This window comes from Ceratotherium simum, chromosome 23 (assembly GCF_057802395.1).
Source record: "Ceratotherium simum simum isolate JZ-2026a chromosome 23, ASM5780239v1, whole genome shotgun sequence".
Taxonomy (NCBI): Eukaryota; Metazoa; Chordata; class Mammalia; order Perissodactyla; family Rhinocerotidae; genus Ceratotherium; species Ceratotherium simum.
Genome location: NC_141922.1, coordinates 46,350,829 through 46,554,172, shown reverse-complemented (window position 1 = coordinate 46,554,172; position 203,344 = coordinate 46,350,829). Strand labels below are relative to the sequence as shown.

General features: G+C 37.6%; 1 protein-coding gene across 3 annotated transcripts; it reads left to right on the top strand.

Moving 5' to 3' along the window:
* The first annotated feature begins 8,627 nt into the window (after positions 1-8,627).
* Positions 8,628-147,997, top strand: SLC26A7 (solute carrier family 26 member 7). 3 transcript variants are annotated; one of them, XM_087447683.1, is made up of 19 exons: positions 8,628-8,771; positions 25,231-25,536; positions 53,570-53,680; positions 59,472-59,644; positions 76,844-77,008; positions 93,070-93,222; positions 96,620-96,702; positions 98,855-99,002; positions 101,539-101,652; positions 110,303-110,380; positions 111,410-111,505; positions 119,767-119,873; positions 120,896-120,962; positions 123,818-123,955; positions 128,408-128,456; positions 138,662-138,762; positions 143,418-143,472; positions 143,558-143,661; positions 144,686-147,997. In XM_087447683.1, the coding sequence occupies exons 2-19, from the start codon at positions 25,344-25,346 to the stop codon at positions 144,719-144,721; spliced, it is 1,971 nt and encodes a 656-aa protein (XP_087303809.1). In that variant the 5' UTR covers positions 8,628-8,771; positions 25,231-25,343; the 3' UTR covers positions 144,722-147,997. The 3 variants fall into 3 exon arrangements, with proteins under 3 accessions (XP_087303809.1, XP_087303810.1, XP_004431217.1); XM_004431160.3 differs by lacking the exon at positions 8,628-8,771 and adding an exon at positions 25,001-25,098; XM_087447684.1 differs by lacking the exon at positions 76,844-77,008.
* The last annotated feature ends 55,347 nt before the right edge of the window (positions 147,998-203,344 follow it).

Here is a 203,344-nt window from a genome sequence, read left to right as displayed (position 1 = left end):
TCGTTTCTTCTTCTTTCTTTTCTTTTCTTTTTTTCTGAAGGATTAAGATTCTGGCACTTTGGATCACTGTGTTCCAATTTGCAGCTTAGGGTGGATTATTTTAAAAGCGAAAACTGTGAGGAGAAAGATGGGGTCAGTAGGTAGGTGTTAGGTTCCTGATTTCAAGGCAAGAGGCAAGTACTGGATGATGCAGGGCAGTGTGTGTGTGTGTGTGTGGGGTGTGTGTGTGTGTGTGTCTGTGTGTGTGTGTGTGTGGTCTTTCTTCCTTGCTTTGATTCTTTTCCACTGCTAGGCAGGAACTGGAGATCAGAGAAGCCTCTGGCATGACTACTATGGCCTTCCTTTGATCTAATAAAAACTTCCCAGTCAGAGTGCTGGGGCAGCTTTGTGTCACTTTTTAGAAAATTAGGTGTATGTAATCTTCATCTATTATGCTGTATAGTTTTGTCAGACTTGGGTAACAAAAATTACCCAAGATTTTCATGCTGACCATTCCTTTTAGGATGGAATTACTTGTTAGGAAAACAGAAACTGATCTGAAGTTAAGTTTTTTCTGGGTGTATTTTGAAAGTACATGGGCGGGCTGGCCCTGTGGCTTAGCTGTTAAGTGCGCGCGCTCCGCTACTGGCGGCCCGGGTTCGGATCCCGGGCGGGCACCGACGCACCGCTTCTCCGGCCATGCTGAGGCCGCGTCCCACGGATGTGCGGCTATGACATACAACTATCTACTGGGGCTTTGGGGAAAAAAAGGAGGAGGATTGGCAATAGATGTTAGCTCAGAGCCGGTCTTCCTCAGCAAAAAGAGGAGGATAGGCATGGATGTTAGCTCAGGGCTGATCTTCCTCGCAAAAACAAAACAAAACAAAACAAAACAAAACAAAAAAAGTACATGGGCAATAAAGTGCTACCTTCCTGATAGAAATACTCATGGAATTAGGTTCTTCCAGTCTAAGCATCTTCAGAGGTTATTTCTCTAACCAAGTGAATCTGTTTGCAATACGTTATTTTGTTTTTGTTCAATGAGGGTCTGTATTATGAAACAGAATTCCAATACGTTATGTTTTTAGGGGGGTATTTAGCGAAACTGAGACAATCTTTCATGTAACAGACAGTAGGTATCTTACTGCTGATTCCAAACTTTTCATTTCATGAAGGGGACTATTTACTGTTAGATAAGTACTTTCCCACTGTACTGTGCTCCTTACAATGTGAAGGGGAATCCCATTTGCTTAGTGCTGACAGATTTTCCAGGGCACACATCCCGTAATCAGTTCTCTGGTTGAACATGTCCTGCTGAATTTCAGAAGCATCTAAGGAAATCACAGTGGCTTGGCATGGGGACAAGAATGCCAGAGTGCCAGGATGCTTGAGTAGGTGACAAGGAGGGGGGAAAACTAGTGAAGATGTTGCTAAGCATGCAAAATTGGCCTATTTCGTGGTGCTAGTGTTTGTTGACAGAACACCCACAGGACTCTAAGTATTGTATAAAAGAATCAGGCATTGCCTATGCCTAGGAGGCTTATAATATCTCTATGATGCCTCAATCTAAACATAGTGTTGATTTAGAGAATACCGATTATTGAACGAGGTGACCTCTTGAGGTTCCTTCTAGTCCTGTGATTCTGAGGAAGGCTATGCATTTCTGAAGCTGGTGATTACTGACAAATTAAGGTTTGACAATTCCAGCCAAGAACACTGCTCAATGTTCATTGGGAGACCTGAAGTATATTGGGAATATTTCCAAGTTGGTGGAGAATGCTTTGGATTTGCAAGATGTTTCCATGGTCTTGCCTGATTGTATTTAAATTGTGCTTTTTTGGTATCCTTTTGAGGCCCTAATGAAGAAGCAACCCTGAAGCAGAGGGTAATTTATTTCAGCCTAGTTAAGATGCATCAGGTTGACTGATGTAATAATGTAAAGCAGGGTGAGCCCAGAAGGGGAGAAGAGGAAATATGACGAGAAAAAGGAACGAAGAAGTAGGTCACTGAAGAGACAGTGTGGAAAGACCACAGGCAGCCTTCCCTCAGGAAATGTGAGAAAGGGGCATGTAATCTGACGTTGTCTCCCTTTTCAGACAGGTTTATTCCTGAAACCTGAAAAGGTAAAGTAAGGTGTCCAAAATGACATAGTGTGTCAGTGGAAAAGCCTAACTCTTAGCTCCCTGCTTAGCGCAATGTGTTTTATTTCAACTATGCCTGTGCCTTGCCTGTAGTCTTCCAGAGAACCAGACTTCCTACAATGTATCTTTTTAACTCCTTTATTGCTACACAAGTGCTATTCTCTGGACGCTTACATTTGTGCTGGTGTTGTCCTCCAGCCCCACCCCTTCCCTTCACTCTGTCCTTTATCTCTTCTCTTCTCCAGCACCCTTAAGGACGACATTCTAAATCTGAGTTTTCAGAAACATCTGCTTATTCCAAATAGATCAGATGGCAGATGTAGAAGACTGAGACAATAAGAAGAATGGTTTCAATACTTGTTTGCTGTGAATCTGAAATTCATTTTTGTATTTAACTTAGTTTAATTTCTTTTCTTTTTTTTTTTAATTTTTTGTTTATTGCAGTAACATTGGTTTATAACATTGTAAAAATTTCAGGTGTACATCATTATACTTCTATTTCTGCATGGATTACATCATGTTCACCACCAAAATACTAATTACAACCCATCACCACACACATGTACCGAATTATCCCTTTCACCCTGCTCCCTCCCCCCTTCCCCTCTGGTAACCACCAATCCAATCTCTGTCCCTATGTGTTTGTTTATTGTTGTTATTATCTACTACTTAATGAAGGAAATCATACGGTATTTGACCTTCTCCCTCTGACTTATTTCACTTTGCATTATACCCTCAATGTCTATCCATGTTGTCACAAATGGCTGGATTTCATCGTTTCTTATGGCTGAGTAGTATTCCATTGTGTATATATACCACAGCTTCTATATCCATTCGTCCCTTGATGGGCACTTAGGTTGCTTCCAAGTCTTGGCTATTGTGAATAATGCTGCAATGAACACAGGGGTGCATGTACCTTTGCAAATTGGTGTTTTCAAGTTCTTTGGATAAATACCCAACAGTGGAATAGCTGGATCATATGGTAGTTCTATCCTTGATTTTTTGAGGAATCTCCATACTGTTTTCCATAGTGGCTGCACCAGTTTGCACTCCCACCAGCAGTGTATGAGAGTTCCCTTCTCTCCACATCCTCTCCAACACATGTTGTTTCCTGTCTTGTTAATTATAGCCATTCTGACGGGCATGAGGTGATATCTCATTGTAGTTTTGATTTGCGTTTCCCTGATAGTTAATGATGTTGGACATCTTTTCATGTGCCTGTTGGCCATCTGTATATCTTCTTTGGAGAAATGTCTGTTCAGGTCTTTTGCCCATTTTTTAATTGGGTTGGTAGTTTTTTTGTTGTTGAGACACATGAGTTCTTTATATATTTTGGAGATTAAGCCTTTATCAGATGTGTGGTTTGCAAATATCTTCTCCCAATTGTTAGGTTGTCTTTTCGTTTTGTTGATGGTTTCCTTTGCTGTGCAGAAGCTTTTTAGTTGGATGTAGTCCCATTTGTTTATTTTTTCTATTGTTTCTCTTGCCCGGTCAGATGTGGTGTTTGAAAAGATGTTGCTAAGACCAATGTCAAAGAGCGTACTGCCTATGTTTTCTTCGAGAAGTTTCAGAGTTTCAGGTCTTACATTCAAGTCTTTAATCCATTTGGAGTTAATTTTTGTGCATGGTGTAAGGTAAGGGTCTACTTTCATTTTTTTGCATGTGGCTATCCAGTTTTCCCAACACCATTTGTTGAAGAGACTTTCTTTTCCCCATTGTATGTTCTTGGCTCCTTTGTCAAAGATTAGCTGTCCAGAGATGTGTGGGTTTATTTCTGGGCTTTCGATTCTATTCCATTGATCTGTGTGTCTGTTTTTGTGCCAGTACCATGCTGTTTTGGTTACTATAGCTTTGTAGTATAATTTGAAATCAGGGAGTGTGATACCTCCAGCTTTGTTCTTTTTTCTCAGGATTCCTTTAGCTATTCGGGGTCTTTTGTTGTTCCATATAAATTTTAGGATTCTTTGTTCTATTTCTGTGAAAAATGTTGTTGGAACTTTGATAGGGATTGCATTGAATCTATAGATTGCTTTAGGAAGTATGGACATCTTAACTATGTTAATTCTTTCAATCCAAGAGCACGGAATATCTTTCCATTTCTTTGTGTCTTCTTCAATTTCTTTCAGAAATGTTTTATAGTTTTCAGTGTACAGATATTTCACCTCTTTGGTTAAGTTTATTCCTAGGTATTTTATTCTTTTTGTTGCAGTTGTAAATGGGATGGTATTCTTAATTTCTCTTTCTGCTACTTCGTTGTTAGTGTACAGAAATGCAACTGGGTTTGTATGTTGATTTTGTATCCTGCAACTTTACCATATTCGTTTATTACTTCTAAAAGTTTTCTGGTGGATTCTTTAGGGTTTTCTATATATAAAATCATGTCATCTGCAAATAGTGACAGTTTCACTTCTTCCTGTCCAATTTGGATCCATTTTATTTCTTTCTCTTGCCTGATTGCTCTGGCTAGGTCTTCCAATACTATGTTAAATAGGAGTGGTGACAGTGGGCATCCTTGTCTGGTTCCTGTTCTTAGAGGGATAGCTTTCAGTTTTTCACCATTGAGGATGATATTAGCTGTGGGTTTCTCATATATGGTCTTTATTATGTTGAGGTACTTTCCTTCTATACCCATTTTATTCAGAGTTTTTATCATAAATGGATGCTGTATCTTGTCAAATGCTTTCTCTGCATCTATTGAGATGATCATGTGATTTTTGTTCTTCATTTTATTAATGTGGTGTATTACGTTAATTGATTTGCGAATGTTAAACCATCCCTGCATCCCTGGAATAAATCCCACTTGATCATGGTGTATAATCCTTTTAACGTATTGTTGTATACGATTTGCTAGTATTTTGTTGAGGATTTTCGCATCGATGTTCATCAGTGATATTGGCCTGTGATTTTCTTTTTTTGTGTTGTCCTTGTCTGGTTTTGGTATCAGGGTAATGTCAGCTTCATAGAATGAGTTAGGGAGCTTCCCCCCCTCCTCAATTTTTGGAAGAGTTTGAGAATGATAGGTATTAAGTCTTCTTTGAATGTTTGGTAGAATTCACCAGGGAAGCCGTCTGGTCCTGGACTTTTATTTTTGGGGAGGTTTGTGGTTACTGTTTCGATCTCCTTACTGGTGATTGGTCTATTCAAATTCTCTACTTCTTCCTGATCCAGTTTTGGAAGGTTGTATGATTCTAAGAATTTATCCATTTCTTCCAGATTGTCGAATTGGTTGGCATATAGCTTTTCATAGTATTCTCTTATAATCTTTTGTATTTCTGAGGTGTCTGTTGTAACCTCTCCTCTTTCATTTCTGATTTTACTTATTTATGCCTTCTCTCTTTTTTTCTTGGTGAGTCTAGCTAAAGGTTTGTCTATTTTGTTGATCTTTTCAAAAAACCAGCTCTTGGTTTTATTAATTTTTTCTATTTTTTTTTTGGTCTCTATTTCATTTATTTCTGCTCTGATTTTTATTATTTCCCTTCTTCTACTGATTTTGGGCTTGGTTTGTTCTTCTTTTTCCAGTTCCTTTAGGTGCATTGTTAGATTGTTTATTTGAGATTTTTCTTGTTTGTTGAGATAGGCCTGTATCGCTATAAACTTCCCTCTTAGAACCGCTTTTGCTGTATCCCATAAATTCTGGCATGTCGTATTTTCATTTTCATTTGTCTCCAGGTATTTTTTGATTTCTTCTTTGATTTCTTCGTTAACCCAGTCGTTGTTCAGTAGCATTTTGTTTAATCTCCATGTATTTGTGGCTTTTCTGATTTTCTTCCTATAGTTGATTTCTAGTTTCATACCGTTGTGGTCAGAAAAGATGCTTGGTATTATTTCAATCTTCTTAAATTTATGGAGACTTGTTTTGTGGCCTAACATGTGATCAATCCTGGAGAATGTTCCATGTGCATTTGAAAAGAACGTGTATTCTTCGGTTTTTGGATGGAATGCTCTGTATATATCTACTAGGTCCCTCTGTTGTAGTGTGTCGTTTAAGGCCAATGTTTCCTTATTGATCTTCTGTTTGGATGATCTATCCGTTGGTGTAAGTGGAGTGTTAAAGTCCCCTACTATTATTGTGTTACTGTCTATTTCTGTTTTATGTCTGTTAATAATTGCTTTATATATTTAGGTGCACCTACATTCGGTGCGTAGATATTTACAAGTGTTATATCCTCTTGTTGGATTGTTCCCTTGATCATTATGTAATGCCCTTCTTTGTCTCTTTTTACAGTTTTTGTTTTAAAGTCTATTTTGTCTGATATGAGTACTGCTACCCCAGCTTTCTTTTCATTGCCATTTGCGTGGAGTATCTTTTTCCATCCCTTCACTTTCAGTTTGTGAGTGTCTTTAGGTCTGAAGTGTGTCTCTTGTATGTAGCATATATATGGGTCTTGTTTTTTTATCCAGTCAGCCACCCTATGCCTTTTAATTGGAGCATTTAGTCCATTGACGTTTAAAGTAGCTATTGATAAGTATGTACTTACTGCCATTTTTTAACTTTTTTTTTTTTCTCAGTGTTTTAGTAGTCCTTCTCTGTTCCTTACTTCTTCTATACAGAATTGATGGTCACTTTAGTTTGACCTCTGTCTGAAAGCTGTACTCTTTAACTCCCCTCCTCCCTCCTTTTATGTTTTTGATATCATATCTAACCTCTTTTTTGTGCATTTGTATCCATTACGTTCTAATCATGGAAATAGATAATTTTTCCTATTTGTGCTCTTCTCTTTTCCCCTTAAATCAGTCCCTTTAACATTTCTTGTAGCACTGGTTTCTTGGTGACAAACTCCTTTAATTTTTGCTTATCTGTGAAAATTTTGATCTCTCCTTCCACTTTGAATGATAACCTTGCTGGGTAGAGTATTCTTGGCTGTAAGTTTTTTCCTTTTAGCACTTTAAATATATTGTGCCATTCTCTTCTAGCCTGTAAGGTTTCTGCTGAGAAGTCAGCTGATAGCCTTATGGGGTTTCCTTTGTATGTAACTTGACATTCTCTTGCGGCTTTTAGGATTCTCTCTTTATCTTTAATTCTGGACATTTTGATTATGATGTGTCTTGCTGTGGGCCTCTTTGGGTTTATCTTGTTTGGGGCTCTCTGTGATTCCTGTACCTGGATGTCTGTTTCCTTCCTTAGGTTAGGGAAGTTTTCATCTATTATTTCTTGAAATAGATTCTCTGCCCCCTTGTCTCGCTCTTCTCCTTCCGGGACACCTATAACACGGATGTTAGTGCGCTTGATGTTGTCCCAGAGGTCCCTTAGACTGTCCTCACTCTATTTAATTCTTTTCTCTTTTACCTGTTCAGCTTGGGTAATTTCTTCTAGTCTTTCGTCCAGCTCACAGATCCGTTCTTCTGTATCCTCTACTCTGCTTTTGAGTCCCTCTAATGAATTTTTCATTTCCAGTATTGTATTCGTCATTTCTGATTGGTTCTTTTTTATATCTTCCATTTCTTTGTTGACATTCTCACTGAGTTCATCTATTCTTCTCCCCAGATCAGTGAGCATCCTTAACACTCTTAGTTTGAACTCTCTGTTGGGTAGGTTGCTCATTTCTGTTTCACTTAGTTCCTTTTCTGGGGTTTTGTCCTGTTCCCTTACTTGGAATGTATTCTTTTGCCTCCTCATTTTGCCTCTTTCCCTGTGCTTGTGTCTATGTATTAGGTAGGTCAGCTACGTCTCCTGCTCTTGGATAGGTGACCTTATGTAAGTGATGCCTTAGGAGGCTTCCAGTGTGCTTCCCTCAGTTCTCAATGTTCCAGGGGTGGCCCCTATGTGGGCTACGTGTGTCCTTCTATTGTGGCCTATTAGCTCTCCCTGTAGGCGCCCAGGGAGGCTGAGTTATGCTCCTGGCCAGCTGTTGTAATGCTCAGCTGCTTGTAGTTGTTGTGGGCCTTTCAGTCTCTTTATCAGGTGTGGGGAGCCCCAGCACAGTTGGCTGTAAGTTCTAATACCACATTTGTGTTGCAGTATTTCTTTTAAGTGAGTAGGCCCCCAGTGTGGCAGGTTGTTAGGCTCAGGGCCTTACAATTGCTGTAAGCCTCTAGCCTATTAGGTCTCTTGTCAGCTCTCTGAGGATTGCAGCTGGGTGGGGCTGGCCTCAGGCACAGGAGCACCCAATTGTTTCAGGCTTTGGAAGGTGGGGCAAACCTCCTATGTGGGTCTTTGAGAAGCACAAGTCTTCTGCAGCTGACAAGCCCTGTTGCCCACAGGTCCACACACACACACAGTCAACACAGTCCTGCCCCGTGTGCGCGCCCCGACCTCCCCAAGTGGACCCAGTCTCTCCACAGCGGGAGCCCCACACACTCCGCCACCGCCCCACACTCTCCACCCGCTCCTTGTGCACACCCTGCCCGCTCAAGTCGGCTCAGTTGCCAGGCTGCAGAGAATCCAGTCACCAATCTATGCAGGCCCACACGTTGCCTGAGGGCTTGTTGTTGGGTGGGGCCAGTCTCTAGGGTGGGCTGCCTTCCCTGGCTGAGTTGGATTAAATCGGTGCTCTAGAGGGTGGGGCAGACCCTGGGCTAGCAGGCCTGAGGGAGAACTCCAATGGCGTCTGTGTCAGCACGCTCACACCAGGCCACAACAATGGCCGCCGCCAATGTCCCAGTCCCTGGAGAGGTCTCACCCCTCACTGAGATGCACTCAGGGCCTATTAGGTGAGTCTCTTGTCACCAAAGCACTGTGCACCTTTCTTTCTGGTGATTTTAGGATGCTTTCTGGAACGGGTGAGTTTGTGCGCGGGCCCTTTAAGAGCCAGTTTTAGTTTCTTTGTGAACCGGGTTTTCTGGGGGTGCTCCCCAATGCTTTAGTAGCAGGCAAAGTCAGATATTATGCCGCTGGTGTCGATTCTGCTGGGTCCACAAAATGCCCACAGCGGGGGCGCTCCCGGCTCAGGGCCCCGCGCCTCCAGGGAGGCTGCGTACCTGTGAGCTGCTCCCGGTGGCCGTGAAGCTGGCGGCTTGTGAAGGCGGCGTTTTTCCTCTCCAGAAGGGAGTCTCTGCCTCTTCCACCCCAGTTAGGATTGTCCGTTGTTGCAGAAGCTCCTCTTATCCAGTTTTCAGTTCTGTCTCAGGGGTAATTTTCCACGAATAGTTGTAAATTGGCTGTGTCCACGGGAGGAGGTGAGTTCAGAGTCTGCCTACGCCGCCATCTTGACTCCGCCTCTAATTTCTTTTCAACTAGTATAAATTCTCAATTGTCTGAAAGTTTTGGTATCTGTTTTCTCCTTGTTCTTCAAAGTGTGACCACTGTCCCCGTGGCTGGGATGCTGGTCATGAATATGTTTTGGAGATCACTAACTTTATAATTTAATTGTTTAAAGTCTGTTGCTTATATCACAAACTTTTTAATTCTTACTCAAAGTGTTAAACCCATTATTTTTCAGAGTGGGCCCCCAAATCTTCATTATTTGGTTTGTGTATTAGGAAACTCTTCTAAGTCTCTTAAAAAGTAGATTCCAAAGTAGAGTAGTTGCTTACCATTAAGTCATTATTAAAGCAGTTATACACACACACACACACACACACACACACACACACATCATTGTTCTTGAGTGGATTAAAAGTGGGTGGCTCTTCTGTTATGATTTATGAAAATGCTGCAGAGAGACTTGGCTTCACATATCTTTGCTTTCTTTTCATCTATGTAAAATACCTGGCCTTTTCTCAATTCTAATGAGGGAATTGAGAAATTAAACTTTGAAATATTTGATGCTCTTAAATAAGATAGCCAAACCTGAATGAGGACTCTGTATTTTTTTCAGATGGGAAATGATCATAATTAAAAACAATCTTCCTAGTCAATGAATGGACATGTTATAGCCAAACAATTTTTGTGTTGCTACTTGCTTTTCTCAGACATAGTCAGATAAGCAGGACACTCAAGAAAGAGCATGTCATTCTTTTCCTCTACTGACTCACATAAGTGAGTTCAAGGTGACTGTGGGATATCTCCTGTTACTTCAAATTTAGCTTTTCTTCTAATACCAGTCATTGATGCCCTGCAAATAGACATGACATGAATTAGGGAGCTGGTTTCCCAAGTGTGCAGGAGTTGGACGTCCTTAGAGAATTAACTGCTCCACCTCTGTTGCTATGCCTGGGATTTCTGCAGGTAGAATTGTGTCTAAGCTGTCTACCTCTGGTCATTGAGGGCTTAGTCCCTAAGTTCTAAAAATAAGCATCAAGAGGAGAAGGAGCAACTAGAGGAGATAGAAATATTACGAGTTATGTATTCTTGCTCATGATTAGGACTGACTTTATGGACTCTGGCATGCACTTTCTAATAAATTATCCATGTGCATGTTCTTACTCATTCCTACCAGGAGAAAAAGAGAAAATCAGAATTCCCACCAGTCTAGGAACATTGTGAAACAATGTCAGCCATGAAATATTTATGAAAGATTTTGGTTGAAGGAGACTCTGGGGGAGGAAAGAACTGTGAAAAGTCTGGGAGCCGTGGAAATATTTTGGTAATTGAGAATCATTGTCTGGGGATTTAAAAAATATATCTAAAAAAAGATCGGTTCTTTAAAAGAACTGATTCCTAATGGATGTTTAAAATATATATATTTCTCACAAACTCAGGAAATATTTCTAACAGCCATTGATTAATAGCTCTCAAGTCATATCTGAGTTGATATATTACCAGTTTTAATGCCAAGTTTACTTAATTTAACCATCTGCTGACCACTAGGCCATGGGATTCGGGTTTGGGACTTCTATAATATTCTCATGTAAGAAATAGATTAAATAGGGCCAGAGTGAAATCTCCCCCAAAAGCTACTTGTAATTCTTAATTTCTCTTGACATTTCTGGACGTGAACAAAACTGCACTATTCATTATTTTCTGAAAATTTTAGTTACATGCATAACACTATGAGCTATGAATCTCGTATCTCTTTGAGAAGCCCTTAGGATAGAGGCTATAGAATATATCTGGAGTAGACACTAGTCCCCAATTAATACACAAACAAAATTTGTAATAGAATATTTTTGTTTCAATTTGAGTTTCTGGAAAATACCTTTTCTTGTTCCAAATAAAAGCATAGATCCTCTTGACTGCATAAGAAAGAAAAGAGAAACCTCTAACCTAAATAGAAGGAAAAAAATTCGAAGCTGTTAATTGAGTAAGACTCAAACTTTGTATTTCCAACTCTCCTCACCTCTCCCTCCCCTTCTGCCATGGTTTTCAGAGAATGATAAGAGTTAGGAGAAGCTGTGAGAAGTCCAAAATCCATTTGAGTCATTTCATAATTAAAACATCCTGGGCGGCAGGAATTTGTTTAATGAAGTGTGTTAGCCTGTCAGGTGAAAGTAGGTAAAAGTAGGCAATACCCTCCTGTAGGTAGAGTGTACATCATTTTAATGAGACAAAGTGAGACAAGTTAATGGAATATAACACAAAAATATTGGTTACCATCAGTAGTCAACACTGATATAAATTCAGTAAGTTCTGTGCAGATATAAGCCCCAGCAATCCTTATCTAGGTGTTCTTAGTTGTTCGTTCTTGACTTGATAACCACTAGGTGACACTGTTGCTTCACAGAGTTAGTGCAGGACACCCTTTAACCATGTAAGTTACACAGGAAGCGCTGTTGTTTATATTTGTTATAAACATATTGTTTATGGTTTAAATATGCACGTTTGATTTACCAGCCTGAGACTGAGCTAATACTGACTGTCAATATTATGACAAATAGTTCTGACAGTACTATCTACTGTATAAATTCACACTTGCTTAGAGTGGTACAAACTTCCACTCCTGCTGCTGCTACTCCCGGTGCCATTCGCCGCCACACCAATGTCTAACATTTATCAACTGCTTACTTTGTGACGACCTGGTGCTTAGTCCATTAGGTAAATTATGTCATTTAATCCTTCTGTCAACCACACTTGCTAAAGATTACAGAGCTAAGAGGCGGCAGAGCTGGAACTCAAACCCTGTGTGACTGCTTGCTTGAGCTCCTTCACTGACCCATGTGATAGCTGGTCACACAACAAGCCCGTGGTAGGACACGACCTGAACACTGCAACATATTTCAGGTCCAGTTGCCTATATCAAAATAAGAGAGCCTAGGGAAAAATAGTGGAGTGGCTTTAACATAAACATATGATTTCCTTTCCATTACTGTTAAAAGATGTTTTGGAAACTCATATTTGTGAAAAAACTCTGTGTCTATTTGATTATACCTACTAATATTTTTATTCACAGCAGATAAACTTAAGATTGCTAGATAAAACACAGGTTGCCCGTTTAAATTTGTGTTTCAGCTAAATGACTTTTTAGCATTAGTATGTCCCATGCAAAAATCTGAATTTCGGATAAACAACAAATATATTTATTTTTGTGTAAGTATGTTCCAAATACTGCAAGTGGCATATCTATATTAAACAAATAAAAATTATTCCTTCTTTACCTGAAATTCAAATTTAACTATGTGTCCTGTATTTTAATTTGCTAAATCTAGCAACATGACCTTATCTTATTCCAGCTAATCTGGGGCAGTTTAACAAAAACTCACTTAATTCTCTTCCTCTCTATCTCAAACTCTCTCCCTTCTCTCTATATCTCCCCCTCCATTTCTGTCTGAGGGAATTATATTTCTTCTATTAGAGGAAGATCCTGTGATCTGTGCCCTTTATCCTTTTGGCTCCTGCATATTGCCAGACTTGCTGCATCTGGTATCATCATGCTTGTCTCATTTTCACTCTTTTCCTTTCTACCATGTCTTTTTCCCATCTATAAAAGTGATTAGAGATTTCTGTCTCAAGAAACCTCAAGCTTTCTCTGCATCCTGTTTGGTTCTACTTCTTGAAAGAATAGCCATTATTTCCTTATCACCCATTCCCTCTTCAAAGCATGACTGCAATCTGATTTCTGCACCAAAGACTATAATAAAACTCTCTCAAAAGTTATTCAACAACTTTCTAATTGCTAAATTCCATACTTTTCTAAGTCCTCATCTTACTTTTTTTCCTCTATGTGTGACAGTGTTCCATCTCTAATCCTTTATTTCAGTCTCTCTGTATTATTTTTCATGGTTGAATCATCATCTTCTTGTGATAGATTCTGAGATTCTCAGTCTCCTTCTGCATTCTAATAATGACATCACCATATACCCGGTTACATAAAAACGTTAGTCTTTGACCCCCATTTTTTTCCTTTTGATGTGGCTTCTACCTCCACTACATCCTTGCAATCTATCCCTTCCTTTTGATTTTTCAATCTGACTACCTTATTAACAAAGGAAGAGGATTCTTCAAAAGAATTTAAGATTAACAGGAAAGGAATTGTATTCTGTCTTTCCCACCTTAGTTTCCTTAGTGGATGATTATCTTGGGACTGATAAGAATAAAAGGCATATTCTTGTGGAGGGGTTCTTTATTTTTCTGGGCTTGTGGATAAGTTGATAAGCTCTTTGCTTTCAACTGGTCGCTATTTGACTGTGATCTCCTGGCCCATGAGAATGGAGGTGGGATATGAAAATACTTTTCTTGTCGTATACCTGAAGTGGGTCATCAGGTTCAGAAATTACTTTATTGATGAATGTGATATAGACACTTTCATTACATTCACTGTTTTGAGCATTATCTGCTCAAGATGTTGACTAGAATGTGGAATAGATCATATATATAACCTTCTTATTTATAATCTCAGGAATCAATTCCAGAAGGTCAGTTTAGACCTTGAACTCTTAAATCTTTTGTCTTTGGTTTTATAATCCTTAATTATATTAAATCTCCTAAAGTATAATGCTTCCTCATTCTTGAGACTTCCCTGTCTCAAGATGGGTAATCCATGGAGATGTATCAGAAAACATTCTGATCATCTTGCATAATTTTTAAAGCAACCCATTAAAACAGTGGCTTCAAATAATAAGAATGTTCATTGGATTGGAGATTCTGGGAGTGTATATTTAATTAGGTGGAGCTTTTCTTCTAAGTACAGGTTAGTAGAATGCCCATCAAAAATAATTCCTTCTCTATAGATAGCTAAAAGAATTGATAGGCAAAAATACTATGTGCTCCCAAACATATTCATCACTTCTTACTTTGCTCTAGTTTTAAGTTTCTTAGTTCAATAAAACCTGTTTTTATAGGTTGGGTTGAGACCCACAGTCAATTTGTTAAAAGTTATTTATAGATGAAAATATGAGAAAATATTTCTGCTAGCTCTCATAAAGAGTTGCCTTAGATTAAAAACTCTTAGAGCAATAATGGTAAGTTTACACTCCCACCAATCAATGCCCATGGCAGATATCACTAATAGATCTAGGCAAACTTTCTTGCTGAGCATGGATGCACTGCTTCAGAATTCTTCTCAATTCCACATTTCAGTAATTCAACTGAAGAACTAATTCATCTGTATTGACACAGGATATGGGTGGCCTTTTTGTTAACCATATTCAGAACATAGAGGATCAATACTAGAAGATAAAATAAAGTCAAGAGTTTCAGAATTTCAGGACCACCTTGAGGACATGACAAAGTTAAGAGTCTGAGCTGGGGGAATGGAGTTGGCATGCAGGTCACCAAACTAGACGGGAGACCATGAAACATGTGACCATGTTTTGAGGATACATAATGCTGAAGTCCAAATCAAAATTTTGGGTTCAAGCAAGGCAAATGGAAATAGATTTGGGTTGTTATTCAATTTGGAGGCTAAGTAGACTCATTTACAAACATTACAAACTGGATAAGATTTTCTATCCCAGGAGAAGAAGAAAACATTCCATTCTAGTTGAATAATGATGTGACATATATGGTATTATTCCTTTATGCTTTTAATGCATTAAGGCATATTGAAAACTCAATTCACAACTGTTGAAAGACTCACGCACATTATTCAAATCATCTTAGCAACTAAGGAAAGAAATTTATAGGCGATAACAATTAACATTTATCAGCACCTTTCCCATAGGGGAGGCATTGTCCTTGGTACTCTACTTATCTAAATCCTCTCCTCAGAGACCTTGAAAAGATGGAATTCAGCTTTGCTTGCCAATGTGCTGGCTGGTTGTCTGGCTCCATAGTACACTTTAAATATTTCTTTTTTGTTGTTCTCCGTTTGACATGAATAAAAAGTAATATTCCCTGGGGCTTGGGTTAGCTGCTCTAGTATATTTATTTTTTACTGCCAATAGTATAGTGAATATGGTGCAAAATATCATTGCAATCTATGTGCAGTGTAAACCTTGTAACTTCTGGTGTAAATTTTAGTTATGCCACTAATTAACTGGGAAAATGAGAACTCTGGTACTAGTCCTTGTATGTTACTTCTTGAAGTGAAAGAAATACTTTATGGAAGGCCTAAGAAGACCTTTAAATATTTAAATTTTTAATCAACTAAAATAGTTTGAGTATTTGTCTACATCTTCTAATAAATAATAAAGTTGTAATTATTCACTGTTTCTTTTTCTATTTGATGCCACTATCTCAGTTGTACTTAGCCACCCAATTTGACTTCCTAAGGACAAGTAAGCTTGAGCACTGAGAATTTCTGAATATTATTATGTGCTTTTTGGTAACAAGACATTTGTGGTAGCCCATATTTGACTTATGTTGTCAGATGTGGAATGTAAACCAACAAGTAAAAACTAGCTCAAAAGAAAAATATATTCCATGGCTTCAAGGTCCCAGGAGAGTCTAAGCATGAGTGCTCTAACTTTTTATTGGAAAGTCAATTGATCCAGAAAACTAGACATCATTAAGTGTTGTGGGAGTCAACATGTGACAGGTTGAAGAATGTCACAATGAGATCACTCAAAAGACGAATCTTTTATATTTCTGGGCTGTTGTAAGATGGCAGCACCAAAAAATTTTATTGGTGCATGGGAAAAATATCCACCAATAAAAATGACATCATTGATGATGATTCTTTGCCAGTTAGACCCTAATAATTCTGCTTCTAAGGAAATAATCAGAAATCTGGTTTATGGTTTATGCCCAAAGATGTGTATCCCACTGTTATCTGTAATAAAAAAAGGAAACAAACAAAAACTGGAAGAACTGAAGCATTTACTTCTAGGAAAAGGTTGTGTAAACGTTGGTATGTCTTTATGAAGGAATATTATACAGTCATTAAAAATTGGTGTTCTCTAAGAGTTTTCCATGATATGGCAAGGCTTATGATATAATGCTCAGTGAAATCAAAGTTATGTGTACAATGATGTCTCAACTATCTAAAGAAAAACATTTCATAGAAAAAAAAAGCTGGAGCAAACCATACCAAAATTTTAATCAATAGTGTAATTATGGAACATATTTTTCTTCTCCTTTTGTTAATACTTTTCTATACTTCGCAAAATTTTATATTTTATAATAGTAATTTGATTATTTAATAACCAGAAAAATGAAGACAAATATTGGGAAAAATAAATGGCTTCTGAATTTTTATCAAAGTGCAAATGATATGCGTTTTGCCCTATTGATCCTTGACACAAAGTGTACAAAACCATGAAGATTGACCATGGAAGATAACAGCAATTGAATGAGTAGGATCTTGGGTTTTAATTTTTGATATTTTAATGCATATGGATATATGAGAGCAGTTTGGTTATTTTTCATTTTGTAAGTTTACTTGTATTTCATGTATGTAATAATTGTATTTTGATAAAAACACTTCTTGTTGCAAGTAAGTAAGAAACCTAAAAGTAATTACCAGTTCTGCATTTTAGAATAGTCCCTTATTTCATGCATAAAAAGCTGAGTGACCATCTCTCAGGAATGCTACAAAAATAATTTTTACACTGCTTGAATTTTCTTCCTTAGGAGTCACCTCTAGGTACTATTTCAACTTTAAGACTTAATATTTAATAAGGCTAACACTACAAGATCCATTCTAGTATTGAATTTCCACTAAAAATAATTTCCAAAATCAAACACTGTTTGACAATGTTGGGGAAATTTGCTCTTTTGGACTGATCTCTATGAAGCAATATAGGCTTATGGGGTATTTTAGCCATTTTTCTACTTAGTAACAGAGCTGTTCCAAATAGTCCATTTTTTTCTCTACTATTATTATCCATTCTAGATGAAGACTCTGTATCCAGAGGGAAAGTTTAGTGAAGTTATTAAACAAACTCCATTATCGCTCTCTCTCTTTTTTTTTTTTTTGGTGAGGAAGATTGTCCCTGAGCTAAAATCTGTGCTAATCTTCCTTCATTTTGTATATGGGATGCCGCCACAGCATGGCTTGATGAGTGGCGTGTAGGTCCGTGCCTGGGATCTGAACCTGTGAACCCCAGGCTGTCAAAGCAGAGAGCGTGAACTTAACCACTATGCCACTGGGCCAGTCCCTGTTATCTCTTTTAATATAAGTACTAGATTGAAAAGTTACATGACTGCTAAAGACATAGTGTATTTGATTTCAGTAATAAGTTTGATATGAACTCTTAAGATACCTTTTTGGACAAAATGAAAAAAATTCTAATTGACTATTTTCAAATAATTCCTACTAAGGAATAAATTTCAATCTGAAGGACAGGGTCTAGAAGATGTGTGTGGTTTTTCTTATTTATTGATTTGAATAAGGACTTATATAGCATGCTTAATCCATTTTTGCATAATGCTATGGACTGAGTTATGTTCTACCAAAATTCATAAGTTAAAGCCCTAACCTCCAATATGATGGTATTTGGAGATGAGGCCTTTGGCAGATAATTAGGTTTAGATCAGATCATGAGGATTGGGCACTTATGATGAGATTAGTGCCCATATAAGAAGAGATATCAGAGAACTTGCTTCCTCTTTCCTTGTCTGCCAAGTGAGGGTACAACAAGAAGGCAGCAGTCTGCAAGCCAGGAAGAGGGCCCTCACCAGGTACCAAATTGGCCAGCATCTTGATCTTGAAGTTCCCAGCCTCCAGAACTGTGAGAAATAAATTCCTGCAGTTTAAGCTACCCAGTCTATGGTATTTTATTATGGCAGCCTGAGTTGACTAATACAGGTAACATAATGTTTGGAGGAAAAGCTAATACCTTGAAGTGAAGTACATAATTGTCAGTATTAGTAATGACTGGAACAGATTCAGAAAGATTTTGACACAATGACTTAATTGACCAGATTCAATATATCAGATAAGCTTTAATATAAAACTTGGTGCTTAGATTTTTATAAAAAGCTCCTACATAATAAAGGATGGAGAATATATCACTTAATAGAGTAGGTTTGGAAAAAGTTAGAATTTAATTGTATTACCATTACACTTTTCAAGTCAGAACACAGCTAAGCACTGTTAAATTTTGGTATCACATTCTAAAAGGAAAATTGGCAAGCTATAGCAAATCATGAGGAAGGCGATCATAATGATGGACTGTTTGAAAGCCATATTATATGATGAATAGTTTTCATTTCCAGCCAGAATGGAGTAGCAGGAACTAGATTTACTCTCTTGCTTGAAACAAATAAGAACCTGACAAATACAAGAAATAATACTGTCAAGATTTTGGACATCGTGCAACAAAGGACAGTAATCTTGGAGAGTTTGGAAACAAAGGAGATGAGTCCAAGGATTGTCTCAGCTAACTGCTAGAAGAGTTTCCAGGCCATGGTGCAGCAGAGCTTTGGGGTGGGGGAGAACCCAGGACGGGACTGGTAGTCTTCCTAAGTTGAAGAGAAGATGCTGGGAGTCTGGAGAGGCCAAAGCAGCTAGATTTCACATGGCAGAGTACCAGAAAGAAGAAAGCTGCATGGAGATAGAGCCCAGAAATCTGCACGTGTAGAGTGTTCAGCTAAGTAAAGATCAGCACATGAGTGTGAGGAATCTACAGACACTGGGGAAATGATTAGAAGGAGTAATCCTAGGGACTCACACAGGGTCAGAAATAGTTCACATTTCCGTCAGCCAGAGAGAAAATCTCACGATCCACAGAATGTCAGGTTTCGAATTGGGTTTTGCCTCAATAGTGGGAATAAATGTTGCTCTGGTCTCACCTATCAGCATAATCCTTTCAGGTCTTGCTTTTAATCTCTGAGATGAAAAATACGCTGGATGGAATTGATAGTAGAGTAGACATTGCAGAATAAAAGATTAGTGAACTTGAAGACATAGCTATAGAAACTACCCGAACGGAAACATTTAAAAAGCCTGAAAATAATATACACAAACAAAGCATCTGCAAACTGTGGACAATATCAAGTAGCCTAATATATATTTATGTGGAATCTCCAAAGGATATAGGACAGAAAAAATATTTGAATAGATAATTGCCAAACATTTTCCAAATGTGACGAAAACTGTAAATTCACAGATCTAAGAAGCTCAGCAAACACCAAGTACAAAAGAAAAAGAACAAAATATGTTGGAAGGAAGAAACAATTTTAAGAAATTGCTTAAAACTGATGGTAAAGAGAAAATCTTAAAAAGCCTCTAGAGAAGAAAGACACAACATGTACAGAAGAACAATAAAGATGACAAAAAATTTCTTGTTGGAAACAGTACAAGTTGTGATAACAGTGGAGCAACATCTTTAAAGTACTGAAATAAACACAAAGTAAACAATGACAACAAGAATGACAAAAAAACCCTGTCAACCTAGAGTTCTACACCCAAGAGAAATATCTTTTGAAAACAAATGCAAAATAAAACCTTTTTCACACACATAAAATCTGAAAGAATTCATGCAGCAAATCTGCACTAGAAGTGTTAAAGGAAGTCCTTCAGGCTGGAAAATAATACCAGATGAAAATCTGGAGCTATCCAAGGAAAAATGGAGACCAATGGAATTATAGCTGCCTGGGTAAATATAAAAGACTTTTTAAATTATTTAAATATTTTTAAAAGATAAGTGATTTTAAAGCAAAAAGTAATAATGTATTTTGGAGTTTATAACACATGTTGACATAAAATGTGTGACAACGATGGTACGAAAGAAAATGGAAGTATGCAGTTGTAAGGTCCTTATACTAAATGTGAAGTGGTATGATATCATTTGATGATAGACTTTGGTAAGTTAAAGATGTGCACTATAAACCCTAAAGCAATCACTAAAGTAAGAGTTATAGCTAATAAACCAACAAAGGAGATAAAATAGAATCATAAAAAATAATTAATCCAAAAGATGGCAATAAAAGAAGAAAAAGTAAAGAACTGATGGTATAAATATAAAATAAATAGCAAGATGGTAGATTTAAACTCAACTATATCAATAATCACATAAATGTAAATGGTCTAAGTACTGCAAATAAGGCACAGATTGTCATGTTGGATTAAGGAAGTAAGACCAACTGTATGCCACCAACCAGAAACCTCCTTAAATATAAAGATACAAATAGGTTAAAAGTAAAAAGATGAAAACGTATGGCAAATAATTGAAGTCCATAACACCTCCCTCCCTCCCTTCCTCCATTCCTTCCTCCCTCCCTCCTTCACTCCCTCCCTGCCTCTCTCTCTCTCTCTCTCTCTTTCTTTCTTTCCTGTCTTTGAAAATGCCTTGAATCATTGTAAAACATGCATTTGAATGTAAAGTGATTCTTTTCCCTAGGCATTTTTTTACTTCCCTAGAGCTATCTCCTTTTGGCCCCTATTATGGGTTAAAATAAGTCAGAATAAGAAAAAACATGGTAAAGAAACAGACTGGAAAGTGCTATTTAATTCAAAGAAAGCAAAGTAGGACACATTAGCAATCAGCACTGAGAGCATAGTATCTTCTTTAGTCTACTGTACTTGTTGGCCTGTTACGAGTGAAACATTAACTGCACTGTTCAGGGCTGTGATTGATTTATATATGTGCACCCACGTTTAAATGTAATAGTATTTCTGAAATGAACAGAACCATAAAAAATCAGAACTTTTTTTGGGTAGCACTAAATGAATCAGTCCAGAAACTGAAGGATTGTTATGTGTCACAGAGATTAGGATAAAGACTAAAGAGTGGACATTTTAAGTAGCAGATCTTGGGTCAGTAATTGGGAAAAAATGTTCTAACAATTAGAATGTCTGAAAATTGGAATGGGCTACTTTTCTAAGCCTGTTAATTTCAGTCATTAGAAGAATAAAAACAGAGCTTGGATTCAGGGGTGTGCCAGCCTATGTGAAATTTGGGGTAAATTAAGAAAAGTTAATTTCTTAACTTTTCTTAAAAGTTAGAAAGTTGCTCTTAAAAGTTGCTCCCTCTGTGTGGAGGTATCCCCATGCCGGTTACATGGCTCAGTGAGCAGAACATGGCCTTAATTTCACTGCCTCTACTTTTCCCCTCATATGGGAACCTTCTGCAGTGTCCTCTTGCTGGAAATGCTGTAGATTAACTTCCTGAAGTAGATGAGTTGGAAGTTGATGCCTCCTGAGGTTTATGAATCTATATTTCCAAGTGTAACCTGGATTTAAATCAGTGCTTTAGGTTTTCCAGTCTCTACATAGATCACATTCAAAGAGGCATAATACCACAATCAAAAGTAATATGAGAAGAATTTCAATCTTTACTAGTGTCTCTCAAAAACCATTAAATGTGATCCAATTTACAATGTTTGTCAAAGATTCTTTCTTCATTCGAGCCTGTCTCAATTCCCTCATACTTCATTTGCTCCAAAGGCTCTCACTTGCTAACCCTCTAAAACTCTCTGAAACCCCAGTCCATGAGGTTTTCTGTCTCTATTTTGCCTCCTACCTTTCTCCTGCATTTACTATCTAGTTTTTCCCCTCTCCATTCTCCAGATTCTATAGTATAAGAAAAAGGAATTGTGTTGAAAAAAGATAGAACTTTAGATTGTGAGAGAATGAGGAGAAGTTGAGCAAGACAAAATTTCTCCTTATTTTTCCCGCTACTGTCTCTAGCTCTTTTTCTCTCTCCATCTACTCTCCTGATTCTTTAACAGTGCAGCCTGGAAACCAGGCTGAGAGACTAAATGATTCTTGGGTGATTTCAGAAGTAGGGACATTCATATGTTAACACTTACTGGTTGGATCCTATGTCTGCAGGACCTTCTATTAGATCCTAAGAAAAGAGGCAAAGCAAGTTCTGTGAATAATCCCTACTCACAAGGAATTTACAATCTCATGAGCTAGATTGGATAAAATCACATGAAATAGATTTCAAGGAAGAAAACCAGTAGACAGTGAAAATGACTACCAGCTGTACACCCATAAATAGCCTGAGGGTTGCCTGGATGTTGGGTATACAGCATGAACAAAACTGTGGGGAAGCCAGCAAAAGTTTCATGGAAGAAGTAAGTATTGAGTAAATGTTTAGGTGAGGAAAAAGACCATGAACTAAGGAAATTAGTGTGGAGATATACTGAAGAATCAAAGCAATGTGCAGCACATAGTATGTATACTTATCTGCTGGAACAGAGGGTCTAGGCAGGGTAGGAAGCCTTTTTTCTCAGTGGGAATGCAACTCTCCCTTCTCTGAGCTCCTAGAACACTTGTTGTGTGACTTAATTATTAATTTATGCCATTTTGCCCTGAGTTAGTTAGTTATACATTTTTCTATTTCCTTCATCAAATGGTAACTCCAAGAAAGTTGAGACAATATTTCCCCCCTTTCTACAGCACTTCACACAGAGTCTAGAAAGAGTAGTTGTTCAATAGATACTTGCTGAATTAAACAGAGTTGACAGGAAGCTACTCAGAGGTGGGTAGGGAAGTAGAGAGGGTCGCATGCTAGTGCTAATGAGTTTACATTTGATATTGGAGATTTTTGGAAGTTTAAACATGTTAGGGATGTGATCAAAATGATATTTTAGGAAGAAGACTTTTTTTGTCATTCTACATGGGAAGTGGAAGATAATAAATTCAACTTTTTATTTGTGTAAGTGTTGCCTGGACATTTGGGAAGAGTTGTCTCATATAGATGATACCTAGTCCTGAACTTGAAGCTAATTTTAGTCATTGAAACTTTTTTTTCTGATTTGTTAGAGATCTTCTTTTTTTGAATTTTTTACCTTTTGACCCCCTTTTGAAATTTTTGAATAAATATATTTAGTCTTCTTGAATTTTATGGGATGGGTCAAAGTATGGTAGGAATCTCATGGGTGTAAATAAATTTCTTCATAAAGATTTTTTGGCATTGCTGATTATTAAGTAGGAGTGATACCATGCTCTGGAGTGAGATTTTGGTGTGTTTTAAATAATGTGTAACTACATGGAATTGGAAACAAATCTGGAATTGGAATTCCAGATTTATCCTTAAAAATCAAAGATACTTTTTGATTGAGAGACTACAGAACTGTTTTATCAAACTAATTTCTTGTCCCTCCTGGTCTTAGGATGTTTTAGAACAGTTACTGTCACTAATAAGTTTACATACTTCTATACCGATTCATCTTCAATTCTAAAACTCCTGTTCGTATGAAATCTTTGTTACTAACATGTGACACAAAAGTTTTTTTTAAATGGTTGAAATTACACAAATCCTAGCTGTTGATTTGTGATTTCAGTCAAGCAGTCAATTATTTTTCTTATCAGCATAAATTTGAATTTATGACCTAGATATGTTTTGAAAAAATATCCTTAGTGTTAATTTTGATTATAAAAGTAATACATACTCAGTATATGTATAGCTCCTGAATTTGTTTATATACTGAATGGAGTATATAAAACAAAGTTAAAGATTGCTGTTTGTGAAGGAAAAGCAACCCAGTGTCTCTATGAAAAGTGGATTTACTTATCTGGTGAGTCTACTTCTCATACCAAAAGAATAGGGTTAAAATGCTGCAACTCAGTCTCTAATGGGACTACAAATCTAAACTAATGAAGAGTTTATAAATTTAATGTAATGTAAACGATTGCAAAAATACAAAGCAAATTGTATCCTTTACATATGAATAAAGTGTACATATATTGCTACATATCTAGGATTCATTGGATTTTAAAAGAAAGGTAATTTTGCACAGATAGAAAGCCAGTGATGTCATATTTGGAAGACCGAGAGAGTAACTCTTCACCTTAATGTAACAACACTGGGAAAAGGTGCAGCAGGGACTTGGAAGCAGCCAAGGGATCCAAGCCCTTTGTTATTCTAAAGGATTCCAGAAACCAGATTTCTGCTCTCTGGACAAATAGGCATTAAAAGGGCTGCAGCAAACTATACACATGGTATTCTTTTTCTTGGCTTCACAATTTTCAGTGAATATATTGGGTTTTTGGGTTAATTCCAATGGCACAGCTCGTAAATGCAGGCTTTTTCTTCTGGTGGCTGGGGGGAAAAATCATAAAATAAAACTTTGACAGCCTGTCTGTTCTGTTATAAAATGTAACATCCTTTCTGAAAGAGAAAAATCCCCCAAAGTCATGTGAAAAGAGGGCAGCACCACACAGAAAGTTGGGGACACTTCAAACCGTAGTCTGAACCACATGCTATTCCTCAAGCAAATTCAGTTACAACAGCATGGGTGTGCGAATTATATGACTAGGAGAAATAGTCAGAGCAAGCTGAATGAACAATTTCAGAGACGGGGAAGAACTGTTGCCACAAATATTTGTTCGTTGTGATGCTTATTTTCTTAGCCCATGAGATGAAATTTCAGTTTGTTTATGAGAACTGGCTATTCTGTTCCCAGACTGGGCAGTGGCTATCTGAATGTTTCTATATGAATGAAAATCTCATCTCCCAAGGAATAAAAAAGATAAGGATATTTAGCAATGCCCTCTTATGTTTCTGAATTTTGTAGAACTGGCAGTCATTTGATATACTGAAAATATATACTTCCCAAAGAAATAAGGCTGGAGGCTCTGAATATATTTTGCACGACAGACCCCTCTGGCAGTTTTATGGTTTTGCATAGCTTGTAGGGAGACACTGAACTAGCTGAATGCCTCCTGGTTCATTAGCATAACCCAGCCCACTTCCAACACACGCCCATAACTACCTCATTAGCCGTTGGGATTGGAGCCAAAAACATAAGACTACAGTGAATATAAGAGGAATTACTGGCGAGGGAGCTCTAGACCAACTTAATACTGAACCCATTACTTTTCCAAGATCAGAAAAATATTACACTAACGAGAACCATTTCTCCATCTCATTCAGATAAGAATTCAAGGTTTTAATCTATATTTTTTACCTAGAATAATGAGCTGCACTGTAATAAGACATACAGTCTGGCCGCATATATTTAAGCGCTTCTGCTAATCCCTCTCCCTCTCTCTCTTCTGTTGATTTATTTTCTGGATAGCTTTGACATTGTAAACCACAGACGAATTGGAGCCTGGCATTGAAAAGAGGTGTTCTGCAACGATTTTTTTCCTTGTCTAAAGAAGTTTACTTCTACAAGAGGGAATCTGAAAAATGACAGGGGCAAAGAGGGAAAAGAAAAGCGTGCTCTGGAGCAAGATGCACGCCCCGCGTTGTGAGGACCTGAAACAGTGGTGTCGGAGGCGGCTACCTATTTTGGAATGGGCGCCACATTATAATCTGAAAGAAAACTTGCTTCCAGACACTGTGTCTGGGATAATGTTGGCAGTTCAACAGGTGACACAAGGTAATGTACTGCATTTGATTTTCCTGTTTTGTGCAGAATTGATGTCACATTGCTTTCTTGGAAGAGTACTGTGACCTAAGATCTACAATTTAGCTGATGAAATGGATATTTAATTAACTTTGGGGGAATAAACACATTGACTATCTGTATACAAAACTTATTCTAGTTGTCTTTTTTTTTGCTATTTTTTGATAGCTATTACGCATTGAACCAGTTTTTGAATGTCATTACATATTTGCAGTGTTAAAATTCATACTATATAAGAGTAAAAGATCAGTAATTGTGGGAGAATGAGTTTTTATATCTTGACTTTACTGATACAGTTTCCTACTTTCGCTGAATCAAGCTATAAAATATCTCCTGGCTTGAACACATCCTTTGTGAACCTAATTAACAGCACACAATTACCTGCTGTAGCTTTGAGAGTTGCTATAAGCAAGGAACAGAGCTTTCTGTACATAAAGGAGGCTCTTTGCCAAGATCATTATTTGCAAAGAGAATCCTGTTTGTCCTTAGAGCTTATGTTTTACTGTGCATGCCTATTTAATTCTGTATTGCATTAGGTACTGTATTTATTTCTCAATAAGAAATTTAAACTGGTGAGAAGTGTGATTTTAACTTTCCCAAAGCAGATTCTAAATGATATTCTGGATTTAGATAGGTGTTTCTCTTGGTGAAAGCTTTTAGTTAACCAGTGTGCATGTGTATGTGAGCATGTGTGTGTCTGTGTGTGTGTGTGTTTTCCTTAAAGGTTTATTCATTGTAGTTTTTTTTTTTTCTTTCTTTTTACTAATTCAGGTAATAATTTCCTACCTGTAGCAGGAAAGGAACTGATTTCTCAGCCTTGAAAATTTGGAACACTTCCCTTGGCATAGGCTCTGTAGATTTATCTTTCCTTGCAGTTTCACTACCTCCCTGGCTTCAACTATTATTCATACTGTTAAATTATAAGCACCCTTTTAATTGAATTATTCTGTAGCTGGAACAAACTGGTTGTGTATTTGTGTTTTTAGTATGATTAGGAACATCTGCACTGGTGGCCTTTCTTTAAGATCTGTAATACTATCATACTTTCTGAGATTCCATTTCCCTGAATACTCTTGTATTATATTTTTAATAACCATTTTGTCAGTAGCAAAGCATAGTAATCTTTCATAAAAATGCAAAGTAATAACAGGTTAGGGCATTTTCAGCCTTGTTTTTATTCAATTTTAAATTTAAAATGAGACACTTCTGTGTACTTTGAAACTGGTGAGGAACTATCTGTGCTTTTTCACGAGACAGTTTCAGGTTATTTTACAAATTTATTTTGCTTTAATGTAATGTAAAGTGAAAGAGAAATATATATATATATTTTTAAATTATTTATTTTTCCCCCAAAGCCCCAGTAGATAGTTGTATGTCATAGCTGCACATCCTTCTAGTTGCTGTATGTGGGATGCGGCCTCAGCATGGCAGGAGAAGCGGTGCGTTGGTGCGCGCCCGGGATCCGAACCCGGGCTGCCAGCATCGGAGCGCACGCACTTAACCGCTAAGCCACGGGGCCGACCCGTAAGAGAAATATATTTTAACAAGTAATTTGTTTTTTAATCTTTGTAAAATATCTGACTAATCAGGATATTTGGGGATATGATGAAGATACCTATGGTTCATCATTGGTGATGTCACTTGTGTGTAAGTCTTTGGAGTTGATTATATGGCTTTTATTTGGGTACAGATTTTGAGGGATTTTGTTTTATGAGTCATGTACTTCATTGGTTATGAAGAAACACATTGGCCAGTTCCCTACTGATGAGAAGCACAAAGCTTACTCTGCCCTTGTGTCTTGGAAAGTTATGGATCTGACTGCTGGTTCTCTTGGAAGGCTACCAGTGATTGGACATGGCTACACTGCTGGAAAGAACTTAAAAGTTTTTGTTGGTGAATGAAAAGACTAATCCTTCTAAAAGTACCTATTCTTTTAAAAACAATTCTTTCAGACTTTCTCATGCTTACCCACTATGGAGAGATGAAAAGTGAAATACCATAAGCTACCATTTGTTATAAGGGCACTGTGCTAAACCCCTTATATACATTATCTTCCCTTAGCCTAATAAAATCCCAAGTGACGGCAGTCTCTCCTCCCTTTTCTGAATGAGAAAATGGAGCCATAGAAAAGTAGGTAGTTTTCCCTGGACATCATACCTGATAAGTGGTAGAGTCAGGACTTGATTCCAAAGCCAACACTCTTAACATTTTATACTTTATACTCTACACTGCCAAAATAACTAGACTTTTTCGTAATACCAATGTTATTAGTAACAGAAGACATTGCTTTGGAAAAGTACAAATATTCTTCCTTTCAAATTACTTTTGCATTTAGGTTTCATCCCTGCAGTTTTTAGGCTCAAAGGCAAAGTGACAAGGAAAATAACTACAGTAGAATATAGAGTAAGGAAGGCATTTAGGTATCATTACCCTCTATTTGTGTGAGTACAGTATTGGCAATCATTATCAGCTCCATTTCTTTAGGAAAATTAGAATAAGGGGTAATTTTTACTCTTGCATCATAACACCAACAATAGAAACAAATGTCTGTTTTCACTCTACTGATCTTTGAAGCAGCTTTTCAGTTACTATGTGAAATTGTTGAATTCAACATTTTTTGACTTACAAATATGAAAAGTTATATGGTTCAATCTAGTAGTTGTTTTTCATTCTTCTCTCTCTAGAAATGCATTTAAAATTAAGAAAGATAATGGAAACTAACATTTGAGTGTTTTCTGTGTGTCAAATACCAAGGAGCCATTTTAAGGTACTTTATTAAAGAATTCCCAATTGTTAAATATAGGTGCTTGTCAGTTATCATCATACTTGACTCTACAGCATTTTCTGTATTGACTGTACTCTTTCTAAAATCCTTTCTTCTCTTGGTTTTTAGACACTGCTCTTTCGTTTTTCTCCTACCACCTCTTTGGCCTTCTCTTCTTATGAGCCTCCACATATTTTGCCTCCTACTTTATTTACTCATTAAACATCAGTGTCCTGGAGACTCAAACCCTGGCCGCCTTCTCCAAAAATGCCTAAGGCTATTTAATCTGCATAAGAGGCTTTAACCACCATCACTGTTCTAATGAAACTTTCTTCCCAATCAGAGATCCCCTTTATTCAACTATGCAAACCTAGAATCTTCTAAAAGCACTTCAAATGCAACATTTAGTCTTCTAAAACAAACAAACTGAATGGCACACCATCCTAACCAGAATTATAATAATCAATAATAATAACAGTAATCTTCAGGCACAGATATAAACACTGTTGTAAGAACACTTGGCACATATACAAAACTGAGGCTCAAAGAGGATAAATAACTTACTTAAAGTCACACAGCTAGTGAGTGGAAAAGTTAGGATTTGAACTCAAGTAGTCTGGCTCCAGGGACTGTGCTCTCAACTTTATACCTCTCATAGAGGATCTCGAGTCATTCTCAACTCTTCCCTCTCTCTTACCACTCTGCCCACTAACATACAATCAGCCACCAAGTTCTGTTGTTTCTGTTCCTTAAATATCTTTCCAACCAAGTAGTCTTACCTCATGCCCCACCGACCCCTGCTGCTGCCCTAGTTCACTGAAATATTGAAATCATCATCTTGTGGGTTTTCATTCTCTACTCTGTCTCCTCTTGTAGGCCATATTCCATACTGTAGCTGGAATGATCGTAAAAATCTGGACATACCACTTCCTTGTTCACAATTCTTCAATGACCCTCTATTTCCTCTAGGATAAAAGACCAGTTCTTCAGAATAATCTGTTATTCAATAACCCTCTATTTCCTCTAGGATAAAAGACCAGTTCTTCAGAATAATCTGTTAGATCATTAATAACCTGGGCCCCTTGATACAAAGGTCTACTCAAAGAGATCTCTGCTCTGAGAATCCCTTCCAATCTCCTGGGAAGACACATGTTTTCTTCCCTCCTACTCCCTTTGTGCTTCTGACATATCTCTAGGATAGGCCTTCACAGATTGTATAAAATCTTTTGGTACAGCTCTTTTCATACTGGTCTGTAATCTCTGGAAACAAAGACAGTGTCTTCGTCTTTTTATTCTTACCAACTTGTGTATTACCTGGCACATAGAAGTATGTTTTCAATAAATGTTTGTTGAAAGAATTAAAAATAGTTTAGCTCCTGAAACCTCTGATTGTTCTATGGTAGCAAGCTACCACTCTGGGAAGGAAATTAAGTTTAATTCTTAAGTTTCAAAATAAATGTAATAAAGATACTGATAGTAAACAAATACATTAAAAATATGAGTGATTAATTTCTTCCAATTCCTCTTTCCTGAAGTTACGAACTTGCAGCACTCCAGGCAAATCTGAGAAAAGGTACATTTCCTTCGTCCCAAACAGTCTTATTTTTTTTCTCCAGCCAACGTTAACAAATATGAATAGTTTGTATAAAAATCCAGATGCCTGGCTTCTCTTGAAAAAGTGGACTGCATGGCCATATGGTGCCCACATCCACATGTGGCAAAAATCTGGTGGACCTTAATAAAGGCTACCCCCTTAAGAGAGGGCATGCACTTTGCATTTTGCCACAGTCCCCACCACTCACACATGCACTTCCACCCTTCCTGCTAGTATTCCTGTTACCCGCCTAGCCCTAGTCTAAATCTGTCTCCCCTGCTTAGACACTTTCTAACATGTTTTGTTGAAATGCCTTGAACTCACTCTTGAATAAAACCTTTATAGAGAGATTGCATAAATTAGGTCCTTAACTTAGATCCACAGAACCTCAGGTCTGTGAACCTGCACTAATATATCCCAGTATACTTCATTTATCTATAATCCTATCTATTTACTGTTACTTATTTTAGAAAAGCATTCTGGGAAGGAGTCCATAGGCTGTATCAGACTGCTAAAGGGGTAATTGCCCCTCCCCAAAATAAATAAATATAAGCGTAGATGTGCTTATTTCAAAGAAAGAAAGAGAAATTTTAGATCATTCTTTCACTGTGTTCAAATATTTCTTAGAAACCATTTGTATTTTTAAAATATTAAAAAAATTGGGTGGTTCTCATTATTGACATCAGGTAAAAACCATTATAGTTAGCACCTACCACAATGTTCTTCAACTGACATCATAGAGGACCTTACTACAGAATGTGTTTTGAGGATGAGCAAACATTCTAGACAATGTCATTGACTTAAAACATGACACCAACATGGTTGGCAAGCTAAGCAGTATAAGACTTTGGTCTCTAGAGTATTTAGGTCATATTCTAGCCTGGATGACCACTTGGGGGAAATAGTTTCTTTGTTTCCAACCTGAAAACTCAAGCATTGAGACAGGGTGGAGACCTAAAATGCATGACTTGCCGTATAAGAACGTAATCCACTGAGGAGCAATATGAAAATGTTTTGCCTTGCATTCCAAGGGATCACCTAGAATTTTTGTTCCCAAACCATGAAAATTTTGTGCTACCATTAGGTTGCCTGATTTTCAAACCACAGTGTTTTGGGCCACAGACAAAAGATGGATGTTCCTTATAATTATGCAGAATGTGTGGCATTCCTGGCACCAAAACATATGTGTGGAGGCTGAGCTTCATTGCACTCCTGAGGGCAGCTTAGTGACATGTGGAACAATAAGTGGAAATTCCTGAAGCATACTGCATTGCAAAGATTAAAGGCTTGTCTGGGAATTTTTCCCTGCATGGTCTCGGCCTTGAGGATATAGAACCCTAGCATTAGCTACAGGTCTCTAACCTAACTCCCTTCATCACTCTGTCTTTCTGCTAGTAACTTTTCTCTTCTCTAGGAATAATGGCAGCTAAATATTGCTAAATAAGTCTAGAGTATACTTGCCCTGACCGGCATGAAAATATAGCCATGAGGTAGTAACACACTCTGCTGGCTTTTCCCTTCTCCATTTCGTCTCATCTCATGACCCATTATAGCTCAAGGCTTTATTCAGTACTTCTGATTTCCTTTTTATTTTTCTTAAATATAAAATAATGGTGATTTGTATATTAAAGGGCCATTTATATATTTCCACACTTAGAATAATGCTCTCTACAGTATTTAGACCTGTTCACCTAGAAGAACCATGACCTTCCTTTTTAGGGTGTTCAGAACTTGGCAAGGTTTGCAACAAAATAAGCAGCAAGTGTGAAGATAAGATGTGTGGTTTATATAGTAGGAGACTTCTGTTTTTGCCAGCTAGGATCCATCCCTGCTTCTTTCTTTTTTTGTGAGGAGGATCAGCCCTGTGCTAACATCTGCCAATCCTCCTCTTTTTTTGCTGAGGAAGACTGGCCCTGGGCTAACATCCATGCCCATCTTCCTCCACTTTATATGGGACGCCGCCACAGCATGGCTTGCCAAGCGGTGCGTTGGTGCGCGCCCGGGATCCGAACCACAAACCCCGGGCCGCCGTGGGGAGCACGCGCACTTAACCGCTTGCGCCACCGGCTGGCCCCCATCCCTGCTCCTTTTAGTAACTATGCCTTGGATTTGTTTTGGGGAACAACCCTTCTTCCTTTTAGTATACATAGTTTAGGTGAGGTTCTAATTTTGGCTCTAGTGGTGGAGTCCAGGGTGATCAGAGGACTGAGTCCCCCTACATCAGAATTCTCAACCTTGGGGACCCACTGGAACCACCATGGGGCTTAAAAGAACACAGGGACCTGGGTCCCATCTCAAGCATTAAATCAGATTTCCTGGGAGTAGTTCCCTGACATTGAGGCGTTGTGTTTCTTCTTCTTTTTTCAGTTGTCCCAGATTCTAATGTGTTGAGAGCTGGATCCAGACACAGTTCTTGGTCCAGGTGAAGGATTGGAGAGTCTTGATAATTAGCACAATTCCATACACCTGGCCAGTGACTGTTTCAGTGATGAGATCTGTCCCCTAGGCACAAGGGTATGGATTTACTACGCAACAAGTCAGTCATTTCTTACTTTAAAATAACGCCAATACAAATGACCTGAGTTATCCAATCAGTCTGGGTCCCAGGCATGTGTGAAACCTTTTAGGAAGAGACATCTTCCTTCATGCTGGGACTACTGACAGTAAGGCCGCTGCACCTCTATTGCTTCCCAGGGCCTCCAGAGCCTGAAAATGAAGCCGTCCCAGCAAAGGGCATAGCAGAGAGAAACCGAGTCCTGATAATAGCTAGTGCACCCCTGACTTTTCACTTGCCATGCAAACACCTTTTTTCTTTGCTTAAGTAGGTTTAAGGTGGGTTACTTCTAATCACTTTACACATTTGAGTGTACTACAATTTAAATGCGTTATGCAAATTGATTCTAATTCTACAAAACCCAGCAAGATAGCTATTATTGTACTTTATATTTTCAGAAGAAGAAGAATTGGAGGCTCAGAATATTAGGTGACTTGCTCCCAATTCTAGTACTGCTAAAAGGGATTTAAACCTAAATCTGCCAGGCTCCCTCCCTCATTGCTCCCGGCCTTCTGTTCTTCGGTTTGCTTAAATATAACAGACATAACCTGAGTGAGACTGGGGCTGACTCTGGGCAACAGAAAGCTGGAGGATCCCTTTACATCAACCACTCAGGCTGCCTCGTCCCATGAAGACATGGCACCTTCCTGATAAAACTTCCCAGAGCTTCTGCTTGAGAGCAGAAAAAGACTCTGCTCGTAGGGAGAAGTACCTCTACCAGAGATCCAGCTTTCCCTTGAAAGCCTCTAACTGCCCACTGCTAGACTAGCTTAGGATGAGAGAGAGAGAGGGAGATGTGCCTTCATACTGGCCTGAGCATCAACAAACAATAGTTTTTACCATACAGCAGAGGTGACACAAGGATAAAATGTTTGGATGAGACTTTGCTAAAGGCTAGGGGACAATAAAAGGGAAAAACAGAGTACCATGAATCTGTAATCAGGCTTCCTCATCTTCACTTGGTTTGTTCCCTTTCGTCTCAGCTGTGCTCTCCTCTGTTAGAGTAGATACCATCTCGAACCCTTACCACCCTCAGCCCAGAGCATGGTTGTAGATATTTACTCTTTCCCATTGTGAGTTCCAGAGAATAAGATCTGCCTTGAGCGCTCCTAACTTTTCTGACGCTAGAGTCTACCCACTGGGCAAGACTCTACATACACCTGTTCGTACCCATGAGCCTCAGCGGCATAGCTCCATCTCATCTTAGCACCATTTCTATAAGGAAAAAACTCTATAGCTTTGTTTCTCCAGTCTATATTCTTGATCATCTTTTCCTTTCTCTCTACACATTGTGTTTTTCATGAGTTAATCGATTTCCATGGCTTTAATTGCCACTTTGCTGCTGGTGAATTGTAAAAATATATTTTCAGCCCAATTTTCTCTTCCTAGTTCTAGATATAAGTGTCCAGCTGCCTGTTGGACACCATCTTGATGTCTCCCAGGGACTTATTTAAAACTGGACACATCATTCTCCCTCTTGAGATCAGTCCTTATCCTCTATTCTTCATTACACTGAGAGCCACCCCCATCTACACAGTTGTCTGTGCCAGAAATCTGGGAGTGATCTTTATTGCCTTTTCCCCCTAACAGGTATATTCAATTAATCAAATTCTATAAATTCTTTGTTCCTAATGTCTCTCAAATATATCTGATGCCCATTGTCCTTGTGGCAACTTCCTTGGTAATAGTAGACATTGTAATATTTGCTAAATGCTTAGAATGTGCCGTAAACTGTGCTCAACACTCATTGTGTATTATATCAATTAATCTTCATAATAACCTAAGAGTTTGATACTGTTATCATTGATATTTTACAGATGAAGGAAAGCTGATTAGTTTTCTTGTAGTGCAAGGTAATGTAGTTTCTATAAAGCAGAGGGAGGGTTTAAATGCGGGTCTGTCTGACCCCTGAGACCATGCTCCTATCTTAACTGAATCCCTATCACTCATTTCTTGCCAGTTTGAGTGTCTTCTTGTTTATTATTTTGTCTCTCTATTATCTATTTCAAGCTACAACATAAAAAATTTTAAGTTAGGTGGTGGGAATCTTTAAGTTCCTTCAGCTACACCATTGCAAATGGGTTTTTAGTCTGCTGTTTCACTATATAGCATCCTTGCTCCACACCATCTTGGTCTCTCTCACTTCCCCTTACTGTCTTTCTTCTTATCCCTTCCCTCATGGCTCCCTGGAACTCCAAATACTTCCCTGAACTGAAACCACAGGTGTGTTTTTATTGGCTTGTATAATGTTGGGAGCCAACATTTAAATATTAGAAGACTTCATTTTAAAATTGAGAAGGTTTTTTCCCTTCATTTAAATCTAATCGTCTAAAAACAAAGGGCTCATATTCCTAAATGGAAACAGTAGGCTGAGTTGCCTCGTGCCTGCGCCCTTTACGTAGGCATGGACTTTCCAATTCGTCACATGCCCCAACACTCCCTATCTTTTTATGGTAGTACCAACCACCTCAATGCTGTTATTCAGTCTCTTCAGATCTAGAGCAGGATGTTCGCAAATTCAGCTCAAGGACACTTTGATTGTCCAAACCCATAAAAGCATTCAGAAGAACAAGATATTTAATATAAAAGCAAACACTATTTAGAAGGCAGTTATGGCTATAAATAACCAACTGTCCTCTTGTTACACAGGATTAGACTTTTGAAAATGTTTTTCAAGGCCCTTGAATATCTGGATCTTACTTACCTTTCCAGCCACATATCTTCTTATATTTATCCTATGACCTGGCTACACTGAACTGCTCTTAGTGTTCTAAAGGATCATGCTTGTTTTGCCTCAGGACATTTGAACAGACTGCTTCCTCTTAAATGAATATTCCCTCTCCGCTAGTCCCCTTCACCTGATTATATCTTAGCATATTTCAGGGCTGGGTTTAGCTCAGTAGTTCTCAACCTTGGCTGCATATTAGAATCTCTTTTGGCACTTAAAAAAATACCCATGCCCAAACCCTAAACCAATTAAACAGAATCTCTGGGGAACTTAGGGCAAGTCATTTAAAGTTGTGGGCCTCAGCTTCCTCAACTAATGAAGAAAAATGAAGTAAAAGGAAAACTACAGGCTTTCAGAAAGTGCTTGATACCTCTATTTTGTTTTCCCATAGTACCCTCACTTATCCACTTAACTAAATCTATCACATTTGTTTTTGATTTTTCTCGTAAGCTATAAGTTCCTTGAGGGCAGTTTAGGGTGACCAACCATCCTGGTTTTAGCAATGAATGTCCTGAGTCCTAGGAAACCCTTTTAGCTTCTATCAAAGTATTTGGTGCAGAGTAAGGTACTCACATGTTTGTCGACAGGGAAAAGTCATAATTGAGGTAACAGAATGGAGCTCTCCTGTGCCCACTCTCTTTTTGGTGGCTACTCTCCCCATGGAAACTTTCAGTCTCTTACTGTTCTAATATCTAAGCTCGTAGGTCTATTGATCATGAAGCTTCTTGATCGCGGTAATTCTTTATTTTTACTCCTATGAGATCTCAGCTGTGTAACAAGCTACGGGATGAAAGCATGGTGCAATTTGCGTTAACCCCTCTAGTGATCAGAACCAATCATCTTTGATTAACGATACTTGTCTGTGAATCAAGGGAAAGTATGTATATAGGAACTTTGTTTTCATCAGTTGTGGTTCTCGAATATACGTAAATTTACCCTGGGAGACCCCCTTGTAGTATCACTTAACCCTGAGCCCACTCATGCTGTGAACCAGACAGCTGATTAAACTGTGGTTTGCTAATAATGCTAAGACTACCACAAACCAGTTACCAGAGGAAAATATTTTTCATCATTACCCACACAGTTTGGGTTTGATTTCTTATGTGTAATTCTTGGAAGTGCTTACTGCCAACTAATTATTTTGTTTTTAAGAATACTAATTTGTCCTCCTAGAGCCTTTATTCATTTCTATTTAAAAAATACTTGAAAGAATACACAGTCTTTTGCTATGTTCTTGGAAAGAGAAGTATAGGACAACAATTCAGCCCACAAGGGGCTTATTATTTTTTCCTGCCTCAGAAATTTGTGCAAAACTATATGAGAATATGATCTTGTTATTTCAGCCTTGAAGATATCATTCCGGTGTGGGTACATAAGGGTGGGAACATTTTCTTAATGAAAGTTTGTAGAACATTAGTTTCAGCCACTTTCTGCCTTGAGAAGGTTGTATAACCTAGGGATCTGCCAAAGAATTCTGTGTTTTTATTTGGGAACATGAGAGTAGGACAGTCCCATCTATATGACATAACATGAGAAGAACATTTGGTGGTAAAAATTAGATCAGTATAGAGAACAAAGTGGCAGTCAAAAAGCTGGCAAGACTTGAATAGCTACAGACATATGGTATTATATGAAATGGCATTTTAAGAAATCGAGTCCTGCTAATCACTCTTCCTCCGGAGAGGCTCTCAAGGGAACTATATACACAGGTAACGTTTAGGAAATGGCAACCAATGTTCCACTTTATTAGCTGAGTTAGTGTGGAAAGCATAGCTCTAGCAAAGCTGGAGTGAAGAAAAACAATTTAGACCTGAGATAGAAGAGGTGCTTCTTTCTTTCTTGTAAAGCTAAGGTTTAGATGTGCTTGTGGAAAGAGAAAAAGAGAGACATATTAGAGCTTACCTTGAGGCAGGCCCTTGTCTTTTTATCACATCCAGTACCGTCGAGGAAGACATAGTAGAAGAGAGAAAAACATACACACGTGGTCATGGCCTGTTCCCATCAAGAAACTAGATTAGTGGTTACTAGAGGGGAAGGAGGTTGAGGGGTGGGCATAAGGGGTAAAGGGACACATATATATGGTGACTGACAAATACTAATGTACAACCGAAATTTCACAATGTACTAAACTATTATGACCTCAATAAAATAATTTAAAAATAAAGAAAAAGAGACATGTTTTGTCTTTAGTGTTCAACTTTGACCTGTCTAATTAGCAGCCTTCCTCTTGGGTAAGGGAGGTGGAAGACGGTGGAGAGAAGGAGTCTGAGAACTTCTGCTCTGCTGCTTGAGCTGAGATTGTGGCACTATAATTGGAGAGAGGTGGATAGAATCAAGACATTTGAGAAGGTAGGACTGAGGTCAGGTCCTGGGAGGTTAGCTAAGACATACACACTCAGCCTGGTAAGTGTCAAGTTTAGCACCTGGGAGTCAACCAGTGGGACCAGGACACAAAAGGTAAAACTGGGGAATAAAGTGGGGGAGCAGGCAAAGTGTAGGAGCAACTCAGGATTAGAACCTAAGTCCAAGATTCTGGGTGAAAAGGGTTTGAGTTACAGTCTAGGGAGTCAGCAGCATGGATAGATCTCAGAGCCTTGTCTCATTTTCTACCCAGAGTATGAACAGGCCTCAAATTTTGGTGGGTGGTCGTGAGCCCATGGAAGGCAGTGAAAAGATGCATCTGGCTGGCAGTGAGAAGTAAAGGAAGAAGGTATTAGCCAGCAATTAACCTAAAGTGGGGAGGAAAGTTCTTGTCCTCTGCTGCTCCCAGGCCTAGGGTGTGGTCTAAAGGAGTGTTATGGAAAGTTAGTCCTCAGGAATACACTGAAATATGCCATGGAGCAATTCCTGTTCAACTTTACTCAGCTAGAGTGTTGAAGGGGAAAGAACGTCAGGACCTATGAGAAGCCTTGAAGCTCCCAGCCATGCTCTGCCATATGTGGTCAGCATCTCCTAAAAAACTGGACTGCAACACCCTTGGGTTGGTACTGGCCTCTGCAATGAACTGCTTATTAACTTCATTTCCTGACCTCTTTACAACCTTCTTGACTACTAGACCTTGCTTATGCTTCCATCCACCTGATAATCAAGACCTTTCTTTGCCTTTGACCTTCCCTTTCTCCCCTTATAGTCTTCTTTACCTGGGCAAATGTATCATTCCATTGCTGACCCTTTCTGTGTTTGACGGAGCCCCATGAGAGAGATCCCAATACTTTGCTTGACACATAATGGTTTACTTATAAATGGAAATAATTCTTATTATCTTCCTTAGCAATAGATCTCACAATCTAATTGGAGACCTGGACACAAAAGCAGATAATTATAATAATTTTGGTAGGTAGTACAAATGAAGAATATACAAGGTACAGTAACAGCATTGATAACATGATCAGCTCTTCCTGGAGTGGGGATGAGATTGGTAGTCAGGGAAGATTTCAAGAGGAAATTATACTGTAACTGGATCTTGAAGGCTAAATAAGTTTCCCAGGTAGTCCACAGATGAAGGACACTATAGACAGAAGAAAAATACATGCAATGATAAAAAGAATAAAAGAACACAGTTTGTTTAAATACTTGTCAGCGTGCTCTGTGTTGTGAGGGTGAAAAAGAGAGACATTTGATAACTTCTAGGTTTCTAAATTGGATGACTGGATGGGGGATGATGCCATTTTCTGAGATAGGCCATATATAAACAAGGAACACCAATATTTGTCTTGTTTTTTAATGCATGTTGTTTTGTCGTTATGGAGGGATTGGTGGTGAAAGGGACCAAAACAAACAATTTCCATTTTGGATTTGTTATGTGAATGCCTGTGGGATCTCTAGTTGATGTCCATTTGAGTCTGGAGTTTAAGAGAGATATCATTAAGATATATATATATATCTTATCTTAGATTATCTTATATATATCTTTGTCTTAGATATGTCTTATCTTAAGAATCTCTCTCTCTCTCATACGTCCAATCCCATGATGATAACCACTATATATATATACATATATGTATACATATGGGATTGGATGGAATAATTCATGGTTAATCTGTAGAATAAAAAGAGGAATCATAATGGAGGGAATCTTGGGGAACATTGACATTTAAATGGCTGAGGAGCTAGCAAAGGGGAATGAGAAGACGTAGTCTATGAACACCATGGTGCTCTGGGAGCAAATGGATAGGAGCTTTAAGAAAGGTGTGGTTGACAGGGTAAAATGTATATATGAAACATAGAGTTCTCAGGACAAAAGGAATAATGCTTAGAAACCAAAAATGTGACATTAAACAGGAAAGCCCTAGAAAATATTCTTAATGATAAAATCAGATGTACCAGAACAAAATGCTTCACAACTCTTCAGGAATGTGGGCAACTTGTGGAAAAAACTTGTAAAAATGGTGTCCATCCTTCAACCCCTACTTCAATTACAATCTTCCAATAAAATTTTCTGTGACTATGTCTTCCATAATTTCTCTGTCTTTTCTAAACTTTGACTACACTGATTGTTCTCTAAACTGCACTTATAATTGTTTAATGTTGGATAATGTTTGTTTCAGGCAAGCACCCTATAGTTCATATCTCATGTTCTTTATATCGCTCATGAAATTTCGTGTGGATTTAGGTACATAGTAAGAGCTTTATAAGTACTTGTAGAATAACAGTCAGAAAGACTCAGTTTTGAATTCCAGATACATCACTTGGACAAGTTTTCTACCTGCTCTAAGATTAACTCTTCCCCTACGTACAATGGGGATAGTAATACCTAGTACATAGGGTTGCTTTGGGGAGTAAATGGTAGGAAATAAAGTGTTCAGGGTAGAATCTAGTACAAAATAAATGTTCAATAAATGCGGTTATTTTAATGCTATTATTGTTATCATCTTCTATTTCCCACAAGAATGTAAACTTTACAAAGGTGGGGATTTTTATCTGGGCTGTTATTTGATGTATCTCAAGTGCCTAGCACGTGCTCAATTCTAGGCAGATGTTTTTCCACCTCTAGGTTTTAGCTCAGCTATTTGGAGGTAAGAGAAAGATAAGAAGATGGAGAAGATCAGTTTTGTAAGAAATCTTCCAAAACGCTTAAGTTAGAGAAAGTCTAGGCATCTTACAAAATGTTAGGGGCACCCTCCCAAATTTGCCAGCATGGGTACTTCAAGTCTTACTTCTAGCTCTTACTGATATCAGTTGCTAGACAGATGTCATTTAACATCTGCAGGTAGTGTATGCATGAATGTGCACACATCCTGTGTCTCTCCCACTTCCCTTTCATCCCCTGCCTACCCAGTTAAAAAACTGAAACAGAAATAAAAACAAACAAATCCAAAAAGGAACAGAAAGAGATGCCAAATAACCTAATTAGCATTTCAGGCTCATTGCATCATTCTATTTGGGTCTCTAGGCATATGAACCAGCACTTATATCCATGACTGGGTAAAAGCACACTTTGACGACTATTTGTGCCCCATGGGTCCATGATCATTCTCATTGAGCTTATTGTGTGTCAAGTTTTTGGAGGTGTTGCTGGAGGATGGCACTGTGCAGAGAGAAGCACCATTATTGCTTTGGTATGATCTGATGTGGCCAAGCTGCCTCCTCCTCTAAGGCTGCATCGTGTAAGAAGGGAGTGGCAGCCCGGAATGCAGCTCTCTGTGCTGGGCTGCACAGAAAAGGCTCTGCAGCTTTGTTCAGAGTCAGAGATTCGTGGTGTGTGCCTTTCCTCTGCTCAGTATTTCCTTATTTTCATGTGGGCCTTGGTGTTTGCTATTGCACACTTAGCCACTTGAAGCTAAAGAGCTGACGAATCCTCTCTGGAAGTAGCTGGATTATGTTTAAGTAGTAAATTAACCATGGCAGAGCATGATGTCTGTATGTAATCCATTTCTGAAATAATGTAAACCATCACAGTCTGAAAAGTGATATCATTTCACATGCATGGTTTGATATTCCCTTATATAATTCTGTCACTAAAGCTAAGGGATTACTTCTTTTTTTTTCTTCTGAAAGTTACAAAATTAACGAAAGTTAATTTTGAATATAGTTAAGTAACATCTCATTTATTTACAATATTAAAAGATGGAAAAGACAAGGAGAAAGTCCTTCAAATTGACCTACTTCAAGACTGGGAAAACCAGGGGCCACTGTTGCAGTCTCTTTCTCTTCCTACTCAGGGGGTCTCAGGGTCTGAAGTAAATTTGGTAAGAAGAAACAAAAAAATGCATGTGTCATGTATATTTGAGTTTATACCTGCACACATGCCTCTGGTTCCTGTCATCCTTGGCCACCACACGAAATCTGGCCCTTTCTCAATCATCTTTCCTCCCCTTCTCTTCCTCTATCACTGGGAGTATATGCCCTCCTCCCTGGCTTGCACTTCCAGTGAGAGCCTCACAGCCAGCCTTTACCAGTGCTCCCTCAGGGACCTCTCTTCCTCAGGAAACAGACGTGACACTTTCGAAATGTTCACGAGACATTCTGTCTGTCTGTCTTTCTTAAATGCTGGCTCTCCCACTCAAGGGCATTATATTCTGAACACCCCTCTCAAGTAGAGGCTAATCTTCTCCCACTGCCCTGATAATCCGTGTATAAAACACATCATGCTCGTATTTACATGCCCAATATCTGTCCTGTTCAGCAGTGCGTCTCCATTTGCATGTGCCCTTCCAAGGCCAGTTGTCTACAAGGTCATATATTTTTGTAAAATTTCCAAAGATATTTTAACAAACATTGATTAAGAACACTCTATCTTCCTAATCAACTTCCCTTGAGTCATATTTCTAATGTCGGGTGGCATTGGAGTGGTTGCAGATATTTTTGTGATCTGGCTAAGAGGAAGTTGCCACAAAAGGTTGACACTGACCGGGATTAAATAAAATGCATCAAATGGTACCATAACAAGGACATTGTCAAGAAACTCGTTAATTAATGTCTGCAATTCTCAAATAATATTTAAGTTTCTGCACAAGAAAATTTGAAATGCCTTGAGATCTTATAGCTATCAAGAATCTTAATAAAGATTTGACAATTTGAATTTAATATATTATTAACTAGTTGTAAAGCTAAAATAAAAATTTCTAACATCAATATTAAAAAACAAACAAATAAACAATACTACCTGAGTCTGAATCTCTAGAAATTACAGCCTGAGTCAGAAGGCTTATGTGCTACTTTATCATTAGAGAGTGCAAGCCCAGAGGGCGGGAGGGAGGGACAGGGAGGAAGCTGGCTACCTCTAAGGGGGGGCAGATGGCTCTGTCATTGGGGCCATGCCCCCAAGAAGGTATCAACTGCACCTCCAGACCATCTTTCAGTGGGGAGAAAAGGGGGAACACGTATTCACTAGCTCACTCTCTCATTGGTCAAAGGCTCACCCTCGAGTGCTCCTCTGAGTTGGCATGAGTGAGTCGGGGCATTGACGGAATCCCAGAGCAGGTGTCACCAGAGGAATCCTAGGATATGAGAGAAAGAGGCGCTGTCAGATTGAATGGCATGGAGTTAGAAAGCCCCAGCAGAGCTACCAGAGACAGGCCAGGCCAACCACACGTGAAATGTGTATTAGAAATGTCTGATATGCAAGAGGAAATCCAAAATTATCTTTCTATTCTTCTCTCAGTGGAATATCTTAAAAAATCATTGTGATATGAAGAAGTATCCAAAGAATATACAGCCTAAAATTATAAGGGGAAAAATTATATATATATGTTATATACATATATATATAATATATATAATTGTATATACAGTTATATATAGATATAAAGGTATATCAGGCAGTTAATAAAAATATTATGTTATTTTTTCTTCACATTTGATCATAGAATTTGTTAGCTTTTTAAAATTTATAATTTGGTGTGATTTCTTATTCTAAATAAATATTTGCCTTTGTAACTAATTTTATGTTGTAATTTTATCTTTGTTCTAGGAAGCCTCCAAAAATGTATAAGATTTAGGACTCAGGAAACCTGAATCTACCCCAGTGCTGAAGTTTGTCCTATCTGAAAACTAATAAGAAAATAAATAAACTCACTTTTCTTGATCCCACGTCCCCATTTGGCACCACTGCTTTCTCTCTCTTCTCTCCGCAAACAAGGTTTTTCAAAGATCAGTTCCTGTCTCCTGCTGCTTCTCCCTGCACTCAAATCCATTCATTCACCTGCTCCCAGTTGGCTCCTACACCCTCTGTTCCCCAGGAAGTGCTCTTCCTGAGGTCGCCAGTGGCCCCTCTGTTATCCAAGGACATTTCTGTTCCTTGTCGTGAGCGCCGTTTCTGTGGAATTGCCACAGCCTCTTGGTGCAGCTGCTTCGTACCCTTTTCTCTCAGTCATTTTCCCATGCGTCGGCAGTTCCTTCACTGCGTGAATGTGAGTGTTGCCCAGGCCTTCAGCCTTCTGCTTATCTTACTCTGATCTAACCAGTCTCTTTGGGTGACCTAATCCAGGATGTTAGCTGTCTTTTATGGGGTTCCTGCCATTTCACTCACATCCAGTCAGTCGCCTTTGGCCCTATGACATGTTCCAGGAAGAAAGTGTTCTGTGCTAAAGCCACGGGCCATGGAACTGATTTGTTTTTTAAATGTGTGTGTGTGTGTCTGACACTTCTTTATATATGATGGAACTGTATTTCCTTGGGAAATGCTGTCTTTTTCTCTACTGCCACTACCTGAATATCCGTAGTAGCTTCCTAATTGTACTTCTTCCTGCCAATCTTGTGTGTCTTCCATATAACTGTTGTAGTGATCACTTAAAAAGGAAACCTCGTCACCTTGCTTCCATTAGAAAAAAATCTCCTAGTGGTTTCTATAACATTCAGATTGCTTTAAAAAGTCTCTATCAAAAACCTATAAATTGTATAGATTTTATGAACTCTTTGTACAAGCTGAAAAAAGTTTCAAAGATGTGTAAAAAACACCAGTAGCCTCCTTCTTGGAATTTTATGTAAAGTATCATATAGAAAATATAAGCCTACAACTTGTTTGTCACATCTAACACTATATAATGGAACTTGTCTCCAGATTAATGGGTATGGTTTTAGTTCATTCTCTTTAACAGCTGCATAATATACCATAGTACCCTTGTACCAACATTTACCTAACCATCTCCATATTCTTGGGCATTCAGGCCATTTTGATATTTAATCACTACATAAGGTATTTTAATACAGTATTAGGTATAGACTCATGTAATTATGTATTCATCTAACAATTTCAATATAAGTGTAATGGAATTTCATTAAACATGTATGCATCCTGTGCTCTTCTCTAAGGGATGCTTAGATGAAGGGAATGCAAATTTCCAATTGGCCAGGTTGAGCCTTGTGTCCATACTGAGGCATGTGTCTACACCTAGAGTTTGGAGTAGGGGTCAACTCCCCTATTCTCAGCCCATTTACTTTAGGTGGAAGGAGAGACTTCCTGGAGGAATTGGGGGTGCTGCTGCCAAAAGAAGGGACAATGGAGTTGAGAGGCTAAAACACAGCAAATGTTTTGCTACAGGAGCTGATGACCTGTTCAACCACTGGCAGGTGGGTGACATTGCTCCCATGTTATAGACAGGGATTTCATCCTATGGGAGCAGAGGAGGAACAGAAACACTGAGGCTCTGAAGTTTTACATTTGTATATGTTTATTGGTGCAATCTGATTCAGGAAAAATTGTTAGCCTGAGGCTGTGGTGGATGGCTTTGATCAATTTGGAGCACTTGTCCACTTTGTTTATCCTATGAAGATTGTACACCCCACCTAGGATTGAGAAGTGAATATTCTCAGCAATGTGTAGAAATCAGTAGTAACTAATCAACTTGGATTTCTAAGGACCCAGGGTTTTTCCAAATAGAATCCACGTATGAGTGAGGATATGTCTCGGCTTTGCTTCTTCCAAGGAGCTAAAAGTCAGTGTTTTGTATGATGTACAGAATCCCCTTTGTTCAGCCTGATAGTCACCTGCCCAGAGATGTTCCACATGGTGTGTGAGTTCTGACTTTGTATTTGTATGTGCATGTGTGCCCAGATATCCGAAACTAGTTTTCATTATTAGATTTATAAATGTACCAATTTTGCCTCTATTCCTGGGACAAATGACTCTTCATTTGAAGAGGAAATGAAATGTGTGGCTGATAGGCCATTTGTAGAAACTAAAGATTCTTATCTTCCTACTGTCCCAATGTTAAGAGATTCCAGCTATTTCCACTACCTCCTTTTGAATCAGAGAAAATATGAGATTTGCTTAAAATTAGAGAAAGAGAGAGAGAGAAGGTCAGGAGGGAAGAGACGGAGGGAGAGGGAGAGATGGGAGGGGGGAGACAATGGAAGTTCTGCAAGGGAAGGGAGGAGAGAATTGCCCAACACCTTCATATTTCCTTAGATAGCAATCCCTGTTTTCTACTTGTTCACCTAGAAAGTGCCTCAGGTTCACCTGGCCTTCGCTTCCTTTGCTCATAAGCTGGCCTTTCATTCTCATTGAAAAGGCCACTCGTAAGAACCTTAAGTCAGTGATTAAGGAACGCAGCACAGAATTGAATCTTTTATTTCCTTTCTTTATTTCCTCTCCTTTTATTTCCTTTCTTTGGGTCTTATTGTCAGTATTTTTTCCAAATTCCAAACTCTTTCTCTTTCTCTCATGGAATTATTGTTACTGAGCCCTTGTTCGTTGGAATGAGGACTTTTAAGAGCTTCTTTTTTGTGTGTGTGTGTGAGGAAGATCAGCCCTGAGCTAACATCCATGCTAATCCTTCTCTTTTTGCTGAGGAAGACGGGCCCTGAGCTAACATCTATTGCCAATCCTCCTACTTTTTTTTCCCCCCAAAGCCCCAGTAGATAGTTGTATGTCATAGTTGCACATCCTTCTAGTTGCTGTATGTGGGACACCACCTCAGCATGGCCAGACAAGTGGTGTGTCAGTGCGCACCCGGGATCTGAATCCGGGCTGCCAGCAGCAGAGCGCGTGCACCCAACCGCTAAGCCACGGGGCCGGCCCCCCTAAGAGCCTCTATCTTTAGCAATTCTAGGCTCAAAATGAGTTCTGCAATGCATACAGAAGTCCCTCTGATGCTCAATGTTCAAGACGTCTCTCTGCCACCTCCACTCCCGACCCCCAGGGAGGTATAAGAAATAATTAAGCTTTTGTCATTGGCTAACTTTTACTCATATGAAGTATCTTTACTGAGCAGGTGTTATTTGGATAATGCTATGATTTATTAAGTGGTGTGACTTATTGGGTTAAGAATCTCAGTTTTGGTTTTAAAATAAATGTCTCAAATCTGAGAGTTCCTCTTTCGCCATAGCCAAATGCAGTAATTTATCTGTGAGCCCAACATTTAGAACTGAAATGAATTGTTTGGTTTCTGTTTGGCAACTTAAAAAAATTTGAATACAGTGCTTTCACATGATTTTGAGAAATGAATATATATATATGTATAGTTTTTTTTTAATTGGCCAAACTAAAAGCTTCCCATTTTTGCAGAAGGTAGTGGAAAACTATCAATGCTTCTCTGAATAACAGTTCCTCAGTCACTGGTCACAGATAAGGTGGGTAGATCCTCCAAGAGGGAGCCCCTTTTTCTAATTTGCACGAGGGTACTGAAAGATTCTAGCAACAGCTCTGTTTAGATGCAGGCTGGGAGAAGAGCCTGGGTTCAGCCTTTTTTGATATTTTTGCAAATATTTTCTTTCTTGTGTACTAGTATTGGAGACACTAATGAGACAATTAAATTGTATCTCTTCCTGTGGAAACTCAGTTCTACAGAGCTTTAAAAGATTGATCACAGTTCCAAATGTGGTTGACCCATCTTTACTCACATCTGCTTTAGACATTCAATAGGCTCCATTTCCTTAGAGTTATAGAAGCTGAGTCCTGAGAATATTTCCCTTGAGACTCCTGCAAACACAATTTCTAGAGATGGTACCATGTGTAATATATATTGGATGGGGCTTACACTTTTACATCTGAATTTTGAGTAAGGAGTCTTCAAAAGACTATTTCTTACATTTAGCAACTTAATCTCTAGACACATTATTTAGGAACTAAAATTGCTTGGATGCTATTTTTGATGACTCAAAATACCAAATTTAAATGATATTATATAGCTTTAGGGATTATGAATTAGTACAAAGCTTGTAATATTATTTAATATTTATTAAGGACAAGTATTTTCATCCTGTTCAGAATGTGAGTTTGAACTCCCCAGCATCAAATGACCTCTCACTTTCTGTCCTCCTCCCAAAATTGGCACTGGTATGTTTGCTAGAGCTGCTGTAACCAAGTATCACAAACTGGGTGACCTAAACTACAGAAATTTATTGTCTCATAGTTCTGGAGGCTAGAAGTCTGAAAAGGTATCAGCAGAGTTGATTCCTTCTGAGAGCTGTGTGGGAGAATGCCTTTCCCCTAGCTTCTGGTGGTTTTCTGGCATCTTTGTTGTTCCTTGGCATTAGAAGCATTACCCTGACTTCATCTTCACATGACGTTCTCCCTGTGTGCTTGTCTGTCTCTTCACATGGCATTCTTCTATAAGGGCAACAGTCCTATTGGATTAGGACCCCACCCTATTCCAGGATGTCCTTGTAGGGGAGGAATACTATCCTCTACCCACTCTGGGTCCTCTCTGGCTGGGCTACAAATTAAACTGACATAAGACAGAATAACAGGAGAAAATCAAACAAAACTTTATAACATGTATACATGGGAGAGACCCAGGAAAGACTGGGTAACTCCACAAAATGGCGGAGATTCTCATCTTAAATACTATCTTCAGCTAAAGACAAAGGAAGATATGGGGGTGGGATGAGTCAGCTATGGGAGATTACCAGAAAAGCACAGTAAACAAGAATAAGGTTTTGTTTAATATGCAGATTAAACATATTATTATGCAGATTTAAGTCCTTGCCTTCCACACTGATGAGTTTCTAGAGATAAGTTCATCCCCCCTTCTTCCTGATACAGAGAGGGAGACACCTTTACACATGGAGATTTCCCTTGCAAATGTAAATGTCTCTTACAAAGGATAACCTCTACTTTTACTTGGTTTCCAGAGCTTTGATAAGAATGGGCTTAGCAAGGACCCTCCTGGTCTATCCATACCCTGAGTGATCTATGGTGATGGCCTGTCCCCTGTCCCCACTTCTATCTTAAATTCTTTTAGGCAGTTAGTGGGGGATGAGGGAAGTCAAAGTTTCTTTCAGAGTCTTCTGAGCCTTTATTGTCTTCAGCTCGATATAATCCACATACCAGAGTGGCACATCTTTGGTCAGTCTGCCCTGAACCCCATCAACCTCATCTTGACTAGTTACATCCTCACTGACCCTATTTCCAAATAAAGTCACATTCTGAGATACTGTGGGTTAGGACTTCAACATATGAATTTGGAGGGGTCACAATTCAACCTATAACAAAACCCAAAGGTGTTTTATGAACAGGCTTGATATTCTGAGGGCAGTGAATTCTACTGGAATAGTTGTCCCATTGACTTCTGGTAGCTGTAGTTTTCTGGGTAGTATTAGAAGCTCCATAACCAAAAGCCTCAGTCTATAAAATACTGTTGTTCTTATAGTCAGGCCTGAAGGGAGTAAGACTAGTGCTTCTGAGTCTTAGTTGCCTGACCTCACAATCACAATAAAGATGAGGTCACTAAACCAAGAAAATATAAAAGTCCCCAACAGAGTGGCTCTCTATATGTAATTCCAGCACAATTCCCCACCTCAGATACATTACTCAATTTCTAGACAACCTTTTGCACTTCCAGGTTTCTTTGGTTTTCTGAATAATTGCTGTCATGCAAATCCACATAAAACTGGGCTGAAATAAATAAAAATCTTTATCTTAAAATATAAAACATCATCTTCTCTGTGATAAACAGTTCTCTTTCTCACCAGCCATGATGGAGTCACTTTCTAGTGATTTCAGCCAAGAAATTATATTAGGAACAGAAGCAAAGATTGAGCTACTTACCCGCTTTTGTGTTCTTCCTCGGCAGGGGTCAGGCACCGTGTCTAGGGAAGCCATTCTCACTGCAGCCTGGGTGGAAGGGCGGGGGGCTGGTGCTAAGTGTCCAGCTTCACACTCAGGACGCCTCGAAAGTTGGGTCGTGTTCACAGGCCCTGAAACTACTGATGATTTTGTTGTGGGAATATGGAGTCTCTTCTACTTCTCTACTATAATGACCATTACTACACCTATGAAACATATTTTCCTTAAGTCAGACAGAGGAAGACAAATACTATATGATTTCACTTATATGTGGAATCTAAAAAACAAAACGAATGAACAAACAAAACAGAAACAGACTTAATAGAGACAGGAAACAAACTAGTGGTTGGGGGGGGCAGTTTTGGGTGGTGAGTGAAATAGGTGAAGGGGAGTAAGAAGTACAAACTTCCAGTTATAACTAAGTCATGGGGATGTAATGTACAACATAGGAATATAGTGAATAATATTGTCATAACTTTGTATGGTGACAGATGGAAACTAGACTTATTGTGGTGATCCTTTCATAATGTATATAAATATCAAATCCCTATGATGTTCACCTGAAACTAATAGGATATTGTATGTCAATTATACTTCAATAAAAAAAAAAGTTTTCTTAAAAATTGCGTCTTTCAAAGTCTTCTAGTGACGGTTTTTTTTTGTGGATATATCAGACTTGCATTACCAAGACATGATTTTTGATCTTTAAGAATAATCAACCATCTAAAGATCTCAAGTTTTAAGTTTTCTCCTCCAATCAATCTCTGTGTCTCTCTGTCTCTCTATCTCTCTCTCTCCCTACTCTCTCTCTCCCTTCTCCCTTTCTCTCTCCTTCTCTCCCTCTCCCGCCCTCCCTCTCCCACTCCCCCCCTTCTATCTCGCTCTCCCTTTCTCTTTTTCTCATTCATCCCCATCCTCCTTTGGCCTAATACCCATTTTGTTTTTATTCTTTTATACTTTTGTTTGTTGTGCTGATTTTGCTCTTATCTCAGTTAGATTAGGTAATACAAATATCTGTTAGCATTTGCAGCAATTTTTTCCCCAAAATGATAGAGAGTTGTAATTCTGCTCTGATTGAATTGAATACCCTGTTTTATTAAACATGGAGAAGAGTGTAGATAATTCTGCTAATTTGTGACTCTAACTCATTAATATTTTCAGCATCTTTGGAGGATTTAACATATTTTAGCTTGTATGAATGTGTGTATTAAAATATGTACGTAGCTTATCCCGTGAACCAGAATAATAAATGAATCAGAAAAAGAAACCTTTATCCACTCCCCTCTCCTTTTTGGAGGTCTGTGTGGGAGGAAGGCTTGGGTTTTGTAGTTCTTATTTATGGAAGGGGTACTTGAAGTTTTAAAGCACTGCGCATTGTGAATTAGGCCGTTCTCCTTTATTGTGGCTGTTGTTCATTGCCATATTAGCATAGAAATAGTTTCTCACTGAGGGGGAAGGACACTTGCTTAAAGTGAAATCTCAGTACGAGTGTTGTATTAGATAAAAGAGGTGTCTACAAAATTTCTAGTCTTTGAGGTGGTTCTTGTAGAATCTACCGACGTGACATTTTGCATTTATAGGTCTAGAGATCTATTAAAGATTTGAGTTAAATGTGTTTTACATGACTATTCCCTTTTTGTGTGTATGTGTGAGGAAGATCAGCCCTGAGCTAACATCTGTTGCCAATCTTCCTCTTTTTTGCTGAGGAAGATTACCCCTGAGCTAACATCTGTGCCCATCTTCCTCTATTTTGTATATGGGATGCCACCACAGCGTGGCTTGGTGAGCGGTGTGTAGGTGTGCACCCAGGATCTGAAACTGCGAACCCCAGGCCGCTGAAGCAGAGCACATGATCTTAACCACTATGCCACCAGGCTGGCCCCATGACTATTCCCATTTTAATTTGATAGGAATATGGGATTCAAAGAAATTCAGTTTTTGAACTAATTCTTTTATAGATTTTATTTGGGTTAAATGGAGAGAGAGAGATGAGGATTACTGTAGTAAAGCAAACAGATAAACGGGGTAGCTGTTCACAAGGCAAGAGGAGAGAATCCAGCTTCTTCTAGCTTTGTATTCACATTTGTTGTTGCAGGTAGAGTAGAGATGTAGCCAGATGTCTACTCCAGCAAACTCGGTCCTGTCAGTATTTAGCACATTCATCAGAGTTGAGTGTCCCTACGATTCATCCACGGTGCTTTTGCTGAATACGCGGCATGCCTATTTCCCTACCCCCCATCATTGATTTAGTAGATCTGAGTGATCTGAAATGTGGGCCACAGTTTTTCTTACTTGGAAACACTCTGCATTTCTGTCTTTTGATAGGTAATTTTTATCAAGTGACTCATTCTGAAAATGGCTGAGAAAAAGTTGTTCTCCAGCTTTCCATATGACTGATGTAATGCACACAATACTCTTTACAAAGTTGCTTACACTGTAAATGTCAGGAGGTCCTTGTTGGTGGGGGTGGGGCAATATCTAGCCTTCCAGTGCTAACCTGGCTTCAGGACCTGTGCTGCAACACCACCCTTCCCAACAACCAGATTGCTGTCTCTCATCCTGCTTGTATGAAATTCTACAACAGCCTCTGCACTGAGTCTTCTACAATCACTTTTTATTTATTTTCACCAGACTTTTATGAATAAGTTACCCATAAACAGGCAACCCAGATGGGTTTTTATTTTTTTATTTCTTATTTTTTTTGTGAGGAAGATCAGCCCTGAGCTAACATCCATGCTAATCCTCCTCTTTTTGCTGAGGAAGACCGGCTCTGAGCTAACATCTACTGCCAATCCTCCTCCCCTTTTTCCCCAAAGCCCCAGTAGATAGTTGTATGTCATAGTTACACACCCTTCTAGTTGCTGTATGTGGGACACGGCCTCAGCATGGCCGGAGAAGCAGTGTGTCGGTGCGCGCCCGGGATCCGGACCCCGGGCCGCCAGTACTGGAGTGCGCGCACTTAACCGCTAAGCCACGGGGCTGGCCCCAGATGGGTTTTTAAAAATAAAGAAGGGAATGGTCATTGGTAGACCTTTCATGTATTTCAGTTATAGCCAAAATGTCTTGTACTGCTTGAAAAGATATTTGATGTACAACTAGAATTTACTTATTTAAATAAAATTAAACAACTTTAAAACAGTAGAAAGTATTGATATTGGAACCAGATTGCCAGGCTTCCTAGTGTGAATAAAGAACTGGCCTGTGGCCCTGTGGCCTGGTGGTTAGGTTCCACGCACTCAGTTTTGGCGGCCAGGGTCCATGGGTTTGGATCCTTGGGCATGGACCTACACTACGAGTCAGCCATGCTGTGGCAGCAACTCACATACAAAATAGAGGAAGACTGGCACAGATGTTAGCTCAGGGCTAATCTTCCTTAAGCAAAATAAAGAGGAAGATTGACAACAGATGTTGTTAGCTCAGGGCAAATTTTCTTCAGCAAAAAAAAACAAAGAAGAACTGGCCTCATATTTAGGTAATTTAGATTCTAATGCACCTCCTTCCTCAAGTTTCTTTGTGACTTGTAAAGTCCTTTATGCCCAATCAAACACCTATCATTAAGTTGTATAGACTTGAGAGATTTGTCAGAACCTAGCTTAACACACTGTTTAACGTCAAGGATCAGCCACAAACAAGATCACTTTAATGAAATCATACTCATGCATATTTTGGTCACGTTTAAACGACTAGTGGTCATTTATACATGTCTAGGAAAATTTTCTGTGTGCATATAACATACAAACTATGTAGGCAGTAGTATCTATAAGGAATAAAAATGAACATTTATGAGCTACTCCTTACTTACTCTTTGAATAAATAAAGTTGATTTTTTTTTCACTCTAAAAAATTGTACCTGAATATAGGCTGGGGTCCAGTTATGGGAAGTGCACGGGTTCACACATTGGCCCTGCCTCTGTGATACACACTCAGGCTGGCCAGCCAGCCAACCAGGCAACTTTGAATGTGGGTCTTTTTTTCCCCAACCTTAGTCACCTTCGTGTCAGGCTTCTCACCTGTCAGTGGTAATGCTACTAGTTCTGTCTATCTCACAGATGCTGTTGTGCGTATAAAACGATACATGTGAAAATGCTTCTCTAAGTGTGTGTGGAGATATTTTTTTCTATGATGTTATCACTTTTACCAGGAAGATGCTCTGAGCCAACATTTTCTTGTAGATATCTCTGTAATCAAGGGGAAAAGTAGTAGTCCAAAAATAATGGTTTTTAGAATTGAAATATAAATATGAACTAAGGAATGAATTTTATGTTATTTAGGACGATAATGCTAGGCTTTCATTGAGCAAGTAGAATAATTAAATTGTTGTTTCTTTTGTGTTAAGTAAACCAATTTCTGTTCTACTTTGTAATGGACTGTATCTTGGGGTTATAAGATGATCGTAATTACCTCCGTCTCCTTCTCAGGGTTGGCCTTTGCTATTCTCTCATCTGTGCACCCAGTCTTTGGTTTATATGGGTCTCTGTTTCCTGCCATCATTTACGCCATATTTGGAATGGGACGTCATGTTGCCACAGGTAATAATTTCTGTCTGTGTTTGTGCTTTTCATGTTACTAATGAAAGGGACTCAGAAGTGATCATTAGTTACTGATTACATTTCCAAAGCAATTCTAACTTTACTACTGAAAACCTCAGCAAATATTAGAGTAAGACATTTAACTTTCTGTGCTTTACTCAATATGTACTGTAATTTATTGCTATATTACTATGTAACCAAGGTTATTGTTAAAGACTCTTGGCATTTGTAAGTTGTAAAAAGACCATAAAATAAGGACAACTATTCTGAATTTACAGTGAAATGAGAGAAAGTAAGTACTTTGAGGAAAAGAAAAGACTATATAAAATTTAGTTGCTCAAATATTGAAAAATATTTTCTATGTAATCGATATTTGGACTAAATCATCTTTTAGATTTCTTCCAAATTGGAGTCTATAATGCCCTTTAATTACTATGTTTCTTACCTTGCCTAGCTCTGCATTACCAAATAAACTGTGAATTGTCACAAGCAGTCTGATAATAGAGCACGCTGGTTAAAAACATGGGTTTTGGAGTTAGACCTAGGTGTATCTGCATGACCTTAGGCAAAGTTTTAGAGCTGTGTTTACTGCTGTCTTGATAGTAAAATACCAAAAAAATTTCATGTGATTGTAGTGAGAATTAGATGAGATCATTGATGTAGAGTGTCTAATTTCGTACTTGCTACATAATAAGATTTAATAAAAGTTAGCTGTTATTACAAAAATAATCCCTTAACCTTAAATATTAAGGCAATAATAATAAAAATACTTTTAACTGGAAATATCCAGAGAGGCATTTCTGTCTATTTTGTGCATGTAAGATCTCAGCTCTCTGTAAGTAATACTGTTTTGTGTCTATTTCTTCAGTGGTCAGTTTGTGATATTGACTGTATTAGTTTCCTATTTCTGATGTAACAAATGACCATGAGCTTAGTGGTTTAAAACAAGAAAAATATGTTATCCTACAGTTTTAGAAGTCAGAAGTCTGAAATGAGCCTTACTGGGCTAAAATTGAGGTGTCAGTAGGGCTGCATTCTTTTTGGAGGCTGTAGGGGACAATTTGTTTTCTTGACTTTTCCAGCTTCTAGAGGCTTCCTGCATTCCTTGGCTCCTGGCACCTTCCTCCATCTTCAAAGCCAGCAGTGTGGCATCTTCAAATCTCTCTCTGATTCTGATCTTTTGCCTTCATCTTCCGTGTTTAAGGGACCCCTGTAATTACATTGGGCACAACTGGATAATCCAGGATAATCTCCTTATTTTAAGGTCAGCTGATTAGCAACCTTAATTCTATCTGCAATGTTAATTCCCCCTTGCCATATTTATGGTACCGGGGATTAGGACGTGGATGCATTTGGAAGGCCGTGATTCTGCCTACCACATTGATACATACATTTTCTCATGCAGAAATTAACCCATAAAATAATGTTTTTATTTATGTAAATTTGGCTCCTTATATCAATTAACTTTGTCATGGGGGATAGGATCAACAGTTATCCGTCATTTACAGCACTGCTACCTAAAGCACAGTCACGCACGAACCAGCAGGAACAGTGTTACGTGGGAGCTTGTTAGAAGTGCAAAATCTTGGTTTTCACTCCAGACCTACTGAATCAGAATAAACATTTTTACAAGATCTCCAGGTTATATATATATATAAATATAAAAATATTTAAAATATATAAATAGATAAATATATAGTATGTATGTGTATGTATATGTAGTTAAATTTGAGAACCATAGATGTACTATTTATTAGATGCTTTATTAAGAGCTTTATATGTGTTATTTTATTTTGTCCTAACACAACCCTTTTAAACAGACATTATTATGTGCATATTTATGTTGGAAAACAACCCCTGAAATTCAGAAAGCTTTCTGTGGAAGTACAGATTCAAGTTGCAGGTACATGGATCACAACCCAGGTGTGCCCAAACTTTTCTTCTTTACAACCAGTTGCTCAAGAATGCACTTTCCTTTGTGTTGAGGCAAAAGGAGAAAAGCAAAAAAATGAATTAGAAGTTCTTGAAGCCTATTTTTTCCAAATTATCCCGCTCCCTAATTTCATAACAATTTATTTTCATTGTCCAAAACATTTAAATACGTCATTAGCAAGAAAAAACAGGTTGTTTAAGAGCTGACGCCAAAACCTGTCCTCTGTCAAACAAAAGATAAAAGAAAACAGGTAAAAAAATTTGCCCAATAGACCATAACTACTTTAACAAGTCAAAAATACACAACCTGATACATACCTAAATGAACATTTACAAAAAGCACTTTATTTCCTAAAGAATCACTGTAGACATTTTACTGGTGGCATGGTTTTGAAATTACCATTTATATGAGACTCTGTATTTAACAAATATTAGTAATAGCTATTGGAACCTTCTAGTCTACTAGGTAAATAATACACATTTCAAAATACATTTAATTTACAGACTTAACTATAGTCACTATATCACACAATAAATGCTAAAGGCATTTTATTTCTGCATATGTACTTCTCCAAAGGACAGAGCCAGCTGGACCTTCTCATTTCTTTTTTACCCCAGTATATTTAGAATTCTTTAGAATCAGTAAAGAAGAAATGAATATAATATATATATCAGGGGAAGTATAGAAACTAATTATTTTTTTGACTTTCCTATGGTCTTAAACATAGGGACCAATTGAATCTCACCAAAAAGTTTCTGCAAACATTTAATATAGAGAAAATATTTATCTTTTAAATCATTTTATTGTATTTTATTTTGGTGTATATATGTGTGTGGGTTTTCCTACTTCCACTCTATTATTAAGAGATTGATGTTGCTTTCATAAAGAAAAATCAGTTTATCTGGGATTTTACCTCCAACTTAGGTGGTCAGAATGTAATACCAAATTGCTAAATGCAGTAATAAATTATGCTAGAGGTACCTTTAAAAGCAAATAAATCAAAAGCCAGAGTGTAAAGACACTGAATGTACTGTTTTACTCAACAATATGAATTTTTTTATTTTTATTTAAAAAATACGTAGATTTTGAAAAGGAGTAAATCACTGATTACTTCTTGTAACTGGCAAAGAACATGTCTTGGAATAAAAGGGAAAAGGACAGTATCCTGAATATGAATCCATTGGAAACAGAATTGTTGAAGATAACCCATATGTGACATTTTTTGGTATATACTCATCTTCTAAATTAGAGAAAATTTTTTAAAGAGCAAAATCTGTTCAGTAATTTAGAGAAAACGTTAGAGAGACTGTACAGGGAACTCTTCAGAAGAAAAGAAAATAAGAAAACAATTATTTACTGAAGGCTTACAATGAGGTAGGACTTGTGATCAACGTTTTTAATGTATGAAATCTCACGTAATCTTTATGAAAATTTTGTAACTAGATAGTTTACCATCATCTTACAAATAAGGAAGCTGAGAGAGGTTAGGTAACTTGACCAAGATCACAAGCTAATATTCAGCAGAACTGGAATTTGAACTTGGGTCTGCCTAACTCTGAGGCACATATGCAGGCACTTTCTATTGGGCCCTGCTATCCACATTACTGTTAAGCTGCTAGATACTAGAGCACCACTGGTAGGCTTAAAGCCTAACTGGGTAAAAAGTTGAGAATGTGAGGGAGAGAGCAGAGAGTAATAGGGAGGAGATCAAGACAAGGGAGAGACCTATAAGATAGAGACTAAGGTAGACTGTCATCCACAATATCCTCACATATTCACAGTGCCAGCATCCTCCATTGTTCTTAACTGTCTCAGAAACAGCAAAGCATCATCCTCGCTAAAGAGGCAGCACTCCCATATCCGTGTTGGCACAGTGGATATCACCACATCCATTGCTGGTAAGGTCTCTCTCTGGACACTTTCTTGAGATGTGACTCATTCGCAGGTGAGGCTCACTTTTCTTCCCCTAGCAAAAGCTTTTAGACAGTCCTTTCTCTCTTACCATTCAGTTCCCTCCTATCTCCTTCCAAATCCCAGAAAAGATAGGCCTAAACTCAAAAATGAACTCCAGAATATCTTTGTTTTCAATTCTGTAGTCATTTGTTCAGCGGCTTTTGTACAAATCATTTTAAGAGATTTAAAGACCAAAAGGCACACTTTACTCTCAGGAGAATGAGACTTTGAGAAATTCTGTTGCAACATATCTTGAAAAAATATGTTTTGTCAAGAGCAGATTCTATGGTGAATGTTCCTTACTTGGTGTTGCCCATCATGGATGCCAGAAGCTTGTCTCTAATCATTAATATATTTGTTCCTTGATGTGCTCTTAATTTAGTACTTAATGATAAGGACAGTGATCATGATGGTTAATATTTACTGATGATTTATTGAGAATGACACAGCTCCCTATGAGGACTATATTCAGTTTGCTCCATGTGTTTATGTACTATCGACTCAATGGGACAGCAAAGAACATAGAATAACAGACCATAACAGAGCATTCTGATCCTACTCTTAGTAAGAATTATGTTTTTTAGGTGCTAACTATATGCCATATACAGTGTTATTTTAGTTAAGTCTCATAACAACCCCACTGGGTGAGGAATGCTAGCTGTTTATAGATAAAGAGATTAAGATGACAGTGCTGGGATTGAAGGTGAGGTTTATTGGAGGCTACAACTATGCTGTTCTGAGCCACAACACATACTGCCTCTCTTATCCAGTAAGATCAGAGGGTTGTCTGTATTTGGTTTCCATTGAGACCTGTTTTTGTTTGACTCTCTTGCCCTGTGCAGCTGCATGTTTTATGTTGAGATATCTACATCTGGCCACAGGCTGTTTTTCAAAGTCTCTTGTATGACCTGGAGCAAAGTAAGGTCTTTAAGTAATGAGTCAGGTGGAATGTTTGTGCAGTACCACTGTTTGTTTCTTTAAATTTGCTGAACCCTCTCTGTGGGAACTGGCATTTCCCTGCCCATGTGGCTGCATTCTCAGACATGCTATGCCAAGATGAGAGGCATCAGAACTCTTGGCAGGGAGAGGAGAACACACTGAAAATGATTCTCCATTTGTGTGAGGCCAGCTCAATCCCTGGAAAATGCCTTTGAACCTTATCTAATTACAGTAGACGAAAACAGTAAGTTTAATCATTTTATAGGGCACAGCATGTTGTATTATGCTGTAATAAAGGTCTACTCTGCTTTGAGAGCACAGGGAGTAGAAAGATTAAACCTGGCCTGAAGGATCTGGAATGGATCCTTGTTGGGTATGGGATGTGAGCTAGACCTGGAAAGGCAAGAGTGTTTGCACAGGTAGATTGGAGGAGCAAGCATTTCAGGCAAAGAGCCTCAGATTCAGCAAAGAGCTCATATTTAGCCACTGACCCTGCTGAGGTCTTGATATATATCATCTCATTTATATTCCCCCCATTTCAACCCTGAAATATAGGTATTATTACCCCTATTTTATGGATGAAGCAATTTAGACTCAGAGTACTGTGCTTTTAAGTCATGTTAGTGATAAACGGAGGAGCTGGATTCAAATCCAGACCATGATCTTAATCGCTGCCCAGGGGACATTCTCTATGCAGGTCTGCAGAGAGTTGGGAAAATGTATGGCCTGGGAGGGAATAGCAGGTAGATGGTGACTGTGTGTTGGAGGAATATGTGTAATTGTAGGCAAGTGTCTGTTTATTCCATGGAGTGGAGTGAAGGGTGGAGGAGTAGGGGTGCAGAGGAGAGTGTTTTTGATAGATCTGTTTGGTTTTGCAATGTGGATTCAACTTTAATGGTGGAATCCAACAATTTTTATTGAGTCTGTTCCTAATAGAAGATTCCTCACCCCACCCTCTTCTTTTAGGCACCTTTGCCTTGACATCCTTAATATCAGCCAATGCAGTGGAACGGCTTGTCCCTCTGAGCAGCCAGAACCTCACCACACAGAGTAACACAAGTGTGCTGGGCTTGTCTGACTTTGAGATGCAGAGGATCGGTGTCGCTGCAGCCGTCTCCTTCTTGGGAGGTGTGATTCAGGTAAGTAGTACTGAGACTTGGGAGTATAGAAAGGACAAAGTGGCAAAGGAAAGGCAATTGGTACTTTATTTTTATTTGTGTTCATGGGTTTGTCTCTCTAGATAGATAAAGGGCAGATATGTTTTATCTTTATGGAAATACTGTCCACTACGTAGAAGAGTTACTCTGTAAATTCTGGTTGAATAAATAAATTCAAACCAATAAATCGAAGTTACAGGGAAGCAATTTTTGACTTTTCAAGAATGAGCTTTCTAACCAATGTTTTACAACAGAGAATGGGCTTCTTATAAGGCAATAAGTTAGTCCTGATGTTCACACAGTGACCAGATCATCACTGTATGGGGTGTTAGAGGAGAAATTTCTGCAATGAGAGGGACGTGACTAGATTTCTGGGATCCTTCCCAATTTCCAGATTTTATGATTTTACGGCCTACGTCAGTAACGAATAGTATGTCGTTTGTGCCACAGACTTGCTGGTGTGAGGTCTTGGGATCTGTACCAGTCTTTGCCCCTTTCAGCATTAGGCATGTGTGTTTATGCCAGGTCTGCTCTAGTCTGTCTATTTCTTCAAAATATTAGACTATGTAATTTGCTGTTTCTAATCAGTTGTCAAAATTAGATGACTCAGAAGTGAATATAAAATAAATGTAGACAAGTACTGACTATTAGACATGGATTGCCTTTTTGATAGCCATTTTGGCTTACTCCCTCATTTTAAACTGAATTATGTGTACATCAGCTTCCTGGGTGGCTGTTTTCTGGGTTGGTACAGGCTCTATTTTAACTGTAAATGACAAGAAGGGAGAAAAACAGTTGATGATTGCCAGGAATTGGAGGGTAGGAAGAAAATATGTGACCTGGAGGGAAGGAGACATTAAAAGTCTTCGAGTTACATTGCCCTGTAGCTATGTGAAGAAGAAGAGAAGAATTAGGGATGTAAGATGAATAAGAGCTCAAGTCTTCACTGTTCCTTAGCAAACAGACCATCTGAGTGGCAGCTTTGCTTAGGAGACTACCAAACTAGAAGGCCAATAGGTGTTTTCTGTGGCTCATGTCTGTGCTTTCGTGAAATACAGACCGGTTGATGGTACCCTGTAACCTTTGCTATATGTTTTTGAACATGGATGATGTCAGCCTGTTCTGAGACTTGCACAGGGCAGGCTTAGTGGCCTTTTCCTCCTCACTTGGCCTGTGTGAGGGCCCCTCATGGACCTGCCATCCGTGTCCATCTCAGAAACAGTCAGCCAAATGAACTTGTGATTCAGATGTGGATATGTTGCCGTAGATTTGGTATAGGTTTTCCTTAATTTCTGTTCTATTAAAATAAAAATCTCTGTGTTAACAAGGCAAAGATAATATCGCTGCTCCTTCTGGTCCCATTATTTTCCATTCAAATATCTCTTAGAATTTATGATTTTTCCCAGGTTTGGACTTTCTCTTATTCTATAAAGAATAGAACAAGTAGTTTTAGGTGTGTATTAGTATTTTAAAAATCTAAGAGAATATATAATTAGTGATAAGACCCGGCAACCTTTGCTTAGGTCTCATTTTAACTGTTTTCCATAAGTTTGAAACAGTCACCAGGTATTTTGTTATTATCTAGCAAATTTGGATTAAGAATTTAAATGATAATAAAATATAAAAGTAAAAGCCAGGATTCTAAAACATAAAAATAAATGTTTCATTTCCCAGAACGAAATTCCCTAGAATCACAAGAGTAAAACAGGATATTATTAAAGATAGTAAAAATAATTTGGTTTTCATGGCCTTTTATTACATGTAAAATCTGATCCTGAGAGTTGCATGTTTTGTCTTAAACTTCGTCAGACATCTGCTTTCCTTTGTTTTTAGCTCTGATCTTAGATATATGACCTGCATTTTAGCCAATTTTTAAGCAGATGGCTGCACTTTATTTAACCTCCAAATTCATCTGTCCATTGTCAACCAGAACACTTGGGTCTGTAGGATCTTTTGGATCCGGCTCCTCAGTCATTTTTCCTTTTCTCCTTCAGATTTGAAATCCACTGACTATGAGGGCAGTGCCAGGGTTTCCAGCTTCTATGAACACACAGATGTTTGCCTTGTTTTATTTATTTTTTGTTTTGCTTGTACATTATTCATTTTCAGATTTTTTTTTTTGTCCTCTGACAATGCAACTGATGGAATTATTTAAGTTAGTAAGATGATATTGTTAAGGTGTTTGAAACAATCACATTCCATCTAGTTCACGGAGTGTATATCAGTCGCAAATGCTCTCAGCTGCAAGTGACAGACTCGGCTATAGAGGCCCACACTACACAGACTTATTGCTTCTTGTGCTGCAACAGGTCATAGAAACAGGTCCTTGAGGGTTGTCAGTTTCCAACAGCCCATTCAATTGATGAACTGATCTGCTTTTTCATTAGATAATAAGGACTCTGACTTAGCACTTTTCCTTTTTTGCCATCTCTTCTGGTAATTTACAAATAAATTTTTTTCCTAAGTAGCTTTCATATTTGTCTAACTTTATTCCCCCACACAACTTTTTCTCCACTTCTTAACTTATATCACTTAACATTGTTTTAGTGATTCTAGTATGTCTATCTCTTAAATTTTAACTTGTTTTATATTATTTTTAGAAGAAACTGTGGCATAAAATGATAAAGATATAAGAATTAAATTAAGATGTATACTTTAGCAAACTGACTTCATAAAATTTCTGATTTTATTTTGCAAATTGCCTTTATTTTTGCCTTTCTTCCAACTTTCTGTACATCCATAATATTTTGGTTTGTTTTCTACATGAGGCATTATTTAGAACAGAAGTTTCTTGAGGTTATTTATAGTATCTAATCCATTTTAAAGTCTTCATTACACTTAGCCTACTACTCTGCATGTAGTATTTCTTTAAAAAGTTGTTTAATTAAAAAATTATTAATTCAGAAATCTGAAAACCAAGAAATAGCAGGCATCAATGCCAAGTAATAATTTTGTGGTTTTAAAAAAATTGAGCCTGACATTTGTTGATTTTAATTATTACTATAAGAAGAGGGGACTATCAAAAAGGACTCACTCAGAGGGGCCAGCCCGGTGGCGCAAGCGGTTAAGTGCGCACGTTCCGCTGCGGCGGCCCCGGGGTTCGCCGGTTCGGATCCCGGGTGTGCACCGACGCACCGCTTGTTAAGCCATGCTGTGGCGGCGTCCCATATAAAGTGGAGGAAGATGGGCATGGATGTTAGCCCAGGGCCAGTCTTCCTCAGCAAAAAAGAGGAGGATTGGCGTTGGACGTTAGCTCAGGGCTGGTCCTCCTCACAAAAAAAAAAAAAAAAGGACTCAGAGAACTGTCACTCTTCTCACCCCTCCCCCGCTATTTCCCCATCCTTTCCACCCTATTCTCACCCACGTCCTGGAGGTAACCTGTCTCCTTCATTTCTGCTTTATACTTCCTGTATTTATTTTTGCAAAATGAGAAGATACTTGTATATTTTTTTTATTTGCCCTTCTTTCTTACTTGAAAGGTAGTATTCTTTTGTATTTTTCTTTCTTCGCTTAACAGTATATCCTGGAAATCATTCCAAGTCAGCTCATAAAAATATCCCTTATGCTTTTTTATTGCTGCATAGTACTCAATTGTGTGGATATGCCATAGTTTATTCAACACATCTCTGATATTTGGGCATTTAGGTTGATTCCAATATTTTGTAATTGTAAACAGTGCTGCTGTGTATGTATGTATGTATGTATGTATTTTCATATTGTTAGTGGTGTCTGTTCAAGGTGAATTCCTAGAAGACGATTGCTGGATCAAAAGGTTAGTGCATATGTGGTTTTGTTAGAGATTGTCAAATTCCCTGCCAAAGCAGTTGTAGAAGTTTGCACTTCCACAGAAATGTATGAGAGTGCCCTCGGCCTCACCAACAGAATGTGTTGTCAGACTTTAGCCAATCAGGGAGGTGAGAAATCATATTCAAGGGTACTTTGCATTTCTTAAATTGAGTGAGGTTTGACATCATTTTATACGCTTAAGACCATTTTCTGTTAGTTTTATGAATTGTCTGTTCATATATCTTTCCCATTTTTCTATCAGAGTTTTGATTCTTGTCTCCTTAAATGTTACGAGTTCTTTATATATATTAGTCATTAGCCCTTTATCTGTGATATATGCCACAAATGTTTTCTTCTAATTTGGCAATTCTTCTTTGACTTTATTTTACTACGCAATTAAAAAAAATTCTATGGTCAAATTCATGAACTGTTTCTTTTATTGCCCTTGGATTTGAGTCATCATTAGAAAGCTTTTTGCTACACTGAGTTTACAGAGGAATTCACCACATTTTTTCTTGTTTAATTTATTCAATTATTTTCTATTTTATATACATGTGTGTATATATATTTTACATTTATATACATACTTACATTTATATAGGTATTTTAAATTTGGTCTCCTGATCAATGTGGAGTTTATTCTTATGTACAGTGTGAGCTATAGATCTAGTTTTATCATTTTCCAAGTGGCTGTGCAGTTGTGCCGGCAACATTTATTAAAACATTCATCTTTGCTTCCATGATTTAAGATGCTACCTTTATTAATTCCTTATTTATGTAGATGTAGCTCAGGACTTTCTATTCCATTCTACCGATCTGTACATCTATTCTTGTGACAGTAGCACTGTTTTAATTATGGAGACTTATAGCATGGTTTAATATCTGGTAGGACTAGTCCACCTGTGTAGTTTTTATTTTTTAGTGTGTTCCTGGCTATTCCTACATGTTTGTTTTGTTAATGAACTTTAGCTTCAACTTGTCTAGCTCCATCAAAAAAAGCATGTTGATATTTTTCTTGGGATTGTGTTAAATTGACATCTTTATGATGTCATAAAGATTGACATCTTTATGATGTTGAGTTGTCCTATCCAAGAAGAGAGATGCCTTTCCTTTTGTTTAAGTCTAGTTTTGTGTCTTTCAGGAGTGTTTCCTCTTACAGGTTTTGCACATTTTTGTCAAGTTTATTCCTAAGTATTTAATCATCTTTGTTGCTATTATAAATGGGGCTTCCTTTACCATCACGTCTTCTACCTGGTGATTGTTCGGGTCTCTGAAAGCTGTCAATTTTTGCATGTTAATTATATATCCTCTAGAGATTTTTACCTCTTTACAAATAAATATAACTTGTGATGTCTATTGTCCAATTGGTGATACCTCTATTATAATGTTAAATAATAGTGGAAACAGTGGTCATTCTTGTTTTTTCTTGCACTTACTCAAAATGCCGTTAGTGTCTCCATTAATGTGCTGGCCTTAAGAATAAAGTATATATTTTATCATGTTAAGAAATTATGCATTGCTGTCTATTTTGTGTTTTTAATTGAAATTAAGAAGAGTGTTGAATATTCCTATGGGCTTTTTCAGCATCTATAGAAATAATCATATGATTTTTTTTCTTTTAAATCTATTATACGGTATATTACATTAATGGATTTCCTAATATTAAGCCAACTTTAAATTGCTCAAAGAAATCCCACTTGGTCATGGTATATTTTATTCTTAATGTGGTTTAGATTCTGCTTATTAATTTTTTATTTGGTACTTTTGCATCATTTTCTTCAGTGGTATTGGGCTGTAGTTTTCTTTTATGTGCTATCTTTATCAGATCTAGTTAGCAATGTTTTACATTCTTGATGTTCTTTTCCAATGCTCTTAAGCAATGTATAGCAATTTTGGAGCATCTAGTCTTTGAAGGTTTTGTAGAATCCTCCTTTAAAGAATTTCCCATTGAAATCATGTTGCCTGGTGCTCTTTTTTGGGGTAATTTCTTGATAATGTTTTTTATTTTTCCTACAAAAATTAGTCGGCTTAATCATTCTATCTCTAATATGGTAAATTTGGCATTCTGAATTTCCCCAGAAAATTATCCTTTTTATCTGGCTTTTCCAATTTATTTGTATGTAGGTCTTTAAAGTAATCTATTATGATTTTTAAACAATTTCTTGTTTTAATATTTTTCCCCTTTGACATTTTCTATTTTTGTATTTGTGCTTTTTTCCTTTTTTCTTGATCAAGTTAGCTAGTGGTTTGTCTATTTTGTTAATTCTTTTTTTTAAAAAAAAAAGAATTTTGAAATAGTAGGTCTACTTTTTTTCTATTCATACTTCTGCTTCCTCCTTTTGCTATGTGAGTTTCTTTTTTTTTTTTTTAGTTTATTTGTTTTTTCTAGTTTTTGAGCTGGGAATTCAATTCATTTATTATAACTTTTTCATTTTTTATTGAAAAAAGCATTTAGTGCTATGAATTTTCCTATGCTCATTGCTTGAAATGTATTCTGTAGATTCTGATAGTGTTTTACTATCAAATAGAGTTTCACTATTTTTTAGAAATTCTGTGATTGCAGTGTGTATTTCTCCCTTTACCGAGTAATTGTTTAGGAAAAACGTTTAAATTTTCAAATGAATGGGCCTTTTTGCTTTTCGATTTTGTCAAAATTTCTAGTGTTATTGCACTGTGGTCAGAGAATGCTGTTTGTAATATTTCTGCATTATCTAATTTACTAACATTTTCATTGTGACCTAATATATGATCAATTTCTGTGAATGTTTCGTGAGCACTTGGGGAAAAAAAGATATACTCTCTTAATGTGTGGTTATAAGTACTACCTTATTGATTATGCTGTTAAGTCTTCAATATTCTTATTCATTTTTTTGTCTACTTGATCTTTCTTGCCCTGAAAATGGTGCATTCATTACTGTAGGCTGCCTTCACCAGAATAAACAGACTTTGCCTTGTAGTGATTTGATTACCTTTTTGGTAAGCTGTATATGTGTGCATCATAAACATAAATGCATTCAAATGTCTTTCATTCATTGTCATGCAGGCAAAATAAATTATTCCTGTCTCTCTTTTTCCTTACCATTTCTTTTATATTGCTAGTATGAAGTGCACTTATGCAGCCACAGTAATGTAATGTGATAGGTTTCTGTGTTGTAGATTAGATTATGGGCCCTTTAAAAACAGCTTTATTGAGGTATAATTGCCATACATAAATTCCACATATTTAGAGTACACAACTTTATAAGTTTTGACATATGCATATACCCATGAGGCCACCACCACAATCAAGACAGTGAAGACATCCATCACTCCCCCAACTTTCCCTGGACCATTTGTAGTCCCTCCTCTTGGTCCTTCAGGCACTCTCCACCCCCATCAACCACTAACCACTGTGGATTAGTTTGCATTTTCTAGAGTTTTATAAAAATGGATTCATTGTACTTTTTTTTTTTTTGTCTGGTTTCTTTCCCTCTGCATAACTTCACTGTTGTTGATTTTCTAGTTTTATTGTAATGATTTTATAACATAGTAGGAACCCCTGTGATTAGAACTCATGCAGTATCTGATTGTTACTGGAACGACTGGTCCAGGAATCTTTTTGTTTCTATTTTTTACCATCTATTTCTAAGGTATATTAAGTGTCTCATTTCTCTTTTCTGCCCTAGATGAAAGTCTTTTTGATGTAACTGATGCAATTTTGTGCTATTAGCTTCACTTTTCAAAAAAAAAGAAAAAAGGAAAGTTTTCTAGCCAAAAAACAGTAGCAGCCAAGAGAGGAATTGCTTGCTCACTCACAGCAATGAGGTGTTAATTCCAAGGCAAGGTGGAACCATTTAAAATGCCAGTATTAATAAGCATTTCTGTTAGGGAAACAAACACTCAATAAAAGTTAAGGCACTTTTAAAACTATTGTTCTCTTCTCCCTGTAGCTTTTATTATTCTCCATGGGCGCTTTGCCCTTTCCCTTTTCCAAGAACTGAGAGGGGTCTGGGTTGTCAGCTGCCCATTTACCTCTGGAAGTTTTCCCAAGCTCTACTTTTCTGAAGCAACCATAGGACAAGATTTCTGCCCTAGAGGACACGGTGATATACGGCTCCTTTGTTTGACAGTTGCACAAGTATGGGGTGACACAGGTGGAAGTGTGTAGTGACAGAGCCTAGTGTTATTGTACTGATGCATTCTAGAAACACACAGTCTTATGTCTTCAAGGATGATAAAAACCAACTGCAGACCTAAGTAGGAGATTCTCCATTTACTTTTGGTTTTGTACTAAACATTTTTTTGAGTATATTAAATAAGAGGATCATGAATATAGAAAGGATTTAAGATGTAAACTAGTTCAACCTGCCCATTCAACACATCATACTTACTCATTCCAGAAAAATCATTGACTTCATTCGTTTATAATGCAGGAGGAGGACAATCTAAATCTCTTTTGATGATATTTCGCTATTTCACAGCCATTATAGTCAGGAAGTCATTACTCTGTTTAATCTAAATCTTTCCAGCTGTGTTTGTACCTGGTGAAGCTAAGAAGTAATAAACAATAAAATTAACATTATAATATTCTTAAAATTATAAAAATGAAAATTTCTCAATAAAAACAATGATAATATTTATTATCCTACTATCTGCCAAGCTCTGTTCTAAGCTTACTGCATGTATTCACACATTCAATTTCCACCAACATTTTATGAAATAAGTAATATTATTCTTCCCATTATACAGATACTAAAAGGTAAAGTGACATTTTAAAAATCTCGTAATTTGGCTGAGTAGGAGTTGGACTTCAGTATATGTTCTCTTAGCTACCATGATACATAGCTTTCTAAAGTAATTCTGAGAAAGGAAGCAAGGAAACTCAATCCAGTAACTTCTAGGGCCAGGCATTGTGTTAGTTTTTTTCCACATTTTGCCTCCTTCACAGTAGTAGCAGCCTGTGCGAGGCATGACTTGTGTGGTAGGGAGATGACCTTGGCTGCACAACTGTGTGCCTGCCACTCTTGAGGACTTCAAGCCCTTTCCCATGCCACTTGTATGACTCCTCCTTGTCCTTCAAGGCTCAGCTCAAGTGTAATCATCTCAGAGAAACCTTCTCTGACATCTCTGGACATGGTCATAAGTGACTCCTCTCACGGCCTTCCATAAGACATTGCTCATGACTTACAGGACTTCTCAATCTACCAGGAGATATTTTTCACATTTTTACCTCCCTTTCTGGACTGTGAGTCTCTACAGAACAGAGACTGTTTATCTCTATAATTCCAAAAGGCCAGTAAAATGTTAGTGGTATCACTTTGTTAAATGACCAAAATTAAATTGAGGTGAGTTTTTTTTTACCTTTTCTAATTTACCATTTTTTCCCTCCATTTCCCACCAGAAGATAGAGAATGTGTCTATATCTGTTTAAACTGTAAGAGTTTTTAATGAAAAAGGAGTAAGAAAATTGTATTATAATTTTCTAATTTGGTCAGAGATTTTGTCGGATCCATCCAGCTCAAATGTGGAGACCTAGTCAATGAAATCTCCCACCTCTTTCCACAACTGTCCCCCAGCCCTACCTGATAAAAACTAAAAATACAACCACTCCTAAACTCGCCACTCCTGTGTGTCTTTTAATGGTTTCATGATCCAAACATCCCATTTTACAACTTTGTTGTTTTCTTTGGCTGGACGGGAAGGAAGGCAGAAGAGTCAAATCATTGTCCATCCCTAGCAGTTCTGATTCTCACTGCCTCTTGCCTTAGAGGCTATTTTCTTCTAGAATAGTCTGAAAACTTAAAATATTATAGTGCCCCCTTCAACCATGTAATTCCAAATAAAAGTAGTTCTTAAGCCCAGTGAATTTCTGATATATTCCACAATAAAAAAATCAAATAAAAAATAAACTGTGTTTGTTTCCTAAGCATGCGATTGGTTTGCCTCCTAGATAGTCCAACCCTTGGCTCAACTTTGTTCTCTGTTCCTGCTGTGTCCAGTTTAGGTGCTTCTGTCATTTTTCCTTGAGCTACTCCTCTTATACTAACCTTTTAAACTGCTGGTTGTTGCACAATCTATCATCAAATTAATTCTACCAAAGCACAGCTCTGATTTTTGAGCTGGTGTGCAGTATACTTCTTGGCAAAATTAGGTGTTCAATAAATGTATGGAAAAGTGATGTCACTCACTCCTGCAAAACTCCCTTGTCAGTACTTTCTAGGTGCCCCATATTCTGACTTCAGAATGTCTTGCTTTATTTTCTATTACCCCTTTTGGCTGGTTGTCCTCCTTCTAAACTAGCAACTCCGTACCCTCTGAACGTAACCCGTGCTGTCCTGCTTTATACTCGTATTCTTCCCTCTTTCTGCAATGCTTTCTAATAACTTCTGTCTCTTGGATTCCTCCTTAAGTGTCAACGCGCAATTTTCCTTCTATCGAGCAGTGGTCCCTTCTCCCTCTGAAATCTAGTGGCACATTTTCTATTCCTCTCTTTTATATGTGTGCATGTGTGCACACTTGTCTTGGTGTGGTTATTTGCACACAGGCCATACCTCTGAAACCAACTGTCTGTAGCTCTTGCCAGAATCCCTCTTTTCCCCTGTGCCATGTATGCAGAACTCAGGAATTCATCATGCACAACACACACAATAGGGAGAAAATAAGGCTTACCTGAAGATTCTATGGGAGAGGTGAAGGAGGTTTTCTTTTTCCTTTCCTTTTTTAACAAACTATGTGTTTTAGAATAATTTAGATTTGCAGTAAAGTTGCAATGATAGTACACAGAGTTGTCACATACCCCACTCGCCCATACTTTCCCTTATTATTAACAGCTTGCATTAATATGATGTATTAGTTACAATTAATGAACCAGATTGATACATTGCTATTAACTAAAGTCCAAATTTTATATTCAGATTTCCTTAATTTTTACCTAATGTCCTTTTTCTGTCCCAGGATTCCATCCAGTATGCCACACTACATTTAGTTGTCCTATCTCTCCTTAGGCTCCTCTTAACTGTGAAAATGTCTGAGACTTTCTTGATTTCGATGATCTTGAGACAGTTTTGAGGACTACTGGTCAGTATTTTGTAGAATGTTCCTCAATTGGGATTTGTCTGATGTTTTTCTCATGATTAGACTGGGGTTATTGGTTTTTAGGAGGAAGACAAGAGAGAGAGAGTGACATTGTTGTCACATCATATAAAGAGTATAGACTGTCAACATAACTTATCACTCTTGATGTTAACCTTGATGACCTGGCTGAACTAGTGTTTATCAGGTGTATCCAATGTAAAGTTACTCTATTTTCCCCCTTTTTATACTGTATTCTTTGGGAAGAAGTCAATATACACAGGCTACACTTAAAAGATGGGAGTTATGTTAAGTAAGAAGTTAAGATAAGGAGTGGGGGGTATCTACATAAATTGTTGGAATTCTTCTGCACAGGAGATTTTCCAACTCTCCCATTTTAAAAATTTAGTCAATCATTTATATCAGTATGGTCTCAGGATATTTATGTTATCATTTGGGTTATAATCCAATACTAATTTATTTATGTTGTTCCCCAAATTGTTCTAGCTTTGGGCATTGGGAGCTCTTTTAGCTGGCTCCTGTGTCCCTCCTTGACATATCCCCATTTATTTATTTATCTATTTCTTTGTTTATTTTTAGAGTACTTCCTTACTTTCTGGCACTACAAGATGATCCAGGCTCATAGTGTATATTTCCTGCCCTGGTCCTAGAATCAGCCATTTCTCTAAAGAACCCTGGTTCCTTTTATTGGAGAATGGTATTAGAGATCGATATCTGGGTGCTAGGTGCGCTGATTGCTACTGGGGTGTTGTTGCTTCTAGGCCATTTCAGTGGATAGAGCAAGGAAATATGTGTGTGTATATTAACCCATGTATGTAAACATATTTATATATATTTCTATATGTATCTATCTATATTAAACTAAATGTGAGTTCTTACTGATGTCTCCAACTCTAGTCCCTTACCACATTGATCATTCTAGCCTTTTCCCTTGCTTGTCTGTAACTTCTCTAATAGTGAGAAACCTGGCTCCCATTATCCGCCATCAATTTACTTAATTTTTCTTTTTTTTTTCTTTTTTTAATTTTTTTCCCCCAAAGCCCCAGTAGATAGTTGTATGTCATAGATGCACATCCTTCTAGTTGCTGTACATGGGACACGGCCTCAGCATGGCCGGAGAAGCGGTGCCTCGGTGCACGCCTGGGATCCGAACCCGGGCCGCCAGCAGCGGAGCGCGCGCACTTAACCGCTAAGCCACGGGGCCGGCCCTTCTTAGTTTTTCAATTCCAATATATACGTATAGTGGTTTTAGAATTGTTAAATCCTATCCCCATGGGAAATAATTTCATCAACTAGAGGACAGTGTTTCTTTTTTGCCTTTGGTTTTACAGACTTTACCTGTTTCCCAAGTTATTCACATGAGCGCATTTTTTTTGCCACCCCTTTCACTGAGGTTGTTTGGTACATTGAGCTCGTCTGAAAAGTCTGTATATTATATGATTCCATTTAAAGATTTTATTTTATTTATTTTTTCCCCCAAAGCCCCAGTAGATAGTTGTGTGTCATAGCTGCACATCCTTCTAGTTGCTGTATGTGGGACGCGGCCTCAGCATGGCCGGAGAAGCAGCGCGTCGGTGCACGCCCGGGATCCGCACCCGGGTCGCCAGCAGTGGAGCGCGCTCACTCAACCACCAAGCCACGGGGCCGGCCCCTATATGATTCCATTTAAATGACACTCTGGAAAAGGCAAAACTTGTAGAGATAGTAAGCACAGCAGTGATTGTCAGTTAGATTTCTTGTCACCTCTGCATTCCATTCTGGGATCTTCTGACCTCCAAATGATTTTTTTTTTTAAATTTGCATACATTAAGGTTCACTCTTGTGCTGTGAAATCTATGGGTGTTGACAGATGCTTAGTGTCCTATATCCACCATTATAGTATCATACAGAATAGTGTCACCATCATACAAAGTTCCCTATATTTCACCTATTAGACATTCTCCCACTCCAAAGCTTCTGGCAACTACTGATCTGCTTACTGTCTCTGTAGTTTTGCCTTTTCTAGAATGTCATATAAATGGAATCATGCAGTATGTAGCTTTTTCAGATTGTCTTCGTTCACTTACAGTATTCATTTAAGATTCATCCATGTCTTTGCATGACTTGATAGCTCATTCCTTTTTACCACTGAATAGTATGGAGCGGGGTTTTGTGTTCTGAATTCCACAGCACACAACTGCATAGATATCCATTTGACATTTTTTTCTCTCAAGTCCTCTGGTCACACAGAGGCTTTTTCTGCCGTATCCCTGTGCAGCACTCAGTTGTTCTCCTATAGTCATGAGCAGTTTAGCTCTTTTGCCTAAACCTGCATACCTGCTCAGGAAAGAACACAGGGCTCTTAGTGTTTTAGCTCCCACCCAAACAGCTTCTCAGACTTGACCTTCCTAGTAACACCTACGCTACAGTTCTTTATGCTCCTGGTTAACATGCCCCCCACCCCCCGGCCCCCGCCAACAACATCATTTCCCCTCTCTTTATATGGTCTTTTAAAGTATGAACTGTATCTTTATCTCTTTATTCTGCAGCAGTGCTGTGCCTGGCCCCTAGTAGGTATTCAGTAATTATTCATTGAACAGACAAATAAGTGATTTGGTACAAGGTGAGAGCCAGATTACAGACAAACTGATGAAACCCGAAATGCACGCTGCAGTCCATCCACTCAAGGAGTAGAGTTGTTTGCTGTGCCCTCTTTTCTTTGTTCACTATTTGAAGGCCACTTGCAAAAAATGGCCTGAAATCTGAGATACATTCAATTTATATAGAACACATGGTATTTACAGAAGCATTACCAAATTGTATCATGCTGTGAACCTTAATAATGTGTGTCAGAGGTTTTCAGCGTTAGCCCAGAACATCAGCATTTTACTACAAAAAGCTGAAATACCTTGTATGAAATTTCTCATAAAATGTTACATGGCCAAATTTTGGGAGTTGGCTAGGCAGATTAGAATTATTATCATCCACATTATTAGTAAAAGGAGCTGATGTGGCTGTTTATTAAGTCATTAGCTTCCAAAATCCTTAACATTGGTATATAATTTAAATACTGGGCCTCCAAGCAAAATATTCTAGAAGGACTTTCATTCCACATACTTTAGGTTCCAGGGTAAGCTTGGAAACCACAGTTCCATCTGTGGGCGCCTCTTCCAGAACCTGTGTTGCACAGGTACTTGCTGCCTCAGACTGTACATCAGCCTCTGTACACTAGGTCCCTAATTTCCACGTGAATAAACTATTGAGGTTTGAGTGGTAGGAAAAGGGGAGTTCTTAAATTTCTCCTTCTCTCTTTCTCTCTTCCTCCTCCCTCTCTCCTCCTCTTCTTCCTCTTTCTTTTTCTTAAAGTGTCTGCCATTGTCTTGGGTTATGGAGAATGTTGTCACCCAGAAAAGAGGAATTTTGCTTCAGTTAAATCTCACATGTTTGCAGTCATCCTTCACATACCCAGTGATTTGTATCAGAAATGATGTCTTAAGAGGCTTGTTGACCTTTCAGAGTCAAGAATTCTCCATTTTAGGGACTTATCCCTTGTTGGGAAGATTTTTTAAAAGCATAAAAATGTATACAAGTAGAATATTACAAAAATATCTTTGGATAAGTTTTAAAGGAAGATGTTCCATCTTTTCTGGTTTCTCTTGTAAGGGAGGTACACATATTTTCCACATTTGAAATGGCTGAACTCTTTTTATATCTTGTACTTTTTCTGAACCTTCCATTTGTAACATTCAAGTTGTGAAAATGACGAGGTAGCTGCTATTATACGACAGTGATTTAGCTGGAGTGGTTGGTGAATCACTCCAGGTTAGGTGACTTTTGTTTCTGAGGCATGACAAATCATTAACCTCTCTAAGTGGGTGCTGGAATTTAGGAAACAAATGAAAAACAGAAGGTAAAATGGATATGGTGTGAACAAGGCCTCCCACAAGAATTTGCTTCTCAAAATAAATGAAGATTGCTTGGCATACAGGTAAGAACTTTCCAGCATTCCACGTATGCATAAAATTCTGTATATGCAAAGTTTCACAATTTCAAAGACTTGGATTGCTTGTATGCTGCATTTAGTGGAAATGAAAATCCAACTCTCTAGTGTTCCTCTTACCCCAATAATATGCTAATTTCATCCTCATGGCCTATAAGAGTTAACGTCATAAATTGGAACTAACTTACTAGTAGAGAGATGCTTGGGAAAAATTGGTTCAATGTTTTTCTTAATTGTTTGTGTTTTCAGGATGAAAACCAAGATAGTGGGAATAAGAATTGCCAAGAAGAGCAGTGTGTTTCGCTTGTACCTACACTATTGATTGATTGGGTGTTTCCCTCAGGACATTCTATTTTGAAAAGCTGACACACAGCTTCTGAAACAATGTTAGCAGTAAAGGCTGCTACTTTGGCTTCCCATGTTAACAGAAACAGATTGCCCGATTTCTACGTTGGCAATCTGTATATTTTTCTGTATTGCATATTAGATAAAAGGGGGCTGCTAATTCACAAATCATTCAGATATATTTCTTTCTGCGCTGATAAATTCTTCCAAGTTTTCCAGAGTTGGAAAATGTGGTGTGGCCCTTTCTATATTTTCAAAACTGGTGACTGGTTTTCCATACTAGGTAAACATGTATAATTCCTCATGATATTCCTGTTGCATCACATGTTGCACATTTTACAGGTTTCATAGCTCTTTCATATATTATTTCACATTTACTTTACAGTAGTTCTACAAGATAGATAGCACAGACATCGCTCTAATGATTTATAGATGATGATGAGGCTTGGAAAATTTCAATAGGTTTTCTATAGTCACAAAGCTAGGATGTGGTGGAGCCAGGATCAGAACTTTGGTTTTCAGATTTGAGCCCAGGAAACTCCACAAGCTCAGAGCATTATTGCTTTTGGCCAAGAGTATTGCAATATAATAGAGATTATATATTTTGCAATTTATGCTCTGGTAGTACCAGATGGCACTTTATACTTCCCATTTTTATCACTGTGACCTCTTGATAGAAGGAGATCTCATTGCCATTCTTTCCTCTGATTTCTTTAAGAATTATTCTTATTTTCCAACAAGAATTTTAAGACCTGACCAAAATATTGTAATGAACATATTGAGAGTATATATCAACATGGCCTGCTTTATGTCCCTTTTCCAGTATGGATACTCATGAATGTAATTTCATGTTACTTTAAAAACAGTAAGTTTTATTTTTTGTGGTTTCTATGACTGAGTTTACACAGTTATAATTCTGTCAAAGAGTGGGCCATCTCCTAAAAGCTCTCTCTCTGGCAAGGGAAGAACACTAAACATTGCAGTGTTAATAGTGAGAGAGGAGAGTGTTGGTTCTTCCTGTCATCTTTTGCCCAGCAAAGCTCAATGCACGGCTTCTACTCAGAGTTGATTTTGTCTGGTCATGAAAAGATTTGGCAATGGAGCATGATGCTAGGAATAGGAAGGAAATGTTTAAGGAAAATGATTTTTCTAGTGATTCCTGGGTTTCTTTCTTTTTTTTTTTTTTAATAATTTTATTTATTTATTTATTTTTCCCCCCAAAGCCCCAGTAGATAGTTGTATGTCATAGCTGCACATCCTTCTAGTTGCTGTATGTGGGATGCGGCCTCAGCATGGCCAGAGAAGCGGTGCGTCGGTGCGCGCCCGGGATCCAAACCCGGGCCGCTAGCAGCGGAGCGCGCGCACTTAACTGCTAAGCCATGGGGCCGGCCCTGGGGTTCTTAAGATATATCTCTTTAACCTATCTCTGTCTTTTACTCTTCTCCATATACAAATAAGTCCTGATATCTTCTTATTAACATTGGCCCTTTAAAGCTACTTGATAGAGTATCTAGTCAAAACAGTATGTTTCCACTTCTGAGAACCTGGGAGAAACTCAAGAAATTTTTTTCCTCAGTGCTTTTGAGGTTTTAAGCCTACTGCATGTAAAGTAGTGAATCATGTTCTTTTGATTTTTTAAAAAATTACAGATATGATCATGAAGTTTGAATTTTCTCTACAGAACCCGATATATTAACTGATTTGAACATATTTCTCTTTTTTGTAACATATGTGATTAGGAAAAGAGAAAAAAGAAAAGTCAATATTCAGGAAAAAAATGTGTTAACTTTAATTGAAGCACTTACTCTGTACCCAATAACATTTGGAATGTCTCAGAACCTAGTAATGTTCTCAAGAAAACTCAAGATATTGAATACGTAAAATTTAAGAAACCCATTTCACATTAGTTCTCTATGTCCATGCAAAATGAAAATGAAAATGTGTCAGATATTAATCCCTCTAGGAACCTTGGGAAAGTTCATCTTCCTTTGTCCTCTTAGGTGGCCATGTTTGTGCTACAAATAGGCAGCGCCACATTCCTGCTCACAGAGCCTGTCATCAGTGCAATGACAACTGGGGCTGCCACCCACGTCGTGACTTCACAAGTCAAATATCTCTTGGGAATGAAAATGCCATATATATCTGGACCACTTGGATTCTTTTACGTGAGTTTTCCATATGTCTTTGTTCATATACTTTGGGTGTGTGTTTCACAAAGTAGAATTTGGTTAGTTACAATACTGAGAGTTTTTCTATATTAAAGCAACTTGGGTTTAAATACAATTTTTAGGATATTTTAAAGGTGTTTTAGGGTATGAAACTAGTTTAATGAATAATATCTGCAATTTTGGAAGAAATTCTTTATAATAAACAATTGAATATGATATAATCTGGGGGCTTGATTAGAAAAAAATAACTTGAATGTTTTTGTGAGCCAGATATGTTGCCAACTTCTAATGGAAGCCATCTACTAGGATTGTAGCCCAGTTTAACAACAGTACACTCTACCACATTCTTTCAATGTTGTGAACCCTGGTATGGATCAAATCAGAGGCCTGGTCACAATTGGTGGGTGGAGCCCCAATAGCAGACAATCAGTTATTAAAAGCAACTGTTACCGAACCAGGTTCGTTTTTGCCCGCTGCCCAGAAAGCCAAACACCGAGACAACCAGATTGCAGAGAGAGAGGGTTTAATCACAAGGCAGCCAAGTATGGAAATGGGAGAATGAATCTCAAATCTGCTTCCCTGAAAATAGGGACTCAGGGATATTTATGGGGTAGGGGCAAGCTGGTCTGAAATGTGGAGATAGATGATTGGAGGTGAGGAGAGGTGAGGTAATTGCACAAGTGTAGTCAGACTTCATGCCTCCTCATAGGATGCATGTTCACAAAATGGCGGTGTTGGCATGACCCGAGGGTGGAATTTTTAGCCTTTTGACATCAAAAGGTTGCTTATTGGACATCTGCGTGGGCCCAGTTGATGAGTGGGTGGTCCCAACCAGCCTGAAGTGGAGAAGGGGTTCTAATTCCTGAAAAATAGCTCAAACATCCGTTACCACAGTGACCCAGGCTTCAAGGAGATGTCATCTATAGGAACCTAGTGGGAGTCAGATAGCATATTGCCTAAAGAGCCCAGTTAACAATGCGTGGGGGAACAACTAAAAGCTACAATTGGTAATTGCAAAAAGGAAAAAATAACTTTAGTTCCTAGCTACTTAATTATCAATGGCTAACTCTTTGCTGGTTTCACAACTTGAACCTGAGAGGAACATGTGGCCAGTTTCAACATATTGTACTAAGAATACTCCATTGTTCTTGGTCTCTTTTTGAAGCTGGCCTAAAATCTATGACTGCTCAGGAAGTCACATTCTGTTGGAGCTTTATAAGAAAATGAATGTCTTGTTAATGAACTTGAGGGCCGCCAAACTTTATTTTAATTTTACGTTGTAGAGGAGGAAAAATATATTTTCCTTTTACTCTTCCAGGTTCTCAGCTGGGGCCTCTATAACAAAAGACAGATTAACAAGAGAAAAACAAACAGAAATTTATTGACGTGTATATCTCATACATACATGAGAGGAACTGAGGGATGAGTAACTCAAAAGAGGTAGTTAGAATTTGGGCTTAAATACCATCTTCACCTAAAACAAAGGAATAAGGGTGTGGGGGAGGCAAGTTATAGGAAAGTGACCAGGAAAAGTACAGAAAACAATGGTAAGGTTTGTTATGCAGATTTAAAGAGTCTCTTGTCATTTATAGTAATCCTTTCCTTCCTGGTACAGAGAGGGAGACACCTTACAAATGGAGCTTTCTTTTATAAATGTAAATTTCCCTTACAAAAGGGTAACTTGTTCTCTGTTTTCAGAGCTTCTCTGTGTCTGCTGTTTCTCAAAACAATAAACTCAAAATAATCCTTATGCCAAAGAGGCATAGTTTAGGGTGGCAAATTCTGGTCACCTACAATGTAATGCTGTATACTAAATAACATCAATGCTTTATAATAAGAGTATTCCTATCCTTATTTTCTTGATCTTAATGGCTGAAAAGTAGCTTAATATACAGAAGTACAGAATTTATTTATCTAATCCCTGTTATTGAGGTAGTTTGTGGTGTTTCACTATTATACATCGCCCCATGAGGATCTGCTTTATTTTATTTTTATTTATTTCTTTATTTATTTTTGTGAGGAAGATCAGCTCTGAGCTAACATCCATGCCAATCTTCCTCTTTTTGCTGAGGAAGACTGGCCCTGGGCTAACATCTGTGCCCATCTTCCTCTACTTTATATGGGACGCCACCACAGCGTGGCCTGACAAGCAGTGCATCGGTGTGCGCCCGGGATCTGAACCCTGGCCGCCAGCAGTGGAGCACGCGCACTTAACCACTATGCCACGGAGCCAGCCCCCAGGATCTGCTTTATTTGGATGTCATTGTCTGCGTCATTGATTATTTCATTAGAATAAATTCCTCTTACCGCCCAAGGGGGTCATCTGCCCCCTGTAAGACTTACCAATAGTCGAGGAGCAAGGTGGTAGGAGAGAGGGTTTTATTACAGCTTGCTAGCAAGGGGGAAGATGGCTGTCTAATGTCCAAAAGAACCATCTTAAAGAATAAAGACTACAGTCCGGTTATACAGGGGGCTGTTCTCTGGGTGGAGCAGACATCTTGTCTTCAGTTCCTGAAAATCTTTTGTTTTACTGGATGTCAGAGACAGGAGCAAGGCCCTCTACCCAGATCTTTCAGTGGCCATTGATGATGCTTCTCAGTACAGACTCTATGCCCAGGGGTCGTCACATTCCTAAGGAACTCAAAAGAACAAAGTTATCAACTTATAGCAGCTGGGAGGGACCATAAAATCTACAGAACATATATATCTCCTGGAGGGTGTCTATCCAGCTGGGTTAATCAGAAGTCCTTCAAAGTTAGAATATGGTGTCTCTTCTACAATATGGCTTCCCTTACATCAACCTTGTGCTGATGCAGTATCATTTTCAGTAATGAAATTACTGGATCAAATGGGTATAATATTTTTGCCAGATTTCAATCTGAAAAGTTATACCAATTAATATTTTACCTTCACCTTATCATTGTCAACTCTGATTATTACTGTTTTTAAAATTTGCCATTTTGATATGTGAAAAATAGTATCACTTGTCTGTTTAAATATGTTTCTCTGATTAAACTACTCTGGTAAAGTAGTTAATAAAGATAGTAATTTAGGCAACATGGAACTGGAAGCTGGTTCTGAATTTTTGTTACTTAGGTAATATCCTGCTCAATGATTCGTTCATTCTCAGAAAGCTTAAAACTAAAACTAAAACAAAAACACTGAGCCTGGGCCTGGAAGCAACATGACTCCAAGCTTCAGATCAAACAAAAGCCAAGACCAAAGCAACTGGAAGCTGTCAGGTGATTGGCCGAGTTACCACTTTCTGCGACACCGGGTCTACACAACAGAACCAAATCCGTGCTAGATTCTGCCTGGAGAGACTTGCTTGTTTGTGCACGCGCGGTCTAAGGAAACGCGGCCGAGTTACAAACTGACCTTTTTGCTCATATCACAAAAACAAATAGTCATCCCTCCTTTCATTGGGTGTGTTAAAAGAAGGAGGGTAGGCTGATATGGGAATGATGTTTATTCTTTCAGCTTGTTTCTCCAGTGGCAATGTGCATAAAATGCTACATTAAAGAGTTTTGTCTATGATTTCTTTTTTCATTGTGTTTTCTTGTGAGGTAAACTGTAAGCTACTTTACCTTTGCCTTGTAGGTCAAACACCAGGTGGCTTTTGGGGAAGGTGGTCTTTTGTAAATTCTCACAGTGAAATGAAATCAGATTTAGAAATATTTTTAGGTGGCTGACTTTAAATTCACATTACAGCCGGCCACTGGTATCCGCAGGGGATTGCTTCCAGGAGCCCACTGATACCAAAACCCGCGGATGCTTTAGTCCTTTAGTTGGCCCTCCTCATCCACAGGTTCTGTATCCGCAGATTCATCCAACTGTGGATTGGTTCAACGGAATCTGCAGATACGAAGGACAGACTGTACTCACTTGGTGGAAGCTGCTATGCTTTGTGCTGATAGAAAAAGAAGAAAAGTTGGTTTTGCTTTTCAATGGCACAGAGCCCTGTACTGTTAGGCTGCTAGATTAGAATGGTGCTTTGGTTCTTTGCCAGGGTTTCAATGTGAATGCTGATAATTCAATGTCAAAAATTGTGTGATCTGACCATTAGATTAAGAAATAAATTTTGCATCATGCATAGGTTACGCTGGGACATTTGGAAAGTGAGCTTTGGTGTAGTTAGGCTGAAGAATCTGATGATAAGGTAAATCTGAACTTGCCCCTGGATCATTTGGGTGGGCTGTGAAGGAGCAGAGCTGAGCTCAGCACGGAGATATAGAAGAGCAGACAAAACGGAGGCCTTGGTCATCAGGTCAAAGAACCTAGAGGAGAATGAATTTACACCTTTTGGGTATTTTTCACTCTTTGACTATGCTTCCTGCTTTTGAGTTTGCACAACTGTTATGTCCTTTTTGAAAGGTACTCAGGCTGATGAAAAAGAAAGGATGTTACTGACATTCCTTGGAACATAAATTCATTTCCAGAATATTTGAGACTCTTGCACACAATGAGCCAGTCACCACTCCTAATTGTCTCAGCTGGAACACTCATTTTTCATAAAAGAATTCAGATTTGGCCAACCAAAATGTCCATTAATTAATTTTGATAGTAGCAATGCTTCCTATCACCTTTGACAGAAAACAGCTCTGCCTTTATCCTGTTCTTAGATCACTGCAGGTTGGGGTCTCTCCCTTCTGCCGCTGTGATGATTTCTATAGTGTCTGCTTCCTGGGGGATGTCTGATTCTCTGCTCCTGAGAAAATCTAATTCTCTAGTTTGAATAGCTAAAATATCCATCACTTTGGTTGCTCTGGACTAGCAGGGGTTCTTGCCTCAGCAAAACATTTCTAGGGAGCCATTTGAATCGGGTACAGGTAGTGGTCTGTGCTCAGTTCCGCCTTGTCAGATTATAGAACAGACCCCCATTAGGTCTTAAGAAGTAGACATGGCATAATACTTTTCCTTTTTCTATATCTAGCAGGCAGAGCACGTGCCACCAATGCCAGCTAAACTTAGATGGTTAGGCCACTTTTTCTCTTCTAGCTGAAAACTGTTCACCAGCTTCTTCAGGTGAGGGGCTCTTCAGAAGTGTTAAACTGTGCTAAAGCTTTCCGCTGGTCCTTTGAGTGCCTCTCCCAGAATTTCTGGGGTCTGCATATGCAAAGGGAGCCACTGGAGCACTGTCATGACCCCTCCATATTCCTAAGGAAAGAGGATAGAATTGGGCCTAATTCATCTTTTTATTTAGCCTTCCTAAATCCCTTCACATGTAATGTTTTACTTTTCCTTCATTCTTCAAGTCTTATCTCTAAATTCACATACTTCTAATAAAACTTTCTTTTAAAATTATGGCCATTTCTTAATGAATTTGAAGTACTACACATTCTTCTTCAGTTATGTATTGGGTAAAAATTAGTTTTTTCTCTGAGTTAACCTTTATCTCTGGTGATTTCATTAGGGCCCATATAATCAGGTAGACACTAATTGATCTGTCTTTTCTTTTCCTTAGAAAGAGGCAACAGGGGAAAGAACTTTAGAATCCAGGAAGCTTAGATTCAGATCCTAGCTCTAGCCGTGACTACATGACCAAGGATCTCTGACTTCCAGTTGCCTTTCCATAAAGTGGTGATAACGATGCCTATTGGGGTTCATTCCTGAAATGAAATGCCTGGAACATAGTGGATGTTCATTAGATGGAAGCTGTTGTCTTTGGACTAGTAATGAATACTTGGATATAACAAATTAGAGATTTTTAAAAAGTGCTGTATAAGTGCTATATAGTAATGCTTTTCCCCTGTAGAGGACTCTTAATCAGATAAATAAATCTAAATAATAAAACAAAGTTATATCTCTTTTTTGCAACTTATAAATAAAGATGACTTCAAAATTTATAAAACTTTAAAAAATAAATACATCTGCTGTTAATGAGGGTTGGTCAACAGAATTAAAGAAATGTTACGTTTTTTAGTTTATTTTTATTTAAAAATATTTCCGTCTATTCAGCTCACCACCCCCCAGCAGTTATCAACCCATATAATAAATTATAAACAGTGTTGCAATATATTTAAACATAAGCAGAAGCAATAATATTACAAAAGTCACTTCTGTCTTGGGACCCTGGCTCACCAGTTAAATCATTTTATTCATGTTGTTCTTGAGATTCAAGTATTTGACTGATGATAGTTGATTCCCCACACAGATAAGAGGGAAAAGTTTAATTCTTCTCTAGAATAAAAATAAATTACTTTTTTAAATTGAGAAAAAATGACGTATCATTTTATTAGAAAGGATATTTTCCCCAAAAGGCATAATAAAAATTACAAAAAATCCTAATTCATATTAGCACAGATGGATTTCTTTGAGATGGCACCAGTGTCTCAGCCTGTAGCAGCCTATGATAAATTTGGCAGAGCTAGTTTCACTGGCATGGCTTTATATGAGTACTGTTCTAAATAATTATGTACTATTCTGTACATTAAACTCAAGACCACAAGGCAAGTTTGGCAATATAGTCAATTACCCTTTTTGGAAGTTTTAATTTCCTTCCTCAAAAATGAAGAGTTTCAGAACTGGAAAACAATTTCATTCCCACCCCCACCCCCGAAGTACAAGCAAAGCAGTTTTCTAGTTTGGACACCCCTGAAGGCTGCAAAACAGGAACTGAGAATGTTAACAAAATGGGATAGAAACGTCAGTAGGAAATCAGAGCCAATGAAACATTTTCTTTTATAGAGAATGAGATCAGAATTAAATATGTACAAATGAGGTTTATATGTGGAGAACAAATCTACTTTGAAGACGTAGGCCCTCTGGGATTTCTGAATCAAGAACACGCTTTGGTGGTTTATGAAAGCCCACATTTTCTCTGCAGTTATTTTGACATTTCTATTGTGAATTGCAGGGATGTTCAATACACCTTGAAAAATGGACAGAATAAATTGAAGGAAGAGAAAAGGAATGTTCATCTGCAGCTTGATTCAATCAGTGATGCAGGGGATAGAAAATGGGGCAGGTTTAATAAGGATACGCAACAATTATATGGGAATTTGTAACAAGGGTTACTTTAAAATTCTAAATCAGAAGGCAAATATTTTTGCAACTCAACCATCTTGGGCTAAGCTCTCACCATCCCCCACAATTCACTGAAAAATGCATCACCACAAAATCCAGTGCTCAAGTAATTCAAATTAAACTTATTTTTCTAAACAAGGGATGGCTGGGTGCCACCTGGGCTTTGGCACACTTGGTTGTGCGTTTGGTCCAAGTGGGTTTTGTGTACCCATGTTGTTTCTAACCGTTTAACATACCATACTTCCCCTAGATCACATTTTGGTCTGAGACTTAATTTATTCCTTAAAGCAATAGTGAATGAATTTATTCCCAGTGTGAGAAGCAGTTATTGACCAGAAATTTGCATATACTGTAAAAAATAATAGAACGTTGTGGTTTCTTTTTGGGGTTTTGTTTGTACTCACGGAAACACAGCCTTGGGTTGAGAGATCAGTTTAATAGTTCTCTTGTTTCTCTATTTGTTTATGCTACTTTAGGAAGTAGAGGGATTAGGGGGACTTGATCTTAACAATACACATTCTAAAATGTTTGATGATATAATGATAAGTAGACAAAGTTTCCAGGAGATGTCAAATTCTTAAGAACGAAGAGAACTTGTACCAGCATCAATTTTGGAAAGATCAAAGATGGCTTTAGAGGTTCCTGAGCGGGAATCTAGATCTGCTTAGAGGTGAGATTCAAATATAATCAAGTTGAAAGCAAGCTGGGGCAGGGAGAGGGAATGTCTGGGCAGTTGTAGCTCATGTTGAAATGCCCCAAGGATGTTAAAGCTGCCTTAAAGAACAAAAGCCAGGGCCCACTCTCCCAAAGTGGGAGAGTTGGACTAAATGGGAGGCTTCAAAACCAGAAATGTTCAACAGAATAATCTGGGAAGATTTTACAAGCTACACATGGATGAGAAGAGATTAGTATGCTTCCTTGATTTGGGAACCACTAGAATAGATTTACTCAGCAAATATTTATTGACCACCTTGTAGGCATTGAGGATGCAGTTGGGAAACATCCCTGGTTCCCATGGAGTTTTATTGAAATACTGAGGAGAGATGCCAATTAGGGTGGGAGAAGACAAATTTGTGAACAAGATAATCTCAGATAGTGGTAATGAAGGAGACCAGGTAGTGTAATTGAAGGTGGGTAATGTGATAGAGTGAAGAGGAAATGATAATGCTCACCTTGTATTAAGTGGGAAATTAAACGAGTCACTGCATATACGATGGCTAGCCTAGTGCCTGGAAATGTTAGTTTGCCCTCTTCTAGAAAGTGATGAAGTTTAAACAATCTCTCCCATTCTTTCTACTCCAATCTGCCCTCTGCCCATCTGCTTGTGGTAGAGAAAATATGAAAATTCCACTTTGTTCAGGGTGGAGAGAATGAATTATGGTGAATGCACTGTATAGATACAAGTAGTCTTTCACCAAATATGTATATGTTAGGAAAAATAGTCATGGTCCCTGTACTTACAGTTTATAGAATCAATTTGGAAGGCTTTATTGCTTCCCTTGTACCCATATGATTCTGCTGCTGATGTTGAAGGCACAAGGCTGGGGATGGGAAGAGTTTGTTTGCCTGAGAAGCAGCCAGGTGCCATTGAATCCCACCACTAAAGACCAAAATCAAAGACTCCATTCTTCATGGTAGTATCCCCTTCAAAGGGGTGGCATCTCCCCTCCATAGCTCAAGGAAAAAGGAAGCACCAGGAAGTTTAGAAAAATCATTTGATGGACTGAAAGAAAAGAATAATGAGTGAGGCATTGGTAAAATGGTGAAAATGTTGGTCTAGGGATTCAAGGAACCTGTGTAACAGTCTTGACTGTCACTCACAAGCTGAGTCACCTGGGGCAAGCCACTAATCTTTGGAGCCTTGGGTTGTACATCTATAGAATGAGTGCGTGCAGCCAGTTGATGTCTAAGTTCTTTCTGGCTCTGACAAGTATCTTCTTCTAAATATTGGCTTTGTTGAAATCCTTACCACAGCTATCCACCATGCCTGTTTATCTATCATAGATTCTTAAACAGTTGGCCATCCCTCTTAATGGTACTAATCGTTGATTAACTGTTACTAAAAGCTTTCTGTTTAGTTTAATTTTGTGTTTTAAAATACTTCCATCTTGTTTAACTTGAAGAGGAGGGAATTTACTGGGATATATATATATGATTCCAGAGGCAAAAACTCTGAGTCCCCTTTGCCCTATATCAGAGGGCTGCCATAATAAACTGCCATAGACTGGGTGGCTTAAACAACAGAAATTCATTTTCTCACAGTTCTGGAGGCTGGAAGTCAAAGACCAAGGTGCCAGCAGGGTTGGTTTCCTCTGAGGGCTCTCTCCTTGGCTTGCAGATGCCCACCTCTTGCTGCCTCTTCTCATGGTGGTCCCACTGTGCATGCACATCCCTGGTCCTAGTCTCCTCTTCTTATGAGGACACCAGTCGGATTGGACTAGGGCCCACCCTAATTGCCTCATTTTGACTTATCTCTTTAGAGGCCCTATCTCCAGAAATAGTCACATTATGAGGTACTAGGGATTAGGGCTTGAACATCTGAATTTTAGGGGAATACAATTGAGTCTGTAATACCCTCTTTGAGTTGTCTCAGAAGTGAGAAGGATTTGACTTAGTAACTGTGTTAGTGTCCTGTGGCTACTGTAACAAATTACCATAAACTTGGTGACTTAAGACATAGGAATTTTTTCTCACATTTTTGGAGACCAGAAGTCCAAAATCACGGTGTCATCAAAGCCATGCTCCCTCTGGAAGTTCTAGGGGAGAATCCTTTCTTGTCTCTTTGGGCTACTGGTGGCTCCAGGCATTCCCTGGCTTGTGACTGCATCACACCAAACTCGGCCTCGGTCTCTGCATGGACTTCCCCTCTGTTTTAGTGTCTTCTCCTGTTCTGTCTCTTATAAGGGCACTTGTCATTGGATTTGAGATGTATGTCTGTGTACAGATTATGTCAAATGTGTTTTCAGACCAAAGCCTGAACATGGGAGCAAGCAAGCAGAAATGTAACCATTTTTTCTGGAGCTAGTCCTGGTTTTGTGGTTGATGACTGACTCAAAGTCATTTATTTGGAATTAAAACTCATAGATTGCAGATTAGTACTTTATACCTTCTGTGAAGTAGCATGCTGACAGATTTATTAAAGTTTGCTGATAGCACTATCACTCTTGTTTCTCTAGTGAAACAAAAACCTCTTGTTACAGGTTCTTAATACAAAGATAGCACAGGAATGATAAATAATATTAAAGGGATTGCATGTTCTCTTTGGCATAGAAATATGTATTAGAATATTCTGTGTGGTCCCTTTATTGATAGTTCTTTAAAAATATGCTCATCATTGATACTGAAGAATTGTCAATGATATTGTACACTTAAAATATTAAAATCATTTTTTCTGTCATGGAGATTTCATTAAAGCAAAACCTAGAGCAACTAGAATGCTGGTGAAAGAGCTATTTTGGTTGATAGAATTTTCTGGTTAATTGAGTATTGAGCAGAAAGTCCATTTAGTTTTTAACACGTGTTAATATTTCTAAACATTTAAGATCTTTCTGTTTGCCTCCCAAAGTTTAGCAGAGTGGACATCATTTAGATTTTTCTCCGTGCACAGGTGTTTCTATGCAGGGCCCTGTTTAGAACTTCAGTAACAGTGGTTCAGTGAGAAACTACTGAATGGGTACGACCCCAGAGACTATTGAATGGGTATGACCTCCTTTGTTTTTTTTCTTAACTAAATCCTGAATATAAGTTTTTTTGGGGTTTGGATTTTGCTTCATTCTTATAAAAGGGAAGTTTTAAAAAGTCTGATTATTTGAATCAGATAGGATATATCAAAGATGGATTTCTTGAAATTTACTGCAAAAGTAGCTCTAATATTTAGCTCAGTGCCTTGCACATACTAGAACCTCAATAAACATGTTGAATAAATTAATAAATGATAACTACAAATCCTCTTAATATGATATAGCCCAAGCATTGATAGTGAGAAAAGAAGAGTCTGGGTCCTTCTTTTTCTTGTCCTTCTGCTTATTCAGGGTAAAAGCTACTCCTGTTTACCGATTTATTGTTACTATTACTGTGTGAGACCCAAGTATTCATTCATTCAACAATATCTGTTGACTGCCTATTATCTGCCAGACAGTGTTCTAGGAGTTGAGAATCCATCAGTGAAAAAAAAAATTATAAAGAATGGACAAATCAGATAAAAACACATTATATAAATGAATTGTGTGTGTAAATGTTCATTAAGTGCTTCAGAAGGCTCCCCTCCAAAGAAAACAACATGAAGCAAAATGTACTTTGGACAGGCTATTTTCATTCTTTGAAATATCTCAAAATGGGTTTGTTTACACATATTGATATTTTTAGTTTTGTATCGTTATAATAAACGGTCAATTTAAAGAACTAGTATTATAGTCTCAAAATGAGCTAAACTCCTGTTTTATTAAGCAGATCGCTCAGTTCTGATGAAATAGCTTACTTATTTATCCATACAAACATAAACTCTCTTTGCTTTTCTGAGATCTGGGAAGCGAATGATGATCCTCAATAGGAATTTTTATCTGCCGGAGCTTAGTGTGTGATAGCATCCTCAGATGACTGGATTTATACCAGAAATGAGAGACTTCCATGTGTGCTTAGGATGCCTGGACCTATATTAAATGAGCCAATGGAATTATGTGTGTGTGCACATTCCCATCCCCATCCCCATCTCTGTGTCCATGTGCCATCCATCTCCTTAGCTGCGACTGCTCTATGTGGGTCCACATGACAGTCATTAGGCTGACACTCCTCACCAGCCTACTTTTCCATTGTGTTCCTCATGCTGGTTGTAACAAGCCTCTGCCAACCCCCAGGTTCTTCTGGAGCATCTTGTGAGGTGTGCGTTACTCTACACCTTGTAGTTTAATCCAGGCAGACAATAAAAACCCTGGGGGATTTTCTCGTTCCTTTCATTCTGGGGTGGTCATTTCTATTACTGCAAACACATGTTCTCAAAATGCACAGTACAGCAAATTTGGTATGGCTTGGGAATTTTGCATATTTCCTCCCCTTCTTATACTGGCATACTTATAATACCATGGATAAAACAGAAGGAATAATTCTCTAAGTGCTCTAAAACGTTTGTATATTTGGTTTTTTTCCTGACAAGTCATCTGAATGATATTCTCAATTTTATCCTTGCAACATGACAAACCATCAGAAAGCTATGCATTTGGACAAAATTTTCTTGACATCCTTCTAACCCCATTCCCTATAAAATATATTTCGCTGAGTAGCGTTTTGGATTTTTGTCCTGGGTTTTGAGTAAGGAGTAACTGTAAGAAGTGGAATCTGTTGCTTCACTTCCTGTCGGAATTCTGTGAACAATTATCATCCACAACATAGAGAGACAGGAAGGAAAAATATTATCTGCATTTCAGATAACTATGATATTTTAGTACCTAATTTTCTTTTCAAGTAGTATGGCATAAAAATAGAATACTGTGAAAAAGATAACGAGTAAAGCTATCTGACTCTTAATTTATTCCTTAATGCATCTGATTACGCAAGAGGGGTTTTTTGTTGTTTTTTTTAACTGTGTGGACAAAGGGGATTCTGGATTACCTACATTACGCTGATCCCTTTCACCCAGCGAAGCTTCATTTCAACTGAGTACATTTTCTTTGTTTGAAAGAGTTACAGTGTTGACGATAATGTTCAATGTATAGAATTCGGGTTTGGATAGTCTGATCTCCAGGAAGAGATCAGATCCTTCCTGATCTCTGGAGGAGATGGGTTGAATCCTTTGATTGGGAAACCTACTGAGCAGAATGTTAAGAGATGCTAAGGAACATAGTCTATATAAGTTCTTTTGACCTAATACTTTTAGCTGTGGTCAAATTATATTTGAGATGCTAAAAAGAAAGGGTGAAGAACACCAATAAGTTGGGCTACTATAAGAATAGCCTGTGTACTGAAGTAAAAACTAGTTTTTATCCCCTGAAACTAGAGTTGAGACATCTGCAGTGGACAAATAGAAATGAGGCTCAGATTCAGCATGTTCCAAGAGAAAGAGGAGATAAGAGACATGTTGAAGATAAGCAGTTAAGGCCTATTTAAAACCTTTAAAATTATATAAATAATATACATTTATATGAGAGAATATGGAAAATACAGATAAGCACAAACATCTTACACAGAGCTATTAATGTCCCAAATATATCCATAGATATCTCTATTAGTTAGCTAGGACTGCCATAACTAATACCAATGACTGGGTGCCTTCAACAATACAAATTTATTTCTCACAGTCTTGGTGGCTAGAAGTCCAAGATCAAGGTGTTGGTAGGTTTGATTTCGTCCGAGGCCTCTCTTCTTGGCTTGCAGGTGGCAGCCTTCTCACTGTGTCTTTCTCGTCTGTGTCCTAATCTCTTTTTATATGGACACCAGTCTTAGTGGATTAGGGACCACCCAAATGACCACATTTAATCTTAATTACCTCTTTAAAGCCCTATCTCATTCTGAGGTACTGGGGGTTAGGACTTCAACATATGAATTTGGGAGGCACACAATTCAGCCCATAACAGTATCAAATCATATATGTTTGAAATCTGTTTTTCCCACTTAGTACCACAACAGGAATGCCTTTTCATGTCAATAAATATACATATTGTCTAAAATTGTGTTAACGGATGTGGACAATTCTATTGTGTATGTGACCTAGTGAAGTGAACCTAGTCCCTTGCTGCAGTACTTAAATGATTTCAATTTCTTTTTTGCTGTTTTAAACAATGCTTCAGTGAATATCCTATAGTGAGGTCTTGTCACTTGAGCTTAATTATGTTTATAGCTTAATTTTCCTAAAGTGTAGCTGCTGAGGCAAAGGATAGAACATTTCAAAGTTTGTGATATGTTTTAACAGATCACAAAAAGATTGTATCAAATTATACTCACATGGGCAGTATAGAAGAATTCCCATTTCTTCCCCCAAATTTCACCAACACTGAGTATTATCATTCAAAAATCATTAATAGTTTGATTAAAGGAAAATGCTGTTTTATTATTGTTTGAATTTACATTTCTTTGATTACTAGGGTGGTTGAGTCTTTATTAATATGTTTATTGACCATTTGTATTTCTTTTGTTAATAGTGTATTTGTGTCTCTGCCCATTTTAAAATAATGTCTACATTTTCTATGACTTCACTTTATTATATTTAACCCCTTTTCATCTAGAATTTATTTTATTTTGCTTGATTTTATTTCGAACATGGTATATTGGATAATCTTTTCTATAACACAACTGTTATATGATTCTGGGTTTTGTTTTACAATTTTTCTTATATATTTTTATACTAGTGTCATGTTATTTTAATTGGTATCATATGTATATATATATGTAGTATAAACCCATCAATATTCTTTTCTTTTAAAATTTTCTTAGCTATTCTTGTGCACTTAAATTATGTATGAATTTGAGTGTCACTGTGTTAATTTTCCAGACAATAAAATTACAGTTGGGTTTCTTTATATCAAACATTCATGGAGAAGAAGGATTGGATTTAGGCTAGTTATTTTTCCCCTTTGCCACTCAATTTAGGGTTCTTTAAAATCTCACCCTATTTTTTTTGTGAGTAGGTCAGATGCTGATGTAATTATCAACAAGATCCTAAGTTGTTGAGCAAAATGTTATTGACACTTAGTTGAATAAATACAGGCTTTCAGTTTTAGAAAGGGTTTTCATTTTATTCTTTTTTTTTGACATTACTCTGACATTTATCCTACTTCTGCCAAGTCAGATTTTCCCAAGTTACCAATATTGAGTGTCTGATATAAATGATTTATACTTTGTTCCTAGTTTCAAGCAAATTTTTTGATGTAGGCATAATTTCAAATAGACGCCTACTTTTTTTGTGTGTGTGAGGAAGATCAGCCCTGTGCTAACATCTGCCAATCCTCCTCTTTTTTTGCTGAGGAAGACTGGCCCGGGGCTAACATCCATGCCCATCTTCCTCCACTTTATATGGGACGCCGCCACAGCATGGCTTGCCAAGCGGTGCTTCAGCGTGCACCCGGGATCCGAACCGGTGAACCCTGAGCCTTCGCAGCGGAGCGCGTGCACTTAACAGCTTGTGCCACCGGGCCAGCCCCAAGACTTGCCTACTTTTAAAGAGTAGTTTTTCAGGAAGTCATACACTCTTTTCTTCACATTGTATGCTCTAAGTTTTACAAACATGCTCTTTAGGCAGAACATTTTCCCCAGACTCCTTCCCCTACTTCCTGCATGATTGATAACCTGGCTGATTCCTGTTTATCTTCTTTGGGAAGGGCTCCCCTGACCACTGACACCTCTAAGACACACAGACTTCAGGTGCCCCTTCCCTGTCCATAGCATCTTACTGCACTAATTTATTGCTTTAATTAGCAATTCCTGCACTAGACTATAAGCTCCATGAATACTGAGGCTTATCTAAATTGTTCACCATTGTAGACCTAGAACCGAGCATAGTGTTGGAGTAAAGTATGTGGCAATAAACAAATAAACGAAATACTGAATGACTGAGAACATAGTAATATTTTACATTAAGCCAAATATCTGATCTCAGTTAAATACCAGCTCTGAACTCCTTCGTGTGTGGCTTGTACATGTGTAGGTTTGATTTGGGGGTTTGAGGAAGAATGGTGAGGTACAAAGGAGCCTATAGTCTCCTCACTGCTCTTCATGATGAATCTGCACGTAACTAATGACTTTTAGCATCTCTGCCCATTGAGTGTCTGGGAAGGAGCTGGAAGAGTCATTCTCTGTAGTAGTGCCCTTATGTAGGAAGGAGTAAAGCTGAGTTAGATGGAAGAATCAAGGGAAAGCAATTTTATACATGCAAATGAATTAGAGCTTTGCTCTACGTCAGCACTGATGTAGACAGCCCCACCTTTCCTTTCCCTACCCCTTAAGGTATTTTTGCAAAACATCACTGAGTTCATTTGGGCCCAGATTTCGATGTTGTCATATTACAGGTGACCTGAATTTATGTGTGTCTCTCTTCCTCACTGTAGATCTATGCATATGTCTTTGAGAACATCAAGTCTGTCCAATTGGAGGCTCTGCTCCTATCCTTGCTGAGCATCGTGGTGCTTGTTCTGGTTAAAGAGCTGAATGAACAGTTTAAAAGGAAAATTAAAGTTGTTCTTCCTGTCGATTTAGTTTTGGTAAGTATGATATCAACATTTAGCATTCTGCCCTATGATGCTCTCCAGTTGTTGGAGGTAACCTGCAGAGGCTCACTATATTGTCTATAGTAACCCAAAGCTACTTCTGTCTCTCATTAGAGTAGGGCTAATTTGCGTGGCTATACATTAATGTAATAACAGGAAACATTTTGAGTCAATAATTTAGAAAAGGAGGCAGACATGTTTTCAATCTACACAGCATTTCTCATATGCTTGTAATTTTTTTACATAAATAAGAGAACATATAGCCTAAGATTTTCAATAAGGAGACATTTCTAAGGGTAAAACTCAAAAGATCTCTGGCTTGATTCTTCCTAAAACAATATAAAGTGATACCACGTCCTATTGATATGGCATCTGTATGATATGCATAGAAATATTATTAATTGACAAATTTCTCTTAATGATTGGTAGATTTGTTGACACTTGTGTTACTGACCTAAAATTGCTTTATTAAAAGGATACTCATGATTTTCATTGGCCAGGGCTGGTTCTCTAAGACATTTTTTTGTTGTACCTGGCAAAGTAATAAATTATACTTTGCTCCTAAGGCAAATAGAATTTAAAAAAATATGTTTTTAAATTTTCAGAGCCTCTAATGGGAACTCTTAACTAAACAGAGCGTTAAGTTGAAAATGAAATGTTAATGCAACCACAATCTGCTAACTTACTTATCATTAATTGGCTTTAGTTTTTTAATGGTTTTTGGGTTATAAATGTATACAACAAGTGGTGTCTAAATAATTTTACCTATTGAAATATCCTTTCATGCTGTTGAAATAGTGTAGATTTATATAAATATATAAGGCTAGCACATTGGAAAGTGTCTCTGAGGGATATGACTCATTTCTGTAGGACTAAGATGGGTGGCCTCTCTCCATAGCTAGGCCTTGTATGACTCTATACTCTTGATAATTTGTGGAGATACATGTAACACATATGATATATATAATATATGTGTGTGTGTGCATATTTCAAATAAGCCGTAAAAGGGGAGGATACCATGATTATTAGTTTTCACAGAAACATACCATTTATTCCAATGTCCTATAGGTATTAAGAAATGCTTATTATATCTTGCGAAGCTTTATTACATAAGTTTCATAAAACCAAATATTGAAAATAACCTTAGGGAAGAAGGTCCTTGAGCTAGTAATAAAACAGTTGCTTATTCCTTGCAAAAATAGTAAGAATTATCCCTACAGCAAAAGAAAAGGTAATCCTTATGCATTGTTGCCCCCTAATATTTGAAAGACCCAAGGCAAAAGTACTAATGCTGGCCCAAATACTTAAAAGTTATAGATCAAATGTTAAATAAAATAGCTTCTGTTTTGCTACCTTGACTAAAATACCTTAGTGATTACCTTGAAAGCCAGGTTAGAATAAAGAATTCTCCTACTCCTTTGAGTTCTTCCAGAATGTGGCAGCATGGGAAAAGCCAGGCCCTTGGCCTGCCCCTTCTCTTCCCACTCCAGCTGTATCCCACCCACCAGGGATTTAAACGTACATGTGTGGATACCCTGCCCCAGTGTCCAAGCTCCAAACACATCCCCACGCTTCCACCACAACTGTCCCTTGGCCTTCTCTTGGGCCGCACTGGGAGGATGGACCTGGGGCAGATACCCTGGAAGCTTGGGGCCATTTGGGCAGGAAATTATAGGTTCCTGAGAATCCAGAGTGTGGTCCAGAAAGAGGGGTACCGGTTTCATCCCCTTGCCCCTACAAAGCTCCCAAATTGTGGAGAGGGCTATAGTTGAGGAGGCCAGATTAGGACCCTAAAGCAGTGGGCCTGCCTGGGGCAGATCCCCTGTTGCCCAGGTCTAAGGGCAGTGCCAGCCTTATACACACATATGATATTGAAATAATACTGAAGAGGAACCAATGACTCGACTGATAAAGGGAGTTTAATTATGTTAAAGAAATACAGTGAGGAAGTAAGACACTGTCTGAAAGACTAATTCAGTAACTTAGGTTACTTAATTTTAATATTGGCTATGTGTATTGGACCTCATGGATTCTTCCATTTTCAATAAGGATCTAGTATGTTATGACCATGGTATATTTTCTTTCACAACTCACAATATTTTCTTACCTCATATAAATATTTCATGAAAATTATTAGCAATTAAAATTTATTAAGTGGCTTAGGAATTTTTGAATATATTAATACTTCCGATTCTAGCCTGAATTAACTACTATTATCTTCTTTAGAAAATACCATTGTATCACAATATTTATAAAGTTTAACAGTTTAATCTGTACTGTTTTGTTGCCTTTTTAAAAAATCCTCAAGAGTGTTTTGCTTTTTAAGTCCATTTTCTGTTTTAAAAATCTCTGCAAATTCGGTTAAATATCATTACAGAGAACAGAAATACACAGAAAGGGAAAAAAACTCTACAAAATGATATTATTGGGCATTAATTATTAGATATTCTTTATTTTGCTGGTGAGATGTCATTATACCATTTTTCTGTCCATGTATATGTTAAATTTGTACTTTAAATAGATAATTGGTATCTCTCTTGTAACAAGAAAGATGTAGTGTAAACAGTTCCAAACGGATACCTTACTGATACCATAACCACGTGAAATTTCCAGTACCTATTAAAATTAGCAGAAGAATTAAAGGAGAATACGAAAATAGTTGGAAAACATTGGAGTGGAATGGCTGGTAAAACAAAGGCTGAACTGGGTTCTGAACATGCATTTTAAAGGTGATTATGGCTACAGGCAGAGAACATATGACCTTGCTTGTCATGTATCTTATATAACAGGGTGGAGGGCACCGGAGACTCCATAGAGGTGTTTGAAAAGCATTGAGCCCAACATGTTATTAACTAGCATATTTTACTCCAAGAAATAGTAAAAGCTCAAAATTCAAAAACATTCAAGGAGATTGTAAATCATCAATAATAGGAATATTGATGCATAATCTCAAACTCTTGAGGAGTTGCTGTCATGGAGAGAAAATGTGCTGTGTTATAAAGCATCCCTTCATGTCACAAAAGACAAGTTTTAGGTTGGAATGTGGTATCTGCACACACACACACACACTCTCTCTCTCTCTCTCTCTTATATTTTATGTTCTGCTCCCCTTCAAAATCAATCATAATTGGGTTGACACAGGGTAGGATATTAGAAAAGCCATATTATTGGGATGCCATTTAATTTTTGAGACTATAAATTAAGTGCTCTCAAATCTCAAAGGGAGTTTTTGATTTTAAAATTTTCTTAATTTTTAAAAATCTGTGCAACTGCTATATTACTCCTGACAATCATGGGACACATGAATAATGTTTACTTTTAAAAATAGTCTTAAGGTGTTTGAGAGGCCAGTAATAATTTTGTTTTTCTTTTTTCAAATGGAACCACACAGATCATTGCTGCATCATTTGCTTGTTATTGTACCAATATGGAAAACACGTATGGATTAGAAGTAGTTGGTCATATTCCAAAAGGGTAATGTAGTCTTTTTTTTCTTTTGTATCTGCTTATTTGTTTGTTTTTGATGGAGGAAGAGACTAGAGTTAGGTGAGTATGGATTTCATTTCTTTCAAAGGCCCTGTATGGGACAAAATTCTAATTAGCTCCTATTTTAAAATGATAGACACGAACAATAAACATATAGAGAAACAGTAACTTCCTAGACTGTTTATTATTACTAGGGAAGTTGATAACTATTTTATCCAGCATTGCTTCAGGTAGAAGATTTGGATATTATTTGAAAAAAAATGGAGGGCACTGAATTTCTAAATTAGAGTCATGCTCTGGGATTTAGTCTGCTCTACTTCCCTCACATATTCTTATGACTATTTTTATTTCACTTAAAACGTAGTAAAAGTACACAAGCATCGTCTGAAATAGCAAACCCATAGGCCCGGGCAGTGTCTAATGATGAGAGAAAGGGTGGAAGTGGGGAAGAGGGTGTGTTCCCTACCTGGCTTGAAGCCTTCCTCTGGATACTAAGAGGAAGTTTAACAGAAGAGCAAGTGTTCCCCTAAAAGGGCAAAAGGTTGTTCCAAATATAGCCTGAAAGAAAATGAAGGCATCTTAGGAAAGAGAGGGGTGTCTTTTGGGTTATTCCCTTTTAATGGGCTGTTTATACAGCAATATTGATAAATTTGGGGCAAAGTTACAATTGTTGAGTCCTCTCTACTTTTATTTTCAATCACAAATTTTGGTTTCTAACTACATTAAAATAGAGGAAGAGTAGAAAAATTCTCAGAGATTAAAAAGATAATTTAAAAAAAATCCTTTGTCTTTAGCCTGTAGAGATACAGACTAGAGGTGATTATCTGACTCAATGTGGATTTTCTAAAGGGTTCTCTACTTTTCCACTCTCAAGTCAGTTTCTTGTTTCTTTCTAGGTCAGTTTATTGTTAATAATTAAGCAAGCTCAATTTTCATGAAACAAAAGTTCTTTTACTTTGAAATAGTAGCACTTTTGTATAGTATATATTTTAGGGCCTGTAACGGTACAAATCAATTTGTTTTGGCGGAAAACTTTAGTAAGTGGGCAGAAAAATCATGCTTCTTCTCCATCTCCTCTAATTCTGCTTTATTTTGAGTGACCTTTCCAGAGCTATTGTCTTCAAGAATCATAGAAAGAGCATGGCATTGAGATTAGATAGAGCTGAGATTGAATCCCAACTCTACCATTCACGTTGTGACTTCAGCTATATTACCTAACCTTTCTCAAAACGCTTGCTCCTCCATACAGGGCTCCAGTGGCACTTGGTCTGGGGGTTGTTGGGAGAATTAAATGAAACAGTTAATATAAAAGGCCCAAGCATTCTATTTATGTGCTAGGTATTAAATCAGCATGAATTATCTTCCCTTTTTCTTCTATTTTTGCCTCAGAGGGATTTTTTTATGTTTTGGAGGGGAGGTAAGTCTCCCAAAGCATCATCAAGGATAAATGAACCATAATACTTTAGCTCAAGTGGTTTTCAAAAGACAAAAAGACAATGGGTGGGTGTTAATTGAAAGAAATATTTTAAATAGATCTTTAAAACTGAGAACCAGTTAACTATGGTCCTTTATTTCTCAACAGGGGATAGATGGAGCCTTTATACATATTTTTATTAACATACGTGATACATAGTTAAGTGTACTGTGAAAGGATTGAGTTAAAAACATAATTAAGACTACGAACTCAATGGCAAATTTAGGGATTAATTCAAGAATTGGAGCTCACAGTAAACTAGTGTTTGTATACAACACTGTAGTATTCAAGGCAGGAAATATAGTCTCCAATGCCAGCCAAATAAATATTTGGACAGGTTCAAATGAAAGAATGCTCCAGATTCGCTTTTGTTTTGATACAGGAAATTTTTGTGGAGTCAGTTTCTGTGGTTTAACCTGAATTCCCTGGATTTAAATGCCAGTTAGATGCATGGAGCTGTCCCTGTGGTGTTCCTTGTGATTTTGCTTTTCTGCTAAATAATGTTGAAAACAAAAGTCTTCTCAGGGCAAGGCTGCTTGGTTTTCTTATGGGTATTTCACTTATTCAACGTAAACTTCAGAGCCATTACCACAGTTGAATTCATTGCAAGTTGTTACAGAAATTATGTGAAAGTTAATGACTTCAATATGGTCTTTCTTTACACAGAATCCCTCCACCTAGAGCTCCCCCAATGAACGTTCTCTCTGCAGTGATCACTGAAGCTTTCGGAGTGGCACTTGTAGGCTACGTGGCCTCACTGGCTCTTGCTCAAGGGTCTGCCAAAAAATTCAAATATTCAGTTGATGACAACCAGGTGGAGTATGCCCCAGCCCTTCTCCACAGCTATTGAATCATTGTACTGTGTTCGCTCACATCCTGAAAATGTTGAACTTAGGAAAATATAACTTTCCTAAGTATATAGCAAGAATGGGTAGAACAAAACAAAAGAAAAATCTCTAAATCATTTATAGAATGCTGAAAATCTGGCCATCATGGGTTTGTTTATAACATAACTTTTTTTTTTTAGAGAGAAGGACATCTTGATGTTCTTTTTGATTTGTTTTTAGGGGAGAATCCAAATATATTTATCACTGCATGCTGACTTTCGAAAGTTATGGATTTCAAAGTACAAATAATACTAGTATTGTTTATTCTTCTTAGTAAAAAACTAAAGGATGTGAGGGTCTATTCTTAGAATATCAAAGGATGAAGATTATATTGATCATATTTTTGGATCTACTCCTCCAGTGTCTTATTTCAAGCCGAGTGGCCTACACAGGTCTGCAGGGACAGCCGCAGGATAGTAGTTACAAACACCAAATTACCTGTGTCTGATTCTCATTCTGACGCTACATGGCCTTAATCATTTCTGTGCCCCAGCCTGCCCATTTGTAAAAAAGCAGATTTATTCATTGAACAGATGTGTGTTAAACCCTACTATGTACCAGGCACTGGTCTAGAAGCAAGGGATACAATGGTGCACAACACAGACCATGTCTTTCCTCATCTCAAAACCTCCCAGTGTCTTTCCATCATATTCAGATGAAAAGCCTCTTTACCACGACTTATGAGGCCCTATGTGACCTGTCACTGTCCCTTTTCCTCTCTGATCTTGTGTCCCTTTTATACTCTATTCTAGCCACACTTACCACCTTGCTTTTCCTTGAACCCTCCAGTCATGCTTCTGGCTCAGGACATTTGCACATGCTGCTCCCTTTTGCAGGAACTCTGTTCCCCCAGATATCTGCATGCCTCCGTTATTCAAATGTTGCATTCTCAGGGGAGCCTTCCTTGGTAACCTAAAATCCTAAACTCCAGATTTTTCCACTCCCTTCTCTGCTTTACTTTTCAGATTTATCTTGTTTATGGTTAGCATTCCCTCACTAGAACACCAGCTCGATGAGGGCAGGGATGTTTTGTCTGTATTGTCTGTATTGTTTACTGGCAGCAGCAGCAGAAGGAAAACATTAGAAGTCTTTTGCAATACTCCAGGTGACATTTAATGACTTGGACCAGGATGTAGCAAGGAGCTGAGAAGTGAACACATTCCAGATTGGATGTGGATGCCATCTGGGAAAAAAGGAAAGAGTCAAGAATATCTCTAAAGCTTTTGGCCCAAGTAATTGGAATTTGAGATGGGGAAAATGTGGGAGGACCAGGTTGTGGGTGGTAGAAAGCAATAGCCTAATTTAGTTAAGTTTGGGATTCCTCTTAGCCATCCAAGTAGAAATGCTGGTCATATGGTAGCAGGTTGGCTATATGAGTTTGAAGTTCAGAAGAGTGGTCTAGGCTGGACAAATTTGGGAGTTGTCAATGTATATTTGGGTAGGTAAGATGTAGATATGTTAATGAACCGAAGTGGGTTTGCCTCATGGTGAGTTAAAATCAGACTGTCCACCAGAAGTAGTTGTCACACAAAGTAGGGTTTATTTGCAGGAAATAGGAGACCACGCAGAATCATTTCCAAATTTGTGGTTCTCCCCAGCACAGGACAGCAGGGGCCTCTTATTTCGGATGGGGAATGAATGTTCAATAGGGAGAGGTGGGTATTCACTCGTGCAGGCTCAGTTGGGAAACATGCTTCCACATGTGCACTGGCACTGCTCTTGCTTTGGGGCTCCATGTGGCTCAAGGTGGTTGGTGATTGCATCCCTTAACATAACAAAAAAGAAAAAAAAGCAATTTGGAGAAACAGCTAAATGCTTCCAGAAATCTCCCTTGAGTTTCTAGGGGCAATCAGTTGGTGACATGTAGAGAAGAGAAGTGGTCTAATAATTGTGATTGGTTAGATGAGGAGGAACCACAAAGGAAATGGAGACCTGGCGGCCATGGAGGTAGGAGGAAACCAGGAGGGTGTGAGGTCCTAGAAGTGAAGTAAAGGAAGCTGCAGGGAGGACGACTGAGCAGCTGTGTCAGATGCCACTTGTAGGCCAGGCCAGGTAGAAATTAACCATTGGAGTTGGCGTTGTGCTCGTCATTGGTGGAGTGGTGGGAGCAAACCCTTAGTAAGCAGTGACTTAAAAGATAGAGAAATTGGCAAAAGAGACTATAAATACCTTGTGCTTCCCTCTAAGCTTGTGAGGGAAGCTGGTATACCTGCTGTATACCAGGTGTTATAATGGGTACTGGTAAGATGAGGGTGATGATAAGAAAGTGCTTAGAACAGTTTCCTGCCCACTGTAAGCACTCAATAAAGGTTAGCTATGTTTATTATAATGGTTAAATCACAACTAGTGGAGAGAACAGAGTTGAATATAAAGCAGACTCAGTCTTGGCCAAGTTTTACCTGTGGTGTCTAAATGTTGACTGTGATTAAGAAATGTTATATTCTCCTATGATCAATCTTGTAGGAGTTTTTGGCTCATGGGCTCAGCAATGTGATTCCTTCATTTTTCTTCTGCATACCAAGTGCTGCCGCCATGGGAAGGACCGCTGGCCTCTACAGCACCAAAGCCAAGACACAGGTATTGTCATTGTTCAAGGACCAAAGAATTCCTGGGCCTTTCCTCTCCTTGGGGAGTGGAATGGGTGAGCTTCTTTTTCAAGTTCTGAAAATATTTTTACTTCTTCAACTTTTTTTTAACTAGTTTCGAGGAAGTCTATCTTCTTTTTCTAGTGAATGATCCTTCCAGAAGCTGAATGATTCAGTGAGCAGACTAAAAAATCCTGTATTAATGGCAGCTTTATTGTTGGCAACGTTTGAACCAAAGCTCCCTCTAGTGGTGCCTCTGATTTTTTTTTTTGCTGATCTTAATTCGAAAATTTTCCATTTTTGTTCACTTCCTTTAAATAAAATGAAATCAATTATTTGAAAAATCAGTTCTTGACACTGAAATTCCTGTTAATAGAGACATACAAGTATGTAAATGAGTAATAAGATGTCTGTGCACATTTTAGTTTAAAGAAACAGTTATTATATATTTTTAGGAACTCAAATCAATTCGACATTTATTGAGAGCCTGCTGTATACCAGGTGTTATAATGGGTACTGGTAAGATGAGGGTGATGATAAGAAGATGTCGCTGAGATGATGGCTGTGGTGTTGGTGGAAGCATATATTGAGTTATGTGCCAGGCATTGTGTCACGCTTTTTATATAAATGAACTCATTTAACCCTTTAGGCAACTCTATGAAGGAAGTATAATTATTATCCTCAATTTCCACATGAGAAAATTGAGGAAAAGAGGATTGAAGTAATTTACCCAGGTCACAGAGCTAGTGAGTGAAAGAGCTGGGATTTGAACCCAGATAGATTTACTCCAAATCTTGCACTCTTACTCACTGCTCCATACAAGAAAATTCATGTATATGTTAATGTAAGAAATTAACAGTGACAGCTAACCATTATTGAAACAATTCATGTTTATTTCAAATTGGAATTGAATGAGAATTTATAAAACATTTTATGTGATAATTTAAACATTTATTAGGAGTCTACCTTATATTAAGTCTGCTTTGGGGGCTTATAGAAGAATAAATTTGTAAAAGATATGGTTCTTGACCTTGGGGGTAGTGGCAAGAGAAAGGTGTGTAAAACAGACATTAAAATATAGTATAAAAGTAATTAATAAAATTATTAATGAAGGTACCATGGAGCAGAGGGGAAGCAGCAACAAATTCTCAGTGTATTTGACAAACAGTTGCCACAACTTATCAGCTAAGATGTGAAATCCTCCTTCAACTTTGTTTTATGTGACAATTTGATTGATTTTCACACAGTTAGTGATTTCCAGCATAGGTTCATCATGTGTATCGGCATAAACATTTTTGCAAACTGTACTCCCAAATGTTTGTGATCTAAATTTGAATGTTTAGTATGTAGTGTACTCAAGTATCCTTTACTCTGAGGACTCTTCTATCTATATAATTGTAGGATTCTACAGTAGTTTCTTCCTGGTTTCTCATGAGGATGAGTATATTCAGATTTCCTCTCATCATGTTCAAGCTAGATAAATAGAGTGAGTGGGTGAGGGCATGGATTCCAGAGCCTGGGCTTGTGTTCTGGCTCCATCACTAGTGGTTGGATGACTTTCCACTAGTAACTTGACCTCTCTAGCCTAAGTGGACTCGGCTGTTAAAGTAGTTGTTATAAGGATTAAATGAGTTGATATGTGCTTATTTAGCACAACGCCCGAGCACCAAATAAATGCTCCTTCAATGTTAACAATAATCATTGATTTTATTATTTTTTTTATTATAATAAAATATTTTCAGAACCTTTCATTTAATATTTAATATTAAAACATCCTGATTTGGTAGGGATGCAGGAAGGCAGTTTCTAGTCCAAGTGTCCCCTCCAACTTGCTGGGGATCTTGAGTGAGTTAGCATCTTTATCCATCACTTGGACAAAGAAAGTTGGAAGAGAATCTGTGAGGTGTCCTCCAGCTTGAGCGTGTTCCACATCTGGGGTTTCCTTGGGCATTTACTGCTTTTCTAATTACTATTGTAGTAATAACAAAACCATCTGATTAATCTTTGTAACTTTCAATATCAAATGTCTAAAAGAGAGTATATTGAAAAATGTGTGTTTATTTTTATATCTGGGACTTTTTTCATTTGAGTTGGGCATAAATTTGTTCAACTAATAGGGTAGGGATGGAAGGGTGCCCTTCTCTGTTCTGGAGGCGACACATTTGAATGATTAGAACAACAGAACTTTTCTAAGGACTTTTCATTTAAGAGTTATATTCTACATGGTATTCTATTCATCAGACTTCAGAAGAAATGAAAGAAATCTAACAAAACACTAGTCAGGGAAACAAACCTCGACAGCAGAGTATTTTCATGCTGTTCTGCTTGTTGAGGTGGTTGCTAATCTGTTCAACAATTCCCACTGAATTGCTCAGAGAAGGAATCTGATTTAACATGCACACCCAAATCAAGGATGCTTTCCCATGGTAGTCATTTTAGACCTTTAACATTGCAACTGTTCAGTTTCTGTGGATATGACTGATAACTCTTGTGGTTTGAAGAAGGCACTGGGCAAGACAAGTCTGAAAAGTTTTGTTCTAAATAGGCTATTTGTGAAACCAGTTTTCTATGTGATGAGACTTCCTAAAACAACCCCTTAAATGACTCTCTCTCTCTTAGGGACTGGATTTGTACCCAGTAAATTAATCTAGAAGACTAATCTAAAAGCTCTTCGACTTTTAGGCTAATGACAACTAATCAAAGGAGCAGTGGAAACCACCTTACATTTATTAATTATTTTACCAACTGACTCTTTCTTATTCAGAAATGTTACCAGTATTTCCATAGAAAGTTATCTTTTTAAAATGCAAATATGATCTTATTACTTCCCCCTAAAGCCCATAAAAGGCTTTGTGTATAGGTTTTAGAACTCAGACCTTTATGTTACCTACAAAGCTCTGAGTGCTTCCCTCTACAGCCTTGTCTTGGACTGTTCTCTCTCTCATTCTCAGCGTTCAGGTCACATGGTCCTTCTTCCTTCCTTGTAGGCTCCCCGGTCTGTTTCCTTTGTCTCTGTGGCTGCCTCCCCCTCTCTCTGACGTAACTCCTCCCATCCTTCAGATCTCACTGACAGTTCTGGGTCAACCATGTTCTTTTTTTCAGAGACCTTAGCTTTGTTGGACATTAAAGGTTCATCAGCATAATTATATGATTGATATCTACCTTCAACTCTTGACTTAAGCTCCTAGAGAACAGGGCCTTGTATCTGCTTTCGTTCACTGTATCCTCAGTGTCTAGCCCAAGGACCCAGCACATATTAGGTGTTCAATAACTATGTGCAGAATGAATGAATGAGAAATGAAATATCCAATAATTATAAAACTAGTCAGTTTTGCTGACATTAGAAGGGACAGGTCAAGCCAGGCAGAGTTTTTATTGTGACTTAATATAATACATTTGAAGTCAGGAAAAATCCCACTTGAAATCAGGCTTGGGATTGTAGGGGAGGAAGAACTATTCTTCTACCCTCTAGGTCCTTCTGGCTGGTTTAAGAATTAAATTGACATGAGACAGAATAACAGGAGAAAATCAAGAATGTTTAATAACATGCATACGTGGGAGAAACTCAGGAAAACTGAGTAACTTGCCAAGATGGCTAAAGCCACCACCTTAAATACCATCTTCAGCTAAAGACAAAGGAGGATGTTGGGGTAGTGGTTTGAGACTTCGAAAGGGAGGAAGGCAATTCACATGGAGATGGAAAAGCAAATGTTTGATAAACAAATGTTTACTGGGCCATCCATAGACAATGTGACCTGAGAGGGAGAACTTTGATAAAAATAGGCTTAGCAAGGATCCTCCCAGTCTATCATATCCAGAGTTATCTATGGTGGTGGCCTGTCCTGGGACAGGCTTTTTATCTTAAATTCTTTTAGGCAGTTTGGGGGAAGGTCAAAGTTTCCTTCAGAGTCTTTTGTCCTTAAAAATTATCAAGTCAAAGAGACACATTTTGGGGTGGCCAATTCTGATCCCCTGCAGGATCATAGAATTTAGAGAAGCACTGTTCAGGAGAAACATAATATGAGCCTCATAGGTGGTTTAAATTTTCTAGTAGTCGTATTTTACAAAGTAGAAGAAACTGATAAATTAATTTTAATAATACATTTTGATTTACACAACATAGGATGTTATTTCAACAAAGAATCTATCTAAAAATTATTAATGATATATTTTACATTATTTTCTTTTTGTACTAAGGCTTCAAAATCTGATGTATATTTTACGTTTACAGCATATCTTAATATGGACTAGCTACATTTCAAATGCTCAAGAGCCACATGTGGCTATCTTAGCAGCACATTTAGGACCATTTACATAAAGTGAGTTGATGGTAAAGCCTTTCAATGCTTTAGAAATCAAATTAAAATGTTTGAATTGAAATAACAAAATATTTTTGCTGTTAGTGCCATTCAGTCGTTTAGCGACTCTGTGTACAGCAGAGCTAACCCTGCCCAGTCTTTTTGGCCATCCTCTCACCTTCTGGTGCTGTATCAGACAATGCTCTGCTGCTATTCATAGGGTTTTCATGGCCAATTTTTTCAGAACAGGATGGCCAGATCCTTCTTTCCACCATGGGTGACCCTGGTGGTATTTGAAATACCAGTGGCATAGCTTTCAGCATCACAGCAACCATAGAATGACAACCGACAGACGGGTAGTGTGGTTCCTCAACTGGGAAATGAACCCAGGCCTCAGCAGTGAGAGCACCGAATCTTAACCACTAGACCACCTGGGCTGGCTAACAGAAGATACTGATCACTTAATGCCAAGGTCTGTGGTCAAAGGCCCAAACACACTTCTATCCTCCACATGTGGAAACCTTTTTTACAGTGATTCCCTTTAGATGTGACGTGCAGAGCATGCTTCTCTAAGAATAAGAAAGTCTTGGTGCTGCCTAGACATACAGCACAAACAAGAGTTGCAGGTCCTCCTTCCATTCTTACCTCTAAAGGATGTCGATTATGGGAGGGAGCCCAGTATCCCCTGGCTCTCTCTCCTGCATGTTTCTGTTTGCTTCCAACAGAGTAGATACGCTGGTGCTCTTCAGGCAGTTTGGGAGGCATCACGGAACCATGAAGGATGAGAGGCAGCATCTGCTGCAGGCGAGGCTCAGCCACAGCTGAGAACGACAGCTGGCATGTTCTTCTGCAACACTGAGATTGCCTCTGGGTTCTAATTTGCCAAACTATATTCCTTTGTTCTTTCAGAATTTGGCTTATTGCTTCCAATTTCTTTAAAGCCTTCTTAATCTAGCCTTAGTTACCCAATATCCTGTCTCCTTTTCTCTTTCTGCCCTGTCCCAGCTCTTGCACCATTCTGTTGCATTCCACGAAGCTGTGCATATAGTGAGCTCTCAACCTTCTTTGCATTCTTTCATAACTGCTTAGGATGGAAATGACTGGCATCTCACTCTTCCTGCAGTCATATATATAGGTATGGGTAACACTAATGCTTGCAGAGTCGTCTTTGTAAGCAACTAACAACATATATAGTATTTGTTTGAAAATATGACCAGAAGAAAATATAGATTATTCATTATCCTGTATGCAAAACTATCTTAAATATGAGTAGTTATGATTCTAGAACAAAAAAATTATCTTTGGACATTTAGTTAGTATGAAATGGAGTTAAAAAAAATAAAATACCTCAAAAATATTGGCCCTATGGGTAATTAAGGGTGCAAACACTTTGCTAGTTACAACCTAAGCTAACCTGAAACTTATTAAGAAGGGGGCACTTAAGCTTTTTTTGTTTTCTGAGTTTAAAAAAGGGAATAAGTTTCTCTCTCTTGTTCTGGTTATAACTTGCCTTTAAAATTTTTCTCTTGGTAGATCAGAGATATATAGAGAGTAGTGCTTTATATGCAAGGGTATGAATATTCAGAAAGTGGATGATATTTGAAAATTTAGTGTAATTGAGTTGTTACCTGAAGTTGGAAAGTCTATGATAGCACTGCAAATATCTGGTCTTAGTTTTACCTCTTTGTACAATTTCTGGGTTGGCCATCTGTGGAATGATGGCTTGGAATGCATGATCTGAATGATTTTTTACAAATCCAAACTTCATCATCTGGGTTTCTTATTTATGGAGACAAAGAACATCAGTATTTGGAGAGCTTTGAGGGCAGAAACTATTATATTATTGATTGTTATGCTTGAGGAGTAGATACACTGGGCAGAACTGATAAGGATTTCTGTCCAATTAGATGCACTTGCCTTTTGACCTAGGGTATCAATAGTGATGAGGCAAGTACACTAAAGGAACTGACATAAGCCATTTGCTTATATGGTCTGTTTCTTTATATGACTTACCATGTAAGATTAACAAGTAGTCTTTTCACCCATCGTTTGTCACTCTTTGCAAATAAGATCCATGTAACTCTTGACTTATTTTGGCAATAAGACTGAAACTGTAGTTCAGTGGGTGCGTTATTATTGATGTACATACAAAGCATCATGTAAATAAAAGATAAGTTAAATATTATATAGAGAAAATCCCAGAGATAGTTGTAGTTTACTGTTCTAAAATAGAATTATTTAGTTGTTATAATTTCTATAACAGCTTTAGTGTATTATAAAATATCTAAGAACCTTAAAAGATATTTGGCATTTTGGATCCTAATTCAGTTCATAATCTGTATACCTTCTAACTCCCTAGGTCTATGACCTGGGGCAAGTCACTCTGCCTCTCTGTGCCTCAGATCCTTCCTAGGAGTTTAGACTCTAGTTGTCCCAAATTCATACCCCCAAATAAGATTAAGGGTTTTATTTTCGGGTATGTTGTAATTGTATGAGTGAAGAGTCCCACAGAAGGGGTACATGCCATTGTCTTTTGTCATGAAATAAACCTTAGCAGTTGGTGTCCTTTTCTTTCCATATAAACATGGATATACCGAGTCACTTACTGGGCTATCTAAATGAATCCTGTGATGTGCCTTCTGACACCTAGCTCTCTCCAGTCTAGTGGAATGACAGGCATCATATTTTGTTGTTTAAAAATTCTTATCATGTAAGATCACCAGTTAGTCCTAAATGGTCAGCATAGTGACAGTTTGGTGTACTATAACTTCTTTATGGGCAATCTTTAGTTCTCTAATGACTTATTTCCCACAGAAAGATTTTTTTCCCCTTTATATGCTGGGGAGTGCTGGAGATGAGTTCCACTAAAAATGCAAGGAACTTGTGTGTACCTTCTTAGTTTAGTAGTTTTGAGTTTCATCCATGCTGTTGCATGTGTCAATAGTCTGTGCTTTTTTTATTGCTGAGTAGTATTCTATTGTATGGATGTACCACAATTTGTTTATCTATTCACCAGTTGGCAGACATTTCAGTTATTTACAGTTTTTGGTGTTTATGAATAAAGCTGCTATAAATATTCACATATAGACATTCACATAGGCATATGTTTTCATTTCTTTTAGGTAGCTCTGGGACGTACAGTATGTAAATGCATAACTTCATAGGAAACTGCCAAACTGTTTTCAAAGTGGCTGTACCGTACTGCATTCCCACCAGCAATCTCTGAGAACTCCAGTTGCTCTAAGTCCTTGCCAGTCCTTGATATTGTTTATTTTGTCTATATATTTATTTTTAATTTTAGCCATTTTAATAGGTCCTGATTCCCTTTCATATCTCCATAATGATATTTGAGACATCTTTGTGGTCCTGTGAAAGCCCTCTTTTCTCTTGTTAGGCTGACAGTTTGACCAAATGTTTTTGTTGTCCTGAACACTTGCTTATGTGAAATCAGGTTCTCCATCAAGTGGAGCATAGCTAGGAGTAAGGTGTTTTTTTCTTTGTGAGGAAGATCAGCCCCTGAGCTAACATCCATGCCAATCCTCCTCTTTTTGCTGAGGAAGACTGGCCCTGGGCTAACATCTGTGCCCATCTTCCTCCACTTTATGTGGGATGCTGCCACAGCATGGCCTGACAAGCAGTGTGTTGGTGCACACCTAGGATGGAACCTGGGCCACCAGCAGCGGAGCGCGCACACTTAACTGCTACGCCACGGGGCCGGCCCCTAGCTAGGTGTTTTTAATTGCCTTTTGTCAGCAGGTTGAGATGTTTAGAACATGATACCAATGACTTTTCAGGGTTGATAAAATTAAGTCTGTTTCACTGCAGGGACTGCTCCCACAATCCTATGTACCTGCTTCATGCTAGAGCCCTTCCTAACAAAGAATTTCAAAGGGAGTAAATGCTTCTGTGGAATTTGTCATTAGCACAGAAAAACCCTAAGTGGCATATTCAGTTATTACCCGAACAACTCGCTAGGAAATGAGGAGGGGAGTCAGGTTGAGCAACAGGCTAAAAGACTTTTAATTGAAATGTCACTTTCACTATTAAACAAAAAAAGCCATTGCTGTGATGTGTGATAAGAGTTGATGGTGTCCTATTTCTTCGTGTGGAATTGCTTTTCTCTCATCACTGACTTAATTTGATTGCACCAGTTTGTCAGCTGTCTCATTTGGGTTCCCTCAGCTGCAAAATATAGATGATGACAGTCTACGCAATTTAACAATCGTGTGCCAACATTTTGTTTCTTCTAATCAAGAAGAACTAAGAATTATCTCTCCCCTCCCTATAACTTTGGGATAATGAGAAAGGTCAAAACTTTCTTTTTGTCTGTCTTGTATCTTACAGGTGGCTTGTCTAATATCTTGCATTTTTGTGCTGATAGTCATCTATGCAATAGGACCTTTGCTTTACTGGCTGCCCATGGTACAGTAGTGCTTTTTCATTGTCTACTCTTTAACTTTACTTTTAATGAGAATCATTGTATATTAAAATTTCTTCAAAGAGTAACCTCAATGATCCTAAATCTGAAAACCATGTGACATAAATAATAGTTGAATGGAGGAGAGGTGGAAAGAGACCACATTTGATGGGGGAGGAATGGGAGGGTACCATGACTGTTTTCTAATTCTTAGGCTCTCATATAAAATTGGCATTGTAGAATTAGATTTATTATGTGCTCATTTGCAAGGTGGAGCTAGGCAATCTCTGTTATAAGAAGTATACTTTGGAAGAATTTTATCAGAACTTGGACTGTTAGAAAATGCATGCTGGGCAAGAGAGTAGGGAACAAAATACACCTTGCCACTCTTGGTACATTTTTATGCAAAGTGACTCAGAACACTGGTACCAGTGTTTACCTTGCCTTTCATAAGCCTGGGGCACCAAAGTGGTGCAAGTAAGATCCCAGTCTTCAGAGAGCAGAGACTGTCTCAGTCCTTTCTTGTTCTAATTCTTCATTCATATAGTGAGATTAAATAATTTCCACAGGAGGATCTTCCAAATATTCAAGTTCACTTTTCTAGAGAGTTTTAACATCTTCAGGTGAAACCAGATAACTGATACTTGAGGTAATTATAAAGAAATATATGATATAAACATTTAATTTTTTGCAACAAAAAGATTTCAAACAAATGGCAGTGAATAATTATTATAAAGAGGACATTTAGCCTTGTAACATCCACTTTGATCACACTACCTTTCTTTTTCTTTCTGTATTGTTTTTTAGAATGGCATAAATTTTATCCTGTGATTTTTCTAGAATTGATATTATATTCCTAAAGGACAATAATAGGTTAGTGCTAAACAAAACAAATATTACTTTAGTCTTCTAAATGGTGTTTGCTTTTCTCTCGTAAATACTTTAAAAACAAAGAAACAAAAATACGTTGGTCCTTTTAAATTTAGATTAAAATCTTTGTCTTGCTTCTTCATTAACTTATTTCTTATTTGTAGTGTGTTCTTGCAAGTATTATTGTCGTGGGACTGAAGGGAATGCTAATACAGTTTCGTGATTTAAAAAAATATTGGAATGTGGATAAAATCGATTGGGTAAGTATAAATTTGACCTAAACTTTCCCTCTTTGTCTTAAGCATATGTTAGAAAATAAGCTTTAATATTTTCACTTGCAGAAAATAGTTTTAGCCATTTGAGACTTGTATACTTTATAAATTACCATTTATTTTTTTCATACTCTTACTAAAAGCATTAAAATGTAAAATATCTTAATAAGAAACAGAAATGAAATTTTGTCAAATTTTGATTGATGTATTGTTTGAGAACTTTTAAAGAAATGCTAGCTAACTTGAGTGGATTGGGGATTCCCAGTTTCCAATAAGAATTGATTCTGGAAGTGAAGCTCATCAAGGAAGTACATACTAATGGAAATATGATCATTTATAACATGTATGTAAAACCAGCATTACTTGCTAAGAAATATATGCTGCATTAATATAGGGTGAACATCGTAACAGTGACTGTATTCATTCTAAATACAAAAAGTCTCATGAATTGTCTTTTAAATGGGTCACATTAAGAGGAGCATTATGTTAACAGGGTGTTGCCAGGAACAGATTAAATTATACTGAACAATGATAAAGTGTGGTTTCTACGAACGGAAATATTTAACAACTTATTCTAGAGAAATGTATCTATGCAAGAGCATCCAAAATTCTTTCTCTCTCCCATACGGGTGAAGTATTTCATGAGTTCCCATTGTTTAGCTCTATTATGGTATTCACCATATTGAAATGCAATTATCTATGTATTCCCCCTCCTTCAGATTTTTTACTCTGAGAGACTTTGGGGAATTACTTATGCTTGAGCCTACTTTCATAGTACTTCTCCTAAGGCTCAATATTACTGAGGTTCTACCAAAGTAACATGCTGGGTGCCAGAGATGAATAAAAATCTATTTGTCCTCTCCAGACACTTACATTTGTGCAGGAAGCAGACATGGAAACACTCTTATTATGCAAGGCATGATACAACATGACCTAGAAGCAAAAGTACAAGCTTAGTGATGGGGAAAAATAGAGGCTGGAGCATTTAACTTGGGCTAGGCTAATAAGAAAGGCTCTTACAGCAGAGCTGAAATGTGAACTGAGACTTGAAGAACAGTATTTGGTAGACCGGCCAAGAGGCCAAAATTAGCCAGGCTGTTGGAATGTCATGACTTTTTTTTTATTGGTGTCATATAGTTTATAACCGTGAAATTTCAGTTGTACGTTATTATTTGTCAGTCACCATACATATGTGCCCCTTTACCCCTAGGCCCACCTCCAACCCCCTTCCCCTCTGGTAACCACTAATCTGTTCTCTTTGTCCACGAATTTGTTTATATCTTCTACATATGAGTGAAATCATACGGTGTTTGTCTTTCTCTGTCTGGCTTATCTCACTTAACATAATACCCTCAAGTTCCATCCATGTTGTCACAAATGGGACGATTTTGTCTTTTTTTATGGCTGAGTAGTATTCTATTGTATATATACCACATACTGTTTATCAATTCATCAGTCAATGGGCACTTGGGTTGCTTCCATATCTTGGCTATTGTGAATAATGCTGCTATGAACACAGGAGTTCATAAGTCTCTTTGAATTGTTAATTTCAGGTTTTTTGGATAAATACCCAGTAGTGGAATAGCGGGATCACATGGTATTTCAATTTTTAATTTTTTGAGAAATCTCCATACTGTTTTCCATAGTGGCTGCACCAGTTTGCATTCCCACCAGCAGTGTATGAGGGTTACCTTTTCTCCACATCCTCTCCAACATTTGTTGCTTTTTGTCCTGGTAATCACAGCCATTCTAACAGGTGTAAGGTGATAGCTCATTGTAGTTTTGATTTGCATTTCCCTGATGATTAATGATGTTGAACATCTTTTCATGTGTCTGTTGGCCACCTGTATATCTTCTTTGGAAAAATGTCTGTTCATATCCTCTGCCCATTTTTTGATCGGGTTGTTTGTTTTTTTGTTATTCAGTTGTATGAGTTCTTTATACATTTTGGAGATTAACCCCTTGTTGGATATATGATTTGCAAATATTTTCTCCCAGTTGGTCGGTTGTCTTTTTGTTTTGTTCATAGTTTGCTTTGCCTTGCAGAAGCTCGTTAGTCTAATGAAGTCTCATTAGTTTATTTTTTCTTTTGTTTCCCTTGCTCAAGTAGATATGGTATTTGAAAAGATCCTACTAAGACCGATGTCAAAGAGTGTACTGCCTATATTTTCTTCTAGGAGTTTTATGGTTTCACGTCTCACCTTCAAGTCTTTTAATCCATTTTGAGTTAATTCTTGTGTAAGATCATGACTTTTTTAAGGTGATATATGTGAGGTAGCACATGGAAATAGAGAAATGAGAAAATGCAAACTTAAGCTATTAGATACCCCTATGATAAAGATATTTCTAATGAACTCATAAATCACAGAAGAGGGAGGACATTACCATATTGGAAGGGGAGAGATATCAGGGAAGGCTTCTTCCAGGAAATGACGGGTAGAACATATAATGTGAGGGTAGGAGTAGTAACAGATGGGTTGGAAAAGTTAAGAATGGATTGGACTGGGAAAGGCTGCTCATGTCCTGCAAAGAAGATTAGACTTCATCCTGAAGGCAGTGAGGCATCACTGAGATGAGAAATAGGAGTAAGATTCATGTATTAGAAAGTTTACTTGAGTAATTTGAGTAAGACGGATCAAACTGATGAAGTATGCGTCAATTGGACCACTGCTTTAGTAATTTAGGAAATAAATGAGGAAGCCCTGGACCACAACTGAGACCATGAGGTTCAAGAGCAGACAACAGAGTTGAAAAATATTGAAGAGGTTGCATTAGTTAGCCCTCTCCACCAATTGCTCACATAAAGTGCATCAGTCTAGAATGACTTCTAAGTTTCTGGTTAGGAACATCACTGGAGGAATATGATGTGATTCATTGAGTTATAGAACATAGAAGATTGTTGAAATGCAAGTGATTACCTTTAGTCCTTTTTTTTTTTTTAAATACAGGTTCTCATTCCTGAGTTATTTATTTCAATTCATCTCTGTTTTCTGTATGTCATCACCAAGTAGTTTTCCAAGAAGAGCTTATGTGTTTTTAATTCCCTGAGCTATTGCATGGTGAAAATATCTGTTTTCTTTTTATACTAGAAGGAAGTTTTTGGCTGACTCTAAAGTGCTTTCTCTCAGCATTTGGACTTGGCATTATCTTCAGGCATTGAGGGATAAGGCAGGGAAATCACAGGTCAACACGACTTTTTTGTTATTTTATGTGTTTGTTTTCTAAATGGATGCTTAATGAGGTTCTTTCTTGCCCATGAAGTTTGGTAATATTATCAGAATATTTATTGTGGTTGAACACCCAGTATCAAGTTTCTATGAGAGTGACATATTCTTTTGATCTCAGAATCCAGAATTATATGCACAATTTTTCTTCTATCCTTGAATATTTTTAAAATCTATATATTCTGTTCTCTTAACAAATTAAGTATTTGTTAATTTTATTTTGTCTCTCATCATATCTATACATTTTCCCATGATTATTTTGGGAGTTGTGTGTGTGTGGTTTCTCTGGACACTGTATCTTTGATTACATATTTCTAGTTGTGGTTATTTGATTTTTTTAGCTTTAAATATGGGTTTTATCTCTGTAATGTTTTTATTTACATCTAATTCCTTTTCGAAATTTTACAGCTTGCTTTTTATCTCCTTCAGTTTTTCTTTTTTGGTTTTTTTTTTTTTTTGGTGAGAAAGATTAGCTCTGAGCTAACATCTGTTGCCAATCCTCCTCTTTTTTTGCTGAGGAAGATTGGCCCTGGGCTAACATCCGTGCCCATCTTCCTCTACTTTGTATGTGGGACACTCGCCACAGCATGGCTTGATAAGCATCGCGTAGGTCTGCAGCCAGGATCAGAACCTGCGATCTCCGGGCCACTGAAGTGGAGCGTGTGAACGTTAACCATTATGCCACCAGGCCAGCCCCATTTTTTCTTTTTTTAACATAGTTTTTCTTCTTTGATTATTCATGTCTACTTTTGAGGATTTTTTTCCTGAGATTTTATTGCCTATGACATGTCTAAACCTACCCTCTGTCTCTATTTCATTGTTTTCTTTCTTTCTTTTCCTTGTTTGTATGAATATGTCCCTTGCTGATTCCTTTATGATTATAATGCATTTTCAGTGGACCTAGCTGTTTGCTGAAAAATAATGTGAGGAGGACAGGAGGTAGGAAGTGAGGACAGGAGGTAGGAAGTGAGGGCAGGAGGTAAATCACCTCTCTGATTTAGGTACATCATCTGAAGATTTGTCCCTAGTTGAAACAAAGCCTTACAAATCACAAGCTCCCTGGTGATCTGACTCTTGCTATCTCTTCTCATTCTTCACCTTGTTCCTCCTCTGTCAGTTTTCTTTGGTTGGGAAGCTAGGTTGTAAGTGATACAAATGGCATTTTACCTTACTGCTCTTCTTTCTATGGTATCAAATGGATACCATATGGGTACATTTCCTTCTTCTCTGGTGCCCCACCATTGCCCCTAGAACTTAAAGCACTCATTAGAAGGTTATTGTCTAGAACTTTCAAAATTGTGACATTCATGGAGAAATCTATAATTGATTGAACTTTGAGGATAAATTTCTTGGTTTCCAGAGGCCTCCTTGGTATCTTCCAAGTTTCACAGTATTTGGCAAGTCTACACCATATTTTGTAGTTAGGGGTTGTGACCATGTTCTTGTTTCATTGTCTGGATTTTCTTCCCTGTCTATTCAGTTCTTATATTGTTTTTGGTGGACTTTAATAGAGGGAAGTAGAGTAAAAATGCCTTTAATATACCATCTAAAACTGATATCCAAATCTATACTTGGAAAGGTAATTCTGGCAGCAATACGGTAAATAGTTTACAGTGCTGATAACAAAAGCAGATAGTTAAGTAGGAGGCTGTCAGAATAGTCTAGGGGAGCAACAGTAAAGTGTGAATTAGGGCATTATCAGTGAATTGAATAGAGAGTATTATTTGAGATATTTTTTATTAATAATTGATAGGACTTAGGAAATGATTGGGCAAGTAGATGAAAAAGGAAAAATAGTAAAATATGATTCCAAGGTTTCTGATTGCAGTGTGTTGAAGAATATTAGTGTTATCATTGAAAGGGAATATTGGAGGAAGGGCAGATTTGGGGATGAAGTTAATGAGTTTACATTTGGACATATTGACTTTGAAGGTATTTAGTAGACAGTTTGAAAAATGGTTTAACAGCAGCTCGGAATTGGTAGTCTCCTGTGTAGGGGTGATAGTTGAAAACTTGGAGTAAGTAGACAGTATGGTATGGGCAAAAGTTAAGGTTGAGAAAGGTGACATGGGTATAGCAGATGCATGATGAGTAAATGGGACATTGGATTTAGCTTGACAGTGGTCTCCTGTGGTTGAAGTGGACAGGTATCACTTAGTTGATAAGAAATTCGACAGTGAGAAGCCATGGATTATTGGGATATGATCTGGGCATAGCATTTGGAGTAAGAACGTTGCAGACTTTTTTGAATATAGGCTATATTACACAATAGACAGAATATATCCAGATTACTCAATAGATAGAGTATACATAAAATATCATGGAGGGGCCGGCCTGGTGGCGCAAGCGGTTAAGTGCGCGTGCTCCGCTGCGGCGGCCTGGGGTTCGCCGGTTGGATCCCGGGCGTGCACCAATGCACCGCATGGCGGCCCATGCTATGGTGGTGTCCTACGTAAAGTAGAGGAGGATGGGCATGGATGTTGACCCAGGGCCAGTCTTCCTCAGCAAAAAAAAGAGGAGGATTGGCAGATGTTGGCTCAGGGCTGATCTTCCTCACAGGCACACACACACAAAAATATCATGCAAGTAAAGTTACCAATGATGTGTATATATATGAAATAATTCAAAGGTTGAAAGTTTAAAAAATCATGTAAGCATGAAAAATCAGAAATTTTTCTTTCTTTGAATTTTTTACACTATATTAATGATTCTACTTTGAGTTATAGGTCAAAACCCTCTTTGAGGTAATGAGGAAATGGTGATCCAAAATGGAGGCCTGACTTGTGGGCATAGAACTGAATTTGAGTAACAGAACAGTGTGGATAGAATTCAGACCTAAAGAAATTTAGTAATGTAGATCAATCACCAAAACAAATAGGATTACAGATGGATCAGGGAGAGGCAAAGTGATCGAGTAGCTGATAAACTGTGCTTTACACTGATGCATTTTATATAAGGAGCAAGAGTTTATATGTTTCCTACTTGAGGTCAGCTTTGGGGCTAGCTTGTGTTTAGGGCCTGTGAGTACCAAATAGAGAAGGGAACACATAATGAAAAAAAAATAAAGGCCCAAGAGCTAACCAATTCCTTATAACTGTAACAACCAAGCATTTGGATCTTTAATAGGAATTGTTACAGAATAGTGTTGGGACTTATTCTAACCAATGGAATTATTTACTGGTCCTTGTTATTAATTTTCATTTGATATTTTTTTCAAAGCTGTAAATGTAGCCCCAGGAAATAACTAAGTACTGTAAACCCAGCTAACAGTAGATAATTGTGGGAGAGTAAATATGCTTTAAAAATGGAACCAGATGGTACCAAAATTTTTGGTTGCTTTGGAGAATCATGGCCTCCAGGCTCTGGTTGTTTAAATGGCAGGGACCAGGATCCTCCGTTCACTATGCTATATTGAATCGTGGAGGTTGGCCAGAAGGAACTGGACTTATAAAGCGTTTGGTGAGGTCTTATTCTGCCACACCCAGACAGGTTCAGTCAGCATTGAGAGATGAGTGAGAAACAGAGCAAGCATGGCAAGTTGAAATAATGATCAAAAACTTGCAGCCTTATTTTATAGATGATCAAGTATAGTGTAATACATTAGGAAGGAAACAGTACACTGTGTACAAATAGAAGATTCAAATGGCTGTCTATTCAGCTGAATAGAGGAGGAGCATCTCAGTGTCTAACCTGTCAGATGATGGGCTGAGGATGATGTAACAGTAAGTGCTAACTTAGCATTACATTTGTAGGTGATGGATCTTAACATGAGAATACTCTCATGTTTTTTTCTTTTACTTTTACTCCAGAATGTTTGTTTCTTCTGTATCAAAAGGAATTTTGCAGATAAAAAATCCCTCCATTTACCTCCAAAGGCTTAGCTTTTCAAAATAGCCCCTCATTAAGAATGACTCAAACTCAATGTAGATAAATAATACAGACAAAGGAGAAGCATTTCAAGTAAAAAATGCCCTTTAGAAACATTTGTTTCACACTTGTCTGAAAAAAACATCTACACTCCCCTCCCAAGAACCTATGCTGTTTTCAGATTATAGAGAAGTTTCTAACTCTTTCATTTGCATATGGAATTGAATTCTGTTGTTGAAGATGTTTTAAAGTGATAATACAGCTATTGGGACAGAAAAATCAATTTAGAATTGTATGCATAGGAATTTGGAGGAAAAGGGAGTTCTAAAATTTTCTTGGTCTACAGGCAGGATTTTGTGTTTAGAAAATATAACCTTCTGGATTTCACAAATTATTTTGCTTTTAAAGATGTTTTTTGCCAGCAATAAACTTAGAAATGCCATTATAATACAATATCTTGTTGTAAATTGTAATGTGAAGTGGTGGACAAAACTGTGATAATGTTGGAATTCCAACTAAAGGAAAACTAGAATTTTCTTGCAATCTTTTGAAATATTCTGAAGAACTAAGTTGGCCCTAACTTTTTAGCTTTCACAGTTTCACAAGAAGTGGGCCATTGTAAATAAAATTATACTAATCTTTATAGTAGTTGACCTAAAAGTGGTTTTGGTCATGTTGTTGTAGTCAGTCATTCTAACATTAGGCTCTGAGAGTCTTATGTAGTAATAAACTACTTTAGTTCTTTTTATAGCAATGCTAAAAAACAACGTTGTTGGGAATGACCAAAAATCTGCAAACAATTGCTTGTAATATTATCGCATTAAATGAGAAAACAGTGGGAAATTATGGCCTACTTTTTAAATCAGCCATTCACAGATCTTAAATAAAGTGTTTGTTAGGGATTGAGGTAAGGATTGGCAGTGTCTAGAAATAAAAGAATGCACCTTTTCCCCACCTCTGCTGCTGAGAGAGTCTGATGGGGCCAGGATTTGTTTCTATGTTCCTGGGCCTCTGTTTAGCACTTCTTAAATAATATATTCTTGCTGAGAGATTTGGTCACAGGAATGTTGTAGAATAAGATTGTGAGGAGTTTAGCAATCATGAGAAAGATGAGAATACCTAAGGACTCACGTCTTTTGTTTCCTGTTTCTCTTTCAGGGCATATGGGTCAGTACATATATATTTACAATATGTTTTGCTGCCAATGTAGGGCTGCTGTTTGGTGTTGTCTGTACCATAGCTATCGTGATTGGTCGCTTCCCAAGGTAAGATCTTATTTAAATGCTTTGTTTATTCTGACACAGCAGCAAAGTATATGGCATTGCCAGTTTTATTTCTGTGGATAGTACTACAATCTCATGTTTTATTTGGTGTCGGAGAATTAGAGACAAAAAGAAAAGAAAAGGTTTTATCTATATATGATATGTAACAATATTGGTCTTAATGAAGAGAAATATTTTGTCATTACTATAAAATAGAATATACAAAATCTATTAAAGTAAATAAATTAACCCCATAGCCATACACTGCATCACAGAGATATTTTTTTTTTAATTAAGTGAAGGGATATAGTATCCAATGAGACACAAACCATATGACAGTGTAATCATTTGGAAAATTAAATAACTTCAGCAAATTTAATTTTTCAGAAGCAATATTAATCTATCTATCTATATACTTTTTCCTAGATAATTTATTGAAGAATACATTCTCTTTTGTCTTTTTACTGACCAGTTCTTTTTCTGTTTCCCCAGTGTCCATCATTTGGTAATGATTCTACTCTCTTCTCATCCTCCTTTGAAAGTCTATGTGAAATAATATATTAAAAGTTTTGAGTTTTACCTCTACAGATTCTATTTTTATAGAATCTATCTATGTAGATTCATCATAATATGGTCCTATCTTTCCATTGATTCCCTCTTTACTTTCTTTCCCCTAAAACAAGATTTTCTCAAAAACTATATACTCTCTAGCCTTCCCTCTTGTAACTCTTCAATCCACAAGGTGTCAATCCACCTCTTGTAGCTTGGAGATATGGTAGCTGGGAACCCAGATGAGGTAAATTACATTTTTTAATCTCTACTTAGATGTCTCTGTTGTTACTCTTCCTGAGGATCCCAGAGAAATACAGATTTACCAATGTTTTATGAACAAATGAGATATAGGATCTAAACCATTTTAGACATGTTCCAATTGTTAAGTTAAAATGATTTACTCTTTTTACTTCTTCATGGTTAATGTAGTGATTAAAAAATGACATTTTATTTTCTATCTGCCTTAATTCTAGAGCAAAGACTCTGCATATAAAAAACGTAAAAGAAATAGAATTTAAAGTGAAGACAGAAATGGATGGCGTAAGTTTAGTTTCCTTTTCCTTTGTGCAATTATTAACAATTTTTGTGGATCAGACAGTTTTAAGATATCGTAAGAAGCAGATAAATTATAACATTTAAAAATATGAGAATTCTATTTTTAATTAGTGTGAACTTACAATGGTATATGTGTGACCACCATACGTATGGCAATTGATATGCAACAAATCAATAGAACAACAACAACAACAAAAATCTTGTGTTAGCATTCAGATAAGATGATAGCTTGGTTCATGGAACTACAGTTCACAGTAGAATCATGGTCTGGAGTATTTCAGGCATTTGGAAACCTCTTTTCCATTACTAAGTTGCGTAAAACAGTCAAACTAAACTAATAGTCTATTCTGAATTAAATGGTGAAGGAAGATAGGGAATAGAGAAGGGAATAAGGCAAAGTTGGATCATGGTATTGGTGTGTTTTGTTTTTTGTTTTTAACAGAGTCAATGAGACTGTATTATTAGCAGAGAGAAATTAAGTCCAGTGGTTATAGAGTGCTGGTGGGATTGGTTTCTTGCACAGTGGACACCTTTTTAAGGAAACAACTTACATAAATTGTCTCACCCTGTCCATGCTTAGGCAAGCCAGCTGTGCTTGAGTTCTAGTTTCTTATTCTAAGGGATGACCAAAGCAAGTTTAAAGTGAGGGAAAGAAATGGTGACTTGAATTTTTTGCGACTTTTTAAAAATTGGCCTCACTTTCAATCTGCTTTGTAAATGTTTGGCTAACCTTTTTTTCTTTATTTTTCACATTTATTTGTTTCAGTATCTCATGATTGCCCTCAGAACAGAGAGAACTGGCCTCCCACCAGAGGGACCAATGTCAGGGTATTTCTGAGTACACTGGAAGTAGGAAGTAGCACCAGGAGTCCTGTGACATCCAGGAAAATGGCTTGTGTTTTTAATAAGTTTTTAGATTTGCTTTATAGAGAGCTATTTAAGTTCAGAGCCTTTGAGGGTGTCCCAGGCTCAAGTTTTCTACCAATGCTGCCTTTCGTTTCTTTCCTATCTCTTTCTTTAAATTTTCCATAGGAATTTAGTGCTTTTGCAAAGTCCCAGACTGATTTTCAGGCCCCAGAATTCCTCTGTGTATCTGCCCCACACATAGAGCTATGTACATTAACCTTGACATTCTTAACTTTGAAACAGAATTCAAGTTTGACTATTCTTTAGCTTAAAGATCACTGGTTAATAAACTCTATCTAATCCTTACCTTCTTCTCAGTCTAAACATGTGGGGAAGTGAATGAGGGGATTTGTAGGAAGATGAAAATGCTGAAATTTCTCCATGTCTTTAAACTTTAGTTCCAGTGTAGTCATCCACCTGAATAATAACTGTCACATGGAAATCTTAATTTTATTAGAATATTATACCTCACTAGTTATTTAGTGTTTTGTATCAAAAATAAGAGGGAAAAAAACTAAGATAAAGTAAGGTTTGACTATGAACTGGTAGGTGACATTTATAGCTAACTGAGAGTGTGGTGGTAACCTGTTGCTCCTCTCTTCCATTCATGCACTCTTGCAGCCCTTCGTCACGTGGAACACTCGTCCTCAATGTGAGAGATCTCTTCCCACTCAGTGAATTCACACCACTGAGAATTTCTTTTCTGGCACAATTTGAATCTCTAACAAATACCTCTCTTTCAAAACAAATATTATCTTAACTTAAAACAACATTTTGCACAGTCATGTGGTGTGATTAGTGGGTCAATCTACCATGTGGGGCTTTGTGAAAACTAAATATGACAGGCTGAAGAATTGTGTTACTTTGTTTTGTAAGAGATTTACTCTTGATTAAAAGTTAGTTTGGTAACTTAAGGACTTTTGTTTTCTTGAGTTGTTTATTTGTAGCAAATCTCCCTTTCTAGAGTATAATCAGTTTTGTAGCTGTAGAAACTTTTGAGACTATCTAATTTAAATATTTACTTAATTTTTAAAAATAGGAAACTGAGAGAGGTTAGATGAAGTGTCCAAATTCACGGACCTAGTATTTTCTTCTCTCTTTGTTTCTTGCCTGTGTGCTTCACTATTCTCTGCATCTCCTCTTCTATGTGAGTACTGAAGCCTGAAGGAATACTGCTTTATTTAGTTGGTAAGGACTTACCATTTCATAGAACTTACCATCCTCTCAATTTCTAGATCAGACGACTGCCCCAAAGGTAGTGGAGAAGACATTTTTAGTTGCATACCACCAATTGCTGTCAGGAAGACCTGGGCAAATGGCCAAAGCAGTCACCTTTTGTGTTGAAACTTTTCCTTCTGACTATCTTAATCCAATGTAACCTAGGCCCAAAGTGAAGTTACATTCCTGATACTACCTCTTGGTTTCCTTCTCCAGTTAGTACTATCAATCACTAGTAACGTTATATTCCAACTGAAAGAAGGCTAGGTTGTTATGAGGTAAATGACTAATGGTTGACTCTTCAGGACATTTTTTATTTTTTAAAAATACTGTAGGTTAAGTAAATGAATTTTTAATTTCTAGATTGAGTGGAAAGGTACTTTTGGGAGGATAGGTCTTCCTGGTACTCTTTGGATATTCTAGGCTGTCGCCCCACCAAAACCCAGTCAGTAGGAATAAGGGCAGTTTTCTGAAAAGCTGCAGACTCATCTCATGCTTGTTAGTGTTTCTTAGTAAAGAGGAAGTACATGTTTTCCCTAAGAAGCGTGATAGTATATTAAGTTCTCCAAGTACATTTTAATAATGAAAATGTTAGCTAAGAGATTGCTTCCATGATTGAGTAACATTTGGACTTGTAAGATGTAGACCATTGGATAGAGTTTTCCTCTTTTTATTTCATTCAGAACTCTGAATCTATTCCTTTTCTCCTCCAAAAGGAAACCCTGCAGCAGGTGAAAATTATCTCAATAAACAATCCACTTGTTTTCCTGAATGTGAAGAAGTTTCATACCGATCTAATAAATGTAATCCAAAAGGAAAATGCCAGCAACCAGTTACAGGATGATATCAGCAAGGTAGGATCAACCGTTTCATGATTACAGGGTCATGCTACAGGAAGCAGGTAACCTTATATCATGATACTAAAAATGTATCATGTAAATATAATACATTATAAAAGTGTTTGGAGACCTCTCTCCTCAGCAAAACCTTATATTATATTTTACTTTTTATTTGGTTCTTGTAGTTAGCTTTTAGGTAATCACTCTCACTCATTCATTTGTTCATTCATTTATTCATTCAGCATATATCTAATAGACATGTGTACTAGGTACTATAACCCTGAGAAGAATAAATAAGACAAATCACTTATCTTAAAGGACCTTTTTACCAGAAGAAAGAAGAGTCAGATCCAAATCTAAAAGAGATAGAATATGATAACTGATTTCACAGAAGCATAGACTTTTGCTATCATTATGATAACATTATTATGAAATGCTAGCATTCTTTCTCTCTATAAGTCATCTCAATTAACAGAGATATTGAATCAAATGTGCATCAGGATGGTTTCACATAAATGAGCTATCTGTGATTGTTTGAATCCTTAAGCCCTCTACAATTTTAAGAGCACGGATTTTGGAGCTAAGCTCCTGGGTTTGCCACTTACGAGCTGTGGGAACTTAACCTAGTAATTGAACCTTTTGTGATTCCGCTTCCTCATCTGTAATTGGGATGACAAAATGAGTTAATATATACAAAGCACTTAGAATAGTGCCTGTCCTACTCAAACTGTAAAGTCTTAGCTAATATTATTAGTTTGATTGAGTACAAATAGTACCCTCTCCATGAAGCTTTCCTTGACTACTCCAGATCACAAAGCTGTCTTTCTCTTGTATCCTTGAACATATATTATCTCCCAGTCACTCAGGTACATAGGAGATCTTGACCCTCTCATTTCTGGTGTCTCAGGAGCTGTCCAGTACCACATTCCTATCCTTTGCAGCTTCATGCTTCTGCCTCTGGGCCTCATACTGATCTGTACCATAGAGGCCCTAAATATAGGATCAGATATATAATTTGCTGGACACAATGCAAAATGAAAATGTGAGGTCCCTTGTTCCACAATTATTAAGAATTTCAAGATGGTGACAGCAGATGGGAAATCTTTCTAAGCATGGAGCCCTACGGGACTGTACAGGTCACAAGCCAAGGAAGCTGACCCTGCTTATATATCTCCAGACCAGTCTTTTCCCCTCACTGTGTTCTTTAGGATGTCACTTTCATAGATTATTAGGAACCACCAACTGTGATTTGGGGTTGAGAAGAACTTCCTCTCAAGCCAAAGGCAGAGAGACGTTCCTAGTTGTTCAGTTTGGATACTAGGAATATTTCTTTCACAAAGCCATGCTGTACCTTGTGGCAACATTCAGCTGTATCATGAGATAGGTGGGTTCTTGTGACCAACTTAAGCTCATAACCATGATGCATAACAGTAATGTGGAAAAATTTGTCCAGAGTTCCAAATAACCTAATTAACCCACAAGAAGTTTGTGGTCTTATTTTACCAAAATGTAAATTTACTCCTTGAAGTGGTATACTACTTTGTGGGCTTTATCATATCTAGTAGAGTACCTGACGTGAAGACTCTCATAACTATTTATTGATAGTCGATAGTGTTTTCCTTAGAACATTTTCCTGTAAGACTGAGGTTGTTCCAGTTTGTTTTCAGAAATGAAAATTGGCATGTGTTTATCTTGTAGCATGTCAAGTCAGCAGTAAACCTCATTAACACAGTCTTCTGTGAGGAGGCTCCACTTACACCATTTTATCTACCTGGGACTTCAGAAATTTGAGTCTAATAAACAAATAGAGTTCATTGGATCTAGGTTATTGGTAGATAATCACACCCAAAGGGATTCTTTAACTCAGAAGTCTATGATGGTGAGAAAGGATTTGCTGAGATTGAGTTCCACTAGAATGAGAATGATGCAATATTGTGTGTATTTATGTACTGTGAGTTTTAAAGGATACACCAAGGATTCAGACGGTCATCTGGAAGGAAGCATGGCTGTCTGAGGCCCTGGGGATAACCCTTTATTCAATGATTAAATGGGTGGCCTTGAGTAGAGTGGAGGCTCCTTTGGGCGGCTCATATTATTCTTTTCACGCACTGTCTGTCTGGGATATCTGCTTCTTGTTTTAAGGCCTGTGCACTTGTTCCAAGTTCCGTTTTAGAGTAACGAGTCTGCATCAATTAATTTCTACTGCAGCTTTGTCTCCTTTTATCTGCTGCACACAGTGGTCTGCGGTTCTGTCTTAACTGGAGTGTTCTGCCGGGGCCTCGGTCTTCTCTTCTCCGGCAGCTGCATTTTCAACAGATGGTGGTGATGGAACGGCATTTAAAACACCCCAGCACAGGGAGAATCACATCCTATTCAAAACACAGACTAAAAAATGATTGCCTGTTTTGCCGTACTGTGGCGATAGACTTCCCATAGATCACCATTGACTATCTCCCCGTATGCAGGAGCTTAGGCGGATCTCAGGGGGCTAGTGTTTGATGGATTTGTGCTTATTCTTGTACAGATACTCATGTAATAATATTAATCACTATTTTGTGGCCTCACTTTGCAAGAGAAGTTTCAGTCTGCTATTTAAAATTTTCTTTTGCTCAGAACATGTATTTTTTTAAGTAGACTTTGTTTTTTGGAACAGTTTTAGATTTACAAAAAAATTGAGAAGTTAATATAGAGAGTTTCTATATACCCTGCATCATACAGTTTCTGCTATTATTAAGATTTTGCATTAGTGTGACGTATTTGCTACAATCAGTGAACCAATGTGGATACATTATCATTAACTAAAGTCCATGCTTTATTCAGATCTCCTTAGTTTTACCAAATGTCCTTTTTCTGTTCCAGGATTCCAACTGGTATATCTCGTTACATTTAATTGTCCTATTTCCTTAGATTCCTCTTTGCTGTGACAGTTTCCCAGACTTTCCTTTTTTGATGACCTGGACAATTTTGAGTAGTAATGGTCAGGTATTTTATAGAATGCCCCTCTATTGGAGTTTATCTGGTGTTTTTCTCTTGGTAAGGCCAGGGATGTGGGTTTTTAGGAGGAAGACTATAGAGGTGCAGTGCTATGTTCATCATGTCATATCAAGGGTACATACTATCACCATGATTTATCACTGTTATTGTTAGCCTTGATCACCTGAGTGAGGTAGTGTTTGTCAGGTTTCTCCACTGTAAAGTTCCTCTATTTTTCGCCTTTCCATGCTGTTGTCTTTGCAAGCAAGTCATTATGTGCAGTCCGCACTAAAAGAGTGTGGAGCTGTGCCCCACCTTCTTGAAGGTGGAGTATGTACATAAATTGTTTGAAATTCTTTTGCACAGAGATTCAGACAAAGTGTTTTTAAAAGGAGGAGAAGGAAACGCGCATTCATTGACTCTCTCTTTCGGGGGCCAGCCTCCTTAATTAGGCTGTCTAATTTAGTTATCACCAGCCCCATCATGTAAGAGGCATTACCTGAGTGTTACACAGAGGAAAAATTGAGAGTTAGAAGTGTAACATAACCTGGTGATAGCTGTCAGAGCCATACTTAAAATAGATAAGCTGCACCACTGAGTATCTGAAGAGAAAACAGGTAGATGTTCTCTAGTCAGCCTCTAAGGTGAAAATTGATTCCACGGGAGAAAGAGTATGATGTAGCGGTTGGGAGCATGAGGTTCAGAATGGAAAGGCATGAGATCTGGGGTTAGCCCAGGTTCTTACTAGCTTTATGACTTTGGTCAAGTTATTTAACCTTTCCAATCTTCTGCTCCCTCATATGAAAAATGAGATTAATAACTTCATAGGCTTGTTCTGAGGATTAAATAATTAGTGTAAAGTCCTTGATATATAGTAAGAAGTAAAAAATATTGGTTGCTATCATCATCATTAACAATAATAATAATAATACATTATTTGAGAAGTAGATTACATGTCATCTTGCTAAAGTCATCAATTACTGTCAATTTCAAGGAAGTTTAATTGTAGGATACAGAGTCATTTTCATTCTCCAGCATTTTCATAAATCAGGAATGTTTCTCAGGCATTTTTGTGGACCCACAGATGAACAGTTAACTTTTGTATAGTATGAAATATATGGTTAATGGCTCTCGCTCAGAAAATACTGTGTTAATGAGGTGAATTTCTGATTGGATATGCTACATGAAAAAATACATGCAAACATTTAGTTCCTGGTCAAAAATCAAAAAAACTTAGTCTTGTAGAAAATGTTCTAAAGAAGATAGTCTAACTTGATAACATAAATTATCTACCAAGCTAGTAAACACTTAGAACTAATGATCATTTTATTATTTCAGTTTGTTGTATTTATCATTCTGAAAAAAAATCTAGTGAAAAATAATTATTGGAGGCTAGTTTTTTGTTATTCATGGAGAAAAGAATGATGTGCTTTTTTCAGAGACAGAAATGAATTTTTTAAATGTTATTCTTCTTTATATTTGTTTTCATTTCAGTGTGAACAAAACACGTTGCTCAATTCTCTATCCAATGGCAACTGCAATGGTGAGTTAGCTTAAAAAACAAAAAATCTAAGTGTTCTGACTTGCATATAGACCAGAAAATGAAATATTCCCTTCTTCTCCCCCTCTGCCTCCTTCCTCTCGCCTCCTCCCTCCTCTCTCCCCCTCATCTTCCTCTACCCTCCACAATCCCCCCTTTTCCTCCCTCCTCCCACTTTCTCCTCCTCAGTCCTCCTCCCTTCCCTGCTCTGTCCTTCTCCCCCCTCCTCCTCTCTAACTTTTTTCTTCCTCTTCTCCCCTTCTCCTCCTCACTTCCTTCTTCTCTTCTTCCTCCTCCTCATCCTCCTACTCTTTCCTCCTGTTCTCTCTCCTTTAGAAGTAAATTTATGTAAAGATGTGTAGACCTACACAGGATGAAGGTGTAAAACTTTATTATGAGACATTATAAACACCTGAAGCACTTAAATAAATGGTATTTATAAATAAATGAAGGGAAATACAGTGTCCATTAATTAGAATACTCAGTATCAAAGAGATGTCAGTTCTTGAATTTATTTATAAATATAATCCCAATTAAAATTATAACAGGACATTTTAATGGCAATTGATAAGCTCATTCCAAATTTTGTATAGAAACTTAAATGGCCTAGAACAGGCAAGACTGAACAAGAGGGAGAGCATATTTTCTTAGTGATCAAGATGTTTTATAAATCTGTGATAATCAATGCAGTGTGGTATTGGTTCAGAGATAAAGGAACAGATTAATAGGACAGAGTAGAGAGCCCGGGGCGGGGGAGGGCAAAAAACTCACACATGTTCGTGTTTGATTTGTGACAAAAGTGGCACTGAGAGCAGTGAGGAAAGGACAGTCTTGTTAATATACGATGATGAGACAATCATATATCCATAATGAATGAGATTAGACTACTCCACACCACACCCCCAAATCAGTACCGGGTGGGTTAAAGTCCTAAGAGTGGTAGACAAAATATAAATTTAGAAGGGAATATAGGACAATATATACAAGAAATGTAAGGCATTAATCATAAAGACAACGATCATTAAACTTCACTAGATTATTATTAACAACTTTTGTTTACCACAAGGCACCACATAAAGCATGAAAAGATAAGGCCAGAGAGAAAGAAGATAGATGTAACGTATGAAATGGAGAAAGGATTGCACTCCCCAACAAATCAAGGAGTGAAAAAGGCAGATGACCCAATAGAAAAATGGACAAAAGACATGAACAGGCATTTCACAAAAAGAGATATTTTCAAATTTACCAATAAACATATGAGAATATGCTTAACTTCACTGTTATTATTCATAATAATTATTGGGGAAATTTGAATTTAATCCACAATAAATAACACTGTGCATATAAAATTGGTAAAAAATGTAAGAACCTGATGATATCAAGGGTTGGTGGGAATATAGGGCAACAAGAAATCTCTTGTAATGCTAGTGAGAGTGTAAACTGTTACAAACACCTTGGAACACAGTTTGGCATATCATGTAAAGGTGAAGATATACATTCCCTATGACCAGCAATTCCACTCCTAGTTATACATCCCAAAGAAATGAGAGCTTATGTGTATTACACAAACAAGATATTTACACAGTACTGTTTGTAACTATCCAGACCTGGAAACTGCTCATATTTCTAAAAAAATGTAGCAGGCATAAATAAACTATGATATATGTATACATTTGAGTTTTTATTTGATATGTTTATTACGTGGTATACTGACACAGTTATGAAAATGGGATGAGTCTGATAAACATAATGGGGCAAAAAAAATGGGAGACAAAAGAAAACATTGTAAAATTCAAATTCCATTTATGTAAACTTAAAAAACAGGAAAAACTGAATAATATTAATTTTTGCACTTCTAAAGACAATAAAAAAATGAATCTCTTAATATTTGTACCTGGAAACATATACAAGATTCTTCCTAGCAGCTTTATTTATAATTCCCCCAAACCTGGAAACAACTAAAATATATATTAACAGTAAATAGAAAAAGAACATATGGAATGTTTATATAAGATGATAAAATACATATTATATCTATTATATCTATTATATTACTGTATATATCACAAATAGATATATAACATATAGAGTAGATCAGAATAAAATAAATATTATATAAATATATTAATCAATTGCATGACTCATATCAACATGGATGCAGCTCAGGTGTTAGCTTCTCTAGTCTTTTCTGACTTCTTGTGGCAAATTTACTTTCTCCTGCCTTGTGCTTTCAAAGAACACTTATCAAATGCTGGTATAGTACTTGTTTACTGGTAACTTCTTCAATATCTTTCTCTCCTACTAATCTGGAAACTTTTTAAGGACCTTCTCACCTCTGCATCACTAGACCAGGCCCACTTTGCACAGAACAGTAGCTGATGGGCACTGTCACATTTGCTGTGTCCTTGTGAAACCTTTGGCACCCAGAAGCTCTTTAATAGTAGTCAGAACTGGTTGACCAGAATATTACTTCCGGCATTCTCCTCCTCTTCCTTCTTCTGACACTCCAAAGTGTCCTGGGTCCTCCCATCTCTCCCTCTTGTTCAGGAACACCATCCTGCTCTCATCTCCCTATGCTTTAAACACTAAGGTTACGTTTACTGCTCGTGTTCTTTATTTCCTTTCTCAATTTAATTACCAAAACCTATAACTCTTGGTTTTATTACTTTAATGTTTTCACTTCTGTGACTCTGATTCTGTCCTTAACCATGTTCAAAATGAATTAGTGCAACTTTCATATTGGTGTTGGGTTTTTTCCTGCTGTAAGACATTCTTGGTTTTATTCCATGGATAGAAAATACTCAGTTTCCTGTGCTCACATCAGAAAGAACTAATAGATCAAGGTACTTCCTCCTATGAGCCAAAGTAGCCTGAGAATCTTCTCAACATGGGGCTGCAGAAGCTACTGCACATGGTTAGAGTTGACACGCAAGTTGAGATGTAATGGCCATCATGGCTCTATTCTATCCTGTGATGTAATGACAGATTAATCTTAAATCACCTTTGCTTTAACATCCCACTTATGCTTAAAAAATTATAATGGTTCCTGTCTGAGGATCAAGTACCCAACTCCTCAACAGGGCACGTAAAACCCTTCCTTATCTTCTCAAACTGATTGCTCTTTTACTACACGTTACACAAGTCCTCCATCCAAGTCAGATAGATCAATTCAGGGCCCCTATGTCTAATTTAATCTTCCCTGGCTCAGCCTTTATTTGGATTCTCCTGAATAGAACCATTTCCCTTCTCTGCCAATCCAAATCTTAGACTTTGTTCAAGGTTTAATAGAGAAGTAAAATAAATTGAAGGGACACACTCCTTGGCAATCCCTTTAGGTAGAAAGAGAAGTCAACCAGACCCATACAGGGGAATATATAGTTAAGTGCAGCCTGGAATTCAATATCTCCAGCTGTAAAATGGAGCTCATTGTGATAGTAAAACAGAGAGGATACCACATGCTTCACTCAATCACATATTGCCTTATATGGTTATAGAGTATAGATTTATTTGTGCATATTTTTCTTCTAACTAGATTTTTAAGGCAAAGAATGCATTTTAAATTTCCATTGCATTATCCTTCATTCTCCAATGAACATTTGGTCAATGAATGAAAATTATAATGATAAATGATATTTGTATAGCAGTTCACAGTTTTCAAAGGACGTTATTCTTCTCAATAACTCTGAAATAGGTAATAGGTAAGTACTATACTTTCATTTTCAAATAGATAATAGGATACTCTTCATTTCACTGGTGAAGAAGTTGAGGCTCATAGGGGCTAACTAACTTGCTCTGGATCATACAGTTTGTTAGAGAGAACTTGAGTCCCTCTTGAAGGCAGGCACACATACAGGAAAGGGTGCTTAAAACTGGGATTTGGAAGTACTGATCTGAATGCAGTCTGCAGGAACACAAGCAAGAAGGGTGGGGTGATGCTAATCCAAGAAAAGGGGGTGACAGCACCATCTTCCTCTGCTTTGGTCACAGGGTTATGAAAATGGAGAGAGAGGATGGACTTAAAAGAGATTTTAGCGTGTAAAGAAAAGAGCTGGCACTGTTTGGGTGTTGGGGGAAGAGGGGAGGGCAATACAAATGATTCTGAAGCTTTGAAACTCTCCAATAGGATTAGTCGGGAACCCAGGAGCGTACCTAAAAAGAGAAGATGCGTTTATTTTGAAGGAGGGTGAATTTAAGATACTGGGAGGTTGTCCAGGAGACATCCAGTGGGTTTTTGGGAGCACCAAATAGATCTGGAAGTAACTAAAACAAAGGGAACCAGTAACTAAGCAAAGGAAAGGGAAAGAGGGAAGAGAATAAAAAATACCCCCTCCCCAACAATCTACAGACAACAGACCACAGATTTGTAGTTGAGTACATGATTGAATAATCAAAATACATGAAACAAGCTATGTAAATAATAAAATGGAAGTCATATTTCTCTGAGTGAAAACAAAAATTGCTCAAATGTGGAGAAATCTGCCTTTAACCTTGTTAACACGCTGTGTCCCAAAACACTTTAGTCACGTTATGCCATTACTGAGAGGCACTCGGCCAGTGTTTCTCTTACATTATGGTTCTCCAGGTCCACCTCCACCACCTTCTCGCTTGCTTACTTCTAGTCATCCTCCAGGCGTCAGCTCCCAAGTCCCATTTACCTTTCATTCTGGCATGAATTAATTCATGTCTTTGTTCACTCAGCAAATATTTCTTGTACTTACTGAACATCTACTAAATCCTGGGCACAATGACAGGTGCTGCATATTCAAGGATGAAGAAAGCAGGCATGATTTCTGCCATCATAGATCCTGAGGTCTAAAATAAGCTCCATGCCCTCACCACCACCCTCCAACCCCCAAACCTGCAGTCCAGATATATTGGCTTCCTATTGCTACTGTAACTAATTGCCACAAATTTGGTGGCTTAAAACAACACAAATTTATTATTTTACAGTTTTAGAGGACAGATGCTGAAATGAATTTTACAGGAGAAAAATCAATGTTTTGGTAGAGCTGTATTTTTTCTGGAGGCTCTAGAGGAGAATCCATTTATTTCCTTGCCCTTTTCAATGTCTAGAGGCCACGCGCATTCCTTGGCTCATGGCCCCTTCCTCCATCTTCAAACCAGTAGTGTGGCATTTTCAAATCACTCTCTGACCTCTTCTTCCATCACCACATCTCTTTCTCTGACTTGAACCCTCCCGCCTTCCTCTCATAAGGAACCATGTGATTACATTGGACCCCTCCGGATAATCCAGGATAACCTCCCCATTGCAAGGTCTTTAATTTAATCAATCCACAAAGTTTCTTTTGCCATGTAAGGCAGTATATTCATAGGTTCTGGAGATTAAGGTGTGGACATCTTTGGGGGCCAATTATTCTGTCAACCACACCAGGTCACTTCCGTACCTCCATAGCGCTTTCTGCATAATTTTTCCAGCCTTCGTAATACTTCAAATTACTTGTTCAACTGACTAATTTCCCAGTTTCGTTGTGAGTCTGTTGAGGGGGGACCATCATCTCTCTTGTTCACCATTCTGCTTGCAGTTCTTAGGACAGTGCTTAGAGTAAGCACCCAATACATCTGTATTAACTGACTGCTTGAATGAATATGAATGAATGAATGAATGAATGAATGAGATGCTCAATAGTGTGTGCACATGTTTTCCAAAGATAGTATTGTGGTTTGTCCTAAATATTTCTTATTTCCTTGTTTTCTTGGGAAATTAGAGATGTAAACCTGCTTCTGAATAGTTAATTGATATCAACAGAAAATGCCTTCTTTTAAAAAATTATGAGTGACTCACAGACTATCAAGAACCTTTTGAAGTATATGAAAAGCACTCCTAAATTATGCAACTTTGAATTCTTTTTAATTAAAGGAGTTAATGAATATTCTACAGGAAAGAGCTGCCTTCCACAGTCTGGAGTTAATTGCCCACCCACACCTGATGGTTAATTTCTTTCTGAAATGTTGTTTTTTGTAGATAAAGCCCATCATTTACCACATCCCACTGGGTATAGATTAGTTGTCTCCTTTGCATATGCTCCAAGCTTACCTCTTTTTGCTTTTTTGCTTTTTGCTTAAGGCAGGATATTAGCTCTGCATTCACTTGACTCTTTTCTATGAAGATGTGATTTTTATTGCTCTGGTTGATTTACTTAGAAGCTTAGAACACAAGGTTATAGCCATAAAATTAGTACAGGGACAGAACTGAGAGGATACTGGATAAAAGAAAACTTCAGTTATTTTGGGGAAGATTTCAGAAATGTCCGTTGTATTTAAATTTTTATTTGAATGAATTGGTAAGTTTACCATTAAGGATGTCTTTTTTATTCATAAAAGACATTCGTGAATTGCTTCTATTAAAATAGCTTACTTAAGTTGTTATCCACAACTACAAGGCCAAATTCTTCTGTTTTGGTTTTTTAAATTTTGTTTTGTTTTGGATAATCTGAAAATAAGCACATATTTTGATTAAAGGAACAGGAAAGAGGAAACTCTGATGTAAATATGAAGGACAAAGCAAGCACACTCGGAAACAATGGACAGGGGATTTTTGTATCACTTCTGATAAAACGCAAACATTTTCATAGTTACAAATCTATCACCACTTAAATTATGAAATAATTACGAGACAATATGGAGAATGTCAAGTATAATTTATAAGTGAAATAAATGTGATAGGATAGAAAAGAAAAAAAAAACTTGTTTCTTAAAGAATTTTCTGTACCTTTTTACCACCATTTTCTAGTTATTTAGATCCAGTGATCAATCTCTCCAAATAACGTATCCATAGATTAAGTTCAGATTGACAAATAAGTTTCTTATGAACTAGTAGTGGCTCCCTGAAGCACTGGGTTGATAAAAATTCTAAGGTTTTCTTTGACCTGAGTGGAAAAAAGCACCATGATTGATTAGCCATGTGTGTCTGGCTAAGAAATGGGGGTGATAGAACTCATGCTGTGTAGTTTAGTTACAGATAATAACTTATGTAGCTTCTTTCAGGAAAAGCAAAGCACTGACGTTTTCTAAATAAAACAATTGCTAATATTTTGTCAGATTACAGTTTCCTTTTACCAAGCCTCTCATGTAGATATTACCAGTGACAATTATGTTTTCTAGTAAATAAAGAATAGACATAAAGATCTCAGGAAAATACATAATTTCTTTAACTTTTAATTTTGGGGCATTAAATATTAATATTAAGTTTTTCTACATAAATTTTTGGACAAAAAATTTTAGATTGTAGCTTATTTTGAAATATGTACTGTATTATAAAAAGCATATGTCATTTGTAAGAACAGCTCTGTATAAGCATATGGAAAAAAGGACTTTACTAATTTAGATATCAAATTGTATCATCACTGTCATTTTGAGATCCTTGCTAAAGACGTCAGTGGTTTAAGTCATTTATTTAATCAAAGCCATTGGATTTTTTTTTTAATTACTGGTTGATTATTTTCTTTATATTTAACAAGAATATTCACCTTTAAGTAGTGATGTGCTGGTAAATCTTTAACACAACTCACAGTAGAGAATATGGCATGGAGTGGTAGAGAAGCACTCACTGATTTGTAGCATTTATCCATTTCCATGGTGTAAATATTTCTACTGTGACTGATTCCAAGATGTCAACAGAGCTGGCAGAGCTGGCTCTAACCCGCTACCGCCTTTAAAGAAATCAGATAAATTTTATTTTCTGAAACAGATATGTTCAAAAGTATCCATATGGGAACCCTTCAAATATTGAACTCCATGGTACATTGCAAACATAAGTCTTACTAAAACTTTTTATATCTAACTTTGTAAGAAAATACCTAATCCATTATATATATATTTCGTATATATATCATATGAATTATTGAACTTTTCTAAGAAAGCTTTATCTGATATTTAATTGTTAGAGATTTTTCTACTCTGAAAATTCAATATAATGTTTCCAATTGGATGAAAATATACTTATAAATCATAAAATATATGTAAGGAAATACATGTCACAGATTAAATAATGAGCCAAAGGTCTTAGCAACTCTTTTAATGTTAATCTAGTAATTCTGTCTCTATAACTCTAAGCAAAGTGGAACAAAAGTATCTATAAACTAATTAATATACTGCCAACCTGTGTGTGTGTGTATTTATGAGACTAGGCAATAGAAGGAATAAATACCAATCAACATTCCACTGTTTATCTTTGCTTAGAATACATATTTTTCTTTTTCCTGTGATCTTAATCCCCTCCTATCTCTGAGAATGAGCAGGGGCACATTATATCCAAGGATATAAATAGTAGCCCTTGCATAGTAGAGGTAGGTTCTGTGTTTAATTAGGCAAATAGTGAGTGATAATGATTACTACTGAGTAGTCAGTGGATGAGCTACGTTGTGGTGATTTTCCATTTTGTTTGAGTTTCTAATTTACCATTTTAGGCCAATGGTAGCATAGCCTGAATCTGTACTTACTGCTTAGCCCTGCTTCCCATGGGAGAAACAAGGAAAGAGAAGGCACTACTGGAGTACCTGGCATGCTGCAGATCCTCGATAAGTTTTGGTTGAACGGGAGCAGGAGGAGTTTGAGATCTCAAATTATCATTAGTGTTCAATTAAAGCCATCCATATGATTGGAATGCTTACATTTCCATATCATTTCTACTTTTTGGAATTGTATATATCCTTCAAGATTTTTGCATGAAGACTTCCCTGATCACTCCAAAAGACTTCTCCTTAAAAATTCCCATTCTTTTTCGGTTTTAATCATATGTTATTTATGTAACAATCCTATCCTTGCACTCAAGGATAAGCTCCTAGAAGAAAAGAATAGGATCTTACTCACATTTGTATCATTCGCTACATTTCAAAAAATTTCTTGAGTACAATACATGCTCTATAGTTATCATTTCAATTAATAAATATGAGTATAGATGTAAAGGTGAAACTTGGAAACAAATCCTATACCTGAATACTACTTTTCAAATACATTAAAAATTACTTTGTAGCATTTCTTCTTTTCCTAACAGTTACTGCTATATATAAATGTTCAGTATTGATTCTGTATTTTCTGCTCACCTGTTTTTACCTCTATGCAGCAGTTTTTAAAAAATACACAATTTCCCTTGTACTTCCCTTCAATGCTAATTGAGAAACAACCATATTCCCACTTTTCTGCAGCCACTCTAGGGGAAAACCGTGGACATTTTAAATGGCAAATCTATTCCAATTAAGAATTTGTTTTTTCAGAGAATTTCATAATAATTAATGAATTGGAGTTTATTTGATAGACTTTGCCTTGTAATGGTGAGGGAATCTTAGCCTATGTGGTCTGTTCTGAGAGCCACATCATTCCTTAGAGGGACTTTGGGTGTGGCCTGTCACTGTTTAGAAATATGTCATTTCACATGAGGAAACTGTGGCACTGTGGACATGGGTGAAAAAGAGGTCGTGAACTCCTAAGTAAAAAAAAAAAATTTTTTTTTCCCATCAAATGCATTCAAGGAAATTCAAGAAAACTCAATTTCCAATTCAAGGAAAACTCAGACACTTTTGGAATTTTTTCCTCCTTTTTTTTTTTTTGAGTAAATACTAAGTCAACAACGCATGTACCCCCTTTCTTATTCAGAGGCAGATTTACCATGAACCAAATGAAGCTTAATTTTTAGGGCCTCTCACATAGACCCCTTCCAACACGAAGGGACAAGCTCCAGCAAGGAATCTTTTCCTTCAAGCGTGACTCCAAAACTATATGAGCTTCAGGCACGACAACACGGGGCTCTACCTCTGGGCACACCCTTGAAGGAAACTGATATTGTGGAGAGAAGTCCATTGAGAAGGTCTAGAGGCCTCGATTCTAGTCTGTGTTTGGTGCTAATTTGCCAGGTATCCTTTCAAAATCTTCTGTACTTGCTGAGCTTCCCTTTGTCTCTCTGTGAAATGATACTGGTAATTAACCTATCTATCTCATATTCCTCTCTGTTATGTTATTTTGATTATTCAAATGTTATTTCAGATAATTATGTAATAATAAATAACATTTGAATAATCAAAAATCAAAGAGTTCAGAAATAATTGGTAATTAACTGAAAAGTATAAAAATTAAAAATTGTATGAAGTTAATCTTACTAAACATGAGGCCACTGTTATCTTCCCACCATTCAACAAAATCAGCAGCGGAAATCTCTAAGAATTCTCCCTAACTCCTGTCTGTTCCTTCTACAGAAGAAGCTTCACAACCCTGCCCGAATGGGAAGTGTTCTTTAATCCTGGATTGCAGTGGATTGACCTTTTTTGACTATTCTGGAGTCTCCATGCTTGTTGAGGTATTTAACACAGCTTGCGTTTGGATTGATTCCTTCTCTTCTCTTCAGGAACGGGGTTTCCACCGGCCACTCTCTCAGCTCTGCAGTCTTGACCCTGCTTGTTTCAGTACCTATCTCACCCATTCTCTCCACAGGACATAGTATGCCTCCCACGACTGTAGATTTCTTTTCAGGAGATCGCATCGAGCTTCTAAGTGTGTGTATGTATGGGGGCCAGGGGTGGGGGTATTCACATAGGGTAGTAGAAAGAATGGAATATGGACTTGAGATGTAGTATGCATAGCACATTCTGGGCAGTCAGCTTACAGACTTCTAGAAAGGAGAAACGTCCCCTCCATGAGCAAGTGGCCTTGGTGATGGCAGGATATTCTTTCTCACATCCTGGCTGGGTACAGTTTGACCTGATACCATTCCTGTCTAAAATAGTGCCCAGTGCAGGGGCTTTTCTCCATTCTCTCCAAGGATGGTGCTTATTGCTCTACCCCATGGTCTCCATGGAGTCTAGATCCTGGGGTGTAAAAAATAAAACAGAGTTTTATTTCTTTAAGACTGACATAAGTCACAAGTCCCCACTTCCATGGATGGAAGAACACCTAGTTTTGTCAATTCAAGGAAAACTCAGACACTTTTGAAATTTTTTCCTCCTTTTTTTTTTTTTTGAGTAAATACTAAGTCAACAATGCATGTACCCCCTTTCTTATTTCCATGTTTTCTCCCCTCAATATGGGGGGAGGGTCTTGAGGATTGGACAATGTCTGTTCTTCAACTGTACTCAATCCTCCACCAGCTTCTGTGTGTGAGCTCAGCTCACCTTGCCTTTGGGTGTTTGCTCCCCAGGGGTCCTCTTACCCTGGCCTCATGCAGTCTCCCTCTATGTGTGGCTTTGTCTTCAGCCAAAAACTCAATCAGAACCTGTGAAAATTTCTGAAGCTCTTTCTCTGCATATGTCTCTCCTTTCTATTACTCTCTGCCACAAATTTCACCCAGTCAATCCTTCGTGAACTCTAGTTCTGTCGTTGAAGCCGCTGTGCTTTGCTTGGGTCCCACCTCATCACACCGGGGGGCCCAGAAACTGCTTTGCAGCAGAAAGCTGAGATGGTCAGAGCTCTGGCCTCGTTCATTCTGTCGATGCAAAATAACCGACAACCATTGTACAGGTAAGAGAAATAAGGGGAGTTTACCTGAGCCAGAGCGGGGATTATAACCCGGGAAGGGCTTAGAAAGTGTCCTGGAGAAGCATGGTTTTCAGTACAGTCTTACATCTTTTTAGAACAAAGAACATGCATTAAACACACCCAGGATACATTTTTATCAAGATTTCAAAGAGGTATTCAATTACAAATTAGCAGGTCAACGTGACTGTGATGCCAGGGAAGGGACTGATCTGGGTGTTACCAGTAGGGGTAGGAGGGGAAGTGTGCATTCTTATCTTAAGAGAGTGCATTCTTTACTTTAATGGTTAAGCAGATGTACAAAGTATGTTTGATAGGCCATAGTCAGGCTTTTTAGTTCAAGCCAATCAGTTTTGTACCTGACCAGTTACCCCATATACCTCAGTATGTGAGAATCTCTTGTCAGTTCTCTTGCTCTAGGGGACCCAGTCCTGTGCTGCCTGTTCTCATTGTCTGAAAACAGTTGTTTGTATATTTTTTTCTGGTTGTAGGTTGTCTACTTATTTATGGAGGATGGGATAGTCTTGTATTAGTTAATCATCGTGTCTAGAAGTCAAAATCAGACTTTGACTTTTAAAAAGTTAAGATCAGTAGTCTTTAAATTGTCTCACAGTGTGGATTTTGATTGTTTTCTTGTGGTGTATAACTGTGTCTCTATTCATTTACATTTTAACTTTGAAATGTCCAACCTTTCACGGTGAAGGGAGTACAAAGGTCGGCTTTAGCGGGGCTTTCCTGTGGGGGTGAGGGAGGAGGGTGCGTGCGGAGACGAAGCCACTCAGCGTGTGGCGGGCCACCTTCGGAAGAGCACTCTTCAGTGACACCAGCTGTGAGGCGTTGGGAAATCATCTAACCTGGTGGGATCTCAGTTTATTCATGTTGTAAAAATGAGGGGGTGATTTTGTTTCAGAATTAGCAGGTATTCAGAAAAAAATTTATGCAAAACAACTGAATTTTAAATATCGTAGGCCTTAAATTTAGTGGCTGTTTTTGGTAAGTCATCCTTTTCCCTGTGTAATATGATTTTATTTTCTTGTTCACTATAAAAACTTTCACAATGTGGCATAGGGTTCAACCTACATACTCTGCTTGCGTCTAAATCTGGACTGTTAACAAATAAACCCTGTTCGCTGGAGAGCTTCTTGTGTTCAGCATTTCTATTTACTCTGTGTTTCCAAGGTCTGGAAGAGTGTTCTTAAACTTGGTGCATAAGGATCATCTGGGGTGCTCATTTAAAATGCAGTCTTGGGGCCAGGCTGGTGGCATAGTGGTTAAATTTGCAAACTCCACTTCTGCAGCCTGGGGTTCGCAGGTTCAATTCCAGGTGCAGACCTACACATCACTTGTTAAGCCATGCTTCGGCAGGATTCCCACATAAAATAGAGGAAGATTGGGACAGGTGTTAGCTCAGGGCCCACCTTCCTCAGCAAAAAGAGGAGGATTGGCAACAGATGTTAGCTCAGGGCTAATCTTCCTCACCAAAAATAAATAAATAAATAAAAATAAAATCAAATAAAATGCAGTCTTATGGGTCCCGGTACTGGCCCAGGAATCTTCCTTTTAAACAACCATAGGTGATTCTGAAGCATGCAGTCCGAGGATCATATTTTGAGAAACACTAGATTAGGATTGTCCTTTTATTGGGAAAAGCCAGTATGTATATTTTTTGTTTAATTGTATCTTAAATTTATTTCTGAATATGCTCTAATATTTATTAGCTGCTGTCTCTAGATATTGCAGATCAGGACTTAGAGTTAGTAAAAGAGGAGAAAATTGTTAACTTTTCCCACTGAGTTTAGGATCTAAGGTTGAAAATTCAGAGGAATCCAAATAATCCAGGTACTGGGCATGTTGAGAAAGAGCTTTTTCTCATTCATCTTAATGGTTTTAAAATACTACACAATAGAAGGATGAAATAAATCAACCGATGCATTTTATTTTTAAATTGGCAGAGAATGACATTTGCCCTTGGCCTGGTGTTTTTCATCTGTATATACAAAACCAGCCGTTTTGTGTCAGTTTTCCTTTTTAATTTCTATTTGGTTTATTTCATCATGGTTACAGTAAATTATGATGTATGTTAAGAACATAGGCTTTAAGGATGGGTAACCCCGGGTCCAAATATTAGCCATAAAGTCTAGTTCTGTGATCTGGGCTTAAGTATTTGTTTGCTTTTTCTGTAAACTGAGAGTAAAAATACCCACTTCATCAAGTTGTTGTGAAGCTTAGAAGTGACGTATTACATATAAAGCACATGAAGTGTCTAGAAATTAGTAAGTACTCAATAATGCTAGCTTCTATTATTTGTTCTTATTTTGCAAAAGTCATTTCTTAAAACGCAAATAATATCATTGCAACTGATACTATTTCTTAGTTCCAGCCACCCTGAAAGAGGTTCCAGAATAAAGACCCACGGAGTCTCTTCAGCCATGCATGTCTTCCTGCTTTCTAATAACACTCTCTGGATTATTTTCTTAATCACTTTAGTATGAGACATTCTCCTAGGAGTTATAGGTTGAAGGAAATGGAGTGACTTCTGTTTATTCTTCTACTTAGGACACTGGAAAGGTCAGTGAACTGGAGATTATGTTTATCAGCATCAACAAACCACCTGTAGCAATGTGTTTGTGCTTCACTGAGCTTAAGAAAAAGTCAAACACTAAAAGGTCACCTTGAAATAATCGTAACTTACAAGAAAGGAGCCATTTATTCAATGGCAAAGTCTCAGTCCATGTATTATTTGTTGGTTTGCTTGTTTGTTTATGCTCAAAGTGATACCTCGCCTATTATTCCACAAGTCTTCTAACATGAAGAGCATTGCTTACTGCTGGAAGAATATAAGGGAAATTTTTGGATATATCATGTATCCTCTTAGAATGTGTTGTAAATGCTGCTTTCTACATAATATGTGTAATATACAACACTATTATATAACCAAATCCATTCTACTGTCACTAAAACTTCCAGATTTACTTTCACTGAGGTTCATGGTCTGACTTTGGTCTGGGTGAATTTAAGATCAGGGCCTTCAGTAAGTTGTTCCTACTTGAGCTTTTCTAGGACTTAAACAAGGCAAGACCCTAAAGTATGCCAAGCAAATTAGTTAGGATCTCTCATCTTGATGGACCTTTAAAAATGGAAGCTGGGCAATAAAACTTTGCTTTGATTATAGTGAGGTTCTCCATGGATGGGATTTAGAGAGACCATGAAGACGCAGAAATTGTTGTAAAATATTAAAGTAAGCAGTAGGTCTGCATAGAAGGCAAACACCCTGCTGCATTCCTCTTACTTTGCTAAGACAGCCTCTTTTAGGAGTGTGCCAGGGTATGCCCGACTGTGTGACAATGCCTCCCTCTGGTGGTCTGACAATCAGAAACATTGGCTTTTTTTTACTAGAAATTCTCCTTTCTTCTGAAGCCTATCTTATTCCTTCCTGACAGCTATCCTTAATTAATTGTGGGTATGCTATTTTAATCCTTCCAGGTTTACATGGACTGTAAGAGCCAGAGTGTGGATGTATCATTAGCCCATTGCACAGGTGAGGAAGAAGAGTGTCTGGCTAACCTTGACAGTCATCCTTCTGCTGCTCCGTGTGTCCTTATATCACTGGTGCTTTCTTGTAGCTTCCTTGATAAAAGCAATGAAGTACCGTGGAAACCTAGACTCAGAGAAACCAGTTTTTTTTGAATCAATATCTGCTGCAATAAGTAACATCCATTCAAATAAGGTGAGTTGAGCAAGTGGCATGCAGGAGTTACAAGAAAAATTAGAATCAGGGCTTTGCATTTCTCATACTGGCCTATTACCCTGGTGGCATCTAAAATCTATTAAAATGTCCCCCCTCCTCAGAATCCTCTGCTACAAGTAAAGGAATGTTTCCATTCCTTTTTTGGACCAGTTAATGAACATTGTTTACTAATTTGGATCCTCCAACAATGTCATTGCTTAGAGGATTTGGTGATCACCTGTTAAGTGCAAACCTCCTGCTTGTAAAATAAATGCTTCTTCCAGGGTCCGCTATCCAGGGGATTTGAATCCACCTCTGTCGAATGCAAAAACTCTAAATGTGGACTTATAGCTTCTTTCTGCTCTGATACCCTTGACTCTAAGATATATTGCCATCTTTGGAATTACTATTTGCAGAGCCCAGCACTCACATGATCTGAAGTGTCAAAGTTATCTTCCAATACTGGGCTTCATGGTTCATTTTAGAACTGTTCCTAGAGCTTTGATTTCCTGCAATTTTTCTTTGGTTTTGAATCATTTTGCCTTTCCTCATCCCTAGAACAGCATGTGGTGCCTCCCCGAGTGATCCCTATTATATTTGATCAGAACAGTATGAATTTACAAAATAATAGTAACACTGCTACTATTACTACTATTATTGCTTCTGTATACCTAACATGTATTAAGTGCTCATTATGTTCCAAGAATACACTAAGAGCTTTACCTATATTAATTCACAAAATTTGCACAACCTTATGAGGAAGATACTATTATTTAACCTATTGTTAGAAATGAGGACACTAAGGCCCAGGGAAGTTATACCATTTGTAAGTGATAGAGCTAGTTGCAAAGTCAGGAGTCTGACCTTGAACTTTGAGCTGTAGACTGCTATGCTCTCGTGCCTCATAGAATGCCCGTTTTCTTAGCTTGACTGGGCTTGCTTCAGCTACTGCTCTTCTTTGACTGTGGACCGATGTAAGGGTGGAGTCAGTGGCGTGTGCGTGTTTATTCCTCTTCTGTTTCAGAATCGGGGCAAACTCAGTGACCACAGTGAAGTCTGAGAGCCTCTTGCGGCAGCACAGCTCTTGTCTTGAGCATCCGCCCTGAGGAAGCCACTCTCCAGCATTTTGCACACCCTTTTTAGATCCTACAGATGACCTCCACCACAAGTGTGATGTGACTTAGCAACCACCTAGCCACTGGTCAAGATTTGTCAACAAGTTTTTCTAATCTTTGTTAGTAAGCAGATTCACTTAGCAGGTTATTATATAGTTGTTTTATAAAAATCAGTATGCATGTAGTTTTAGTGTACTGAAAGGTAAAAATGAATTTATTTCTCTTTACTACAGGATTTTGTGTTGTTTTACTTCTACTTTGTTGTAACTTAATTTGTAAAACTGAGAAAGACTTTGTTATAAGAGATTTGGAACATTTGCAAACCATTTGTAAAAATCCAGGGTCATCTATAACTAATACATAAAGACAACTTAGCACACGTGGCATCTTCCTCTACCAAAAAAGCCGTTAAACATCAATAAGGTTACATGTTACTTTGTACAATATGACATGAAATTCACAGAAGATAAGTCAAACAAAAACAAAGACAAACTAGAAACGCTTGTTCTCCATACATTTCCACACATGAAAACCTTCAGGAATATTTTCAAGACAACTGGTATCCCAGTGAAACCAAGTTCTTGATGTTGCTCTCTTTTGCTGTGAATATTGGAAATGCTTGGGATCTTCAGACCTGATAGCCCTAATTTCCATGTTGCATGTAAAAGTCTCTGTTTTCAGCTTAAGTTTTCTTGGAGCCAAAGAATGTGAATGTTTCACATTTTATATTTTTTCAAAAATATGATTTTTAAATGAGAAAATACCAGCAGTAGAATGGCTTTTTGCCATATAAGATTGACTATAATAGTTTGAGACTTTTCTACTTCAGAGAGACAGTCAATATAATACTACATTTTCTCTCTCTCTATCTGTATAGGTAGATAGATGGATCTCCATAGTATGTTTTTCTTTTTCTTTCATTAGAGGAGAGCTTGGATATGTGATTATCTGTAAACCCACCAAACCAGCAGGGCAATTGACAAACACCACAGGTGAGGCTGGCCTGTATAAGTTATTATTTTCATGCTTGTACATATATTTTCAATCACATACAATTACACAGTTTCATATTTTTATCTAGCAATTTGATTCACTTAAGAAATCTCACTTTCAAAGATAGGTGTAGATACATAATTATGTTTAAGTTTTAAGGTGTTTAAGTGTCCTAGAAATTACCAGTGTAACAAAAAGCCAAGTACTTTAAAGTGAGTTTGAGTAGTAGGTTGAAAAAAAATTAAAAGACTGACAGTTTAGGTGTTTCTGTGGACATCTGTAAGAATAAATTCTAGTGCCTACCAATGATGTAACAGTGCCTAGCAAATGTACGGTAAACATTCATTTGGCTCTTTTTTCTTTTTTTTTGTTTTTTGTGAGGAAGATCGGCCGTGAGCTAACATCTACCAATCTTCCTCTTTTTGCCGAGGAAGACTGCCCCTGGGCTAACATCCGTGCCCATCCTCCTCCACTTTATGTGGGACGCCACCACAGCACGGCTTGCCAAGCGGTGTGTGGCTGCGTGCCCAGGATCCGAACTGGCAAACCCTGGGCCACCGCAGCGGAGTGCACGCACTTAACCGCTTGCGCCCTCATTTGGCTCTTAATTTTAACAGTAGGTCCTAGGTAGGACCATGTAATAAAATGAAAGCAAAATAATAAATGTTTCAAATTCTCATAACTCAGCCACTTCAATTTTATTTGACATGAACAACAAAGAATAATCTTTGTCCTACGGGTAGCCTCAATCCCTTCATCACTCACTGGGCTTGAAGTGGCGAGGTCAACTGTCATTCCCATCAAATGCTGTTCCAAGAAAAGGTGGAGGTAATAATTGGAGGTAAAATTTCCTTAGGGAAAGGAATTTCACTCTGCTTTGTCCAATTAAATTATTCCCATGGTGGATGGTGGTAACATTCATCATCTCTAATCCATTGGTCATTGGCACATAAACGTGAGTTGAAAAAAGAAAATATATTTTGCGATGTATAAATTGATATTTTTCTATGAGACTTTGGCCTGTAATTAAATTCATGCACTGCAGGCATTTTCTAATTTGTTAGAGATTATGGAACATAGATGGCATTAAAATCATTGTAGTTAATCTATGGATGCTTTGTTCTATTTTATTGTTAAAGCCGACACAGTATTGTCCGAGCAGATGTATTCGGTGCATTTCAGTGTTTATAGTAGAAGTTTAATGGATGAAACTTAAAAGCCAACAACTTTGGTGTCAAATGTTAATATTAGTTTCAAAGTAAAGTAAGACCAACACATCACCATATATAGCCCTTTGTTCTAATGCTTATCCTGCGTATCAAGGTCATAATGACTGTCGACCTGGAGGAACTCCCTGAAATTGAGTTCTGGGAGCCCAGTAGTTTAATATGAGTTATAAACACACAAGATTCTAAAATATAAATGTTTATTTCAAAGTAGGCATTAACAACACAAGAACTATAATATGATCCTGATGCTAGAATGTTTCTAGTCATGCTGAATTATTTTTATGACATCACCTTATTTTTGTATATGATAAACTACTTCCATATTACTTATTATGGCAAAATAAAATTGGAAAAAATTAAAATTAACCTATAAGAGTGTTAAGGACCTAATAGAGTGACATATATAAATTAACGATAAAATATGTAACCAGGAAAAGACTGTTAACATTACATTTATGCAAATTAAATGCCGTTAAATTTTACCATTTGTCTTTCATTTTAAAGGTTATTTACCCCCGATTATATGATTCAAGTGTTATAAGGTCTAACTTGAACTACTTTGCAGTAATTTATTTGACAGATCTCTATTTCTATAAATGTGTAATGTAATGAGGAAAGAGATCTTTCTCTTTTAGTGAAAACATTAATGTGTTAATACTCCTGTATGGGTAATGTTTGACATTTAGTGGTTACCAAAATATATCAAAATGTTGTTGAACATACATGTGCCTCAGAAATGCATGTTCTGTTTTCTTGTGGCTGATGATCTAATTCAATATAGAATATGCTTTTTGGCAATGAATTTGTTGCCAGATTTCAAATAGGGAGTTAAGTGCTGCTTTCACAATCCAGAGATTTTAGTTGAACATCATGTAGTCTAATATGCTGCACCTATTTTTTTTTATATTTTTCATTTAATTATCTTTTTAATAATTCTCTGTACTAACTCAGCATGTAACAACAAATTTACGTAGAAATAAATTGAAATATGATAACTGTTATGCTTAAATGGATTTGTGTCTATTATTTCAAAGTATTTACTTTCTTGCAAAGCAAATAATATATATTGCTTTCGGAGTCTTCTGTGACCACCGAGTCTTCTGTGTTGAAAATTCCTGGAAGTATCCATTATTCTTGGTAATTTGTTCTTACCACATTTCAACTAGGATTGTGAGATATTGTACCTTAATTTATGGAAGGCTGATAAGGGCACTTTTTACTGCAAGAGTACCTTTACACAATCCTTTTTCACCGGGTTTACATCCTTTTTGTTCTAATTTTAATTAATGTGTATATTTTAATTTCTTATTTGTTTGGGTTCTTCATTTATATGCTGTTGTTTGTCTTTCCTGAGTTTCTAGTCCAAGTTCGATATTCTTCAGCGTTTGAAAGGTTACTGCTCCAAGGACAAGAACTCTTCTAGGAGTGGAAATACAGCAGTGAATAAAACAGGAAAAACATCCCTGCCCTCATGGAGCTGACATTCTAACAAGGGAAAACAGAAAGTAAATGGGATAAAATTTAAGATATGTTTATTATAAGTTAAATGATAATATGTGCTAAGAATAAATCAAGGAAAGAGGACAGGAAGTATGGCAGAAAGTGGGTATGACGTCCCTAGATAGGGTGGTGGGAACAGTGACTAATGGGAATGTCTTAGTCAGCTCAGGGTACTGTAACAAAATACCACATTCTGGGGGCTTAAACAATAGACATTTATTTCTCAAAGTTGCATGGGCTGGGAAGTCAAAGATCAACATGCCAGCTGACTCAGTTTCTGGTGAGGGCTCTCTTCCTGGCTTGTAGACAGCTACCTTCTTACAGTGTCCTCACATGGTAGAGAGAGAGAGAGTGCTCTTGGGTGTCTCTTCTGTAAGTATGCTGATCCTATTGGCTTAGGACCTCACCCTTATGACCTTATTTAACCTTAATTACCTCCCTATATACTCTGTCTCCAAATACAGTCACGTTGTGGGGAAGAGCTTCAACATATGAATTTTGGGTGGACAAAATTCAGTCCATAGCAGGGAGTTATAAATTTTCTATACATTTTAAAACTTTGCTTTTTATGTCTAAAGAATAGGCTTAATAGAATTTCATTTATGTTTAACATCACGCGAATTTTTACATCCAAAACATAATAAATAATCATGAATTGTGTGGTTAAAGCATTCCGATGCTAGAGACAGTAGGTTAGCTTAGACATTACTAGCTATAATTGGCTACTCAGATGAGATTCTGGCCATGAAACAGAGTGAGGTGGTCAGGAATGGGTTTGCAATATGCCATAGGCTATTTGGAAACTAAGACGTATTATATTCTGATGATGGTTCCTAATTATTAGCCTTCCGATTAAAGAAAATAGAATTGAATTAGTTTTACTTTAGCTATGATATTATTTTAAGGAAAATAACAACAGAGACATGCTTAATTCTATCAGTTGTCACAGAGATGTGCAGAATAGTCCTGATGCTAACTGCAGTGAGAGCTTTCCACTTTGTTTTTTACTTTCTTTGTTTTTGTTTTTTAAGGAGGAAAGAATACTAGGGTGTACAAATTAGCTAAATGCTCTGAAATGATCTCTTTACATAAAAATCCTCACTCATTTACTGTTGATTTAGCAATAGGGAGGTCATTTTGGTTAAACTTAACTCCTTTTTGTCCTAAATAATAAAGACAACTCTCTCTAGTAAGTGTAGGAAGCTTTTTAGTATTTTTTTTCCTATTTGGAGCCTCTTGTTCTTATGGCCATATTTAAAAATTGGCTAATTAGTAAGTCCATTAAGAATCTATAATTAATAAGAACAAACTTTACATTAAAAATGCTTCAATAGGGCCGGCCCTGTGGCTTAGCGGTTAAGTGTGCGTGCTCCGCTGCTGGCGGCCCTGGTTTGGATCCTGGGCGCGCACCAACGCGCCGCTTCTCTGGCCATGCTGAGGCCGCGTCCCACATGCAGCAGCTGCAAGGATGTGCAGCTATGACATGCAGCAATCTGCTGGGGCTTTGAGGGGAAAATAAATAAATAAATAAATAAAATCTTAAAAAAAAATGCTTCAATAATAAAATAAAAATGAAACTAGAATTCTCTCTTTATTTCCTTTGCTTCTAAAGCTGCCATGTTTTTTTTTCCTTTTTGGTTTTGAAGCAATTTCTGGCCTTGTTAGGCTAGAAAAGGGAGGAAAGACAGCCTCTTTTAGACAGTAATGTGTTTTCCAAATCAACTTCCGTATTTAACACCCCTGTTTCTACACTTCCTTACACCTTGATTTATACCCTACAGGGTTCCCAAGCTTCCATGCTCCCTATTTTCTTAAATTTATAGTAAGGGACCTATTGTTTACATAAAGATGCCTTTCTTGAGGCTAATGAAGCCTGAGAGAGTTCAGGGAAGGGAGTGCAGTGAATGCGATGCCTGGACACTGGATGCATTTGGGGGAGGGAGAAAGACTGATGATAAGGGCAGGTTTACAGAGGGTAGTGAGTACATGAGGAGGTTAGCTGACATGATTAACCCTATGGTGTTATGCCTTCAAGAGTTTCTAGATGTCCCCTGAGTCCAAGTGTCTACTTCACCAGTCTTTTGAGGGACCTGAGCTTCTCATCATTAGGCACTTATTTAGGCTGGAGTAAATATTATAAAAAAGGAAAAACATGTGTAAGCCATTGCTATGTGTTGTGTTAGCCTTAGGGAGAACTAGTTCATCTGATCAGCTTAGAAGACTTTGTCATCAAGGACCCGAGAAAACAAAGCACAGAATAAATTTTGATGAGGAAAGCTGGTTAGAAATGTCTTTTGGAGCAGAGGGTGCTGCTGAGGGCAGGGATGGGAGTGGTGGTGTGGTATTGGGAGGCAGCCTGGGGTGGCGAGGAGGGACCAGCAGTGATGTTGGGAGGCAGGCTGAGCCTCAGGCATTCTTGGATGACCAGGACCCTCCTCACTCCCCACCCCGAAGACAGACATGGTAGAACTGGGGTTCATGAAGCCAAACACGGTTCGTCCCACAGCAGCTTTTCCTGGGGCTTGGACTCATGCCTTTTGCTTTGGCTCTGGAATAAAAATTTGAGAATTGCAGTGTGACTGCCAAAAATGAGATTGACATACAATTCTTGTCTTGTGTAAACCTTTTTTTTTCCGATTGCCCCTCTTCACACTGCCAATGAAAATATTGAAGTAGTAAGGGTCTCGCTTAACAGAGTGGAGGTTTAATCAATTAAAACCAATCAAATTATAATGCCAGCTTTCTCCTAAATCTTAGTTGAAACGTGATCCTCATAATATCTGCACCAAAATCACCGTAGGTATTTGCTAAATATGCAGATTCAAGTACCCTATGCAAGACCTAGTGAATCAGAATTTCTTTGGGGTAGGCTTGGGAATAAGGATTTTTAAACAATAATCTGCTTTAGTTTTGTACCCTAAAGTTTGGAATCACAGTCACAAAGTCTTTCTTTAGTCTGGTATTTGAAAGAAACGCTGTACTCTAATTCTTAGGCACATATGCACTCATTACTTGCTCTATTTGGGCTTATGTATCAGTCACAATGTATTGTGGACATAGTGGATCTACAGCACTATCTTTAAGTAACCAGAACTGGTGTATAGTTATGTTATATGGCAAAGGACCATGTCAAGTTCACCCTAAGTTTTGATCAATATGAGGTTCTCAGAGTCAGAAAGTATCTGATATATACTATCCCTATTTTGGAGGGAATTTCCTAAGACCAGAAGCTTGTATTTAATATCTTTCATTATGGAAAATTTCAGTCTCCTCTTTGTTTCACAAATTTATGCTGTTTCTAGCAAATACTGATGCAGTCATAGAAGAAAATGGTCCCATCCTCCAGCTTGCTCCTCACACATACCCATTAAAAACACATCATAAAAGAGAGAGAGAGATTTCCCTTCCACCCTAAGGTTCCATGGGTAATTATTTTCTTTCAGCACCTTCATTGAAATTCCCTACGTAATGCTACCAGAGTGAATTATAGTTAAACCTTTTATCTGCACATATGGAGCAGGGATAAAAAGATGGTGCCAGCAATATTACTCAGCTACTTTCAGTTTGGGGATTGAGGCCCATGTAAACCATCATAACTAGAGAGAAAATAATATTCAATTATGAATCACTGCCAGATGTGTGAATGTATGTCTTCAGGTTTCATTTTTCTGGAATATGCTTACTGTAGTATATTCCTTATCCCTTTTTTAAGTGATTCTCTTTCTATGGGGAATGGATTTAATTGCATTAAATGTTCAGAAGGTCCAAAAATTAATAAAATATGTGTTTGGACTCCATATCACAATTCAAAAAAAGAAATCAGAAATTGTTCTAAAGTGAATGCTATGCAACAATGTTCTATAACTCAAGTCCCAGAGGAGCTGTGAGGGGGACCTTACTGGGCATCTTCCCATGCCTCGCTTGCCCAGGGCAAACCATCCAGGTTAATGCCAATGTGAGGGAGACAGAGGGTAAAGTAAAACAGGACATAATAATTGTTAGAAAAATTACTTGTGGTCTGAGTAAAAATGGAGGGGTATCTGATATGTGTGGTCTTGAGATCCTGGATCCCAACTCTTGTGTTATATACGGACTGCTAGATTGTTTGGTATCTGAATGAAGTGGCTGAAAGATGGTCACATTTGCAGATTGGTGTTCCTGAAAATTCCTAATCTATAGCCTGAGGTGGGCCTTTAGTGCTGTCAATACTTTCATTTCCTTGTGCTCAGTGATTCTGATATTCCTATTTTCCAGTATTCTAAACCATCACCACATCCTTAATCCCTCTTCTAAACTCCATTCCTAGGGGTCTTCCACAGATAACATTGCCTCCACCTTCGGAAAGCCATTATGCCTTTCCCCCCTCAATTTCCTACTGAACCTGGCCACCTAGAGATGTATACATCCAAATCCATATGTACTTGTACTGTTTGAGCATCACTGGTTGAGTTGTCCTCTCTTCTAATCAAAATCAAATCTGCCACATGGAGTTTTTCTCCTCCCCACCTTGCTTTCTTAGTTTCATCTTTTTGAATCAAAACTTCTGTCTTGCTTTTCCAGGCACTGCTCTACCAATTAATTCCTCTTTTTCAGTGTCTTCAACCTCTTTTACTTGACAGGATATAACCATAGTCTATAAAAAAATCTTTGTTATCTTATTCCCTCCCTCAAACAAAATTCTTCATCTGGCCGTGCCTCCTTTTCTGCCTCTTCTCTCTGCTTCTCTTCAGTCTCTCCTGAATAAATTCCACTCCAGTTTGTTAAAACAGTAGTCAACATTTTCTGTTTCAACTTGCTCATCTCTGGCTTTTGCAATCTGACTTTTACCACCATCACACTTTTAAGGGATTCTGGGAAAAACTGATCATTCACTTCCAAATTCCCAAACTCAATGGCTACTTTTCAATCCTCTTCTTTGCTTTTCATACTCTCAACTACTCTCTCTTTCTTAAAATCATACTCTCTTGGCTTCTGATGACCGTTCATGTGTTAAAGAAACATTTGAACATCGATTACAATCCAGGTACCAGGCTGGCTGATGTGGATACAAGAATGAGTAATTTCTTGCCCTCGAGGATGTTAGATACTTCTGGGCAAGACATAGATAGGTAAAAAGAGAATTATAGTCCTACATGCTAAATACCACAGTTTAAGATGCCTTTCAAATATCATCCAAGCTACTCTTTACGATCCCCTGTGTTGTGGTCACTCTTTAGAGGCGAGATGGCTACCCTTACCCAAAGTTTCGTTCAAGACTGATGATGACACATAGGCACCAAGAGGGTTTGAAAAGATTTATTACTTCCATAATTAGCTTTCTAGGGAGAGCAGAGGAGGCTTCCTAAGCTGGTCAAAAATGATTTGAAAGATCAAGGGAAGGAGACTAGCTTGAGATTTTTATAGTGATTAGGGGTTGTGGCTGGGAAAAAGGTTCCCGAGGTGGTTTTAACTTCCCACGACAAAGGAAGAAGCTCACAGTCTTTCTTATCAACTTGCCCAGATGTGGGACAGGGGAAAAAGTGAGATATGAGGCCTAAAGGCTGTCAGCAGTAGTCAAACATCAAAAAGCAGAGCTAGATTCTCTACTACAACTCACCCAATTTAGAGTAGATGCCCACCCATGTTCTGCTAACATCTTGTTCTTTCTTCTAATATTACGCTGACGATATTTTACCGTAATTATTCATTTATCTGCTTTCAAAGGCACTGGCTATGTAGTAATCATTATTGTATTCCTGGTCCATTAAATGTTATGTTTAATATGTGTTTGTTGAAGGGATGAATGAAATGGTCACTCAATCAATTAAAACCATATAAAGATATTAAAAACCTAGAAATCAATTAAGGAAAAGAGATTGGCTCTATCTTAAAGAGACTCAGAAGACCAGTGTGTTTAGGACAGGGTAAGCAAGGTCAGTGACGAAGCACAGCTGGAGAGGTAAACAGAACTGTCCTCATGAAGAAGTCGCTGTTTCTACTGGACAATCGAAACTTGCCAGTTTTTAATCATAATTACACTGCAGTTTCCTAACCTTGACTCCTAGAGAACTAATCTCTACTTTCAGGTGCAGCAAGTAGGTATCTCTAGGACGCTGTCGGAGGGGGGCGGGGGGCAGAAGCTTCAGTTCTCCAAATATCTTGTCAATTTGTGATAACTCTCAAAATTTCTACTGATAAAACTCTCTTTTCTAGTAATGCATTAATTCCATATGTCTTCAGTAAAAATACTATAATATGAAAAGAGGAAATCAAGATATGAACTCATCATTAAAATTTACTATATTTTATTACCTACTAAAAGCCCTGACTTGGGTAAATGGAACTTATAGAGTAGAAGATTTTGGATCAATAGAAAGATGATCGTTTTATCAATCAATTGTACTATATTGATTATCTATTTCTTTTTAACAAACTACTCCAAAACAGTGATTTATCATTTCTCATGATTCTGCAAGTTGGCTGGATTCTGCTGGTCTCCCCTGGGCTCGCTCATCTTGCTGCATTCAGCTGGTGAGTTAGCTGGGCTCACCTGGGACAGCACGGATGGCTGTCCTTGACCACATGGTCTTTCACTTGGGCTTCTTCACCAGCCTGGTAGTCTCAGGATTCCAAGAGAATGAAGGCAGCTGCAAGACTTCTTGAAGTTCAGGCTCAAGGACTCAAAAATATCACTTCTACCACATTTCTTCCACCACAAGTCTACCTCAATTTCAAGGGAGTGGAGAAATAGACTCCACCTCTTGGTGGGAGGAGCAGCAAAGCCACTTTGTAAAGACATGTGCCTAATATTGTAGCCATCAAACAATATACCAGAGTCCACCTCTGATAATACAAATTATTCATATTCTTTCAGTGTGCAAAATATGCTCACTCCAATCCGAGGACTCCAAAGGCTCACACACATGATAACACCAGGCTTGAAGTCCAAGATCTCACGACCGGCGTCTAGTTCAGTATGGGTGCAGCTCCTCAGGAGCAGCTGCTTTTGTTTTCTGTGAGGAAGACCAGCCCTGAGCTAACTTCCCTGCCAGTCCTCCTCTATTTGCTGAGGGAGACTGGCCCTGGGCTAACATCCGTGCCCATCTTCCTCCACTTTATATGGGACGCCACCATAGCACGGCTTGACAAGATGTGCGTTGGTGCACGCCCAGGATCTTGCGGCGAACCCTGGGCCGCCAAAGTGGAGCACGAGCGCTTAACCACTTCACCAGCAGGCCGGCCCCCAGGCACAGAGTCTTTTGACGCTAAGAGATGTGAACTAGAAACACAAGTGATCTTCCAGCCGCACATCAACAAACAATGGTAACACAGGGGCAGAATAACCACAATAGACACTTACTTGTGTTCAAAAAGAGTAAGAATGGAGCAAGAAGCGTGCCCGGCACCCAGATCTTGGTTTCTAACACTATCAGGCAGAAGGAAACTGGGCTCCTGGAGAAATGGCTGAGTCTCCATTAGAGAATCTTGTTAGGGCTGGAGCAGTCTCACCAGAAGAAAAACATCAGAAAAACCTAAGTTGAGGGTCAAAGACTTCTAAATACCTGGTCTTCAAAATACCTGGCCAATACGCCTTAAAACTGTCCAGGTCATCAAATGCAAAGAAACACTAAGATACTGTTACTCCAGAGGAAGCTAAGGAGATATGATGACTAAATGTATTGTGGAATTCTGCAGAGTATCCTGAAAGAAAACACTAGGACCTTAGGGAAACAGTAGTGAAGTTTGAATAAACTGTGGACTTTAGTTAATAGTAATGAACCCATATTGGTTCTTTAGTTGAGACAAATGCTTTATGGTTTCGTAAGATATTAATAGTTTGGGAAAATGGATGAGGAGCATAGGGGAACTCTCTATATTATCTTTGCAGCTTTTCAGTAACTATAAAACTACTCTAAAATTTTAAAAAAGTAAGAAAGGAAAGCATATAGCAGTCAGGATTTTGTAGAAATTCTGAAAAACAATTGGGCACGTGTCACCAGTTTTCCTTCCTCTGGGGGCAAGGCGTGTTTCTTAATCAGGGTCCAGTTCTGCAGTGGGAGTGATTCTTGAATTCATTGTTCTCCGATCTTGGCTCCGTTCTCTGGTCTTTGGTTCTGCTCTCCAAGATGTCTTCTCTTTTTGATCAGAAATAGCTGGTGTTTGCAGCTGAGTAGCTGTCTTAGCCTGCTTCTTTTCCATAGAAAGTTGAAGGCCCAGAGGCTTTTTCTTTTTTTCTTAACTGTTTCTGTTCCTTTTGGTCCAAGGAGGCAGCGTTTGCGTTAGTACCATTCTCTTAGAATTGTCGTGAATCTTACTGGGCTTGATGCCATGCTCCAAGGTGACATCTGTAATTCTTTTTGGGACAGATCTCTATCTACTTTGGCATATAAAAGTGCTGTGGGGTAACACACTTTCAAATTTTAGAAAACTTTTCGGCTGATTAGGAGTCTACCAGGCACCACCTTAAGTCTTTCCGAGATCTTAAAAAAGGGTTGTATACCTACAGACTTAAATAGATATTTAGCCTAAGACCATCTTACATTGAGAATCTTCTATGGGATAGAAATGTGAATAAGTTTTATATTTCAACCCAGCTCTTCTATATTTTCTCTAAATTCTGCTTTCAAACTGAAAAGTTCTCTCTTAGCTCATCTTCTCTTCTCTTACCTTATCAGATGCAGCTCAAAACAAAAGAAAACTAAACGGCATTTTCAACACTGCCTGATGCTCTCCTTCGCCAGACCTGTAAATTCATTTTCTGTATTCCAAGCCGCTGCAGGCAATATTCTCTCAGTTGTTCTGCCACTGTAGAACTGGGCTGGCTTTTTACTAGTCTCCAACAGCACTTCCTCGCGGCTCTTCCAGCCTCCACTAATCAGCCTCCTACCAGCCTCTGTTTTTCCCTCCCTCCTTCCCCACCTGACAATTCCCATTTCCAAATCTGTGACCTAAAAAATTAGTTGCCTCTACCCCATCTCACGAATTTCTTAGCAAAATTCTTTGGCCGGGCCATCCCTATTGCATTCTACTCCTTTCCATGAAAAGGAATGGAAAGGCACGTCAAGGAAAATTAAATTAAAAAAAACACCTAACTCAAGCCAGTCTTAAAGGCAGTACAATTTGTTCAGAGATTATTTTCACCTTTACCTTGACCAACTCCAAGAGGAGGCAAAATAGATATTGAAAGTGATAAAGTAATTGAGGATATATAAAGAATTGAATATATTTCTGGTTATAAGGTACACCTGATTCATTTTAAAGGAGAATGTCTACAACATTTAAAGGTGAAATATAAATTATCATTTATTGATTACTTACTGTGTCAGTATTGTTTTAAATACTTTACAAGTATTATATACTTTAATGCTTAAGGTATTAGAGGTAGAAAGTTTTATTCAGAGCTCATCTTTTTTAACACTGGTTACGATGTCCAAGAATCTGAACATTCTTCTTTGAACATTTCAGGAGAATCCAAAATTTCTTCTCTGTATATATATTTACGTGTATCTATTTATTCTAAAGGCAAAATTAGCTGGACTTATACATGGTTTTGCTTTAGTTTATGCTTTTTTCCCTTCTATATAGTTGGTTTATACCTGGGGCCAATTTCTAAAAGTTATGGAGTTACAGAACTTGAAACAGTTTTCAAAGCATAATGACAAATTCAGAGATAAAAATCTTGGACTTTTATAGGAGATAAGAGTGTATTTAAGAATCTCTCCTCCTGCTCATTTTTCCTATACTGATGAAATAAAGATGGGATTGGGAGAAAAATAGGAGGTAATATTATAATATTGTGATGTATCAGCATTTTTGTGAAAACTTTTTATCTAATTTTTTCCTAACATTGAAATATGCTCAGTTCCACGGGGCTGGCCTGGTGGCACAAGCCGTTAGGGGTGTGAGCTCTGCTGCAGCGGCCCGGGCTCGCCGGTTCGGATCCCAGGCGCACACTGACACACCCCTTGGCAAGCCATGCTGTGGCGGCGTCCCATATAGAGTGGAGGAAGATGGGCATGGATGTTAGCCCAGGGCCAGTCTTCCTCAGCAAAAAAGAAGAGGATTGGCAGATGTTAGTTCAGGGCCGATCCTCCTCACCAAAAAAAAAAAAAAAAGAAAGAAATAGTCTCAGTTCCAGTGATATAAGAAATGCTACATCACCAAACAAATATCTAGACGCCAATGTGCAAATGGTCTCTGCATTCCTTTAAAGTTCCCCAATATACCAAATGTTGATGACTATGAAAAAGATGGTACCATGAGGACGCGACCTAAAGTCACAAAGAAATGATGTAATGGAAAACAATAGCTAGTAATCACACTATATGGGGTTTTGCTTTTTTTTTTTTTTTTTTCTTTTTTTTTTTTTTTTTTAAATTTTTTGTTTATTGCAGTAACATTGGTTTATAACATTGTAAAAATTTCAGGTGTACATCATTGTACTTCTATTTCTGCATAGATTACATCATGTTCACCACCAAAATACTAATTACAACCCATCACCACACACATGTACCCTATTATCCCTTTCACCCTCCTCCCTCCCCCCTTCCCCTCTGGTAACCACCAATCCAATCTCTGTCCCTATGTGTTTGTTTATTGTTGTTATTATCTACTACTTAATGAAGGAAATCATACAGTATTTGGCCTTCTCCCTCTGACTTATTTCACTTTGCATCATGCCCTCAATGTCCATCCATGTTGTCACAAATGGCTGGATTTCATCGTTTCTTATGGCTGAGTAGTATTCCATTGTGTATATATACCACAGCTTTTTTATCCATTCGTCCCTTGATGGGGTTTTGCTTTTGACAGAGGAAACTGTCTCAGTCACCTTGGGCCACCACAGCAAAACATGATAGTCTGGGTGGCTTAAACAACAGGAATTTATTTCTCAGAGCTCTGGAGACTGGAAGTCCAAGATCAAGGCTCCAGGAGGGTCGGTGTCTGGTAAGAGCTCTCTCCTGGGGTCACTGATGTCTGCCTTCTTGCTGGGTCCTCACATGGCCTTTCCTTGGTGCATGCAGGTGGAGAGAGAGGGGAAGCAAGCTCTCTGGTGTCTCTTCTTATCAGGGCGCAAATCCAGTCATGAGGGCTCCACCCTTATGACATCATCTAAACTTCATCACCTCCTAAAGGCCCCACCTTCAAATACCATCATATGGGAGGTTAGAGCTTCAACATATAGATTTAGGGGGGACACAATTCAGTCCATAGCAGAAACTTCATTGTTTCCTCTTTTCTAAAAGACTGTATATCACGGTAGCTGAAAGACAGAAGCCTCAGTAAAATAGGATCATGATTCCTTTTAGATTCTAACCAAAGTCCCATCTAACAAATAATCCCCCTCATCGCTTATGTGACTTTAACCCACCTGGAGCATAGGAACAGAGTGAGGGTTTTATTCCCCGGGCTTGCACACAGCAAGCGCTATGCATCTGGAGGAAGGTTTTCACCTTTTCCTTTCTTGGTTGACTTGACTCCAAATTGCTGAAGAGCTACTAAGCTGGATGTAGCTGACGGACACTTGAGAGCAGTAGCATTAAAGGAGCACTGAGAAGGATAGTGTATTGGGCAAGATTGTGGAAGATTCTTAAAAAAAACACAAAACAATCCTAAAGGTCTGTATCTAACTGGTAGTATGAATCTGTGCGATTGTCGAATATGTGTATAATGGTTAAAGTCATGGTCTGAAGTCCTGCAGAACTGGTTTTGGATTTTACCTTAGGCATTTACTAGCTGTGGGGCCAAGGGCACATTCTCAGTAAGGTGGCAGGAAGATCGTTCACTAAATGAAAGAATTAATGCAGGCATTTAACACATTCTTTCACCTAAAGAATGTTTATTGAGTACCTACCACGCCCCAAGATCTTTGCTATGTGCTCGGTATTGATCGGTGAATGAACAGGAGCTGGAACCTGCCCTTGTAATGCTTTACTCTAGTAAGGGAGAGACAAAATAAGGCAAATAAAGACAAAAATAAGTACTTACAAATTGAGAAAGTACACTGAAGCAAGGTCCCACGAGGATAGAGAATAACACAGCCAGGAAGGAGGTGGGTAGAGGACAGGTTGGGTGAGACAGTCCGGAACTTACTCTGGGTAAAGCACTCCAGGAAGGCTTCTTGGAGGAGATGGTTTTTAAGTGAGAAGTTATGGAGAAGAGGAAGACATCCAAACAGAAAGCAAGGTTAGGGTTGAGGGAGCAGACACCAGAAGACTCCAAAAGAGGAAACTCAGGTGCTAACTCTGAGCGGCAGGGAAGCGCTCAAGTGTTAAAACGCTGCGAGGACAGCAGCATGGCTTGGGGGTGATGGTGTGGGGGTGAGAGCCTCGCCTGGCAGGGAGGAAACGCTTACACATGCTTTTAGTTCTTATTCTTGATGTTTTCATGAGGAAGAAATAAGATAATGTATAAAAAGCATCTAGTATAGTGCTTGAAGCATACTGGGTGCTCGACCAACACAGCTGATGGTTGTTTTTGTTATGATTTTTAGCAGTACTAGTAGCTTTGCTTTTTTGTGTGTGTGCGCTGAGGAAGATTCGCCCTGAGCTAAGATCTGCTGCTGGTCTTGCTCTTTTTGTATGGGAGCTGCCTCCACAGCATGGCCACTGGCAGACGAGTGGTGCGGGTCCACGCCCAGGAACCGGGCCCAGGGCCACAGAAGCGGAGCATGCCTAGATTGACCACTAGGCCACTGGGGCTGGCTCTAGCTTTGCTATTTTTTGAAAAACAGATCGCTTTTTGTGTCTCCTTTTTGATAATGCTCTTATCTGTCTTCATTTCTGTCACAATCTCCATGACTCTCTTTGTCACTTCTTTTTACTCTTATCTTCAGAGCACCAAATGTTAAGCTGTTTTACTTTCTGGATATTCCATACATAGTTGGTGCCCCCTTTACAATATTTGTTTCTCAAATACATTTACATCATTTACTCCAACCAAAGTTTTTCGTTTTGTTTATTTACAAAATACTTTTTTTGAAAGCAATGACTAAACAAAATAATTTAAAAATCGAGTTAGTTTGATAAAATACCTCACATTTGATATTGAGAACAATGATCATTACTGTGATTATCTGGAAAAATATAGGAGCCCTGCCCTATTGAGCGGGGCTTGGGGACCCCCCCAAAAGTGTTTGACCCTCTCTAGCCACTGAGAGGCCTGTTACTCTCCTCAAACTATCATAAATGATTCATTTGAGATTCTGGATTCTTCAGAGCTTCTTCCAAGTGAACAAAAGACAGCCATGCTCAGAGTCTCTGTGGCATTTAGTCAGCACTTTAATGTGATTCTAATGTTTTGTGTGTGTGTGAGAATTAACAGTAAATTCATCATGAAAACCCATTTACCACAGGGTTGACACCAGCAAAAGCCTGAGGCAGCTCAGGGAATTCTGGGATGCGACATCTGTTTCGGTGAACGTAACTCAGATGTTCCACATCCGTGCTCGCTCACTGGTGCTTAACGACTTCTTGAGCAGCTCCTTTTCTCCTCAGGACATACGCATTCAGACACAGAAAACCTAAAGGCCAAATGTCTTCTTTAATCCTCCGAGGCTTAGCTAGCTAAAAGGAAACTGTCAGAGCCCTAGCAACTGGCTATGTGAAAAGAAAAGAATAACAATCAGAATAATAATTTTAATAATAGGAAAGAAAAGAAAAAAGAAGCTAATTTGCTGATTTAATTCATTTAAAATTCTATTTTTCTCTATTTTGCTGCTTTTGTGTCATATTTTTATGTATATTTAGAATAGGACGTATAATTTGATCAGACCTACTTTGTTATGATTTACTGTTACTAACTTTGCTGAAGTGTAAATGGCCTCACATACTAATTGAGTGTGCTTCCTGTGACATATGCAAACTGACTTAGAAATTAACATATGCTGTTATTATTCATAATAGATCAGCTTTGTCTGAATATTTGTGCCCAAAATTACCATTTGGCATGTCTTCAAATTCAAATCCACCTTCTGCCCTGAGATGAAATTTAAGGATTTGTTTTCTGTTTTCTGTATCTTGGAGAGGCTGCTTTCACTGCTACAAATAAGGAGTGTTCAGTGTTTACATTATAATGACTATTTATAGGGGTTTAATATGTTGCTTGTTGCAAATCACATCCGATGGAAACTTGGCAAGGTGGCACAGAGATGTGGGACCACATTCAACTATATTTAACATCGTATCAGGCGGTTGATCTTTTGAAAATCTATGGTGTTAAATGATATTTGGCATAATCGTACATACTCTTCATCTTTTGCTTTGAAGAAGTTGAAAATGGTGCTGAGTCTTATAGTAACTTTGCAGAAAAAATGTGTTTTCTGGTTGCCAATAATTTATTAAGGTATTGGGGGGAGACACAATGAGAGAATCTAAAATCAACCTCCTTGTTTTTGAACTGCTGATGCTGTCTAGATTGGTATTGCATTTTTGTATTATCTGTTCCATGTCCTCCTGTGGCTGAGTAGAAGATGGCAGCAGAAACTGACCTGGAAAAAAACATGTGTAGACACTAAAGAGTAACACAATAGCCAAAATGAAATGGTTGGTCTGTATTTCAAGACCATTTTATACAATTCTATACCAATTTGAAATATTGCACTAAATTGTAAAGGCTAATTAGCTGGATACCTCTAGAGAGGTGAGAAGAGAAGAAATAGGTTCTTCATCATTTCACAAACTTTAATTTGTAAAAAGGTGAAATGTTCTAAATTCTGGAGACAGTTAAGATCATTGAATCAGCATCAGATTATGTAAACAATAGCATCTCCAGTTAGTGTTTAACTTCAAAGGGAGATTGTTGTTTCTTGAAAATAACACTGTTAGGGGAAGCAGTTTGCCATGGGCCCTGAGCATCCCTGCACATTCCTGCTGTGTGTATAGACTGCAAGGTGTATCCGTCTCCTGATACTGAGCAGTCTTCATAGTCAGCCACATGGGCCACTAAGCGAATCCAGAGGACCACAGCATGACCCCCATGTAACTGCTCCCTCCCTAGTGGAGGGATACTGGCTTGTTTGCTGCTTGCTCAGGAATCTCTGGTCCCTTGGCTCTGGGTTCCTCAGCTGCAGTACAACCCTCTGCATGCATAGCATCCATCTGAGCCCATGGTGTCGCCCGTGGGACCTGGGGACCTGGGATCCGGTACCACTATGCTGATTCTCCTGCTGTGTGCTGTGCTGTGAATAACAAACTGTCTCGTCTACATTCGGCATCCATGGAACGGTCTCAAATTTATTCCCTCCCTTCCTCTATGAGATTGTATTCTTCCCTGACAAATATATTTTGAAAGATCTTCCTCAAAAATATTTTGATCCTAGTTATTTAAAAATCGTATATTGGCAAAGTAAAATAAACGATGAAAAGTATTTCATACAGATAATGTAGACACTACTCTTATTTTTAAAAATCATTGTCTAACTTATTAGAACAAAGTTAAAAATATCTCCCATTTATTGGCATTTATTATGTACATTTTCCTCATTAATCATCTCAATAGCCTTATAAGGTCAATATTACACTGTTTTTACACACTAGGGAGGTTAGGCCTAGCTAGGTCAGCAACTCGCCCATGTCAGACGGCTTTAAATCTGGTTCTGTCTGACTCCAAATCCAGTGCTCACAAAGTCTAAATTCAGCGGCCTTAAGACCAATGACTGCTTTGAATATTTTATGATTAGTTTTATTTCCTGATATAAATTTTATGCGCTGAAACATTTATTCTTGGAAGTAAGTCTTCTCCCTCCAGGTGTGGCTCTTCTCCCCTTTTCACTCGGCTGCACTCTCGTTCTCAAATCATAAGCCAGACATTTGGAATAAAATCAGGATTTTACGTCATAATTTGAGCTTTGTTGATTGTCGTGGGACCTGGGCTGTTTCTAATAAATAAAAGAAGATGTTTCAAATAAACTTGATTGTTCATATTAGTAAATAATGAGATAGCCCAAAAAAGATTGAAATTATTTTAAATAAACTGATTAATGGTGTATTTAATTTGCCTCACTTTATTATACAATAGAATCTAGTTTTGCCAGACTCCTTGACGCTATAGACAAATGAGTGGAATCTAGGCTAAGCAAAGGACCAGATGGCCTGAGGGGGATGAGGAGGAGTTGTCCTGTTGAGCATATTTGATATCTTACGTTTAGGAGTTTTTTCAGTTCTAATGCCGCTGGCTGGATCTACTACAATAACATAGTTACAATAAATAAAGCAAAACCAGCTGATTCTACTAAGTAAGTCTGATTAAATTTATAAAACTTTACTTTGTGTCAAATCTTTTAACTGCATGCAAGTAATTAATACATGGTTGAACATCTATTGGTGCTCTGTAGTATTTAGGTCAAAACTTTATAAAATAAAAAACAGACTCTAACATGTACTGTGAAAAATAGCAGCAGTGGACTCCTCCTAACCAGTAAGAATACTTTCAAAATGTTGCTCTGGAGAATCACTATCTTCTGTGCTTAAAATTGGAAAGTTTTGAGCAGTTTCACTTCTCAAGCTAGTGCCTGAGAAAAGAAGTGGGAGTTCTAGTTGTATAAGATGGACTCTGACTCTGCATACAGAAACTGCCCTGGCCAGCCTGGGTGATTGAATCCACTGCCCTTAGGCATTGCAGCAAGGAGAGAGCAGGTCCATGGGATCTGGAGCTTACACTATCAGAAGCGCCCTCTTTAATTCAGAAAAAGATTACGAAATAAGGTATGAAAATAGATATTTATTTAGAATGAGAAAAAGATCAAACAAATCACATTTTTAAAAATGTGACAAAACTGACAAATACCATAAACACCCCAAAATCCAGAAAAATAATAATATTTTTAATTAATTAACTTCTGGATTCACTTCCATAATAATTTTTGAAACTTTTTTTCCTGCATACTCTTTGATCCCCTTGTTATATGACGACAATTAGGTTACATTTTTTAGAGAGAGAAAAGGAAAGACAATTCAATATTTCCTTTAGCATGGTTGAGTAAAATTTGTTTTTGTATTGGTAATTTAAAAAATATTTTAGAATCACAATTTGGTATTAGTAATGTCATGTGGACCTTTAGGACAGTTGTCAAAATCTATCAAAATTTCTTTCACGTATTAGCTGAACCATTTCAGGGCATTTCAAGTTTTCTTGTGCAATGACTGCTCTCAAATGGTCTTTGAATTGACAATTGGCATTAACTAGTTTGTCATCGGTGTTCTTGTGGTAGTGTAGTATTCTGAATATTTTATGTTGTCACTGTTCATATTGGTTAAATCAGCAGATAATTTGAATCTTTTTTCAAATGTGTTAATATTATTTACTTCTTTTCATTAACTGGATTCTCAAACAAATCTAGTGCCTAGTCATTATTTCTATTTGGAAATGATCTCTTCATATAAAGAATTACTGATTTTGGTAACGTGAGTTTTTGTGGTGCTGCGATTCATTTCTCATTGTAGAATCATTTTCTTTTTATTTCCTTACACTTATTTTTGATTCTGTTTCCTACTCCATTAATTTTTAATCTGCATTTTTTAAAACTTATTTACTATTGTAAATGTTAAAACAGACAAAATATAAAGCCAAATCAATTATCTGTAATTTCCATTTGCTTTATTGAACCTTTCCAAAACATCCTTCCAAATTTTATTTAATATAGCATATTCCCAACTTTACTTCTCCTTATCCAGATTCCGAAGATAGTCACAACCATGCTAAAGCCAACCTCTGAAGGTAAAGTGTGATGGAGCAGTAACAGACGTGGAAAGAGACCAGTCTTAGTCAATTGAGGTTAAAACGTCTTACTTTTGTAAATGTTAAAAAAAAAAAAAATTCAGTCACATGAACACATTGCCGAAGCCTTTCTCAGGGACTTTGAAGGGACTCATGCAGGTGCGGGACCTGAAGCTTAAGCTTCAATAGCGTCATGGCAACTGGGCATCTGCTGTGCACCTGAGGACAGACCCAGCCATGAGCAATCCCAAGAGCACTTGGGTTCTGATGCTGCAGATGGCTTCCACGGTAAAACATTCTAGAACCTTAGCCTTACACGAGGCAGAGAAAGGGGTTAGGGAAGGTAAGTTAGGCCATTTAGACTGGTTCAGATTTGAAGACTAGCAAGAGTGACCACTTGGACTCAGCTGAAGATTGTTGTCCCTTCTATTCACTATTGAGAAACAAACCAACAGTGCAAAGAAAAAAATATGTGAGTAAATGGACACTGCTCCCCAATGCTCAGCCTAGCTTCTTACCAAGGCAACCTGAAGTCCACTGCTCAAAGCAGTCCCAAAATGGGGTAATTCTTGAGGTCCGAGGGCTGGAAGCCTCTAATCTTTCCTAGGTTACACCAGGGAGGAGTCACTTTGGCCCTCAAGTGCCCACCAGTACATTGGGCCTACTGCAGGCCTGGCCATGTTGTACCACAGGGAGAAGAACAGGGCCAGCGTCAAGGCTTCTAACACAGGTGAGGGTGGCCAACAGTCCTGGTTTTTCCAGGGCAGAGGGGTCCCAGGATGGAAGTCTCAGTTAAAACCAGGAGGGCCCCAGGCGAATTGGGATAGTTGGTTACCTTAAATCAGAGAGGCTGGTCCTCCAAATGGAGTCTTATATCACAATATTTCCTAGGGGTCAGAACTTGGATTTCGCAGTAAGCTAAACTGAGTTTGAATCCAGTTTCTAGTCATAGCTTTTGGGCAAATGGCTTAAATTTTCTGAGCCTCATTTGTAAACCAGAGATGACAATGACTATATAATAGAATTTTTGTGAGGAATAGATCACCTACTAAATGTAAAGATCCTAGTATTGAGTCTGATGCTTTCAAAACTGGTGGCTGTCGTCAATATCACTGACATCATCTTCACCCAAGGAGTTAGACCTGGTAAATGGAGTCAGCAGCAGTTTCCAGGTGATGGTGATATTTTCAGCCAGGTAAATTGCAGCATCAGGACTCAGAGTCTGTCCAAATAAAAGCTATCAAACAAAAGGGTCTTTGAGAATGTCTTAGGGTACTGGGGATCAGGTTTCAGTCTTGGAGGAAAAAACTGGCAAGAACCAGGCAGATTAAACAAGTCCCAAATGCTGGTTTCAGGGTAGCATATCAGCCCCATCAGGGAATTAGAACCACAACCAGAAAGCTGAAGCAGGTTGGAATCTGGGATTTGTGTCCATGGGTGACAAAAGCTTCTCTGTACTTACCTTGTAGAAGAATTTGTTAAGGGAGATTAGTACCAGTGAATGTTGAATTCCTAGTACTGAGCCTGGCTCCTATTAGGTACTGAATAAGTGGGTACTTTAGACTTGCTATAGGTAGAAGGGTGATACAGGTGAGCCACCCTCAGCCTAGTAAGGCTTAAGGGTTATGTTCCATGCCTAGAGCCCATGACAAGTGAGTCAGTTACCCAGATGCCTTAGTGCCAGGCCTGCAGGGATCTCCCTTGGCTAATTGCCCATGGGTCCATCTATTCTATATTGCCAATCTGGGTGCCCAAGTGTCTGAGATCAGATCTACTCCCAAAACAGAACCTTGGAATAAAGTATCCAAATTCCAGTGATCAGTTGAGCTATAAGACCTGAGTGGAGTGCCAATCAGAGCATCAGAAAGCTCTAGACCTAGATACGTGAGAGGATATAAAGCAGGAGCAGTGGCAGGTAACACAGCAGAGACTAAGCTAAGCTAGGAACCTCTCAAGGGCAGAAGTTGTGATTTCTGTCTTTGTATTTCAACAGTGGAATTTCCATCCCAAGAGAGCAATAGTTGTTTGCTGGTACTTTTGCTGGTGTAAGCTGGAAGGTTAGCAAGTGTCTTTTAGAAGCTGGGGAAGGGAGAGGATACAACTTTTTTGGACAGATTGTTGGCTTCATGGGATAACTGGGGACAGTAAATACACAGGACTCCACAGATTTATTAAGATAAAGGAATGTCCTTTGGTTCAGTTGTGGGAGCTTTCTGGGATCTGGAAGGGCAATTGGGTGAGCAATATATCAATAGTGATAAGACAGCCCAGTTCCACTGGAGAGCAGCAATTGTCCTCATGGGGCTGTGCTTACTGGTGTTGAAAATGCCAGAGAAGCATGCTTTTGGCAAAACTGAGGGAACCACTTGTGTCCGAGGGAACTGAGACCTCCCAGGGAAGAGCATCCCCAAGGCCTTTGGGAAAAAATATGTTCACTAGTGAACCTGCTAGTTTATAAGCTTCAAGAGGAAAGGGATAATGCCTGGCTTGTCCTCTGCATCCATGGCTTTACCTCAAATATCTAATATGATGACTAGCTTGAAAAAGGGTCCAATAAACATTTGTTCAATGGTTGAAGAAATAAATTAATGAACAAATGAGTACACTGGTCTTCAAATACCTTGGGTGACCTTAGGTGCAGGTTCCCCATTCAGTGATCTGTGAAATACCCAGAATATCAGAAAATTGAACAAAAATATAAAGTTGTAGAAATTAGAAGGGATTCATATCCCAGCTCAAAGGATAGACAATATTTCTTAGTTTCCGCACTTAATTACTTGACCTAATGAAATAGGTTATCTAAAGCTGCTGCACAAATTTGAGTGAGGAGCGTTTTCACTTGAAATCCTTTTGACTGATCCTATGAAGCCTTGTATTCCCCACAATAAAGAAGCAATAGCTAGTGTTTTGATGTATCTAAGTGGGCAAGATGGGTGTGTGTTATATAGGTGTTGGGGTAGCAGAAGTTTAAAATGGAAAAACTTACCCGCTGTCTTGCAAGTTTTTCAAAATGGTTACATTCTAAAATTTTAATGATAAAGAAGAGCTTTGCTTTATGCAACTTCCTCACTGCTGTCTTTTACGATGACTTCTAAAGTAATGTAATATTTTCTCCCTTAGAGAAAAACACAAACTTTCTAAATTAATTTAAGCTATCTATTTTATTGTCCATCACCTTTGGCACACCACATAGCAAATCTCATGCTAAAAATCAGCATGTGGAGCTTTAGTACAAGCCACAAAATCCTCTTGGAGAAAAAAAAAAGTAAAGAAATATCCCAAGGCATAACATACAAAACCACTTTTCACTAATCAAAGAGTTATTGCGGACTTGGCTGACAATCCTATAATAAATGACCTTCATTGTTGCTCAGAAACTATATGCTCTGTTAATATAGCACATTCCACATTATCTAAAACTCAATATTGAGGATTGAGGCTGTTTTTAGTCCAACAAGAGAATGAAGGATGACTTTTCACTTAATTCCCGTGCCCTGGAACATGCCCCTAGCGAAATTGTTGACCTTTTTGTGTTTACATTCATAGAACAGAAACTCTAACCTGATTAATAAGGATGCAAAAAGAATTAGCTTGACCTTGTGATTAATTCAGCTGCATCAACTTACTTTGCATACACTAACTAAACCACAGAAATTTAGATAGCCTGATCTGTATATTTCATTTAATCCAAATTGACCAAGATTTCTAAAATGGGTGCACTTGATTTTTTTCTAAAGAGTTGGAAAATCCATCCATAATCCTAGTTAATACTGGTTTTGTATTGAAGATTGAGGATATTAAGTAGTTTATATCACCAAGAAATCACTGTTTTCTATTTTATTTTTAAGAGTTAAATAAGAAATTCTCTTATCTACGATCATAGTACCTAAGGAAACTTAGTAAGTGGATCATTTTATCTACTCAAAGATATAACCTGATATTACTCTGAAATGTATTAAACAGCCAGGGTAAGTATTTCGGAGGAGATATTTTGAACAAATAATTGGCAACCAGTATTACTTGTGTAGGATGAAAACGATAAGAATGAAATTTTTTTTTTTTTTTTGGAAATCAAGTAACCTCCACAACATGAAAGCTTAGGAGAACATCTACACTCAGGTGAGCCTAATTCATACATCCATGATTCTACCCACCAACCCACAGGAGATCAGTGTCCGCAGAACTTGGAGAGGGTGCCATTACTCCCTACAGCTAGAACCTCCTCTGGTTCAGTGCCTCTCTCTGAGAACAATGCAGCAGGGCAATAGTGTTATCAAAGCCTGAACAATTTTTGTGAGAATTGTCTTCATAAAGAAAGCAAGATTTTAGAAAAATGTTTCTAAGACAATAAATAGATTAGTATTATTTGTGTCCCGTTTAATTTTCACTCCCTTAGTTTCAAATGATTCTTCTTTTAAAGAAGCTCAAAAATCCTCCAAATATAATCTATATATTGTTGAATAGAACTATAGAATAATTAGTTCAAGATGCTGGCTGGCCATTCACTCATTCACTTATTTAACAGACATTGACTGAGCAGTAACTAGGTCAGCTAAAAGGATGGAAGGCACTCTTAGTGAGCTCACAGGCTGCTGTTAAGAGAGAGCCACCCAGGGAAATAAATTGATGGGGAAACTATGGTCTGGCTCTTGGGTTTGTAAGTCCAGGAATTCCATGTGTCAGTGTACCCAGAGGTAATTTGATTCAGGAGGACAAATGCATGAGACACATTATAATCAAAGACAAAGAAAGAATCTTGAAAGCAGCAAAAGAAAAGTGACTTGTCACAAACAAGGGAGCTCCCATAAAAGTATCAGAGGATTTCTCAGCAGAAACATTGCAAGCCAGAAGGGAGTGGGATGATATATTCAAAGTGCTGAAAGAAAAAACTTCCAACCAAGAAGACTATATTGTGTTAAACTGTCCTTCAAAAATGAAGAAGAAATAAAGACCTTCCCAGATAAACAAAAGCTGAGGGGGTTCATCACTACTAGGCCTGCCTTACAAGAGTTGCTAAAGGAAGTCCTTCAAGTTGAAATGAAAGGACACTAGGCAGCAACAAAAAAGGATATGAAAATATAAAGCTCTCTAGTAAAGGTAAATATATAGACAAATGCCAAATCCTATAACACTCTAATGGTGGCGTGTAAATAATTTTCAATTAAGGTATAGAATTTAAAAAATAAAAACATAGAAATATAACTGTAAAACTATGTCAATGGATACAAAATGTAGAAAGGTATAATTTGTGACATTGATAACCTAAAAGGTGTAAAGGAGTAGAGTTTTTATGTAACTGAAGTTAAGTGGTTATTAGTTTAAATAGATTGTTATAACTATAAGATGTTTTGTATAATCTCCATGTTAACCACAAAGAAAATATCTATAGAAGATGCACAAAAGAAAATGAGAGAGAATCAAAGTTTCTCATTACAAAAAATCAATTAAACACAAAGGAAGTCAGCAAGAGAGGAAAAGAGGGACAAAATAACTGTACAACATAGAGAAAACAATGAACAAAATATCAATATAAGGTCCTCCCCTACCACTAATTACTTCAAATATACATGGTTTAAACTCTCCAATCAAAAGACAGACTGGATGAATGTATGAAAAAACAAAGTCCAACTATATGCTGTCTAAAAGAGTCTCACTTTAGATATAAGGACATACATAGGCTGAAAGTGAAAGGATGGAAAAAGATATTCCATGCAAATGATAACCAAAACAGAGTTAGGGTGGACATACTTATACCAGAAAAAATAAACTTTAAGTCAAAAACTGTTACAAGTGACAAAGAAGGACATTATATAATCATGTATAATCAATTCACCAGAAAAATATAACACTTATAAGTATATATGCACGTAACAGCAGAGCACCCAAATATGTAAAGCAAACATTGACAGAATTGAAGGGGGGAAATGGGCAGTAACAAATAACAGTAAGAGATTTCAATACTCTACTTTTAATAACGGATAGATCAATCAGTCAGAACATCAATAAGGAAACATAGGACTTGACACACACTATAGACCGATTGGACCTAATAAACATATACAGAACACTTCACCCAAAAAAAGCAGGATAGATATTCTTCTCAAGCACACATGGAACATTCTCCAAGATAGATCACATGTTAGGTCATAAAGCAAAATAACCATCACCTCCCTTCTCTCCCCTAAGTTTAGCAAGAGAATCCCTAGCCCATTGCAACTGGAAATACACTAGAAAAGGGAATTCTGGGAAATATAGTTCAGCCTAGTCAAGTGGGCACATTAGAAAGGTATCACCATCATCCATTAAATCTATAGAGTTCTCTATTTTTTTCTCTTCTTTTCTCACCTTACATATTCTTCTGGCCTCCTCTGCCCCGCTCCATGACTTTAACTACCATCTCTATGTGAATATCACCCAACTTTATATACTCAGCTGGGCTGACGTCTCTCCTGAGATATTGACTTAGATATCCAAGAGTTAAGCTTCACAATCATTTTTTTCGAGTATTAACAATGATAAATTCATATACCTATGCACAATTATTCAAAGGAAGCTCTGTAGCTTCCCAATTTTGATCAGTTTCCTAATATTCAAGACAAAACTAAGTTAGTCTGTATGAAATTGCATCAGACAGCCTCTGTATTTCATTTTCAAATTCTTTTGAATTGTTCACTGCAATTGACCCAAAGAAATTATTTTAGTGATTTAATGTTATTTTATTATACTTGAGATTAATTGATCTCCAAATTGATAAATAAGTGTATATAATTCTAGCCAATTAGTTTGAGATCAAATAATTCTAAATGGTAAATTTTAATTCTAATAGCAACATTCTTATATTTTTTAGCATGCTTGAAGATATTTTTCGCCTAGTAATGCAATATAGTGCTGAGTTCGATGGAATTACAATAGAGAATTTTCTTCATTGAACTACAGAATAGCCCCAAATCAAACTAGTACTTTCTCTCATCTGAAGTCAACCACTACCATTCTCTCCTTTCTGTTGAGATTTTTAGTCAAGGAAAAGATTTAGGTTCATCTGATTTTAATCCCACAGGCAGAGATGATCATTTGAATAAATGAACTCTGATTATTTCCTATAGGAAAACTGAAATCTTTGGGAAATCCTTTATAAAACATAACGTCGAGGGGGATTTTTTCCTTTTTCTTTTCGTCAACTGCAATTTCTCAAAGAAGACCTATAACAGAGCTGACTATTCTTGTACTTTTTAATTGTTAATTGTTAATACTGTTTTTCTTTCTTTCTCTCTTATTATTCCCCCCGCCCCCCCCCGCCACTTTTTCAATGTATGTGAGATACCAATGAGCTAAAAAGAGTTGAGTGAGCACAACTTATTCCTAACTGGATACTCTTGCCTTGGGCCAGCCACTGCTACTTTTCTCTTTCAGGAAATGCTAGAGGATTAGATGAAGGCTAGTGAGCCAAGTTTAAGAACCCTCAAGAAGAAACCAAGACCAGATCTCTTTATGTCTTTAATATTTTCCAGTGGTGATGGAACCACATGAAAAAGAAATAGATATTAGTAATAACTTTGTATTAGTGCTGGTCATAGAGTACTGAAGGGAAAAAAAAAATCCCACTCAAAATATTGCGCTCTGAGTCATGCAAACTGGATTTATGTTGTAAGAGAGCAAATAGTACTCAAAAGAATCTGTAAGTAGAAAAAAGAGTCTTGTTTTTGTATTGACCATTTCTAAAGCTGTTTGATTCACTAATTCATTCTCAGAGATTATTTTTGAGACTTGCACATAGTAGGTACTCAATAATTATATATTGAAAGATTTCTGATTGAAGACAGGAATTGTATCCATTTTTATCTGAAAAAGTCAGGTTTTACTTGAATCTTAGTCACAAACAGAATAAATGAAAAAGCAACATAATTATTATTTTATTATAATTATTATTATCTATCAAATGCCTTCTATTTGCCCACTATTGTGGTGTGCATGTATTACTAGATATTTCTCTGTGATAATAGGACTTTCCAGAAATCTCAGTTAATTTCTTAGGAACCAAGTGAATGAACTATTTGATCAGTAGGCATCTGTTATCAATACTCTAAAATTTGGTGAAAGAACGATATTCTATTAGCGGTAATATTCATCTTGTTTGCAAAGTAAACTTATTTTAAATAAGATTAACACATAAAAAACATTTAAAAAATTTCCCTAAAAAACTTAACCATCCAGAAAGAATTATTTTCAGTTTGCCACAGCAGTGAGAAGTCAATTGTGAAATGTAGCATTTTCTATATTTTATTCCTTCTTATAAGTAAATTAAAAATTTTTTGCTTTATTAATATAAATGATTGGCCAACCTCAACTGGAAAATCTTGATTTTCAGGATATTATAATGATGGACATGATGGATAATAGCTTCAGGATCTTTAAATATTTGGGATGGACTAAAAAAACTAGATACGTCCTAAGTGACAAGAGCGAGTGGACCTCAGGTCTACGTGGCTCAGATGAGGCACAATATGTAGCACCGATTCCTGACCAGCAAGATAGCAACCTACCACTTTTTGAAAGCTGGATAATTTTTTAAAAACTGGCAAAGACTTTACTTGAAATACACTTGAAATATACAGTCTATGGATTTAAAGAAGCTTCTGTTTTGTCTATGTAACCAAATGTTCTTAAACTTTAATTAACAGAGAATATGAGAGGGATAGGATGTGGACCCCAGAAAATGTTATTGCATCGTGAGATGGAATCATGGGAGCAGCCAAGACATTTATTGAAATGAAGTATTTAGTTTCAAAGCAGACTACATTGATGTTCTGTTATAACAATTTTATTTCAACTGTACCAAATGAAAGATGAAGATGCAGTTATCTGGTCTGATGGATGTGGTACTATGCAAAGGTGCAATGTTCTGTGTTTTCTTGTTGAATAATTGAACTTGCATTTTCCCCCAGAGAACAATTATACGCTGCATTTTCAACTAATTTACTATCTTGAAAATTTCTCTTTAGTTGGCAACATAATCATGATTACCTTATTATCAAATAAGAAATAATTTTGTAAGATTTATAGCATAAGAATTGTTAGATAGAATTTTGTCAGCAATTTGTCTAGGACGATGGTGCCATGGGGTGGTCTGTGAAAGTACGTAGGGATCTCTTATGGACTGAATGGTATCCTCCCAAAATTCATATGTTGAAGCCCTATCTCCTAAAGTGCCTGAATTTGGAGATAGGGCCTTTACGAAGGTAATTAAGGATAAAAGAGGTCATAAGAGTGGGACCCTAATCCAATAAGACTGTGTTCTTAAAGGATGGAGAAGAGACACCAGGAGTGTGCATGCACAGAGGAAAGGCCATGTGAGAACACAGCAAGAAGTCAGCCATCTGCAAACCAGGAGGAGAGGCCTCACCAGAAACCAACCTTGCTGACACCTTGATCTTGGACTTCTGGCTTCCAGAATTGTGAGAAAATAAATTTCTGTTGTTGAAGTCACCCAGTCTGTGGGATTCTGTTATGGCAGCCTTGGTAGACTAACAGGGTCTTGTAGAATACCAACTTCAGAATGTTGCCTACAGCTTCAATTCTTCTTAGTTTCCTTAAGTAACTAGTTATGGACCTATCACAAGGATATCTATCTAGATGCTTCTTGAGCTCTGTTTTCTGGTGGTACCATCTTTGAGTTGGCAAATTCCAAACTTGCTACCACAATAAAAAAATAATTTTTTTTATTGTTGTAAAATACACATAACATAAAATTTACCATTTTAACTATATCTAAGTGTACAGTTCTATGGCATTAAGTACATTCACATTGTTGTGCAACTGTCACCACCATCCATCTCCAGAACTTTTTCATCTTCCCCAACTGAAACTCTATACCTATTAAACACTAACTCCCAGTTCCCTGTCCCTTCACCTCCTGGCAAGCACCATTCTACCTTCAGTCTTTATGAATTTGGCTACTCTAGGTACCTTATATTAGTGGAATCATACAATATTTAACATTTTGTGACTGGCTTATTTCACTTAGGATAATGTCTTCAAAGTTCATCCATGTTGTAGCATGTGTCAGAGTCATTTTTAAGGCTGAACAATATTGCATGGCATGTATATACCACATTATGTTTATCCATTCATCTTTCAATATACACTTGGGTTGCTTCCACCTTTGGGCTATTGTGAATAACACTGCTATGAATATGGCTGTAAAAATATCAGTTTGGGTCCTGCTTTCAATTCTTTTGGTAAATATCCAGAGATGAAACTGCTGGATCATATGATAATTCTATTTTTAATTTTTTTGGGAGCCACCTTACTGTTTTCCATAGTATTTGCACCATTTTACATTCCTACCAACAATGCACAAGGATTCTAATTTCTCCATTTTCTCACCAATGTTTGTTATTTTCTAAGATTTTTTTTCAATAATACCCATCCCAATGGGTAGAAAGTGGTATCTCATTGTAGTTTTGATTTGCATTTCCCTAATTATTAGTGACGTTGAGCATCTTTCTATATGCTTGATGGAGATTAGTATATCTTTTTTTGAGAAATGTTTATGCAAGTCCTCTGCCCATTTTTCAATTGAATTGTTTGCTTGCTTATTGTTGAGTTGTAGGAGTTCTTTGTATATTATGGATATTAACCTCTTATCAGATATATGCTTTGCAAATACTTTCTCCCATTCTGTGGGTTGTACTTTTATTCTGTTGATAGTGTCCTTTGATGCATAAAAATTTTTCAATTTCAATGCAGTCCAATTTATCTATTTTTGTTGTTGTTGTTGCCTATGCTTTTGGTGTCATATCCAATAAATCATTAGCAAATCCAATGTCATGAAGCTTTGCTCGTATGTTTTCTTTCAAGAGTTTTATAATTTCAGGTCTTACTTTTAGGTCTTTGATCCATTTTGAGTTAAAATTTGTATATAGGATGAGTCCAACTCAGGCTTTTGCATGTGGATATCAAGTTTTCCCAGCACGATTTGTTGACAAGATTGTCCTTTCCCCATTGAGTGGTTTTGGCACTCGCATTAAAACTTATTTAGCCAAAAAGTGAGGGTTTACTTTTGGGCTTTCTATTTTATTCAATTGTCCTGTATGTATGTTTTAATGCCCGTACCCCACTCATTTGATTACTGTAGCTTTGTAGTAAGTTTTTTGTTGTTGTTGTCAAATTGTTTTACTACAGAGCCTGTCTTATTCACCTGAGATGTAAACCTTCATATCTGTATAGAAGTCAAATTTGTGAAACATACAGATTTTTTTTACATTCTGGAACATGTTATGGATTTTATTTTTTCCCTAGCTTTATTGAGATATTATTGACATATAACATTGTATAAGTTTAAGGTGTACAACGTATTGATTTGACACATGTATATACTGTAACAATTAGCTGACACCTCCATCACTTCACATAATTATCATTTCTTTTTTGTGGTGAGAACATTTAAGATCTACTCTCTTAGCAACTTTCACATATATAATACAGTATTGTTAACTATAATCACCATGCTGTACATTAGATCCCCAGAATTTATTCATATTATAACTGGAAGTTTGAACTCTTTGACCAACATCTCCTCATTTCCCCCACTCCCCAGCACCTGGCAACCACCATTCTACTCTCTGTTTCTATGAGTTCGCCTTTTTTTGGATTCCACTTATAAGTGATATCATACAGTATTTGTCTTTCTCTGATGTATTTCACTTAGCATAATGCCCTCAAGGTCATCCATGTTGTCACAAATGGCAGAATATCCTTCTTTTTCATGGCTGAATAATATTTCACTGTGTGTGTGAGACCATATCTTCTTTATCCATTCATTGATTGATGGACACTTAGGTTGTTTCCACATCTTGGCTATTGTGAATAATGCTGTAGTAAACATTGGAGAGCAGATATTTCTTTGAGATCCTGTTTTCATTTCCTCTGGATGTATACCCAGAAGTCAGATTGCTGGATCATATGGTACTTCTATTTTTAACTTTTTGAGGAATCCCCACACTGTTCTCTATAGTGGCTGTACCAATTTATATTCCTACCAGAAGTGAACAAGTGTTGTGTATCATATTTTTGGTGACAGCAGAAAACATAGCTAATATAGGAGAGGAAGAGTTCATTAATTGTACATTCTTAAATCATATGGAAGTAAGCTTAAAATAAATAACAAGTGTACAATCTCCACTGCTTTGATATTATTGTTACCAGTTCTGATCCATGCTTTAACCATTTCTAACTGTTAGACTTTAATAAAAAGGTTTCTAAACCAAAAAGACAAAGCAAAGTTTAATTCTTCTACAATTTAATAATTTTCCCTAGAGGACTGGGATTTCTACAGATGGTGAGTTGAACTGGCTAGATACTCCAGCCTGACACAGATGAAAGGCCATATATGCTGAGATGGCTCCAAAACCCTAAAAGTGGTCCCAGGCACACTAACAACCTCTTCATTATTCAAGAGATAAGGATGCAGAGTGGAATACTAAGTAGAGAATCTCTCTCCCTAGGACAGTGGGTGTTAAACACTAGTGTGCATCAGAATCTCCTGGAGAGCTTGGTAAAACATACGTTGTTGGGCCCTATTCCCAGACCCTCTTATTTAAGTAAGTCTGCAAATTTGCATTTCTGGGAAGTTCCCTGGCAACGCTGATGCTCCTGGTCTAGGGAACACACTTGGAGAACCTCTGCTCTAGTTTCCTTTCATTAGGGCAAATTCTTTTTCTATTTTTATTTCAGTAACATTGGTTTATAACATTATATAAATTTCAGGTGTACATCATTCTATATCAATTTATGTATAGATTACATCATGTTCACCACCCAAAGACTAATTGCAATCCATCACCACACACACGTGCCTAATCATCCCTTTTGCCCTCCACCCTTTCCCCTTCCCCTCTGGTAACCACCAATCCAATCTCTGTCTCTAGGTGTTTGTTTGTTATTGTTTCTATCTTCTACTTATGAGTGAGATAATATGGTATTTGACTTTGTCCCTCTGACTTATTTTGCTTAGCATAATACCCTTGAGGTCCATCCATATTGTTACAAATGGCTGGATTTCATCATTTCTCATGGTTGAGTAGTATTCCACTGTGTATATATACCACATCTTCTTTATCCATTTGTCTCTTGATGGGCACTTAGGTTGCTTCTAATTCTTGGCTATTGTGAATAATGCTGCAATGAACATGAGGGTGCTTGTATCTTTACACATTCGTGTTTTCATGTTCTTTGGATAAATACCCAGCAGTGGAATACCTGGATTGTATGGTAGTTCTCTTCTTAATTTTTTGAGGACTCTTCAGACTGTTTTCCATAGTGGCTGCACCAATTGGCACTCTCATCAGCAGTGTATGAGAGTTCCCCTCTCTCCACATCCTCTCCAACACTTATTATTTCCTGTCTGTTAATTATAGCCACCAATGAGGTGATATCTCCTTGTAGTTTTGATTTGCATTTCCCTGATAGTTAATGATGTTGAACATCTTTTCACGTGCCTGTTGGCCTTCTGTATATCTTCTTTGGAGAAATGTCTGTTCAGATCTTTTGCCCATTTTTTAATTGGGTTGTTAGTTTTTTTGTTGTTGAGATGTATGAGTTCTTTATATATTTTTGATATTATGCCATTATCAGATATATGGTTTGCAAATATCTTCTCCCAATTATTAGGTTGTCTTTTCATTTTGTTGATGGTTTCCATTGTTGTGCAGAAGATTTTTAGTTTGATGTAGTCCCGTTTCTTTATTTTTTCTATTGTTTCCCTTGATGGGTCAGACATGGTACTTGAAAATATGTTGCTAAGACAGATGTCTAAGAGCATACTGCCTAAATTTTCTTCTAGAAGTTTTATGGTTTCAGGTCTTACATTCAAATATTTAATCCACTTTGAGTTAATTTTTGTGTATGGTGTAAGATAATGGTCTACTTTCATTCTCTTGCGAATGGCTGTCCAGTTTTCCCAACACCATTTTATTGAAGAGACTTTCCTTTCTCCATCCTACGTTCTTGGCTCCCTTGTCAAAAATTAGCTGTCTATAGATGTGTGGGTTTATTTCTGGGCTCTCAGTTCTGTTCCATTGATCTGTGTGTCTCTTCTTGTGCCAGTACCATGCTGTTTTGGTTACTATAGCTTTGTAGTATATTTTGAAATCAGGGAGTGTGATACCTCCAGCTTTGTTCTTTTTCCTTAGGATTCTTTTGTCTATTTGGCTTTTGTTCCATATAGATTTTAGGATTGTTTGTTCTATTTCTGTGAAAAATGTTGTTGGGACTTTGATAGGGATTGCATTAAATCTTTAGATTGCTTTAGGAAGTATAAACATTTTAACTAGGTTAACTCTTCCATCCAAGAGCACAGAATATCTTTCCATTTCTTTGTGTCTTCTTCCATTTCTTTCAACAATGTTTTATAGTTTTCAGTGTACAGATCTTTCGACCTCTTTGGTTAAGTTTATTCCTAGGTATTTTATTCTTTTGTTGCAATTATAAATGGGACAGTATTTTTAATTTCTCTTTCTGCTACTTTGCTGTTACTGTATAGAAACGCAAATTTTTTGTGTGCTGATTTGTATCCTGCAACTTTGTGGTTTTCATTTATTATTTCTAAAAGTTTTTTGGTGGATTCTTTAGGGTTTTCTACAGATAAAATCATGTCATCTGCAAATAGTGACAGTTTCACTTCTTCCTTTCCAGTTTGGGTCACTTTTGGTTCTTTTTCTTGCCTGATTGCTCTGGTTAGGACTTCCAATACTATATTAAATAGGAGTGGTGAAAGTGGGCATCCTTGTCTGGTTCCTGGTCTTAGAGGGATAGGTTTCAGTTTTTCACCATTGAGAATGATATTGGCTGTGGATTTGTCATATATGGCCTTCATTATATTGAGGTACTTTCCTTCTATACCCATTGTATTCAGAGTTTTTATTATAAATGGATGCTGTATCTTGTCAAATGCTTTGTCTGCATCTTTTGAGATGATTGTGTGATTTTTATTCATTTTGTTGACGAGGTGTATCATGTTGATTGATTTGTGGATGTTGAACCATCCCTGCATCCCTGGAATGAATCCCACTTGATCATGGTGTATGATCTTTTTAATATATTGTTGTATTCAACTTGCTAGTATTTCATTGAGGATTTTTGCGTCAATGTTCATCAGTGATTTGGCCTGTAATTTTCTTTTTTGTGTCATCCTTGTCTGATTTCGTATGAGGATAATGTTCGCTTCTTAGAATGAGTTAGGAAGCTTCTCCTCCTCTTCAGTTTTTTGGAAGATTTGAGAAGGATAGGTATCAAGTCTTCTTTGAAAGTTTGATAGAGTTCACCAGTGAAGCTGTCTGGTCCTGGACTTTTATTTTGGGGGAGGTTTTTGATTACTGTTTCGATCTCCTTACTGGTGATTGGTCTATTCAAATCTCTATTTCTTCTTGATTCTGTTTTGGAAGGTTGTAAGAGTCTAGGAATTTATCCATTTCTTCTAGATTATCCAGTTTCTTGGCATATAGCTTTTCGTAGTATCCTCTTATAATCTTTTGTATTTCTGAGGTATCTGTTGTAATTTCTCCTCTTTCATTTTTGATTTTATTTATTTGAGCCTTCTCTCTTTTTTTCTTGGTGAGTCTAGCTAAAGGTTTGTCAATTTTGTTTATCTTTTCCAAGAACAAGCTCTTAGTTTCATTGATTTTTTTCTATTTTTTTTTTAGTCTCTATTTCATTTATTTCTGTTCTGATTTTTATTATTTCCCTCCTTCTACTGATTTTGAGCCTTGTTGTTCTTTTCCCAGTTCCTTTAGGTGCAATGTTAGATTGTTTACTTGAGATTTTCCTTGTATGGTGACGTAGGCCTTTATTGCTATAAACTTCCCTCTCAGAACTGCTTTTGCTGTAACACATAAGTTCTAGCATGTCATATTTTCATTTTCATTTGTCTCCATTTTCATTTGATTCCTGGATTCATTGACCCAATCATTATTCAGTAGCATTTTGTTTAATCTCCACATATTTGTGGCTTTTCCGATTTTCTTCCTATGGTTAATTCCTAGTTTCAGATCATTGTGGTCACAAAAGATGCTGGTATTATTTCAATCTTCTTAAATTTATTAAGACTTATTTTGTGGCCTAATGTGTAATCAATCCTGGAGAATGTTCCATGTGCGCTTGAAAAGAATGTCTGTTCTTCTGTTTCTGGATGGAATGTTCTGTATAAATCTACTAAGTCCATCTGGTCTAGTGTGTCATTTAAGGCCAATGTTTTCTTATTGATCTTCTGTTTGGATGATCTATCCATTGGTGTAAGTGGAGTTTTAAAGTCCCCTACTATTATTGTGTTACTGTCTATATCTCCTTTTATGTCTGTTAATAATTGCTTTACATATTTAGTTGCTCTTATGTTGGGTGCATAGATATTTACAAGTGTTATATCCTCTTGTTGGATTGTTCCCTTGATTGTTATGTAGTGCCCCTCTATGTCTCCTGTTACAGTTTTTGTTTTAAAGTCTATTTTGTCTGATGTAAGTATTGCTACCCCAGCTTTCTTTTCGTTGCTGTTTGCATGGAGTATCTTTTTCCACCCCTCCACTTTCAGTTTGTGAGTGCCTTTAGGTCTGAAGTGTGTCTCTTGCATGCAGCATCTATATGGGCCTTGTTTTTTTAATCCAATCAGCCACCCTTTGCCTTTTGATTGGAACATTTAGTCCATTGACTTTTAAAGTAGCTGTTGATAAGAATGCACTTATTTCCATTTGGTTACTTTTTTTCTGGGTGTTTTGGTAATTCTTCTCTGTGCCTTTTTCATCCCCTGCTCTCTTCCCTTGTGGTTTGGTGGCTTTCTTTAGTATCATGTTTGGGTTCCTTTCTCTTAGTTTTTTGTGTATTTATTATAGGTTTGTGCTTATCGTGAGGTTCATAAATAATAAGCTACGTATATAGCAATCTAAATTAAGTTGATGGTCTCTTTAGTTTGACGTCTTTCTAAAAGCTCTACTCTTCTACTCCTCTCCTCCCACATTTTATGTTTTTGATATCATATCTAACTTCTTTGTTGTCTGTGTGTATCTGTTATCCTCTTATCATGGAAATAGATAATTTTTTCCCATTTGTGGTTTTCTCTTTCCCCCTTAAATAAGTCCCTATAGCATTTCTTGTAAAACAGGTTTCTTGGTGATAAACTCCTTTAATTTTTGCTTGTCTGGGAAACTCTTTATCTCTCCTTCCATTTTGAATAGTAATCTTGCAGAGTAGAGTATTCTCAGCTGTAGGTTTTTTCCTTTCAGCACTTTAAATATATCATGCCACTCCCTTCTAGCCTGTAACGTTTCTGCTGAGAAGTCAGCTGATAGCCTTATGGGGTTTCCTTTGTGTGTAACTTGTTGCCTTTCTCTTGAGGCCTTTAGGATTCTCTCTTTATCTTTAATTCTGGACATTTTAATTACGATGTGTCTTGTTGTCAGCCTCTTTTGGTTTATCTTGTTTGGGGCTCTCTGTGCTTCCTGTACCTGGATGTCTGTGTCCTTCCTTAGGTTATGAAAGTTTTCAGCTATTATTTCTTCAAATAGATTCTCTGGCCCTTTGTCTCTCTCTCCTCCTTCTGGGACACATATGACATGGATGTTAGTGTGCTTGATATTGTCACCGAAATCCCTTAGACTGTCATCGTTATTTTTAATTCTTTTTTCCTTTAGCTGTTCAGCTTGGGTGGTTTCCTCTAGTCTTTCATCCAGGTTGCTGATTCATTCTTCGTATCATCTACTTTGCTGTTGAGTCCTTCTAGTGAATTTTTATTTTCCAGTGTTGTATTCTTCATTTCTGATTGGTTCTTTCTTATATTTTCCAATTGTTTGTTGAAGTTCTCACTGAGTTCATCCATTCTTCTCCCAAGATCACTGAGCATCCTTATGACTCTTTGTTTGAACTCTTTGTCAGGTAGATTGCTCATTTCTGTTTCCTTTAGTTCTTTTTCTGGGGTTTTGTCCTATTCCCTTACTTGGAGCATATTTCTTTGCGTTCTCATTTTGCCTCTTTCTCTGTGCTTATATCTATGTATTAGGTAGGTCAGCTATGTCTCTTGATCTTGGAGAGGTGGCCTTAAGTAAGAGATTCCTTATGAGGCACAACAGTGTGCTTCTCTCTTGTCACCAGTTCCAAATGTTCCAGCAGTGACCCCTGTGTGGGCTATGTGTGACCTTCTGTTATGGCAGGGTTGCTCTTGTTTCAGGTGCCCTGGGAGGCTGGGCTGTCCCACTGGCTGTATTGCTCAGCTGTGTGTGGCTGCTGTGGACCCTTAGGTCACTTTATTGGGTGTGGGGGTAGTAGCACACCTGTTGTGGTTTTCCTGTTAAGTGAGTAGGCCCCTAGGGTGGCTTGTTGTTAGGCTCAGGGGCTTACAATTGTTGTAAGAGCTTTTGTATGCTGACTCAGGATTGCAGCTGGGTGGGGCTGGCCTCAGCCACAGGAACACCCAATTGCTTCAGGCTTTGGAAGGTGGGGCCGATCCCCTATGTGGCTGTTTGAGAATTACAGGTCATCTGCAGCTGTCAAGTCCCACAGGGCCACATACCCTGTCAACATAATCCTGCCCTGAGTGTGTGCCCCAACCCCCTGAAGGGGACCCAATCACCCCACTGCAGAGGCCCCACACACTCCACCTGCTCCTTGTGCATGTCTTGCCCCACAGTGGTGGACCCACTCGCCCAGCTGCAGAGAGCACAGGAACCCAGCATATGCAGGCCCACCGGTTGCCTGAGGGCTTGCTGTTGCGTGGGGCCAGTCCCTAGGGTGGGCTGCCTGCCCTGGCTGATCTGGATTAAATCAGTGCTTTATTGGGTGGGGCAGACCGCTGCACTAACGGGCCAGGGGAAGAACTCCAATGGCATCTGCCAGTGTCTGTGTCAGTGTTCCTGTACTATGTCACAATAACGGCTGCCGCCAATGTCTCTGTCCCTGGAGAAGTTTCACCTCTCACCGAGATGCACCCAGAGCTTATTTGGTGATTCTCTTTTCACCAAAGGACAGCGCACCTTTCTTTCTGGTGATTTTATTTTGTTGTCCGAAATGGGTGAATTTGTGAGTGGGCCCTTTAAGAGCCGGCTTTTCTTTCCTTATGTTTAATAGCTTTTCTGGGGGTATTCCCCACCACTGTTAGTTGCCAACAAAGCCAGACACTATGACACTCGTCTCAGTTGTGTTAGGACCAAAAGATGCTTATAGCAGTATCGCTACCCCCCTCAGGTCCCCCACTCCTCCAGGGAAGGCTGCGTACCTTTGGATTGCTCCCCAGTGGCCATGAAGTGCTGCGGCTTGTGAAGGTGGCTTTTATTTTCTCTCCAGAGAGAATTTCTGCCTCTTCCCTCTCAGTTAGGACTATCTCTTGTTGTGGGGGTTATTTTTGTCCAGTTTTCAGTTCTTTATCAGGGGTAATTGTTCCAAGAGTAGCTGTAAATTTGTTGTGTCCATGGGAGGAGGTGAGTCCAGAGTCTGCCTATGCTGCCATCTTGTGACCAACCCCCTCTATTAAGTTTTGAAATCAGGAAGTGTGAGGCCCCCAGCTATGTTCTTTTTCAAGGTTGCTTGGCTATTACAGGTCCCTTAATATTTCGTCTGAATTTTAGGATAGATTTATCAATTTCTGCAAAAAAAGTCATTAGGATTTTGATATGTATTACATTAAATTTGTAGATGATTTTGGGTAGTATTAACCTCTTAACCATATTAAGTCTTCCAACTCATAAACACAGGATATTTTTCCTTTTATTTGGGTTTCTTTAACTTCCTTCAGCAATGCTTTATAGTTTCTGGTGTACAAGTCTTCTACCTCCTTGGTTAATTCTCAAGTATTTTATTCTTTTGATGCTATCATAAATGGAATTGTTTTCTTAATTTCCTTTTCAGATTGTTCATTGTTAGTGTATAGAAACACTACTGTTTTTTGTGTGTTGATTTTGATTTTTGTATGTATACAATGAATGCTACATTCATTTATTAGTTCTGAGAATTTTTTTTATGGAATCTTTAGAGTTTCTACGTATAAGATCACGCCATCTACACACAGAGGTGATTTTACTTTTTTTTGTCCAACTGGATTCCTTTTATTTATTTTTCTTGCATGATTTCTCTGGCTAAGACTTCCAGTACTGTGTTGAATAGAGGTAGTAAAAGCAGGCATCCTTGTCTTGTTCCTGTTTTTAAAGGAAAAGCTTTTTGTCTTTCATCATTGAGTATGGTGTTAACTGTGGGTTTCTCATATAGGGTCTTTATTTTGTCTGAGGTAATTTCCTTCCTAGTTTGTTGAGTATTATAATTATGAAAGGGTCTTGAATTTTGTCTAATGCCTTTTCAACATCAATTGAGATAATCGTGTTTTTTCTTTCTCTTCATTGTGTTAATGTGATGTATTACATTGATTGATTTTCATTTGTAGAAACATTCTTGCCTCCCAGGAATAAATTGCAGTTGGTCATGATGTGTAATCTTTTTAATATGCTGTTGAATTCTGTTTAGTATTTCTTTGAGGACTTTTCCCTCAATGTTCATAAGGGATATTGGTCTGTTGTTTGTTTTCTTATAATGTCTTTGTTTGACTTTGGTATCAGAGCGATGCTGCTCTTATAGGATGAGTTAGCAAGTGTTCTCCTCTCTTCAATTTTTTTTATGGAGTTTGGGAAGGATTGGTGGTAATTCATTAAATGTTTGGTAGAATTCACTCATGAAGCTATCTGGTCCTGGGCTATTCTTTGTTGGGAGGTTTTTGATTTCTGATTCAATCTCCTTACTAGTTATAGTTGTATTCTGATTTTCTATTTCTTCAAGATTCAGTCTTGGTAGGTTGTATGTTTCTAGGAATTTGCCCATTTCATCTAGGTTATACAATTTTTTGGCATACAATTGTTCATAGGACTCTCTTATTACCTTCTTATTTCTATAAAATCAGGTATTATGTATTTTTTCTTAGTTAATCTAGCTAAAAGTTTGTCAATTTTGTTAATCTTTTTGAAGAAACAACTCTTGGTTTTGTTGATTTTCTCTATTGTTTTTATATTCTTTATTTTGTTTTCCTTTGCTCTAATATTTATTTTTTCTTTACACTACTAGCTTTGGGTTTAATTTGTTCTTCTTTTTCTAATTCTTGCTACCCATTTTTAAAATAAAAACTTCACTCAAATTTGTCTCTCTTCACCTTCAGTGGTAGCTCTAGTTATAGCAATGAATATTCATGATTTTATGGCCACACACTGAGAATATTAAAACTGAGAGGAACTAACTTTGAACATCACTTAATCAAATTTCTTTGTATTACAGGGTTGTAAATTTGATCATGGAAATGTAAAATGTTTCCTCTCCCTCCTCCAACCCTCCCCCACCCCCTTCTTCTGCTTCTTCTTCAAGACCTTATAGCTAATAATTGGCAAAAAGCAAAAAAGCAGTCTTTTAATTCTTGGTACAGAAAATTTTCTGCTATACTACTATTTTGCTTTCTGTTTCATCTTTCTCTAGTAGCATACTGCAGGATAAAAAGAGAATGGATTTGACACCAGAAGGCCTGGGCTTAAGTCCTTTGTTTCTACTGGATGATTTCAGTAACTTTCAGGCAACTCCAGAAGATTCCCTCTGAACCTTGCTTTACTCAGCAGAAAAAGGGATATAATGATGACATTCTCTTGCTGGGTGGCTCTGAAAGTCAAAATAATATGTGTGAAAGCAATTTATAAATTATAAATACTATTCTTTGATTAACTATTCCTTTTGCCAGATTATTATTCCTAATCAGGTGTTATACTCTGAATATTTACAACTGACATTGTATGGACACCAGGTTTTCAAGAGGGTTGGGATCTAGGGTGGGGTTCAGGTAAACTGGAAGGCGGGGAGGTACTAAGAGGCTAGAGGCAGACCCAGTATAGAGGATTACACAATTTTTAACAGCTAGTATGCTTATACCAGTGGTACCAGTTGAATACTGGTCCTCTTCTTGTGTATCATGTCCTATTCTAAAGAGTCACACATAATATTATATGGGCCTGTTTTAAATAGACTTACTGTGAGAGTAAAAATAATGACATCTTCTCATAAAAGATAGAATATATATTTAACTTACTTTTTAGATCCAGTGGATCTCCACTTACCGTGAAAGACTGGTCACGTTTACTGAAGCTACTAAATATTTTAAAATTGCTTACTAAAAATTTCAAGCTAGATTTGTAGTCATTTGCTTATGAAAGCTGACTTGATCACATATTCTCTTTTTTGGTAATCAGTAATCTATCTTTAAAAGTTAATCACCTCTAGGGCCGGCCCGGTGGCGCAGGTGGTTAAGTGCACGTGTTCTACTGTGGTGGCCCAGGGTTCGCCGGTTTGGATCCCAGGCGTGCACCGACACACCGCTTGGCAAGCCATACTGTGGCCGCATCCCATATAAAGTGGAGGAAGATGGGCACAGATGTTAGCCCTGGGCCAGTCTTCCTCAGCAAAAAAAAAAAAAAAAAAAAAGAGGAGGATTGGCAGATGTTAGCACAAGGCTGATCTCCTCACCAAAAAAAATAAAAAATAAAGGTTAATCACCTCTAGACTGAAATGGCATCACAATTGTCCTAATTTTATTTGCCACATGTCTCTAGCCAATGGTTTTCTCTTGACGTATGTTGCTTTCATGAATTCACAAATTTATATTATTCTAAATATGATCATAGTTATATATTTTTATAACTTTATTGAGATATAATTCATTCGCCATAAAACTTGCCTTTTTAAAGTACACAATTCAGAGGTTTTTAGTGTAGTCACAGAGTTATGCAACCATCACCACTATCTAATTTTAGCACATTTTATCACCCCAATACCCATTAGCAGTCACTCCCAATTCCCTAGTGCCTGGAATCACTAAACTACTTTCTGTCTGCATGGATTTGCTTACTCTAGATATTTCTTATACATGGAAATATACAACACTTCTTTGTGACTGGCTTCTTTCCCTTATCTTAATGTTTTCCAGGTTCATTTATGTTGTAGCATGTATTAGTACTTCAACATTTTTTATTGCTTAATAATATTCTATTGCATCAGCATATTATATTTTGTTTATTCATTCACCAATTGATAGACACTTGGGTTGTTTCCATTTTTTGCTACTATGAATAATGCTGCTACAAACACGTATGCACAAGTTTTGTGTGGGTATATGTTTTCATTTCTTTTGCGTCTATAGCTAGGAGTGGATTTGCTGGGTCATGGAAAAGATTTTTTTTCAAATTTGCCCAACTTTCTGCATGGTTAATATAAATGTCAGTTATTTTCAGAGTGTATATTTATATGTATTTACACTTACGTATACATATATATGAATATGTATTAATATATGAAATTTCCAGCTTTTATCAGTGTGACAATATTTCTTGAAAAACTTACTGAAATACATATTTAGACATTCCATCAGGACAACAACAATGCCATCTACAGAATACGCCAAAATCCTGGATCCTGAACCATTGAGTTGGACATTTATTGTATTAAATCTACTCTTATGCTTTGAAATGGTAACTTCACGTTGCCCATTGGCTACTATAGTTGGAATCCTCATCCCTAAAGGGTTGTTAATAGGGCAGGGTCAATGGACTGAATACTGAATATAAAGAATTTAGGATGTGCCTAATAAATTTCAAGCTTTGAATATATGACATCTACTCTTTTCCTTCAGTATATTTCAATCTCACTTCTGAGTTTCTTTCTTTGCTATGAAATTTTGTATAAATTATGGAACGAGCACTTGGTATTTAGTTTAAATGGAATAATCATCAAAGGCATTCTAGTGATTTGGCTATTAAAACCCTGAATTCTAATCCGTATTATGTCTGATATTTAAAGAGCCAATATAAGACAAAAATAACTTCATGCCTATTGTAAACTTTATTTCAAGGATCAATGGCTATCAGTGCCAGTAATAATGTCTCCACATGTAAATTTGATACTTTACATTTTTGAGAATATCAGAATGTCCTTTTGTGTTCATAAATTAGGCTCAAAATGCAGTTCTAATAGTGCTCTTCAAAGTTAGAATAATCTTTTATACCCTATTTTACAACAAAATTATAAAGCATGCATCCTACTTAAAAACATCAGTCATAAGTAAATCTTACCTGACTTTTGAATCATTCTCAAAATTCGTATAGAAAATCTAACTTCCTTGCAAATGGGTTATTCCTAGTACTGTTCCTCTTCTGAGATTCATGATAAAACAAACAAAAACCTTCAGATATTCATCTAACCTTTCATTGGTTGCTGTGTGGCTTAACCAAATATTACTATTTTGTAGTTCATGTGTTCCTGCCCATTCATGCTTGGGTGGGTGTTATTTCTGAAGAGGGTTAAGCCCACTTCCAAATTTTCCATGATTCATAGTTGATATTCTTTGGGGGCCTGCAAGTAAAGCCAACACAGTGAGCATGGAATATTATAGAGCAGGATAGTGCTGTTGGTCAACACTTGTAACTCTTTCCTGCAGTAAAAGGAGATAAACTTCATGAGTACAACACAGAAAGTATCTGTAGGGCTTTGAAAAAGTAAATACTACAATGGGGTATGGCTTTCGGAGGCAGAGCTCAAATAGAAAGTTATTACTGCCAAATTTATCCTGTAACTTCTCTCCCCAGCTCCCCAGCGACATTGCCAAGTGAGAAAAGAGGCCATACCTCTTTGCAAGTGACTAGGGCAGGCAACTTCTCAGAATGAGCATGGGAGTTTCAACATTGCAGAAATGGATGGGACAGAGAGCTGCAGATGTTTAAATCTCCCTGTGGAAGACTCTTGTTTTTACCAGTTCTGAATTGTGAACAATTTCAGGTAGATATTGAAGCACACCCTTAGCTTCTAAATTTATCCCGATACAATGAGTAATGGGGGACAGAAAAAGAGGGAGAGAGACTGAGAATAGAGTTGGCTTAAGAGGTATTCAGCGACTAGTGCAGAATTTGATGAATTCAGGAGGAGACCTAGGTAAGGCTCAGGATAGATGAATTCCCACAGCTGCTCCTGCCTGATAGTTTCATCATTGCCCAGGTGAGATGGGACTAGGAGTCTGGGATTAAATCCAGAACCACTCTGTCATTAGATTCGTGCAAGATTTTAAAGCAGTAGAGTTCAAATTCTCGCTCTACCACATACTAAAGTACAAGCTACTAAATTTCATGGTGCTTTGGCTTACTTATCTGTAAAATGGGAATGAATATTACTTTACCAGTAATGTTACATCATTAGGGATATTTGGTCTCATCAATTTCTACACATAGCCCTGTAGTGCTAGAATTCCCATACTCATTCTTAGAAATTGTCTGCTCTGATGATTGCAAATGACAGGGTATGGACTTTTCTCTCTGAGCAGTGTCATTGAGGGCGTAGGAAGAGGAGCTATAAGACAACCTGGTACTTAGCCTAAAAGAAACAAGATAAATAATGACAACGCTTCATGGTGTCAGAATTACCTTAGACTTTATATAAAGCACATAGAACTGTGTTAGCACATACTAAGCATTTAGTAAATGTTAATGATCATATTTATTTGTTTCTGTTTTTGATTATTATTTAAGAATCAATGTAAGTTTACTGAATGATGTGAGTTCATTCTTAACAAATGTTAACAAATCATATTGTGGTCTTTATATAGTTCTAATCTAAAAGTCCACTTCAGGTATTATCAAGGGATATTATTCAAATTCCTGGCTCCAAAGCCAATGATCATCCTCAACATTATTATGTTTCTAGGGCTGGCCAGGTGAGCAGTGTCCCTCACAGACTGCAGCAGAGTTAAACTCTTTCTTCCTGGTTGAGCTGCACTTTATGCTGGCAGGACTGCTGAGGTCAGGATTCATGTTCATTGCCTTGGAGTGGCAGTTCTGCCATGCATGTTTCTTTTTATCGCCCTCAATTTAACTTTCAATCTCCATATTACATTGGTGGTGAAAATTTCTTTTTAGGGTTTCTAGAATATTGTAAGATTACAGGCTCCGCATTCTCCAGCAAGCATCGTTTCACTCATCCATGCTAGGCTTTCATTTCTTCCAGGATAGACTATTTTAATTTGTTCCTGGTGGCATTCCAGATTATTTGCTAAACTGGCTGCAGATGGTTTGAATGCTGCTGCTGCCAGCGTTGTTACTAGGACCTGATCTACAGATCGTATTTCTGCCATCTTACAATCTCTATCTTGGCTGCTTCCTAGACAGCATATGGCTTTCAAAATCCTTTTAATGACCTATGAATCTCTCAGTGGCCCTGATTCTGTTTACCTTTCTGAACTGTTAACTTTTTACACTCCAGCACAGACTCTGTAGTCATCCAGTGTGATGTCTTGTAGTGCATAACTGATACTAGTGGACTGGTAATTGAGCTACAGTGCAGGCTGGTTTCAGCCTGTCCCAGGCACCAAAAACAGGAATGATTGGGAGAGTGCACAGAGAGCAGAGATTTTGTGGCTAATACTTTTAGGTGTATTTAAGGATGAAGCAATTTTCTTTAATTCTTACCTTACCTCATTGAGATGTCTTTAGTTATTTCTTAAGTGTTTTCTTATTTTCTGGTCAAAGAAGTTAAGGAAATGCCGAGGTCTCTCAAATGAGTACTTAACTGGTGAGGTTTAAAGCAGTAAATGAATAAAAGTGCTAGAAGGAGACACTGCTGTAATGACCTTAGCTGTCTTGAGAAATAAAACAATGTAACATAGTTATCTTGAGGATGCACAAGCTGTAAAACCATGTACTGCAGCAAGGTGTCTTTTGGGCACCATTTGACTTAGTAGTGGGAATCATCAAGTTATTGTCTGGGAAGCGGAGCAGTAAGAGGAAGTGACTAGTCCTTTTTCCCATCTCTATTACCATAGCTAGCAGGTGGGATTTGTCTGTGTTTCCTTGCACGACTTCTTTTTTTCTTTTTATTGAGGTAACATTGGTTTATAACATTATATAAATTTCAGATGTACATCATTATATTTCGATTTCTGTGTAGACTACACCATGTTCACCACCCAAAGACTAATTACATCCACCACCATACACATGTGCCTAATCATCCCTTTCACCCTCCTCCCTCCTCCTTCCCCTCTGGTAACCACCAATCTAATCTCTGTATCTATGTGTTTGTTTGTTATTTTTATCTCCTACTTATGAATGAGATCATACAGTATTTAACTTTCTCCCTCTGACTTATTTCACTTAGCATAATACCCTGAAGTTCCATCCATGTTGTCACAAATAGCAAGATTTCATCTTTTTTTATGGCCGAGTAGTATTCCATTGTGTATAATACCACATCTTCTTTATCTGTTCATCCTTTGATGGGCACCTAGGTTGTTTCCAAGTTTGGCTATTGCGAATAAGGCAGCAATGAACACAGGTGTGCATATATCTTTAAGCATTTGTGCTTTTGTGTTGTTTATATAAATACCCAGCAGTGGAATAGCTGGATCGTATGGTAGTTCTATTCTTAATTTTTTGAGGAGTCTCCATTCTGTTTTCCATAGTGGCTGCACCAGTTTGCACTCCCACCAACAGTGTATGAGGGTTCCCTTTTCTCCACAACCTCTCCAACACTTGTTATTTCTTATCTGTTAATTATAGCCATTCTGATGGGTGTGAGGTGATACTCACTGTATTTGCATTTCCCTAATAATTAGTGATGTTGAACATCCTTTTCACGTGCCTGTTGGCCATCTGTGTATCTTCTTTTGAAAAATGTCTGTTCAGATCTTTTGCCCATTTTTTAACTGTGTTGTTTGTTTCTTTGTTGTTGAGGTGTACAAGTTCTTTATATATCTTGGATATTAATCCCTTACCAGACATATAGTTTGAAATATCTCTTCTCCCAATTCTTAGGTTATGCATGATTTCTTTCTTATCTATCTTTTCATAATTCCACATATTTCACCAGGAATTATATGGAAAAATATTTAATATATTTGTTATGTTTTTCTTTTTTTGGAGGGAGTTGGGTAGGATAGGTAACTATTCTTCTTTTCCACATTTGGGAAGCAATTGAGAATTAAGACACAGGAAACAGAGAACTGGAGGTCCAATATAAGCTTTATTATAGATAAACGTGATCGAAGATTATGGCTATAGGTGGTCAAACTTCCAGTTATAAGATAAAAAAAAATATGGCTATAGATCTATGATCAAGTAGACCTGATAATGCTCTCTCTCCCTCTAAGCCTATACTTTAGAACAGCCCACATGAGGGAGAGTTTGGTCATCAGAATCGTCACAGATACCGAGAATCACTACCTCATGTTGCACTGGGGCCGAGAAGGAAGAAGAGAACAATTTTCTCACTCTTCATGATTTCAGCTTTTTAAAAAATTGGTTTGAAAGAATTCTATTTCTGAGAATGGTGGGTTAGATTATTTAGATTACCTTCTCTTGCTGAAAGTAGTAAGATATAGTAGAATGATATGCTCATATCATATATATTATATATAATATTTATTAAATATGTAATATTTATATGATATATAATATTAAAATATATATAGAATATATATTATATAGTATGAATTATTATTTTTACATATTCATTACTAAATACTATATTGTATTTATTAGTGGGAAACTGCATATCATATATTAAATATTTGGAAAAGTGTAAACCTACTAAAGCAAACAGAATAACAGAATATCAGAGCACTAAAGATGTTTGTTTATTTGTTGTTTGTTTTGTCCTGAGAGTATGTGAAAGTGACACACTGTTGGGCCTTTTGAGGCAAGGAAAACAGAAGTTAAAACTCAAATTTTTGTTTTGTTTTTATAAAAGATCTTCTCTACAATTTATAAGAGATTGTCTCCCACGTTAAGCTAGGACTTAACAGGGTCTCACCCTGAGGAGATAAGAGCAACCCATACTTAAAACTACTATGTCTCTCTCCCCAAACACAGAAATATCTGCCTAAGGGGGCAATGAAGTAGGACAATACAAAGAAAAGAGGGGAAAATATCTAAAAGTTTATGACAGTAGACTAATATTCCCCTTTATCATTTTTTTCCCCCAGGTTTGAGGAGATTCCCAAAAGATAGTGCCAACAGATGCCTCTGGTAGAGGACACATTCATTCTAGGCCTAAGGGACTCTTCATGTAATTATTAAAAAGTACCGTGGCCATCATTCTGCCAAAGATAAATAGGCACAAAAGAAACCAGGCACTGTAAGTGAGAATCAGCAAAGACAACAGCGAGCAGAAGCAGATTTCAGATATTAGAATTATGCAAAGATTATAAAAATCTATATTTTCGATGTTAAAAGAAAATAATTAACACACTTCTGCTTCTGATTATGAAAGGTTAACTTCTAGAGGACTGACTTACCATTGTAAACCACTAGAAAACTGGAAAAAAAGTATGAAACAACTGTTTTCAGACATTGAGCAACAGTTGGTTCAGACCTATGTGCTCTGAGAGAAGGGAAACAAAGGTAGTAAGTCCTACAATTGCAGCAGCTGTGTCTGGTGGTGATTTCTGAATCGATACAGAGGTGGGGAACCCAAACAGAGCTCAGCAATTTTACCGCGTTGAGGAGACAGTCTTTGCAGGTAGAGTATCACAGAAGAGGAAGCTATGCAGAGAAAGAGATACAGAAATCTGCATGGGGATTTCCTTGAGGCTTTGTCTTAATGCCCATCTGTGCATATGTAAGGTGAAGCTCCAAAGACTACGCAAAGAACAAAGGTTGTGAAAAGAACAATTACTAGGAAGAGCAAACGGAAAAATGTTAAAAGTTCACAAAGACTTGGAATCCTTTGAGTTTCAAATAGCCAGCGTAGAGGGACCCTGTTGAATATATTAGCCTCTAAGTAGAGATATAAAAGGGTCAGACTTTAGTAGTGGGACTAAACAAAGGATGGAGTGAAACTTCTCTAGCCTGGTCCTACAACAGCTTAAAAAGAGCCCTAGAAAAGATCAAGCTGATTCACAAGTGTCTTAACTCCCTGCCAGAACAAAGCCCATAACTCTAAAGGAATACAATAAAATCCCATGTTCAAGAATAAGATTTATGATGTCTCGCGTCTAATAAAAGTTACTAGATATGTGAAGAAGTAGGAAAGAAAAATGACCCATAATGAGGAGAAAAAGCAATCAATAGAAACAGATCCAGAAATGATGAAATTAGCAGACAAGGATGTTAAAAGGCCTCTTATAAATGTGTTCAGTATGCTCAAGGTTTTAAGGGAAAACAACAAAAAAGTACCAAAGTAAAGGATATTTATAAGACAATATGAAATTTAACTCCAGATATTTGGTGACAGTAAAGACTTTAAAAATTATTGTGATTATTTTTGAAAAAATCATTTCTTTCAGAAAAACACATTAAAATATTTACAGATGAAGTGAAATGCTATCTGGGAATTGCTTTAGGGTGTTATGGATATGGGAGAAGTGAGAGGAGATATAAACGAAGCAAGATTGGTTGTGAGCTGATAATTACTGAAACTGTGGGAGTTTTAAGTTTGTTGCATTACTGTGTCTGCTTCTATCTAAGTAGTTAAAAGAAACAAAGAACACTCAATGGAGTGTTTAGCAGCAGATAATGTAAAGAAAATGAGAACATGTCAACTGCAAAATTAATCAGAAGAATTTACTTAATGTATACATAGAAAGGCAAAAAGATGGAAATAGAGAAGGAGAATGTGGGGGAAACTCGAGGAAAGTTAACAGCATCTGATCAGTTTCAGAAGGAGGAACAGACGTAATATTTGAAGATATAATGGCCGAGAAATTTCCAGAAATGAGAAATTCTTCCATTTATGGTTGTCTTCTCAGTCATAAGAATGGAAGCTGGAAGTAAGTGTAATGATATTTTGAATTTGCTGGGGACAAAACTGTCCACTTAAAATTCCAAACCTATCAAAAATATTTCTCAAGAATAATATTTTTCAAAATAAGATATTTTCAAAGAAATGAATCTGAAAGAATTTATTAATAGCAGTCTCTGAATAGGATATTCTCAAAATGCTTAAGGAAGAATGAAAGTAATCCCAGACAGAAGGTGTGAGACACAGAAGCGAATTAAGAGGAAAAAAGTGTAAGCATATGGGCAAATGTAAATGAACATTAATTGTACAAAAAAGTTGGCGTAATAGCTAAGAGAGTTAAAAATTATTGATTCAAAATACCTAGAAAACTATAAAATTCCAGTCAAGAAGAAGAGTAAAGTGAAGCTAAAATATTCCTGGGCTCTTGTGTTATCTGAAAGGAGGGTAAATGTTTTAATTAGTTTTGTTAAGTATGCATGATACCGAACCAAGTGGGCTCACCTCCTGGTGAGTTAAATAAGACTACATCAGTGGAAGTTGTCTCACAAGTGAAGTGTATTTGAAGCAAATAGGAGGCCGTGAGGAATCATTTCCAAAGTCAAGGTGTCCCCAAACAAAGGAAGGCAGGAACTTTTATTTGGTTCGGGAATGAATATTCCAAAGGGAGAGGGGGGTACTTGCTTGCACAGGCTCAGTTGGAGAACATGTTTCCACATAATGAGGCCTAAGCTCCTCCTGGAGAGATCTTTGCATTAAAAATAAGGCAAAGGTCATGGGCATAGCTCTTGTGGTGAGGCTTGGTCAGTTTCAGGATGGCTGGTGGTTACATCTCCTTAACACACAAAAGGAAAAGAAACAACTTGGAAAAACAGTTAATTGCTTCCAAACTCACCTTTGAGTTTCTGGAGGCCCCTAGTCGGTGACATGCATGTTTTAATTTCTAGGATAACCACTAAAAGAATAGAACCAAAGAGGGAAAAAAGGAAAATGCTACAGATATTGAGCAATATAAAAGTAAGCAATAGAAAAGAGAAAAAAGAATATTTATAAAGTGGGACAAATAGATGATAGATTTAAACTCAAATATATCAGTGTTTATACAAATGCAAATAAAATAAAAGTTAAAAGGTAAAGATTTTCTGAATGAATTTTTAAACATCCAATTATACTATTTAAAAGAGAAACATCTAAAACCTTAGGACATGGAAAGTTTGAAAATATGGAAATGGAAAAAGATATTAGACAAATACGGACAGAAAACTTTTGTAGCTATATAAATAATAGACAAATTAGATTTTAGACAAAAACATTAAGGGAGATAAAGAGGATTACTTCGTATTGATGAAAGGATTAAATTCATCAGAGAAATATACCAATTTAAAATTTGTATGCACCTAATAATGTCACCTTAACCTATAGAAAACAAAAATTTCCAATATGCTGAGCCATAAAAGTCTCAACAATTTCAAAGAATTGACATTATATAGGGACTGTTATCTGATACAAGGCAAATGAAACCTAAAAGTCAATATCAAAAAGAGAACTAGAAAACTCCCAGATATTGGAAATTAAATCTTCCATGAGTTAAAAAGAAACAAAACCTGGAAATAACATATTTTGGACTGAATGATAACAAAATATTACAGATAGAAACATGCATGCTGGAACTATAGTAGGACTTATAGAGCAGTTAATAGCCTTAAACACCTATATTAGAAAACAAGATCAGTTAAAACAAATAGGCATCCATCTCATATGAAAAGGAAAAGCAAAAGTAGAAGAAAGGATGCAATAAAGATCGGAAATGATTGATATAGAATATACAAAGGTGAAGATCAACAAAACCGAGAGCTGGTTCTTTGAAAAAACTAATATAATTAACAAATATTTAGCACGTATAAAATATATCAGTCAGGGTCCAATCAGGGGAGAGAAACTATACCACTAATTTGAAAATTTAATATAAAAGATTAACTAGCAGCAGGGGATAAACTACTCAGAGAGGTAAAGAGAACTCTAACAGTACAGAAAGAGTAGGTATAGGGACAGCCTGGAGCTGAAAGAAAGTACCCAAGGAAGGAAGAGCCTTGGAAGAAAGCCCCTACAAGGATGAGGTTCAGACCTCAAGGAGACGTGTGGCTGTGGCCCATGGCATGTCAGAGAAATTTGCTGAGGTGCCACAGGCCAGGGCTGGCAAACAGGAAACCACCCACTGGGGTGCCAGTGAAACTCACTAGGAAGTTGCCTGCTGGAGTGCTGTGAAATTCCCTGAGTAGCCATCCACTGAGGTGCCGCTGAAATTCACTGCAGCGTGAGTGTCACCAGGCGTCCCCAGTGCTGCTGGCAGCTGGCAGCTGGCAGCCACAGGAGCAAGAAGAAGAAAACATACTGGGACCAGGAAGAAAAGCGCCTTCTCCCTGCAGTTCCTCTCCAGTGCGCTCGACTAACAAAGCATAACGTTGCGCTGGCTGGCACAGGAGAAACACATGCAGGTTCTAGTGCCAGCATCACAAAGCTAGGACAAAGAAGGGTAAGAGAGACAGTAAATCAATAATTGGCACACATGGAATATTATATGACAATAAAAGTAAACAAATTGCAGCTGGCCACAACAAATGTAATGTTACCTTAAAGAAGCAAATCACAAAGAATGTGCGTACTATGCTTTTATTTTGTATCGAGTTGAAAAACAATAGTGGTAAAAATATGATGTATAGCAAGAACATAATTGCCATAAAGTCACTGTCATATCTCAAGGAGGGAAGGAAACCATTGTGATCAGCAAGAGACACACAGTGATTTCAAGTGGGAGCTTGTTGTGCCAGCAATATTCTCTTTCTTGATCTGGATGGTAGGTACAAGGTGAGTATTTTATAACAATTTGTTAAATTATAGTTATATGTTTAATAATGTTATTAATGTTGCTATACCAGCTTATTGTTAGTGTTTACCTAATACATCTTTTTCCATTCTTTATTTTCAACCACCTTGAATACTTACATGTGTTATATCTCTGTCTAGAGAGCTTGGGGGATTACCAAGATGGTGACACGAGCTGAAGGTTGAAGAAAAAGTAGTTTCTAGGGACAACTCTGAGTCCTTATTCTGAGGTGTTATATTTTGAATGATGAATCTCTGACTGTTAATGCTAGAGCCTATGACGTTTAAGTTGCCTTTTGAATAGATGAATACAGTGGAACTTAGAGAGGTAGATGATTAGCCCAAGGTCACATGACAATCGAGGCTAACACGTGGACTGCAGGAGTTCAGTGCTATTTCCAAGACCCCACGATATTTTACACATGACCTTCAAGGAATGCATCCTAACATCAACTGGAGTCTAAATGGGGAAAATGTATCGTTATAGTCCTATATATAATTTACATTCTAAAAAGTCCTAGTGGAATGTGCTACAGACGTGCAGGCTACCTTGATCGCTTTTCCTTTAGTGTTTAGTTAAGCAACAAGATCTATGCACATATACATTCTGTCAAACTAGGTTAGTGACTCTGAAGTGAGGGTTGTGTTTTTCATTCAGTGTAATCTTCCCTCTTCAGTGACTTGCATGTCATGGGATGTGAGTGGGAGCTTCCTTACTTCATATTTATAGAAAAACAGGCACAGAATATGTAAGACCTAATGAGTACATTTTGATAAGCCCTTCCATTTTATTTAAGCTGAGAATTGATTCCATTCTTTAGATATGTAGTTCTGTTCAAACTGACAAATTCTTCCACCAACCCCCTGAACTACATTCTACTGTATTTAGTTCTGAATTGGCCTAAGATTTTATATCTCCTATAGCTCTGTGGGATTTGGAGTTGTATATTCAAATGGTTTCTTTTTACTTGAAAGTGTCAAGAAAACAATCTACAGCCAATTTAAGCTAAATGGCAATTACTGTCCATGAAACTTAGAGTTCTAGAAACAAAGCCAGCTTGAGATATAGCTGCATTCTGGAAATCAGAGATTATCATTACGGCTCTCTCTCTGTTCTGCTTGTGTCCACTTGACTTCATTCTGCAGACAGGCTCTCTCCATGTGGCAGTCAGGATGGCTTCCTGCACATCCTCCTGGATTCCCTGTTAGGAAGCACTCTGACTGGCTCCAGTAGAATCATGTGACCATATTGCAATGGCCAGCCTTGGATCACGTTCTCTCCTTCCTGTGTCCAGGAGAAGGTATGTTAGTTTGAATGAAAGCCCACTGGGACCATGGGAATGAGAGGTTATTCTCCAAAGGAAAAACAGGTGCTATAAGTAAAGAGGAGGAACAGGAGACATGCTATGACGACAAAAATCGTAGCTCTCATAGTCCATTATGGGGTCAAGAGTATGGTACTGGAAAACATTTGTCTTATCATAGTACAGCCCATATATCATGCAAAGAAATGTACAAAGAATAATGTTAAAAACATTCGGTTGGAAGGAAGATTGCTTAGAAAAACTATACACATTGACTTGTAAGATGTTTTAATGTTTTATACAAGATTTTGAAAAAAATCTTGGACTCAGGTGCTCTTAAAATTTTCTGATGGAAATTTAAATTGGGGCAACGTTTCTGGAAAGCATCTTGCTATGTGTAACCAAGAGACTTAAAAGACCTCATAAGATTTAACCTAGGTATTTTCCTGCTTCTAGGTATATATCCTAATGAAATAATTAGAGATGAAGACAAAGATCATGTATAAAAATATTAGCTATGGGGATACTAAAACTGATGGAAATTAGAAAGATTAAATGCACTGCGATAGAATAGTTAAAAAAATCATGTCATGTCTAAATAATGAAATATTATGCAATGTCAATGACACGAAAAGTGCTCAGAGAAAGAAAACAGCTTCAAAACCATGTACTCATTATGATCCATATTTCATGCTTCTAAACAGGTATATTTATACAGTTACACAAAAATGTCAACAGCTTTTTTTTCTGGGTAGTGAGATTACATGTGGTTCTATATTAGTATTTATACTTCTCCATTTTAAGTAGATAATCTATTGTTTCCATAGGTTTTTTAGAAAAATCTTTGTCTCCTGAAAAGTATATCCTAGCTAACTTTAGTGATACTGTTAGACACTATCAATTAAAAGTTCCAGATGCCTTGTCAATAGCTGTGCAGCAATGACAATATAACTAACTCCTTCTCACAGAGCTCAGTGGAAAGGAGAGCGGCTAAGAAGTGCTCAGACATCTTGGAAGACATAAGTGTGTTTGTAAACAAGCAGGGAGAAAGCCACTCGATGCCAGGAGTGAGACAGTAGAGTCAGAGAGATTAAAGAGGGAATCCTTTTATTATTCCTAAATGGTGCTAGAGGATGTAAGCTTCCTGAGGGCAGGGTCAGCTTCCTGAGGGCAGGGTCAGTGTCCACTGTCCCCAGTGAGTGGGTGACATAGTGGATGCCCACCAAATGGTCACCAAACACATCATTTTCACACTCATGTAAAATAACTCAGCTAACTATACCAATAGCTATGAAAACACCTTCTCACTCACCACCTCTATCTTTGAAATGTATAAATTTTGGCACACATGGAAAGAGGCTTGTCAGTGGCATTTACAGAGAAAAGAACTCTGCAGTATGGGGTCTGGAGGTTCTCTGGGCGATTCCCACCCTCTCTGTTGCTGTGAGATGATTGTCATGCAAGAGCACTAGAACAATAACTGAACAACGCTAACATCAAACAAAAACAGCCCCCAGATTTTCTGACAAACCAGAAATAATTTGCCAGGTGCAGGCAGCATACTCATGCTAGCATTTGTAAGTTCCTACATTTGGCAATAAATGTTGGGAGGGGCCATGTCAGCAGTCTTGGGGGGGTTAAAGTGGAGTTTTGTGATTTATGGTGTTCCAAAGCAGAACAGAAAACTCATCTGGCCTCAAGTACATGCAGAGATTCTTGGCAATACGTATAGACGGAATGGAGCTTACCTAAACCTGCTTTCCATCGGCATTTACACTCGTGTTTGCTTCTACTAAGAAATTGAAAATGACTAAAGGCAACAAGTAAAACCCGTGGCCAGAACATAGCTCTGCAGTTGTTTGGCAAAGGTTAGGTACACAGAGTGAATAGCAAAAGGAAAACAACCTAGGAATCCACAGGTTGAAAAGATTTAAATGCATTTGTTACACCATGTACCCCCAAATGCCTCCTAGTAGAGCAATTACTGTGCAGGGGTGCGTGCCATAGGGATATTTTGTATATATGACAAATAAGGGAAACGTCACCAACTCCTTCTTGGACTAAAGCCAATACCCCTTCTCCATATTTGACGGATTCTCAGTGGACATGACAGAGTTGAGATGTCTCAGCCATCCTGTGCCAGGGAAGCATCACCGAGAGGTTTGGAACAACGTGGAGAGTGGGATCATTTGAA

What these genes read in the sequence shown, in the direction of transcription:
- SLC26A7 (XM_087447683.1), top strand. Translation starts at nt 25,344, where the DNA reads ATGACAGGGGCAAAGAGGGAAAAGAAAAGCGTGCTCTGGAGCAAGATG. An exon ending in AGTTCAACAGGTGACACAAG is followed by an intron (nt 25,537 to 53,569) that starts GTAATGTACTGC and finishes TCTCCTTCTCAG; the next exon opens with GGTTGGCCTTTGCTATTCTC. An exon ending in ATTCAGTTGATGACAACCAG is followed by an intron (nt 99,003 to 101,538) that starts GTGGAGTATGCC and finishes TCAATCTTGTAG; the next exon opens with GAGTTTTTGGCTCATGGGCT.